Below are 243578 nucleotides of genomic sequence, written 5' to 3' on the forward strand. Positions count from 1 at the left end.
TGTATAACTGTCTTCTGGGGAGGGGTGAAGAAATATTAAGAAAAACAACAGCACGTTGAAAATCAGGGAGGGGGGAAATAGCTGGGAGATCTTGGGTGACAGGGGGAGATGGAATGAACATTAGTGAGCATTCCAGAGCCTGACAGAACTGGGTGGTCTCTGCAGCCTGAGGTCGGGGAGTATGTGGCTGGGGGGACAACAGGAGGGGATTAGGGTGGCTGTCAGAGATAAAGTTGGCTCATAACCTGCAGCCCTCATTTAGAATTTTTCAAATACCAGCTGACTAATCAATCATTGCACTTGCTCTCAGGTCATCAGAAACCCTTGGCGAGGTCGCTTGAGAAAGATGTTCAGAGGTCAAAGTTCAGGGACAGACCAAGTACTCATCTGGTGCAATAGGAGTGAGAGCAGGGAACAGAGTCACAGCCTGGTGGGTCTCAGAGCCCCTCTCACCTCTTGCAAAGTCTGTAAGCCTGGCAGGTGGTGCAGTGGGGGGAGGAGCTGGGGCCAGGCAGGTGCTTCTGGGAACTGGGAATGCTGAATAAGGTGGAAAGGGGATCATAGGGACAACAGCCTCAGGTAGACCCATTTACAGGTCATTAGAAACCAACCCACTTATACAGCTCTTTTTTGGTGGTTATCTTGGATATATTATAAATCTACGTGAAAAGCTGAGAGTCCTTTCTGTTTCTATTAAGTCACAGACAGTTGCACTGTCCAAGTTTAATACTCAGACATGTCTGAGTCCTAACCCTGTTTTAAACTTCCGAAGTGTGTGTGGTGGGGGTTTACCTTGTGGTTGGAAACCCAGCAGTGCTGCTTCTGCTATGTCCTGCTGGATCCCTTCCAAAGACAGTAATAATACGGGTAGCTGGTTTCCAGTTTTATACGTGTAACAGCTACTTTGTGAAAGCGATGTGCTTCGGCATCTAGGCAATCAAGACATGTTTATTAAGTGTGTTGGGCACTGGGCACTCGTCCTGGAATTCTCCTGGGAGTGGGCAGCGACAGGGTAGGGAAGGCTAGAATAACCAGTTTGAAGAGCGAGATTTGTTGGATCCCACACTGGGGAATGGAGAGTAGCTACAACTCTTCCAACTAAATCCTCCCCTGGCTGGGAGCCAGCACTTATTACAACCTGTAATGAGGTTGTTAATAAAATATCTGATGTCCCTTCCCCACTTCTTACCCCTCACCCCTACCTCCTGAGGGAAGGGACCTGTCTGGTTCATCTTTGATCCTCAGTGCCCTGCATGGTGGTTGGCCTCAGGTAAACAAACAATGGATAAATGTTTGTTGAATGAATGCATGACTTACTCTGCTAGAGGGTTGGGCACAGACTGTTTTCTTGTGTCCTCTCCAGAGCACCCTGTGGCCCACTTTTTAGGTCTCAAGGTCACTGCCAAGAAAGTGAAGCTGCTAAAGTGATACCTCTGTGAACCCACATGACTCAACACAAAGGTTAACAGGAGCTCTTAAAAAAACAAGTTTCTCAAATGTCTATCTCGTCCAAGGACAGCGTCAGTGGCATCAGGGATCGGGGCTAGGTGACCTGCTGGTCCCTGGGGATTGATGTGGCCCAGAGGTCATTTAGGCAGTTCTCTGCTCAACAGACAAGGCAGAAGGATTAGATGGTAAGTACAGGTGACACCCAAGAACTTGGAAAGCCGAAAGGGAAACTGTAAAATGAACACATTTTACAGTAGGCAAATTCACTTTTAAGAGATAACATCGGGCCTAGTTCAGGGACAGGTGACCAAGGTATGAACCAGAAAAAGCAGGTGGCTTTCAGAAGGGGATTAGCAAACCAGGATGCCTAGAGGAAGGAGTGCATTACAAAGCTGGCACCATTCAGGCTCAGTCCAAGGCAGGCAGGCGTTCCAGAGCCACTGGGGAAGCTCTTCCTGTTGTGCAGGGGCAACTCTCTGATGGAGAAAGGCAGTTAGGAACTGGGGTTGGAATGCAGCAGAGTGTTCGGGTAAGTTACTTTACCTTTCTGGCCTCAGCTGCATTGTCCATAAAATGGGGACACTTGAGAGGATGAAATGAGAAAACATGTGCCAAGCATTCAATGCAGTGCATGGCACACAGTGAAAGTTCCAAATGCTCTTAGTGACGGAGATGATAATCTGGCTTCCTGATATGCACACGGCAGGCAGTACTACACAGTTATTACTACTCTCATTTGGGTGACAGTTTAATACAGGAGTCAGCAAACTAGGTCCAGGGGCCAAATCTGGCCCATCACCTAGTTTTGTAAATAAAGTTTTATTAGAATACAGCCATGCTCATTCTTTCCATACTGGGCTGCAATGACTAGAATGGAGTAGTGGTGACTGAGACTGTATGACCCACAAATTGTAAAATATTTCTATCTGGGTCTTTTACAGAAAAAAACTTTAGGTCTCAATTGACCTTGAGACCTAAAAAGTGGGCCACAGGGTGCTCTGGAGAGAACACTGAGAAAACAGTAAGCTTCCTTACTGACTAGGAGAGAACCAGCTGGTCTCTGAACTTCACTGTGGGAAGCGATGTATTGGAGCAGTTGAGTCTGAGGTCTGGGCTCTGATACTTCCCCTGTGACCTTGGGCAAGTCACTTGCCTCGTCTAGACTCATCATTTTCATACACAAGTCAGGAGTGCTATACGCAGTGAGTATCGTGAAGGATAATGGCTGGGTGGTGCTTAGCACACTGCCTCACGGCTAGTAAGAGTGCTATAAAAAGTAGTTGCTATTATACATCAATAGTAGAAAGGCATACACACACACACAACCTCCTGGAAGAGGGTCATTGCTGCATAGCCCCAGCCAAAAGAGAGGATGTGAACGTCAAAGGTGAACTTTCCCATGGAACTTACCCAGGAAATTAATGACTTCAAATTCTTTTAAATTAGGGTAGCAAATCAGAACATGAAAAGAAAGGGGAACAAAGGTCAAGGCCATGAGGTCTTAGCACAGTAGCATCAGTCCCTACCTACACAGTAGGTACCCAGTATTTATTGGGTGTGAGTAAAGGCTGGTGGTTTAACCAAAGAAGTGATTTATCAAAGGACACTGCTTGCCTCTCTGATGACAAGACCACAGTTAACCAGAGGATGAAATACCTGCTTCCGATATTTTAGGGTCTTAGGAATGAAAGCAATATGTTAAAGATAAGAGGAAACTCAAAACAAGGAGCCTGCTAGTGCTTCCCACCACAGGAAGGAGGCATGCAGTGGATTCCTGGGGAACAGATGGGCAAAGAAAAATGTTTAAAAACAAAAACAGGCACATAAGGTCACATATTGGCCCAAAATAACTTGGGACACTGAGCAGACGGATGCAAGCGACACATCTTAATAGAAATGAGGCCAAGTCGATAAGCCAAAATAGTCTGCCCTCACCAGGTGCCCTGACTCCTTCAGAAGATGAGGAACACATCGGACTAGCAGGTTATGGGTTACCTTCTATCATAAGTGTGTTACTTTCATTCTTAAGACCCCTTCTCCCTCTCCCCACCCCCAACTGGAAACCATTCCACTTACCAGGAACACACTTGGGAATTCAGGTCCAGAAGCTATTTTTCCCCGAGACATTTCATGACTCTGGTTTCCACAACAGCAGGCTCTGGTGATGCTGCCAAGTTACAAGAGAAGGGCACCTTATCTGCAAAGTCACGAATCCAAGAATCCAAATGGTCTACCATTGGCAAGAGTGGAAGGAAGTTTTAGCTTCTTGGGGAATCAGAAGATTGGGATGTTTGGGGTGGGGGCGTTGTAGGTATCTTGTACCTTCCTTGGTAAACCCAGAAGAAATGTTGCCAGTAGCTTCTTAGACCACCAGTGGGGTGTGTGTAACAGAATATCTTAGTAAAGGCCAGTTTGACTGTAAAGCAGAGATGCAAACCAGCTGAAGCAAAAAGGGGACATTTACGAGGAGGAAAACCCAGTTCCTGACTGTCCAAGCCTACCCTCTGATTCTCTAACTTTCCTCATTTCTTTTCCATAAACTCCCGTTCTGTTTTTTGTTTTGTTTCTGCATGGGCATGCACCGGGAACTCTGCTTGCTGAGCCACCGTAGTCCACCCCATTCTGTTTTAGTTAGCCCCAGGAGGTTTCTGTTGTTTGCAACCAAAGAATGTTGAGTGATACAAAGGGTCCTAGTAGAACCCAAGGGCAAGAACTAGAACTAGCCTTCACAAGGAAAAGAACTAGGAACCAGAGAGCCGTTAGGAATCAAGGTAATAGTTTCTCCTCCTGTGTCAGCTGGGAATGCATTCAGTTTTAAATAATGTAGAAGCCAAGGTGGGCAGATTATAAAAATTTGGAGTCCCTACCATGTTGTCTCTGACCATGTGACTTGCTTTGTCCAATGGGATGTTAGCAAACACAAGACACATAGAGACCTGAAAAGTGCTTATGCACTGGGGATTGCTCTTTCCTGCTGCTCTTGGGAACCGATGACCACCACTACATGAATTAGCCTGATCTAACTTCCTGGATGAGGAAGACTGAGTGGAGCTGAGATGAATCGTCCCAGCTGAGGCCTCTCTAGGCTAGGAATTCTCAACCTCAGTACTACGTATAATTTTTTTGTTTTGGGGAACTGTCTTGTGCATTGTAGGGTGTTTAGCAGAATCCCGAGGCCTCGACCCAGTAGATGACAATAGCACCCCCAGGTTGTGACAACCAGAATTGTATCCAGACATTACCATATGTGTCCCCTGCGGCACAAAACTGCCCCTGGTTGAGAACCACTGCCCTAACCAAACTTGCCTGTCAGTGATCAGGTGTGTAAATGAGGCCAGCCTAAATCATCTAGTCCCAGCCAAGCCAGCCAAGCAATACAAGTGCCTGGCTTGAGCCATGCAATCTTGAATAATAATGCAGATATATTATTTTCAGTCACTAAGTTTTGGGGTGGCTTGTTCCACAATACAGATGGATACACCTGAGCACTGTGTCTTAAACAGGGATTTCCTTGTCTTACGCAACAAGAAGAACGAGTAGCAGTTCAATCATGGTGCAGAGCTCAGCGATACCGCCAGGCACCCCATCCCACCTCCCACCAGCCCTTCCTTGACTTTCTGCTCCATTCTTCTTGGCAGATGGGCTTCAACCTCTTGCTTGTTGTCTGATACCCCACAAGATGTCTGCCCCAGCTCCAAATCTGAGCTTCAGGAATGAAAAGGGAGAAAAGGAAAAGGGGTAGAGGGCAAAAATCTTTCTCCTTGCGAGGCTTAGCTTTTTATTCCAGAAAAGAAGCCCTTCCCAGGGGCTTTTACTTACATGTCATTGGCCACAACTGTACAATGTGGCCATTCCTGGCCGCAAGGGAGGCTGGGAAATCAAGCCTTCAGCCTTCAGCCTAAGTAGCAGACGAAATCAAAGAGGAAGGGACTCATGACGGCTTTGGGGTAGCCAAGCTCCACTGTCTGTTACAGTCTCTCTGTTGTTACCTGGTTTCTTGTCTCTACTTGCTGCATGCTCACTCCAGCCTTTTCTTTTTCTGATGATTGGATCTGTTTCTCTGAATACAAGGGGGATGTGACCACCCCAGACCTGGAACTGTATTAAGACTCTCAGCTCCAGCATCACCAATGACCTGAGTGGTAACCCAGTGTCCCATTTCCAAACACCATGGACAGAGATGCTGATTGGTCCAGCTTGAGTTGGGAGAAAGATCCCATTGGCTTGGATTGAAGTGGTATCTCCATTCAACCAATCAGCTATGGCCAAAAGAGCCGCCTTCTGTAGACATACCTGATCCTGGAGTTCGATTCTCAGAGAAAGGGAGGTGTGGTTGAGGAGAAACCCAACACTATCTCGTTTAAGGAGCAAAGAAATGCAATTGCCATTATGGGTTGTAAAGTTGCCATGATAAAAATTAGCCTGTCCTTGAAAGCACTAAAGTACAGTAAGTCATACAAGCATTATATGTAACATATGCAAATTTGAATATACAGGCTCAACAAACAAATGATATAATTTTTCATAGAATTTGGCTCCCAAACACAAGTCAGCTATTTGAACTGCTGCTTCTTAACCAAAGTGTCTGGTGTTAGGGGGAAAACTGGCAGTTTTGGACTTATGAGATATGGAACAATATACATAATGCCATGCACTTTATGGAAAACGTAAGGGATTTTCAAGAATATTTTTGAGGTTAAGTACTGTTCACCTCCTCTGTGACCTGTGGCCTTAGCCCTGTGTCATATGTACCGTCATAGAAAATCACAAGAGAGTTTCTTCTACTTCCCTTGGTTTTAATCCATATAAAAAATACATTTGGTTTGAAATTATTAAAATATTTTTATTGTGGCTTTTCAAAAATCAGAAAATAAATGATATTCATGGATTCTGTCTCCTCCTTCCATTTTGTTTGGCCGCCCTGGCCATGTAAGAAAGGCAGTGAGAGGATGGGTGGATGGAGAGAGGACAGAGCTTTGGAATTAAAGGGTATTTCCATCTGGGAAGTATCTTCTCTTTGGTGACTGGGATTTGGTCTCTCCTTATGGCTCGAGGGCTTGAACTACTGAACCATCTTGGTGTAGCAAGAATGGACAGTATAAGATGGGGTTAGGGACCTGGGTTCAAGACCCAACTCTTCAATTTACTAAATTTGTGTGATTTTAGGTATGCTTAAAACCTTTCTGGGTCTCTGCTTCTTTGTCAGTAATATGGGGAACATAATACTATTTACCGCTCGTCGTTTGAGGGGAGGATTAAGTGAGAAGTGTTTTGAAAACTGCCAAGTGCCATACAAATGTTAGCCATTATTACGGAAACAATAAAACTGATCAGTGTTCTAAATGTGTTATAAGTAAATCAATTTAAACTCACTATATTATGGCCCTGACAGCACTGAGGTGACCTTCCTGTACAAGTCTTGAGTTTTCTCAACTGAGGTCTCTTGGAGCTCTTTGGAGTTGTGACATTTGGGTATGTCGTGATGCAAACGTAATTTTATCTACCCAGGCCTAGGAGTCTAAGTTACAAACTTAAATATATTCTTCCTACACCTGAGTGTGTATATAGTCATTGGTATTTTTTCTCCCCCACGCTCCATAGTACATCATTGTGCAAAATACCAGTCTAGAAAGCAAAAATACTAGGGCAACAATCTTTAAAGTCCTACAAAAGCATCTTACTATTTTGATACAAAAGAGTCAAACTGACTCACGGAGGATCACACCAGTTTTGGTGGGATGACATCTCTCTAGATCCTTCCACCAGGCTTAGAAAGCAAAAGGCTCTGGCTGGATTTGCTTGATGAGTCTTTCTTCAGTGTCTCTCTTTCTTGGTCCATCTTTGGAGTGGCTTTTCTGACTCCAACCTTCAAAGAACCAAAGGAACAAACACACAAATTGATAACTGTAAAGAGATCCCAACATGTTCACTCAAAAAAAAAAATCACTTTTCACACAAAATAAATTGTTGCTTTTTAAAAAAGATCATAGATATGAGCAAAAAGAAGAGATTCGTTTTGTTTATCACACTACCCAGGGTTGACTGGACAGTTGGCACATGTTGGGCTATTTAGAGGGCTACTTCCAGGATTTGGGGTTATGGACTGTTGAGATGCTACTTGCCTTCTGGCTGGACCTCTGATGGGAGGGCTGTGAGGTCATCCTCTCTCATAACATCATGAAAGAGAAGAAATTGACAGATGTTTGGAGAGATGTGGTGTGTGTGTGCATATGAGAAATGACTGGGATCTGATGGCTTACAAGTTCTTTTTTTATTTTTCATTTTTTAAAAATGTGCAGGGTTTTTAGAGCTTTTCTTTTTTTAAAATTTTTATCCTAGAATCATATATAAAACCTAAAATGTCCCTTTTTAGTCACATTCAATTATACAATTTATGCTGTTAATTACTGTGCTGGTTCAAAAGGGTTATGTCCCCTAGAAAAGCCATGTTTTAATCTAAATCCCATTTCATAAAGGCAGAATAATTCCTATTTAATACTGTATGTTTGAAACTGTAATGAGATCATCTCCCTGGAGGTGTGATTTAATCATGAGTGGTTGTTAAGCTGGATTTAGGTGACGACAGGTCTCCACCCATTTGGGTGGGTCTTGATAAGTTTCTGGAGTCCTATAAAAGAGGAAATATTTTGGAGAATGAAGGAGATTCAGAGAGAGCAAAGCAGAACAACGCAGCCATGAGAAGCAGAGTCCACCAGCCAGTGACCTTTGGAGATGAAGAAGGAAAACACCTCCTGGGAAGCTGCATGAAACTGGAAGCCAGAAGAGAAAGCTAGCAGATGACGTCGTGTTTGCCATGTGCCCTTCCAGATGAGACAGAAACCCTGACTGTGTTCACCATGTGCCTTCTCACTTGAGAGAGAAACCCTGAACTTCATCGGCTTTCTTGAACCAAGGTATCTCTCTCTGGATGCCTTAGATTGGACATGTCTATAGACTTGCTTTAATTGGGACATTTTCTCGGCCTTAGAACTGTAAACTAGCAATTTATTAAATTCCCCCTTTTAAAAGCCATTCTGTTTCTGGTATATTGCATTCGAGCAGCTAGCAAACTAGAAGAATTGCATTCAGTGTTGTGCTACCTTTACCACTATCTATTACCAAAAACTTATCCATCACTCCAAACAGAAAATCTGTACCAATTAAGCATTCTCCCCCTTCCCTACTGTCCCCCCCATAGCCCCTGATAACCTGTATTCTAGTTTCTGAATCTGTGAGTTTGCTTAATCTAATTATTTTGTATCAGTGAGCTCACAATGTTTGTCCTTTTCTGTCTGGCTAATTTCACTCAACATGATGTCTTCAAGTTTCATCCATGTGGTCTCATGTACCAAAACTTCATTCCTTTTTATGGCTGAATAATATTCCATTGTCTGTACAGACCACATTTTGTTTTTTCATTCATCAGTTGATGGACACTTGGGTTGCTTCCATTTTTTTTTGGCAATTACAAATAATACTGTTATGAATGTTGATATGTATCCTTTTTGAATCCTGGCTCCCTTTTGACCCCTAGTTTTCATGAGTCATTGACTCCTGGAGCTTTATAAGAAGCCCACCTTCAATTTTGGAATGGGTTTCTGTTATTTGCAATCCAAGAATCTTTCACATACAATATTGTATTTACTGCAGACTCCATTGTAACTTACAAGTTTCTTTCCAGCAAGGTTTAATTTGTCAACCCAACCTCCTGCAAAATGTTGACTCCAACCGTTAGGGCACACTTACCCCTGGGGAAAGAGGGCTGGGTGGGCAGGTCATGTTTTGGCTCTGCCACTTACTGTGTGACCCTTGGTTTCCTCATTCATCAAACAGGAATCAAAATATTCCTCCTGCCTTCCTCCCACAGCCAAGGGGAGATTCTGGGAGCCTATCAATGGGTGGGGCTGTTGGGATCATCTCTTGAGCTCATTCAACTTTAAGACGTTAAAAATCACCTCCTTATGCTGGTGGCACAGCAGCCTTGAAAGCGTTTTGAGACTGAATTCAAAATCATTTCAGGGTGAAAAAGGTTAAAGGCTCTGTGCACAGAGAAAATGCTGGTCTGAACATTCGGGGGAGGAACAAACAGCAAATGTAGAAAACCCTTTTCCGTAAATAGCTTTTCCTCATATTTCCTTCTTACTGGGTTTGCAGTAAGACTGCTGACTATGGGTGGCTCCCAGCTGCCAGTGCCCTGATCAGGTGTGGGGTTGGCTGTTGGAGTTGAAGGCAGGAGGTTTGTTAAAAATAAAGAGACCTGGGCTGGGGTTAAAGTAATTCAGAACACGGGGTAAGGAAGACAGTGTCTATATTTTAGAACCACACATACTCTGAAACCAATGGAAGAAAGGTTTATTGATCTGGAACTGAAATTTTCTGTAGTGCATAATCTAATTCAACCTATCTGTATAGCTCATTTGAACAAGTGAAACACAGGGAGCACAAAATAAGAAAGAGGTTCTTTAATCCTGTAAGATTCTTGTAATGCCTGGAAACATCCTAAGAGTATATTAAGCAGATAATCAAAAAGTATTGGCCAAGTCCTCTGAGGGAGGGGAGAAAGACTATGGAACCACTAAACCTTACCATCAGGGAATCCCCTGATACTGTGCCAAACTTTAGGGATTCCCAAATCACTTTAGGGACACCCAAATCAGTAGGCCATGCCCTCGATCATGAGGTTTACTCTTGTAAAGCTTATGTAGGTAGCAGAGAAGCTTGGGCTACCTACAGGCATGCCTAAGAGTTACTTCTGGAGGACCTCTGTTGTTGCTCAGATGTGGCCTCAGTCTCTCTAAGACCAACTCTGCAAGTGAAATCATTGCCCTCCCCACTATGTGGGACATGACATCCAGGGGTGAAAGTCTCCCTGGCGATGTGGGAAATGACCGCCAGGGATGAATCCAGACCTGGCACTGTGGGATCAACAATTACATCCTGACCAAAACGGAGAAAAGAAGTGTAATTAATAAAGTATCAGTGGCAGAGAGAGTTCAAATAGAGTCTAGAGGCTACTCTGGAGGTTGCTGTTATGCAAGCTTCAGGTAGACCTTGCCACCTATCATAACCTGCCAACCCCTAGCCAGGACCATTCCAGCCAATCCTAAAGAACACCTAGGGCAATTTATAAGGCTCCACAAGGGTTCCAGGCACTAGAGTAACTTGCCAGAAACCTACAACCTCCACATGGGTCCCTGATCCAGATAAGTCCTGAAACCTAGCCCAGCCTCTCCAGAACATCAGATAGTTCCATCTCCCTACCCCATATTAAGTGACAGACCCTTCCAATATAAAAAATGTAGAATGGCCATAGCACAAACAACCTCAAAGGTACGGAAAGAGCAAAGGTGATGGTGGAATTATACACAGAAGATAGGACTTAACAAATGAATATGAATGCTGAATCATTAAATTGGTATCTCTTTTAGTCTCCAGTATTTTAGAGCAGCTAGAAGTAAAAACCTAAAATTGTAAAATCGTAACCCATGTCAAAGTCTGAAATATGTTCTACAATTAATTGTGGTGCTGTGCTTTGAAATTTATAGTTTTTTTGTAAATATGTTATTGTTCATAAAAAAAAAAAGGAAAAAAAGTCGATTGTGATGATAAAAAAGTATGCAAGCCCACTAGTGTCCTATATTCTGGAGCAGCTAGAAGGAAAAATATGAGAGGATCATATGGTAGCCCATGACAAAGTCTGGGACCTATCCTGTAACCACTTGTTGTAGAGTGCTTTGAAAACTATTTTTTTTTTAAGTTTCTCTGCTTTGTGTATATGTTACATTATACAATAAAAAAGTTTAAAAATAAATAAATAAATAAAGAGAACTGGGTCCCCCATGCCTCACCCCGACCTCCAGGTCTGCCAGGAGCTTGGGGTGGGGGGGCACCACAGAGCAAGCTTGGTTCACTTTTCACAGTGCCAAGGGAGGGGGTGGCAGAAGGCAGACTCGGGAAGAGGACGGCACTGATGGATGTGAAAATGTAAACATTGTGGCAGGAAGGGCTGGGGCGATCTCGAAGCTTCATTTTTGAAAAGGCGACCAAAGGTGAGTGCAATGGATTCGATGGATTCGCTTACGATATTTGGGACCTCACATCTCAGCCTTAGAATGAAAGGGCAGGGGTTGAAGTCACTTACATAGGGACACCCAGGTGTGAATTAACACAGGGCACAATGGGGTGGCTTTTTCAGGCAACTGCGAACATTGATTCTAGAAAGACCTACAGCTCATTCCCATACAACCTTAGGTCTCAGTTGAAACAGTCCTTCTTCAGGGAAGCCTCTCCTGTTGCTCGGACTGGGTGGGTTCCTGTGACATATTTCATCACTTCACTGGTCTTTGCTCTTAAAACACTTTGCACAAAGTAATTATCTTATTGCTTGTATTTCCTTTTTTTTATGGCCCAAGAACGGAAGTAGAAAGCCAGGGACTTTTGTCTCTTTATCCATTGATCTACCCAGTGTTACTTAACTTTTTCTCCATTATCGCCTAACACCGCCCCCTCCTCCCCAACTCCCCAAAGAGTCCTTTAGACCTTTCTCCTAATTGGGCTCCACCCCCATGAAATTTTAACACCAGATATACTGTATATCTGTTTATGCACTGTGTGTGTGTGTATATATATAAATATATACATATATGCATAACTGTGCTTTATACATGAAAAGAGTAACGTAAGCCCTCCAAGAACAAATTTTTGCCCCCATTGTGAATGTATGATCTAACCTCACCCAACATCTGGACCCTCCTGCCACATCGTGGGTTCTCAGTAAATATTTGTTGAATGAATGAGGGCAGGGACAGTATCTCTTTTTGTTCACCCTTCCATTCCTAGTGCCTGGCAGAGTATGTGGTCTAGAATATACAATAAGTATTTGTTAGTTGGTCGTCTGTTCTTTTTAGCATACAACCCACAAACAAATATAAGACTATTGGCCGCAATGAAAAAAGGAAATTAAATCAATGAATGGCATCTTGGAGAACAGAAAACAAAAATACCTAGGGTCTTAATAAGAAAAGAGACTCTGGGTCTGAGGCTTGCTAGAGGTGGACACACTTTTATGAGTAGGCAAGACTGAAAAGAGAAGATTTTATATGAACCATCTTCTCCAAGGGGTCCTGAGACTCCAGCCCCCCCAAGGACAGAAGGCATGCTAGAGAGGAAGGGGACCCCAAGTTACACTTTTCAGGGGACTCAGAGGAAACCTTTCTGCGCTGAGGAAGCTTCAGCTGGAGGGTAGAAGAATCAGAAGATCACCCTTTGCTCATAGCTGAAGCACTTTCTCTCCCACCTCCCCACTCCAATAAGCACAGGGACACCTGAAATTTCAGGGGCTTCACAAGAAGCACAATATCCCTATGCCATCCAGGGCCCATCTCAACATCTCCGCTGTTATCTTACATCCCCAGGTAGTCCTCAGCCGAAACTGAGCCCTGGGGTGCTTTCCACCTGCTCCTCTTTCCTGTGTGCACGGAGAACAAGCAACAGACCACCCACCTGCTCCCACTGCAGGGTGGCAGAGGCCTCACATGTGGGGGGACCTCCATGGACAACTACTTCTGACATCCTGCTCTGAGCAGGACCATCTCATCTTTGAAGAAGGTTGTTAGTTGAGAAGAGTCCTCTACTTGCCAAAATGTCTCTTGAGGACCTAGAATATCTTTGGTGCCTCCAATGATAATTTTGTAATCTCAGAATAATTGTGGCCCTTTATCAAACTCGATTATATCACCTCTCGTGTATTCACCAGCAATGTGTTTAGCTTTCAAGTTTCCTGTGCGCTCCCCTCTACTGCCTGGGAAGTGGGAATGTGAATTGGGCAAATTCCAGTTCCAGGGCTGAATTGTGAATGGCACTGTTTCAACACGTTTAAGATTTCATAGTCTTGATTTTCAACTCTTAAAAAAGAGTATGCGAGGGGGAAGCTTCCTTGAAATCCAAGAGAAATGCCTCCGGATCCTCATCAGGGTGATTACCTCTAAGGGGGCGTAAGGAGCACTTACCTGGGGGTCGGATCTGCACTCAACGCTAGCCCTCCTACTTGGCCGGGTGGCTCTGAACAAATTAAAGTCTCTGAGCCTCAGGAACCTTATCTGTGAACTGGGGATGATGGCAATACCCACCTGGAAGGGTCATTGTGCAGGTTAAATGAGATGGTGCATGCTGCGTGCTTAGCTCTCTGCCTGGCATGTGCTAAGGGCTCAACTCGTAGCGGATATGGTGCTACTGCTAGCAGGGTTTCCTGCCTCAGTCCTACTGTTTTCTTTCTTCTCTTTCTGGCTCACCTGGAAATTTGAATTCCGCATCCTGTTCTTCACCATCTCTACAAACATTCGTCTCTTTAATACAAAAAGAATATTGAAAAAATTTAGCTCATGTTCCTCTTTGCATCTAGCATGGAAGAAAAATGGATTTTCTTCAACTTTTAGATGCTACTCATGTGGAATACTGGACCTTCTCAGGGGCAGGGAGTGAGAAGATGGGGTACAGGGAGGGTGGCTTTGGGGTGGGGGGCAATGCTACACTGCCTTGCTGGATCTCCTGGGGATCCCTGCTCCAGATCCCAGCAGACTGATTGAGGGGCCCATGGGAAATACTGCACTTTCTTTGGAGGACACATCTGTCTGGCTGGAAGCAGAGGCTCACAGAGCAGGTGAAAAAGGCTGCAGGCATCTGGCGGTTTTCCACCCGAGCCTCCCAACACTGCTGGCATGAAGTTCCCCCCAGGGCTGGTGAGACTGCAGTGACTGACCTCTCTGTTGGAGGCTCTGCTGGGAACCCACCATCACCCCAAATCTGGAGCATGCTGTCTCCCTGGGGTGTATCACAGTGGCTGGCCCTGGTCCCTTTTGGATGCTGTCCTTCAGGATCAGTTGTCTGAGTAAGCGAGGGGGCCGGGGCCTCCCTCACAGGTGGCTGCCCTGGGAGGTGACTGGGCATGGGTACCAGGAAGAGGGAGTTCCCTGAGAGTCCAGAGCCTCCACCCAGGTCACCAGCCTGACATCCGCAGGAGTCAGGGAAGTAAAAGCAGTGGGTGACGTGGGCTGGGCGGGGATGGCAGTGAACCAAGTGGCACGGGTCCTCTCTAAGGGCCCGGAAGATGGCGACCCTGAGGGAATGTGGGTCTCGTGTCACCAGGTCTTCCAAGTTTCCAAAGAAGCTGGAGTCACCAGACCTTACAAGTTTCCAAAGAGACTGGGAATTCAGAGGTTTCTGTGAAAGTACCCTCCTTCGAAATGTTACTTAAAAAATGGCCCATGAGCCAAATGAAATATGCCATTGGGCGGCCATTTTGGCATCTGCTTCAGAGACTCTACCTGGCTGATGCTTCTATATGTTTGTTGGTGAGGTTGCCAGAAAAAACACAGGACGTCCAGCTACATCTGAATTTCAGAATGCAAACAAATACATTTTTTAGTTTAAGCATAAGCCCTAATATTTCATGGAACATACTTAAACACGGATTTGTTGTTTATCTGAAATTCAAACTTAACTGGGTGTCCTGTTTCCCTCCCTTTCCCTGCTAGATGTGGCAATCCTATTGGTTGGGCATTCCCAAAACCCACAGAGGAAGGAAGTAAGACCCTCTTTTGGGGAAGGGCCATAGGAACATATCTCTTCTCCTCGCATAAAGGATTCTGACTCTACTCCCAGGACATATTTGTGAAGGCTTTAGGGCCTGTTTTTAACTTTATTTCATTCTCAGGCATTTCCCATGGAGAAGGCCTCGAGTCTGCAGCCACTCAATATTTACCACAAACTCAGGTGACAAGAACTAACTTCAGAAGACAGTCCAGATAATGCAAAGCAGTAGTTTTAAATATTTCTTTTTCTTTTGGGGGATGGAGCAGCAGAACTCTTTATCCAAGAAAAATCCCATGAGGAACTCAGCACATAAAACAGATGAAAGGGTGAAGGGGAGCTGCTCTGATGGAAGCAAGTGTGTGGGTGGGTGGGGTGGTGGGGGGGGAGGAATCAAGAGTCACATCCTTCCATGGAACACTGTGGCTCAAGAGAACCCCAGTTTGAACACTGCTCCAAAGTATATTTCTGGATTAAATCCAGCCAGTGGACAGCTGAGCACTGAAGCGCAGTGCCTGACCCTGCAGACCTGCTTTTACTGAACTTTACTGACTTCTCTGGGGCGTGAACACATCATTGTATCCTATTTATTTATTTTTACATGGGCAGGCACCAGGAATTGAACCCTGGTCTCTGGCGAGAACTCTGCCTGCTAAGCTGCTGGGGCCTGCCCACATCATTGTATCCTGAAAGCTGTTCTCAGAGATGGTGCAGCCAACACTGTGCTGCTTCCACAGAAAGACTATTCTCAGGGATGTTGTCCCAAACGTCACACGCTATCCATCTGGGGGGAGAGCTGGTAGGTCTTTGTTCTAAGAACATGTCCGAGCCCCAGATCCACTGTATCGCTGGGACACCATGGCCTGTGGACCAGCTGGGTTTCCTATTTCCAATTGGCCGCCAGGAAGCTTGGAGTCCAAGGCGTGACTGGGCAGGTGTGAAGCCCATTACTTTTGGCACGTCATCTTCACTCCTGGCTCCATTTGGCACCAATCTTTCCTTCTTTCACCCCACTTATTTCATTCTCAGGGCAGGTTGACTTCCTCCTGGGGCCTCCTACCCCTCTCTTCTCTACTTCTCCTTTCATATGACCTGGCCTCTGTAGCTGCTCCATTAGCCAAAAGTACATTTCCATTTCCCCTCTGCCTCACCTCACATTAAGATACTGGAGTGCACGCTTGTTTGCCTTTGGGCCATTTGTTCAAACTGCAGGTGGGGTACGGGCTGTGAGCTGGGGTGGGGGTGTGGGGGGTGCAAGCTCCTGGGCAGCGCGTGAAGCATGTACACTCCATAAGCTGTATCCTTTGGAAATACTGTGTCTGCTTTGTGTCTGGCTGCAGAATTGACAACCCTTCCATACCTGCCTCTCCTTTTCTTGGAAGGAACAGTTGCAAGGTGTAGCTTCTTTTGCGTTTCTCTGTTCATGATCTTCTAAATGTTCCTGGGTGAAAACACCAGGTGAACAATAGTCTGTAATGTGTCCTTACCTGTCCCCTCTGTGACACACCTGAGAGATTTCTAAGAGACACTGGTGGGCAGCAGATAGGAGGGGCCAGTGATGAAGCCTTTTTTTTCAGCCATCTTCTGCCTACACATTGCCTCACCTTATCCACATTTTACTTCTCCATCCTTGTGTGGGCCCGAGGGTACCACTCCCAGCCCACCCCACCCCATCCCATTCTCATCCCGCACAATATCTGCCAATTGCCACTCCTTGGTCAAAAACACACAAACGGCACTGAGGAAGTGGGGATCATGAGATTATCTGGGAGCAAGAGAATCTGGAAAACGATGAACTGAACAGAATAACGAAGATAAGGGATGGTGGTATAAGAGCACTCACTGAGCGGCTCCATTTCCCAGGCGCTTGCTAAGGGTTTGAATCAAATCCTATGGGTTAGGCGCTGTTTTTTATTCTCCTCTTCAACATGAGGAATCTGAGATTACTAAGCAGAGGGAAAGTAAGGGGCTCCAGCCACAGCAGAGACCATGGGACAAAGCTACGGCCTGCTCCGTGGCCAGGGTTTGCTTGCAGGAGCCCGGAAGGAGCCGCTGAGCCGCTTTCCCAGCCGGAATGCTTCTGCCTTTTTCATACTTTGAGCCCCAGTAAAGGGCCTGCATGCCTCTCAAATGGCCACTTCTGCGCACTGAAACATCTTCTATGGAGAATTTCAGTCATAACCCATTCACAAAAAGTATCTGGGCTCTCTCTTGGCTGTAGCCCGAGTTGTATCCATCAGATAGAAAAGAGAGCTTTCTAAAAGAGCTGTCAGCTTTAGGAGGACCAGGGGAAAAGCCTCAGGGTTTGCTGAATGCATCGGCTGGCAGGAAGCTCTCTGAAAGCAACCCAAGGGATTGCCTCCCTTTGCCCATGAGTTGCCTTTGCTCTCTCAGCTAGTCACTGAGTGAGCTGGCACGCCAGCACCAGCTGCATGTCACTGCACCCTCCCCGCTGCCCCAGGAAGCAGGTCCTCAGATTCTCACTTTTATTTATTGTTGCTGGTGAGAAACCTGAGGCATGGGGAGGTGAAGGTTCTGTTCTGTTTGATTCCAGAGTCCACCTCTTCAATTGCAGGCACACAGCCGCCTTTTGCATTGAGGTAGGAGTGGGCTGGGTTGAGCGCAGCCTGGGCCATTGTCACTGTCACGGTGTCACATGGAGAGAGTGATGAACCCAGAGTATTTCAGAGCCCAGCCTCCGATGGCCATCAGGTTCTCTGTGCACACCCAGCATGGCGGCTGCCCATTTTATGTCAAGTCTCGTTTTCACAGCCAAAGGTATCAGTATGGAAGTATGACTTTTGATTCTGGAAAGTTCTGCTTGGGGATGAGATGTCCAAGCATTAAAACTGTGCTGGTTGCAGGGGGCAGGAGGAGGGGCTCGGAGACTTCGTCATGATTTTATACAACTTCAAGGTGAGTAATTTCATGTTCTACTTCCTACTCTATGAAGGAGTGAATGGCTCTGAAATTTTATTAGACTGAAAAAATTTAAGCTCCTTGTGAAAAAATTAGATATAATGATAAAAAAAAATGGAATCTGATTTCTCTTTAAGTACCATTTAAAAAGTTAAACTATACTTCTAGGAGAGAACTGATGCCAGGACAGATATATACATGTTCTATTTTAGAATCCAGTAAAACTTTATATATTTTTTCCTGACAAGCAGAAATTTCTGGTAACATATTAATGACCAAAAAATGCGAAATGGAGTCCTGGAATAAAAACTCAGGAACAAAAGCAGATGGCGGGGGTGGGGTGGGGGTGGAATCTGCCCTGGTCTGAGAAATGTGGCAAAGAGTGGGCATGGAAAAGCGAATGGGGCAGGGTGGTGGCAGATCTGGGTGGGAACCCTGGGTCTGCTGCTTAGTAGCCAGGCATTGCTACCCTCTGCTAACCTCAGTTTTCTCATTTCTCGAATGGTCTAACACTCACCAGCTTACCTCACAGGGCTCATCCATGTGAAATGAAGAGTGCACAGGTCGGAGCAGGTACCTGCTACTCGGTAAATGCTCAGCGTTCCCATGCTGTGGGTATAGCTCTCATCAAACCTTTCCCTGAGTCGTTGATTCCGTGAATTTGAAAGTTCCCAGATCTGGCTGTTGAAATGCTGGGGAGTCTTGGCACAGGTTTGACTTCGCCATTTCAGATCCTTCTCCCATTGAAGGAGGCCTAGTGGCAGCCAAGCTGGCGGGGCCCCAGACTGCCTCTGAATGAGGTAGCCCATGAATAATGCATCTGAAGTCTGATTATGTAAATCCTCAGGTTTTCTTACACTTTCAGCCAGCACATGACAATGGGCCTTTAGGGCCCTTTGTGGCCCCATTCTGTGGTTTGGTGTGTCTGCTTTGGGGCCTGGCTCGCCAAGCCCTGGGGCACCTCAGAAGGAGCAAACCCTCCAGAGGACACAGCAAAGGGAAAGCCAGACCCCTGTCACTGTCCAGCTCTCCCTGGCTTCCCCCGGTGTAAAAGGAGACTGTCCTGCCCAAGGCAGCCCCCGGCACACGCAGATGGGGCTGTGATGTTTAATTCAGAGGGTGAACGATAGAAACACTACAGCCAGCGTATCCTCAGAAGCAGGCTGGTGCTTTCATTTCTGGGGCTGGAAGTCCCGGAGCCCAGTGTGGGAGGGAGAGCAGGGCTTCTGCAAGGAACTCATCTGGCCACGCCTCCTGGTCGCATGGGGGTGGGGGGCGCGGACTCTCACGAGCTCATGCAGGCAACAAGCACACTCACATATACCACTCACATGCACACCTGCACACACCAGCACAACCTGCACACACATGCACATACTCGTACACTAACACACTTATATCCATGTGTATGCAATCAAGTGCATACACATGCGCACATACACACCTGCCTTGCACTAACACATGCGCGCACACACATACAACACACACACACAGTTATAAGGAGATGCTTATGAGGAGATGGCAGCTGAGCCTATTTTCTTGATTGCCTCATCCTAAGCCTTGAGATCTGCTCTGGCTTAGAGAGGAGTTAAAGAAATGCAAAATTGTGATTGTATTGGAATTCACTGTTTCAGTGTCTGGCACCAAGCAGGCCCAAAGACACACTGCTGACTGCAGGAGAGGATGGATATAGGTATAAACTGCAAAGAAAATAAGAAAGCCCCTCAGCTGGCCATGTTGTAGGCACAAGGCTGCCAGGTACCTTTGAAGCCGTTTGGGTGCTGGACCTGCAAGCCACGCTGTGGGGGAAACTTTTCATTAGCAGATTCCTCTGGCCTGAGGCAGATCTCACCCCAAAAAAGCACAGGTACAAGCCACTGGCAGCAGGGAGAAGGGCAGCATCTGCCTGCCCAGCAACTTCCAGGAGGCAGGCCCCAGGCCCTCAGGTGCTTTAAAGACAGCACAGATACCCCTCACCACCTGGAACCATTTAGTACAAACAACAGCAAGAGCTCGGATACAAAGGAAGCCTACATTTTACTGAACAGTCCCAGCAAACCTGCAAGGCAGGTGCTGTTAGCCCCCATTTACTCATGAGGAAAGCAAGGCTCAGAGGTTAACAGACCTGCATAAGGCCACAGTGACAGTGAGTGGAATGATTTGAACTCAGGGCTGACTGCCATGTAACAGATGAGATACCAGGGGGAAGGGGGACGATGGCTCTTTTTTGGCAGGGTCACCAGCCTGAGTCTGCATTCTTGGTTTCGAAGGCCAAAGCTGTCACCAACTCTATGCCAGGCAGCAAATCTCATTGCTTGTGTTTCTCATTCTCGTGTCTGTCCTCTGCGATCCCTTCAGCCTTGAATCCCAACCAGCCCATCATTCTGGTGGGCAGACACCAACTCTCCTTCAAAACCGAAGGCAGATTTTACTGCTGAGGGAAGCCCTCCCCAAACGCCCTTGGATGGGCTGAGCGCCTTCTCTGGCTCACACAGCCCCACTCTCTGACAAAGCATTTATCCCATTAAGTCATTCTTCCTGTTCCTCACTAAAGGATTTGTTCTGTAAGGCCCCCCGTCAATCCATTCATCCATGCACCTACCTGTCCATCTGTCCGTCTAGCCAATCACTTGTCCATCCATCCATCCATCCATCTGTTCATCCACCCATTTATCCACATCCACTCAACAAGTATTTATTGGGTGTCTACCATGTGCCAGGCACTCAGAATAGTGAACCCAAATCTCTCTTCTTAGAGAATATTCATTTATATATCCCCAGCACCTAGCAAAACAATAAGAATAAGAACAAGAGCCACAATTTACAAAAACTACAAAGAAGCACCCTGAGTCTCAGTGAGATTAAGACACTTGCCTAAGCTAAGTGGAAGGGCCAAGGTTTACATCTAGTTCTGTCGGATGCTGCATCTACTCCGCCACCTTCCTTTGCAGCAGGAAGTGGGCTCTGCCTTCCTGGGACGCCCCTGGGACCACCAGCCACTGCTTCTACAGGCTCCGTCCCAAGCCTGGGCCTCTCACCTTCTGCTGCCTGATCGTCCTGTTTATCCTTTTCTCTTGGGACAGCTGCTGCTCCGTGCGCTCCAGAGCCTCCTTCAGCAGGGCCTTTTCTTCTGCCTCTTTGTAGATTTTGTCCTCCAGCTTTGCCACCTGCGACTGATACATCTGAACAGACACTTTGCTCTGCCTGTGCATACGGGAGGAAGAGAGAGAGTTTCTTTTCCACTTGGTTTTCTCTTTCATCATCAGTGCCCCAGACCTGGAGACCCTCTCGATACTTCCATATTTCATTACGAGCAGAAGAGGATAAACGAGATTTGGGGAGTAGAGGGCAGAATAAAGAGCTACCTAGCTGAATAAGTGTAGCACGAGGATGGTAGAGGATATGCTAGGCCCCTACCCCCCAGCTTTCCAGAGAAGGGAGATCTGTGACTACTGAAAATATGATGGAACTACCAAAAGTATACCACTGGTAAAACATAAGCCAAGATTCCTAAAGGGCGCAGCTTGTTCATTAAAAGAGAACGCGGAAGGGCCCTTCAATTGCTGCTGTTCCATGGAGGGACTCGCCCCTCTCAAGCTCTGCCCCTGTCCCTCCCTGCCTTGCCCCCAATTTTTGTTATTGTACACCTAGGTCACTCTTCCACTTGTCACAGTCCTGGTGGTGACTACTGCCCCATGGTTTAGTCAGAAGGGAGGCCTGGGCCTTCCTGCTGGGAACCAGGCTGACCTGAGCTGGTCAATTTCTTTCTCAAATCCTCGCAGGAGCTCCTCTTTTCTCTCCAGCCGGTTCTTGAGCTGGGTGATCTTATCAAATACCAGATCGAGGTCCCTCTGTCGAAGATGATTGACTTTCTCCCTCTCTTTGGGGGAAAGGTACTTCATGGACACCTGCCCTGACATGTCCTTGATATTCATCAGACTCCCGAGGGTTCTGCTCAGATCCAGGTACTACAAGGAAAGTGTTGTGTTGCTCAAGTTAAAGTCGTGGCCCGAGACTGCTGGGGGCCGCCTCTAGGAAGCAAACGTCTAATCCTGCTTCACTCATTCTCTGCAATTGCAGAAAACAAACGAATGCTTTGGAAATGAGTATAATTGGGGTTTTCAGTATGACGCCCATTTTCCCTACATCCATTTACACTATCTATGCCTTTTTGAGAACCAAGAAAAAAAATGACAACAGATATAAACAGTCATTTAACAACCCAATTTCTAAAGAAATTTAGTTATATAGTTTCTAACATACTGCGATAGTATAGAGAGGTCTTGAAGAGCTATTATAATAGCAAATAGGCATGTAAGGTTGACATTTAAACTATTCCATGGGCCATGCAGGCAACTAAGGCTTTAGACAGTAGAACTGTAACTGAGAAATTAAGAATTAACAAATAAATACGATGACTGAATCATTATATAGATGCCTTTTTCTTACTTTTTAAGTATAGTATAGAATAAATAGCCAAACAGAAATACTTGAAAATCCTGAAACCTACTGAACGGTAATCCAGATGCCTTGATCTTTGATAATGATTACATAACTTTTATCTTGTGAGTGTAAAAACCTTATGACTTTCCCGGTACCTGCCCATGCAAAAAACAAACAAACAAACTTATGACTGGCCCCGCGTGTACCCCTTATCCTGTTTTACAAATTTGAAGTCTTGAGATCACTAGACAGCCCTTGAATGTTTGTTAATGAAGGAACTTGAATCAGCCCAGAACTAACCCACCCTATTTCCTAAGCTGTTTTACTAGACTAAGCTAGATCTAATGCACATTGGTCCCTGTGACACCTGCAATAGCCTAAACTTCAACCTAAAAGTGACCTGTACCTTATTATAATGCTAAAACTCATGTCCATCATTATGTTAAGACCACCATTTTCTCACATACATTCTGCAACAAAGCATGTAATCAATTTGTGCATGCTCAGTTGTCATCTTCACCCATTATACTCATTATCCTAAAACCTGCCCATCTTTTGATACTATAAAACTTTCAGAGTTACTGCAGTTTGGGGAGATAGATTTTAGGCCCATAGGCCACCTGTACTCCTTGCTTCACGTGGCAATAAAGTCTTTCTCCCTTTGAAAGCCAGTGTCATCCATTGGCTGTTATGCACATGGGACAGAGAACCCTGCATGTGATGGGTAACGAGATGATGGATGCAGTATTTACCTACCAGTTTTTCGCTGAGATCTAAAGCCTCAGCCACATCCACTTTGCTTGACCTCTCCATGTTCTGAATGGGCCCTGAGTTGGAAAGGCCACTTTGAGGCTGCAATAAAAAGGAAATACAAATTCTCTTGGTATGCCATCATGAATATCTACAACCAGAAATTAAAACACTGTGTGGTTCCTGAGAAGTAACTTGAGAGAATTGATTTTCATTTTGATTTCCTGACCATCCCATCTGGGGATCATTTCTTTGTCAACTGCTTTCATAGAACTGTGCTCTTACCATTCAGAGGTCAGCTTTCTGGTTGAAATTACACATCACTAGTCTCATTTTTTGGTCACTATCTGTCTGCCCTCTAGACCAGTGATTCTAGACTGGGGGTGAAGTTGCCCTCCAGTCCAGGGGACATTTGGCAGTATCTGGACATATTTTTGTTTGCCACCTCTAGGGGAGGGTGTACTGCTGGCATCTAGTGAGTAGAGGCCAAGGATGCTGCTAAAACATCCTGCAATGCCCAAGGCAACAGTGCTGAGGTTGAGGAACCCTGCTCTTGTTGACATGCTCCTTAGAAACAGGGACATTATTTCTGTCGCTCACTGTCCACCCCCTTGTCCCACCCAGTGCAGAGTCTGCATGATTGCCTAATGAATGAATGAAGGCCATATAGAAAACACTCCCTCTTCCCTTCATTAAAGGACTCTCATTTGAATGCAGAGGACACTAGACCCTCACAAAATTTGGCCAAATATTTCACTGATGGTGGAAGCTGGTGGGTGAGCATTGCTTCAGACCCTTTCCAGGGACCACGAAGGTGGTGTTTACTGCTGCCCACTCACTAAGAACTTAATCAGCCACCTGGCTGCTAAGAACCTTCGTAGATTGCATGGAAGAGCTGCCAGACTATTCAGGGAGTCTGAGGATTATAACCATCATAAATCCCCTTAAAACTAAATAGGATTTTAAGGGTACACTCCACTGCATCCTCTAGACCCCCTTCCAGAATCCCCCTTCTTTTCCTGAAGGTGGCTGGAGTCTTGAGGGAGGGTCACCTAAGGAAGAGCTCAGGGTACAGCATTTAACCACACTGTTCCCTGTGTGGTTTTTTCTTTGCAGACTAGTGGGGTGCTGCCAGAGACACAGCCCAGGCTCCATCATTCATGATCTGTGCAACCTCGGATGAGGTACTTGATCTCCTGAAGCCCTGGTTTTCCTTCTCTGTATAATGGGGATAATAATAGCAGCCATACCCCAAGGATGCTGTGAGGATTAAGTGAGATAATATGCACAAAGGGCTTAGTTCGATGCTCGGCTCACAGTAGGTAGGCATTCAATAAATGCCAGCTATTCCTCCCCCTCTCCTCCTCCTCCTCCCCTACTATTTTTATTTATTTATTTATTTTGCATGGGTAGGCACCAGGAATCAAACTCAGGTCTCCAGCATGGCAGGCAAGAATTCTGCCACTGAGCCACTGAGCCACCATCGTACCATCCCTCCTTCCCTACTTCTTATTTTAATTACTGCTCACCTTGAAGGACTGAGGTCCCATAAGAGTTGGGAGGTTTCCTGACTTGTGGGGTCAGTGGTGGGATGATGGGTCCTCGCCGAGGGGAAAGGAGAACTTGGAGGTGAGTTAGGCAATGAGGCTCAGTTGTCATCCCCACTCCCAATCTCTGATTTTATCAACAAATTTCCCTAAGACCCTCATCTTAGGCCCTAGTAAATGTCTAAAAAAACTGTTGGAGAGAATGCTGGTATAGATAGGATGACTCCAATATTTCTTCTAAAAAGCCTGTGTATGGGTTAGGTCCAACTGCGGTAGCAAGCACGCACCCAGCGGATCCCGGGATTGACGCTAACCCGAGCTCTCCATCATCACGTGTCAAACAAATGCCCAGTAAATCTACCACGGAGGGCATGAGGGCACCTTCGACTTAACAATCAAATCACTTTTGAAATTCCTGACAAATAAAACCGTGCACCCATAAGAAGGGATGGTATTCTTGAATAACAATACTTAAATGATTAGATTTAATAATAGCAGCTAGGATTTATAAAGGTTCATCATGAGATAGCCACCTTTTTTAAGGTTTTCAGCACTGTATAGCTGGGGACTGCAGTCCAGAAATGTCAAGAGCATTGCCCAAGGTCACAGAGCTGGCAGAGCTGGGATTTGGACACAGGTGTCTCTGACTCTAGAACCTGTGTCCTCATACCATAGCTCCCTCCTGCTCCCCTGCTTGTGTTCATGCTTTTCTGTTTATAGAGGAAAGCAAACTTTAGGCACACTCATGGCCTAATATTATGAATGTTTCCTGCAGCATGCCATACATGACATGAGAAGGGGGCCTGCAGTGCTTTAGAGACTGACACGGTCCAATGTCAATGCAATAATATATCATGCTGAATGCAACAGAAGGCCACCTTTCTATTCAGGTATCAGACAACTGTTAGGGCAAGGGTACTGACCAGTCAGTTCAGACCCAGCCCACCCTTGAAGACCTGGCCCTGACACACTGATAGGCCCAGCTGTGCCAGGGCACCCAGCTGGCCGGCCCTCATGCCCACCCTTTCCACATGTCAGCAGAGAACAGACTTTCTTTGGTTACCGCTCGGATCTCTATTCTTGAGAGAGTCGACAAGTCAGGTTTTGAGTCCAACAATATTTTCTGGACATTTTTTTCCATTCTGAGAGTCTTTAATTCTAGAAATGATTCAGTCAGTTGGTCCTTTTGATCTATAAAAGAAATAACTGAGACTCAAAAGGCAGGCTCAGGCAGAAGTTATTTCATGTAATAACCACAGCTACTGTTTATTGAACTCTTACTTACCATGGGCCTGTACCTACCCTCACAAACCTTCTTTTTGCAGGTGAGGAAACTGAGGCCCAGAGAGATTAAATCGCATGTCCAAGGCCACTCAGTTAGCATGAGGCAAAGCCAGGACGGGCACTCAGGCTTTTCTGGCTTTAAATTGCACCACCTTTTCCTCCCTTGAGATAATCATCTTAGTTTTTCTTTATTGCCTGTAACATCCACACAACAGGATGAGCAAGCCCTCCATGGCATCTCATTAAATCTTCCGGAGAGCCTTACTAGCTCCATTTCACAGTGGAGGAAACTAAAACTTGAGGAATTAAGGACAAGCAGTTAGTAAATAGAGAAGCTAGGGCTTCAACTCTTCCTGCTCGACTCCATTCTATGTGCTTTAAGTTATGTTGGCCTTGAGTTGGTTGGGTTTTTGTTTTTTAAGATAAAGGACCCCCAAAATATTTCACAGAGAAAGATTAAAGGCATATGTTTTGGTTTACTAAAGCTGCTGGAATGCAATATAGCAGAAATGGGTTGGCTTTTTCAGTGGGGATTTATTAGTTTATAAATTCACAGTTCTAAGGCCATGAAATGTCATAATTAAGGCATCTCTGAGGAAAGGCTCCTGGTATCTGGGGGTCCTCTGTCACATGGGATGGCACTCAGCAATGTCTGCTGGTCCTTCTTTCCTGGGTTCTGGTTTCAATGGCTTTCTCTCTCAGTTCTCTGTGGGTCCTTGCTGGTTTCTCCTGGAGTGTTATTTTTCTCTAGGCTTTCTGGCCTTTTATTGTCTTTTCTCCTCTCATAAAGGATTCCAGTAAAGGATTAAGACTCACCTTAAATGGGCTGAGTCCCATCTCAATTGAAATAGCCTAACAAAAAGGACCTCCCATGATAGGTCTGCCCCCATAAGAATGGATTAAAGTCACAGGGTCTTTTCTGGAGTGCATAACAGATTCAAACCAGCATATGCTCCAGGGTAATGGTGAGAAAGCAAAACCAAAGAAAAATCAATGATGCAATTTATACCAAGTCCCAGAACATGTAAACTCATCCATGGTGTAGGAGTCGGAACAGTGGCTCCCCTGGGGGGTGGGCAGTGACTGGAAGGGGCGTGAGCAGGGTGTTGGGGGCCCCACAAGCTCTTGCTCTTGATCTAGGTACTGATTTCATCAACACATTCACTTTGTAAATTTGCACCGAGCTCTACACCTTGTCATGACCAGAATCCTCCACTAGCAGTATGTGATATTTCAATAAAAAGCACTCAAAAAAATCCATGGTGAATCATCCTGTTGACCTAGTTCAAGAATCCTGTGTATGTTATGAAACAATCATATGATTATTACCTCAAACAGCTTAAATCCTCCTTATATGCATCCTTTCAGGTCGTTTGCCCTTGTAACCTGCCTGCAACGTTGGAGAAGTCACAATTCTTACCCCTGCTCTACAGTTGCCTGGGTGCAAATCCCTGTGCTGCTACCCCTTAGCGGGTTCACCGTGGGTGAGTTACCGGGCCTCCCTGAGCCTCAGTTTCCTCCCTGTGAAACACAGACAACTGGCCCACTGCCTCAGAGGGGTGCGTGCAATCAATGACAGTCGTTATCATAACTTGGGGGTTGCTGGGAGGGTCACGTGACTCACTGCAGCTGGAGGGGAATCCCTGAACCTGGGAACGGGAGCTCTAGGTCCAAGAAGGCCATGACACTCAGATGTCAGCACTGGGCATGGAGAGTGGACTCTGCCTGAGGTCCTTCAGCCACCATCACCAGGCTGGGACTTGAACCCAGGCTGTTGACTCCTGCCTGGCGCTCCATTCAATAACTGAGAAAGCTCCAGCCCCTCTACATGGGGTATTCTAAGAAGTTCCTCACTGTCAATGCCTGGACAGTGTTAGTTCAGGCCAAATCCAAATAAAAAAAATAAAGACAGGGTGATGGGTTTTTCATGACACCTATTTATTTGATATCAAGGACTGTGCTTGATTCTGAGACCATGTTTGGTTCATCCTTTCGTATTACCACATCCTTTCTGTTCTGATGGTATAAAAGTTGGTAGCCCTGGCCAATCCGTCAGTCCCTAAACTGAACCCCCAGAGTCTGGGTACACTGCCCTGAGCCCAGAAAGAGAGAGAGAGAATAAGAACGAGGAAACTTACTTGATGAGCAGGCCTTCTCAAGTTCTTTGATTCGTGCTCGAAGTTCAGATAAAGCTTTTTTCTGACGCTGAATGACTTCTTCATGTCGGGATCCCTTACACTTGACCCCTAGATCACTGAAAGATTGCTCCTGAGGCCAGAGAGATGTAGACAGCAGCTTTATTAGGGATTAGGACATTTCTCTGATGGCCAAAGAGACGTGATTGATTTATATAGCGCAAAACCCTGTTGCCTAGGATCTTCGAAAACAACACAAAGGGTTCATCAGAAAAGGAATTTAAATCTTCATCTCAATTATAAAGTCATATCTAGGGAAGATTTCCCACTCTCCTTCCAGCTTAGCCTCACTATAAATAAAAGATCTCTGCTATGTTCCCTCTTTCCATTTTTATTTTTTTCTTCTAAGCCTGGGTTTCTATTTGTTGACATTTTAGTCTTATCTCTGAGCAATAAAAAAAATTCTACTGCAGGAAGGAAATTTTTAGGTGTGAACACAGGATACCTTTTTTTAAATTGGTAACACGGCGAGTTGCCTAATGTTTGCTAGGGGCATTTGACAGGTGGGCTCTTTGTTGGTCTAGAAAAAGGAAAACTTTCCTCTAGATTTTCGGAGCCTCAATAGCAGCGCTGTTCAACACAGCCTTTGGCGATGGTGGGAAACGCTCTGCATCTGTGCTGTCCCATGTGTATGCATGGTGACCGAGTACTTGAAATGCGACCAGAGTGCACCTAGAATTTTATTTAATTTACATTTGAATTGTGAAGGGCCAGAGAAAGTTTACTCAGGGCACAGTCAAGGAAAGCCCTCCTCATCTTTTAGGGACCAGGTGCCTCTTTGAGATTCGGAAGAATATAGGGACCCTGCCTTCCGGAAAAATTCCTATATATGCAAGAATTCCTGTCCAACTTCTGGATGGGCAGGACTCCCTAAAGCCCAGTCTTGGACTCCAAGTTAAAAAAAAAATCTCATTCATTCATTTTGCACATATTTAGTGAGCACTTCTTTGTGTCACTCTGTGAGCACTCTGGGGGCTTAGTGTGGAATACAGCTGGGAAAAATCCTTGCCATGGCTTTTGTATCCTGGTGTGGGGAGACACACATAGAGCCAGGTGAGGAGGTAAAATATGTGGTGGATTGTGATAAAGGATAAAGAGAAAAATAAAGTGGGGTAGGGGGATGGAGGTGGGTTGGGAGCATTTTTAGTTGTTAGAGCTGCCAGGGAAGGGAAAAATTGGACAGTTTGGTCCTTTTATAACAATTTTGGTTCAGCCTACCCATTTTGCATGCTCTATATTGAGCACCTACAGTGGGCCGGGTGCTGTTCTGGGCACTGGGAGATACGGCTATTGTGGAATCCGTTTCTACTGGGGCACAAGGACACAAACACATGCGCACTAGAGTGAGAAATGCTACTGAGAAAACAAAATAGAGAAGGAAAGGGACATCCATTTATCCTTCTTTCTTTGATTCATCAAAGGCCTGTATGGAATGTCCCAGGACCTGAACTCACCACACTGGCCACCAGGGATACAAGGCCTGCTGCCTCCCCTGAGGACTCAGCAGGGCATTTGAACCCCTGACCCCACCCTGGATGTCCGAGCTCCTCCCTCCCTCACTTACTCAGGCTTCATTCTGCTCATCTTCCCAGGGAGAAGCCTCCCTGCCCACCTAATCCAAAAGAGACGTACCCTCAACCCCCTATTGTCAGTCTCTGCCCTGAATCCAGCTGTACTTTTCCCCCCGGCACTTATTGCCACTGGACATGTTATTATACAGTGTCTTGTTTATTGTCTGTCTCTCCCCCTCCAGAGTGGGCTCCTTGAGAGCAAGCCTTTGTCTCCTTTGCTTCCCACTGTGTTCCCAGGGCCTAGTACTATGCTCGCACACAGTAGGTGCTCAGTAAACATGAAGTCTAAATGAACTGAGGTCAGAGCCAGGAGCCATAAGGTGCTTGGCCCAGCTCTCCGTTGGGGACTGGGGCTCAGCAGTCAAGTGCTCCACCTCTGGCTGCACTTAGTGGGACCTCGCTGGTCCTTGGACCCTGGCTCCAGCCCGCTTTCAGGCTGCAAGGCGTGTCTGCTTCCTGGGGAGGCTTTACACTGGTCTCTCTTTGTTCTTTGAGGGTGCATGCTTGCCCCAGGAATAAATAACTGACCATGTTTGTGTGCATGTGTCTGCAGGGGTGTGGAGAAGCAGGCAGGGGATGCTGAATTTTGGGGCCTGGAGGGACAACAGGGAGGCTCCAGACAGCCTCTGCTCCTCCCAAAGCATGTGCCTGAGCTCCACGTCTCCCTAACTCATGGTTGTTCTGGGAATGTACTTATTTAGAGAGGATGGAGATTCTTTCTCATACAACTCTTAAGCCCTCTGACCCACGCTGGCTTAGAAAGCAGGAAGCAGCCTGAGTGTGACAAACCATTCTGCGGAGGAACAAATATATTTTTCCTTTTATCTTGCATCCTCCCTGCCCTGTTCTCCTCAAGTAATCCTGCCTCATAATAGCAAATAAAAATCCCAGGCCTCCCATTTCAACAACCTGTTCCAATAAGCATGTGAAAAGTCCGAGTGACTTAGGAGTGGGGAGGGACCCCGGCATCATCCCCAGCCTGGGACCCTGTACAAAGCAGGCACTCGATCCTTGTTGAATGCCTGGATGTATATGGGCCAGTCCTGGGCCAAGAGCTTCAGATTCCAACTGGAGCAACACAGGCTTCCTGCTCGCGTTGCTTACAAGGCAGAGGCGCGCTGCAGCCCCTCTTCCGGTCGCCCTGAGCAACAGGAGCCACTTGTGTTAAAGTGCTCCGGGCGGTGACTGGTGCCAAGGATAGCCGGCTGGACCGCGTGACCCTTTCTTTCAGCTGCTGGAGGCCCTGGCTCACTGCTGTTTGGCAGGGGAAAGGCATCTTTGAGAAAGCGGGAAGGCAAGCTGACACATTTGGCCCTGTTTCCAAGTGACAATCCAAAGCCTATTACTGAAATGTCCTGCTTTCTAGTTTCATAAAGCTTTTATCTCCACTCAGCGAAGGGGGAAGAGGATGGCCTTGGGCGCCAGGAAACCTGGGGTCTTGAGGGACTGCTGCACCCCCATTGTTAGGGCAACGCTAAGGATCGGGAGCGTCACAGGCTCAGTCGGGGACTAGCTTTCAAGGATGGCTCGATGAAGGCTGTCCTCACTTAAAGACACAGTCCCCGTCTAATGCGTCACTGGGACTTGCAGCCATGCCAAGGTGCCAGGACTGGCAAGCAGCGAAGTTACCAGGAAACAGCCATGGGAGCAGAAATCAGCTGGCTGGCCCTTGGGCAAGGCAGTTTGGCTGTATCAAGCAGAACATAGGATGTCCTTTGGACCCAGTAATTTTACATCTAGAATTTATTTTATATACATATGAGGATATTGACTGTAATTTCACATCTAGCAATTTATTTTACATATATACAGGGGCATTGACTGTAGCACTGTGCAAAAGAAAACAACCTAAATGTCCATCCACTGGGGCCTGGTTGGATGAATGGGACATGGGGAATTCTATTCAGCCATTTAAAATAATGAGGTGGCTCTTTAGATACTGACTTGAAAAGTTGCCAGTAACTACTGTTATAGAAGCAAGTTGCAGAATATGTATGATTTAATACCATTATTTTTTGCCAAGTACTTTACCTATTAAATGAATGTCTGTATATATGGGTTTGTATATGTTTGTGTGTGTGTATAAATCAAATTTATTTCCCAATAACCCCATGAGGTGGGCCTGTCACCACCCACTTTGCAGTCAAGAGAACTGATACATAGCAACTTCCCTGAAGTCACAGGTTCCGATGGATGAGTGGGGATTTGAACTTAGCCAGGTTGGACACAAGCCCAATCCCCACCCCACTGGACACTCATGCTTGTTTGGTGCTGCACGCAAAGGTCTGATGGGACATGGGATACACAGCTGTAACATTTGGCAACTCTGATCAGGGAGGCAGGGCTTCCACTTTTCCCTTTATACTTTTCATATAAACAAGTAGTACTTGTGGAACTTCAGATAAAGATGCTTTTAAAAAGGAAAGACAGCGCCGGCCATGGTGGCTCAGCTGCCAGAGTTCTTGCCTGGGTTTGTTTCTCTGTGTCTGCCTGTGTAAAAAAAAAAGGGAAGACAGCCCTACTGGGCTCTTCCTAACACACCCTTCCAGGCCTGGGCGGGCCCTCACCTCTTGGTGGTTCCAGAAAACATCTGTGTGGCTTGGTTCCATCTGCACTGAGATGTCACACATCTGGGGTGCATTCCTGGATTTCTTGTCCTTCTCCATGTTTAGCTGGAGCTTGTGTTTCTCTTGGAGAGCCCTAGGGCAGAGAAGACGAGTCATGGTACAGGAGGTCTGTGGCAAAAGGGGTACAAGTTCTGGGAACTACACATTACCCTTTGTAAAAACAGGGATGGAGCTCCACTTTTATGGGGAACTGAATTCTCTGCATCTTCAAGGCTCCTACCACTAGATTTCTAGAGGATTTCGGAGAGTGGTCTGGGCAGGGGCACCTATCCTTATCTCCTGTACTGAGTCTGTGGGCCATCCCAGAGCATTTATTGAATGCCTATTACTTTGAGACCAGATATGTATTAACTCATCCATTTCCCATAGCAACCCCATGAATGGGGGGCTCTCCTTGCCTTTCCCTATTTTACTGGCAAGGAAAGAGATATGCATCAATTTTCCCAAGGCCATAGAGCCTGTAAGTGGGGGAGCCTGGTTTCCAACCCAGGCAGGCTGGGTCCAGTCTATTCCTTTAACCACAATGTGAATCTGCCTTGGCCATGGGCCATGAAGCATCTGAAACTATAGGATAGACATGAAACATAAAATTTAAATAAAAGTTAATTTAAATTAACTTTTTTAAAGCATTCCTCATATTAAAATATGGATAAACCATGGACAAATATGCAAAATCACATGTGTTAATTAGGCTAACCCATGGGACAATGACAACATACTTATTTTAAGCTCATCTCTGATACCCCAAGTTTGTTCATTTGTTCTAATAGATACTGGTTATCTATTAACTTCCATTTGTGTGCTGGGGAGTCAAGAGTGGCAAGGTAATTTTGACCTTGCCTTCATGAGGAGGTAGAACAAACAAGCCCTAATGGCGCTGCTTGTGATGAGTGTTAGGTTAGGCAGAGTGCAGGGGGTTGAGGGACGCCAGGCAGACCCAGAGCCCTCGATCATATTTGGTGAGAGTGGGTGAGGGGAGACTTCCTGGAGGAAATGACATTTGAACTGAGACCTGTCATCCAGAATATTAGGGAGGAATGTTGAGAAGCGTAGAACCAAGCAAAGCCCTGTTTCAACTGATGAGGTTGGGAAGCGATGACACAATGTTATTCATTCATTCGCGTCCCTAACCAGCTTTTACTGAGCCCCCACCCCCACCCCGTGCAAGGCTCTTGGGGCACTTGGGTGTACCTGAGCTCTCCAAGCGATGCAGACTTCCCACCCACCTTAGTGCCTCCTTGAGGACCTCCAGCTCCCTGTCCTTCTTTTCCACCAGGCTGGCCGCCTGCGCCATCTTCTCCTTGAGCACACTCAGCTCTCTGCTCTGCTGCTGGACCAGCGCCACGCTCCGCTCCAGTTCTATCTTCTGCTCCTCGCTGAGCTCCCCTGGAGCGACATGAGAGCATGGAAGGGGGTCCCCTGCCCCGGTCTCTGTTAGCGCCCCAGCAGGTCTGCCAGGCCTATAAGAACCACGAGGTGGGGCTGCCTTCCAGGAATTTTCAGGGAGAGTTACACAGCCGTTTCAGCCACCAGACTCTGCAGTACATTCCTTAGGTGCTGCAGCAGATGCTGTCAGGGCCCCACCGATGTTCCTTTGGCATTTTAGGACACCCCCCCAACCCCACCAGATGACTTTCAGCATCTCTTTGCCTAGGGGCATTCTAAGGCATCGAGCCTGCTCTGTCTTTGTCTGCCAGGCGTAGCGACCTCTAGACAGGGCCTGATGGAGATCGGGGTACAAAGCCTCAGCTCCCTCATCCCTCAGAGGTGTGTGGGGCAACACAGAGGTGTGTGTTCTATTCTGTCCTCCAGCATTCCCCAGCAAAATTCAGTTCCAGTTGCCTATTGTGCTGACTCCATTGATTACACACTCTATTTGCTTCATCCCCTTTCCTGTCTCACTCCCCTTCTCCTTCCCCACCAGTGTTTCCTGGGATTACCCCTCAAATAAACTGTCTGCACTGGAATTCTGGCCTCAGGGGGAACCCAAAGTAAAACTCCCGTATGACCTCCAATCTTCTCAGCATCCCTACACAGTAGCTCCTGTGAGCATTCCCGCTTTACAGAGGTAGAAACAGGCTCAGAGAGGTAAGGTGACTTCCTGAAGTCGTGCAACTAATAAACAGCAGATCCAGAATTGAACCCAACATTTCCTGACTCTGAAATTGGAATCTGTAGCCTCTATGTGATACATTCTCATCTTCAGGATAGACGAATCTCTCTAAAAAAATGCAGCCACAAAAGTCTAGGGGCTATTACCAAGAGGGGCCACAGGAAGCAAATCCCACTGAAGGCTTTGGGCCACGCAGGGTTGAGATGGGGCCAAGACAAGAAGAGCATCCCCTCCCCCCACCCCATTTTCCCAAACTGCCTGCCTGTGTCTTTGGGCTTGACAGAGACTAAGATGGGAAAGAAAATGTGGCTATAAGAAGATAGAAGAGAGGCAGAAATAGAAGGCAGAGAGAAGAGCAAAGTAAGAGCATTAAGCCAGGGTTGTTGGTGTCTGTCCAGAAGAGAACAGAACTCAGACTTATTTCACCCCTACTCTAGGTGGCCACTGGTGTTCACGTCAACCCCAGGAAGAAACTGTTATTATCTCCATTTTACAGCTGAAGAAGGAGAGGCCAGGGAGACCGCTTTGCCCTGGGTCCCAAAAGTAGTGTGCATCCAGGCTCGTGCAAGCTGGCCTGCTCCAGTGGCCCCATGGCTACCCTCCAAACCTCGGCTTCCAGAGACAAATCCTGGGCGGTAAAAGGAGAGTCTCCCTGCCGGGGAAAGTCATACCCAAAGTCCTCGGAAGAATTTTCCCCGTGGCCCCTTGGCCTTGGTGAGGGGGACCGGTGTCCTATCCAGAATACCGCTTTTGCTGACCCTGAATTGCAGGCACCATCCCAGCAAAGGAATGTGGGTCGGGCAGGAGTTTTAATGTCAGGGTTTGCAACGCTTAAGACTCATTTCTTTTCCTTTTCTTGAAGTAGGTCAGGATGTCAAAAGACACAGGAAATCATACAAACCTCTCAAATCTGACATTCGGCCGTGGGCTTCCTTAAGGTCTTTTCTTAACCTCATGATGATCTCCTGCTGAGTCAGGATTTCCTTCTGGGCAGTCAGTAAATCTTCTCTGAAAGTCACAAAAACAGGCAGAGTCAGTTTCACTTACTCTCCACCGTTCCTACAAGTGTCTGGAAGGGGCCAAGTGCACATGCAAAAAGACCCTCAGTGACAGGATGCGGGGATACTGGTCGCACAGCGAGGGAGATAAGGACAATCTTCAACTACTCTCCAAACAAAAATTTGTTTTGATTCATCTTCATTGAAAAAGTACATCGGGATGGAACAAAAGATTCTGGCTGGGCTGAGTGTGAGGGTAAAATGTGACTTGCCCGAGGGTGCCATCCCTTCCTGCCCAAGCAGCTGTGTGAACTGCTGGGCTTGTGCACTTTTCATCTTTCGTAGAAGGAAGAGGGAAGAGTATTTTAAGACTCTTTTTTTTTTTTGGCTCAGGGATCTTTTGAGGATGAAGAAGAAGAGAGAGGAGGACAACGTGGCCTCTGTCCTCCCATCGGCCTGAGGAACTGGTTCTAGTCCTGCTGGAGGGGGTGGGGCCCGATGTGAACGGACAGTGTTCCGGGAGCCTTTGTGGGGGTGTGGGCTTTGGGACCCAGATAACCACTGGGGCCCTGGGGAAGGTGAGGCAGGGACAGCTTTCTCCACCACCTGCCATGCCCAGAGAGCAGGGCACACTAGTACTGGGGGGCTCAGGGTGGTTGACAGGGAGGAAGGCTGTACCCCAAGGGGCAGCATTCCAGGCAGAAGGGGGCCCAGCAGTAAGGCAAGGCAGGTGCCTTGAGGGGGGTTATACTGGAAGGACACAGTGGTGTGTATATGAGCAGGTGTTGAGAACTCTCCAGCCTGGGAAAGAGCTCTTAGGTAGGTATTCTTGTTAGGAGGGTGGTGGTGGGTGGGTGCTGCTGTTGTGTGCATTCAGAAGAGTTAAGAGCCTCAGTCTCGGGCACGTGTTAATGCCACTTCATTTGAGTTCACAGGCTTTGGGAATCCAAGTTTTTCTTATATAGATTTTTGAGGGTAGAGTGTGTGTTCATTATGAAATAAAACAAAATACTGGTGGGTTGCATTTAAAAGAAAAAAAAAGATGGGTAATCATTGGAATGGAAATGTTTCAAATATGTGTGTGTTTCTGAGTCTTTGGCAATAACTCTTTCAACTTGAGGGTGAAACTTCAGAACTCAAGTGTGTACACAAGATAATGAAGTGGACCAGACAAGACCAATGTGGGTGGTAATTTATGGCTACTATTGTCTTTAGGGAGCGACTGAATGGGAGAATGAGTCAGCTAGGCTGGGGGCTTTGCCTTTTTGGAGTGAAAAACTTAAAACCTCAGATTTCGGTAACTGGAATTTGGTGCAGGGATTAGACTGGCATTTGTCTTTTTTGAGAAACCTTTTGAATACTTTCTCTGCATTATGTCAGTGGCCTCTTGTTTATATGCTTCTTTGCAATGTTTTTCTGGAGCTTTCTCAACAACAGGTTTTGTTTCTCTGCAAATTGTCAGTTCTCTGAAGGTCAAGTTACAGGCTCGCTGGCTCTCAGGGTTGGAGGAGTCTTAGAGGTTATTAGTCCAACCTCTTAACTGATGCTTCAGTCTCCTTCCAGGACCCCACCTCACCAAGCTCACTGTGTGAGCACCTCCACTGTTTGCTTACGATACCTAGGAACAGGCTTGTCTTTAGCAGGTACGCAGGAAAAATCACTAATAAGAGTAATAGCTAGCATTTACTAGCAATTACTGGCTATTATTGCCAGGCTTTTTAAAATGAAGTTAAGGCTCGGGAGGTTACCTGACTTGCCCAGGATCACATGACTAGAAAGTGTTGAGTTGGGATTTGAATACAGAGCTACCTGGATCTTTCCATGACACCATCCTGCCTTGCTAAAGGGATTGAGATATTCAAGCACCGTTTAGAAGACTCCACACTCAACCCTTTTGGTCAGGTTCTGACAATGTAGCCAGAAAAAGGGGTATTTTGTTTGTTTGTTCTTGTGCATTTGGCTAAGCAGTAAGGCTGCTGCTGTGCCCACATGTTTTGCAGGGTACTCACATCAAGTGGTTGCATGACTCCTCTTTGGCACTGGTCTCCGATGGATCCAACAGGGGTCTCACTGGAGGGCCTTGCTGCAATTCCTCCCTTTGAGCTGTATCATAGGACACACATGCAATACCACGGTCCTCATGTGACTGATGCTATCCTTTCCCTTTACTTAGAAACACACTTGCATCTTTCCCAACTTAAAAACCCTCCCTAAATGCAGCTGCTGTGGAAGACACTTGGTGGTTCTTTGGAAAGTTTGGTATAGAAATACCACATGACACAACAATCTCACTTCTAAGTATATACCCGCAAGAATTGAAAGCAGGGCCTCAGATATTTGTGCACAATGTTCATGGCAGCATTATTCATCTTTGCCAAAAGGAGAAAGCAACCCTAGTGTTCACTAACTGATGAATGAGTAAATAAAATGCGGTATATACATACAGTAGAATACCATTCAGCTGTAAAAACGAGTAAAGACCTTATTCATGTGACAACTTGGAAGAACCTTCAGGCCATCATGTTGAGTGAAATAAGCCTGACAAAAAGGGCAAAATATTGTATGATCTCACTGTTATTATATAATTAGAATAAGCAAATTCTGTAGAATACCAGTTATCAGGGAACCAGGTGGGGATAAGGAATGGGGAGCTAAGGCTTAAATTTTAGTTTCTGTTTGGGTTGATTGTCAGGTTTTGGTAATAGATGGTAGTGATGGTAGCACTACATTGAGAACATAACTAACAGCACTGAATTACATATGTGAATATGATTAAAAGGGAGAAATTTTAAGTTGTATATATGTTACTAGAATAAAAATATAAAACAAACAATGTACACTCTGCAGCCCTCTCCACCAAATGAGATCCACTGTTTGTTGTTGTCGTAGGCTGGAGCTCTCCCCCTGGATGAGGTCATGAATTCTTGAAATCTTTCCAGCTACTCTATGCAGGGAGGATTGCTAATTTTCTTTACAGATGTGGAAAAGTGTGTGGGAGTGATTGAACCTGCTGATGACACTCAGCTAAGCTGGTGAGAGCTGGAGCCAGGGTTCAGAGGTAGCTCCTTCTGCCTTCGCAACCCTCCCCTGAGCCACTGGGTCACCCAGCCTGCCCTTTCTCCATGCTGTCCACGAGTCTTGAAAGAACGACCTATGTTTGGTGTCTTCCTGTCCTTTTATCTCCCACTCACACCTCAGCCCACTGCCTTCTAGTTTCCATCCTCACCCCTCAGTCACATGTTCATTCATCCATTTAGTCATTCATTCAGCAAACTTTTAGGGAGTGCCTGCTTTATGGCAGGCACTGATCTAAGCACTAGGCGGCAAAGATGTACCCACCTTTTAGGTCTCACCTTAAATATCCCTCCCCTTTCCTGACCCTGGATTTTGTTAACTGGACCCTACTCTATGCCCTCACCGGGGTGCCCTGTCCTGTTAAGTGCACAGATCACCTGTCAGGATGATAATGTGGGTGACTGCAGAGACCACGCTTGGTTTATCTATCATCAGATCTCTAGAGGCTAGTATGAGCTTGGGACACAACAGATGCTGAATTTCGAGGAATAAATGAATGAATACATGAATGCAAGCACAAGGTTAAGTGCTGACAGTAGCCAACTGGGCTGAGTCTAGGGCCTTGGTCCTCAACCAGGGGTGAATTTGCTCCCAGGGGACATGTGGCCATGTCTACAAACATTTTTGATTGTCATGACTCTGGGAGGGAAAGTGTTTGTTACTGGCATCTGATGGGAAGAGACCAAGGATGCTGCTAAAGATCCTTCAGCACACAGAATGATCCCCATCCCCAAGAGTTATGCAGCTCCTGCTGTCAACAGTGCTGAGGGTGAGAAAGCCTGGACTAGGGCCCTACCTCCCTAGTAGGCCCTTCTGCAAGAGCTTGATATTTTTGCAATAGGATGCATCACCTTGGTCACTTAGGGTGAACTCGGAACAATTCTGGGTTCTTTTTTTCAGCCTCTTGAATGCTTATTTTCTAAGAGACAAAATCTGGCTGGTTATGAAAGAGCATCAAAGAAGCAAATTGCTGATGGCAGAGAGAAGCCTTTGAAAGCCTTGTTTTCAGGTGGTAAAGATGGTTCTGTTCCTTTCTGCTCTCCATGCGCCTCAAAGCCCTGGAAGCCTGTGCATCTTTCTGGCTCAATGGGTCAGCACAAAGGATGTCCCAACTCATTGTCATTACTTCCATCTAACCTGGGTGTTGGGGGCTTCTTCATTGTTGAGAAACAAGAAGGAAAGGGGCCCTCCAGAGAGTGCAGACTGAAATGAGGCATAGCCTCTTTCTTAGCAACCAGCCTATGGGGATCCACGGGATAATCAGAACCTGCCCCTCCTGCTAGGATTCCCTACCTGGGCCACTGTCCTTCAAAGTCGCAATCTCGCCTTCTATTTTTTGATGGTGTTGCGTCACTTTTTGGAGTCTTTCTTCTAGATTCACAATCGTCTGGGCATGCTGTTTGATCTGCTCCTTATATTCTGCAATTTCTTCCTCAAATCTTCTCCTCTGTGACTCCCGCTCGTCCTGGAGGGCCGACACTGTCTGCTTTTGCAGTAGAATTCGCTCTTCCATCATGATCTGGTAAAAGACAGAAGTGATTCCGGTGACCTCGGGACAACAGCAATAACAATAATAGTATGCCCCTTCTGCAAACAGAGGCGCTAAACTAGGTCCCTCCTCAGGGCCTCTGCACGTGCTGCCCCTGTTCCTGGTACACGCACCCCTCATCTAGCTCCTCGCAAGGCCAGCTCCTCCTCACCTTTGGGTCTCAGCTCTGATGCCACCTCCCCAGAAGGGCCCTCCCTGACCACCCCAGGTAACGGAGCAGCCCCAGCCATATTCTATTCCTTCATCCTGTTTTATCTTCTCTAAGGCACTTATCACCATCTAAAATGATCTTGTTAATTTCTCCCTCCCATTAGACCATCAGCTCCATGAGAGCAGAAACTTATCTTTTTAAAATTTACCTCTATACTCACAGCATCTAGATCTAGATGCTCAATAAATATTTGTTGAGTTCATGAACAGTTTTATATAAAAAAAAAATGTATGAGCCTATATTTCTAAAAAACAAAATCAGGGCGGGCCACGGTAGCTCAGCAGGTAAGAATGCTTGCCTGCCAAGCCCGAGGACCCGGGTTCGATTCCCGGTGCCTGCCCATGTAATAAAACAAAAAAAAACAAAAATCACCAGTGACCTCGTCCCCTGTCCCCCTGCCCCCAGCCAATGGTGAAGCCTCCTCAGGGCCTTTTCAACGACCACCCTGCCCCTTCCCTTCCTGAAGCTCTTCTTGGGGTTTCTATGGGGCACAGCACCCCCGCTCCCCACCTGCTTCTCTGACCACACCTTCTCCGGCTCCCTTAGCGGCACCCCTTCCTGTCTCCATTCCCAGTTGGTGTGTTGGGCCTCAGCCCCCATCTCTTCCTTGTGTGAATACTATTTGCCCGAGAGGGCTTGCACACACCTGCTGTTTTAACAATCATGGCTACAAGGCTGTCTTCCAAGTTCAGACCTCTTGTCTTGTTCTCTGTGCCAAACCATATCACTACAAGTTTGGGGGCCTTCTGAACTTTGGTACCCCACTCTCTCCTCTGTCTGAACTCTTCAGCTTTTCCATTTGAGGGTCCCTCACCCCAACTTCCATATTTCCATCAGTTAACTGTTCAGATGTCACTATCTCCCTAACTGTCCAGTCTGCGTTGGCACCTCCCTCTCCTTGGTACTCACATCCTGTGGGCCAGTTATCAACTCCTGCCATTTCTCTTGTAATTGTGTCTGGAGTACCTCTGTTCTTCTCACTCCTCTACCAGCCCAAGAGTCCATCAGGACCCCAGCCATGGCCACCACGTACCACACCCTACGCTGGTGTCTCCAACTCCAGTCCTTCTCTCAAACTTACTTTGTGCACTTCTGGGAGGTCCAGCCTCATTACTTCCTAGTTGCCAGGTGAATTTATGAATGACAATGAATGCAGCCTTGAGCTCTGACTGCAGAGGACATGGAATACCAAGCTACTGCAGACCTGCATTTGGGGACAATGTCCTGCCCACCTCCATGGGACCTTTCTTGTAATCACTGGCCGCTAAATTCTGGGGCTTCTGGGTGCATCTCCCAGATCCTGTGAGGACTCTGTGTTGCAACAACCTGGGCTGCCCTAGAGAGAGGCATCTTTATTGTAAACCAGCACTCTTCAATAGGGGGCAATTTTGCCCCATGGAGATCACTGGGCAATGACTGGAGACACTTTCGGTTGTCACAATGGAGGGGGTTGCTACTGGCATTCAGTGGGTGGAGGCCAGACATCCTCCAGTACACAGTGGCCCCCCCGAAATTATCCAGCCCAGAATGCCAACAGTACAGAAACTCTGGTCTAAACCAAGCATTCTCCTGGCATCACAATCTTCTTGCAATGAGGAAAAAATTCAGTCCTGGGAAGGTACCCGCTTACCATTTTTGTCTTGGCAGTTTCCACTTCAGCCAACGTTTCATTTAATTTGATTGTGAGGTTCTCTACTTTTATACTTTCAGCCAACTTTATTTTCTGAGTCTCTTCTACCAGGACCAGTGCATCATTTAATTCATTATTTAAGGCATCTTCTTTTTGTACTTTTAATTCTATTTCCTAGAGAGACAACAAACATCAAATCAACAGAAATATAGGAATAAACATTCACCCCAGCCCCTCTCCTACCCATAACCCCCTTTCATTTACATGCCTCCCCCAAATCCTCCTACTCCCACCTTCAGAGAGGAGGTGACAATCTTTTGAAAGTACAAAGTCCATGCCATTTCTGGGAGGTTCTAATTATTATAAAATTCTTTTTAAATTTAGCTGAGAAACATTTCCTTGTGATTTCTGATCTCTGAGCTCAGTTCTGTCATCCTATTGAATAAGGTTTATTTCTCTTTTATGAGACAGCCCTTTAAATATTTGAGGAAAGCTGTCATGTCTCTCACTAAATCTATTTTCCAGGATAAATATGCTGAGTACCTTCACCCTTCATCACAGGGCAGCCTTCAGGAGCCCTGAACTTTCCTCTGTGCTCTGGCACCAGGCTGACCTCCCCTGTCACTTCCAAACCCTAGCTAGACTGGACTCCTCTCCCCATGTCCTTGTACATCTTATACATCCTCCTGGAATGCAGTCTTCCGATCTGCCACTGTATACAAAGTCTACTCTCCTCCCTCAGTTCCTCCTCAGATGCTGGGGAGGACAAGCTAATGACAGGTGCCATGCTGGGGCCTTCCAAACATTGTTTAATCCAATTTTCAAAATATTCTTGGGCTGAAGGGAGCTTGGCACTCTCAGTCCCTGCTGATGACAGTGTAAACTGGTAAGACTTTTCTGGAGACTCATTTGGGAATGTGCATCAGACCCTGAAATGTCTGCGCCTGTGACTCAGCAATGCTACTTCGAGGGATTTAGCCTTAGGACATAACCTACCATGCGCACAAAGATTGATGCACGGGGCTCCTCAGCCGAACTTTTGTTTCCTTAACAATAGGGATTTATTGGCTCACACTTTCAGAGTCAAGAAGGCTTGCTTCTTTCCAGGGTTGGCATCTTCTGGCTGGCTGGCAATCTTTGGGATTCCTTGGTGTTCCCATCACATGGCAACGCACATGGTAGTTTCTTTTTTCTCCACTGAACGCTATTGATGTCTAGCTCCTGGAAGCTCCCTGTGACTTCTGACTCCACCTGCTTCCTCTCTTTCACTGTTTATAAAGGACTCCAGGATTCAAGGTTAAAGCCTAATCTAATTTTTGGTTGGACCACACCTTAACACCTCGAAGAGATCTTACTTACAACAGGTTCATACACACCAGAATGCAGGCCAAGACCAAGAACATGTACAAACTGTGCTACACAATCTAATCCATCACAAAAACATATGTTCTTCCCACATTCAAAATAAATTCATTCCCATCAAAACATCCTAAAAGCCTTAAGTCATTTCAGTAACAGTGCTAAATGCAAAGTCTCATCAAAATCAGTTATGGGTGTGATCTGTCCTAGAGCAAAATTCTTCTGTCTGATGGACCTGCGAAACCTAGAAAGTGAGACATGTGCTTCCAATATACAATGGAGGGACAGGCGTAAGATAAACATTCCCATTCCAGAAGGAGAAACTGGAAAGAAAACAGAAGTCATGTCCCAAACGAGTTTGAACCCAGAATAGCAAACTCTTCTAGATTTCAAGGTCTGAGAGTCATCTACGGATTGATGTGTCACCCTCCAGGCCTCACGGAGCAGCGGTCCTGCCCCTCCCAAGCACTCGGGAAGCGGCTGTGTTGTTCCAGAGCACGGGGGTGACGGCCACGCCCTCTGGGAGCACTGGGGCTCCCGGATCCGAGCGCAGAAGCGGGCCAGCACTTCCCACACACGGGGTGAGTTCACTCTCTTGGCCCAAAAAGAATTTTTAGTTCAGATCTTTGCGTCTATGATTCTGCCCTTGAAGTCATTCTTTCAATGTGCCCCTTCTCCGTCACTCTCACTCCAGGCTGGTAGTGGTTCTGCTCATAAAAGTTTTACAAAACCCTTGCTGGCTTTGCATACAGTTCAAGCAGGTCCAAATCATCAGCCAATAAAACTCTGTACAGATCCTTCCTAGATAAATGCCTTTCCAATCCTGACTTCTACTGAATTCAGCCAAACATTTTTCCTACTCTTGAAAGTTAGCAACAATTCCAGTTTCTGACTACAGGGAAGGAGTTGAATAAATTGGGTTCCCTCTAACACAACGTGAACTCCCCGATGGCAGGTCATGGAAGAATGTTCAATGATACAAAGACAATTTTATAGTATATTAAGCCTGAAAGACAGCTTCCAAACCAATGTGCCCAGTATCACATTACAAACCACTAACTTTGTAATTCATTGATATTTACTGATGTATCAGATGATGACCAACATAAAGACACCCTGGAAGAAATCACACCGAGATGTCATTAATGGTGATGGCTCAGTGGAAGTGTGGATAGTTTTAATTTCCTTCTCAGTGATTTTCTGTCATTTTGAAAATTTCTACAGTAAACCAGTGTTTCTTTTATAATCAGGAAGGAAAAGTGATAAAAAACAACAACAACCACAACAACCACCATTTTTCACCATGTTCTTTCTGCAGGCCTCACCTGGGAGTTCCTTCCTTCTCTTTGTACTTCCACTGACTCCGAGTCTTTTTTCAAAGTCATGATATCACTATTGTTGAGGAATAGTGCTATCTGCAGACATGGCTTAAGGGGTGCTCTTTGGGAACACCGGCAGGCATTCCACAGAGCAGCCTGCTACACAGAACTCACAGAGGATCGCTACAGGTTTCCAGAGAATCCATAACCGACTGAAATGGCTGCTCTGACGGCACATCAAGATACCTGAGAGTGGAAGAAGCTCCTTGGCGTCTTTGTTCCTTGCCAGCTACTCAGCAGCTTCCTCAAGGATAGGAGAAAAAAGTTCATCCTTCTCATTAGTCTGAAATTCTTCTTCTCCCCTCTCTCCTATTTCTCTAATATAAGTCCTATTTTTGCCTGGGTTGATCGCGTACCATATATGCAAGTCAAATAGCATGTAAATAAGGAAATGTCTGAGCTGTTCTTTGGCCTTGTCTCTCCTGGTGAATGGTGAGTCCTGGTGTGGGGTCTTGCTCCTCTTTGGCTGGTGCAATGGTAGCAGTCTTCCTTGAGGGCGGCCACCAGACCCATTCTCTGATGGTACCGTTGAGCTCTCTAAGGTGGTTGAGGACGCTGATGTTGCATTACAGGTTCCTCTTATGACAACCCTTGGGACAGGTTCTCTCTGGGTCTAGTACCAGGAATGGTTGAACTTCCACAAGCAACTGGTCTGATTTCAATTAGTGAATTGCACAACCAACTGGGTTTTCCTTTTTCTCTAACTGCTAGACTGTAATTTGTGACTCAGTGATATGATGACATACATTTTTTTTGCATTAGTCTCATTCCTGATCCATTTTATGTCCCAATTCATCTGTTTCTTACATTTAAAAAAAATATTTTTATTGAAATCTTTTCACACACCACACAGCCCACCCAAAGTATACAATTCCGTGGTTCACAATATTGTCACACAGCTGTGTATTCATATCCATGATCATTTTTTAGAATGTTTGCATCACTCCAGAAAAAGAAATTAAAAGAAAAAAGAAAAAACCCATATATCTCATACCACTTACCCCTCCCTCTCATTAACCACTAGTAGTGTAATCGGTTCAATTTTTTTTTTACACATTATCCCCCCATTATTTGTTTATATTTTTCTCATTTCCATATCCTGGATAAAGTGGGTGTCAGCCACAAGGTTTTCACAATCACATGGTCACACTGTAAATATATAGGTACATATATACATATATTTATACATATATATAACTACATATGTAGTTATATATATAGCTATATAGTTATATAGTCATCTTCATGGCTACTAGAAGACAGTTCAACAGTTTCAAGTACTTCCCTCTAGCCACTTCAATATGCCATAAACTAAACTAAAAAGGGGATTTATATAAACTAAAAAGGTATATATATATAAAATACATAAGATAACCTCCAGGTTAACCTCTTGACTCTGTTTGAAATCTATCAGCCACTGAAACTTTATTTTGTCTCACTTCTCTCTTCCCTCTTTAGGTCAAGAAGGCTTTCTCTATCCCATGATGTTGGGTCCCAGCTCACCCCCAGGAGTCCTGTCCCACATTGCCTGGGAGATTTACATCCCTGGGAGTCATGTCCCACACACTGGGTAGGGCATGCCTCTTAAATTTTAATTTCTTCTTTTCTCCTATAAATAATTTTGGATTGTCATGGACTCTTTCAAGATCTGTGAATGGGAAATAAGGCTGTGTATAAGCAGTTTGCTCCTCTTTAGCTCCCTTGCAGCCCGCAGCCTCTTGCTGGACAACGTTGGCATGGAACCGACAAGTCTTGCATCGCTTCTCCCTTCTCTGGACACACTCCAGTGTGTCAAGGTCTGTCTAAAAAGTAGTGCCCGGGGATATTCACATGCAAAAATAATGAACAGTGACCTGTCATACAGTATACAAAAAAAAAAAAAAAAAAAAAAGCAGTGCTCAAGACTGATCCAAAATCCAGGTGTGGTTTCGCACCATCCTTCCTGGAGCAGTGTGTTCACAGCGCACCAGCACTGCTGGGGCTGACTGCTAAAGATGCAGATTTCGGATTCCACCCTATCCCCAGTGAATCAGAATCTTTGGGGGAAAGGCCTAGAAAAAGGGCATTTAGAATACACTTCCCAAGATCCTAATGCATGTTGAGGTTTGGAAACCTTTCTCCAAAAACAGGTTTTCAAAATTGATGTAAATAGACTTAAAGACCTTTTTAAAGACCCCCCTGGTCTTGAAAATCCTTTCAAATCATGGACCCAGAAGGTGTGAAAGATGTCCTACTGTTTGTGAGGTGCCTAGGACAGGGTCATGTGCAACAACCACTTCTACTCCTACTGTGTCGACAACTCCCAGTAACAGCAGCAAACGCATTTTGGTTATTATGATAATAATGATGACAAGTTCTGGTGGGAAAACCTTGCACCCAGGTGATAAGAAATTCAGGCATCCATACCGTGACCCCCTGATTTACCCCAGGCAGCTGAGCCTACACAAAGCTGAAGTAGAGTGGAGCGGGAGGAGTGAAGAGGGAGAGCTCTGGAATCAGTCCTTGGTTTGGATCCTGGCCCTCCACTTCTTCGCTGTGAGTTCTTAATAATATGAGTAGATGGTAGATACAGCATCCACTGAGCACCAGATACTCCTATGTTTTATGAGTATATTAGCAGTCAAGCCCCACAACAACTCAATGAGGTCAATTTGAAGTGTCATCCATACTTCAAAAATGCAGAAACCAAGGTACAGAGGTGGTTAGTAACTTGCCTAACTTTCCATTGCCAGAGTAGCAGAGGCAGAATTTGAACTCAGGCCGCTGGGCTCCAGAGCCCACTCTTTTTTTTTCCCCCATGTGCAGGTACCAGGAATCGAACCTGGGTCTCTGGCATGGCAGGCGAAAACTCTGCCTGCTAAGCCACCACGGCCCACCCAAGAGCCCACTCTTAATAACACTGGGTTCTGGTTGGCGTGTCTTTTCCTCTTTGAAACCCATACCTCTTTCTGCCTGGTTAGGCGATTCTCCAAATCTTGCACCTTTTTCTTCTCCCTCTCTAGGGCCTCTTTTGCCTTGTTTTTCTCATGGGCAATGCTGCTCTCTGAAATCTGGAAGTCAATGACAAGTGGTTTGAGGGCGTGTGCAAGAAGGAGGGGGAAAACAGCAAGGCGAAGGGAAGCAGGGATTAGTAAAACCTGAAACCATGAGTCACAGACTGGGAACAAGACGCCCATTGGAGAGGGAGGTGAGAATCTTGGCATAGAGATTGTCTTGGCGAGGGACATGGATGTCATCTTGGTTAGTCATGTGCAGAAAAGAGAGAGAGTTATTCGTCATTCAGTTTCTAGGCTGGCATTTGGGAAGTGACTTGCTGGTGAGTGTTCAAGGTCAAGTTGTTTAGTGCTGAGCCACTGATGGAACTGGCCCGTGGGTTCCAATGTGGCCTTTGTAGGGAAGTACTTGACTCCTTGGGAGTGGGGGCGGGGCAGGGAAAGCCAGTCCCAGGTGGCCTGAGGGATGCAGGTGGTCTCCCCCTGGTCTACACAGGGCTTGGGTTTCAAAAACCCATATTCAGGTCAGCTGTTTGGAAGCAGAACACATGCCCCATAGGCCTGGAGACAGGGAGGGAGCTGGAGAACCAGGCTCACCCTAAAAGCTCCGGGAGGTAAACGGATGCAGTGGGCTTAAGAAACTATATTTGCAGCTCCTGAAAACCTTGCAATTATACCCTACACAAGATTAAAGTTTGCAAGAAAAAATTTGTAAATGATGGATATACATGCACAGATGGAAGGCTGAAGGGATATATACTGGAATGCAAATAGTGGTTATTTGGGGGGCATTGGGATTATGGCAATTTATATTTTCTTCTTTTCACTGATCTGCTTCTAAATTTTCTTCAGTGAAAGTGAAAATATTATTTGGTAAAAAGAAAAACATTAACTTTTTTTTTTTTTTTTAAAGAACTGAACTTTTACAAGGACTGCTAGTGCTCGGGGATGGGAAGGTTTCATTGAAGGGGCTGGATGGGACTTAGGGGATGGCTCAGCCCTGGAGAAAAGATGGCCATCTCAACAGCCCCAATGTTTTAAGGTAAACTGCCTGCCCTTCCCCCCCCCCCCCCCCAGCTCTGTACACCGTCCTCTCCATCCCACCTGGGCTCAGGCCTCACCTCCTGGGTGGGCTTGAAACAGCCCCACTTCCCAGCCTTTGCTTAGACTGTCCAGCCCCTGCCCTGCCAGCCTAAGTCCTGTCCATCACAACAGCTCTATCACCCCCTCCTGGGGAATCTCTCCTTCCTCATGCTCCTTGGGGAGGGTGCTTTCTCTTCCTTATGTGCTGCTGGGCACCATTATAAGTGAAAATAACAATGCTGACAAAGGCCACTCTTTAAGTGCTCACTCTGTGTTTGCCCTGCACATGGAATGGGTTAGTGCATCTAATCTCTTGCTCCCCAGGTAGGGCGGGTACAATTATCCCCATTTTACAGATGAGGAAATGAGGCTGTGACTTAGGGGGTAGGAGGTCAAGTAATGCCCCAAGGTCATGCCACTGGGAAGTGCTGGTGCCAGCTCAGACTCCAGAGCCGCTGACCAGACTACTGTGCACACGGCCTCAAGACCCTGCCTCACCTATCCTCCTAAGCCATACCCCGCCCTGTCTAGAGGTAGGAGACATGCTTGCATGTTCATACCTACGCTAGCACAGAGCCTGCCATACTGCCTGGACCCCACCCCTGTCCCCTATGTGTAAGGGGCACTACAGAGCAGCCACTGAACCAGCCACTTGTTCAGGTTCTGAACCCTGAACAAGTCTTGTTCTGCATCTCCTGCTGGGCAGGGGCTTGACATGCATGGATGCACTGATACCTCCCACCAAACCTCTAAGGTGACCCTGTCATGACACAGAGAGGGCAAGGGGCTTGTCCAGGGTCACACAGAATGGTAGAACAGAGTTGGGGTTTGAACCCGAGATCGACACTCTTAGCCCACCAAGCTCTCCTTCCAAACCATGCCTGGCCTTGCCCACCTGTTTCTCCCATCCACTTTCTCCCCCTGACCCCCATTTGGCTTCCACCTCATTCTGGCCTCAAGTTCACTCCTCATGCCCCACACTTCTCTCCCCTGGTTAACTTGGGCTCCCGTCCTTCTCATTTGTATCCCACTGCCCACTGGGGCACATTCTTCCAGATGTTCCCTCTTGTCCAGGACTCGCTTGAATGACCCCTCTTCCCCTGAGAAACCCACCCTTACTGCAGGTCACTCTCACCCACCCCTCTCTTTTATCTTCCCCATAGCACTGGAGCTCTGGAATCATCTTGTGTGTGTGTCTACATGGTGCTCTGCCTTCCTCACCTAGTACACAAGCTCTGGGAGAGCCTGGCCTGCTCTGGATTGTCCTCTGTGGTATCCTGGCACACAGAGCCAGGCCTGGCACAAAGTGGGTGCTCAGGAATTATTTGCTGCACGAATGAATGCAACCATATTAAAAGCTTCGCTGCATCATTAGTTCTATTTCTGGAAGTTGAGGACTGGCATGTGTCTGCCCACACAGCCTCTGCCCCCAGAGCCTGGCTCATGGAAAACGTCACTATGAGTCACCAAATGCACATCTTCCTGGCCCCCAGGCTTCTAAGAGTCCCCCTTAGACCTGCAGGGCACAACTCAGGCATTTGGACCAACCTGAAGGTTTTATCCCTTGGGCTTGGTCTTGGGTCCTGCCAGTCAGGGCTGTTCTGGGCAGGTGTGTCTAGTGGACCTAGTCCCCAGGTCAGCCAAGGGTGGGTGACACATGAGTCCCCAGCTCTGCCTGGTGGACTTGGATATTCCTTCCCCTGATCCCAATCTCTCCTTAAGGCTGCACTTCTAGTCCATTCCAGAAGGCATTTACCCCGTGCTTATCTGACGTGACTACAATGAACTCTTGTCCTACACGTTTCCACCATCTGTTGCCTTGTGATGTTAAGTGACCCACCCAAGATCAGGCAGCTAGTAAGTGGCAGATCTCGGCCACTTCAAACTGAGGCGCTGGCTCTAGAATCTTCATTCTTAACACAATACTCTACATAGGGGGACAAAGATTGCCTCACATTTGGTCTCGGAGTTCCTTCCAAAGGGGTTTGGACTGTCACAGTACTTTTGTCTCTCTGCTACTCATACCTCCTTCTGTTGGGTTAACTGATTCTCCAGATCTTGAACTTTTCTCTTTTCTGTCTCTAAGGCTTCCTTTGCTTTTCTTTTCTCATGGGCCATGCTGTTCTCCAAAACCTGAAAGTCAATGACCAGTCTTTTTGGTTGCCTGCATAGTTGGGGGGAAGGGCTAAAAGTGATGATATGAGTAATGGTAATTGCTAAAATGTTAGGAAGGGTTACTACCTGCCAGGGCCCAGGGCCACCACTTCACACTCAGTGGGAAGTTTACTCTCCTAGTGATCCTACCAGAGAGTTGTTATTAGTGGACCTGTTGTATAGAAGAGGAAACCAAGGATGGAAAATTGGTGAGTGGCCCAGGGTCATGCCATTTGTTAGCAGCGAGGTCAGGATTTGAACTCTGTGCAGAGGAAAGCACATTGCTGCAAACAGAGACCCTCAGTAATTACCAAGGGAGCGTAGGGAGCCAGGCCTGCCTTATCTGGGAGGCCGAGTTCTTGTTGCTGTGCCAGGCAGCCTGTCTGATATAAAAGGAGCATTTCATTAATAATGAATTTCCCATGATTGGAATAAATCTCATTGAATGGATCAAGTTTTAAAAGAGGGCAGCGTACTGAATTAATGAGCCATAAAGTAATTTCTAGGAGGGGGGTGGGGTGTGAAACTGCATACGTGGTAATCTGGTAGGGTTTAGACAAAAAAGGTCTGGTTAGGATTTGGTGCCCATAATCAAGGAATTTTATCTGGGAAATTACTTGCAGATAAGCTAGTTGGATAACTGGCTTCATGCTCATCATCAAAGGAAATAAATTGCAGGCAAGGTCCCTGTTTCCAGTCACTGCAAGAAAGGGCACCTCAACTTTCAAAGGGGTTGTATTTTCAACACCAGCATGAACTGTTAGTTGTTTGGAACTTGGAACACAATTTCCACGATAACCAGTGGTGAGGGTCCCAGATAAGTCCGCAAGAAGTATTCAATCCATAATATGGCTGAAATACCATATGTTTTGCAGTGAAAAGCAGTTAGTAAAAACAAAACCCCAACACTCTGATGTTCCAATACCCTAGAAAAAGCAGAAAAGCAGTGACATCCTGGGAATTTCACTTTTATTTTGAATGTCTGAGGCAGGTTTCAGGGTAAGACATTTTCCTGTAAATTGTGAGAGATTTTCGGGCACTTTCCAGTGACTTAGAGTTGACTCCATGGCATCTGCTCTCATATTTAAGCTCGAGACTCTCCACATCAACGCCTCTGCAGCACAGATGCCCACTACAGGGAGGATTCTGCAGAGCTCACCCAACAGGTCCTGTCATCCTCAACTGCTTTTCTCCAAAGTTCACGGGCAGGTAATGGGCATTAACTTCTGAACATTACCTCAAAGCCAGAACTGTGACCTAGGGATTCTGTTGTCCTTAAAGATTTGTCTTATAATGAGTCGGAAGCTCTAATGAAAAGAAAAATCAAATAACATCTGAGGTTGAACGACATCAAGGTTAGGTCTGCAGTTGAGACTTCTATCTTAAATATTCTCAACAAGAAAGTGTGGAGAGGTTCCGCCTAAGGAAAAGTGGGCTGACATTTTAATAGACCTGGGGTATCCCATCTGTCTCCCCACACTGCGTTCATGAAAGCTCTCTCCTGAAGTCTCCCAGAACCTCCAAATCTCTAAATTCAAGGAGTGAGGATTGAGCAGGGGTTGATAACACAAATACCTAAACAGAAATAGAGGTAGAATTTGTAGCAGTGATTATAATAAGAGCTCCCATTTATTGAGCGATCTTTCTGGGTCCAATGCTTAATTATATATGATCTCTAGTTTCCACTGGCCCTCTTTAGTGTAGGGGGATACTGGTAGACTTGCTGCACCTGGCAGGTGGCCCATCTAGGATTTGAACCTGTGTCTCATCTAGCTGCAAAGTCTGCTTTCCTCCTTCCTCTGTGCTGCATCAGGATTGAGGGGTTAATGAAAGCATGTGTGAAAAAGACTCTAGGATCTGAGGGTGACCAGATGTAAACATGAGTCAACAATGTAATGGAGCTTTCCCAAAAGCTAGTTTGGGTGCATTAATAGAGGTATAACATCCCCAGCAAGGGAGGGGAGAGTCCTGCCCTGGAGGCTCCAAAGGTTGGAGAACTGTGTTTGGTTCTGGCTACTACACTTTAGGAAGAATATGGGCCATGAGTTTCAAACTCAAATGCCTTTAGGATCCAGACAGATACCAAGAATGAAGTGGGCTGTGTGTAACACAATATGGAATGGTGATGACCACGGCAAACTGTTGCTTCTGGGAACAGCTCCGGTCCATTTTTGCCTAGTAGAAATGAGAGCCAGATTTTTTACTTTTCAAGAGAAGATAGAAATCTGGATCTCCATCCATAAACCCTATAGATTAAAAACAAAACAAAACCCTGAGGCCAAACCTAACACACCTGCAGGCCCTTTTCAGCCAATGGGCTGCCAATATGTGACTTCTGGAGAGCAGAGCAGGCCAGAGGAGGGGACCAAGCCCAGGCTCCAGTACTGGAGTCATATAAAAAAGGGACAAGGGGATCAGGGCCTGGAGAGGAACAGACAGAGGGAGTACATGCCTCTATCTTCAAACATCTAAAAAATTATGTAGAAGAAAAAGTCGATGCCTCCTTTAGGAGCCCAGGGGTAGTGGAGGATTGATACACTGCAGAGGAGAAAAAATTTGACCCTACTTAAAGGAAGGACTTTCTGTCAGTCCAAGGGACCAACACTGGGATGAACTACCCTGGGTTGTAGACAATTCCTTGGTGGAAGAGCCGGAAGTAGCATCACTTTAGGATGTTAGAGGAGTCAGGCAGCGCTGAAGTCCCACGAGTCCATAAATCATCCATTTCTATACTTTGGAACACAATCTCCAGGTAGAAGATTCCTCTACCTCCAGTTCCAGCTTGTCTCCCAAGCCCTTTCAATGACTGCACTTGATGCTGTTAGCAACATTTTCCCAAGTGGTTGTCAAGGCTACAACTTCAGGGTCTTCTCCTTGAGTCTCCCAGACTCCCCCAAGCAGCTGAGCCCACCCAAAGGCAAATTACTCTAGAAAACTCTGTCATACTCTACCCCCTCCCAACTGGTTCTGAACTTACTTCTATGTGGACCTCAAGCCAGATATGGGCTTGAGCCAACTCGATCTCCCCGAGCTTCATACCTCCTTCTGGTGGGTGAAGCGATTCTCCAGCTCCTGGACCTTCTTCTGTTCTTCCTCTAAGGCTTCCCTTGCTCTGTTTTTCTCGACAGCAATGCTCTCCTCCAAAACCTGGAAGTCAATGACTGTTATTTATTAGACACAGCCATTGCGGCAGGGGCTGAGATTCTGTGTCACGTAGAGCTTGGGTCAGCTCTTCATCCCTCAGAACTGCCCCATGGGGAGACTGTGGGCAGCACGTCTAAGCCTAAGAGTGTGGGATCTGGAATCTGAAAGGTGAATGAGAAGATACTAAAGCCTCAGTTTCTCTATTTGTATGATGGGGACAGTCATAATACTTACTGCATTGGGGTTTCGTGAAGAGCAGATGAGATGGAGAATGTGAAATGCTGGCACAGTGCTTGGCACATGAGAACCATTCATTAATAAAGGTTGGCCACAAAGTCACCTCTACTTTGCAGATGAAGGAACAGGTATTGGGAAACTATGGCCAATGGGCCATATCCACCTGTTTTTGTTTCACCACGTTTTTGTAAATAAAGTTTTATTGGAATGCCTCCATGCTTGTTTGTTTACATATTGTCTGTGGCTGTTTTTGTGCTATAGCATCAGAGCTGCTACAGAGACTGTTTGGCCTACAACTCAGAAAATATTACCATTTAGGCCTTTATGGAAAAAGTTTGTCAACCCCGGATCCAAACCATTAGGGTGTGCACAAATCAGGTGAACATTATTAACAATTAATAATAAGAGAAGAATATTAGATTGAATTTCTTGCCATTAAAAGAAGAGTCCTCAAACCAGACAGGATTCTTGAGAGGGGGAGTCTAATTTCTAAAAAGGGTGGGGTATTGGTTGGTACGAGGAAGATCCATTTAAAACTGGGACACTGGAGATGGCTGTATAATGATAGAGTTTTCACAATGTGACTATGTGATTGTGAAAACCTTGTGTCTGATGTTCCTTTTATCTACCTTATGGACAGACGAGTAAGCATAGGGGTTAAAAATAAATAAATAATAGGGGCAACAAATGTTAAAATAAATTTAGTAGATTGAAATGCTAGTGATCAATGAAAGGGAGGGGTAAGGGGTATGGTATGTATGAATTTTTTTGTTTTCTTTTTATTTCTTTTTCTGAATTGATGCAAATGTTCTAAGAAATGAACCTTACAATGAATATACAACTACGTGATAATATTGTGAATTACTGATTATATATGTAGAATGGAATGATCATATGGTAAGAATGTTTGTGTTTGTATGTTCGTATGTTCAATAAATAAAATGAAATAAAAAAATTGGGACACTGGCACTAAGGCTTGAGAAGGAAAGTTCTGGTGATGCCCTAAGGTTAGTCCAATCAGCTTATTGTTGTGTGAATATGGGAGTTTGAAGCCAATTCTTGGGACATAGTCTTAAGAGTGATTTTATACATGGGTGCTTGGAAGGCCTGGACTGGTGTCTGCAGCTTGGTTTAACATGGTGGGGCTGAAATCTCGAACACTAACAGTGGAAAAATAAATCCAAAATAGAAAAATAAGACACTTGGAAAGCTGGTGCGGAGGGCTAACGTTAATCAGAGAGGAGAGAGGAAGTAAGTAGAAAGCTTTGTGAAGATTTTGAAGATTTCTAGGTTCTTTCCAATCCTCTCCCACCCCAAATCTAAAAGTGAAAAGCATTGGCTGTTTTTTTTTTAATTTAATTGGTCTTCCAAATGTAATCACTTGATTTATGGCTATCATTAATATTTTCTTATGCAGATCATACACCACAATTTTGGTCTGATGGTTATTCCTTCTGAATCATTTCTTTTATAAAATGCAGAGAGGCAGGGAAAGAAGCAAAGAGAAGAAGAGTTAGAAAGAGTAGAGAGATTTCTTGAAGAAACAGGGCATGAATTAGAGGACAGAAAGGGGCAGGGGCTTGGAGGGACAGTGCAGAATGGCCGACATGGGAGTGACCAGCAGCCAGGGAAAGCTGGAGGAGTGGCAGGTCCGCATCTCTGCTGGGGACAAAAAGAGGTGCTGGGAAAAGGCGGGGGCCTGGAGGAACTAGGGGCTACTGTTTTGAAGTAGGTGGCAGAATGGTCAGCTTGCAAATGTCCTCGACAGGAGTTGTCATTTGTGATCACACACTGGAATCACGCGGGGAGTTTTAGGAATCCCAGTGTACGGCGATCGTACCCTCACAAAGCATTAGATAAAGACCTCTGGGGTTGGGGACCAGGTCTCAGTAGTTTTAAATCTGTTAAGTGATAACAGTGTCACCAAAGTCAGGAACCACTGATCTAGGATGATGGCAATGAAGGCAGTTAAATTCAAGGTAGGGCCCTGAATATCAAAAAAAGGGGCAAACTGTAGGACAATGGTATAAACAGTTATATTATTAAATGCAGATTTCTGGCCTTTTCCAGAGATTCGGATTCAGTGGGTCTGGGCAGGGCCCAAGAATCTGTGTTTTAATGAGGTGGTTCTTGTTGGGCAATTTCAAGAAAACCTTCCATGAAGCACTTGTTCCTGAAAATATGGTCTACAGCCCTGTAGCATCAGTACCAGCTGGGAGCTTGTTAGAAATGCACTCTGCCCAGACTTACTGAGTCAGAATCTGCATTTTAACAAGATCCCCAGATGATTTATTATATCGCTGTAAAGTATGCTCTGATTGGCCTGGTTTCTAGAAAGCTAAGTAGCCATTTTTGCATTTGCTTTCCCTGATCTGTATGAAGAGAAAGCAAGTCTGAAATAATGTGAAGTTGTCTTGCACACACTGATTCCAATGGTTAAAATACAGGACTTGCAACAATTACCAGATTTGTAAAAACAGTAGCAATATATAAGTAAACATGGTTCCATTTCTGGAAATTTCAATAGCCCTGCTTTTTCACATTGAATAGTCTCTGAGTTTGGGAATTTGAGCTCCATGTTAATTCCTCAAAAATCAGTCACCCTAATTTAGCTCCATGGCACTAAAAAAAAAGGAATTGCTGAGATTTCCCATCTAAGTACATGTCCTCAATTTCTGATAGAAAAAGCCACTCTTCAGTAGCAAAGAAAATGTCAGGACCCCTTACCGCCTTCTCTTCCTTCAGCTGTTTGACCCTGGCTTTCAGCCTGTCCTCTTGCTCTAACCTTTCCTCGTACAGCTTCTTCTTCTCTGCCAGGTGCTCCTGCAGCTTCTCCTTCAGCAAAGCCTGCTGAGTTTCCTGGAAGGTGTCAATCTTGATCTGAAATGAGAGGAGAGGTAAGTGGAGCTGATGGGGGCCAGAACAAAGGAGTCAATTCCTCATTTCTTTACAAGTTGTTTACCTTTGAAGGGATTTCTGATGGAAACAAGGTTTACCCAAAGCTTTATTAAAAACACAGAAAAACTATGCTTAGTGTTTCTACTAGTCGGGAAACAGTCAGGTGTAGTGGCTAAAGAAACTCAAGCTCCAGATCTAGATAGAATCCTGGCTTTTGTTCTTTCTAGTTGCTTCCTTGTCTAGATGATAATAGTATCTAACTCATAAAGTTATAAAGATTTAATGAGTTAATAACGACAGAGAGCTTTCAACACAGCACTCAATACATACTAGATGCTCAGGAAATGGTAGCTAGAAATATTATTATTTTCTGGGTGTAAGAGAAAAGCAGGGAGCTAAGAGTCAAGAGGCCTGAGCTTTTGTCTGGATTCTTCCACCAACTAGCTGTGTGGAATTCACCTAGCTTCTCTGGACTTTCATATCCATATCTGTAAAATAAAGAGAATTGACTAGATCAGGGTTGGCAAACGATAGTCTGCAGACCAAATCTGATCCACTACCTTTTTTCATTTCTTTTTTTTGTTTGTTTTCTTTTCTTTCTTCACTACCTATTTTTGTAAACATTATTAGAATGTAGCCATGTTCTGTAGTAGATTAAATTATGTACCCAGTTTAGTCATCTTCTTAATCTTAATACACATTCCTGTCAGTGTGAACCCATTGTAAGCAGGTCTCTTGAAAATGTATTTTAGGTTATGGTGTGGCCCAACTGAAAGAGGTTGGATCTTAATCTGGTTTTCTGGTGTCCTTATAAAGTGAAAGAAACTAGAAGCCAGAGCTAGAGGAAGCCACAGGGAAAAACCAGCAGGAGCCCAAGAGAGAGAAGAGAGGACATTGCCATGTGATGGGAAAGCCAAGGAACCCCAAGGATTGTTGGCCAGGCAGAATGCTACCAACCCTGGGAGGAGGCAAGTCTTCTAGCCTCTGCAACCATGAGCCATAAATCCCTGTTGTTTCAGTCAAAGCCAGTTTGTGTTGTCATAGCAGCCTGGTAAACTAAGATGCAGCCACTCATTTACATATTTCTATGGCTGCTTTTGCATCACAACACCTATAACAGCATTGCTAAATAGATGTGGCAGAGACTGCATGGCCATGGAGCCTAAAATATTTACCATCTGGCTCTCTAAAGAAAAAATGTGCTGGCCTCTGGACTAGATCACCTTAGTGGTCCCAATTCTTCACCCTCCCTCTATCCATGTCTTTTGCCCCGTAATTTTCAGTACCCTCCCACACTCTGCCCCGAACACCAAACTCAGCCATGGGACTTGCTTTGGCCAATGGGATGTTAGCAGATAGAACACAAGCAGAGGATTGAAAAGCACTAACAACACTGGATTTGTTCTTTCTTCTGCCTCTGCCATGGCCGTTAGAGCATGCCCAGGTTAACCCACTGGCGGATGAGAGGTGCATGGCTCAGGGTGGAGCCACTGCAGCTGAGGCCAGCCAAGATCAGCCAGAGGCCAGTGATACCCAGACATGTGTGTAGGTTCATCCAAGATCAGCAGAGGCACCTAACTGATGACTGCAGACACATGGGCAATAAACACCACTGAATTTCATGGTTGATTGTTATACAGCATTATTATGGCAATAGCTATTGGAGGGAGAAAATTCCTAAGGTCGTTTGGCCTCTAAAATGTTGCCCTTATGTAGTTTTTGGTCAATCTATCTAGTATTGCAGAAAGCTGTACTTCTTTCCATGACATTTAGTAAACACAATTCTCATAATCTGATGGCATCTAAACCCTTCTGGCTTTCGACAGAAGAAAACAAGCAGTGTGGTCAGCCCAGGGGACTGGAAAGGGGCTAGTATCCTGTCCTTGCCCTCAGCTACCCAGTTTGACCCTCTTTAAGTGAAAATGAAGACATCATTTCACTCTTGGAGGATGTGAACTAAGTTATACTGAGAAAGTGGGGTTCAAGCGCACAGTGCTATATAAATGCCAAGGGCAGCTTTAATGAACCAGGTGCAAAAGAAGTGAAAAGATTACCTGAAGTTCCTGGGTCTGGTTCACAATTTTCTGATAATGTTCTAGAAGATATTTCAGATACAAAGACAGCCCTTAGAAAGAAAAGAAAGAAGAAAATAAGAATTGATGCAATTCAACTCCTTTGCTTTCTGAATAATGTCTTGAAGCTTGCAGGCGGCTGGATGAGGACAATGGTGTGTTCCCACCAAGAAAGCCTGAGATACCAGCCAACTTGAGTTTTCAAAATGGTTGATAAGCCCTGGTTGGGCTCAAATCTACGCTTCTTTTTGGAGGTGGAAAATAAAAAACCCATCAGTAGAACACCTAAGTGTTATTAAGTGTCTGCTGTGTGCAAAACAGTGTGCTAGGTGTTAGCACCAGGCCCAGGTCCTCAAGGGGTTTACAATTTAGTCTGAGAGTCACGGTATAAATGCACCATAGGAAACACGAAGTGCCTTGGGCAGTACATTTCTGCCGAAGGAGTGCGGGACAGTGAAGAGCTGAGAGGGAGAGGATGTCCATCCAGAGTGACTGAAGAAGGCATCTTGGTTGAGGAGCCACTGGATCTGGCAGTGTTGGGAAGGCAGACTTCAGGGAGTTGGAGCAGGAGGGTTTCAGAATAGGGGATGTGGTAGGCTCAATCTGGCCCCCAAAGATATCCATGTCCTAATTCCTGGAATCTTGGGAAGTTACCTTATGTAGCAAAAGGAATTCACAGATGTGATTTAAATTACAGATTTTGGGATGGGGAGATTATCCTTGATTATCTGGGTCAATCCAATGAAGTCACAAGGGTCCTTATTAGAGAGAGGCAGGAGATTCGAATACAGAAGATGTTCCCTACTGGCTTTGTAGATGGAGGAAGGGACCATGAGTCAAAGAACTCAGATGTCTCTAAAAGCTGGAGGAGAGGAAATGAGTTCTCCCCTGGAGCCTCCAGCCTTGCAGAAACCTTAACTTTGGCCCAATGAAAATGATTTTAGATTTCAGTCCTTCAGAATCGCAAGAGGATATATTTGTGTGGATTTAAGCCACTGAGTTAACAGCCAAGGAAACTAAGACAAGGGATGAAAGCAGCTAAGAGGCTGGGGAAATGCAGTGCCTGTCCAGAGGGTGCTGCGCTTAATTGGGCTGCAATGGATGGTGGAAGAGGGAAGAAGGAGAAGGCCGAGTTGGAGTGGAAGGGTGAGGTCCATTTGTGGCAGGCCGAGAACAAGAGCCTCAAACATTTAAATGTGACTTGAACATCGAGAGGCATCGAGCGGGTCCTCCATGCAGGGGCCTCTGCCAAGCAATTAATGTGTCAACCCATTGCATTATCTAATCATCACCCCATTTTACAGATGAGAATCTGAGAGATGGGCTGCCAAACACCACACAGCTGGGAAATGGCTGAGCCAGGATTGGGCTCACATCCACATGACAGCAGGGTCTGAGTCACTGCTATTCCAGCTGCTGACTGAGCAAGGAATTGGCTTCATAAAGAGCAGTTCTTCAGAAAAATAATTGGGATGAATTGGAAAGGGAGGAGTCACCGGGGTCTTTCAGTGGAGGGTTCAAGGGCATTTTGGACCAGATAATTCTTTCTTGTGGGGGAGGGGGCCTGTCCTGTGCACGGTAGGATGTTGAGCAGCAGTGTCCGTGGCCTCTGCCCACTGGATGCCAGGAGCATTCTCCAGTCTTGTAAAGCAAACATGATTCCAAATATTGCCAAATACTCTTGAGGATGAAATCACCTCTGCTCGAGAACCACTAGTTCAGAGGCCTGGGGCTTGGCTGAGAGCCTGAGTGACATGCTGCTGTTCAGCACTAGAGTGGGGGAAGCAGGGACAAGAAGCAAAGGTGAAAGAAAGAAAGCTTTTTTCAGGGCTGGAATGTAGCCCCAGTATCAGAAAGAAAAGGGAGATGGGTTGGGGAGAGGCAAGGATCAATCAGGTTCTGTTCCGGAAATGTTGAATCTGAGGTACCTGAAGGATTCCAAGGACTTCTAGGTCAGCAAAGAGCTGGACCTGCTCAGTTGGCAAGCCAGCACCAACCCACAGAGGGTCTTTTTGTGTATGAGGACAGGCCACCTTTCCCGCTGGTGGACAATGCCCTGGGCCAGGGGTCCCCCTGCTGCCTGGGCTGGACTCCCTCATGCAGAGCCCAACCAGTATCCTGGGATGTCCGGTTCATCACTGTTGCCTATGAGTGACTGTTGATGAACGTGGGGTGCAGAGTTTTTTCGAGAGGAAGGAGACAAGAGAGGTGAGGCCTAAGGACTGCATCTGAGAAAACACTCCAGTTAGGGACAGGAATAGGTGAAGGGGGCTGCCAAAACCAGACAGAAAGGATGAAGAGGGAGGCAGGGTGCACATAGCTCTGAAGAGTCAATGGGTGAGAGGACTGCAGGAGAGAGACATCTGAGTGTTGGGGAGGCCAGAGAGAACAGCCTTGGGGAAGATGGCGGGCCTGCTGATGCAGGGGAATTCCACGTCAGTTAGACGCCAGGGGCTGAAGCAAAGGTACAAAGTGGGAAATTGGTGATAAAGACTTCTTTTTTACACCCTGGCTTTGAGGGCAGAGGGACCTGGACTGAATCCCAGCTTTACCACGTGGTAGCTGGGACACCAAGTCAACTGGCATGACTTTAGGAAGGACACCTAGAAAGGGTTCATTTGGCTTCAACCCAACTGGATGTTCAAGACTAAGAAAATCCTGTTGTTGCCAAGTGGAAGTAGGGTAGGAGTTCCAGGTAGAGTTGCCCTACATATCATGTTGCACTGCCTGTACATATCCTCCCTGCTGCCACCCACATTTGGGCCAAGTTCCATTAACAAGTATTTGAGGCTGATGCCAAGAGCAGCTCACACTTACTAGGGGCTTAGCGTGTTTAGGCATCACATTGTTTAATCTTTACAACCACCTTATAAGGTTTTATCCCCATTTTATAAACATGTGCATGGAGGCACAGAGAAGTCCTATAATTTGCCCACACAGCTAGTAAGTCAAATAGTGGTTGAGATTCAAACCTTGGCAGTTGGTTTCCAAAGTCCAAACTCTGAACCATTTTGCTACAATGTAATGGGTCTTATTGGGTTGTGGCTCATAGTGTGTGTTGGACACAGTTCACCTTGGTACTGTCTCTGCCCAGGTCATTTCAGACCCTGTTCTCTGGAATCAGCCTATGCCTGGTACCTCTCTGGATCTAAGAAGAAGTGCGAGGCCATACAGAGAACACATATTATCACAGATATTAGCATCACAAAGATCCAGTGAGCCCTGACCCTATAATGGATCAGCTCTGTGACCTTGGACAAATATCTTAATGTTACTGAGCCTCAGTTTCTTTATCTAGCTAATTGGGTTGGTGGGAGGATTAAAGTACCCAATGCATATAAAACACCTAACTCAGCAGTAAGTATTCAGGAGGAGCTAAATGAAACATGATTCCCACTTTTGCTAGGAACTGAACACAGAAGGCCCCTTACAGAGTGGATAGTGATGAACAGAATCACCTTATTCTGATGGAATAATAATAAAAATAGTTTTTGAGCCACAGTTTACTCATTTCTAAGATAAGGATAATAGTATCTGCTTCATAGGGTTATTGTGAGGATCAGCTGAGATAAGTATGTGTTTTAGTTTTCTAGGCTGAGGATTAAGACCCATCCTGAACACTTTAACTGAAGTAGCCCTGATAAAAGGTCCTACTTACAATGGATCCATACCCAGAGGAATGGATTAACTTAAAAAACATGTCTTTCTGGAGTATATACAGTTTCAAACCATCCCAGTATGTAAAATGGTTGGGAAAGTTTATAGAATACAGAGTGCTCAATAATGAATGAATCTCACCATCACCATTATTGCCTTCAGCATCACCATCATCACCTTCAGCATCACCATCATCATATCATCACCGTCCTCGTCACTATCCTTATCACCATCACCACCATCACCACATCCTCACCATCATCATCACCATCCTCCTCCTCTTCAATGTCCTTGCCCTCCTCCTCCTCCTCAACATCACCAGCCTTTGAAGATGGCCCTGGGCCAGTGTGCTGGTTTGAAAGGATGTATGCCCCCTAGAAAAGCCATGTTTTAATCAAAGTCCCATTTCATAAAGGTAGAATAATCCCTATTCAATACAGTATATTTGAAACTGTAATCAGATCATCTCCTTGGATGATGTGAATTAGTCAAGAGTGGTTGTTAAACTGGATTAGGTGATGACATGTCTCCACCCATTTGGGTGGGTCTTGATTGGTTTATTGGAGTCCTATAAAAGAGGAAACATTTTGGAGAATGGGAGATTCAGAGAGAGCAGCACCACAAAGCAGGGAGTCCATGAGTCAGTGACCTTTGGAGATGAAGAAGGAAAACGCCTCCCGGGGAGCTTCATGAAACCAGAAGCCAGGAGAGAAAGCTAGCAGATGATGCCATGTTCGCCATGTGCCCTTCCAATTGAGAGAGAAACTCTGTGTTTGTCATGTGCCCTTCCACTTGAGAAAGAAACTGTGAACTTCATTGGCCTTCTTGAACCAAGGTATCTTTCCCTGGATACCTCTGATTGGACATTTCTATAGACTTGTTTTAATTGGGACATTTTCTCGGCCTTAGAACTGTAAACTAGCAATTCATTAAATTCCCCCTTTTAAAAGCCATCCCGTTTCTGGAATATTGCATTGCGGCAGCTAGCAAACTAGAACAGCCAGGCATGAAGTACAGTAGTAGAGAGTATGGGGAATACTCTAGTTTAGCTCTTTCAGTCTTTTGGGTCCTTGCCATAATATCGCTTGTAGTGGAAGAGAGAATGCCTCTCACCATCACTTCTTCTCTTGCAAGTGGGTAACAAACCTTTCTATGTTCACCTTTCATCCTTCTTCTGTTGACTACTTAGAACCAGACAGTTTATAAACAGAATAGAGTCACTAGACCACAGGTACTCCATAGAATATTATTCCAAGAGACATTAGTTGGGATCAGGGACAGCAAGAAAGGAGAAATATATTTTGGTAACACTGCATTTTCTATTCCATTCTTATAGAGCCACAGTGCATATTAGGTTAGGAGGGATTCCACAGTCTCATGCCTCTATGAAGTCAGGAGAAAGAAGACGGTGGGTCTGAGAAATACTGCCAGTCTTTCTCAGCATGTCTGGAACTGCTGGCCTGAGGCACCAACCTGACAATTCATATTTTTTATAGTAACATGTGATTAGTCAAATAGACCTATAGACATAGGCTATGATGACTAAAACAGTCCTGGGTGTGGGGAGGGACAGTGCACACATAACTTCGTTCTACTGTTGCCTGGAAAGAGATCATGGTCTGTCTTCATTTTAGGTCCAACCTTGAAGAACAACTAGAACTGTGATTCACATTTCACCCAATTTCATGTGAGCTGGAAGACTGCCATGATTGCAAGAACAGTCACACTGCAGAGAGGTGGGAGAATGTAACAAAGAAATTAAGAATGAACAACTGATTATGATTACTGAATCATTATATAGATGATTTTTTTCTTTCTGTATTGTAGAATAGCCAAATGTTAATATCTGAAATTACTGAAACTCAACTAGTCTCAGCCTTGTTTATGTTTCTATTGTAATGGTCATTCTAGTCTGATCTCAGCCCTGTTTATAGTTTTGTAATGGTTATTCTAGTCTCAGCCCTGTTTATACTTAATATTATAATGGTAACAACTCTAACCTCCCTTGTTTGAATCCATAAAAACCCTAAACTCCTTAAACTCTGGGACACAGGATTTTAGGCTGATAGACCATCTGAGCACCTGCTGCTCCTGTAGCAATAAACTCTTCCTTTCTTTGAAACCCTGGCATCATAGATTGGCTGTTATGCGCATCAGGCAGAGAACCCGACATTGGTTTGGTATGAAGAAGACACCGGGTTTAGGGGATAAAATCTGGATCATGGGCTCCTTTATTCCCATCTCTGGTCCACTTCACACCTGTCCTTCCTATGCCATGTTGGGGGACAGGTACTTCAATAAAAATTAAAATTAATCTTGTTTCTGCTTTTTGTTTACCTATTTTGGGGAGAACTTTATATGACTTTTTGGATTGTTCTGGAGAATATCCTGGCTGGGGAATTGAAGTTTACTCTTTTCTTCTCATTCACTGCTGCAGAAATGTCAAATTCACACCCCTCTCTGGAGGGTGATTTGGCAAGGAATGTCAATCATCTTCAAAATGCTGGAGTTCCTCGAGGCATGGCCCAGGCTCTTGCCCTCAATACTTTCTTCCCAAGTGAAACCACTTGTACCCAGTGTATAATCATTCATTTATTCATTCAGCACTAGCTACATGGCACATGCTCTTCTAGGTGCTGGGTGCATCATGAATATTTATCTCCATACTAAACTTCCAGGAGACAACTGCCCCATGGCACCTCATTTTGTATGTCTTGCAGGCACCTCATACTCATCCTTCTGCTCAAATCTGGTCCTCCTCCTCTGTGTTTCCTACTCTGGATTTTAGTGAAGGAATCAGATTTATCCTTTGATGCAAAGTAGAAACCAAGAGGTAGAGTGGACCTCCCACCCCCTTGCTTCCAACCATATCCAATACCATCACTGAGGCCATACTGAGTTTCCTATTAAATGCCCAGAAATCTCTTTCTCCATCCCTATCCCCACCCTTGAGTGGGCCCCACCACCTCTTGCAATCGCCCCCTATTTGGTCTCCTGGCACTCCATGCTGGCCACCTTCCAGCGCATTCTCCACACACAGCCAATATGATTGCCCCAAAATGCAAATCTTTTCCATCAGTTCCTTATTTTAATCCTTTCATTGGCTTCTCGCTGTAACTGAGAAATTAAAATTTAAAGAATGATTTTAATTGTTGAATCATTATATAAATGCTCCTTTTTGCTTTCTAGTATATTGAAGTAAACAAAAGAAAATACCTGAAATCTCTAAATCATAATCCAGCTGCCTTGATCTCTGCTAATGATTATATTGCCTTTACCTTTGTAACCGAGAAATCAGGATTTAAGGGATGATTTAGATTAGTAAATCGTTATATAAAAATTCCTTTTTGATTTCTGGAATGTTGGAAATGCCTGAGGGAAATACCTAAGATCTCTGAATTTGTAGTCCAGCTGCTTGATATCTGAGATGAGTGTAAACACCCACTATCCTATGCCTTTGTGATTGTCAGAGCTGGTCCGTTCTCTTGTAGAGCAAAGGTCCTAATGCTAATGAAGTCGGCCATTAACTACTTCTTCCTTTTGGATCACAAAGTCAGCACTGAAGGGATAGCTCTGCCTCCCCTCCTTTTACCTTATGTTTTCCTACTGAAGTGATAAGTGATAGCCCTGTCTACCTTTCTGCCTCGAACTTAACTATCCGAAATGACCTCATCTCCCCTTGCTAAAATCTTTAAAAACCTTGAACCCCCTAAACTTGGGGAGACAGATTTTGGGCCTTTAGGCTGTCTGCTCTTCTGCTACACGTGTAGTAATAAACTCTTTCTCTCTTTGAAACCCTTGTGTCTCAGGAATTGGTTACTGAGCATATCAGGCAGAAGAATCCACGGCCTTTGTCTGGTAAACTTTCTGCCCCTGTGGTTGTAAAATCCTTGTGACCTAACCTTCATTTGTACCCATTTATCCAGTTTTTCAACTTTAGAGTTTTGTAATCACTGAAGACAGCCCCTACTATTTATTAATGAAGAGCCTTGGGTCAGCCCAGAACTAACCCACCCCAAGTCCAAAGTTATCTTGATAATCGAGATTGGATCTAACCAAAATGGGCCTGCCTGACGTGCACAGTAGCTTACACTTAAACCCTCAAGTCACCTATACCTCATTATAATACTAAATATCACATCCATCATCATATTAAGGCTTCCATTTTCTTACCTATGTTCTGTGACTAAGCATGTAATCAATCTGCACATGCCCAATAATTAGATCAACTCATCTGTGAGCACTGCACTCATTATCCTAAATCCCACCCATCTTTTACTTCTTTACAACTATCAGAATTACTGTAGTTTGGGGGAGACAGAGTCTGGGCTGACAGGCCATCTGATCTCCTAGTACACATCTAGTAACAAACTTTTTCTCTCTTTAAACCCCTGTGTCTCAAGAACTAGTTATTTGAGCTCACTGGGCAAAAGATGTTACTTTGTCTGGTAACATCGCTGCTCTTAGGATGAAGGAGAGTGCCCTTCACCTTACCAGGGCCCCACATGTCCCTATAGGACACAATCTCTGTCAGCAGCCTTGCCCTGCTCCAAGCCCTGTGCCCATGTCTTCTACCCATGCCCTGTACCCGTGTCTCTGAGACCCTTGTGTACTCCATGCTCCCCGCTGCTGTGAGGCCTTTGCCAGGTTACTGCTCCACTTAGAATACTCTCCCCTTCCCTCTTTGGCAAGTAATTTCTATGCATCCTGCAGGCACCCTGTCCTTCTAGACCAGGTCACAGCCCCATACTTCTCCTTTGTGATACTTGTCACCACTCCAGTCTTACATTTTTTCAAGTGATTTTTCCATTAATGCCCATCCCCACCCCTCCTAGATGCATGTGCTACGAGGGCAGAGATATTGCCTATGCTTTCCCAAATATTTCACTGTGAAAGGTTTCAAACAAATAGCAGAGTTAGGAGGATTTTATGGGGATCACCTGTATACTCACAACTGGGACTCTACCTGTCTCTGACCCCACTCTATCTCTCCTCTGCATAGAACCAGCTGTCTAGTAGGTACACAAGAAATCTTTGTTGGATAAAGGTGGTTTATCCCTCCTACCTCTAGGTTAACATTTCAAGGAAGTATTTGGAGAGAGGTGAGTAGACATACTGATTTATTTATAAGTGTGGGAAACCAGAAACAACCTAAATACCCACTGTAGGGAAATGGTTAAATAAATTATGGCCCCTTCCACATGACGGGATTCCTTGCCATGAACGACAGTGATGATGTAGCTGTTATGTATTGATATGGAAGGACATTCATGATGTAAAATTAGGACAAAACTAAAGAGTATCAGGTACAAAACGTGCACTACTTTAGGTAAAAATTTTAAAAATAAATAAATGTGTAGGTACTGTCTACCCTGTGCCAGATATTATTCTAAGTACTTTACATATATTAATGCATTTTGATCCTCCCAACAAACATAAGGGGTGGATCCTCTTATTATTCCCTTTTTAGGTTAGGAAACTGAGGCATGGCAAGTATTGCAACTTGTCTGGAATCACAGAGCTATTTCCATTGGAAAATGCCACAAAATATTTTAACAGTCGTTACTGTTGAAAGCTGGGTTTGGCATGGTTTTAATTTAATTTTCCTTTTTTTCCTGCCATGTTTCATCTTTCTTCAGTGATCACGTCCCACTTGCATCTTTTTTTTCTCTAAAGAAAGTCATTTCTCAAGTGGAGAGGCAGTCAGTCTGGAGAAGGGAACAGTTAGTTGGCCACCTACCCAAGAAGCCTTTCTCAACAGATGTCCCGTCACGATAAGATTCAACACGACATTTTAGAGTCACGCAATTACTTAAGAAGGAAGCCCCAGTAACCTTTGTCGGAGCTGGATAACTGGATTCCAATGTTGCGGAGCAGATGCTCTGTGTCCTCCAGCCAGGACAGCGAGAGGCTCAGGATGTCCAGAGCCACCTTCTGGAGCCCCGAAACCGGGGGGCTCACCTGGAGGCCATGAAGGAGGTCGACCTCCTTCTTCAGGTCATTGCTGCAGCAAGACATTTTCATGCAAGCCTGGAAAGAGATGAGACCATAAGGAGTCAGACACCACGGCCAGAAAGAGTGCCCAACCAGATGTGTGAACATTTTTGGTGTCACCATCAACAGCTGCAATGGGACATTCCATTTTAGTTGTTTTTTCTTTTATTGGAAGCTTTTTTTTTGCCCTCTAATTTGGACTTTTGGTGGCTAAAGTGACCCCACTTCTAGGTGCATGCAAATCTGAAGCCAAATTGCCACAAACAATTTGGTTGAAATAAGAACCAAATCTGGCTACTTCTAGTCATCAAAATTCCTACTGACATCAACATGCAAGCTGGTCAGAAAGCTTGGCTCTCTGATTTTAAAGAATGCTGACACGTCAACATTTGCACAAACTCCCCAAATAGCCGCTGTTTATTTCCAGAGAAAGCAGAAGCAGCTGCCTGCTCTGAGAGGATGTTCCAGTGTGGGGGCTGTGGTGCCAGACCCTCTGGTCCCGTTTCCTCCAGAGTCAAAGGCAATGGGGGTAAAAACTGCCTTTCCATTGCTGGGCCAAAAAATAAAATGCAGATAGCAAGCAGGGGTGTTTTTGGTTTCCTCTGGAAGTACCACAGGGGCTTTTTTTTTCTTTTTTTTCCTGGAGTCTGAGGTTTCTCAAAGTCAGTGTTTGAAGATAATTAGGGATCTTTTTTTCTTAGCCAATCTGAACTCACCTGGGGAGCATTTAAAAAAAATTTTTATTAATAAAACCCATTAACATACAATATGAACATTCTTTTTTTCTTCACATACTTGTATATTCATCATCATGATCATTTCTTAGAACATTTGCATCAATTCAGAAAAATAAATAAGAAAACAGAAAAAAAATTCATACATACCATACCCCTTGCCCCTCCCTTTCACTGATCACTAGCATTTCAATCTACTAAATTTATTTTAACATTTGTTCCCCCTAGTATTTATTTTTAATCTATATGTTTTACTCATCTGTCCATAAGGTAGATAAAAGAAGCACCAGACACAAGGTTTTCACAATCATACAGTCACATTGTGAAAGCTATACCATTTGTGCTGGTTTGAAAGGATGTATGTCCCCTAGAAAAGCCATGTTTTAGTCTAAATCCCATTTCATAAAGGTAGAATAATCCCCATTCAATACTGTACGCTTGAAACTGTAATCAGATCATTTCCCTGGAGATGTGATTTAATCAAGAGTGGTTGTTAAACTGGATTAGGTGACAACATGTCTCCACCCATTTGGGTGGGTCTTGATAAGTTTCTGGAGTCCTATGAAGGAGGAAACATTTTGGAGAATGAAAGATCCAGAGACAGCAGAGCAGAACGACATAGCCACGAGAAGCAGAGTCCACCAGCCAGTGACCTTTGGAGATGAAGAAGGAACATGCCTCCCAGGGAGTGTCATGAAATAGGAAGCCAGGAGAAGAAGCTAGCAGACGACACCGTGCTCGTCATGTGCCCTTCCAGATGACAGAGGAACCATGACCATGTTCACCATGTGCCTTTCCAGACGAGAAAGAAACTCTGACTGTGTTCACCATGTGCCTTCTCACTTGAGAGAGAAACCCTGAACTTCATCGGCCTTCTTGAACCAAGGTATCTTTCCCTGGATGCCTTAGATTGGATATGTCTATAGACTTGTTTTAATTAGGACATTTTCTTGGCCTTAGAACTGTAAACTAGCAACTTATTAAATTCCCTTTTTTTTAAAAGCTATTCTGTTTCTGGTATATTGCATTCCTGCAGCTAGCAAACTAGAACACCATTATACAATCATCTTCAAGAAACATGGCTACTGGAACACAGGTCTACATTTTCAGGCAGTTCCCTCCAGCCTCTCTGTTATGCCTTAACTAAAAAGGTGATATCTATTTAATGCGTACGAATAACCTCCAGGATAACCTCTCGACTCTATTTGGAATCTCTCAGCCATTGACACTTTATTTTGTCTCATTTCTCTCTTTCCCCTTTTGGTTGAGAAGGTTTACTCAATCCCTTGGTGCTGAGTCCCAGCTCATTCTAGGATTTCTGTCCCATGTTGCCCGGAAGGTCCACACCCCTGGGAGACATGTCCCGCATAGAGAGGGGGAGGGCAGCGAGTTTGCTTGTCATGTTGGCTGGAGAGAGAGGCCACATCTGAGCAACAAAAGAGGTTCTCTTGGGGGTGACTCTTAGGTCTAATTTTAAGTAGGCTTAGCCTATCCTTTGCAGGGTTAAGTTTCATAGGAACAAACCCCAAGAATGGGGGCTCAGTCTATTGCTTTGGTTGTCCCCACTGCTTGTGAGAATATCAAGAATTCTCCACTTCGGGAAGTTGAATTTTCCCCCTTTCTCATCATTGCCCCAAGGGGACTTTGCAAATACTTTTTATTCACTGTTCAAATCCTTCTGGGATTTATCAAGGCATCACTCTGGACAAACCTACAAAATCTCATTCCCTACTTAAGATTCCATGTATTTATGGTGTTCAATTAAGCTGTCCACATAAATCATATTAGGAAATGCACTATTCAAAATATAAATTTTGTACCAAATAAAATTTTTTTGCTTTAGTCTCACACATAAGTTAAAAATTTAAAATATTAATTACCATCTATTTTCAACACCCCGTATTATTGACATTCCTTTGTTCTTCCTCATGTAAAACATTTTAAAATTTGTACATTTAGCCACTATCATTATATACTCAAGGCATTCCTAGATTATACCATCTCAGTCTTTATCGTCTATCTTTCCTTCTGATTTCATTTGTGCCCCCAGCCCTCCTCCCTCTATCATTCTCACATTCAGCTTCATTCAGTGTACTAACATTATTGTATTACAGTTAGGTAGTATTGTGCTATCCATTTTTGGATTTTTACAATCAGTCCTGCTGCACAATCTGTATCCCTTCCTCTCCAACTACCCAATATCTACCCTATTTCTATCTCCTGATGGTCTCTGTTCTTAGCTGAAATTTTCCAAGTTTATTCATTAATGTCAGTTCACATCAGTGAGACCATACAGTATTAGTCCTTTTTTTTTCCTGGCTAATCTCACTCATCATCATGTCCTCAAAGTCCATCCATGTTGTTACATACTTCATAACTTTATTTTGTCTTACAGCTGCATAATATTCCATCATATGTATATACCACAGCTTGTTAGCCACTCATCTGTTGATGGACATTTGGGCTGTTTCCATCTCTTGGCAATTGTAAATAATGCTGCTATAAACATTGTTGTGCAAATGTTCTTTTGTGTCTTTGCCCTCACGTCCTCTGAGGAGATATCCAGCAATGGTATTGCCAGGTCATATGGCAATTCTATACTTAGCTTCCTGAGGAACAGCCAAACTGCCTTCCATAGTGGTTGTACCATCTGACATTCCCACCAACAGTGGATAAGTGTGCCTCTTTCTCCACATCCTCTCCAGCACTTGTCGTTTTCTGTTTTATTGATAATGGCCATTCTGGTGGGTGTGAGATGATATCTCATTTTTGGTTTTGATTTGCATTTCCCTAATAGCCAGGGAAGTTGAGCATCTTTTCATGTGCCTTTTGGTCATTTGTATTTCCTCTTCTGAGAAGTGTCTGTTCAAGTCTTTTGCCCATTTGTAATTGGGTTGTCTGTCTTTTTGTTGTTGAGTTGAACAATCTCTTTATATATTCTGGATACTGGACCTTTATCTGATATATTGTTTCTAAATATTGTCTCCCATTGTATAGGCTGTCTTTTTACTTTTTTGATGAAGTTCTTTGATGCACAAAAGTGTTTAATTTTGAGGAGTTCCCATTTATTTATTTCTTCAATGCTCATGCTTTGGGTGTAAGGTCTAGAAAACCACCTCCTATTATAAGATTGATAAGATATTTCCCTACATTTTCTTCTAACAGTTTTATGGTCTTAGATCTAATGTTTAAGTCTTTGATCCATTTTGAGTTAATTTTTGTGTAGGGTGTGAGATATGGATCCTCTTTTATTCTTTTGCATTTGGATATCCAGTTCCCTAGGCACCATTTATTGTTCTGTTCCAGGTGAGTTAGCTTGAATGCCTTATCAAAGATCAGTTGTCCATAGATGAGAGGGTCTATATCTGAACAGTTTATTTGATTCCATTGGTCAGTATATCTATCTTTATGCCAGTACCATGCTGTTTTGACCACTGTAGCTTCATAATACACCTAAAAGTCAGGAAGCATAAGACTTTCGACTTCATTTTTCTTTCTCAGGATACTTTCAGCTATTTGGGGCACCCTGCCCTTTCAGATAAATCTGGTTATTGGTTTTTATATTTCTGAAAAGTAAGTTTTTGGGATTTAAATTGGTATTGCATTGAATCTGTAAATCAATTTAGGAAGAACTGACATTTTAACTATATTTAGTCTTCCAATCCATGAACACGGTATGCCCTTCCATTTATTTAGGTCTTCTGTGATTTCTTTTAACAATTTCTTATAGTTTTCTCTGTATAGGTCTTTTGTCTCTTTAGTTAAATTTATTCCTAACTTTTTATTCTTCTGGTTGCAATTGTAAATGGAATTTTTTTTTCATGATTTCCCCCTCAGATTGTTCATTACTAGTGTATAGAAACACTACAGATTTTTGAGTGTTGATTTGTAACCTGCCACTTTGCTGTACTCATTTATTTGCTCTAGTAGTTTTGTCCTGGATTTTTCGGGGTTTTTGACGTATCGTATCATATCATCTGCAAATACTGAGAGTTTTACTTCTTTCTTTCCAATTTTGATGCCTTGTATTTCTTTTTCTTGTTTAATTGCTCTGGCTAGAACTTCCAACACAATGTTGAATAACAGTGGTGATAGTGGACATCCTTGTCTTGATCTTGATCTTAGGGGGGAAGTTTTCGGTTTTTCTCCATTGAGGATGATGTTAGCTGTGGGTTTTTCATATATTTCCTTTATCATGTTGAGGAAGTTCCCTTCTATTCCTATCCTTTGAAGAGTTTTCAACCAGAAAGAATCTTGAATTTTGTGAAATGCCTTTTCTGCATCAATCAAGATGATCACATGGTTTTTCTGCTTTGATTTGTTGATATGGTATATCACATTAATTGATTTTCGTATGTTGAACCAGCACCAGCCTTGTATACCTGGGATGAATCCTACTTGGTCATGGTGTATAATTCTTTTAATATGCTGCTGGATTCAATATGCAAGAATTTTGTTGAGGATTTTTGCATCTATATTCATAAGAGAGATTGGTCTGTAGTTTTCCTGTTTCATAATATCTTTGTCTGGCTTTGATATGAGGATGATGTTGGCTTCGTAGAATGAGTTAGGTAACTTTCACTTCTCTTCAATTTTTTTGAAGAGTTTGAGCAGGATTGGTACTAATTCCTTTCTGGAATGTTTGGTAGAATTCACATGTGAAGTCATCTGTTCCTGGACTTTTCTTTTTGGGGAGCTTCTTAATGACTGATTCAATTTCTTTACTTGTGATTGGTTTGTTGAGGTCATCTATTCCTTCTCGAGTCAATGTTGGTTGTTCATGTCTTTCTAGGAAGACATTCATGTCCATTGTACATGTCATGTACATGCTGTCTAGAGAAAACACATCTTAAGACCCAAGGATAAACATAGGTTGAAATGGACATTCATGTCCATTTCATCTACATTGTTGAGTTTATTAGCATAAAGTTGTTCAGAGTATCCTCTCATTCCTTTATTTCTGTGGGGTCAGTGGTTATGCTTTCTCTTCCATTTCTGATTTTATTTATTTGTATCCTCTCTTTTCTTCTTTTTGTCAACCTTGCTAAGGGTCCATCAACTTACTGATTTTCTTATAGAACCAACTTCTGGTTTTGTTGATTTTCTCGATTGTTTTCATGTTCTCAATTTCATTTATTTCTGCTCTAATCTTCATTCTTTCTTTCCTTTTGCTTGCTTTGGGGTTAGTTGCTGTTCTTTCTCTAGTTCTTCCAAGTGGACAGTTAATTCCTCAATTTTTGCTCTTTCTACTTTTTTGATATAGGCATTTAGGGCAATAAATTTCCCTCTTAGCACTGCCTTTGCTGCATCCCATAAATTTTGATATGTCGTGTTTCAGTTTCATTTGCCTTGAGATATTTTACTGATTTCTCTTGTAATTTCTTCCTTGACCCACTGGTTGTTTAAGAACGTGTTGTTGAGCCTCCACATATTTGTGAATTTTCTAGCACTCTGCCTATTATTGATTTCCAACTTCATTCCTTTATGATCTGAGAAAGTGTTTTGTATGATTTCAATCTTTTTAAATTTATTGAGACTTACTTTGTGACCCAGCATATGGTCTATCCATGAGAATGATCCATGAACATTTGAGAAAAAGGTATATCCTGCTGTTGTGGGGTATAATGTTCTATAAATGTCTGTTAAGTCTAACTCATTTATTGTATTATGCAAATTTTCTGTTTCTTTATTGATGCTCTGTCTAGACGTTCTGTCCATTGATGAGAGTGGAGAATTGAAGTCTCCAACTATTATGGTTGATGTGTCTATTTCTCTTTTCAGTGTTTGCCTCACGTATTTTGGAGCATTCTGGCTCAGTGCATAATATTTATGATTGTTATGTCTTCTTGTTGAAATGTTCCTTTTATTAATACATAGTGTCCTTATTTTTCTCTTTTGTTTTACATTTGAAGTCTAATTTGTTGGATATTAGTTTAGCTACTCCTGCTCTTTTCTGATTGTCATTTGCATGAAATATCTTTTCCCAACATTTCACTTTCAACCTATGTTTATCCTTGGGTCTTAAGATGTGTTTTCTCTAGACAGCATATATATGGGTCCTATTTTTTTTTTAATTAAAATTTTTTTTATTATGATCATTCCATTCTACTTATATAATAAATGATTCATAATATCCTCACATAGTTGCATATTCATCATCATGATCATTTCTTAGAACACTTGCATCAATTCAGAAAAGGAAATAAAAAATAAAAAGACAACAGAAAGAAATTCATACATACCATACCCCTCCCTTTCAATGATCACTAGCATTTCAATCTAAATTTATTTTAACATTGTCCCCCCTATTATTTATTTTTATTACATTTGTTTTACTCATCTGTTGATAAGGTAGATAAAAGGAGCCTCAGACACAAGGTTTTCACAATCACACAGTCACATTGTGAAAGCTGTATCATTACATAATTATCTTCAAGAAATATGGCTACTGGAACACAGTGCTATGTTTTCAGGCAGTTCCCTCTAGCCTCTCCATTACATCTTGACTAACAAGGTGATATCTATTTAATGCGTAAGAATAACCTCCAGGATAACCTCTTGTGGGTCTTGTTTTTTTTTTAATGGAATAGTTTTTATGCACATTTAAGCATATGTATTACATATTCACAATTGATATGCTAATAAGACATGCAACTTCCAAGCACAAACAAATAATTTTCATAATAAATGTAGGTATCAACCCCTCACATACTCTATGATTGTTCTGGTATATTTTTGCTTTATTTTCTGACAAATCTATTTGTTATAAAGGTAGTACTTTCTATAATGAAGTCTATTATAACAACAGGAAAAAAACTTTCCTTATAAAATGATACCCATGAGAGCATGAATCCCTGGATTCATAAAGTATGTAATTTCTTTCCTCAATGTCCATTTTCTGATACCAGTGTAGGTGAAGTTCATGCTGACAGCACCCCCACAGTCAGTAAACAGACATTTCTTCCTGTTTATATTCTCTGAGGTATGTACAGATGACATCTGTTGGAAAAAGGATTTCTTCCTGGCTGGCATTGTGCCCAGTAAAATTCTCTGACCAAAATGAGATATGAGTTTGAAAAGAAAGCTTGGTCACGTTTGTGGCAGTCTTGAAGTTTCACTCTTATATAAACTCTGCAGAATCATGAGCTATTCTCTCTCAATGTTCCCTTTTGGCTATTCACCTTATTCATGATCTCTCTCCTCTATGAGTTTTCTGACGTAAGATGAGGCTGAATTTGTGGGAGAAAGTTTTCCAACATTCACTGCATCCATAACGTTTCTCCCCCGTGTGAGTTCTCTGATGGATCAAAAGATGTGACTTCTGGGCAAAAGATTTCTGACATTCCCTACATTCATGGGGTGTCTCTCCTGTATGAGTTTTCTGATGTAAAAGGAAGCTAAACTTGATGGGAAAAGTTTTCCCACATTCATTGCATTCACAGGGTTTTTATCCTGTATGGATTCGCTAATGAACAATGAGGCTAAATTTGTGAGAGAAAGTTTTCCCACATTCGACGCACTCATAAGGTTTCTCTCCCGAGTGAATTCTCTGATGGATGAGGAGATAGGACTTTTGGTTGAAGGCTTTCTGACATTCACTGCATTCATAAGGTTCTCCTCCAGTGTGAGATCTTTGATGACTAGGAGGTGTGACTTTTGGGTGAAAGCTTTCTGACATAGATTACATTCATAGGGTTTCTCATCTGTATGAGTTCTCTGGTTTAGAATGAGGCTGAACTTGATGGAGCACGTTTTGCCACATTGATTGCATCCATAGGGTTTTTCTCCTGTATGTGTTCTCCAGTGGGTACTGAGAAGTGACTTTACACTAAAGCCTTTCCCACATTCACTGCAGTTATAAGGTTTTTCTCCTGTGGGAGTTCTCTGATGTCTAATGAGCTCAGACCTCTGGATGAAGGCTTTACCACATTCACTGCACCCACACGGTTTTTCTCCTGTACGAGTTTTCTGATGTAAAATGAGGCTAAATTTAAGGGGAAATGTTTTTCCACATTTATTGCAAGCACAGGGCTTCTCTCCCGTGTGAGTTCTCTGATGGACAATGAGCTGTGACTTACTGCTGAAGCTTTCCTGACATTCACTGCATCTACAGGGTTTCTCTCCTGTGTGCGATTGTTGGTGAAAATTCAGTTGCAACTTCTTGCAGAAGCCCTTCTGACATATATGACACTTAAAGCATTTCTCTCCTGTGTGAGTTCGCTGATGTTTACTAAGACATGAGTTACCTGTAAAGGCTTTCCCACATTTATTGCACACATAAGGTTTCTCCCCTATATGGGTTCTCTGATGTAAAAGGAGGTGGGACTTCCGGCTGAAGGACTTCCGACATTTACTCCTCTGTAGGTTTTCTCTCCTGTGTGTTCTCTGATGCTTAATGAGATCTGACTTCTGAGAGAAGGCTTTTCCACATTCATTGCAGTTATAGTGTTTCTCTCCTGCTTGAGTTTTCCAGTGTTTTATAAGCTGTGATTTATGGGTGAAAGGTTTGACACATTCATTACATTCATTGAGCATTTCTCCAGTGTGAATTTTCTCATGATTAGTATGAAGAAATAATTTGTCATAGTCATTAAGTCCAGCTTCATTTTCTACACACTTTCTATTCACAGTAATATTTTCTAGATTAGGTTTTGAATGTTTTCCATGTGTGTCAAATGTATGTGATTGCTGTACTAAAGGAATCTCAGGGTTTGAGCTCAGATGAGATATTTTTCCAAATGCATTATATTTGTGGTCACTTTCCATAGTTTCAAGGTTGCCTTGGTTTCCTTGATGCCAGTCTATATGATCATCAACTTGCCAGGCATCTTCTGGATAAATCTGACTGGATTTCTTCCTCTAATATCCATGGTTCTCCTTGTTCCACCTGGAAGACTGCATCTTCTTTTGCAACTTGGTACCCTATTCATGGGAAATTATAGAGGACCCATGAACCCAACTACTTGGTTCCATTGATATTAGGTGGCTATAATTCTCCAACACGACTTCTTTGTAGAGATTCTTCTGAACAGGATCCAGAAGCTGCCACTCCTCACAAGTGAAGACCACAGCCACATCTTTGAATGACAGTGAGTCCTGGGATTTAGCCATTTTCTTCTGCCCCTGGACACTGCCATCATCTCTAACATCTGTTCTATTCTTGACTCTTTCAGCTCGTCTCTGAAGCTCCAGTAAGAGGTTTCTGGTGAAGGATGACATACTGATTCTAGGATCTCTTCTTCCTTCCCTCATATGTGCTATCTTATCCCCAGGAAGTCTGGACCTCCACAAATCAGTTCAACCTGATTCCACTCCCGGAATGCGAAACTGAGATTCCTTAAAAAACTTTTTTTTTTTTTTTTATCATTGAGTTGAAATAGCTTTGGTCCATTACTTTAATTCCACATTTCAAACTGGGCCATACAGCTTCACTTGCCAAGCTGAACATCAGAAGCATCTGAGCCTTCTAGCTGCAGAACAGCATCCAGGTGTCCTTCCAGACACTCAGATTCTATACGGCTTTCTACCTTTCAGACAACGACCACCTCATGATGAAGGCAGTCCCTTTAAGTGTATTTACGAGGGAACCGCCTTCTCAGCGAGGCACTGCCCAGCTTTTTTCCCAGGGTCCTGTTTTTAAATCCATTCCATCAGTCTACATATTTTGATTGGGGACTTTAATCCATTAACGTTTAGTGTTATTACTGTATGGGCAGTACTTTCTTCTACCATTTTGCCTTTTGGATTTTATATGCCATATCTAATTTTCCTTCTTTTTACCTTTACTGATAGTCTTCATTTCTACACTCTTCTCCACACCTTTCTCTTCTGTCTTTTCATATCTGTGTCTTGTGCTCCCTTTAGTATTTCTTGCAGAGCTGGTCTCTCTTTTTTTTTTTTTTATTAATTAAAAAAGAATTAACAAAACAATTAGAAATCATTCCATTCTACATGTACAATCAGTAATTCTTAATAACATCACATAGTTGCATATTCATCATTTCTTAGTACATTTGCATCGATTTAGAAAAAGAAATAAAAAGACAACAGAATAAGAATTAAAACATTAATAGAAAGAAAAAAAAAAAAACCAAAAAACCTATACCTCACATGCCAGAGCTGGTCTCTTGATCACAAATTCTCTCAGTGATTTTTTTTTGTCTGAAAATGTTTTAATTTCCCCCTCATTTTTGAAGGACAATTTTGCTGGATATAGAATTCTTGGTTGGCAGTTTTTCCTCTTTTAGTAATTTAAATATATTATCACTTCTCACTTCCATGGTTTCTGCTGAGAAATCTACGCAAAGCATTATTGGGCTTCCCTTGTATGTGATGGATTGCTTTTCTCTTGCTGCTTTCAAGATTCTCTCTTTTTCTTTGACATCTGATATTCTGATTAGTAAGTGTCTTGGAGTACGTCTATTTGGATCAGTTCTGTTTGGGGTATGCTGTACTTCTTGGATCTTTAATTTCAAGTCTTTTATAAGAGTTGGGAGATTTTCAGTGATAATTTCCTCCATTTGCTTTTCTCCTTCTTTTCCCTTCTCTTCTTTTCCTTCTGGGACACCCGCAACATGTATATTTGTGCGCTTCATGTTATCATTCAATTCCCTGAGTCCCTGCTCATATTTTTCCATTATTTTCTCTTGCTTGTCGGATTTCAGACATCCTGTCCTCCAGTTCACTAATCCTACCTTCTGCCTCTTGAAATCTGACACTGTAGGTTTCCATTGTTTTTTCCATTTCTTTTACTGTGCCTTTCACTCACATAAGTTATGTGATTTGGTTTTCAGACTTTCGATGTCCTCTTTTTGTTCATTCCTTGCCTTCTTTATATCCTCCCTCAAATCACTGATTTGATTTTTGATGAGATTTTCCATGTCTGTTCAAACATTCTGAATTAATTGTTTCAACTCCTGTATCTTATTTCAATTGTTTGTTTGCTCCTTTGACTGGGCCGTATCTTCAATTTTCCTAATATGAGTTGTTATTTTTTGCTGGTGGCTAGGCATTTAATTACCTCAATCAGTTTATTCTGGAGATTGTTTTCACTTTTTTTACCTAGGATTTTCTTGCTGGATGACTTTGTTGTCTGTTCTTTGACATTCAATTCCGCTTATTCTGGATCTATAACTTAGGTTTTGTTTAACAGATCAGAATTCTTCAGTTCTTCTTTTCTTGTTTCTTGCCCTGCCTGTATGGTGCCTTTTTCTCCCCTTAGGAGGGTCTACTTAGGTATTATACACCCTAGCCAGATTTTCCCAGACCAAACTGCCCTCCTGTCAGGAGGAAAGAGTCACCTGCATCAGTTTTCCCTGAGGAAGAGACCCAGAAGATTGAAAAGCTTTCCTAAAAGCCTCTGGGCTCTCCACTTTTCCTATCCTGCCCAGTATGTGGTGCTTTTCTGCCTGCAGGTCCCACGAGGATAAGATGATGTGGTACCTTTAACTTTAGCAGACTCTCCCAGCTGGGGCATGGTGGAGACAGAGGAGAGGTTGTAGTCTGGTTTTAATTGCTTCACTTTTCCAGACCCTGGGGTCTGAATTCCTCGAGAGAGGATTCCACCTGAGCTGGGTCCCATCCCTCTCCTGGGGAAGGCACAGGTTCCAGACAAGCTCTCAAACAAGCTTAATTCTGCCTATGCCTGGGGCAGTGGAGACTGAGAAGCCTTGCAGCTGTATCCAAAGAGCAGTCAAGCCGTAGAAACACAGCCACCAAAACGAAAGAGAAAAATCCTTTTCAGAGCAAAACCCCTGTTCTTCGGGTTTGCCAATCAAGAGCTTAAGTTGGTACACTGCTCTGTGTATCTCCAGGTCCTATGTGCCCCCTCCTTTCCTTCAGGACCCAGACCCTTTCAAATCCAAAAAACACCTCTTTTTTTTTTTTTGTCAGTCCTGTTTCCTCTGCGCCAGGGCAAAAACCAGCGACCTCCACTGTACTTGAGGTTCAGCTGAGCTGGGGTCCTATTTTTAGTAGTCAGAATTTGTAAATAAATTCCACTATTAGAGTTTGGTTGTGCTCAGCCCCTGCTGCTGGTAAAGTCTCTTTCCTTTCCCGTCTAGGAAGCAGCCTGTGGGGGAGGGGCGCCCACCGCCATGGTTTAGGGGACTCACGGTTCTGGGGGTCTCACAGCTGGTCCAGACTGGGGTACACTGTGTGTCCAGTCACTGACATGGCCCCAGCAGTTGCTCTCTACTGTTCCTGGCTATTTATTAGCTGGTCTGGAGGATGAACTAAATCCCACAATTTGCTAAGCTGCCATCTTGGCCCCAGTCCAAAAAAAAAAGATCACTTTTCTTTTTTTTTAATTGCTAAAACCAAACAACATACAAACATGAACATTCTTAACATATGAACATTCCATACTTATGTGCAATCAATTGCTCACAGTATCACCACATAGTAGTATATTCATCACCATGATCATTTCTTAGGGCATTTGTATCAATCCAGAAAAAGATAAAAACAAAAAAGAAAAAATTCATACATACCATACCTCTTACACCTCCCTCTCACTGACCACTAATATTTCCCTCTACCCAATTTATTTTAACATTTGTTCCCTCTATTATTTATGAATTTTTAATCCATATTTTTTACTCATTTGCTCATACTGTGGATAAAAGCAACATTAGACTCAAGGTTTTCACAATTACACAGTCACTTTGAGAAAGCTATATCATTAAACAATCATCTTAAAAAAACACGGCTACTGGAACACACTCTACAGTTTCAGGCACTTCCCTCTAGCCTCTCTAATACACCGTAAACTAAAAAAAGGATATCTATATAATGCGTGTGAATAACCTCCAGGATAACCTTTTGACTCTGTTTGAAATCTCTCAGCCACTGAAACTTTATTTTGTCTCACTTCTCTCTTCCCCCTTTTGGTTGAGAAGGTTTTCTCAATCCCTGATGCTGAGTCCCAGCTCATTCTAGGATCTCCGTCCCATGTTGCCAGGGATGCTTACAACGCTGGGAATCACATCCCATGAAGAGAGGGGGAAGGTAGTGAGTCTGCTTGCCATGTTGGCTGAGAGATAGGCCACATCTGAGCAACAAAAGAGGTTCTCTAGGGGTGACTCTTAGCCTAATTTTAAGTAGGCTTAGCCTATCCTTTGCAGGGATAAGTTTCATATGAACAAACTCCAAGATTGAGGGCTCGGCCTACTGATTTGGTTGTTCTCACTGCTTGTGAGAATATCAGGTCTTCTCCAAATGGGGAAGTTGAATTTTCCCCGTTTCTCGCCATTCTCTCAAGGGGACTTGGCAAATACTTTTTTATTCATTGTTCAAATCACTCTGGGATTTATTGGGGCATCACTCTGGACAAACCTACAGGGAGCATGTTTTTTTAAGGGCCTTTGTTTTCTCCAACAAGAGAAAAGGTGGATTAAAAGGCAGAGCAGACTGCCCAACCTGCTCTTTTTATAGAATCCACTAATGCCAGGTGATTTCCCAAACAAGAGGCAGAAGAATTAAATGGTGGGGACATTTGTGAACAGCAGAGAAAGACCACCTGGCAGCTGTTTAAGGATGTCTTCAGCTTCTCGATGTTCTCTGTGAGTTCCTCCTTTTTGGAATTGCTGAGCTGGGTTTCCTTCTGCAGGGTCCATTTTTTCTGCTGAAAGTTGAGGTTGTCCTCAGTGACCTGGGTAATTTTTTCTATTAACTGGTGAAAACAAAAGAAACAAAAAGGTTTATGTTACATGGAGGTTCTGGGAGAAGGAGAACTGGAAAGCATCCACCTAAGCTCCCGCTCAGCTGGTGGCTCTGCAGGAAGAGTTGGTTCTGTCCCCAGGGCACATTTCCAGGATCAGACCTTATGGTGAGCAGTCAGAGGTCTGCTCTGTTGTCACGTGTTTGTCCCAGACTCATTTGCATTATAGCAATAACTTACAATCCTGAGCCTGATGCTCTGTCCATAAACAGAAGGGCAGTTTCTTTTACACCTGCTGATAAGTCCACGGCATGGTTTCTGGCTCACCATTTGGCACAGAGAGTTGGAATGAATAACCGTGTTGTCACAGGCATTACAGCCGGAAGTTCACCCTCACTGCCATCTTTCCCCTTCAGAGGGAATAAGCCAGAGCACTTCCAGCATGGAGGCAGCCCCTTTTCTCACAGCACTAAGGAAGGTTAAACTCGTGTGTCTGGAGTCCAGAAATAGGCCTGACTGGTTTCATTGGATTTTCACAGAAACATTTCAAGGGAGTTTCACTGGCTTTTACTTTAAAAGCCAGGAAATCCCATAAAATCAAAACAGATCTTTATGGTGTAGCAACAGTGTGAGAAATATGTGCTACCAACAAAAACAGAAACATATGCTCCCAGGGTCTGGAATCCCAGATCCCCGGAGAAGAAAGTGAAGGGGCCCTGCGGCAAGAAAGCCAGACAAACCTGTTGATCGGAGATGAGTTTGTCCTGGAATGGCTTCGCGTGTCCGTAGGTGGCCCTGATGACCTGACTTCTGAAATGCTCAAGCTGCAGACAAAGGGAAGGCAACAAAGTCAGTGGGGGCAGCTGGAGCCAGCAAGCCTGGGAGAGGTGTGTCCATCCTTCAAGGGGGTCCAGGAGAAAGAAGTTAGTGGGGTCTGCATGCCTTTATCAGTCATTACGTATATTAAAACCTTTATCCCTCACTGACATGGCAGTGCCCATAGAAGGAAAGAGAGCAGCAGGTTTTAATTAACTTTCAGGCATGCCCCCTCACCCAACTGGTGCTCAAGGTCATCACACACACGTTTCGAGCTGTCAGAAGAGGTGCTTGCTGCCAATTATCCAACACGCAGTCTGTGGCTGGGGGCGCTTTTCATAATTGCTAGGTTGGCACCAGACTGTGAAATAAATATTGAGGCTGTCAGCCCAGGTAAACTATGTAATCAGCAATCCTGGGGGAGAAGAATGTTCCCCTTCTGCCATTTTGTGCCCTAGACTGTCAGGGCAGTAGACTATGTCTACTGTATCCATTTCTGAATCCCTGGAGTCTGCTCCAGGGCCTGGTACAGAGTAGGCATTCAATAAATGTTCACTGAAGGCCTGCCTACAGGAACATCTGTTAAAGCAAGGGTCCTCTAATTCAGTTCATCTAGTTTAATGGAATGCCTCCTGGGTGCTGGTGATTTCAGATTAAGGGGAGGGAAGTAAAATTAAATTAGGGGGCAGGCCACGGTGGCTCAGCAGGTAAGAATGCTTGCCTGCCATGCCCAGGGACCCGGGTTCGATTCCCAGTGCCTGCCCATGTTAAAATAAATAAATAAATAAAATAAAATAAAATTAGGGCTGAGAGAAGTCCAAGTTCAAGGTGTGCTGGATTCTATCCAGAAGTTAGAAGTAGAGAGGCCTGCCTTTCTCTGGGAATTTAGCAAAACAGCAGCCCATGACCTGTGTTTTTGCCTCATAGGCAAAATATGGTTGTTAAAGAAACTAAAGCAGTCCCCCAAAGACTCTTAAGTCAACATAAGGTCAATGGGTCTCAAGACACAGGGGATCACCGTACACAAGGGAAGTCTGGAAGATCAAGTTCACAAAATGATGAATCTCTTGTGGCCATTTCTGCAACCGTCCTGCCAGAAGTAGTCCAGTTTGGGGTGGCTCAAGAATCTCCAAATTGAGGTCATTCTCTGGTTTCAGGGCCAAGGGTAGGGTCCTGGCTCACACAGGAAGAGGTCCTGGAGAGGGAACCCTGTGGGTGATGGCCCCTGATCACCACCAGAGGGACCCTGCAGGGACAGCTGGTCAGAGGGAGGGACAGATGTTCCTGGATGATGGGCTCAGCCAGGAGTCCCTGACAAGGAAAGGGCAGAAACCCTAGAATGGAGCAGAACTTTGCAGATAAGGGGGTGGCAAAGAGAGGGCTCTTCTGTTATCATTTGAGCTAGGCCTGGAGGGTCTCAGCATCTCTTACCTGGTCTCTGCTCAGAGCCATAATGAGGACCTTGACTCTTGGGCAAGTGGTAGAGATCATGCCCTCCAATAAGAGTGCTAAGGAGAGGGGGTATAATGGGGTCACCCAAGTGCCAAAAGAGGGCCCAGATTGGCAAGTCTGTGTCCTTGAGAAGGCCTTGGTGCCTGGCAGGAGAAATGACAATGGGGTGATAGTGGTGGGTATTTGTTGAAGGGGCTTTAAATTGTACAACAGTTAACATCATTATTTATCTTATTTGTGACTTTGAATTTCAAGATGCTGGAACAAAGTTTGGGTCACACTGGCGCTCTGGTCAAGGCTCAGTCAGGTGGATATGCTCCAGGAATCTGGGCTGGGTAGCAATGAAGAGGATTCTTTAAGGATGGGAGTTCTTCACTTTTTGGGGGCTTCACAGACACTTCACTTCTGAGAATCCAATGAGTAACATAGTGGACCCCTTTTTCCTAGGAATAAAAAAAAAGGCACGCACACTCACGCACACAAAATGTTCCATAGGTCCCCTAGAGCCCTGATGGCCCGGGGAGGGTCCCTGCTGGAGGAGATCCAAGGTGAGTTCCCTGTGCGGGGACAGTCTTGAGGGTCATATGTGCCCATCCTGGGTTCCCATTTGCTCTTCTTTGGTCTTTGGTAAAGTCCCGCTTGCAGGTCTGCCCCTCCCAGCTGTGCACATATAGCAGGAAGGGCCTCTGGGCCACTCCTGGGCCAGAGCAATGGAGGAAAAACAACACCTCTAGACCAGCCAGGGCAGAGCCTGCCCACTACCGTGCCAGAAACTTCTCCATCTAACATGAACTTTGGACATTCTGGGTTTCACTTTAGTAAGAACAGAGGCCTTTCCTTGTGGACCCTGACAGTGCCTGTGAGAAAGTCAGCAATGTCAGGATGAAAGACGTTAGGGAGAAAGGACTGGAAGCACCAGAGGGGTCAAAGGGCTACAATCTTTCCCAAGAAGGAGCTGACAGACTGGTTGGGTGGAGAGGCTTTGAGCCAGGGTTGGGGTGGGGGGCTCCCCAGAGAGAGAGAAACCTACTTAGAGATGTCCACTGGGATGCAGAAGCCACACAGAGCCTCTGCCTGTGAGATTAACGGGAGAACGCAACCACGTCTGACCTCCTACCTCAGGCTGCCTTCATACTCATTCGCCTCCACCAGCAGCTTCCACCTGGGTGGGGAAGATCCATGGGGCAGGAGGGCCAACCCAGGGGCCTCTGGGGCACGCCTACCTGACCTACTGCCCTTTCCAAATTGATTTTAATGAGGTTCTCTCTGTTCCCCATTTCTTGCAGCTGAAGCAATTTCCTTCTGGAATCTTCCTGAAGTTTCTCTTCAACCTGAAATAATGATGAAAGGATGCACTTGCTGCTAATGTGATCATAATGTACTCTGGGGAAAAACCGCATGGAGGTTTAATGGTCATGAGGGTGCCCCAAGAGGTGTAGGCATAGCTGCAGCCTGTGTGCCTGGGCCACAGAGGTGAACAAGGTGGAGGCAGGGGCCACAGAGGTGAACAAGGCGGAGGCAGGCGCCACAAGGAGTCATCCCCTGGGGGAAAGGACTACACGCTGCTCCATGGGCTCAACAGTCTGTTCTACTTCAAGCAACAATCCCAATTCCATCCATAACAAGCCATATGACCTTCGGAAAGTTACCTCACTGCTCCATGCCTCAGTGTCCTTATCTGTCAAAAGGGGATAATGACCACGGTACCCACTGCAGAGTTACTGTGGGGATTAAAAAGGTTCAGACGAGTTCCAGCATTTGGCAAGGACTTTGTATGATTGTTAGGTTTTGCTGTAATCTGTAAAATATGGGTAGGGCATAACAACCACATAGCCTCGTTTCAATAATTTAAGTAGCTCAGTGCCTGGCCAGAATGGGTTCTTGGTAGATGTTATTATCGGGTTGGGATTATCACTACTATTGGTCACTATTCACACACCAACCAATGGAAACAGCTCTTGGAGGCTTAGAAAGCGATGGTTATTAAAGAACTGAAGTGGGAAAACTTGCCTCTTTACTTCCCCTCGAATGGGTAATAGTCAACTCAAGAGGAACTTGTGTTCGATGCTACCCTCTGCTGGCCATTATGGGTCCCTACGGCTGCTGCTTGTGTAACGTGGGTTAGCAGAAGGTTTGCTCAATTCCTTGTTGACCAATAAAACGTTTATTGAACAGCACCTGCTGAGCCTGGGGCTCTGTCACTATCAGGAGTCAAGCTCCCCAAAGCGAAAGGAGTTTGTGCTGAGACAACTTTACAAGCTGTTTATTAGGGCGCTGAGGAGGGGTCATGCAGCTGTCATTAAAAAACCAGAAAAGTCCCATTCAGCTTTCTTTTGGGGAGTATGGGGCAATGGAAAGAGCCTCTAGCTTCTATTACCTGGGAAAAATCATGCAACCTCTCTGGGCCTTAGTTTCACTGCACAATCCCTCTCAGTCTAAACACGCTCTGACTTCTACTTTTACACACTTTTTCATATGCTTCAAAAGCAAAGTCCAAAAGAGGCCAAAGTCCCAAGTTCATAGATAAGGGCCTTAAAAGCAGAGCCCTTATCTGTGTTCCCATATCAATGAATGGCCTCCCCATCCCCCAACCCAAACCCTCAGAGTCACCTTCAGCTGCTGCCCCTCTCATGGTCTCACAGCCACTACAGTTCCCCATTCCATCCCAACCCCACTGGAAGAGAAGAAGCCCTTGTCACTGCATTTGGTTATCTGAGCTGTTGAGCCCCTGGCCTGTGCAAGAAGCTGGGCTAGGCACTAAGAACTTGCGATAACTGGCCTTCTTGCCTCTAACTTATTTCTGCCCAGTACATCCTTTACAGTACTGTCAGAGTCAGCGAGCTACAGAGCGGCACTGTCTACTAGAACTTTCTGCAATGATGGGAAGATTCTGCATTTGCAGTATCCTGTATGGTAGCCACAACCACATCTGGCTATTGAGCAGCTTGTGTGGCGGAGGAATTGAATTTTTAATTTTATCTAATTTTAATTAATTTCAACTTAAAGAGCCATACATGGTTAGTTACTATGTCATCATCATTGGAGTCAGACAGACCTGCTTCCAAGTTATTCTGAGTCACGATTCCCTCATCTGTAAAATGGGAATGATGATTTCTAGCTCAAACGGTCACCGTGAAGATGAAAAGCTGTGAAATGTTTGCCATGATGCTGACTACAGAAGAAACTGCCACTATCATTTTTAACATTATTATTAAATCACATATCTAATCATATCAGTCTCCCCTTCAAAAGCCTCCAGTGCCTTCCCACCGTCTATAGGGTATATAGCCCAAACTCCAAAACTAATGAGAACACCAAGCCAAAGATTCAAGAAGCCAGTATGAACCCCAAATGGAAGAAACGAAAATGGAACCCACACTGAGAGAAAGCATCATAAAGCTGCTGCAAACCAAAGGAAAAGAAAATCCTAAAGGCAGTCACAGAAACAAGACAGAAAACACAGAGGGGAGACATAGAGCTAACTTCTCAACAGAAACCATGGGGCTGAAAGGCAACGACAGGACGCACGTAATGCTATCAACAGTGCAGTGCCAGGAAATACCTGTCAGTGTTCCATTCAGTACAGAATTCAGTACTCAGTCAAAACACGGTTCAAGTATGAAGGTTAAGTATAGACACACACACATCTGAGAGAATTTATTATTGAAAGAAAACACTAAAGGGTGTTCTACAGGCAGAAGAAAAATGATCCCAGACAGATAGCTGGGCATGTAGAAAAGGTGGGCAATGGAAAGGTAATAAATATAAATGAATATTGCCTGTATAAAAATAATAACAGTACCTTTTGGGATTTCAAATATAGAAAGAAGTTTAGAAAATGAAAACAATGACATGTAATCCTGGAGATAGTAAATGAAGTTAAAATGTTCTATGGTCATTGCATTGTCCATATAATTAGCAGTTAATACAGACTTTTGGTAAGTCAAGGATGCATGCTATTATTTTAAAAGAACAGAAAAAGAGTGAAAAATTTCCAAGCTAATAAAGGGAAAAAGTGTAATGATCAAAAACCATCAACTTGAATTAAATCAAGAAAGAAGAGAAAAGTTACGTAGCACAAATGATATAAATGGCACTGAGCAAGAAAGTAAATTTAAACCCCAATACATCAGCAATTGCATTCTAAGCAAATGGACTAAAAGACAAAGATTATCAAACTGGATTTGATAAAACTATATGCTGTTTATAAGAGATATTTCTAAACTGAAAAACAAAGATTGACAGAAAAAGTAGGAAAAGGATATGCTATGAAATCTCTAACCAAAAGAAAGCTAGTGCAGCTGAAGAAGCTGTATTCATGATAAAGCAGACTTTAAGGATAACACTATCAGAGATAAAGAGGTCCATTTCATGATGATCAAAGGTTTGATTCAACAGGAAGTATTAAAGTTCTAAATTTATATACACCTAGTAACATAAGATCAAAATATAGAAAGCAAAAATTGACAATATTAAAAGTAGACAAATCCACAATTATGATGGTATTAAAAAAACATATCCCTCTCAATGACAGACAAAAAATGATTAAGAACATGTAAGTTTTTAACAACCTCATTGGCAAACTATATCAAGTGAACACATAAGAATTACTGAACCTAGTGACTGCAGATTGCACATTCTTTTAAGTGCTCACATGGAAAATATATCAAAACTGACCATATACAGGGTAATAAAGCAAGTCTCAGCAAATGTCAGAGGACTGAAGTCATGCAAACAATGTTCTCTGAACACAGTGCAACTAAGCTAGAAATCAATAACAGTAAGGTAATCAGAAAATCTCTGTGATGCATTAGGTTCTGGTATCAACTTGGCCAAATGATTATGCCCAGATGTGTGGTCAGACAAGCACTGGCTACAAGGGTATTTTGTGACTGGTTGATAAACCCGAAAGTGGTGCATTAAGTCATCAGTCAATTGATTACATTTATGGTTGATTATATCTACGATCAATTGAGACCTGCCTCCCAAAACTAGATAATTCAATCAGTCGAAGGCTTTTAAGGGAAAAGAGAGACTCTTTCACTGCTTCTTCAGCCAGCTAGCCTCTCCTGTGGAGTTTGTCCAAACCCTGCAGGGAGCTTCCAGCTTCACAGCCTGTCTCATGGATTTTGGTTCTTCCATTCCCATGGCTGCGTGACACCTTTATAAATCTCATATTCACAGATCTCTCCTGTTGATTCTGTTTCTCTAGAGAACCCTGACTAACAAAATCTCCATTTATTTATAAACCAGGAAATAACTTCTAAATATCCCATGGGTTAAAGAAGAAATCACAATGGATTTGGAAAATATTTTGAAATAATGAAAATACTACATACTAAAACTTTTGGGATGAAGCTAAAGCCTTGCTTAGAGGAAAATTTATAGCTCAGAGAGCAGTTTGGTTCCATGTTCATCACTACAACTATCTCAATTAAAAATATACCAGGATAAATTCCTTTTCACTGAGACAGTAGTTTCCAGAGTGAAGTTTGTTAAACAAATGGTTTAACAGATTTCCTAATATTTCCATTTTTATTCTCCTGAAATTATTATATTTTTTATCAATTATTTTCTGGTTAAATTTTACAATTAAGATTATATTCATCTATAGGTTTTTCTGATCCATGTCAATTTATACTAGTCATTGCCCCATTTCTATGTGTTTTGTAATCCTTGTTTCTACCATGTCCATTTTATCCCAGGTTATATTTTCACTTTAAAATTTTTCCAGAATATTTGATTCTCCTCTAGAATTTTAGCCAGTTACACATTTTACTACGTGTGGTTTAGCTGCTGATTTTGTGTTCATTATTTCTGGCAAGCATGCTATGCCTGGGCAACTTTTGCAGTCTTCAACATTACCAATAAGATGTGACTCTTACACAGCTTCTTATCTTCTACAGATTTTAGCTTGTAAGGTGTAAGGTGTTAATGGTCAGTTTTAGCTTCTGATAATTATTCTACTTATCTTAATTACAAATTGGAGAAAATATTGGATCATTTGCCTTTATTTCTCAGGTCATCCATGTCATTTAGGTTTGCTCTTAAAATAGTTTCAGTTTTCTCAATGGCAATAGTCTTTTCATCAATAAAGCAGATGATCCAAGTTGAAAGAATACAAGAATCTGCCTCTGCCCCTGAGAACTCAACGGCATTTTCAATTTAAAATTAAAAAAAAAATGTGACCCATAAAACATATTTTATATCTCCTTGACTAGCCATATTGTCAAAAGAAGTCCCTCACTATTGGTTTGGAGCACTAGAACTTTCTGCAGGGGTGGAAGGGTTCTACACCTAGGCTGTTCAGTGCTGTAGCCACGAGTCACATGTGGCCACTTGGCACTTGAAACGTGGCTATTGCGATGCAGGAACTGAATTTCACATTTTATTTGCGTTTAATTAATTTAGACAGTCACATGTGGTTAGTGGCCACTGCAATGGATAACGCAGGTCTAGAGTATGCACCCGTTAAGTGTTTTCCCACCGTGGGAAGGAAGCATAAGTATAATTAAGCAAACCATACCCACTGGAGTATAGGGGTGGGGAAGGCTCATTTAAAAGTTTAAAAAAAAAGGCAAGGGACAGTTTCTTAGAGCCGTGGTGACACACGGGTACTTCGGGGTCACAAAGAGCGCGTTCAAGCTTCCCCCCATGACTTTATCTGGGTGACTTCCTTTGCTCCGGGCGCCGCCGTCTTCTCCGTCGGGACGCGGGTTAATAACAGGCGCGACCACACGGGGTCGCTGTGAGGACCGAAGGGGAAGCTGCGCGCCGAGCGCGGCCGCGCCGTACCTTGCTCTTTTCTCTCAGCGTCTTGGAGGTTGTGTTCTCTTCAGCGCAACTCTTCCGCCGCTCCTCCCTGAGCTTCTTCATTTCCTGCTCCATGTCTTGGATTTGCTGAAAGAATTTCAACAATAGGGAAGTCAACTTCCTTGAGGAGAAGCAGAAGCCACCCTCTGGGCTGGCAGGGCTGGTCCTTACAACCCGACTGTCATATGCTACATATTTTAGACAATGTAGGCTTTTTTTTCCCTTCCTTTTTCTTTTCAAATGATATATTGAAAGTGCTGGATAAGGCAAATGAGTTTCTTTTGAAAATCAGTACGGGTCTACTGATTTTATCTATCTTGATCTACAGATACAAGATATCTCATTAGAATCCTTTCCGTTGGGATGTATTTTTGAGATCAGTCTAGAGAGGGTAAACTGGAAGACACAATGGCACAATTTGGAAGAAAAGAACAATGAACCTTTCCTTTTTTTACATTTGAGGCAGGGAATAAAAGTGTTCCCGAGTCGGAACAAAGCATGTCCACCCCACCCGACCCCCACTCTCACCCCCACCCCAGCTTGGGCTTCCCATTGAATGGAATTGGTGAAAGGCAGGTGGCCCACGGAATTAACATTTTAATTTTAATGGTCACATTTTCGTTGTATTCATTTTAGGAATGATATATATACATATGACAATATATATTATATATGGAATTTACATAATCTCTATAAGAATCTATATAAAGCAAATGCTACCTTTTCTTTTTTGTTTTTAAGAAGTGGTGTAAAATTGATGCATTCAAATAAAAATACATGAATTGACTTAAATGCGGATGGTATATCAATGATAGTGCAGGTGCTATGACAAAATTTGTGACAGTGGAACATAAAAGTTTGGGGCTCACAGTTCCAGGGGCAAGGACCAGAATGAACTCCGGCAGTACGTGTGGGCCTGCTGGCCAGCCTCCCACCCCAGCCCAGCCCCAGAAGAAACCCTGGGGGGGAGGTACAGCCCAGTGCCCAGAAAATAAGCAAGTGTTCTGTGGCCTTTTCATCCATCTCCTTGAGGCAGAAAATCTAGGACGTATGAGGCTATATTAAAAAACAAACTAACAAAAAACCCAGAGGTCTGTCCTTTCTAATGGGCCCCAAGTCCCACCAATGCCATGAAGGCCCAGTGTGGACACCGATGAATGAAGAGGTTCAACTCACAGTTTTGCAGAGTTTTAACTCTTTCTCTTGGGCATCCCTGTGCTTCTTCTGAGCTTCTTCCTGCTTTAACTCTTCTGTCAGCGCTGAGCACTGTAATAAAAGGGACAACAAAGAAAGAGGCAAAGTTGGCCAAAGGGGCTTGTCTGGGGATTCCAAGGTCCCGAGAGCACTTACTGCTGTTTAAGCCACTTCCTAGAGGTGCGCTCATTTGTGCCTGATGGGCACGCTGGGTCATGCAGTATGCCCTAGTTCATCTGTCTCATGAGCTCTGAGCAATAAAACACCTAACTTCTCCCTCCAAAGCCAGCCACCTGACCCAGAGGGAAATCCAGCTTTGTAGAGCCCAGGTGCTCAGGGTGGAGGAATTGGGGTTCTCCTCTCTGGGATTATCAGAGTGGCTTTCAGGAATATATGTGGATGCCCCCAGGGGAGTTGCTGGCTGAACGTGGATGGTTCTTAGTACTTTATAAAAGTCATTTCTCAAAGACCCAGCTGCCCTGGGCCTGGGGGTACAAATGGAACAGCCTTTCTGGAGGGCAATTTGTCAGTAGGTGTGAGGAACACACAGATATACATTCTTTTTGACCCAGAAATTCCACTTCAGGAATGCATCTTATGGACAAACCGGCAAAGTCAGATTCCAGGATATCCATCACAGCACTGTCATCAACACTGGAAAAAAATGGAAAAAACCCAGGGTCTAACAACAAGGCACTAGTTGATTACATTGTGTGCACACCAGAGAATATTGTGTAGCTTTTATAACCAATGATATAAGTGTTTACTTATTAACATGGAAGAACATTTAAAGCTTTTTGAAAATGTGCATTGTATAAATTCATTTTGTTAAGTATATACATATTTATTTCTATGTAATATATAGAAATAAGCCTGGAAGAACAGACACTAAAATATTAACATTGATTTCTCAGGGTATCTTTTCTCTTTTGTTTTTCCTTATTATCTAGCTATTTTTCTAAAATGAAGACATATGTAATATGTGATTTTTAAAAAAAGACAGGCATTTCAAATGTCCATAGATAGCACCCCATGGGGATGAGGAGTTTCTGGGCTAACAGCAGGCACAGGCCAGCGAAGAAGCAGAGGGTGTACCCAGGGTCAACAAGGATGGGGAAATGGTGACAAAAACAACCCCAAATGCATCTGTATTGAAGGAGGTAGAAGAGCCAACCAGATGGTATTTTTCTATATTTCTTGTACCTTGCATCAGCTCTACAACCCATCCCCTTCCTTACACACACACATACACACACACACACACACACACACACACACACACACACACCCCTAGGAACTCAACCTGCTCAGGAGAAATGAATGCACGGTGATGCGGGAGAGGACTAATCAGATGGAGAGGCAGAAGAAAACCAGTCTCCTCCTTCTCAAAAAATGACTGTTTTCCCCATTTCACAGATGAGGAACTTGAGGTCAAATAAGTCACAATAAAAGAAAGCTATATAAATAAAAGAGAATAAGAAAGTTCTGGGACTGGATCTTTGCCTGCCTAACCTCAAAGCTTGTGTTCTGCCTTCTGTCCCTCCAAACTGGGTATTGTAATAAGCATCTGATGTTACTTCTGCCTTTTCCTTGGAACCTCAGATCTGAGAATAATGATGTGAGTACAACTACTCCCGCTCCAGCACCTGTGCAGGCATAACTAATCAAATAGGCAGCCACCGTGAATATTTCAGTTACCATTTTAGATGAAAGCTATTGGGTTTGATCTTGTCTCATCAAAAGAGGCAAAGCACACAGATCTTAGAGGATCAATATTCTAAAGTCAGCACTGAAAGTAAAAATTGCAAATAGTCAAAATTATATTTTAAAAGCCCATAACTTGCCTATAAGGTTCATGCTGTACAGAGGAATTTTTAAATACCCTTAAGTCTAAGGGAAGAAATGAAGGTCTGCATGTCTGCATCTGGACACTCAAACATTCTGCTTTTGAGGTAACTATGGAAACTCTAGTGGTGACTGGGAGATCGCAGTGGCCCTACCTGCCCACAGTGGTATTTTACTCAGTTTTAATATTAAGGCTTGCAATGCAAATACATGCTTAAAATGAGTTTGTTGCTAGGATTAAGCAATCTAATTGATAATAGGTATTAGAAAATGTTCGCCAGATTTGAATATATATCTGGGCCACACACAAAGCTATGCTTTGCAAAGCTACAGAGAAGAACTTGGCCACCTGTTTTCTGTCTTTCCAGGTGGGAATTTCATGCTTTGGCTCCACCCAGCAGCTATCCTCCTTATGCCCTTGGCCACTGGTCTCATCTGATGATGACAACGAGAGAAGGGCATGAAAGTAGTACTGGAGTCTAAGGTAAATGGGTGTTTTCTGTGACCCCACTGTATTTGCTTCCACCCAATGGCTCCAGCAGGATGCCTGAAGATGCTGACACTCACTCTGGTATTAAGAGCTTCCAGCTGCTGGTCTTTTTCTTTGTTCTGACTTTTTAGTTGATTCACCTCCTGTTTTAGGTTCTGAACTTGCTCATTCCTTTCTAACATGTCTTTTTGCAAAGATGACACCATCCCTGTATTTTTAAAAAAAGAAGACAGAGGTCAAAGAGGCAAAAAGGATTCCTGCCATCACCACCACCTGTCTACCAACTTGTGGACGGGTCCCTTCTGAGCCCGGTCATACCGGGTGCTCTGTGTGATGCTGAGAAGGCTGACCCCCAAGGATCCCAGAAGTTGGAAAAGGAGCAGGACCATATCCACGGAACAGCATTGGTTTAAAGTCTTGGCGAGCATGAACGAAAAGTTGGAGAATATTGGCACGGACAAGAAAGGCCTTCAGGGGTCCTCGGTGGGCGCAGGCCCTGCAGCGCTACAACAAGAGGCATGGTGCCGGGAAACAAAGGCGCAACAGAGAAGGACCAGGAAACGGTTCCCTAGAAGTCAAAAGTGGGTCATGTTGGGAGTGGTGTGGATGGGTTCACACTCATCTGAGTTTGGAACCTGTCTCTACGATAGCCTCCTGGTATCAGGCCCTTGGTGAGCCCCTCCCACACTGAATGGGCTAATGTGTGTAATCAATAAGACATCGTGCAGATGACGTAAGTGACTTCCAAGGCTGGGTCATTAGACACGTGGCTTCTTCTTTGCTCTTGGATCACTCACACTGGAGAGTACCACCTGCCAGGTCAGGAGGACACTCAGGCAGCCCCATGGAGAGGCCCAGGTGTTGAGGAGCCGGGGTCTCCAGCCAGCAGCCGGCGGGGGGGGGGGGGGGGCCTGTCCTGGAAGCAGACCCTCCCGCTCCTACCTAGGCAGCAGAAGGGAGCAGCCCCAGCCTCTAGCTTGTCCACAGCCTTCTGAGAGGCCCTGAGTGAAGTTGCTCCCAAATTCTTGAATGTCATTCGGGAACTGGGTGAAATACAAATGCGTATTATTGTTTTAAACTGCTAAACTTGGGGCTAATTTGTTATACCAGTAGATAACTAATGCATTATTATACTATCACATTGAGGAAAAGTGGGGAGAAAAGTGTCCAAATGTGGTGGTAATTTACCTTGAATGATTCCTTCCTTGGAAGGACATGGGGCCTGGTTCTGTTGGTAGGTATCAGTCAAGAAGGAATGTGAATCAGCCCAATGACAGGTGTTAATAATTGGGTGGCATATGGGAAGTCTGTATTTTATGCATGGCTTTTCTGTAAACCTACAACTTCTTCAATAATAATAAAGGTACAAGAAATAAAGAACAACATGATTGAGAATTTCAGTTTTAAAATGAGCTTCATCCTGGCATATAGTTAAGGTACTTGGAGACAGTTTGATCCCTTTGACGTTTGCCTTCAAACTTGGTTAGATGGGCCCAGCGCATCCCATGGGCAGAGCTCATTGGCCCCACCACTGAGGCAGCATCTTTTTCCGGGTTGGCTGTCCCCCACCCTCCACCCCCCAGGTATTAGAAAGCATCTCCATTTTGGGTGGTGGGAACACAAGCTATTCTTGGCCCTGTGTGAGCTCTGAGACTGCCGCCTCTGCTCCTTCTGGCTGGCTTTTCCCAGCCCTCGGCTGCTTTCCGCACACACAAATGCTGGTCAGTACCTGGCTGAATATCTGCAGCTCTCGGGGAGCTTTTTCTCTCCTTGTCCTCTCTTCTCAGGTGCTCTGCCCAGCAAACTCTGGCTGCCTTGGCCTCTCCAGGTTCTCAGCTTCACCTCCTCAGCTCTGGGAGACCAAGGGCCCACCTGGCTCTTTCCCTTGACACCCCCCTCTCCCATTCTTCCCGTGACGGGAAACTCCGTGCAGCAGCAAACTGGGCTGATTTTGCTTCCTCTCTCCAGGATTGCTGTCATGTGCTGCTCAGTGCCCAATGTATGGAAACCATTATTGCATATTTGGGGACTTTTTCAGTTGCTTTGGGAGGAGAGTAACTTCAGTCCCTGCCACTCCATTGGCCCATTATGTTTTCCCTGCCTCCCAGGTCATAGAAGCAGGTGCTGCCATCACCTTGGTCAGCGAGTCTCTGAATGATGACAACAAGTAAAGCCCCTGCTGACCCCTGAGGGGCACAGCATGGAAGCGGGAAATATGCCACCAAGGTCTGGGGGATGGTTTGTTACCATGGCAGGACCCAGCCCAGCACTCCTCCAACTTGAACATGCACACAATCCACCTGGGCATCCTGTCCAAGGGTAGATTCTGACTCAGGGGGCTGGAAGGGGTTTGGGACCCTGCTTGTTTCATAAAGACCCTGGTGGTGCTGATGATGTGCTGGCCCCGGGGGTACCCTCTGAGTGGTGAGGATCAAGTCCCATCCTAGCAGTCACCCAACCAGTTCCATCTGACTCTGTGGTTAGAGAGAGTGATATGTAAGACCAGCTTGAAGCTTGGATGGGATCTGACAGGCAGATGTGGGAAAGGAAGGCAGGGGCCCAGCGAGGTGAGTTCATGCCTGTATTCCTTCTGTCTAGAGCAGAGCTGGCACATAGGAGGTGCTCAGCAAATACCCAGTGTACTCCAAGTCAGGGAAGAGCATTAGCACACGAGGGAATTCCCCTGGAGGTGGGGAACTGCAGAGCAAAGAGAGGAAAAGCTGGTGGTCAGGCTGGCCCAGGGCACTCAGATTCATATAGACCCCACTGGTGATTCATGGGTGGCTTAACACTGTGTGCAGCTTTTACCACTAGGGACACATTTCCCGCTAGGAATGTGAGTGTCTTATAAGCAATATGCATCATCCCAGACTTATTATCTTCCCCCCCCACCCCCGCTTTTTTTTTACATGGGCAGGCACTGGGAATCGAACCTGGGTCCTCTGGCATGGCAGGCAAGCATTCTTGCCTGCTGAGCTACCGTGGCCCACCCTCCCTCTTTTTCTTTTAAAGCTACCAGCCTCTTTGGGTCTCCAGGCATGCCATTTTCTGCCTTAAAAACCTCAAAGGCTTCCCATCAAACTTAAGAGTAAAATGCAATCTCCCTAGTGATCTAGTCCCTTCCTCCTGCTCTGACCCCACTGAGCTCCACACTCCCTGTTTCCTGCACTCTAGTCACCCCCACCTTTCAGCTCTTCAAACACAGCCAGCTTGTTTCAGCCTCAGGGCCTTTGCACTTGTGCCATCTGCACCTGGAGTTCCCTCCCGCCTCCTGACTTGTTCCTTCCTATGGCATCCTCAGGGACGACCCCTCTGCCTGCCCACAGAGCTATCCTCCCTTCCCTTCGTCCCCTCAGGCACTTCGCCACCACCTTGCCCAGTTTCCTTTTTGCCCTGAGCTTCTACCATTCCCTGAAATTAGCTTGTTTACTTCTCTGTTTACCTGTTATTGTTCCTCACCCTTGCCCAAATTTGGCACAAGGATCTTGACTGTTTTGCTCAGGGCTCTATCCCCAGCACCAAGAATTGTGTCTGGCACATAATAAGTACAGAGTGAATGAATGAATGAATGAATGAATTCAGGCTCTGAAGAAATAGTGGTGCCCTGGCAAGGGCAGACCATGAGCAGGCTGCCCCTCCCCACACCACAGGGCTCCAGCACTGAGCCACAGCCTCTGCACATCTATCAGAAAAATGCACTTGGCACCAAGGATCAAGGGTAGGCTGGGGAAGATGACCGGTGCCTTAAGGTGGTATCTATCCTACAGTTTGCATTCGTGTCCAACCGGCTTCTTTAACTGCCCAGGTGAAATAGCATCCTGTTTATTCCCTGGTGAGGAAGGTTCTCAGGCCGGCTATCTAGCTAGTAAGAGAGAACATGTGCTCAAATATTTAATGAGTGCTGACTCTGAGCTGGGTCTTGCTTCAGGTAGGAACAAGGCGGCAAATAAACCTCTCCGGAGCTTGTATGTCACTGACAGCAGCTGCCTAAAGAGCTAGCAAGAACTCTGAGACCACATCCAGGGTCAGTGAGAAGAAGCGCGGTGGTTGATTGTGATGTTGGCCGTGGCCTGGAACGGTGCCAGTGGGGACGGCGGCTCTGGGGCCTGGCCCACCCACCTGCTCGATCCTCCAACTTCAGAAAGAGCTCACCTGACGTGATGGCATTGTCCCTTCTCAAGCTCTCGCCCTCATTCTTCAGGGACGTGATTTCTGAGTTCCGCTCAGACAGGGTCTGGTAGAACGCTTGGCTGTAGCCTCTCTGTAGGGCATTCATCTGCGGGAAGAGGCAGCACAGTCAGAGGAGGCCAGCCCAGGTCTCTTCAGAATTGGGCAGAAACTTTCTGGCGATTGATCTTTGATGAGGCTGTGGGGGAAACCTGACTTTCTAGTGTTAAGTGTGTGGAAGGGAAAGGGGAGGCCTGCTCTTTCCGTGACCACCATTTCACATGTAATCAAAGCACGAGCCTAATTTTTGTGTCCACGAGGGGCTCAGGACCAGCTGCCACTGGGGCTACCTGACTCCTTAATGTGCATTCCTACGACTTTTGGACTCTCGACCATAAATAGTCCAGCTGATGATTTGTATCCAGCTGACTGGATAAAAGTGCAAGAGAAGGAAACAGGTTATAAAATTACCCCCCTCTGAGGCAGTAACAATAACATATTATCTCATAGAACCCTTCAGAGCGTACGTGACCTGCCCACATATGCTTCTCCAAATGCGAACATGCTTGTTCCCACTTTGCAGGTGAGCACGTGGAGACTCAGAGAGGTGAGGTTACTGCCAAGGCTCACACAGCTAATCAGGGGTGGGGTTACAATTCAAGTCTAGTCTTTAGTTGCCTCGTCCCTGTTTTTTTCACCTTACTCCAAGGTTCTAGGAACCCGCATTAGAAGTTAAGGGGCTGTGAAGTATAGCATAGACTTGAGATCCATGGGCCGGCCTTCGAATTCCGTCTGCCACCTGTGTGTGTGAGCACAGGGAGGACATCAAATCCCATCTCATTCTTTTCCTCTCTGTGAATGGGCTGATGGTAGTCCCCATCCCGTAGGATTGCTGGAAGGATTTTCATAAATTAGTACATGTAAACATGCTCAGACCTATCCTGCGGTCATGGGCTCATCTAACTACCCATGTGTGTTTTACTTCAGCTTCTCTTTTCTGTCTTGGGGAAGGTATGCTGGTAATACCTTTGCGTGCGTCTGCAAGCCTGCTCTAGGCTCAGTTAAACACTGATGTGACTGCTATCAATTGGGGATAGAAGAACTGTGGCTTATTGTCATACCATGTCATAGGTGTATAAGAAATGATGGCAGGTCTGTGCTCAGACCACGCGGTGAAGGGCGTGGGGCGGGGGGGGGGGGGGGGGCTCGCCACCAGATGGCGCTCCTTTTCCTCATTGTTGGTTTCTGCCCCCGAAAATCTTGTGAATTAACAGAACCAACCACCAAGGTTTCACTGTTTATACAGCTGATTTCATGCACCATTGTGGTTCAGAGTCTATGACATTTGGGGAGTTACACTTACTTTCCCCCTGGGGTATGGGGAGGGTGTGAGACCAGGAAGGGACATGGGCTGCTCCGTGGCCCGCTTTCCCCAGGGCTATGTATGCTTTTGCATGTTTCGGCTTTGGGAACTCTTAGTAAGAATTTCTTTCACTGTGGGAGAAATGTAACTTCCTCATAAAAGGTACTTGGAATAATTAAAAAAAAATGTTTCTAGCTGTTCTCAGATTAATACTTTGGTCTGCATGATACCAGAGTCACAATGCAAAGTGACAAACTTCCAGAAGGGATTGGAAAACATATGTCCCCTAAGATTCCAATGCTGTCTGACTGATATAAAATCTGCATAGCAGGGCTTTAGGATTTTAGATTGCAGGAAAATTCCACATGGTCTTCAAACCTCTTTATTACTTTCACTACCAAAATAAATATCCGTATTGTCTAAAACTGGCATAAATCCCAAGCCATTTAATGCCTGTTATACTGTGTGATAAAATGGGTACTGGATCATAAGAAAGTTAATAGTGCTAAGAGGAGTGATTGCTTCAAGATAATAACTCGGCAGCTAATTAGCAAGGGCAGGACAGGGAGCACGGAGGTGGGGGTGCTTCAGTGCTGCTGGAGCAGATCAAAGATCTTTGCAAACAAATCATTCTGTACGTATTCCCAGAGAACTAGGGAGAACATACAGAGTAATCAGAACAATAAATCAACCTGCCTCGTACTTTCTAGCTGAAGGTTCTGCTGGCAATATGGCAATAGAGTATAAACTAAAATGTGTGCAGATTAAACTTGATTTGGATTCAAACCAGCTGCAGCCTCTATTCGGAGACTCCTTGTTATAAACTATTCTCTTTCAGTTCTAGGTAAAGACCATGGGAAGGGCGACAGTATGATGAAGCAGAGTAATAAGTTCTAAGCAATTTCTTACACAAAACAATTTTCCACGTATCACCAGCCACCTTTAAGCAATAGTCAAATTGTGACCTGCTGACACAGACTCCAAGATATGGGGGGAATTCTTCTTAATCATGTACCCGGATGAGACATGACACTCTTGCTCAGGAAGGCTCTGACATGGGAGAAAAACTGAGAGGGATATTATTCTATCCATTTGTGAAATTAGGTTCAGACCAATTAAACGGCGCTCATTAATGGATGAGCTACATGTTAAGGTAGCTCTCCGCAGCAGCAGCTCCCTGAACACTGGCTACTGTTTTTTTTCCCATGGGCAGGCACCGGGAATCGAAACCAGGTCTCCAGCATGGTAGGCAAGAACTCTGCCACTGAGCCACTGTGGCCCTCCCAACACCTGCTACTTTTGTTGTTCTTTCAAAAACAAGTCTGAATGAGAGTCATTTTCCATTCACATATTAGAGCATGTATTCACTGAATTGTTTATTTTCTGTCTCCCTCACTGGGATGTAACTTGGGAAGGGCAAGGATCATAGCTGCTTTGTTCACTGCTGAATTCCCAGAGCCTAGAACAAAGTCTGGTTAGGATAGGGACTCAAAAATACTTGTTTATTTGAAAGAATGAATGAGTGAATGAATGAGCAGACAGACAGACACAGTCTGATTTGAGTTTTGAAAAGTAATTGGACCCAGTCTTGCCCTCATGTTGTGTACAGTCCCCTGGGAGGAATTTCTGGGTCCACCATGCATAACCTGTGTGCTTTTCTTGCATACCATTTCTAGGACTGAAACCAAACACCTGGAATCAGCCACAGAAAGGAAAGGCAGCAAACAAGGACCAGCGAATAATGGCCCAAGCATGACCATGGTTTTAGCAGCAGTATGCATGAAGCCAAAACTGACCAATGATGAATTTTTTAAATCAACCTTGTTGAGATATAATGTATATCAATGGCCAATTCTAAAATAGTTCTTCAGAAAAAGGAATCTAGTTTCAAATGAAAGGTAAATGACTGGTAAATCTAGAAATTCCAGGTGAAGAATTTTTGTTTGATGAAATTCCACCTAAGTGAGCCAACGATTGCCTTCAGATAAAAGGCGCCAGTGTTTAGAGCACTGGAGATTCCTTTTCCCTCTTTCCAGCTAACTGCCAATAGCTTTCTGGCTGAGGCTGGGTAGGTGTTACGGGCAGTAATCAAAGTGACATAGTTGGGAGGAATATGAAGTGGTAAACAGAGCAAAACATCTGCAAATAGGAGACCTGGGTTCAAATTCCACCACCATCTCTAATTTGCTATGCAAGCTGTTCCAGTTGCTGAATATCTCTGTACCTGCCTCCATCCCTCATCTGTATAATGGTATGTCTCAGAGGGCTGTAGGTTTAAATGCTTACACAAGGTAGGGACTTAATAAATGCACAAAGGAACACAAATAATTTGTCCCAGTGTTCTACCTGGCCTTTCAAGCTCTGGATCTCTCTCTTCTTGGCATCGATGTCCTCATCCAGAACCTGAAGCTTCTGTGAAATCAGCCTCTCATTCTGCCTGGGGGCAGTGACTGCAGACAGTTTCTGAGTCATTTCAGCTACTTCATTCTGCAGGTCTGCTATCACGGCATCTTTGAATTGGGATTCAATTTCAAAGTTTGAGAGACGGCTGACTTCTTTTCCCAGCAGCAAAATTATTTCATCCTGGGAGGAGATCAGATGGGAAGTTTACTAGGTGTGAATCCAAATGCAAGGCTGAGTCCATTTTAAATTGGAAAAACATGGATTAATTCTTTGGGGGAAGGTGAGGGCAGGTAGGGAGGGAAAAGACAGACTTTCAAGGCTATCTCTATTCCTTGGAAAACAAGAGTCTGGTTAAAATGTATGGGGGCTGCTACTGTGGGTGGTCAGACCTCATGGGTACTGAAACTTTCCGTTCCCCTCAAATTATATTTCATATCAAGAACAACCATCCCACCTGGAATCTTCTCTTCCAGAAAGCTTATCTATCATGTTATCTGGAACTAACTCACCGAGCCTCAGTGGAGCACACTGGGGATCTAGGAAAGGTAATTAGGAAAATGATGGAAGGGAGTTCTATTCGACCACATTCTGACCATAATGCGAGTTATTTTTTAATTAAAAAAATTTAAAAGCATTTTATGAGTTCTGAAATATTTCTTTTTCCTTTCCTCTCTTCCAGGACTCCCTGCCCCTTTAGTAATTCACGTAACAATTTATTCCAGGTAACTGAGCCTGGAAAGTTAATGAAAGGGGGATGGTGATTTATTTGTGTGGGCTTGTATAAACTTCAGTCTGGAAAAAAAAATTTGTTGGCAGAGTTTACCCACAGGTATAATTAAGCTGGTCCTCCATCTCTCCAAAAAAATCAAGGACTGCAGCTAAAAATTTGTTAGGTTTCCCAAAAAAGGAAAAAAAAAAAAACCCAAATGCTTACCAGAAGTCATCAATAAAATGTCAGGAAGGCTGAAAATAAAATCCCCCAGATGTATTCTTACATGCAGCAGCAGAACTTCTGATCAATTGCTTTTTTTTTTTTTTGATCAAGGTAAAAATTTACATGACATAAAACTGAGTGGCATTTAGGACACTCACAGTGTCGTGCAACCACCAGATCTACCTAGTTCCAAAACATTTTCATCACCCCGAGATGAAGGCCTGTCCCCATAATGAGCAACTGTTTTTAAAGGAATCCCTGCTCTGCCAACAATGTTCCACTGGCTGGAAGGAGGTAAATGGGTGCTGTCTAGGCTGGCTTGCTGCCAGTTCAGCCCCATGACGCCCTGGAGGAAGCACAGGGTTTCAGTCATGAGGGAGCCCATCTGGCAGTGCTAACTGCTGCCCAGGGTCTTGCCTTGAGCCTTTTCAAAGGTCTGTGGCAAAATTTCAAGGGACAGCCCCAGACAGATTCCAAATTCCAGGACTGTCCACTGGCTCTGCCCAACTGTGAGTCATGTGCTTGCTCATTATTCACGCAACAAACATTTATAGAGCACCTACTACGTGCCAGTCTCTGTGCTGGGTACGTTCTGAATACAGCATGAGATCTTGTTGCTTTGTCCAGGTTAGTATGATGCCTCGATAAACCCCAGAGTGATCTGGACAGTGAATAAAGAAGTATTTGCAAAGTCCCCTTGGGGGAATGAGGAGAAAGGGGGAAATATTCAACTTCCCCATTTGAAGAATTTCTGATATTCTCACAAGCAGTGGAAACAACCAAATCAATAGGCTGAGCCCTCGATCTTGGGATTTACACCTATGAAACTTACTCCTGAAAAGGACAGGCTAAGCTTACTTAAAAAAAAGGCCTAAGACTGAACCCCCAGTCTTGGGATGTGTTCATATGAAACTTAAGTCCCACAAAGGATAGGTCAAGCCTACTTAAAATTAGGCCTAAGAATCACCCAGAGTATAAAGAGACCTTCCAGGTGCATGTACAGCTTTTGTTTCTGCCTTTCTGGGGAGGTTCCTCCGCTATTCCTTGAGGAAGCCCCTACCATTCTACTTGGCCTTGGTGGGGCTGTCAATCATGTATCCTGCTTCTTCCTGTCCTGCCTCCCCAGATGCCTGTGACCCAGGCTAGGCGGAGTTTTCTCAGAGATTTGATATATTGATTACTACAAAGAGCGGTTCTTGTTTCCTTTTGCATCATAAGCTTTAAATTCATAGGCTTGGGGGGTTGTCAACACATGAAGCCAGCCTGTCAGAGAATGCCAAATTATGAGGGAAACATAGTGAAAAGATTGGAAGCAGGCAGTGTTCTGATGATAGCATTTAAGTTCCTGGATCCAGCCATTCCTGAAGCAAAGTCTGGCATGAGCCAATAAATGCCTTTTTTTAAAATTTGCTTATGCCAATTTGTTTATTGTTACTTGCACCTGAAGGAATCCTGGTAGATTAGCACATAAATGGCTCATACGTTAAAAAAAAAAGATGCTGCAATTTATATTTTGGGTAGTGCATTTCCTAATTTAACTTGCATGGTCAGTTTAGTCTAACAGCATAAGTACATGGAATTTTGAATACAGCATGAGATTTTGTTGCTTTGTCCAGGTTAGCATGATGCCTCGATAAACCCCAGAGTGATTTGGACAGTGAATAAAGAAGTATTTGCAAAGTCCCCTTGGGGGAATGTGGAGAAAGGGGGAATATTCAACATCCCCATTTGAAGAATTTCTGATATTCTCGCAAGCAGTGGAGACAACCAAATCAATAGGCCGAGCCCTCGATCTTGGGATTTACACCTATGAAACTTAGTCCTGTAAAGGACAGGCTAAGCTTACTTAAAAAAAAGGTCTAAGACTGAACCCCCAGTCTTGGGGTTTGTTCATATGAAACTTAAATCCCACAAAGGATAGGTCAAGCCTACTTAAAATTAGGCCTAAGAGTCACCCCCAAGAGAACCTCTTTAGTTGCTCAGATGTGGCCTCTCTCTCCAGCCATCACAACAAGCAAACTCACCGCCCTCCCCCTGTCTATGTGGGACATGACTCCCAGGGGTGTGGACCTTCCTGGCAACGTGGGACAGACATCCTAGAATGAGCTGAGACTCAGCATCAAGGGATTGATCAAAACCCTAGAATGAGCTGAGGCTCAGCATAAAGGGATCGAGAAAACCTTCTCGACCAAAAGAGGGAAGAGTGAAATGAAACAGTGTCAATGGCTGAAAGATTCCAAACAGAGTTGAGAAGTTATCCTGGAGGTTATTCTTATGCATTAAGTAGATTTCACCTTGTTATTCAAGATGTAATGGAGAATGGAGAGGCTGCACGGAACTGCCTGAAAATGTAGGGCTGTGTTCCAGTAGCCATGTTTCTTGAAGATTGTATAATTATAAAGCTTTCGCAATATGACTGTGTGATTGTGAAAACCTTGTGTCTGACGTTCCTTTTATCTACCTTGTAAACAGACAAGTAGAACATATGCAATAAAAATAAATAATAGGGGGAAAAAATGTTAAATTTAGTTTGAAATGCTAGTAATCAATGAAAGGGAGGGATAAGGGGTATGGTATGTATAAATTTTTTTTCTGTTTTCGTTTTATTTCTTCTTCTGAATAGATGCAAATGTCCCAAGAAATGACCATGATGATGAATATGCAACAATGTGATGATATTGTGAATTACTGATTATATATGTAGAATGGAATGATCAAAATAGGAATGTTTGTGTTTGGTGTTTTTTGGTATTTAAAAAAATAAAATTTAAAAATTTTAAAAAAGGCCCAAGAGAACCTTTGTTGCTCAGATGTCACCACTCTCACTAAACTGATGTGGCAAGTGAACTCACTGCTCTTCTCACCCATACATGGGACAGGATTCTCATGGGTGTAAATCGCCCTGGCAACATGGGACAGAAATCACGGGATGAGCTGGGACTCAACATCAAAGAATTGAGAAAATCATCTTGACCAAAACGGGGACGAGAGAAATGAGAAAAAATAAAGCAGTGGCAAATTTTCTAAAAAATGATCATAGTGACGAATACACAACTACCTGATGACACTGTGAGTCACTGATTGTACACCATGTGTGGAATGTTGGTATAGTAAGTTTTATCAATAAAAATATTTAAAAAAATATGCTAAGCATGTTTGCATTACATTTCCAGTTTAACAACTGTGGTGGATTTAAAAATGGCTACAAATACTTTGCAGATTCTGCCACCAAGCAGTGGAAGACATTTCCCCTACTCATTAAATCTGGACTGGCCCGAAGACTTGCTTTGTCGACTAGAAGGTGGTAGAAGTGAGCTTAAGCCACCAAGTTTTGGGGCAATTTGTTACACAGCAATAGATAACCAATATAGCATCCATGCCCGGCTTCTCGCCTTAAAGCAACCTTTCTCAAAGTATGGTCCCAGGATACCGGCATCAAAACCACCTGCAACCTGAAGCTGAAGATTCCCAGGCATGTCATTCCCGTGCCTAACAAGAACCCCAGGTGGTTCTGCTCCTCCCAGACTCTGAGAACTGCTGCCAGCACAATGCTGATATTGTTGGACTGCTTCTTTTAGGATAATTTCCAGGTTAGGGCTAGGTGGGGAAAAATCAGTCTGGATCCTTCTCCTGTTCTGGCTCCTGTTCCTGACTTAGCATCTAAATCTCTTCGGTTCTTTAACAAGTCTTTCTCCCCACTGCTCAGTTCTCTCTGCCCTCAGCTCTCACACCCTCCTGCTAGGAAATGTGTTTTCTCCACTATGTTTCATCAGTCAAGGTTGCTCGAGTGCTTGCTATGTGGGAGTCAGAGGTACCAGCATAGAAGGTAACCAGTACTAGGTTTGATCCCCACTCTGCTGCTGGCACTGGGCAATCTTGGTTAAGTTACTTAAACTTTCTGAGCTTCAGTTTCTTCACCTGTAAAGTGCAGGTGATACAATCTATATAGAAGACTGTTAAGATTAAACGAGCTACTGAATATAAAGTGCACAGAATACAGTAGATGCTCAATAAACAGTGAGTATGGATGTTATTATTGGGGATAAAATGAGCAGTAACCAAACCACTGGTTGAATCTCCTGGAAATAAGATGGTTACCTGGAAGCATAAAAGAACACTTCCAGGCCCCTGAGAACAGCGGGAGGCAGTGGGCAAGCCCCTTTGCAGTTCCCCTCACCTTCTCCTGCTGGACCAGGTCCTGATCCAAATAGATCTCCCTGGGAGGTCCTGCCCCGGAAAGTCCCTCAGCCATCGCTTGTCCAGGCAGTTCCACGCTGCTGGTCCACACTGTATCGCACATCAACAGAGAGCAAAGAATTGAATTATGAGTTGCCCTAAGGTCCTAAGGAACATTTTCAGAGTAACCATCAAATTCGTTTCCCCTTGAGATTTACATCTTATCTAATTGTGAAATTAAAAAGTGGTATATATGTTCATCGAAAGCCAAGGAAAGCATGTCAGAAGTACTTTCTGAAAAAAAGAAAACACCACTTCCTTCCTCCTCCACAATGCTAACGTGCTGCTATTTAATCTGCTGTCTCTTTTCAGACATTTTTCCTCTGTTTCATTCTAGCTGATGACCTCAGGCAGGTCATTTCATCTCTCTAAGCCTTAGTTTCCACATATGTAACACAGGGGCACTGACAGTCTGCTATAAAGGGCTATTCTGAGGATGAAATGAAATAATGATTTAGAGCAGTGACTGGGAAACTCTGGTCCTGGGACCAAATTTGGCCCACTGCCCATTGCTATAAATAAAGTTTTACTGGAACATGGCCACGGCCATATGTTTACTTAGTGTCTATGACTGCTTTCAAGCTACAACAGCAGGTTGAGTAGTTACTACAGAGAACATAAAGCCCCAAGGCCTGAAATATGTACTACCTGGCTCAGCATAGAAAAAGTTTGTTGACCCCTAGCACTTAGCACTAAATGTTAGCTTTTTAAATGTAATTATATCTTTAAAAAGACAAAAATGGATTTATATCATAGGGAATTTTTCCAACTTGCTTTTTTATTGGATAATATATCAAAGACATCTTACCATGTTCTTTTCATTTTTTTCTCCTTGTCATAGATTTCATTGTGCAATATAACATGTGCCAGTTTGAAACTGTTACGTACCTCAGAAAAGTCATCTCCTATAATTCTAATTTAATATTGTAGGGTGGAAACCTTTGATTAGATTGTTTCCATGGAAACTGACCCCCCTCAACTGTGGGTGTGATTAGATGGAGATGTGACTCTGCCCATTCAAGGTGGGTCTTTATTAGTTTACTGGAGTCCTTTAAAAAAGGGAGACATTTTGGGAAAGCACAGTTGCTTCAGAGCCAACATAGATGCAGACATCTGGAGATACAGAAGATGCAGAGCCTAGGAGACATGACCATGTATAGTCCTGTGAGATGCTAAGCAGGCCAGAACCCAGAGTTTTGCCCCAGAGCAGTTAAGTGAGACCCACAGATGCTTAGAGAGGAAGCCACTGGAATCAGAAGTTGGAAGCAATGAATCAGGAGCAAGGGCCTCCGATGCCAGCCACATGCCTTCCCAGCTGACAGAGAAATCTCAGACATCATCTGGCCTTTCTTGAGTCAAGGTATCTTTCTCTGGATACCTTAATTTGGATATTTTTATGGCCTTAGAACTGTAAACTTGTAATTTAATAAATCCCCCTTATAAAAGCCAACCCATTTCTGGTATATTGTATTCCAGCAGCCCTAACAAACTAAAACATGGTATATATACAAAAAAATAATATATTTTAAAGTACATTTTAGCAAATAGTTATAGAACAGACTTCAAAGTTTAGTATGGGTTATAGTCCCACAATTTCAGGTTTTTCCTTCCAGCTGCTCCAAGACACTGGACACTAAACAGAAATATCAATATAATGATTCAGTAGTTATACTCATTTGTTAAATCCTAACTTCTCTGTTATAACTCCTCCTTCTCCTTTGATCCTTCTCCCCATCTTTAGGAATATTTGGGCTTATGCCCATTCTAACCTTTTCCTATTGAAAGCAGTGCTGACAATATGGGATGAGGATGGAACTGGTTCATGTTCTTGGAGAGATGAGCACCTTTGGGTCTCAGGACTTATCTGGCCTAGGAACCATCTGAAGGTTTTAGGTTTCTGAAAAATAAATTTAGTGCATGAAACTTTTTGTAGAATCTCAGATAGAACCTTGGGTTTTCTTTAGGTTAACAGGAATGATGTTGGTTGGGGGTTGGCAAACCATGGCAATTAGCAATATTCTAGCTTAGCTTGTGTAACGGTAGCCTTTTGACCCCATTTGAACTATCTTAGCCACTGATACCTTACTTTGTTACATCTTTTCCCCTCTTGGTCCAGAAGGCATTGTCAATCTCACTGTGCCAGAGCCAGGCTTACCCCTGGGAGTCATGTCCCACATTGTTAGGGAGACTCACACCCCTGAATATCATGTCCTACATACGAGGAAGGGTAATGATTTCCCTCATATGGTTCGGCTTAGAGAGAGAGGCTGCAAGTTTTAGGGGTTCTGACATTGAGCAACAAAAGAGGTTTCCTGGAATCAACTCTTAGGCATAAATATAAGTAGTTTTAGCTTCTTCACTACAAAAGTAAGTTTTGTAAAGGCAAGGCTCAAAATCAAGGTCTTGGCATATTTCCTTGGAAGTCCCTAATGTTTGAGAGAGTACTAGGGGTTTTCTAGGTAGAAAAGTTTAATAGTTCCATATTTTTCCTCTGGTCCCTCAAGGGACTCTACCAACACTTTTAAATAATCAGCCCCCCATAGTCTGGGATGTCTCCAGGTATTATATTAAGGTATACAAAATCACAAGGACTTGTTCCCGTTCTGGGCTCTCCGCCTTTGGTCTCAAACAGTAGGTGAAGCTCTAGAATACATACACTATCATCCTTTGCCTTGTACTCCTATTTACCTTAGCACAACCAACCCATCTTCATTTTTTTTTTTTTTTAATGTGGGCAGGCACCAGGAATCGAACCCGGGTCCTTGGGCATGGCAGGCAAGCACTCTTACCTGCTGAGCCACTGTGGCCCGCCCCCATCTTCATTTTTATCTCTAATTGAAGCCTGAATTCTTTTTGGTTACTTTAATAGTTGTAATATGTAGTAATGCTGACTTTCAGAGCTGAGGAGCTCCAGCTCTGAGTCTGAGGTATCACAGAGGTATCCAAAGTTCCAGGGAAATACCAGCTTATACACTTACAGCACAGTATCTCAGAATCTAGAAATACACTTTTAACTCTGGACTAAGTGTGACTGTTATAAAAGCTTACATTCTAGACTTCAATTTTCTTATAAATATTTTCTAAAAGAGACCACACCATATTTTTGCTTTTACTTCTGGCATATTTTGCACAACATAATGTCCCCAAAGTTCATTAATTTCATTGCATGTCTCAAGATTTAGTTCCTTTTTGTGGTTATACAATATTCCATCATGTCATTCTACTTCTCAGACATTGTACCCCATCGGCCCCCTCCATCTATGGGGCACCATCGATAATGTCTAAAATAAACAAACCATGTCTTACAGTGTCCTCGCTTTGTTGTACAAGCATCAGCACTCTCAATTTTCGATACTTTTCTTTGGTCCAAAGAGACAAAGAGCCAATAAACATAGCTCACCAAATGTCAAATCTAAACCTCCCCTTATCACTTGTCCCTCCACCCAAATTATTTACCCCTGGTATTTCTGTGGTACCGTCTTCCTGTTAATTATAGGTCATAACATGCAATATTTGTTTTCCCCCTATACCCCTCTATTGTTGACTCTTTGTACAAGATCAAACCTTTGAAGTAGTTTATACAAGAACTTATTTATAATTGTAGACTTAATCAGTGGGATATATGACTTATACAGCCCCTTTCAGTCCTATTCACCTTCAATCTGCAAAGCTACTTATAATGAACTACTTTCACTTCTACCCATTCCATTCAAGTTCAACCTCATTGAGTAACCATTCACCCATCTCTAGCTTCTGTGCACCTCTAGGTTCCCTACATTCTATATTGTAAACCTCTGTGTTTACCTTTACCAGAGTCATAATAGCAAAATCAGACAGTATTTATCCTTTTGTGTCTGGCTTATTTTACTCACATTATGTCCTCAAGGTTCATCCATGTTGTACGCTTCAGGACCTCATTTTGTCTTACTGCTGCATAATATTCCATCATATGTATATACCATATTTTGTTTATCCACTCGTCTGTTGATGGGCACTTGGACTGTGTTTCCAAGTTTTGGCAATTGTAAATATTGCCACTATGAACATCAGTGTGCAAATGTCTGTTCATGTCAGCTTTCAACTCTTGTGGGTATATACTGAGTATTGGTATTGCCAGGTCACAGGGCAACTCAGTATTTAGTTTTCTGAGGAACTGCCAAACTGTCTTCCATAGTGGCTTTATTGTTATACATTCCCACCAGTAATGAATAAGTGTTTCAATTTCTCCTCTCTAACATTTGTAGTTTTCTATTTGTTTAATAGCAGTCACTCTTAGAGGTGTGAGGTGATATTGCAATGTAGTTTTGATTTGCACTTCCCTTATATTTAATGAAGATGAGCATCTCTTCATGTGCTTTTTAGCTACATGAAGCATTTGCTCTTCGGAAAAATGTCTATTCATATCCTTTATCCATTTTATAATTGGGTTGTTCTCTTATGTTGAGTTGTATGATTTCTTTACGTATACAGGATATCAAACCTTTGTCCAATATGTGGTTTCCAAATATTTTCTCCCATTGAGTTGACTGTCTCTTCATCTTTTTGACAAACTCCTTTGAGGCACAGAAGCTTTTGATTTTGAGGAGTTTCCATTTACCTATTTCTTGTGCTTTAGATGTTAAGTTTAAGAAGCTACCTCCTATTACCAGGTCTTGAGGATGTTTCCCTACATTTTCTTCTAGGAGTTTTATGGTACTGGCTCTTATATTAAGGTCTTTGATCCTATCATGGTCAGGTTCATGTGTCAACTCGGCCAGGTGGTGGTACCTATTTGTCTGGTTGGGCAAGTGCTGGCCTGTCTGTTATGAGGACATTTCACAGAATTAAATCATGATCACTTCAACTGCATCCACAGCTGATTCCATTTGTAATCAGCCAAGGGGTATGTCTTCTGCAATGAGTGACATTTAATCTAATCAATGAAAGGTTTTTAAGGAGGATTCAGAAGAGACAGCCTCTCTTTCTCTTCCTGTTGGTCAGCGAGCCTCTCCTGTGGAGTTCATCCAGACCCTCCATCGGAATCGTCAGCTTCACAGCCTGCCCTACAGATTTTGGACTCTACATTCCCACGGTTACAAGATCCACTTTTATAAATTTTATATTTACGGATATTTCCTGTTGATTCTGTTTCTCTAGAGAACCCTAGCTAATACAGATCCATTTTGAAATAATTTTTGTATAGGATGTAAGTTAGGGGTCCTCTTTCTTTCTTTTGGCTATTGATATATGGTTCTCCCATGCCCATTTATTTGAAAAGACTATTTGTTCCCAGTTCAGTGGGTTTGGGGGCCCTGTCAAAGATCAACTGACCATTGATTTGGTGGTCTGTCTTCACACTGTCGATTCAATTCCATTGGTCAATATTTCTATCTTTGTGACAGTACCAGGCTATTACCACATTCTTTTAACTGTTACATCGTAGTTTGCAGACAAATGCACAAAAATTTAACTAGGATACACTTTATGAACATTTAGTTTTTACTGACTTCTCCCCCCCCCAATATTACAAGGGCTATTTATACGAGTTTTAGGGGTTCTGACATCATTGTGTTTGGAAGGCCCACCATATTTCATATCAGACATTTTACGATTTACTAACATCAACACTGAATATATATATTTTTTGGTGTACAAATTTTTAAAAGGATTTCTACAATTCTGCTTTTGAGATTTCTTGACTCCCTGTAGCGCGTTTTAAACTTTCAGCTGACTATTATTTCTGGGCAATCACTGCACATTCTTTGTCACTTTGTGATATGAAAAATTGAACCAATTGTTTTCAGTTGCAATGAAACATTAATGAATGTTAACATTAACAATGAATGAAGTCTGCACCATCACATTTGTGGACATTTACTTAATCATTTATTCGTTTGGGTTCTGCATTTTTAATTTATGTCTTTTAGAGCCAGTGATTCCCATTCCCGACCACCCCTAACCCCACAGGTCTCAAACATGTTTATGGATCCTGAAACCACTGGTGGACACAGGGGATGCCCATGTGCCTGGCCCTGGAGGTTGCAATGACTGGTGCCTGCTGGAGGGTTTCCCAGGACACAAGGAAGAACAAGGGTCTGTATGCCAGCCCCACTTGCTGCCTGGGCACCAGAGCAGGCAGGGATCACCAGAAAGTCCCGACCCTGCTTTTTAGTCCATGTGGTGGCTGTTACGCAACCCAGAAAAATGTGTTCTTAAATGTACTCCTTTCCTGCTGATGAGGTTACTTCAGCTAAGGTGTGACTCAGCTGACTCAGGATGGGGCTTACTCCTATTACTGAAGGGCCTCTATGGAAGGTCCCGGAAAGTGAGAAAGCCACAAGGGTAGCAGGCGCAGAGGCTCGAAGTCAATGGAACCCGGAAGAGAAGAGAGAAGCCAGAGGAGGCTGCCATGTGCATGCCATATGACAGAAAAGCCAAAGACTGAGGATTGCTGGTAGCCAGCCCCAGAAGGTTAGTCTTCCAGGAGAAAGTATCACCTTGATGATGGCACGATTTTGAGGCTAGGACAACCTAGCCTCAAACAGTAAATGCCTGTTGTTCAAGCCAAACTATTACATGGTATTTGCTTTAGCAGCCAGGAAACTAAAACATTGATCAAATTTGGGCAATAAAACAAACCCATCAAAAAAAAACTCTTCAAAAGAAGCAATGAGAAAAATGCTTCCCATTTATACCCAAGTCCCCTTCCCTGTGGTGAGGAGCAGATCCAAGGTCAAAGTCCTCCGAGTTGGGCCAGACCTTGGGTGATGTGCCCCCTGCCTAAGACCCTGCCATGGCTTCCTGCTGTGATAAAGACACAACTTTTAATGTAGCCAGGCTTCTGCCAGCTACTCTGGCCCCTTGTGGAGCCACATTCCTCTGGGAACTCACCCCTTGCATTCATCCTTGCCCCAGGCTTTGCACGTGCAGTCCCTTCCACCTGGAATGCTATTCTCTTCCCCTCTATACTTAGGGAATGTCGACTTGCCTTTCAGTGCTTTGCTGGAGCATCCCTTTCTCAGGGATGTCTTTCTGAAGCCCCCCAGAGGACTCAGGTCCTGCGTTATGAGCTCTCCTGCCTGGTGTTTTCATGGTTACCACTTTATGGTGGTTCTTCCATGATTATTTCATTAATGTCAGTTTTCCTGATGGGTCTTAGGCAGGGGGCACATCACCCAAGGTCTGGCCCAAGTCGGAGGACTTTGACCTTGGATCTGCTCCTCACCACAGGGGAGGGGACTTGGGTATAAATGGGAAGCATTTTTTCTCATTGCTTCTTTTGAAGAGTTTTGTTTGATGGGTTTGTTTTATTGCCCAAATTTGATCAATGTTTTCGTTTCCTGGCTGCTAAAGCAAATACCATGTAATAGTTTGGCTTGAACAACAGTAAGTTCAATGAGACTAGGAAACATACCTTGGTTTGCTGGCCACTGTGGGAGGGATGGTGTTATGCTGGGAGGCAGGATAGGACCTTTAGTGCTAAACTGGGAAAATTCCAGGCTGAGATGGTCTCCCTAGAAACAACTGAGGAAAGAGCACCTGACCATCCCCATACACAGCCACTCAGCATTTCTGGTCACTATAGAAGAGGCAACAGCTCTGCAGCAGATAGGGAGGACTCAGGGAAGAGGCTTGCCAGTATTCTGGGCACCAACAGATGCTCTAATCTCACAGTTCAGAAAGCAGAGGTGCTCGCATCAAACCTGAGAATATGCACTGCAAGCGCAGGGAGAAGGTCCAGGGCCTGGACCACTGAGATGGCCACTGTCCCTCTCTCAGATATTCCGCTTCTTCCCGTCCCTCTTCCTCCCCACGCCTTCTGGAGGCAGCTGTCACTGCAGGAGGGGGACATGCTGAACAGAACAAGGCGGACAAGCCAATGAAGGGCTTTTGGGGAACTAAGCTGCACACCAGCTACTGCTTCCCCTAGCCCTTCCCCACATTCGCTCCACAATGAGAAAATGCCTGTCATTGGAAGCTCACTTCTCCCACCGCCTTATACCCCAGATCCCAAGCAGCTGGGTCCTACTTTTCCAGCTCAGTGCTATCAGGAAGAAATAGAAACTGAACTACATAATGTGATTTTAAGTTGCTGAGTAGTCACATTAAAAAAGTTAAAAGGTAAAATTAATTTTAATGATATATTTTATTTAGCTCATTATATAAAAAAATATAACTTCGACATGCAAACAAAAAAAATTACTAATGAAATATTTTACATTTCTTTTCCTTTGTACTAAGTCTCTGAATTTCAGAGTTTATTTTACATGTATAATCACATCTCAATTTAGAAGCTAAATATTCACCGGAAATCCTTGATGTGGATCTAGATTTCACAAAATTTACAGTTGAAAAGAGGAAATTCACACATCCAGGATGATCTGAGCATACTTAAAAGTTTCCCAATAAATAAATGAAGAATCAGTTTAAATTTTGAATTTAAATTAATTAAAGTTAAATAAAATTCAAAATTTAGTTCTTCAGTCACATTTCAAGTGCCGAGCAGCCAGATGATGGTGGGGGCTGCCGAAGCAGAGGGCACAGGACTAGAATAGTTTCCCTTTGTTCTCCTTCTCCTGTACCCAATCCCCTCAATTCCTGCCAACATCTAAAACTAGATTTAAAAAAAAAAGGCACAGGGAAAGATGAGATTAAAAATAAAAACTCTTAGGGCACAGACTTCCACAACAGCCAACGAGGAACCAGGCATCAATAATAATAAAAAGTCTAGGATTTATTTTTTAAGTCTTCAGCATAAACCATGTGATGTTACAGATGTACAGTTACAGACCCTCCAGGGGTTGGGCGGCCAGACATGAGAAAGGCCGCAGCCCAGAGGCAGCCACCTGAGGCTTGCCCAGCTGGCAACCAAAGGCTGGACCTGGGCTGTGGTGGTGAGCAGAATGCCCCATGACCCGGCACAATGAGGTGAGAAGTGGGCTCCTGGTGGGCCGATAGAAAGGACTGCTGTGAATGGGCCCAAGTTCCGGGACCCTTCCACTCTTGCTGGACAGTGGGACCTGTGGCCCATACCCCCCATGGCAGGCCCTGAGATCTGACCCGAACAGCCTCCGTTTTGAGAGCTCTGGTGGTGGGATGCCATCTCTGGGGTAATTATGGGGCCTCTGTGACACTCTCGTGGCTGCCCTAAGTGACCTTTTGCTAGGTGATGGCCAGGGCTCCTTAAAGAACAGAGAGCCTGGACCCCATCCAACCTACATAATAGGCCGGATGATGAGTTTGGGGTCTCCTTGGGCTGGAAGTGTGTTTAATGAAAGTCTGTGAGGAGGCAGAATTTGATCTGAGATTTGCCTTCCGTAGAACCAAGCAGGGAGCAGTTATCCCTCATCCACCCAAACTTCTCTACTGGCTACAGTCCCAGAAAGAAACCAAAGGGCAGTGCATGACCAAAAAAGAGCTTAAGAGCTGTACATGACTAAAAAGAACCTAAAAGCTGTGCATGACAAAAAACCTAAAAGCTGGGTACACCAAACTGGCTTAACTCAGTTCAAGACAATCCTTTAGTTGCCGGATCATTTGGAGGTTCCAGTTAGGAGAACCCAGATGACTGGCAGGGATGGCTGGGGCCGTGAGGTGGCCCCAATGTCACTTTCAAATTTAATATTTGTAGAAATTTGCTTAATGCCAGGCACTGTGCTAAGCACTATCTGTAGGTTCCTGTTTCATCTTCAGGGCAACTCAAGGAGACAAGTATTACTACTGTCATCATTTCTACTTTATAAAGGAGGAATCTGAGGCACAGAGATGTCAAGTCACTTGCCCAAGGTCACACTGCTGGTAAGTGATAAGTGTCAAGAGTGGAACCCAGGACTTCCTGGAAGATGGCGGCTTAGTAAGACGCGCGGATCTTAGTTTCTTCTCCAGGACACCTACTAGGGGAGTAGAAACGATACAGAAAGCGCCCAAAGCCACAACAGAGATAAAAAAGACAGCGTACCCCATCCTGGAACGGCTGGCTGGCTGAGAGAAGCAGCTCGGGTGAGATCGCCCAGGCGCGCGGGCCTTACCGGGCGGGGTGGCAAGCGGCCGGAGTTACTCCCTTCTCCCTTCCCGGGCCGGCTGGGAGAATTGGAGAGGTGGTCCCCTGAAACCAAGGCGGCTGGGGCCCACACCACGCGCAGCCTCCGGACCAACTGAGAGAATTGGATCGGAAACCCCCAGGCCGCGGAGAACGGTGACGGGTGCGGGAGGCCCCTTCCAAACCCGTGATTCCCGGGGAACGTGCACTCTCTCGGGCGGGCCGCTGCCGCTGGCGCCCTCCCGCCACACTTGTTGCCCAGGGCCGACTAGGAAATTCAGACGGGCTCTTTCCCTGGCTGCGGCGACCAGCAACCCTCCCTGCGTTCGGACCCCGGGCCGGCTCAAGCCGCTTTGGCTAGCGAACCCCCAGGACGGCGAGAGTTTTCCAAAGTTTAAGGTCCCACAGCACCTTTTACTGGTGGGACCCGCAGACAAACGTGAGCCACGAGCGCCACCTACTGGGCAGGATAAGAAAAACAGAACCCAGAGATTTCACAGAAAAATCTTCCAAACTTTTGGATCCAATACCCAGGGAAATCTGTCTAAATGCGCAGACGCCAACAGAAGATAACGGATCACGCTCAAATAATTGAAAATATGGCCCAGTCAAAGGAACAAACCAATAGTTCAAATGAGATACAGGAGCTGAGACAACTAATGCTAAATATACGAACAGAAATGGAAAACCTCTTCAAAAACAAAATCGATAAATTGAGGGAGGACATGAAGAAGACATGGGCTGAACATAAAGAAGAAATAGAAAAACTGAAAAAGCAAATCACAGAACTTATGGAAGTGAAGGACAAAGTAGAAAAGATAGAAAAAACAATGGATACCTACAATGATAGATTCAAAGAGACAGAAGATAGAATTAGTGATTTGGAGGATGGAACATCTGAATTCCAAAAAGAATTCAGATCGGGAAAAGAATGGAAAAATTTGAACAGGGTATCAGGGAACTCAAGGACAATATGAACCGCACAAATATACGTGTTGTGGGTGTCCCAGAAGGAGAAGAGAAGGGAAAAGGAGGAGAAAAACTAATGGAAGAAATTTTCACTGAAAATTTCCCAACTCTTATGAAAGACCTAAAATTACAGATCCAAGAAGTGCAGCGCACCCCAAAGAGATTAGACCCAAATAGGCGTTCTCCAAGACACTTACTAGTTAGAATGTCAGAGGTCAAAGAGAAAGAGAGGATCTTGAAAGCAGCAAGAGAAAAACAATCCATCACATACAAGGGAAACCCAATAAGACTATGTGTAGATTTCTCAGCAGAAACCATGGAGGCTAGAAGACAGTGGGATGATATATTTAAATTACTAAAAGAGAAAAACTGCCAACCAAGACTCCTATATCCAGCAAAATTGTCCTTCAAAAATGAGGGAGAAATTAAAACATTCTCAGACAAAAAGTCACTGAGAGAATTTGTGACCAAGAGACCAGCTCTGCAAGAAATACTAAAGGGAGCACTAGAGTCAGAACCAAAAAGACAGAAGAGAGAGGTATGGAGAAGAGTGTAGAAAGAAGGAAAGTCAGATATGATATATATATAATAAAAAAGGCAAAATGGCAGAGGAAAATATTATCCAAACAGTAATAACACTAAATGTTAATGGACTGAATTCCCCAATCAAAAGACATAGATTGGCAGAATGGATTAAAAAACAGGATCCTTCTATATGCTGTCTACAGGAAACACATCTTAGACCCAAAGATAAACATAGGTTGAAAGTGAAAGGTTGGGAAAAGATATTTCATGCAAATAACAACCAGAAAATAGCAGGAGTGGCTATACTAATATCCAACAAGTTAGACTTCAAATGTAAAACAGTTAAAAGAGACAAAGAAGGACACTATATACTAATAAAAGGAACAATTAAACAAGAAGACATAACAATCATAAATATTTATGCACCGAACCAGAATGCCCCAAAATACGTGAGGAATACACTGCAAACACTGAAAAGGGAAATAGACACAAATACCATAATAGTTGGAGACTTCAATTCCCCACTCTCATCAATGGACAGAACATCTAGACAGAGGATCAATAAAGAAATAGAGTATTGAATATTACCATAAATGAGCTAGACTTAACAGACATTTATAGGACATTACATCCCACAACAGCAGGATACACCTTTTTCTCAAGTGCTCATGGATCATTCTCAAAGATAGACCATATGCTGGGTCACAAAGCAAGTCTTAACAAATTTAAAAAGATTGAAATCATACACAACACTTTCTCGGATCATAAAGGAATGAAGTTGGAAATCAATAATAGGCAGAATGCCAGAAAATTCACAAATACCTGGAGCTCAACAACACACTCTTAAACAACGAGTGGGTCAAAGAAGAAATTGCAAGAGAAATTAGTAAATACCTCGAGGCAAATGAAAATGAAAACACAACATATCAAAACTTATGGGATGCAGCAAAGGCAGTGCTAAGAGGGAAATTTATTGCCCTAAATGCCTATATCAGAAAAGAAGAAAAGGCAAAAATGCAGGAATTAACTGTTCAATTGGAAGAACTGGAGAAAGAACAGCAAACTAATCCCAAAGCAAGCAAAAGGAAAGAAATAACAAAGATCAGAGCAGAAATAAATGAAATTGAAAATATGAAAACAGTAGAGAAAATCAATAAGACCAGAAGTTGGTTCTATGAGAAAATCAATAAGATTGATGGGCCCCTATCAAGATTGACAAAAAGAAGAAGAGAGAGGATGCAAATAAATAAGATCAGAAATGGAAGAGGAGACATAACTACTGACCTCACAGAAATAAAGGAGGTAATAACAGGATACTATGAACAACTTTACGCTAATAAATACAACAATTTAGAGGAAATGGACGGGTTCCTGGAAAGACATGAACAACCAACTTTGACTCAAGAAGACATAGATGACCTCAACAAACCAATCACAAGTAAAGAAATTGAATTAGTCATTCAAAAGCTTCCTAAAAAGAAAAGTCCAGGACCAGATGGCTTCACATGTGAATTCTACCAAACGTTCCAGAAAGAATTAGTACCAATTCTCTTCAAACTCTTCAAAAAAATCAAAGTGGAGGGAAAACTACCTAATTCATTCTATGAAGCCAACATCACCCTCATACCAAAACCAGGCAAAGATATTACAAAAAAAGAAAACTACAGACCAATCTCTCTAATGAATACAGATGCAAAAATCCTCAATAAAATTCTAGCAAATCGTATCCAACAACACATTAAAAGAATTATACATCATGACCAAGTAGGATTCATCCCAGGTATGCAAGGATGGTTCAACATAAGAAAATCAATTAATGTAATACACCATATCAACAAATCAAAGCAGAAAAATCACATGATCATCTCAATTGATGCAGAGAAGGCATTCGACAAGATTCAACATCCTTTCCTGTTGAAAACACTTCAAAAGATAGGAATACAAGGGAACTTCCTTAAAATGATAGAGGGAATATATGAAAAACCCACAGCTAATATCATCCTCAATGGGGAAAAATTGAAAACTTTCCCCCTAAGATCAGGAACAAGACAAGGATGTCCACTATCACCACTATTATTCAACATTGTGTTGGAGGTTCTAGCCAGAGCAATTAGACAAGAAAAAGAAATACAAGGCATCAAAATTGGAAAGGAAGAAGTAAAACTATCACTGTTTGGAGACGATATGATACTATACGTCGAAAACCCGGAAAAATCCACAACAAAACTACTAGAGCTAATAAATGAGTACAGCAAAGTAGCAGGTTACAAGATCAACATTCAAAAATCTGTAGCATTTCTATACACTAGTAATGAACAAGCTGAGGGGGAAATCAAGAAACGAATCCCATTTACAATTGCAACTAAAAGAATAAAATACCTAGGAATAAATTTAACTAAAGAGACAAAAAACCTATATAAAGAAAACTACAAAAAACTGCTAAAAGAAATCACAGAAGACCTAAATAGATGGAAGGGCATACCGTGTTCATGGATTGGAAGACTAAATATAGTTAAGATGTCAATCCTACCTAAATTGATTTACAGATTCAATGCAATACCAATCAAAATCCCAACAACTTATTTTTCAGAAATAGAAAAACCAATAAGCAAATTTATCTGGAAGGGCAGGGTGCCCCGAATTGCTAAAAACATCTTGAGGAAAAAAAACGAAGCTGGAGGTCTCGCGCTGCCTGACTTTAAGGCATATTATGAAGCCACAGTGGTCAAAACAGCATAGTATTGGCATAAAGATAGATATATCGACCAATGGAATCGAATAGAGTGCTCAGATATAGACCCTCTCATCTATGGACATTGGATCTTTGATAAGGCAGTCAAGCCAACTCACCTGGGACAGAACAGTCTCTTCAATAAATGGTGCCTAGAGAACTGGATATCCATATGCAAAAGAATGAAAGAAGACCCATCTCTCACACCCTATACAAAAGTTAACTCAAAATGGATCAAAGATCTAAACATTAGGTCTAAGACCATAAAACAGTTAGAGGAAAATGTTGGGAGATATCTTATGGATCTTACAACTGGAGGCGGTTTTATGGACCTTAAACCTAAAGCAAGAGCACTGAAGAAGGAAATAAATAAATGGGAACTCCTCAAAATTAAACACTTTTGTGTATCAAAGAACTTCATCAAGAAAGTAGAAAGACAGCCTTCACAATGGGAGACAATATTTGGAAATGATATATCAGATAAAGGTCTAGTATCCAGAATTTATAAAGAGATTGTTCATCTCAACAACAAAAAGACAGCCAACCCAATTACAAAATGGGAAAAAGACTTGAACAGACACCTCTCAGAAGAGGAAATACGGATGGCCAAGAGGCACATGAAGAGATGCTCAATGTCCCTGGCCATTAGAGAAATGCAAATCAAAACCACAATGAGATATCATCTCACACCCACCAGAATGGCCATTATCAACAAAACAGAAAATGACAAGTGCTGGAGAGGATGCGGAGAAAGAGGCACACTTATCCACTGTTGGTGGGAATGTCAGAGGGTGCAACCACTGTGGAAGGCAGTTTGGCGGTTCCTCAAAAAGCTGAATATAGAATTGCCATACGACCCAGCAATACCATTGCTAGGTATCTACTCAAAGGACTTAAGGGCAAAGACACAAACGGACATTTGCACACCAATGTTTATAGCAGCGTTATTTACAATTGCAAAGAGATGGAAACAGCCAAAATCTCCATCAACAGAAGAATGGCTAAACAAACTGTGGTATATACATACGATGGAATATTATGCAGCTTTTAAGACAAGATAAACTTATGAACCATGTAATAACATGGATGGACCTAGAGAATATTATGCTGAGTGAATCCAGCCAAAAACTGAAGGACAAATACTGTATGGTCCCACTGATGTGAACGGACATTCGAGAATAAACTTGAAATATGTCATTGGTAACAGAGTTCAGCAGGAGTTAGAAACAGGGTAAGACAATGGGTAATTGAAGCTGAAGGGATACAGACTGTGCAACAGGACTAGATACAAAAACTCAAAAATGGACAGCACAATAATACCTAATTGTAAAGTAATCATGTTAAAACACTGAATGAAGCTGCATCTGAGCTACAGGTTTTTGTTTTGTTTTGTTTTGATTTTACTATTATTACTTTTATTTTTTTCTCTATATTAACATTCTATATCTTTTTCGGTTATGTTGCTAGTTCTTCTAAACCAATGCAAATGTACTAAGAAATGATGATCATGCATCTATGTGATGATGTTAAGAATTAATGATTGCATATGTAGAATGGTATGATCTCTAAATGTTGGGTTAATTTCTTTTTTTCCGTTAATTAAAAAAAAAAAAAAAGAGAAGGGATAATTGGAGATGAAGGGATACAGACTGTACAACGGGACTGGATATAAAAACTCAGAAATGGACACACAATACTACCCAATTGTAATGCAATTATGTTAAAACACTGAATGAAGCTGCATGTGAGGTATAGGTTTTTTGTTTTTGTTTTTTTTTTCTTTCTATTATTGTTTTAATTCTTATTCTGTTGTCTTTTTATTTCTTTTTCTAAATCGATGCAAATGTACTAAGAAATGATGAATATGCAACTATGTGATGTTATTAAGAATTACTGATTGTACATGTAGATTGGAATGATTTCTAATTGTTTTGTTAATTCTTTTTTTAATTAAGAAAAAAAAAGAAAAAAAAAAGAGTAAATGATGAAATGTATGTATCACTGATTTATACAGAATTTGACACTGATTTGTACAGAGCTTGTGTTGTAAATACAGCATGTTTGACATTATAAATAAAGATATATTGAGATTAAAAAAAAAAAAAAAAAAGAGTGGAACCCAGGCTTGTTTGATCCAGAGCCCATGCTCTAAACTGTTGTGCAGTAAACTTAATAAGGAGAAAGTTATTCATGATTTATTGTTTAATATTTTAAAAGGCAGGTTACCAATGTTAAGTATAAATGAGCCCCATTATGGAGGAAAAATATCTGTGACTCAGGATAAGATTTTGAAAAATCACTCTATATATCTTCTGTTCTCAATAACACTTCCCTCACCCCACCACCTCATTAGCTCTTGCCGTTAAGATTCAGCTGTGAAGCTTGGGCTTTATTGCCTGTGGAAAGAGAAGAGTGAACACCACCTTGATATGTGGTCCTCGGCCCGGTGATTCTGCACCTAGGAGATATCTGACAATGTCTGGAGACATTTTCGGTGGTCACAGCTGGGGAACTGCTACTAGCATCTAAGAGGTAGAGCCCAGAGATGCTGCTAAATATCCTACAGTGCATAGGACAGCCCCACAACAAAGGTTTATCTAGCCCCGATGTCAGTAGTGCCAAGATTGAGAAATCCTGACCTAGAATAGTTAGGTCCTAGGCTTTGGGTTTCCAAGTAGAGCTCCTCAAATCTAAAGAAAGGTAATGGTCTAAAAGCAAAGAATTTCTAATTAAAGAGCCCAGCTTTTTTTTTAAGAGAGGAAAAGGTTTTCTCAGAACTCTCAATACTAAGTGTTTCTTTCAAAAGCCAGTCTGGAGGGGGTGTACGAGTTGTTCAGGGGTAGAATGTCCACCTTCCACGTGAACCCACGGGAGACATGGGTTCGATTCCCAGACCATGCACATCAAAAAAAAAATAAAAAAGCCACCCTGGAGGACAGGAACAGAGTTTACCACAAAGCATGGAGTAGAGCACACTCATGTGTAGGTTCCCAGAATCTGACAAAAGGAGTATGCCACTACACAGGAGGATGAAAACCCTTTAAAGCTGTGGGTGGGGGAGTGCAGAGAAGCAGGGGAATGACGGAGAATGTCTGGAGTTAGGTGTCATGGTCTCCTGTCCCTGCTTCAACCCAGATGACATGCCGGTGGAGACCATGGTGGAAATGCCTAGGTAGATTTGAGGCCCTGTAAGCCAAAAAACTTCTTCACTTCCCAGGAAGATTGGAAGTTCCTTTGAGAAGTCCCAGGTTCAGCATCTCACTGGAGAAAGACGATATTCAGTGGAAAATTTAAAAATGGCTAAGTACCAAAAAAGAAGGAGGAGGAGGAGGAGGAGGAGGAGGGAGAAGGGGAGGAGGAGGGAGAAGGGGAGGAGGAGGGAGAAGGGGAGGAGGAGGGAGAAGGGGAGGAGGAGGGAGAAGGGGAGGAGGAGGGAGAAGGGAGATGGGGAGGAGGAGGGAGATGGGGAGGAGGAGGGAGAAGGGGAGGAGGAGGGAGATGGGGAGGAGGAGGGAGAAGGGGAGGAGGAGGGAGATGGGGAGGAGGAGGGAGAAGGGGAGGAGGAGGGAGATGGGAAGAGCAAGAGGAAGAAGAAGAAATAGCTTATGCGTCCATCAGTAAAAGAACGGATAAACTGCAACGTGCTCATATAATGGAATACTGCGAAGGCATAAGCTCATTCATACAGACAACAAAATGGATGAATTTTAAACGTATTATGCTGAGTGAAAGAAGCCTTACACAAAACAACATATATGATTCCATTTATCTGAGATTCTAGAACAGGAATTCATGGTGGGAAAAAATTTGGAAGAGTAACTGACTCTGGGATGGACTGGGAACTGACTGGGAAGGGAATGAGGGAAACTTCAGGGGTGATGTTAATGTTGTCTAAGTTGATACATGGGTGTGCACAGTTGCCAAAACTCAATGAGTGTTCACTTGAGATGTGTGCATTTCATTTGGGGGTGGCCAGCATCCAAGAGGGTCCCAGTGGTTCTTGTTTCATGTTCCCATCCTTGAAGAATCCTCTCCTGCCCTGATAGGGCTGATCTATGTAACCGATAGGAAATTGTAGAAACTATGGCATAGGACTTCTGAGGCTAGACCACAGAAGATACTATGGCGTCTTCCTTGTTCTCTCGGATTACTTGCTCTGGAGAAATCAGCTTCCATTTCTTGAGGACACTCATGTAAGGAAGAACCAAGGCCTCTGACCAACAGCTGTATGAGTGCACCATCTTGAAATTGGACCCTGCAGCTCTAGTCAAGCCTTTGGATGAATGTCAATGACTTGACCTCAACCTCAGGAGAGACCCTGAGCCAGTTACTCTGTTGAGCCAGTTACCCTATTAAGTCAAATTTCCAACCAACAGAAACTGTGTAAGATAATATGTGTTTATTGTCATTTCAGTCTGCTAAGTTTTGGAGTACTTTGTTATGCAACAATTAATAACTAGTATACACTGTAGGTTAATTTTACATTAAGCAACAAATACTGTAAAAAAAATACTGAATTCTAGAGAACAGTATGTGTGCAAAAGTATCTAGAGGGTAGTGTACAGACGTCTTCAATTTATTCCATGCTTTGTGGTAAACTCTGTGTTGTGGGCCTCCAGGCCGGTTCTTGACAGAAAACAGTTTTGAGAAAACCTTCTTCTTTCTTAAAAAAGCTGGGCTCTTTAATTAGAAATTCTTTGCTTTTAGACCATTACCTTTCTTTAGATTTGAGGAGCTTGACTTGGAAACCCAAAGCCAAGGACCTAATTATTCTACAACAGGATTTCTCAATCTCAGCACTACTGATATTTGGGCCAGATAAACCTTTGTTGTAGGGCCGTTCTGTGCATTGTGGGATATTTAGCAACATCCGTGGGCTCTACATCTTAGATGCCAGTAGCAGTCTCCCAGCTGTGCTTCCAGATATTGTAAATGTCCCCTAGATGCATTAAAAATATGATGGATTAACGAATGGATAAAAGGATAGACAGACACGAATAAAATAACTCTAGCAAAACGTTAATGATAGAATCTAGCTTTTGTGTATTGAGAGGTTTCTTGTAAAATTCTTTTTTATTTTGCTGTATGTTTGAAAATTTTCAAAATAAAACGTTGGGGGGACAAGTCTGTAAGTGAAATCACTGCCCTCCCCCCTACTTGGGACATGCCATCCAGGGGTGAAAGTCTCCCTGGCGACGTGGGAGATGACTCCCAGGGATAAGTCTGGCCCTGGCACCATGGGATCAACAATTCCATTCTGAACAAAAGAGGGAAAAAAAGTGTAGCTAATAAACTACCAGTGGTATCAGTGTCTGAGAGAGTTCAAATAGAGTTGAGAGGCTACTCTGGAGGTCATTCTTATGCAAGATTCAGTTAGACATTGCTACCTATGTCTATTATTCCAGTCAATCCTAAAGAATACCTAGGGCAATATATAAGATTCTACAAACGTTCCACGCACTAGGGTAACTTTCCAGAAACCTACAACCTCCAGATGGGTCCTTCGACCATATAATTCTTGAAACCTAGAAGGCTCAGCCCTCCAGAATATCAGCTAGTTCCATCTCCCTACCCCATATGACAGCCCCTTCCAACATGAAAAAGGTAGAATGGCCATAGCCCAAATACCCCTAAAGAGTGTGATAGAAAGATTAAAGGTGATGGTGGAGTTATACAGAGAAGGTAGGGTTTAACAAGTGAATGTGATTGCTGAATCATTAAATTGATATTTCTTTTAGTATCCAGTATCTTAGAGCAGCTAGAAGTAAAACCCTAAAATTGTGGAATTGTAACCCATACCAAACTCTGAAATCTGTTCTACAACTAATTGTTGTGTAGTGTTTTGAAATTTATTGCTTTTTTGTACGTAGGTTATTTTTCACAAAAAAGAAAAACAAAGTCAACTGTGATGATAAAAAATATTTATTCCTTCTAGCCTCCTATATTCTCAAGCAGCTAGAAGGAAAAATCTGAGATGATGGTATGGTAGCCCATGACAAACTCTGGGATCTGTCCTGTAACTACTTGTTGAAGAATGCTTTGAAAACTATTGCTTTTTTATTTCTTTGATTTATATATATATGTATTATTCAATAAAAAAGTTAAAAAAAATGTCGGGGGGAAATATCTGCATGATTTCTTAACTTGGGTGGTAGGTACCGTAGATTCATTTTATGATGACGACAACAAGAAGGAAGATGATATACTGTTAAGATCCAATTCATTTACTCTTTAGTTTGCATATTTCACAGTAATTTTTATTATCTTAGTGGTTGAGGAAGGTGACTATGTGAATGGTCCTGAGCCAGACCAGGGGTGGGTATGGAGGCCTTGGGAGACCTGGGGACCTGGAGGGGTCTGGGGCAGGAAGAAGGAGGACGGAGGATTGGACCGCAATGCCAGAGGCCCTGGAGGCATCCTGGAACTCATGCCTCGGGACCAAGTCTACTTAGAGACTCTGCCACTGAAGGTGGTGGAATCGAGGGAAATGCTGACAGGCAGGAAACTTCCTCGCCAAGTGCCATGAAGCCTTCAAGGGGTGAGAGGGTGAGGGAAGGAAAGCCTGAGCTGTGGGTGTCCCAAAGTGACCAGGCTGTGAGTAGGCAGCCACTGGGACAACAATCCTTAAATTTGACAGTAAAAAAAAGGTAGATGAGATTATATTGAACATATTCCTCTCGGGAAGTTATTTTCCTCAATAAGCCTCAGTTTCCTCAAATGCCAATAAAATATTTAAAAACCTCCTAGGGCTACTGTGGGCAAATGGGATATCAGTCTCAGATATATCTGCACATCTGAATATCTGAGTCAAAGAGTATAAACTTAGATCCTACTATGCGTTCACATGGGTACACACACACACACACACACACACACACACACACACACACACACACACACATCCCACATGAGCACTGATAATGGGTATATGGGTACAGCACAAAGTCTGAAGGGCTATGTACAGGGGAACCTGGATGACTGGATGATAAGAATTATAGCTGAGTTTTCATACTTTCTGTTCATCCTCATTTTCTTCACAATTGATTATGTTATTTTAGGTTCAGAGAAAATAAGCAAAAATCAAGAACCACTCTCATGGCTATAAATCCCTGCCATAAGCCACAAATGGAAGCGCCGATGAATACCTTGTTTGAAGACAGGAGACGGATGGGTACTATCCATCATAAAAGAGAACATCTTTCCACTGGCACTCACAGGCCGCTTGTGGGAGGCAGGCTGGACCATCGCGGGCCTGGGGATTCCCTGGGACCAGCTCCTCTGCACTGAGGCTGGATGGATGTCGGGGTGGAAGGGCATCTGTGGTGGCGGGGGTGGCTGGTTTGACTGCTGTGCAGCCAGAGGTGGCTGAGGCTTTGGCCAGGGTCCTGGGCCACTCATCCATGGGTAGGAGACCTGCAGGGGCAGAGAGGAGGGTCAGGGAGGTTACAGTCAGCTGGGATGGTCTCCACCCCTTTGTCTTAGCCACAGAATTGCTGCCCTAGGCCTCAGCTTTTAAGTCAGTTCCCCTAGGAAGCCTTCTTGGACTCTCCCCAAGTTTGGGATGGTGGCCTCCTGCCAGGGTTCACACAACATTCCATCACATCACCACTTATCGAGTACCTTCTTGATTTCAGGCCTCTTGCCGAGAGGTTTGCATGCATTAACTCATTTAATACACATAATGTTCTGTGAGGCTGAGCAAGGTCTAGTGGCTTTCTCAAGATCACAGATTTGGTAGTGAGCTGCCGAGTCAGTAGAATGCCAACTCTAAGATCACTACAGGCTTTCGGTCTATCTGGCTGTTCTAGTTTGCTAGCTGCAGGAATGCAGTATACCAGAAATGGAATGGCTTTTAAAAAGGGGAATTTAATAAGTTGCCAGTTTACAGTTCTAAGGCCGAGATAATGTCTCAATCAAGCAAGTCTATAGAAATGTCCAATCAAAGGTATCCAGGGAAAGATACCTTGGTTCAAAAAGGCTGATGAAGTTCAGGGTTTCTCTCTCATCTGAGAAGGCACATGGCAAAAACAGTCACAGTTTCTCTCTCATCTGGAAAGGCACGTGGTGAACAAGGTCAGGGTTACTCTCTCATCTGGAAGGGCACATGGCAAACACAGCATCATCTGCTAGCTTCTCCTGGCTTCCTGTTTCATGAAGCTCCCCAGGAAGCATTTTCCTTCTTCATCTCCAAAGATCACTGGCTGGTGGACTCTCTGCTTCATGGTGCTGCAGCATTCTCTGCTCTGTCCGAATGTCTTTCATTCTCCAAAATGTTTCCTCTTTTACAGGACTCCAGAAACTTATGGGAGGAGACACCAAATGGGTGGAGACATGTCACCTAATCCAGTTTAACAACCACTCTCGATTCCATCACATCTCCAGGGAGATGATCTCATTACAGTTTCAAACATACAGTATTGAATAGGAATTATTCTGCCTTTACGAAATGGGATTTAGACCAAAACATGGCTTCTCTAGGGGACATAAACCCCTTCAAACCAGCATACTGGCTTACCACTGCATCCTCAGCACCTAGAAGATCCTCAAATATTGGTTGGAAGAATGAATGAGCAAATCATTCCTATTCAAGCTCAGTTCTGCAGGACTCCACAGCCTGTTCTTTTTTCATCCAAGTGGCAGCTTCTTCTGGCACTTTTCCTTTGTCCCCTCCTTGGCTGAAAGCTCTAGGACCCCGATTGTTTCATTAACCTTTGGTTCTTGTGATGGCTGGGTTCAGGTGTCAGCTTGGCCAGGTGATGGTACCCAGTTGTCTGGTCAATTAAGTACTGGCTTAACTGTTGCTGCAAGGATACTTCCTGGCTGGTTGATAAACCAGAAGGCTGGTTTATCAGTTGATTGCATCTGTGACTGATCACATCTGCAATCAACTAAAATGGTGTGTCTTCCACAAACAAGATAATCCAATCAGTTGGATTTGATCCAATAAGTTGAAGACTTAAGGGAGAAGAGAGAATTTTCATCTCTTCTTCAGCCAGTGGGCCTCTCCTGTGGAGTTTGTCCTTCACTGAAGTTGCCAGACAGACTGCTTTATGGATTTTGGACTCTTGTGTCCCACGGTTGTGTGATACAGTTTTATAGATCTCGCCTGTTGGTTCTGTTTCTCTAGCAAACCCTGACAAATACAGCTTGGTACCTGGAGTGATTTTTGAGAAACAGACTCTTAAAAATGGGTTTTTGCAATTGGTTTTCTACTCTAATTAGACTCAGAGGCACTAATAACTATTTCCAATAATCCAAGACGGCACTGACAGTCCATGGTGTGAATTGGCAATAGAGATATGCAAAATATCACCACCTGATTTTGCTAAGTGTATGCTTATATGAGACCAGGCTCTGGGTGAGAGTGTTTTTGACACCTAACAGAATTTTGTGGAATTAAGAGGTATAATGATGTTGGCTGGTCGTTCTTACATATGCTGGATATAGTTAAGACGGAAAGGGACGAGCTTCAAACTCGCAACTTAAATGCCATATGAAAGATGTAAAAGTTTCTATGTGTGCCCTGAAAGAAATTCTTATTTCCTGTGGTTGCAGAATTAAGATCTCTGAAAACCAGACCCAGAGTATCACCGTGTGAATAGCAGATTTACAACATAAATTAAATTCTCAACCTTGCAGGGTGTCTGCTGTTAAAGTAAGGGCTTTGACTGGAAAAGAATGGGATCCTAAAATTTGGGATGGGGACAGATGAGTTGATAATGATGGCAGTGGGGACATGGAAGCCCTGGATTCTGCTGAGTCTTTGCTAGATAGACCTGTAATAGCCTGACCAGAGGAAACAGCCTCCCAGCCTCTAGTCAAACCTGAGAAGTCTGGCATCCAACCTCCATTTTAAGAGATTAAACAGCCTTCACTCCTCTCTCTCTGGAGAGTAATCCTGTTTCACCAGATGAAATACAGTGGAATGCCTTGAGGTAATTGGCTTGAAAGATACTTCTAATTTTTTTCATGACCCATCCCCACCATTCCTTTTTTCTTAAAGACATATAACCAGACTAAAGTCCCAACAGGCCCTGAAAGGTGAGGTACAAAGTGTCACCCCTGAGGAGGTACACTATACTCCAAGGAACTGCAAGAGTTTTCCAACTTATATAGACAAAAATCAGGGGAATATGTATGGGAATGGATATTAAGGGTGTAGGTTGATGGTAGAAGGAATATAAAGTTGGATCAAGCTGAATTTACTGATATGGGCCCACTAAGCAGAGATTCTGCATTCAGTGTTGTAGCTCAAGGGGTTAGAAAGGGCATTAATAGTTTGTTTGGGTGATTGGCTGAAACATGGATCAAAAGGTAGCTGACATTACCTGAAGGTGAAAAGCCAGAATTGCCCTGGTATAATGTAGATGAAGGAATCCAAAGGCTTAGAGAGATTGGAATGTTAGAGTAGATTTATCCTGGAAGATCTGCTCACACTCCCTAGGAAAGTCCAGAGGACACACCTTTTACCAGGATTTTGAGGAATAAATTTGTGAGACCAACTCAATCATCCCTGAAGAACTCTGTAGTCATCCTTCTCTGTAGGTCGGATATTACTGTGGGAACTGCTGTCACCGAACTGAAATCCTTAAACACAATGGGGATGATCAATTCCAACTTGGCAGAAGCCATGTGGCAACAGTTAATTGCCACAGACAAGACAGGCATGGATACCATAATAGACAGCAGACTCAAAGCAGCAGTCAAAATAATCTGACTCAAAAAAAAAAAAAAAAAAGGAGGGTAGGCAATGGTGGCTCAGTGGCAGATTTCTCGTCTGTCATGCCGGAGACCTGGGTTCGATCCCGAAGCCTAGGCAGGTGATGGTGCCCAGTTGTGTGGTCAGTCAAGTACTCACCTAACCATTTATGCAACGATATTTCATGGCTGGTTGATAAACCAGAAGGCTGGTTTATTAAATCATCAATTAGTTGACTGCATCTGTGACTGATTACATCTATGATCAACTAAGGGTGTGTGTTCTACAAACAAGAGAATCTCATCAGTTGGATTTGATCCAATCAGTTGAAGACTTTCAAGGGGGAAAGAGAGAATTCACTTCTGCAGCCAGCGAGCCTCTCCTGTGGAACTCGCTGAGACTCTTCATTGGAATTGCCAGACTCGCAGCCTGCTTAATGGATTATTGCCATAAATGCATGAGACACTTTTATAAATCTCGCATTTACAGCTATCTCCTGTCAGTTCTGTTTCTCTAGAGACCCCTTACTAATATACCTAACACCCCTGATTCTTTTTTTAATTAAAAATTTTTTTTTAAATACCAAAAACCACCAAACAAAAGCAAACATTCTTAACTTTTGATCATTCCGTTCTACATATATAATCAGTAATTCACAACATCATCACATAGTTGCATATTCATCATCATGATCATTTCTTGGAATATATGCATCTATTCAGAAAAAGAAATAAAAAGACAACAGAAAAAAATTCATACATACCATACCCCTTACCCCTCCCTTTCATTGATCACTAGCATTTCAAACTAAATTTATTTTAATATTTGTTCCCCCTATTATTCATTTTTATTCCATATGTTTTACTCGTCTGTTGATAAGGTAGATAAAAGGAGCATCAGACACAACGTTTTCACAATCACACAGTCACATTGTGAATGCTATATCATTATACAATCACCTTCAAGAAACATGGCTACTGGAATACAGCTCTACATTTTCAGACAGTTCCCTCCAGCCTCTCCATTACATCTTGACTAACAAGGTTATATCTGTTTAATACATAAGAATAACCTCCAGGATAACCTCTCGACTCTGTTTGAAATCTCTCAGCCATTGACACTTTATTTTGTCTCATTTCACTTTTCCCGCTTTTGGTCAAGAAAATTTTCTCAATCCCTTGATGCTGAGTCTCAGCTCATTCTAGGGGTTTCTCAATCCCTTGATGCTGAGTCTCAGCTCATTCTAGGATTTCTGTTCCACGTTGCCAGGAAGGTCCACACCCCTGGGAGTCATATCTCATGTAGATGGGGGAGGGCAGTGAGTTCGCTTGTTGTGTTGGCTGGAGAGAGGCCACACCTAAGCAACAAAACAGGTTCTCTTGGGAGTGACTCTTAGGCCTAATTTTAAGTTAGCTTGACCTATCCTTTGTGGGGTTAAGTTTCATATGAATAAACCCCAAGATTGGCCACCCCCAATTCTTGGCATATGCTCCATAAACATCTGTTAGGAACCTTCAGTCATCTGACCCTGGGGAAGATGTCTGTAGCTACTTATAATGGGAGATACATAAAAATCCATCTAACCTTGGAAAGGCAAAGGTTGAGAAGTGATGACACCTGGTTTTATTTGGGTTTAACTCTTTGGCAGTGGTTTCTTCTCACTACTCCCTCTTGCCTAATGACTCAAGGAGGACATAGATGAGCACAGCATTTATTGCACTGAACTTAACCAGTTCTCTTCAGGAGAGCAGGTCTCTTTATTCCTGTTTTACAAACGAGGCCTGGAGAGGTTAAGGAATTTGCTCACAGCTAAGCTGGCTGTGGTAGAGAAAGGCTTGGAATCAAGGTTCATCTCTTTCTCTCTCTCTCTTTCTTTGTCCTTACCTCCCTCCCAAGGGCAGAAATATACACTTTTTTTTAAAAGCGGAATTTAATAAGTTGTTAGTTGCAGTTTAAAGCTGTGAAAATGTCCCAACTAAAAGCAAGACTATAGAAAATACCCACTCTCAGGCAAACAGAGAAAGATACCTTGGAAGGCCGATGATATTCAGGGAGAAACACACACTTTGACATGATAAGCTAAGTTCAAATGTCAGCCCTGCTGTGTGCTGCCTCTACAGGACTGCACATCTATTCTCCAGGGATCACGTTTCTCCCGTGGACTGGAGGGAGTATAAGCCCCAAGATACATGAAGAGGAACAGGACAGAATGCCTCTAAAAATGAGCCCTGGCAGACAGAACTTTCAGTAGCTCTCAGGAGGTTGTTTTTATTCAAGCAGAAGGTTCTCCACTCACTCAGGATCCTGAATCAATATTTAAGCTACAAGTTTTCATGCAGCAAGTCAAGGATTCCCTGTGTTCCCCTTGAATGACCCTCTTGGAGACAGTGACAACTCTGTTCGGGAAAATCAATCACCTGCACTTCAGCCACCTGGGGCAGCAGGCCCAGCATTCTTAATGACAGGAGCCCATTAATCTCTTATGGGAAATGGGACTTGGCAGCATTTCGAAACTCAAAGTGTTACCTTAACTTTTACAAAACTCAAAGTGTTATGTTTAGTCTCAAATTTCTCTCTCTTCATCCCTATACTTTCTTCTTCTTCCTTTCTTTAGTATCAGATTGAGCTATCATCTTGAACCCTAGAATAACTTCTCTGTTCATCATTTCCCTTTTTCCCCTCTGGGGTATCTTGACTCAATTATTCCTATTTTCTCATTGGTTGAAGAAATACTTATTGAATGAATATGCTGAAGGTGAGAAGATTAAATTCTAATGCGTCTTACTCTAGGTTTAAAAATTGGAAATTTAAAGCATATTGGCAGCAGTGTAGGAATTTATCTTCTTGCTGAGATGCTCAAGGGAACCTCTCAGGTAACTATTCATTTCAGACTAACTGCTGATCAGATTTCATGCCTCAGTCCTTCCACTTTTGTACGGAAATAGGGACTTTCTCTCCTTTGCTCTCAGCCCATTGTCTGGTGTGGGACGAAGCCACCAGTCAATCACATTCACTGGCCATAGTGATCGGTTCATGGGTGGAGCATGGGATCCAATCAGAGCCAACGGGACACAGTGATCCCTGAAGGTACACCAGGTGCTACCAGCATCCTCCTGAGATATCATGAAGCTTGAGAATGTAACCAACACCCAGGAAGTGGCACTGACGAGACGTGGGGAGGGGGAAGCTGGTTTTGAGCCCTGGTTCCCGTTGCATCCTGAACTATGCAGCATGAGTTGGAGATGGGTTCTGTCACCTGTGGCACTCAGCCCTAACTGAGAAGTCATTAAAAAAGGGAAGAGTATCAAAGATGTGTAAATACAGCAAAGACAGCAACTGGCTTTTTGGATTAAAAAATTAAAAAAATATTTAAGCTCTGGCTGGTTGTCTTTAGTTGAAAGGGTAAAGTTGTTTTTTAGGCAGGTGTGTTGGCCTGAAACTATTATGTACCCCTGAAAAGTCATGTTTTAATCCTGATCCGATTTTGTGGGGCCTGACCTATTATTTAGGGTGGTGGTCTAGTTTGCTAGCTGCTGGAATGCAATAAATCGAAACAGAATGGCTTTTAAAAAGGGGAATTTAATAAGTTGCTAGTTTATAGTTCTAAGGCTGAGAAAATGTCCCAACTAAAACACGTCTATAGAAATGTCCAATCTAAGGCATCCAGGGAAAGATACCTTGGTTCAAGAAGGCTGATGAAGTTCAGAGTTTCTCTTTCAAGTGAGAAGGCACATGGCGAACACAGTCAGGGGTTCTCTCTGAGCTGGAAGGCACATGGCGAACACGGCATCATCTGCTAGCTTTCTCTCCTGGCTTCTGGTTTCATGAAGCTCCCTGGGAGGCATTTTCCTTCTTCAACTCCAAAGGACGCTGGCCAGTTGACTCTGCTTCGTGGTGATGCAGCATTCTCTACTCTCTCCAAATCTCTCATTCTCCAAAATGTTTCCTCTTTTGTAGGATTTCAGTAAACTAATCAAGACCCACCCAAATGGGTGGAGACACATCTCCATCTAATCCAGTTTAACAACCACTCTTGATTAAATCACATCTCCAGGGAGATGATCTGATTATAGTTTCAAACATACAATACTGAATAGGGATTAGAAGAAATGGCTGCCTTTACAAAATGGGATTAGGATTAAAACATGGCTTTTCCAGGGTACATACATCATTTCAAACCAGCACATTCCACCCTCTGGACCCTAAAAAAGACATGTTTTCCCTGTATACAAAATACATTCATTCCATAAAAATATCAGAGAACCTAAAACCATTCCAGTAACATTTAAAATACAAGATTAATACAAGGTTAAAATCAGTACAAAGTCTCATCAAAGTTAGTTAAAGGCATGGACAGTCCTAAAGTAAAATTTTCTCCATTTGCTCTGGACTTTTGAAAACTCATAATAAGTTATTTGCTGCAAACATACAAAGGAACAGTCATGGGATATATACACGCATTTCCATAGGGAGGAAGGAACACAGGGGTCACCGGACCCATACAGTTTCGAAAACCCACAAGGCAAAGTCCATTAGATTTCAGAGTCTCAGAATTACTTACCTTCAGGGCTTTAGAAAGTGGTAGTCCCACCCTTTCCAAAGGCCTATGCAGAGGCCTGCCTCTCTCCTAATGCAACCTTGGGGGACATTGGGGAGACCACCTTTTTCTTGGCTCCACCCTTTCTAAGCACTGGGGCTGCATCTAGGCTCTCTGCCATCTTCAGGGCACATGCTCAACCCCTCCATGTGGTGGCAGCCAGGCTCTCCCAAAACCCCAAGAAATGTGCTTTACCCTCTCCAAGGCCTGAGGCGGTATGACTCTTCCACTGCAACGAGGTGGAAGGCCCATCCCCTGCCTTTGGGGCAAACCCACCCTCTCCATGGGCTTGAGTGGGTCCACTCTCCTGGCCCGAGGCTTCTTGACTTCAGACCTCACCCTCCATGGTTTTGCCTCTGAAGCTATTTTTCCTCCAATGTGTCCCTTCTCTGAATGCCCCAGTCCAGCCTGGCAGTGGCTCTGTTTATACAGGTCCCACAGCACTCTTGTTGGCTTTCTACGCAGTAGCCTTGGATCATGCCCATCAGACATAAGGAGTTTCCATAAATCCTTCCTGGATAACTCCATGTCCAATCCTGGCTTTCTCTGAAATGGCTGACTGGTTTCACATTTGGTTAAACCCTCACACAGGGCACTATTCTCTGTCGTCTCCCTTTCTGGAGGCCTAGAATTTTCCAGGACATCAATTTCTGGTTTCTTTGTGCTCAAGAGTTCAGTTTTCATCTTATCTTTCTCCTGTTGCATTTCACTATAAACTGTGAGGAAAAACCAGGCTGCACTTTTGATATTTAATTTGGAGACCTCTTCTGCTAAATATCCAAGTTCATGGCTTTTAAAATTTGTCTTTCAGCCAAAGCCACTAGTCAATTTTGCCAGATTATATGCCATTTTAAAACAAGGCTCATCTTCCTTCCAGTCTGAAATAATATATGCCTCATTTCTGTCTAGAGCTTTGTCACAGGTAGCTTTAGAGTCCACATTTCTACTGATAGTCTCTTCAAAGCATTTTAGGCCTTCTCTATCAAGCTCCTCACAACTCCTCCAAAATCTTCCCCTTATCTATTTAAAAAGCTGTTCCAACATGTTTGGTATTTGCAAACTGCAGGAGCACCACCCCACTCTCTGGTACCAAAGTCTGTTCTAGTTTGCTAGTTGCCAGAATGCAATAAACTGAAACAGAATGGCTTTTAAAAAGGAGAATTTAATAAGTTGCTAGTTTACAGTTCTAAGGCCAAGAAAATGCTCCAATTAAAACAAGTCTATAGAAATGTCCCATCTAAGGCATCCAGGGAAAGATACCTTGGTTCAAGAAGGCCAATGAAGTTCAGGGTTTCTCTCTCAAGTGAGTAGGCAAATGGTGAACATGGTCAGGGTTCCTCTCTCATCTGGAAGGGCACATGGCGAACACAGCGTCATCTGCTAGCTTTCTCTCCTGGCTTCCAGTTTCATGAAGCTCCCCGGGAGGTGTTTTCCTTCTTCATCTCCAAAGGTTGCTTGCTCGTGGACTCTCTGCTTCGTGGTGCTGCAGCATTCTCTGCTCTCTCCGAATCTCTCATTCTTCAAAATATTTCCTCTTTAATAGGACTTCAGAAAGTAATCAAGACCTACCCAAATGGGTGGAGACAAGCCTCTACCTAACCCAGTTTAGGGGTTTAACAACCATTCTTGATTAAATCACATCTCCAGGGAGATGATCTGATTACAGTTTCAAACATACAATACTGAAGAGGGATTAGAAGAAATGGCTGCCATTACAAAATGGGATTAGGATTAAAACATGGTTTTTCTAGGGTACATACATCATTTCAAACCAGCACAGGTGGGAAACTTTGACTGTACTGTTTCCATGGAGATGTGATACACCCAGCTGCGGTTGTGACCTTTGATTGGATTACCTCCATGGAGATATGGCACACCCAAGTGTGGGTATAACTCTTTGATTAGATGGAGATATGACCCCACCCATTCCCGGTGGGTCCTGATTAGTTTACTGGAATCTTTTAAAAGGGAAAACATTTTGGAGAAGCCTCAGAGCCAACAGGAGACCCAGATACTTGGAGATGCAAAAAGTAAACACCTCCAGGGAAGCTGTTTGAAACCAGAAACCAAAGACCCCAGCAGATGCCAACCATGTGCATTCCCAGATGACAGAGGTGTTTTGGACCCATTGGTCTTTCTTGAGTCAAGGTATCTTTTTCTGGTCACCTTAGTTTGGATATTTTATGGTCTCAGAAATGTAAACTTACAACTTAATAAATTCCCTTTATAAAAGCCAACCCATTTCTCGTATATTGCATTTCTGCAGCTTTAACAAACCAACATAGCAGGCCTCCCCTTTTATAAGCAAGGTCAAAAGTTTTCTCAGAAAGTACTGCTGGCAACCATAATGAAACAAGCAGGTTGTAAAAACAAATACAAGAAAAAGATTTACTACTGGGTCACATGAGAATGTAAATGGAGTGTGCGGTCAAGGTCAGTTATCAACAAATGTGTTTTTAGAAAATTTTATGTAAAAATACATATTGATGCCTCTCCCCCCCTTTCTTTTTTTTTTTTTTTTTGCATGGGCAGTGTGCTGGTTTGAAATGATGTATGTACCCTAGAAAAGCCATGTTTTAATCAAAATCCCATTTCATAAAGGCAGAATAATCCCTATTCAATACTGTATGTTTGAATCTGTAATTAGATCATCTCCTGGAGATGCAACCCAATCAAGAGTGGTTGTTAAGCTGGATTAGGTGATGCCATGTCTCCACCCATTTGGGTGGGTCTTAATTAGTTTCTGGAGTCCTATAAAAGAGGAAACATTTTGGATGTTTCCATCAAAATGGAAGGAGATTCAGAAAGAGCAGAGCAGAACGACATAGCCACGAGAAACAGAGTCCACCAGCCAGTGACCTTTGGAGATGAAGAAGGAAAATGCCTCCCAGGGAGCTTCATGAAACAGGAAGCCATGAGAAGAAGCTAGCAGATGATGCAATGTTCTCCATGTGCCCTTCCAGATGTGAGAGGAACCCTGACCGTGTTCACCATGTGGCTTTCCAGATGACAGAGAAACTCTGACTGTGTTCACCATGTGCCCTTCCACTTGAGAGAGAAACCCTGAACTTCATCGGCCTTCTTGAACCAAGGTATCTATCCCTGGATGCCTTAGATGGGACATTTCTATAGATTTGTTTTAATTTGGACATATTCTCAGCCTTAGAACTGTAAACTAGCAACTTATTAAATTCCCCTTTAAAAAGCCATTCTGTTTCTGGTATATTGCATTCCGGCAGCTAGCAAACTAGAACAGGCAGGCATCGGGAATCGAACCTGGGTCTTCGGCATGGCAGGCGAGAATTCTGCCACTGAACACCATCACACTGCCCCGAGGCCTTTCTGCTTTCTGTTTCTCTTCCTTCTATTCTCTGACCATATGGTATGTTGCATGGTTGGGTTTTTGTTGCTGTTGATTTTGAGGTGGCATATGTTATATTCTAAGACCCAATTTCTTCCACGCTATGTTTTAAACAGCAGGCTGTCAACCACCTGTATTAACAGTGACCATCCCCACTGCTGAATTTCTATCAGCTTGAACAAAAAGCAGTCAATGATTTATTCAAGAAATCCCAATCTATTTTTTTTTCTGATTATCTACTTGTTTGTGCTATTACGCCAATATCTGCTTCTAACCCTGTAAAGGATGCAGGTTGAGTAGGGCACTCTAAAAAGTCAAGGTGGTTTATATGTAAAGAGTGTCTACAGGATACCTGCCCTCTGCCAGTAGGTTGTATCTAAGGTGGAGAAGCAGACTTAGCTCTTGAGAGCTGTGTGCTCAGCATATGTGGTCTCATCTAATGGTCAGAGCATCCTGGGGTAGCCAGCTTTATCCTCATTTGTAGATTAAGAAACTGAACCTCAGCAAGGTTAACTAGGTTGCAGCCAGGAAGCAGTGATGCTGTCTCACTCCAAAAGCTAAGCTCTTAGAGCTTCTAGGTGATTTGAAGTTATAATTTATAACTGTTTTCCATACTTCCAAAAGGATCTTAGGCGACCGGTTAATGAAAAATAGCATACGTTCTGGGTTTTTTTCTTTTTAAAGCAAATAAGAAATAGTGTGAAAAACCACAAGTTGTTGCATGGGCTACTTGTAAACTGGATTTTCTAGAAGCACTAACAACCTGCTTATGGAAGCACTTATTCCCACCCATAAGGGAAATGCTAATTCCCTGGAAGCAGCTCAGAGGACCACAGCCTCCCTGAAGGCAGGACCTAGGGCTTATAGTGCTGGGCCAGCTGGTATCGGCTAGTAAGAGATAATTATTAAATATTCAGCCCTATAAAATATAAGCCTTCCCATGTGGCAGAGAAACCCCACAGTTTGGTCTTTATAGAATGAAGTTATACTCTTGTTGATGCCTTAATTTGGACATTTCTACGGCCTTAAAACTGAAAATTTGTAACTTAAATCCCTTTGGAAAAGTCAGTCTATTTCTGATCTATTGTATTCTGGAAGCTTTAATAAATCAAAACAATGGGTTATAGTCCAATCCTATATTGTTTTTTCTAGCTTTGGCGACTGGATGCTCCTTCTGGTTGGTTACTGTGCCCCTCTGGTCTCTCTCTCACCTTTTGGTTTTATAGCATTCCTTACTTCCCACTGTTAGAAGCTGCTCCAGGCTCATCTTGTATTTTCTCTGCTCTAGCCCTTGAATCAAAGGACTTTTTACATAGTTCTGTTAGCCAGTTGTTTATTTCAGTCCACTTCAGTCACCTAACACCTTGAGTGTGTGCCAGGCTTGAGGACATTATTCTGAGTAGAATTAGCCAGACACAAAAGGATAAATACTGCTAGGTCTCACTAATATGAATTAACATTAATGAATGGACTTTGAGAGTTGAAGTTAAGAACACAGGTTATGAGGAGATAGAAAGAGGGTAGAGATTGGGCAGTTGATGCTAAAGGAGTACAGAATGTTCAACAGAACTGATTGTAAAGATCTATAAATGGCAAACTAATATTAAATGGATAACACCATACTTACTATCTGATGGTAGCACAATATTGTAAGTACACTGAATGAAATTGAGAGTGAGTATGGTGGAGGGAGGAGGGCTGGGACATGTGTGATACCAGAAGGAAAGATAGAAGATAATGACTGAGATGGTATAACCTAGTGATGCCTATAGTGGACAATTATGGCGATTAAATGTACAAATATAAGAATGTCTCTGCACTAGGGAGAACAAATTAATGTTAACAATGCAAGGTGTTGAAAATGGAATGGTATGGGGGGCAATACAATTAATGCAAACTAGGGTCTAGTTAACAGTTAACATTATAATATGCTTCCATTGAATGTAACAAGGACAATATGCCAAAGATAAATAAGCAGGGAATATGAGGAAGGCTATGGGATTCTTTGCAGAAGAAATAGAAATGTTTTCATATGGATTGTGGTGATGAAGGCATAGCTATGTGATTATATTGGGAAGCACTGATTTTTTAACTTAGGTTGGATTGTATGATGCATGAATAAGACTGTTTAAAAATGAACAGATGCAGGAAACCTCTTAGGTTGCTCAGATGTGGCCTCTTTGTCTAAGTTGAACCCTGTAAGGAAAATCATTACCCTTCTCTGATGTGGACATGACATTCAGGGGTGAAATTCTCCCTGACAAAGAGGGACATGACTGCCAGGGTTAAGCCTTGCCTTGGAACTGTGGTATCGACAATGCCTTTTGAACTGAAAGGGGGAAAAGAAATGTAACAAATATCAGTGGCTAAGAGAGTTTAAATGGAGTTGAGAGGCTATTCTGGAGGCCACTCTTACACAAGCTTCAGCCAGATATTGCTAATTGCCATGGTTTGCCTACCCCAACTAATAATATTTCTGTTAAACCTAAAGAACACTTAGCACTCTGAGACTCTACAAAAGTTTCATGTACTAAGTTTACTTTCCTGAAAACTATAACCTCTAGAGGGTTCCTAGGCTAGATAAATCCTGAAACCCAGAGGAGTCAGCATCTCCAAGAATATCAACTAATCCCATCTCCCTATCCTACATTGTTGACACTCCTTTTCAACATGAAAAAGTCAGAATGGACATAGCCTTAAGACCCCTATAGATTGGGAGTAGGATTGAAAGAGAAGGATGAGTTAAAACAGAGAAGATAGGATTTAGCGAATGAGTATGACTGTTGACTCATTTATTTCTTTTAGCTTATAGTGTTTTTGAGCAGCTAGAAGAAAAAAACCTGAAAATGTGGAATGATAACCCGTAACAAACTCTGAAATCTGTTCTGTAACTACTTGTTAAAATGTACTTTGAAAATCATTGTTTTTGTATACATGTAATATTTCACTATAAAAAACGTTTTTAAAAAGAGGACAATAATAAACAGAAAAAAAAAAGCAGAGAGATTCATGTGCTGTAGGAAATGTGGAGATTGAGATGTACCTATTCATTGTTGGTATGGAAGTAGAGTGCAGCAGCCCCTCTGGAGGGCAGCGTGGTGGCTCCACAGAAAGCTAGGGGTGGGGTTGCCATATGATCCCACAAACCTGAATTAGGTGTATACTTGGAGGAACTGAGAGTGGGGACAGGAATGGACATTTGCACACTGGTGTTTATGGCAACAGTGTTTGCGATTTGCAATGGATGGAAGTGGCCTAAGGGTACACTGAGGAATGGAAGAAGAACTGTGGTGTATAAATATAATGGCCTATTGAGCTACTTCAAGAAGGAATGAATTTGTGAGGCATGTAACTAGGCAAAAGAACCTTGAAGACAGCACGTTGAATGAAATAAGTCAGAAACAAAAAGACATATATTATACGGTCTCACTAATATAGACTAATTATAATGTGCAAACTCCGAGAATTGAATTCAAGAGCATAGGTTATCAGGGGAAGGCTTATTGTAAAGATTCCTAGATTGTAAACTCTTACGGCATTCACAATCTATTCCAGAGTTGTAACTGTTATTTCTAAATTCTAAGAAGCTGAGCTCTTTGTGTATAATCTGATCCTTCCCTAGAACTTTGGTTATTTGTTGACACCTGAGACTCTGAGCTAGAGTTCTGCTACTTTGAAAGTCAGCATTACCCCATACAGCAACTGCTGAAAGCACTGAAAGGTGATCAGATTTTGATTAGAGACATAAATAAAGCTGATCTGGGTAGGTCTAAATTAAATCAGACTGAAGGGTAAAGGGCAAAGGACGATATTGACTGGATTCTAAAACTTCAACTTCTGTGTGATACCAAAGGAAGAGATGTTTATTTGTTGCAAAATTTATATTTTCATTAGTACACTGTCTAATTTAACTTGTATGGTCAGCTTATTTGAACACAATAACTACATGGAACCTCAAACAGGAAATGAGAACTTGTGGCTGGTACAGGTTGGTGTGAAGCTCCAATACATCCCAGGGTAACCTGACAGAAGATTAAAACGTAATTGCAAAGTTCCCTTGAGGGACTGGGGGAAAGGTGGAAATATTAAACTTTCCCATCTGAGGAAGATATGATAGTCTCGCAATCATTGGGAACTGCCAATCTGATGGACCAGGCCCTCAGTCTTGGGGCTTGTAACTTATTCTCCAAAGGAGAAGCTAACTATTTATGATTAAGCCTAAGAGCCGCCCCCAGATAAACCTTTTTTGTTGCTCAGATGTGGCCTCTCTCTCTAACCCTACTTGGCAGGTGAACTTACTGCCCTTCTTCCTACGTGGGACATGACTCATAGGGGTGAAAATCTCCGGGGCAATGTGGGACATGACTCCTGGAGATAAGCCTGTCCCTGGCATCATGGGATTGAGAAAGACTTCTTGACCAAAAGATGGAAGAGAAATGAATCAAAATAAAACTTCCATGGCTGAGAGATTTCAAATAGAGCTGAGAACTCATTCTGGAGTTATTCTTATGCAGTATATAGGTATCCCTTTTCAGTTTTTGGTGTATTGGTATAGCTAGAGAGAAATACCTGAAAGCACTGAACAGTAATCCAATAGCCTTGATTCTTGAAGATGAAGATTACTGAACAACTATTGAGCTTAAGGTGTGATTACGAGAGCTTTGCGACTGACACTTCTTATATCCAGTGTATGGACAGAAGAGTAAGAAAAACCAAAGGACAAAAATAAATAATTAGTAAGGAGGGGGTATGTAATGTTTTAGATGTTCTTTTTTACTTTTATTGTTTTGGAGTAATGAAAATGTTCAAAAATCTTTTGTGATGACAAATGCACAGCTATCAGTGAACCACTGATTTGTAAATTTTGGATGATTATATGGTATGTGGATATATATCTCAATAAAATTGCATAAAAACATAATCAAAGGACTATTAAAAAAGAAAGTAGATTAGAAGTTATCATGGGATGAGGGGAGGGAAGAATGAGGAATTATTGCTTAATGGTATGGGGTTTCTGTTTGGGGTGATGAAAAAGAATTAGTAATGGATAGTGGTGATGGCTGCATAATACTGTGAATGTAATTAATGCCACTGAATTGTACACTTTAAAACCAACTAAAATGGGAAACTGTATGCTATATGTTACCACAATAAAATTTTTTAAAAAAGAAAAAAAATTCCAACAGACTACTTTGCAGAAATGGAAAAGCTAATTATCAATTTTATTCGGAGGGTAAGAGGCCTTGAATAGCTAAAACATCTTGAAAATGAAGAATGAAATGGGGGGTATTACACTTTCTCACTTTAAAGATACAAAAGCCACAGTGGTCAAAACAACATGTTACTGGCATAAAGATAGGCATATTGATCAAAGAAACTGAATTCAGAGTCCAGAAATAGACCCTCTGATCTATGGTCAATTGATTTTTTTTCTTTTGCTTTTAAAAAGGGGACTTTAATAAGTTGCTAGTTTACAGTTCTAAGGCCGAGAAAATGTTCCAATTGAAACAAGTCTTTAAAAATGTCCAGTCTAAGGCATCCAGGGAAAGATACCTTGATTCAAGAAGGCCAGTAACATTCAGTGTTTCTCTCTCAGCTAGAAGGGCATATGGTAAACATGGTAGTATCTGCTGGCTTTCTCTCCAGGTCTCTTGTTTAATGAAGTCCCCCAGGAGATATTTTCCTTCTTCATCTCTGAAAGTTGCTGGCTGGTGGAATCTCTACTCTTGTGGCTTTGTCATTCTCTGCTCTCTCAGAATCTTTTATTTTCTCTGAAATGTTTTCCGTTTCATAGGATTCCAGTAAACTAATCAAGACCCACCTGGAATGGGTGGACACATCTCCACCTAATCCAGTTTAAAAACCACTCTTGACTGAGTCACATCTCCATAGAGATGATCTAATTAAAGTTTCAGACAGGGGCCAAGATGGCATCTTAGCAATGTGCGCATTTTAGTTTGTCCTCCAGAACAACTACTAAATAACCAGAAACAGTACAGAACAGCTCCCAGAGCCACGATAGTGACCGGACACACAGCGTACCCCAGTCTGGACCAGCTGGACTGGCTGCGAGTCTCTGGAACCGTGAGTTCCTCAAGCCGCGGCAGTCGGTGTCCAGCGCCCCTCCCCCACAGGCGGCTTCCCGGAGGGAAAGGAAAGAGACTCTAACAGTAGCAGGGACTGAGTCCAACCAAACACCAATTGTGGCATTAAAAACAAATTCTGGCTACTAAAAATAGGCCCCCAACTCAGGCAAAACTGGTCAAGGCGGAGGTTGCTTATTGGGCTAAGCGAAAAAGAGGAATGGGGACAAAACAGGTTTTTGTGGCTGTTTCTACGGAACCTTGGCTGCCTCTGGATTCAGCGGTGGCACTACTTGGGCTGCAACTGCCCCAGGAATAGGCAGAAACAGACTGCTTTCAGGGCGGTCTCCCACCTGTGCCTTCCCCAGGGGAGGGGTGAAGCCCAACTCAGGTGGAATTCCTCTCTCAAGGAATTCAGTCCCCAGGGCTTGGCAATTTGAAGCCATTAAAACCAGCCTACAACCTCTCCTCCGTCTCCACCACACCCCCAGCAGGGAGAGCCTTCCAAAGTTAAAGGAGCCACAACATCTTTGGCTGGTGGGACCCACAGACAGACAAGTGCCACATACTGGGCAGGATAAGAAAAACAGAGCCCAGAAACTTCACAGAAAAGTCTTTCAACCTGCTGGGTCTCACCCTCAGGGAAAACTGATGCAGGTGACTCCTTCCCCCTGATAGGAGGCCAGTTTAGTCCGGGAAAACCCGGCTGGAGTCTGTAATACCTATGTAGACCCTCTTAAGGGTGGGGAGGGAAAAGGCACCTTACAAGCAGGACAAGAAACAAGAAAACAAGAACTGAAAAATTACCCTCTGTTAAACAAAACTTAAGCTAGAGGCCCAGAAAAAGCTGAACTGAAGGTCAAAGAACAGACAGACAACAAACTCATCTAGCAAGAAAACCCTAGGTAAGATAAGTGAAAGCAATCTCCAGAATAAACTAATTAAGGTAATTAAATGTCTAGACGCCAGCAAAAAATAACAAATCACACCAGGAAAGTTGAAGATATGGCCCAATCAAAGGAACAAACCAATAGTTCAAATGAGATACAGGAGCTGAAACAACTAATTCAGAATATACGAAGAGAAATGGAAAACCTCATCAAAAACCAAATCAATGAATTGAGGGAGGACATGAAGAGGGCAAGGAACGAACAAAAACAAGAAACGGAAAGTCTGAAAAAACAAATCACAGAACTTACGGGATTGAAGGACAAAGTAGAAAAGATGGAAAAAACAATGGATACCTACAATGGTAGATTTCAAGAAACAGAGGTTAAGATTAGTGAACTGGAGGATGGAACATCTGAAATCCAAAAAGAAACAGAAACTATAGGGAAAAGAATGGAAAAATATGAGCAGGGACTCAGGGAATTGAATGATAATATGAAGTGCACAAATATACGTGTTGTGGGTGTCCCGGAAGGAGAAGAGAAGGGAAAAGGAGGAGAAAAAGCAATGGAAGAAATTATCACTGAAAATTTCCCAACTCTTATGAAAGACCTAAAATTACAGATCCAAGAAGTGCAGCGTACCCCAAAGAGAATAGATTCAAATAGATGTTCTCCAAGACACTTACTAGTCAGAATGTCAGAGGTCAAAGAGAAAGAGAAGATCTTGAAAGCAGCAAGAGAAAAGCAATCCATCACATACAAGGGAAACCCAATAAGACTATGTGTAGATTTCTCAGCAGAAACCATGGATGCGAGAAGACAGTGAGATGATATATTTAAATTACTAAAAGAGTAAAACTGCCAACCAAGAATTCTATATCCAGCAAAATTGTCCTTCAAAATTGAGGGAGAAATTAAAATATTTTCAGACAAAAAGTCACTGAGAGAATTTGTGACCAAGAGACCAGCTCTGCAAGAAATACTAAAGGGAGCACTAGAGACAGATATGAAAAGTCAGAAGAGAGAGGAGTGGAGAAGAGTGTAGAAGGAAGGGAAATTTAGATATGACATATAAAATACAAAAGGCAAAATAGTAGAGGAAAGTACTAGCCAAACAGTAATAACACTAAATGTTAATGGACTGAACTCCCCAATCAAAAGACACAGACTGGCAGAATGGATTAAAAAACAGGATCCTTCTATATGCTGTCTACAGGAAACACATCTTAGACCCAAAGATAAACATAGGTTGAAAGTGAAAGGGTGGGAAAAGATATTTCATGCAAATAACAACCAGAAAAGAGCAGGAGTAGCTATACTGATATCCAACAAATTAGACTTCAAATGTAGAACAGTTAAAAGAAACAAAGAAGGATACTATCTACTAATAAAAGGAACAATTCAACAAGAAGACATAATAATCATAAATATGTATGCACCGAATCAGAATGCTCCAAAATACGTGAGGCAAACACTGCAAATACTGAAAAGGGAAATAGACACATCTACCACAATAGTTGGAGACTTCAATTCGCCACTCTCATCAATGGACAGAACACCTAGACAGAGGATCAATAAATAAATAGAGAATTTGAATATTACAATAAATGAACTAGACTTAACAGACATTTGTAGGACATTACACCCCACAACAGCAGGATACACCTTTTTCTCAAGTGCTCATGGATCATTCTCAAAGATAGACCATATGCTGGGTCACAAAGCAATCTCAAAGATAGACCATATGCTGGGTCACAAAGCAAGTCTCAACAAATTTAAAAAGATTGAAATCATACACAACACTTTCTCAGATCATAAAGGAATGAAGTTGAAAATCAATAATAGGCAGAGTGCCAGAAAATTCACAAATATGTGGAGGCTCAACAACACACTCTTAAACAACCAGTGGGTCAAGGAAGAAATTACAAGAGAAATCAGTAAATATCTTGAGGCGAATGAAAATAAAAACCCAACATATCAAAACTGATGGGACGCAGCAAAGGCAGTGCTAAGAGGGAAATTTATTGCCCTAAATGCCTATATCAGAAAAGAAGAAAGGGCAAAAATTCAGGAATTAGCTGTCCACTTGGAAGAACTGGAGAAAGAACAGCAAACTAACTGAAAACAAAGCAAACAAAAGGAAAGAAATAACAAAGATTAGAGCAGAAATAAATGAAATTGAGAACATGAAAACAATAGAGAAAATCAATAAGACCAGAAGTTGGTTCTATGAGAGAATCAATAAGATTGATGGGCCCTTAGCAAGATTGACAAAAAGAAGAAGAGAGAGGACACAAATAAATAAGATCAGAAATGGAAGAGGAGACATAACCACTGACCTCACAGAAATAAAGGAGGTAATAACAGGATATTATGAACAACTTTATGCTAATAAATACAACAATATAGATGAAATGGACAACTTCCTAGAAAGGCATGAACAACCAACTTTGACTCAAGAAGAAATAGATGACCTAAACAAACCAATCACAAGTACAGAAATTGAATCAGTCATTAAAAAGCTTCCCAAAAAGAAAAGTCCAGGACCAGGTGACTTCACATGTGAATTCTACTAAACATTCCAGAAAGAATTAGTACCAACCCTGCTCAAACTCTTCAAAAAAATTGAAGTGCAGGGAAAGCTACCTAATTCATACTATGAAGTCAACATCACCCTCATACCAAAACCAGGCAAAGATATTACAAAAAAAGAAAACTACAGGCCAATCTCTCTAAAGAATATATATGCAAAAATCCTCAACAAAATTCTAGCAAATCGAATCCAGCAACACATTAAAAGAATTATACATCATGACCAAGTAGGATTCATTCCAGGTATGCAAGGATGGTTTAACATAAGAAAATCAATCAATGTAATACACTATATCAACAAATCAAAGCAGAAAAAACACATGATCATCTCAATTGATGCAGAGAAGGCATCTGACAAGATTCAACATCATTTCCTGTTGAAAACACTTCAAAGGATAGGAATACAAGGGAACTTCCTTAAAATGATAAAGGGAATATATGAAAAACCCACAGCTAAATCATCCTCAATGGGGAAAAACTGAAAACTTTCCCCCTAAGATCAGGAACAAGACAAGGATGTCCATTATCACCACTGTTATTCAACATCGTGTTGGAAGTTCTAGCCAGAGAGATTAGGCAAGAAAAAGAAATACAAGGCCTCAAAATTGGAAAGGAAGAAGTAAAACTATCACTGTTTGCAGATGATATGATACTATACACTGAAAACCCTGAAAAATCCACAGCAAAACTACTAGAGCTAATAAACGAGTACAGCAAAGTGACAGGTTACAAGAGCAACATTCAATAATCTGTAGTGTTTCTATACACTAGTAATGAACAAGCTGAGGGGGAAATCAAGAAATGAATTCCATTTACAATTGCAACTAAAAGAATAAAATACTTAGGAATAAATTTAACTAAAGAGAGAAAAGACCTATACAAAGAAAACTACAAGAAACTTTAAAAGTTAAAAGAAATCACAGAAGACCTAAATAGATGGAAGGGCATACCATGTTCATGGATTGCAAGACTAAATATAGTTAAGATGTCAATTCTACCTAAATTGATTTACAGATTCAACGCAATACCAATCAAAATCCCAACAACTTACTTTTCAGAAATAGAAAAACCAATAAGCAAATTTATCTGGAAGGGCAGGGTGCCCCAAATTGCTAAAAGTATCTTGAGGAAAAAAAATGAAGCAGGAGGTCTCATGCTGCCTGACTTTAAGGCATATTATGAAGCCACAGTGGTCAAAACAGCATGGTACTGGCATAAAGATAGATATATTGACCAATGGAATTGAATAGAGTGCTCAGATATAGACCTTCTCATCTATGGACATTTGATCTTTGATAAGGTGGTCAAGTCAACTCATTTGGGACAGAACAGTCTCTTCAATAAATGGTGCCTAGAGAACTGGATATCTATATGCAAAAGTATGAAAGAGGACCTGTATCTCACACCCTGTACAAAAGTTAACTCAAAATGGATCAAAGATCTAAACATTAGGTCTAAGGTCATAAAACAGTTAGAGGAAAACGTAGGGAAATATCTGATGAATCTTATAATTGAAGGTGGTTTTATGGACCTTACACCTAAAGCAAGACCACTGAAGAAACAAATAAACAAATGGGAGCTCCTCAAAATTAAACACTTTTGTTCATCAAAGAACTTCATCAAGAAAGTAAAAAGACAGCCTACACAATGGGAGACAATATTTGGAAACGACATATCAGATAAAGGTCTAGTATCCAGAATTTATAAAGAGATTGTTCAACTCAACAACAAAAAGACAGCCAATCCAATTACAAAATGGGGAAAAGACTTGAACAGACACTTCTCAGAAGAGGAAATACAAATGGCCAAAAGGCACATGAAGAGATGCTCAATGTCCCTGGCCATTAGAGAAATGCAAATCAAAACCACAATGAGATATCATCTCACACCTACCAGAATGGCCATTATCAACAAAACAGAAAATGACAAGTGCTGGAGAGGATGTGGAGAAAGAGGCACACTTATTCACTGTTGGTGGGAATGTCAAATGGTGCAACCACTGTGGAAGGCAGTTTGGCGGTTCCTCAAAAAGATGAATATAGAATTGCCATATGACCCAGCAATACCATTGCTAGGCATCTACTCAGAGGACTTAAGGGCAAAGACACAAACGGACATTTGCACATTAATGTTTATAGCAGCATTATTTACAATTGCAAGGAGATGGAAACAGCCAAAATGTCCATCAACAGACGAGTGGCTAAACAAACTGTGGTATATACATACGATGGAATATCATGCAGCTTTAAGACAGAATAAACTTACGAAGTATGTAACAACATGGATGGACCTTGAGAACATTTTGCTGAGTGAGACTAGCCAAAAACTAAAGGACAAATACTGTATGGTCTCACTGATATGAACTGGCATTAGTGAATAAACTTGGAATATGTCGTTGGTAACAGAGATCGTCAGGAGATAGAAATAGGGTCAGATAGTGGGTAATTGGAGCTGAAGGGATACAAACTGTGCAACAGGACTGGATACAAAAACTCAGAAATGGACAGCACAATACTACCTAACTGTAATGTAATTATGTTAAAACACTGAATGAAGCTGCATGTGAGAATGATAGAGGGAGGAGGGCTGGGGACATAAATGAAATCAGAAAGAAAGATAGATGTTAAAGATCGAGATGGTACAATCTAGGAGTGCCTAGAGTGTATAATAATAGTGAAATGTACAATGTACAAATTTTAAAAATGTTTTGGCATGAGGAAGAACAAAGGAATGTCATTATTGCAGGGTGCTGAAAATAGATGATAATTAATACTTTAAAATGTCACCTTATGTGTGAGACTAAAGCAAGAAATGTTTATTTGTTACAAAATTTATATTTTGTCTAGAGCATTTCCTAATATAACTCATGTAGATAGTTTGATTGAATGTCATAAGTACTTGGAATCTCAGGTAGCACATGAGATTTTGTTGGTTTGTCCAGAGTGATGCCCTATGAATCCCAGAATGATTTGATCAGTGACTGGAAAAGTATTTGCAAGCCCCCTTCGGAGAATGGTGAGAGCGGGGAGAAATTCAACTTCCCCAAGTTGAATTCTTGATATTCTCACAAGCAGTGTGGGCAACCAAAGCTATAGGCTGAGCCCCCAGTCTTGGGGTTTGTTCATATGAAACTTAACACCACAAAGGATAGGTCAAGTCTACTTAAAATTTAGGCCTAAGAGTCATCCCCAAGAGAGCCTCTTTTGTTGCTCAGATGTGGCCCCTCTCTCCAGCCAACAAGACGAGCAGTCTCAGCATCCTCCCCCTCTCTGCGTGGGACATGACTCCCAGGGGTGTGGACCTTCCTGGCAACGTGGGACAGAGATCCTGGAATGAGCTGAGACTCAGCACCAAAGGCCTGAGAAAAACCCTAGAATGAGCTGAGAATTAACATCAAGGGATTAAGAGAACCTTCTAGATCAAAAGGGGGAAGAGTAAAATGAGACAAAGTGTCAGTGGCTGAGAGATTCCAAAGAGTTGAGAGGTTATCCTGGAGGTTATTCTTAGGCATTCAGTAGATATCACCTTGTTGTTCAAGATGTAGCAGAGAGGCTGGAGGGAACTGCCTGAAAATGTAGAGCTGTGTTCCAGTAGCCATGTTTCTTGATGATGATTGAACAATGATAAAGATTTCACAATGAGACTCTGTGAATGTGAAAACATTATGCCTGATGCTCCTTTTAGCTACTATATCAACAAAAGAGTAGAACATATGGAATAAAAATAAATAATAGGGGGAACAAATGTTAAAATACAGTTTGAAATGTTAGTGGTAAATGTAAGCAAGGGGTCAGGGGTATGGTATGTATAGTCTTTTTTTTCTCTATTATCATTTTATATCTTTTTCTGTTGTCTTTTTAGTTCTTTTTCTAAATCGATGCAAATGTACTAAGAAATGATGAATATGCAACTATGTGATGATATTTAGAATTACTGATTGTATATGTAGATTGGAATGATATCTAAATGTTTTGTTTGTTAATTTTTTTTAATTAATAAAAAAAAGTTAAAAAAAAAAAAAAAGATCAGTGGTTGCCAGGAGTTCAAGATAAGGGGGAGAGGGTTTATGAGGACTCTCAGTACTTTCTGCACAATTTTTCTGTAAACCTTAAACTGCTCTATTAAGTTTATTAATTTAAAAAAATGACTATGAACATATTAGAATGGTTGTACTTGAAAAGGCTGACAATACCAAGCATTGACAAGGTTGTCGAGCAACTGCAATTTTAATCCTCTGTTGATACCATTTCAATAACATAAAGGGGTATGACCACTTTGGAAAACAAAAAAAAACAAAAACAAAAACAAAAGTTTCAGACATACAGTACTGAATAGAGATAAAAGAAACAGCTGGCTTTATAAATTGGAATTAGGATTAAAACATGGCTTTTCTAGAGTGCATACATCCTTTCAAACTGGCACATTCCATCCACTTAACCCTAAAAAAGACATAATTTCCCCATATACAAAATACATTCATTCCAGAACAATATTTTTGACAAGGTTTCCAAGCCCACTCAACTGGATAGAACAGTCTCTCTAATAAACAATGTTGGGAGACCTGGATATCCTTAACCAAAAGAATGAAAGAGGACCACTATATCATAGCCTACATAAAAATTAACTCAGAATGAATCAAAGACCTACATATAAAACTCTTAGAAGAAAATGTAGAGAAATATCTCAAAGATCTCATGATAGATTATTGTTTCTTAGACTTTAGGCCCAAAGTACAAGTAATGAAAGAAAAAACAGATAAATGGGAACTCCTCAAAATCGAATACTTCAGAGCTTCAAAGAACTTTGTCAAAAGGATGAAAAGGCAACTGACACAATGGGAGAAAATATTTGGAAACTGTACGACCTTGCCCGGTAGCCTCTGGCTGGAAGGCCCCCACCCGAACTAAAACCCGTGAACATCCGGGCATACAGCTGTTCAAACTCAGCCAATCAGGACCTGCCCTGACAAACAAAGGCCCCCACTGCACACAGCCCCTAGCTATGCCCCCGGCCCTAAGCAAAACTCCTAACCTACCACAGGAGGCCTTGTAGGCATCGTCAGCACCCCCACTAGCCAGCCTACATCTAGCCCCACCGCTCCTAGTGGGGGCGTGACTTCCCCGGCCTGCACTCTGAGCACCCAGCCCCGGGAACCTCACCCCAGGACAATAAACTTTTTTAAACTTGGATTCAGTTTCTCTGATTTTTCAGTTGGCTACCGCTTAAAACCTAACAGAAATCACATATCTGATAAGGGTTTGATATCCAGAATACATAAAGACATCCTACAACTCAACAATAAAAAAAAATTTTTTTAAATAGGCAAAAGACACAAATAGACATTTTCCTAAAGAGGAAATACAGATGGCAAAAAAGCAAATGAAAAGATGCTCAACATCACTTGCTATTAGGAAAATGCAAATCAAAACTACAATGAAATACCATCTTATCACTAGAATGGCCACTATTTAACAAACAGGAAAGTATAAGGACTAGAGAGGATGTAGAGAAATTAGAACACTATTAATAGGGAAGACAAGAGGTATGGGAGGATTTGGGTTCTTTTTTATTTCTTTTCTGGAGTAATGAAAATGTTCTAAAATTGATCATGGGGTTGCATGCATAGCTGTGTGCTGATGCTCTGAGTCAGTGATTGTATACTTCAGATGGTCTGTATGGTATGTGAATATATCTCAATAAACACACACACACACACACACACACACACACACACACAGGGAAAGCCTGAGAAACTGTCATAGACCAGAAGACCCTGGAGTGACAGGATGGCTAAAGGCAGTGGGGGATGCTGGATTGGATCCTGGAAACTGGATCTTAGTTAACAGTAATGTACAACAGTGACTTTTAAGTTTTGACAAGTCTACCCTGTTAATGTAAGATGTTAACAATGGGAGAAATAGGAGAAGGTATATAGGGACAGTCTGTAATATTACAATTTTTCTGCAAATCTAAAATTATTCCAAAATTAGAAGTTAATTTAATTTTAAAAAGGTACTTTGAGTTACCAGAAAAAATAGTACAAAATCCAAATGCAACTACTAACGAGGCTTATTTATAGGAGAGTTCTTTAAGTCCACTCAATATGACCAATATGACCTCTTATTTTACTATTATAACTAACTATACAACTGTAATGATGGAGGTGGGACACAGCACCCAGGAGCATCTGACTGAGAAAGACAGACTAAGGCAGATTTGAGAACTGAAGGTCAGCAAATGGGGTATTTGGTACAGGGGCAAACAGTCTTCTCAACTTAACAGCTCCTGGGGTGTCTCCACAATTCATGGGGTGATAGGATTCTAAGTCCCCCGGAACAGGATAAATTACGTTCAGGAGATTCAATTTGAGAAATCAGGATTATACATTTTAGAAAACAGAACAGCCAAATTGTATATTATTTTTACATTTTAGTGCTTAAAAAAGGAGGTCCCTTTGATTTGATCAGAAAATTCATCTACTTGGATTTTGACCAGGTAAGTTTAAGGAGATCAAACTGCCTTTTGGCCCATCTTACATTCCCATTTTTGTAAACTGTCTATATTAAGGATTTTTCTTTCCTTTCAAGTCCTAATTAGCATACTGGTCAGCCCATAAAAATGGGAAAGAGTCTAGAAAACAACTCAGAGTTTTTACAAGTAGCCATTTTACACCTAGATTTGGCCTACTTCGATTCAGTCTTGTGGGATTGAGTGAGAAATTAACTGAATGAATTATCATCAACTAGGAAAGGAAAAGTAGCGATTTGGTTAAAGTTGGGTAAAAGAACGCGCTCAACTAGAAAAAACCGAAAGCAGCCCTGGGTTGGGCCCCAGGGCTGTGTGTGTTCTGGGTGTGTGTTCTGTTACCAGGGTCCCAAGTCTGCAGCCTAAGCTCACTCCTCCAGTACCTCCCTCACATTGTCTGCTGGTCTATAGGCACCCGATAGGCACTGCAAATCTCGGGAGTCCTTTGGGGTGAGCTTTTGTCAAGGACATCAGGCCTGAAGCTATTTGCTCTCCCTCCCATATCTTCCACTTCACTAGCCTCAGAAAACCTTCTTTGATATAAAAAGATCAGATCTCAGAATTTCTTATTATATCAGCAGGTCTCCACAGGAGTTGAAAAAGCACAGGATAAACGAATATCCTACGAGATCAAGTTCGGAGATGACAAAACTTTTACTGCCAAAGGTTTGTTCTAAAGTGTGCAGTGTGCTCTAATCATTCATTCAATCAACATTTATTCCATCCAGCTTAGAGGCAAGGCCCACATCCTCTTAAGGTTTATTTAGAGGACCCATGAAGATGGAAATGCCACATTCAGGATGGACCATCAAGCCTCTAATTCTGTGACCTTATAATTAAACAATTTTCATCATACCTTTCATCAGAAAAGAAAAAAACAAGCTATCTCTTTTCTTGAAGAAGGTCCCTTGGAACTTGATAACAGAGAAGTAGATTATTTGTCATCTCCTTCCTCTAAATTTTGGTGTCTCCTTAGGGAGGTTCAATTCAGTAGTAGGAATGCTTCCTTATGTCATGGATATTTGGGAGTTTTTAACCTGTCCTGCAACCATTCCTCCATTTTTTGGTTGGGCACCTCAACTTCTCGGTTACAACCCACCTCCCAATTCTGAGTTGAAGTAATTCTGGTGGAGGTGTCACCTGGGCTCCAGGGGCGGGACCATGACCAGGCCTGGCCAATCAGAGCATTCCAAGCACATGATCCAAGCTAAGCTAATGACGATGCTTGCTCTTTCCCTGGCACTGTTAAGTTGGGAGGCTGCTTGGGCTGCTGCCGGCCACCTTGCTAAGGGGAGGCAAGAAACAGCTTCAGACGTGAAGCTAACAGAGAATAAAGAAACAGAGTTCTGACCATCATTTGATCACCTGGATCTAGCCTAGCCTAAAGTTGTTAATGCTTTCGGAATTTTTTTTTTTCCTATTGATATCAAGTTCTTCCATGCCCAATTATTGAAAAGACTATTTTGAAAAGACAGTTCAGAGGATTTGGGGGCCTTGTCAAAAATCAGTTGACCATAGATTTGGTGATTATTTCCACACTCTCAATTCAATTCCATTGGTCAATGCTTCTATCTTTGTGCAAGTAACATGCTGTTCTGGAATTTTTTTTTTTTTTACTTAGGCTGATCTGATCTGAGTTTCTAGTACTTGAAAACAACAAAAAGTCTTAGACAACACACTCATTAAGACTTTAGTGCAAGCAGCACTATATACTCAGAATGAAAGTGTTACGCACGCTTTTTTCATGCTCAGACAAAACCTACCAGGTTGCAATAATGTACCAAATTTACCTTTAAAATTGTAAAAGCAATGGCCCCAGAAAAAGAAGTGATTTAAGACCAAGGAACCAATTGTAAGATAAGTGATAAGACATTAAATAGAGAAACTGTGAACAAATAAACAGCCCTCGAGCTACAGCAGACTTCAGGAGCATAAAGCCCCAAATTTTTACTTCAAAGTTATACCAGGGAAAACATCTCAAAGCTTTAAAAGAAAACTTTTCACTTGAAGAAACAGGTAAACTTTATAATATACGTTTGTTGTGTAAATTATAAACTGATATTTAGTATATCTATCACATATATATATCAGAGTAATAATATCATTACCATATATGCAAATACACATATAGTATATTTGTATTTAGAACCACATATTCCCAACAAATATTTTTGTTTTAAAGAGGTAATGAAAAGACTGTTTAAAAAATGTTTTCAAAATATATATACATATTTTTTTAGTTGGTCTGTTTTTCCTTATTCCCCAGATAACAAGGTAAACTGTTAACTAGCTCAGTTCCTGGCAGATGGTAGGCTCCATATGAGTTAGTGCTTTCTCCCTATGCCCAGTTGTAAACCTGCGGAATTTATTGGGAGTGACTGGCTTCAGAGTGGCCTTGAGGAGGTCTGCTGCAAACAGTGAGTTCCTGGTTACGAGCCTTATCTGGGGGTATAGGATGCGTACGCGAAGTATGGAATGTTCCCTTTTTGCTTCCTGGATATCTGGGAGGGAGGATTGCTAGATAACAAGAAAGCAATGAGAATGATACAAATAAAGCAGGCTTGATCAGCAAAAGAGCTGTGAGAAAGGATATAAAATAAAGCAGCCGAAGCTCTTCGGGGCTGCAGTCATCTTGTACGTCTTGTGTGTCTGTGTGGCTCATTCCGCAGGGTTGCTGAAAGACTGTAACAAGTGTCGGCGTCTTTGTATCTCATTTTACAGGGCCACAAAACCCAGCTCTATTTTTTAGCTCTTCTTTCAGAAACTGAGTAAAAGTGAAAGAGGCAGTATGGCACAGGGCAAAAGAGAAAGGGTTGGCAAGTGTTTTCAGGGAAAGACAGAACCAAAATGAATGGGCATGGCCATGTTCTTATAAAACTTTATTTACAAAAATAGGAAATGGGCTGGATTTAGCCTGTGGGCTTTAGTTTACTGACCTCAAGTTAAAAGCCTGAGGTCCAGGGCTTAGGTCCAGGACCCTCCTCTGCCCCTTATCTGTATGACCCTGGCATTCATCTTATTTTTTGTGCCTCCTCTATAAAATTGGGATAGTAATAGCTATTGGCTTGTGTAAATGAGAAAATACATACAAAGCACTCAGAACACTTCCTGGCACCTAATAAATGGTCAATAAACAGTAGTCATCAGGCACTATCATCATCATCATCAAAAAAGAAACTGAAAGGGAGTAATTGAATTTAACCAGCAACTGCAGCAACATCCCTGGTAAAAGGAAGTCAGTGGAGGCAAATGGGGAAGCTGATAACTGAAATTATATTTTCTTCTATAAGCAGTGACTTCCAATTTTATCCACATGCTCTTCCATCCCCCATCAGCTTATGACACTGTAGGTTGGTCTGGAATTTGCAGTGAAGGACTTGGCTGGGTTCTCATGGCAGCCTGCTCTATCTCATGTCCCTTCGCTGTTAGGAAAAGCGACTAGGATTCAGGAGATCTGGATTTCAATCCTTGTTCTGGCTGTAAAAGATAGAGAAACCTTGGGAGAACTGCTGAACCTCTCTGTGCATAGGTTTATAAAATGACACAGGTAGCCCCAACAGCCTCTGTGAAAATTCTAAAGAGAGAAAGGGAGCTGGTGATTAATGAGGACTGCTTGGAAGAAATTAGAAAAGAGGCCCAGAAAGGTTACGTTTCAGCTGGAATTTGAACTTGGGTCTCTTAGACTCCTTTGCTTTCTTCACTGCACCTAGCATGAAAGCAGTGAGTGCAGCGCGCGGCCACCAGAGGGCGCCCCTGAGGCTGCGCAGGACCGCATGCCGAAGTCACGTGGGAGGACTCTCGTGGGAGTCTCTGCTGCACTGGGAACAGGGCAGACAGGGTCAAAGGGAAAGCCAAACACGGGCAATTGTTTACCACTGCGAACCATCCCAGCTGGCCCCTTTCGTCAAGGTTAGACCAGAGCCTGACCTTGAGTCATCGCCGATGGAGCCATGCACGGGGACAGAAAATGTGCTGCCAAGGAGCTGTCAGACTGTTTGTGAAATAACCCCCCAATCCCATTCCCCCCCCCCCCACACACACACACATACACACGCTATTTGTGGCACCAAGCTTCCTTCCCTCCTCTGGGTAGCTCCATTTAGATTTGCCACTTTTCTGGACCCAGAAACACATGATGTACACATTGGGGTGAAAGCAGACTTCCCACCCCCAGCTACTTTATAAGAACATCTCCACTGTTACTAGGACGCCCTGTTTCTACAGTTCCCTTCCCAGAGATCATAAGGCAGTAAAAAACCAACCACAAACAGAAAGCTTCAATGAAGCCCTCACCTATGGTGGGGATGCTAACTGCGGGGCTTCAATTTCACGTGTCTGACACAGAAACTGAGACGCCCATGCTATTACTTGGCACTTGCTTTAGGAGGCTGCAATGGGACCCTGGAGCTCCTAGATTATAGTTTGGATGATGGATATGTTCACTGCCTTGCAGAGATTTTTACAGATGTGTACACATGTCAAAACATCAAATTATATGCTTTAAGCATGTGCAATTTATTGTATCAATTATACCTCAATAAAGCTGTTTCCTGTCAAAGTAAGACAGTACTCAATATATGAACAAACTCTTTTATTTTACTCAACTATGCCCCCTTCAATGGGTGTTTAGGTTTCCAAATTAGTGCCGTTACAAATAGTGCAATAAATTCTTTGTTTGGGGAAAGAAAGAGAAAAATACAGTGTTTCACACCCCTCCCATGCCACAAAAGTAGAATTTCCTGGGTGTAGTCTGGGAAACTGTCCTGTTTACTGAACATTTCTAAAAGATTCTTGTAATTAGACATACCTTGGAAACACTGGCCCAAACTTCATAAACTTTTGGATTTTCTGGCCTGTGGTTTGAAATTCCATTTTCTTTGGTCCCTTAAAAAAGAACTGTTACTTAACAACTGAATCTAAATCTGGGTTTCCCAACTGTTGGGGATGTCTCAGAAATACCAGGAGCTTCTTAGAATGCAGATACTTAGGCCCTACTACCAGAGAACATGAGTAGGGTTGCCAGATTTAGCTAAAAAAAACCAACAAAACAATGGAAGTACAGGATGCCCATTTAGATTTTAATTTCCGATAAACACCAAATAACATTTTAGTATATGTATGCTCTATGTAATATTTGGGACACACCTAAAAACTAAAAAATTATTTGGTTTATTTATCTGAAATTCAAATTAACTGGACATCCTGTATTTCATCTGCAACCCTAAGCATGAATCCTAGGGCCTGGGGTGAGGCCTGTTCCCTGGGTGGTTCTGATGCAGGGGTTCCTTAAGAACCCATCTTAAGAACCCCTTCTCTCAGGAACCCCTCCTTGTTGCTGCAGCTGACCCTTCGACATTCCATGAACAAACATGCTTTAATGTTGCTCCAAGTAGGACAAGGCAACTTGAGTAGCAGCAGCAGCCAACAACTGTTCCAGATCTTCAAAGGCAAATGTGGATTATGTGGCGTCATTGTCCATGCAGCCTCAATGATGCTGTCATGGCTGGCAGCAAGCACACTGAGGAATGCCCATGGGTTAAAAACCCCCAGAATTTAGGGTAAAGTCTTAAATTTTGTTTATTTATACCAGCCTCCTTCCAGAAAGGATTTTAGGCTGCTGGGGTCTTAGTCTATGCCGCTTTCTTCATGGTGTGTCTTTGGAACACGCATTGCAGGTACTCATTATGAAGTCACCACGAACTTGGCATTCTAAGTGTTTTATAGCGATTATCATCTCATTCAACCCTGAAGATAAGTCTATGAGGTCATCAATATTTTCAGCCCCTCCCCCATTCATAGACGAGGAGACAGAGGTTCAGAGGAGTCAGATGGCTGGCTTGAGAGCACAGAGTAGGTGGTAGAGCCGAGATTCTCACACTAGACATTCCCTGCACTGCCTCCCTGGTGAACCTTACGTTCCTTGTGACTAGGCTTTTATGGGAAACTTTTGTGTTATATTTTGTTTAAAATGGGGCAATAATTTAAGCCATGATCCCAGGATTATTTCTGACCTGGGTATAATAACCACTGCCATGTGCTGAGCATCAACTTGCGGCACTGAGTTTCACACCTTGTGGTTATTCTCTCCTAATGCCATTCGCTGAGGACTGATGAGAAGACTGAGACCCAGAGATGCAAAGAACATTGGCCAAAGTCACGAAGCTAGGAAATGGCAGAGTGCTGATCTGCCTTAAAAGGAAGCATCTACCTCTGATTTTCTAAACCACACACTTGCTTTCCATCTCCCCTCATGAAGTGGTGTATTTTCAGGAAAACACTAGTTCTATCATGGCCACCATGCATAATCCCAAAACATGCCCAGAATAGGGAGTGAAGAGTCTCTCCTCGGACATGAGCTCCACCAACACCCACCATGAAGGGTGTGAACTTCTCAGGTTGAGGCTCGTCACTGCTCCCATGGGCCTAGCGTGAAATCACAGAGTGATGACCCTTCTCTACCCTTCCTCAGTATTTGGGCATCAGGCGGCACAGAAGGCAACCAGGCACAGTACCTCCTGTCTCCCTATTCCACAGCAGCTGGACTCACCGAGGGTGGGTTTTCAATGACTAGTTCGTAGGTCAGCCCTGCAGATCCAAACCTGAGGACGTCTCCGGGTAACAGCTTCACAGCCACATTCTGAATGTGGCACTCATTGACGAAGGTGCCATTGCGGGAATTGAAATCTTGGAGAATGAAGCTGCCTTCGGCCTCATTATATTCAATGAGCGCGTGATGGTTGTCAATGTCAGGGGACTGAAACGAAGAAGAAGGAAAACATTAATGATGTATTTACTATAGTTACCTCACTGGATTCATCACCCTATTCCTCATTTTAAGACCAGGATGCTGGGGATCAGAGAGGCTAAGATACATGCCCAAGGCCACACAGCTCATGAGTGGTGGGGCTGGGAGAGATGCCTGGGTCTGACTCCAAAACTGGAACAGGTATTGTGCTGGTTTGAAACTGTTGGGTACCCCAGAAAAGGCATGTTCTTTAATCCTCATTCAATAGTGTTGGATGCAATCTTTTTGATTAAGTTGTTTCCATTTGTGGGCTGGATCTTTTGATTAGGAAGTTTTCATGGAGATATGTGTTCACCCATTCAAGGAGGGGTTGCTTACTAGAGTCCTTTAAGAGGGAACCATTTTGGAAAAGGCCTCAGAGCCCACACAGCGAGAGACCTCTGGCGATGCAGAAAGAAAATGTCCCTGGGAAAGCTGTTTGAAGAAGCTGGGAGGGAGAGTTAGCAGACACCACCATGCGCCTTCCCAGTATTGAAACAGAAACCCTGAATGTCGTTGGCCCTTTCTTGAGTCAAGGTATCTTTCCCTGGATGCCTTAGTTTGGACATTTTTATAGCCTTAGATCTGTAAACTTGCAACTTATTAAATTCCCTTTTTAAAAGCCATCTCATTTCTGGCATATTGCATTCCAGCAGCTTTAACAAACTAAAACAGTACCGAGTGGTTGGGTAAGGAATCAGGCAACATGTAGGCAAAGGGGACCTGGGGGGGAGTCTTTTAGACAAATATTTGGCTAGGGAATTAGGCCATTTTCTACTTCCCTGACCCCACAGAGGTGCACTTTTGGTATCCAGAATGGCAAGACAAGAAGCAGAAATGGCTCAGACACAAATCACAAAAGCCAATCAGCAAATGGCAACTGTCCTATAAGTCTACAAGGATAATGCTAAGTTTATGGACTACTTCACGGTACATGAAATTAAGGGGATATGCTCTATTCATTTGTTTTATTCCCTTTTTCACATAATATGTTTTTCTTAATACTGCAGAAAACCAAAATTGAGAAAAGCACAAAGACATATTAAAATCACTTATATAGAGTGGGCAATGGTGGCACAGTGGGAGAGTTCTCACGTGCCACGCCAGAAACCCAGGGTTAGATTCCTGGTGCCTGCCCATGCAAAAAAAAAAAAAAAAAAAAAAAAAAATCACTTGTATAACACCATCCCCCAAAGGAAAACACCATTAGCATTGTGGTTTATGTCCTACCAGTGTTTTTTCTATGCTTATACCCTTGTAAAAATTTTTAAACAAAACTGAGATCATACCATACATACACAGTTACATAATTCCCTCTTAAAACCCTTGATATTCAATGAAGATTTTCCCATGCATTAGCTATTCATATTACTTCTTAAAGGTTACCCAGAATTTATCTAACCAAATATGGTCTGCTTTTCAACAGGGGGCTCTCCTAAGTTTTGAGCTTTGTTCACTCTTCTTATTAAAGTGAATATACAGAGGAGTCTTTTACCCTCAACCACCAATTCACAGATGCACTGGCTGGGGCCACTTTCCATGTTTACCAAAGGCGCCTCTGCAATTTCCCAGGAGGTACTACACCTCCCTGGCAGGGCCTGGAGGAATGAAGAAATGTCCTGGCTTTTCAGAACACTGCCTACATTAATTCCTGCTCAATACTTTCTAATTATTTTCTAAATTGATCTTCTCAGGGTATCCCATTCAGTTTTCATACCTTGCACTTAGGTATTTACTCTAAAGTCCCATAATATAATAATGATCAAGAGCTTCTATTAATTAAACATTCGACACCAGGAAATTTGCTAAGTGCTTTATTACAGTATCCCATTTTGTCTTCATAACAAGCCAATTTCACAGACGAGTTAACAGAGGTGCATGAAAGTCATATCTGCCCAGAGTCACTAGGCTCGACAAGTGTGATGTTTTGTCGGATATAAAGGTCTGGACTCTTACCCACCATGCAAATGTTTACTATTATGCAAATTTCCACCACTCCTACCTATCCCATTTCTTTGTGCTCCATGAACCCTTGATTACCCATCAAATTGATGAGCTCTACAAGTTACATTTCATTTTTCTCTCCCCAGATTCCATGATTTTTCATTCTTCAAGAGCTGTCAAGCTGTTATTAGGAGATTAAAGCAAGCAGGAAGTTTTGGCTGACTCCAAAGGGCCAAGAGAGAGCTTCTGAAGACTGCCGGACAATACCACTCTCTCCCCATTCTTGGAAAATTGCAAAAAGCTGCCACTGAGCAGAAATCCTACTGCAATATAGGCTGACTGCACAAGCGCCACCCTGTTGAGGTGTTCTGTTACCAGATAAACTGTTGTTTTTGTGTTTATTACTATTAGCAGTTAACATATTTTGATTGCGTCCCCTGAGCTGGCCCCTGCAGCAGCATTTTGTGAACTTTCTCAATTAATCCACACAGCAGCCCTATATGGCAGTGTTCTGGGCTGGGTTATGCCCCCACTAATTCATGCTCGAGCCCTAGTGCCCCCTCCCCCCCGCCCCGCCGTCCTGTAGGTGTGAGCCCATTTGGAAGCAGGATCTTTGAAGATGCTACTAGTTAAGGCAAAGCCAAACTGCATCAGGGAGGCCCTAATCCTATATGACTAGAGTCCGTCTATGCAGAGGAAATCTGGACTACATAGGAGCAGAGGGACGAGGGGGGAGGGCTGTCGGCACGCCACTACCAGACCACCCCAGATTTCTGAGGAAAAGTGGCCCACTGGCACCCTGACTTTGGACTTCTGGTCTCCAAAACGGAGACAGTAAATTCCTGTTCTTCAACCCAGCCAGTCTGTGGGGTTTGCTACTGCAGCCCTGGCAAACTCAGAGAAGGAGGTTCTATTTAACATCCCCATCTCATAGATGAAAAGGTAAGGCTCAGAGAGGTGAGGTGACTCACCCAGCGTCAAGTTGCCAGCATGTGGCAATGTTAGAATTTGAACCCAGGTCTCTCTAGTTTCAAAATCCACTCTTTTTTTTTTTTTTTTAACTTTTTTATTAATTAAAAAAAATAACAAACAAAACATTAAGATATCATTCCATTCTACATATACAATCAGTAATTCTTAATATCATCACATAGTTGCATATTCATCATTTCTTAGAACATTTGCATCGATTTAGAAAAAGAAAAAGACAACAGAAAAAGAAATAAAACAATAATAGAGAAAAAAAAGATTATACATACCATACCCCTTACCCCTAGCTTTCATTTACCACTAGCATTTCAAACTAAATTTATTTTAACATTTGTTCCCCCTATTATTTATTTTTATTCCATATGTTCTACTCTTCTGTTGATGTAGTAGCTAAAAGAAGCATCAGACACAAGGTTTTCACATTCACAGAGTCTCATTGTGAAAGCTATATCATTGTTCAATCATCATCAAGAAACATGGCTACTAGAACACAGCTCTACATTTTCAGGCAGTTCCCGCCAGCCTCTCGGCTACATCTTGAACAACAAGGTGATATCTACTGAATGCCTAAGAATAACCTCCAGGATAACCTCTCGACTATGTTTGGAATCTCTCAGCCATTGACACTTAGTCTCATTTCACTCTTCCCCCTTTGGCTGAGAAGGTTCTCTCAATCCCTTGCTGTTAATTCTCAGCTCATTCGAGGGTTTTTCTCAGTCCCTTGATGCTGAGTCTCAGCTCATTCCAGGATCTCTGTCCCACGTTGCCAGGAAGGTCCACACCCCTGGGAGTCATGTCCCACGCAGAGAGGGGGAGGGTGGTGAGACTGCTTGTCCTGTTGGCTGGAGGGAGAGGCCACATCTGAGCAACAAAAGAGGCTCTCTTGGGGGTGACTCTTAGGCCTAAATTTTAAGTAGACTTGACCTATCCTTTGTGGTGTTAAGTTTCATATGAACAAACCCCAAGACTGGGGTCTCAGCCTATTGCTTTGGTTGTCCACACTGCTTGTGAGAATATCAAGAATTCAACTTGGGGAAGTTGAATTTCTCCCCGCTCTCACCATTCTCCGAAGGGGGCTTGCAAATACGTTTCCAGTCACTGATCAAATCATTCTGGGATTCATAGGGCATCACTCTGGACAAACCAACAAAATCTCATGTGCTACCTGAGATTCCAAGTACTTATGACATTCAATCAAACTATCTACATGAGTTATATTAGGAAATGCTCTAGTCAAAATATAAATTTTGTAACAAATAAACATTTTTTGCTTTAGTCTCACACATAAGGTGACATTTTAAAGTATTAATTATCATCTATTTTCAGCACCCTGCAATAATGACATTCCTTTGTTCTTTCTCATGCCAAAACATTTTTAAAATTTGTACATTGTACATTTCACTATTATTATACACTCTAGGCACTCCTAGATTATACCATCTCGATCTTTAACATCTATCTTTCTTTCTGATTTCATTTATGTCCCCAGCCCTCCTCCCTCTATCATTCTCACATGCAGCTTCAGTGTTTTAACATAATTACATTACAGTTAGGTAGTATTGTGCTGTCCATTTCTGAGTTTTTGTATCCAGTCCTGTTGCACAGTTTGTATCCCTTCAGCTCCAATTACCCACTATCTTACCCTATTTCTATCTCCTGATGATCTCTGTTACCAACGACATATTCCAAGTTTATTCACTAATGCCAGTTCATATCAGTGAGACCATACAGTATTTGTCCTTTAGTTTTTGGCTAGTCTCACTCAGCATAATGTTCTCAAGGTTCATCCATGTTGTTACATACTTCATAAGTTTATTCTGTCTTAAAGCTGCATAATATTCCATCGTATGTATATACCACAGTTTGTTTAGCCACTCGTCTGTTGATGGACATTTTGGCTGTTTCCATCTCCTTGCAATTGTAAATAATGCTGCTATAAACATTGGTGTGCAAATGTCCGTTTGTGTCTTTGCCCTCATGTCCTCTGGGCAGATACCTAGCAATGGTATTGCTGGGTCATATGGCAATTCTATATTCATCTTCTTGAGGAACCGCCAAACTGCCCTCCACAGTGGTTGCAACATTTGACATTCCCACCAACAGTGAATAAGTGTGCCTCTTTCTCCACATCCTCTCCAGCACTTGTCATTTTCTGTTTTGTTGATAATGGCCATTCTGGTGGGTGTGAGATGATATCTCATTGTGGTTTTGATTTGCATTTCTCTAATGGCCAGGGACATTGAGCATTTCTTCATGTGCCTTTTGGCCATTTGTATTTCCTCTTCTGAGAAGTGTCTGTTCAAGTCTTTTCCCCATTTTGTAATTGGATTGGCTGTCTTTTTGTTGTTGAGTTGAACAATCTCTTTATAAATTCTGGATACTAGACCTTTATCTGATATGTCATTTCCAAATATTGTCTCCCATTGTGTAGGCTGTCTTTTTACTTTCTTGATGAAGTTCTTTGATGAACAAAAGTGTTTAATTTTGAGGAGCTCCCATTTCTTTCTTTCTTTCTTCAGTGATCTTGCTTTAGGTGTAAGGTCCATAAAACTGCCTCCAATTATAAGATTTATAAGATATCTCCCTACATTTTCCTCTAACTGTTTTATGATCCTAGACCTAATGTTTAGATCTTTGATCCATTTTGAGTTAACTTTTGTATAGGGTGTGAGATATGGGTCCTCTTTCATTCTTTTGCATATGGATATCCAGTTCTCTAGGCACCATTTATTGAAGAGACTGTTCTGTCCCAAATGAGTTGGCTTGACTGCCTTATCAAAGATCAAATGTCCATAGATGAGAGGGTCTATATCTGAACACTCCATTCAATTCCATTGGTCAATATATCTATCTTTATGCCAGTACCATGCTGTTTTGACCACTGTGGCTTCATAATATGCCTTAAAGTCAGGCAGCATGAGACCTCCTGCTTCGTTTTTTTCCCCTCCAGACACTTTTAGCAATTTGGGGCACCCTGCCCTTCCAGATAAATTTGCTTATTGGTTTTTCTATTTCTGAAAAGTAAGTTGTTGGGATTTTGATTGGTATTACGTTGAATCTGTAAATCAATTTAGGTAGAATTCACATCTTAACTATATTTAGTCTTGCAATCCATGAACATGGTATGCCCTTCCATCTATTTAGGTCTTCTGTGATTTCTTTTAACTTTTAACTTTTAAAGTTTCTTGTAGTTTTCTTTGTATAGGTCTTTTGTCTCTTTAGTTAAATTTATTCCTAAGTATTTTATTCTTTTAGTTGCCATTGTAAATGGAATTCATTTCTTGATTTCTCCCTCAGCTTGTTCATTACTAGTGTATAGAAACACTACAGATTATTGAATGTTGCTCTTGTAACCTGCCACTTTGCTGTACTCGTTTATTAGCTCTAGTAGTTTTGCTGTGGATTTTTCAGGGTTTTCAATGTATAGTATTGTCATGGTTAGGGACAGGTGTCAACTTGGCCAAGTTGTGGTACCTGTTCATCTGATTGGGCAAGCACTGGCCTGTCTGTTGCAATGAGGACATTTCATAGGATTAGGTCATGATCACGTTAGCTACATCCACAGCTGATTCCATTTGTAATCAGCCAAAGGGGAGTGTTTTCTGCAATTAGTGATGCTAAATGCAATCATGGGAAGCCTTTTAAGGAGGACTCAAAGGAGACAGGTTGCATTCCTGCTTTGGCTGGTGAGCCTCTACTGTGGAGTTCATCCAGGCCATCCATTGGAGTCATTGGCTTCGGAGCCTGCCCTGTGGATTTTGGACTCTGCGTTCCTACGGTCACGTGAGACACTTTCATAAATTTTATATTTGCAAGTGTTCCCTGTTGATTCTGTTTCTCTAGAGAACCCTAACTAATACATCTTGGTACCAGGAGTGGTTCTTAAGGAACAGAATCTTAAAAATGGGTTTTTATGAATGGTTTTCTTCTCTGACTGGGCTCAGAGACACTAAGGACTCTGATTCCCATAATCAGAATGACACTCCCAATCCATGGACTGAGTTGGCAAAGGAGATAGTCAAAATATCATCATTCGATTCTCCTAATGCTTCGTTTGTACGAAGCCAGACTCTGGGGGATAATGTTTTTGACACCTTTACAGAGTTTTGTAGAAATAAGAGGTATAGAGATGTTGGTTGGTTGTTGTTAGATACACTGTCTACATTAAAGGGTGAAAGGGATGGGCTTAAGGCTTCAAACAAGAAGCTTAAGCGCCGTCTGAAAGATGTAGAGGTTTCTATGAGTATCCTGAAGGAAAATTTTATTTCCTGTAGCCGTAGACTTGAGATCTCTGAAAATCAGACTCAGAATCTTATTGTTAGAGTAGCAACTTTACAACGTAAACTGAAATCTCAGTCTTGCATGGTGTCTGCCGTTAAAGTGAGGGCATTGATTGGAAAGGAGTGGGACCCTGAAAAATGGGATGGTGACATATGGATTGATAATGATGTTGGGGGTGAGGTTGAAACCCTAGACCATGCTGAGCCTTCTTTAGATAACCCTGTAATAGTCTGCCCTGAGGACATAGCCGCCCCACCTCCAGCCTGCCTTGAGGAATTGGCCACCCAACCTCCTCCTGAAGGGATTAGCCCTAGAGTTATTAATCCTGTTTCACCAGATGAAACTGCAAATGAAAGCCCTGAAGCAAATGGCTTGGAAGATATTTCTAATTCTTTTCATGACCCACCCCCACCACCCCTCATTCCTTCTAGACCTATAACTAGACTAAAGTCCCAACAGGCCCCTAAAGGTGAGGTACAAAGTATCACACATGAGGAGGAACGTTATACTCCAAAAGAACTGTGTGAGTTTTCCAATTTATATAGACAGAAATCAGGGGAATATGTGTGGCAATGGATTTTAAGAGTGTGGGATAATGGTGGGAGGAATATAAGGCTGGATCAGGCTGAATTTATTGATATGGGCCCACTAAGCAGAGATTCTGCATTCAATGTTATAGCTCGAGCAGTTAGAAAAGGTGTTAACAGCTTGTTTGGGTGGTTGGTTGAAACATGGATCAAAAGGTGGCCAACATTACCTGAGGTTGAAATGCCAGAACTACCCTGGTATAATGTAGATGAGGGGATCCAGAGGCTTAGAGAGATTGGGATGTTAGAGTGGATTTATCATGCAAAGCCTGCTCTTACACCCCAGGAATGTCCAGAGGATGCACCTTTTACCAGAACAGTGAGAAATAAGTTTGTGAGACTAGCACCATCATCCCTCAAGAGCTCTGTGGTTGCACTTCTCTGTAGGTCAGATATTACTGTAGGAACTGCTGTCACTGAGCTGGAATCCTTAAACACAATGGGGATGACAGGATCCCGAGTTGGCAGAAGCCAGGTGGCAGCACTTAATCACCAAAGACAGGGTAGACGTGGGTATTATAATAGACAACAAACTCAAAGGAGGCATCAAAATTATATGACACGCAGAGATTTGTGGCATTGGCTAGTAAATCATGGGGTGCCTAGAAATACAATAGAAGGGCAGTCTACTAAATTCTTGTTGGAGCTGTATAAACAAAAGAGTTCTAGGTCAAGGGAACAGAAGTCTAACCTGAATTACAAAAACACAGAGTCACGGCCCCTTAATCAATTTCCAGACTTGAAACAGTTTACAGACCCTGAGCCCCTTGAATGAAGGGGAGGCCAGGTCACTATGGGGGAAAAACCTGTTACACTGCCACAGATTTATACTGTTGACCTTCCTCTAAGTCTTCCCCAAGGAGACCGACGGCCTTTTACCAGGGTAACTGTGCATTGGGGAGAAGGAAATGATCAGATATTTCGGGGATTATTAGACACTGGTTCAGAAGTGACATTAATTCCAGGGGACCCAAAACGTCACTCTGGACCACCAGTCAGAGTGGGGGCTTATGGAGGCCAGGTGATCAATGGAGTTTTACCTCAGGTCCGTCTCACAGTGGGTCCAGTGGGCCCCCGGACCCATCCTGTAGTTATTTCCCCAGTTCCAGAATGTATAATTGGCATAGACATACTGAGCAACTGGGAGAATCCCCACATTGGTTCTCTAACTCGTGCAGTGAGGGCTATTATGGTGGGAAAGGCCAAGTGGAAGCCACTAGAACTGCCCCTACCAAGCAAAATAGTAAATCAAAAGCAATACCGTATTCCTGGAGGGATTGCAGAGATTACTGCCACTCTTAAGGACTTAAAAGATGCAGGGGTGGTGATTCCCACCACATCCCCATTCAACTCTCCTATCTGGCCTGTGCAGAAAACAGATGGGTCTTGGAGAATGACAGTAGATTATCGTAAACTCAACCAGGTGGTAACTCCAATTGCAGCTGCTGTTCCAGATGTAGTATCATTGCTTGAGCAAATCAGTACATCCCCCGGTACCTGGTATGCAGCTATTGATCTGGCAAATGCTTTTTTCTCAATACCTATTAGTAAGGACCACCAGAAACAGTTTGCTTTCAGCTGGCAAGGTCAGCAATATACTTTCACTGTCCTACCTCAGGGGTATATCAACTCTCCAGCCCTATGTCATAATCTTGTTCGCAGAGAACTTGATCGTTTCTCCCTCCCACAAGACATCACACTGGTCCATTATATTGATGATATCATGTTGATTGGACCTAGTGAGCAAGAAGTAGCAACTACTCTAGATTTACTGGTAAGGCATTTGCGTGTCAGAGGATGGGAGATAAATCCAACAAAAATACAGGGGCCTTCCACCTCAGTAAAATTTCTAGGTGTCCAGTGGTGTGGGCCATGTCAAGATATCCCTTCTAAGGTGAAGGATAAATTGCTGCATCTGGCCCCTCCCACAACCAAAAAAGAGGCACAATGCCTAGTTGGTATTTTTGGATTTTGGCGACAACATATTTCTCATTTGGGTGTGCTACTCCGGCCCATTTATCGAGTGACCAGAAAAGCTGCTAATTTTGAGTGGGGACCTGAACAAGAGGAGGCTCTGCGACAGGTCCAGGCTGCTGTGCAAGCTGCTCTGCCACTTGGGCCATATGATCCAGCAGATCCAATGGTGCTGGAAGTGTCAGTGGCAAATAGAGATGCTGTCTGGAGCCTTTGGCAGGCCCCAATAGGAGAATCACAACGCAGACCCTTAGGATTTTGGAGCAAAGCCTTACCATCTGCTGCAGATAACTACTCTCCTTTTGAGAAACAGGTTTTGGCCTGCTACTGGGCCTTAGTAGAGACTGAACGCTTAACCATGGGCCACCAAGTTACCATTAGACCTGAGTTGCCTATCATGAGTTGGGTGTTGTCTGACCCACCAAGCCATAAAGTTGGGCGTGCACAGCAGCACTCTATTGTAAAGTGGAAGTGGTATATACGAGATAGAGCCAGAGCATGTCCTGAAGGCACAAGTAAGTTACATGAAGAAGTGGCACAAATGCCCATGGTTTCCACTCCTGCTGCCACATTACCTTCTCTTTCCCAGACCAGAGCTATGGCCTCTTGGGGAGTTCCTTACAGTGAATTGACTGAGGAAGAGAAAACTCAGGCCTGATTTACAGATGGTTCAGCACGATATGCAGGTACCACCCGAAAGTGGACAGCTGCAGCATTACAACCCTTTTCTGGGGTGTCCTTGAAGGACAGTGGTGAGGGGAAATCCTCCCAGTGGGCAGAACTTCGAGCAGTGCACCTGGTTGTTCATTTTGGAAGGAAAACTGGCCAGAGGTGTGTTTGTATACTGACTCGTGGGCTGTTGCTAATGGTTTGGCTGGATGGTCAGGGACTTGGAAAGACCATAATTGGAAAATTGGTGACAAAGAGGTCTGGGGAAGAAGTATGTGGATAGACCTTTCTGAGTGGGCTAAAAACATGAAGATATTTGTGTCCCATGTGAATGCACACCAGAGGGTGACTTCAGCAGAGGACGATTTTAATAATCAAGTGGATAAGATGACCCGCTCTATGGATACCAGTCAGCCTCTTTCCCCAGCAACTCCTGTGATTGCCCAATGGGCTCATGAACAAAGTGGTCATGGTGGTAGGGATGGAGGTTATGCATGGGCTCAGCAACATGGACTTCCACTCACCAAGGCTGACCTGGCTACAGCCACTGCTGAGTGCCCAATCTGCCAGCAGCAGAGACCCACACTCAGCCCCCGATATGGCACCATTCCCCGAGGTGACCAGACAGCTACATGGTGGCAGGTTGATTACATTGGACCACTCCCTTCATGGAAGGGGCAGCGGTTTGTTCTAACTGGAATAGACACATACTCTGGATATGGGTTTGCTTTCCCTGCACGCAATGCTTCTGCCAAAACTACTATCCGTGGGCTTACAGAATGCCTTATCCATCATCATGGTATTCCACATAGCATTGCTTTGGATCAAGGAACACACTTCACAGCAAATGAAGTGCAGGAATGGGCACATGCTCATGGAATTCTCTGGTCTTACCATGTTCCCCATGATCCAGAAGCAGCTGGATTGATAGAACGGTGGAATGGCCTTTTGAAAACTCAATTACGGTGCCAACTAGGTGGCAAAAATTTGAAAGGCTGGGGTAATGTTCTCCAGGAAGCTGTGTATGCTCTGAATCAGCGTCCGCTGTATGGTGCTGTTTCTCCCATAGCCAGGATCCATGGGTCCAGGAACCAAGGGGTGGAAATGGGTGTGGTGCCACTCACTGTTACTCCTAGTGATCCACTAGGAAAATTTTTGCTTCCTGTCCCTGCTACCCTGAGTTCTGCTGGTCTACAGGTTTTAGTTCCAAAACGGGGTGTGCTTCCTCCAGGAGAAACAACAATGATACCACTGAACTGGAAGTTAAGATTGCCACCTGGCCACTTTGGGCTACTTATGCCTCTGGATCAACACACCAAGAAGGGGATTACATTATTGTCTGGGGTAACTGACCCTGACTATCAGAAGGAAGTAGGACTGCAACTACATAATGGAGGTAAAGAAGAGTTTTCTTGGAATATAGGAGATCCCCTGGGGCGTCTATTAGTACTACCATGCCCTGTGATCAAAATCAATGGAAAACTGCAACACCACAATCCAGGCAGGACCACTAATGGCTCTGAGACTTCAGGAATGAAGGTTTGGGTCACCCCACCAGGCAAAGAACCACGGCCAGCTGAAGTGCTTGCTGAGGGGAAAGGGAACATGGAATGGGTAGTGGAAGAAGGTAGTGATAAATATGAACTTCGACCACGTGATCAGTTACAGAAACAAGGACTGTAATGCTGTTTTGTTTGTGTTATACTATTTAAGTTGCAAGATATCAAGTTTAAGAATGAATGTTGCCCAAGGATTTGCACCCTATTCTGGAGAGATTTAATGTGTTTCCAGTTATATGCAGGACAGTTGAGTATTGTCAGGTAAAAGAAAAAATGTGTGCTTATTTGTTTTCATTTGGAAATTAAGTATGGTCTAAGGTGATATATATATATATATATATATATATATATATATAGGTGCCAAGTTGACAAGGGGTGGACTGTCATGGTTAGCGACAGGTGTCAACTTGGCCAAGTTGTGGTACCTGTTCATCTGATTAGGCAAGCACTGGTCTGTCTGTTGCAATGAGGACATTTCATAGGATTAGGTCATGATCACGTTAGCTACATCCACAGCTGATTCCATTTGTAATCAGCCAAAGGGGAGTGTTTTCTGCAATTAGTGATGCTAAATGCAATCATGGGAAGCCTTTTAAGGAGGACTCAAAGGAGACAGGTTGCATTCCTGCTTTGGCTGGTGAGCCTCTACTGTGGAGTTCATCCAGGCCATCCATTAGAGTCATTGGCTTCGGAGCCTGCCCTGTGGATTTTGGACTCTGCATTCCTACGGTCACGTGAGACACTTTCATAAATTTTATATTTGCAAGTGTTCCCTGCTGATTCTGTTTCTCTAGAGAACTAACTAATACAAGTATCATATCATCTGCAAACAGTGATAGTTTTACTTCTTCCTTTCCAATTTTGAGGCCTTGTATTTCTTTTTCTTGCCTAATTGCTCTGGCTAGAATTTCCAACACAATGTTGAATAACAGTGGTGATAGTGGACATCCTTGTCTTGTTGTTGATCTTAGGGGGAAAGTTTTCAGTTTTTCCCCATTGAGCATGATATTAGCTGTGGGTTTTTCATATATTCCCTTTATCATTTTAAGGAAGTTCCCTTGTATTCCTATCCCTTGAAGTGTTTTCAACAGGAAAGGATGTTGAATCTTGTCAAATGCCTTCTCTGCATCAATTGAGATGATCATGTGATTTTTCTGCTTTGATTTGTTGATTAGTATATTACATTAATTGATTTTCTTATGTTGAACCATCCTTGCATACCTGGGATGAATCCTACTTGTTCATGATGTATAATTCTTTTAATGCGTTGTTGGATTCAATTTGCTAGAATTTGGTTGAGGATTTTTGCATCTATATTCATTAGAGAGATTGGTCTGTAGTTTTCTTTTTTTTGTAATATCTTTGCCTGGTTTTGGTAAGAGGGTGATATTGGCTTCATAGAATGAATTAGGTGGCTTTCCTTCCACTTCAATTTTTTTGAAGAGTTTGAGCAGGGTTGGTACTAATTCTTTCTGGAATGTTTAGTAGAATTCACATGTGAAGCCGTCTGGTCCTGGACTTTTCTTTTTTGGGAAGCTTTTTAATGACTGATTTAATTTCTTTACTTGTGATTGGTTTGTTGAGGTCATCTATTTCTTCTTGAGTCAAAGTTGGTTGTTCATGCCTTTCTAGGAAGTTGTCCATTTCATCTACATTGTTGTATTTATTAGCATAAAGTTGTTCATAGTATCCTGTTATTACCTCCTTTATTTCTGTGAGGTCAGTGGTTATGTCTCCTCTTCCATTTCTGATCTTATTTATTTGCATCCTCTCTCTTCTTCTTTTTGTCAATCTTGCTAAGGGCTCATCAATCTTATTGATTTTCTCATAGAACCAACTTCTGGTTTTATAGATTTTCTCTATTGTTTTCATGTTCTCAATTTCATTTATTTCTGCTCTAATCTTTGTTATTTCTTTCCTTTTGCTTGCTTTGGGGTTAGTTTGCTGTTTTTCTCCAGTTCTTCCAAGTGGACAGCTAATTCCTGAATTTTTGCCCCTTCTTCTTTTTTGATATAGGCATTTAGGGCAATAAATTTCCCTCTTAGCACTGCCTTTGCTGCGTCCCATAAGTTTTGATATGTTGGGTTTTTATTTTCATTCGCCTCAAGATATTTACTGATTTCTCTTGTAATTTCTTCCTTGACCCACTGGTTGTTTAAGAGTGTGTTGTTGAGCCTCCACATATTTGTGAATTTTCTGGCGCTCTGCCTATTATTGATTTTCAACTTCATTCCTTTATGATCTGAGAAAGTGTTGTGTATGATTTCAATCTTTTTAAATTTGTTGAGACTTGCTTTGTGACACAGCATATGGTCTATCTTTGAGAATGATCCATGAGCACTTGAGAAAAAGGTGTATCCTGCTGTTGTGGGGTGTAATGTCCTATAAATGTCTGTTAAGTCTAGCTCATTTACCGTATAATTCAAATTATCTGTTACTTTATTGATCCTCTGTCTAGATATTCTGTTCATTGATGAGAGTGGGGAATTGAAGTCTCCAACTATTATGATAGATGTGTCTATTTCCATTTTCAGTATTTGCAGTGTTTGCCTCACATATTTTGGAGCATTCTGGTCGGTGCATAAATATTTATGATTGTTATGTCTTCTTGTTGAATTGTTCCTTTTATTAGTAGATAGTATCCTTCTTTGTCCCTTTTAACTGTTTTACATTTGAAGTCTAATTTGTTGGATATCCGTATAGCTACTCCTGCTCTTTTCTGGTTGTTATTTGCATGAAATATCTTTTCCCACCCTTTCACTTTCAACCTATGTTTATCTTTGGGTCTAAGATGTAGTTCCTGTACACAGTATATAGAAGGATCTTGTTTTTTAATCCATTCTGCCAGTCTATGTCTTTTGACTGGGGCGTTCAATCCATTAACATTTAGTGTTATTACTGTTTGGGCAGTAATAGTAATAACTATTGGGTAGTAATAACTTTCCTCTACCATTTTGCCTTTTGTATTTTATATGTCTTTTCTAATTTCCCTTCTTTCTACACTCTTCTCCACACCTCTGTCTTCTGTCTTTTCGTATCTGTCTCTAGTGCTTCCTTTAGTATTTCTTGCAGAGCTGGTCTCTTGGTCACAAATTCTCTCAGTGACTTTTTGTCTGAAAATGTTTTAATTTCTCCCTCATTTTTGAAGGACAATTTTTCTGGGTATAGAATTCTTGGTTGGCAGTTTTTCTCTTTTAGTAATTTAAATATATCATCCCACTGTCTTCTTGCATCCATGGTTTCTGCTGAGAAATCTACACATAGTCTTATTGGGTTTCCCTTGTATGTGATGGATTGCTTTTCTCTTGCTGCTTTCAAGATCCTCTCTTTCTCTTTGACCTCTGACATTCTGACTAGTAAGTGTCTTGGAGAACGTCTATTTGGATCTATTCTCTTTGGGGTACGCTGCACTTCTTGGATCTGTAATTTTAGGTCTTTCATAAGAGTTGGGAAATTTTCAGTGATAATTTCTTCCATTGCTTTTTCTCCTCCTTTTCCCTTCTCTTCTCCTTCCAGGACACCCACAACACGTATATTTGTGCACTTCATATTATCATTCAATTCCCTGAGTCCCTGCTCATATTTTTCCATTCTTTTCCCTATAGTTTCTGTTTCTTTTTGGATTTCAGATGTTCCATCCTCCAGTTCACTAATCCTAACCTCTGTCTCTTGAAATTTAGTACTGTAGGTTTCCATTGTTTTTTTCATCTCTTCTACTGTATCTTTCATTACATAAGTTCTGTAATTTGTTTTTTCAGACTTTCGTTTCTTGTTTTTGTTCATTCCTTGCCTTCTTCATGTCCTCCCTCAATTCATTATTTTGGTTTTTGATGAGGTTTTCCACTTCTGTTCGTATATTCTGAATTAGTTGTTTCAGCTCCTGTATCTCATTTGAACTATTGGTTTGTTCCTTTGATTGGGCCATATCTTCAATTTTCCTGGTGTGATTTGTTATTTTTTGCTGGTGTCTAGACATTTAATTACCTTAATTAGTTTATTCTGGAGATTGCTTTCACTTATCTTACCTAGGGTTTTCTTGCTAGATGAGTTTGTTGTCTGTCTGTTCTTTGACCTTCAGTTCAGCTTTTTCTGGGCCTCTAGCTTAAGTTTTGTTTAACAGAGGGTAATTTTTCAGATCTTGTTTTCTTGTTTCTTGTCCTGCTTGTAAGGTGCCTTTTCCCTCCCCACCCTTAAGAGGGTCTACATAGGTATTACAGACTCCAGCCGGGTTTTCCCGGACTAAACTGGCCTCCTATCAGGGGGAAGGAGTCACCTGCATCAGTTTTCCCTGAGGGTGAGACCCAGCAGGTTGAAAGACTTTTCTGTGAAGTTTCTGGGCTCTGTTTTTCTTATCCTGCCCAGTATGTGGCACTTGTCTGCTGCGGGTCCCACCAGCCAAAGATGTTGTGGCTCCTTTAACTTTGGAAGGCTCTCCCTGCTGGGGGCGTGGTGGAGACAGAGGAGAGGTTGTAGGCTGGTTTTAATGGCTTCAAATTGCCAAGCCCTGGGGTCTGAATTCCTTGAGAGAGGGATTCCACCTAAGTTGGGCTTCACCCCTCCCTTGGGGAAGGCACAGGTGGGAGATAGCCCTGAAAGCAGTCTGTTTCTGCCTATTCCTGGGGCAGTTGCAGCCCGAGAAGTCCCACCGCTGAGTCCAGAGGCAGACAAGCCTCCGTAGAAACAGCCACAAAAGCCTCCCTTTCCTCCCCTTTCCTCGTTTTTGCTTAGCCCAATAAGCGACCTCCGCCTTGACCAGTTTTGCCTGAGCTGGGGGCCTATTTTTAGTAGTCAGAAGTTGTTTATTAATGCCACAATTGGTGTTTGGTTGGACTCAGTACCTGCTACTGTTAGAGTCTCTTTCCTTTCCCTCCGGGAAGCTGCGTGTTGGGGAGGCCCACCGGCCAACGCAGCTTGGGGAACTCACGGTTCCAGAGACTTGCAGCCGGTCCAGCTGGTCCAGACTGGGGAACGCTGTGTCTGGTCACTATCGTCGCTCCGGGAGCTATTCTGTACTGTTTTTGGTTATTTAGTAGTTGTTCTGGAGGACAAACTAAAACGCGCACATTGCTAAGCCGCCATCTTGGCCCCTCAGCCAAAATCCATATTCTTGTCATGGACGATTAGAGGACAATTTAATAAAGTCAAGCGGGGGGAGGGGAGAAGAGTGAATATAGGGGAAAGAGTACATGTTTTAAAAAGTTTCCTGCATTTTTAAATATCTTATTAGACAGTAGGTCTATAACATAACCAAGGGTTTTAAAAAATCTGTGAACAACAAACATCCACACTAATGACCACTGCATATTGACAAAGCCTCCAGAGAACCTGATCATTACAACAATGCTGTCAATGTGAAAATGTATCTGGAACTTTCTTCTGGAGCCTCTTTCAACCTTGTATTATTATCTCCTTTTTTCATCTTGGTCTTTGCCCACCCCCCCTCGCTCCCTTCTCCCACCTTCCAGTCTCTCTCCCCCCTAATATTTCCATCCCCTCCTCTTCCCTGTCATCAATCCTGGTCCAGTCCAGCCGTGGGCGTACTTGGGTTCCCCAGCTACCAGGCCTCTGGACCGCAGCCTTTCCTTTCACTAGGTTAACAGCCTCCTGGGTTCTCTCTACCTTGCCCGCCTGCCACACCTCAGGCAGGCAGGATGTCTCCATTTGCTCTCCTTATCTTCTCTCCATCCTTTTCTAACCCTATCCTCTGCCCCAGCAAGTTGGCCTGTGACTGCATGGGTGTGTTCCCTCCCTTCTGGCTCTGGCTGGATTTGGCCAATGGGAGATTGGAGATTGGAGTGGGGTAATTATCCTCCAGCTCTCTCCCTGAGGGTTCATCAGAGACCAGCTGCACCCCTCCACGGAAAAAAAGGCACAGCTCCCTTCAGGACGCACATGCTGTTTCTTTCGTACCTGGGAGGTCCTTTTCTTCCCAATATGCCTGGAAAATTCCAAGCCTTCTCTTTAAAGATGCAACTCAAGCTTCCTTTACTCTGAAAAGCTCTACCTGACACCCCAAGATAGGATTCTTTTTTTAAAAAATTAAAATAAAAAACATTTTTATTGACAAAACAAAGCAACATACAAACACGAACATTCTTAACATATGAACATTCCATTCTTGGTATACAATCAATGGCTCATAATTTCATCACATAGTTGTATATTCATCAACCATGATCATTTCTTAGAACATTTACATCACTCCAGAAAAAGAAATAAAAAGAAAAACGAAAAAACTCATACATAACATACCTCTTACCCTTCCCTCTCATTGACCACTAGTATTTCCACCAATATAGGATTCTTGTGGATCCATCTATTTCCGCCCCAACGCTCTTCCGAGGAAAACCTCGTGCAGCCTGGGGCCTCGTGCAACCTGGGTGGACATTTCCTCTGCCCCTAAATCCCCACTAGATGGAGTCACCTCTGTTTGCTGTGCAAATGAGGATCACAAGAAAACCCATTTCCACCTTATTAAGGATGGTTCTCCTTTAGGGTTCCGAGCTGTGGTATGTCCTTATCTTAGTCAGCTACTTTACTGATCATAATGAACTCACAAATAATTTCAGTATTTAGAGCTTCTTCTATGTTTCCAAAAGCCAAATTTGCATCCAAAGAATGAGCTTGTTTGTTTACAAGCTCTGGAGTCTGGGGGGAAAAAAAAGCTTTGTAGCCTGAACCTGGGCCCCACCCTCAACCAGCCCTGTGGCTTTGGGTGAGTTACTTCCCCTTTCTGAGCCCCATTTCTACCTCTCCAAAATGGGCATAATGATAATGGCACTTCCTACCCCACGGGGTGGTTTTAAAGATAAAATTCTGTAATATAGAGATAGAACATACCCAGACTGCACATATAAACCTGTGCAAGAGGCACAGTAAATCACCTACAAATGTGCTGGAGCTGTTTTGAGTATTCGTACTAATCAAGAGACTGTGATCTAGCCCTTTCCTGTGAACTCTGTCCCCCTGGAGGCCTCCACCTGCTGGAAGGAAAGGAGGCCCACAGGGTGCAGGGCCAAGTGCCAACTGCCAGCCCTCAACAGAGAACAGAAAGGTACCCTGAGGACTGAGGACACCCGACAAGCAGAATCCCTGGGGCATACCGCTGGGACAGAGCCAGCGTGAGTGTGCAAGTGAGCACTGGGGTGGGTGTGCGAGCATGCAGGAAGACACACCTTGAGATGGGAGAGCAGCCCAGGGACTTCACCTGCCCAGGCCTGTTTCTTTCAGGGTGGGGATAAGAATCTCTACCCAGGTCCAGCTCTTGGGTTCTCGGGTCCTGGAACTTTATCTCTCAAAGTTTAGGGGCTCACTCATAATAAGAGGAATGCAAATTAAAATGACACAATACCCTGTTTTAGTCCAGATCAGCAAAGATGCAGCTGGTGGGTAAGACCATTGGAGAGGGAGCAGGGCATGAGGGCCCATAGCTTGATTTGTAAACCTTCTCTGGAGGACAGTCTGGCAAGCCCATCAGAGTTAGAGAAGCACATGCTCTGTATCACAGCAGAGAGGCACACGTAGGTGACGTAACGTAAATAGAAAGATAATCACAACACTTAAAGTCTGTGATCCAGGAGCCAAAGGTTCTTTTCTAAGAGGCTATGTGGGAACGACAGGTGCCAGGCAGAGGGACAGACCCGCTGGGCTGCAAGGGCTCTGGTGTGTTGGTGAAATCAGTCTAGCTCCACAAGCCTCTGAACCCACATGAGAATGGGCTGACATATACTATAGGGAAAGCTCCACCAGTGGGAAAGGAGCCAGCTAGCAGGAAACTATTTCATCCCCCTGTTGTTTCCTTCCTTCGCTGTTCCCCATCTCTGCCCTCCTGGCCACAGTACGGTGCTGACTTCAGCTGTCCTATGACTCCCTTGCAGGGCATCCCAAAAACCCCCCAGGGTGGGGCTGGTTATGTTCTTGGGGAGGAGGTAGGATCTGTCAGCACCCCCACTGCTTAACTGTCACTTCTTTTCCTCAAAACAAAGTTTATTGAAATCCTATATACACATAGACCATACAGGAGCTTCCCTCAACATAAGAAGGGAAGAAACACAGGAGACTGAAAAGGGAGAGGGCAGAGAGCACTGACAGCCAGGATTTCTCAAACTGTGGTTCTAGAACTATTTCCATGGGAAACTCCCCCCTTCTCCAACCTGGGCCCATGTATCTGCACAGATTCCAGGGCCCCATCTGAGATCTACTGGGTCAGAATGTCTAGGGGTTCATGTTCTGATGCATGCACAAAAATTCAACAACCATTGGCTCACAGAATTTCTTCATTCCAGAACTGTACCCTTCTCTCAGCCAACCATAAAAATGACAGGTCACCTTGTTACCTGCCAACCCCCAACCAGGACCATTCCAGCCAATCCTAAAGAATACCTAGGGCAATTTATAAGATTCCACAAGGGTTCCATGCACTAGAGTAACTTGCCAGAAACTTACAACCTCCAGATGGGTCTCTGGTCCAGCTAAGTCCTGAAACCTAGCCCAGCCTCTCCAGAACATTAGATAGCCCCATCTCCCTACCCCATATTAGTGACAGATCCTTCCAATATAAAAAATTTAGAATTGCCATAGCCCAAACAACCCTAAAGAGAGGTATGGAAAGCTCAAAGGTGATGGTGGAGTTATACATAGAAGATAGGATTTAACAAATGAATATGAATGCTGAATCATTAAATTGATATCTCTTTTAGCCTCCAGTACTTTAGAGTAACTAGAAATAAAACCCTAAAATTGTGAAACTGTAACCCATGTCAAAGTCTGAAAAATGTTCTACAACTAATTATGGTGCTATGCTTAAGAAATTTATACCTTCTTTGTATATATGTTATTCTCACAAAAAAAAGAAGGAAAAAAAGACAATTGTGATGATAAAAAAATTTTTAAGCCCTCTAGCCTCCTATATTATGGAGCAGATAGAAGGAAAAACATGAGAGGATCATATGACACTCTATGACAAACTCTGAGATCTGTCCTGTAACCACTTGTTGAAGAGTGCTTTGAAAACTATTGCTTTTTTTCTTTGTTTTGTATATATGTTATATTACACAATAAAAAAAAGGCAGGTCACAAGGTTTAGCTCGGAATTGAGCAAAGCTGGTGGCCAACACTTTCCAGCTGTGTAAAATGGGGAAGGGGAGATTCTGAACAGGGCTCCTGGTTTCCAGTCTGCACACGTCAACCAGGATTGTTGTTTCAAAACGCAGGTCATTCTCCTGCTAAAATTCCTCCAATGCCTTATTTCCATTGCACTTCACAAAAAAACAAAATCTTTATGGCAGTATGAAGGGGACCTGCCTGCCTCTTAGCCCTTCCCCTTTCCACTCTCACTTTCAGACACGTTGGTCTCTTCCTACTTCTTTGTGCTTTTCTACCCCAAGGCCTCTGCACATGCTGTCCTCTCACCCCCACCCACTTTGTTTAGTTAAGTCCTTCTCATTCTCCACAGTCCCTTCATTGAAGCTCTCACCTTGGTCTGTGTATCTGCACACGCCTTTGTGGGATCCTTTGACCTATGTCTGTTTCCTAGCAACTTCCTGGTACAGAGACCATTTTTCATTCAGCCCATTGCTGTGTTCCCAGACTTGCCTCAGTGCTAAGGTTCCAGGTAAATATTTGTGGAATGAGTGAATGCTAATAACAGCTAAACCTGGGGAGGATATAACAGCCATCTAGTCTATGAGGGAACCAAACTCCTTATAGGATGTAGAAAGAAGTCGTAAAGGAAAAACCCCGCAAAGTCCACAACTGCCCGAGTCAAGTTACTTTTACTTACTTACTTATACCTTCCTATAGTCTTCCAATTATTTTCAAATAAGATTGTAACTAGCTTCCATTATCAAAACTGTAAATGATGTGAAAATATTATGATAATAACTGTCAAAATAATTTCAGCCTTGCAAATTAACATAAAATTTAGAAGTATAGCTCCCTATTCTTTAGGATTTACCTGGTAAATAAAATAGTCTCTTTTTTATTTGCTAGAAATTACTTTTTTTTAATTTAAATTTTCTTTTTTCTTTTTTTTTTAGATTTCCATTTTATTTAATGGAATGATTTCTAGTGGCACAAATAATATAAACTGAAAGCTGATTTCTGTGTTACTCCTTGGCTGGTGAAGGGTGATTCTTAGATTAATCAGAAAGGCCCAATGAAGTCGGCAGAGGAACAATTTTCACCTTGTCTTATCTTATAAAATTGGAAAATGTTGACACAATTGCAGGTTTCAGTTCTTCAACACAGACCTGTGTTCCCTTTTCAAACCAAATTTCCTCTCCTAAATTCATTTAAGCTTTGAAAAGAGGATTTGTCTAAGACAGAAACAATCATCAAAAGTCTATTCACAAAGCCTTTGGCCATCCATGCACCATCCGTTCTCTGGGGACCCGGCGTGAGCTCACGCTTCCAGAAAGGCAACCGATTCCTTCATAAATCAACGTGCCTGTCGCCGGCGGCAGGGATTTGCTTCTTAAACTAAGGCTGAAGGAGCAGGAGGCATTCAAATATTTCTATACAATCAATGCAACTCAATTTCTGTCCATTTAGTAAATCTTCTCATTAGTTCATTTTGCCAAACAGCTTGTTAATACCAGTGGGTCTCCATCTCAACCCTGCACACCCCCGAGAGTTTTCAGTCTCCATTTTCTGAGGCCATTATAATGATCAGGGTGCTATTTACTTAGCAATGGGTCCCAAGCAACCTAGCTGCACTTTCTCATATAATCCACCGCCCAGGGTAAGTGCTTTACAGAATATGAATATGAGCTCAAAGCAATTAAGGATTTTGCCTGAAGTCACACAGCTAGGAAGTAGCCTACTGAGATTCAAACTTGGGTTTTTCCATCTCCAAAGCCTGTGTTTACATTTCTTTCTTTATTTTTCCCTTTTTTTCCTCCCTCCCTCTCTTCTTCTTTCCTTTCTTTATGTATACAACACAACATTTCCCATATGAACCATTTTAAGTATACAATTCAGTGGTATTGACTACATGCACAAGGCTGAGCTACCATTACCACCATCTATTACTATTACCAATACCTTCTCATGACCCCACCAGAAACCCTGTACCTATTAAGCAATAACTCCCCATTTCCTCCTTCCCCTTCAGTTCCTGGTAACCTCTAATCTACTTCCTATCTTTATTAATTTGTTTATTTTGGATATTTCATATAAATGAAATACCCTTTTGTGTAGACATCATACCCATTTGTCCTTTTGTGGCTGGCTTTATTTCATGCAACATAATGCTTCCAATGTTCATTATATCATAGCATGTGTCAGAAATTCATCCCTTTTTAGGGATGATATACATTGGATATATATATATATATATATATACACACATACACACACACAACATTTTGTTTACGCATTCATCTACCTACGGACACAGGCGGTTTCCACCTCTTGGCATTGTGAACTGCGCTGCCATGAACACTGGTATACTTCTGCTTTTCTTACTCTATATGGTTTTATAATATCATAGTCAGGTTCAAAACAGAAACTTTCACCTTAGCCAGACAGGAAGCAAAACAACTAAAATCTATCCTTTGTTGTAACTGAGAAGTTTAGCATTAAGAAATAATTATGATTACTGAATCACTATATAGATGTCTTTTACCTTCTGATTTCTACTGTAACTCACTGAACTGTAACCCAGATGCTTTAATCTTTGATAATGATTGTTATCTTTAAATTAGGATTGTAAAAGCTTTGTGACTGGCCCTGCTTGTTCCCTTTTATCCTGTTTCACAACTTTGAAGTCTTTGTGATCATTAGATAGCCCCTTAATGTTTATTAATGAAGGAATTTAGGTAGTTCAGAACTAATGCCCAATTGCTAAGCTCTCTTACTAGACAAAGTTATATCTAACCAAAACTGGCCCACCTGACATGCACAGAGGCTAGAATCTTTACCTATTAGGGGCCTACATCTCATTATAATACTAAAAATCATATCCATCATCACGTTAAGAGCACCATTTTCTTACATACGTTCTGCAACTAGGCATGGAATCAATCTGCATATGCTCAATAATTAGATAGTCTCTAAATTCATTATCTCTAAAACTGCCCATCTTTTGATACTATAAAATTCTCGAGTTACTGCAGTATAGGGAGGCAGATTTTAGGTTCATAGGTCATCTGCTCTCCTTGATTCACACTTAGCAATAAGCTTTTTCTCCTTCTGAATCCCTGATGTCTCAGGAATTGGGCATTTGTGTGCATCAGAGAGAATTCCTGCAATTGATCAGTATTATTGCTGTAATTATTTTCTTTTTTTTCCCCAACTTTGTGCACTGAACAAATTTTCAGGGCCCTGCAAGGAGACCACATCATGATGAGAATTTCAGGGCAAATTCCTTTGAACTATTTTAAAATCTGTTGGGTTCATGATAAATACTCTCAGAAAACTAGGAATAGAGGGGAATTTCCTCAATTTGACAAAGATCAACAAAAGCCTACAATTAACATTGTATTACACTTAATGGTAAAATACTGAATGCTTTTCCCCTAAGATCAGAAAGAAGGAAAGGATGTTCACTCTCATCACTTCTATATAGCAGATTTCTGTTTAAGTCCCAACCAGTGCAGAAAGGCAAAGAAAGGAAATAAAAGCCACACAGGGGAGAAAAGAAGAAATATGTTCTTATTTGAAGATATCATGACCATCTATAGTCAATGTCAAGAAATCTAAAAAATAAACCTTCTAGATCAGCAAGTTTGCAGGATACAAGATAAACATACAAAAATCAATTGTATATCTACATACTGATAATGAACATGTGGAAACTGAAATTAAACTGTAATGTCATCTATAGGAACAAACATAAAGGTGTAAATCTAAAAAAACTTATACAAGATTTGTATACGGCAAATTATAAGACACTGATGAGAAAAATCAAAGCAGACAGATAAATAGAAATACATACTATATTCATGGATTGGAAGACTCAACAATAGTAAAATGCCAATTCCCCTAATTTTGATACGCATGTTTAAACATAATTCCTACCAAAATTCCAGCAAGGACAAGGATGCCCTCTGTCACCACTGTTATTTAACACTGTACAGGAAATTCTAGCCACAGCAAAAGAAAAGGAAATAAAAGGCATCCAAATTGGAAAGGAAGAAGTAAACATTCACTATTTGCAGGTAAATGATCTTATATATATAAAATCTTATATCCTGAAAAATCCACAACAAAGCTACTAGAGCTAATAAATGAATTCAGCAAAGTGGCAGGGTACAAGATCAACATCCAAAAATCGATAGTGTTTCTATACACTACTAACAAGCAATCTGAGGAGGAAATCAGGAAAAAATTCCATTTACAATATCAACCAAAATAATCAAATATCTAAGAATAAGTTTAGCAAGGATGCAAACGGATTGCTAAATGGACAACTAGAAAACTTTGCTAAAAGAAATGAAAGAAGATCTAAATAAACAGAAGGACATTCCATTGTTCATGGGCCAGAAAACTAAATATTAAGATGTCAATTCTACCCAAAATAACTTACAGGTTCACTGTACTCCCAATAAATATTTCAACAGCCTCTTTGCAGAAATGGAAAAGTCAATTATCAGATTTATTTGGAAGGTGTGCTGGTTTGAAAGTATTGTGTACCCCAGAAAAGCCATGTCCTTTAATCCTGATTCAATATTATAGGGTGAAAATCTCTGGTTAGACTGTTTCCACGGAAACTGACCCACTCAACTGTGGGTATGACCTTTTAATTGAACTATTTCCATGGAGATGTGACACACCCAACTGTGGGTGTGACCTCTGATTAGATGGAGATGTGACTTGACCCATTCAAGATGAGTCTTGATTAGTTTACTGAAGTCCTTTAAAAGGGGAAACATTTTAGAGGAATCTCAGATGCTTGGGGAACAGCTGCTTCAAAGCTGACAGAGATACAGACAAGGAAATGCTTGGAGTGCTGACGGAGAGAGCTTATGTCTAGACATGGATGTTTGGAGATGCGGAGCCCAGCAGACATTGCCATGTGCCTTCCCACGGGATGCTAAGCAAGCCAGAATCCAGAGTTGTGTCTTGGAGGAGCTAAGTGAAGGCCCACAGACACTTAGAGAGGAAACCACTGGCATCAGAAGCTGGAAGCAGTGGAACCAAGAACAAGGACCAGCAGATTCCACCAAGCTGTCTTTCCATATGAGAGACATCAGCCTTTCTTGAAACAAGCTATCCTTCTGTGGATGCTTTAGTTTAAACACATTTATGGCCTTAGAACTGTAAACTTGTAACTTAAAAAATTAACTTTTTAAAAGCCATTCCATTTCTGGTATATTGCATTCCAGCAGCATTTAGCAAACCAAAACAGAAGGGAAAAGTGCCCAAATAACCAAAACCATCTTGGAAAAGAAGAATGAAGTTGGATGACTCACACTTTCTAACTTTAAAACTTATTACAAAGCAAGTGATCAAAACAGCATAGTTCTGGCACAAGGAGAGAGATACAGACCAATGAATCAAACTGTGGATTCAGAAATAGACCCTCAAATCTATGGCCACTTGATTTTTGAGAAGGCCACCAAGTTCATTCAATTGGGAAAGAATAGCCTCTTCAACAAATAGTATTGCTAAGGATAGCCATAAACAAAATAATGAATGAGGACCCATATCTCATACTATATATAAAATTTAACTCAAAATGGATCAAAGACCTAAATATAAGAACCAGGACTATAAAGCTCCTAGAAGAAAATGCAGGGAAGCATCTTCAGGATCTTGTGTTAGGCAATGGTTTCTTAATCTTTACCCCTAAAGCACAAATTAAAAAGAAAACCCAGATAAATGGGACCTCATCAAAATTAAAGAGTTTTGTGCATCAAAGAACTTTATTATGAAAGTGAAAAGACAACCTTCTCAATAGGGCAAAATATTTGGAAACCAAATATTCAATAAGCGCTTAATATCCAGAATATATAAAGAAATCCTACAACTCAACAATAAAAAGACAAACAACCCATCCAGGGCAAATCATCCTGACCAAAAGGGGGATAAAGAAGTGTAACAAATAAGGGATCAACGGCTGAGATAATTCAAATAGAGTTGAGAGGCAACTCTGGAGGTCACGCTTATGCACGCTTCAGTTAGACACTGCTACCTATCATAACTTGCCAAACCCAACCAAAACTATTCCTGCCAATCCTAAAGAATACCTAGGGCATTATATAAGATTTTACAAAGGTTCCATGCACTAGGGTAACTTTCCAAAAACCTACAACCTCCAAATGGGTCCCCAGACCAGGTAAGTTTGAAATGCAAAGGGGCCAGCTTCTCCAGAACATCAACTAATTCCATCCCCCTATCCCATATAATCGACAGTCCCTCCCAACGTGAAAAAGTTAGAATGGGAATAGGCCAAATACCCCTAAAGGGTGGGAGAAAGATCAAAGGTGGTGGTTATACAGAGTTATACAGAGTTATACAGAGAAGGTCGGGTTTAATAAATGAGTATGAGTGTTGAATCATTATACTGATATTTCTTTTAGTCTCCAGTATCTTAGATCAGCTAGAAGTAAAAACCTAAACCTGTGGAATTGTAACACATACCAAACTCTGAAATTTGTTATACAACTAACTGTTGTGATGTGCTTTGAAATTTATTCTTTTCTTGTGTATATGTTATTTTTCACAATAATAAAATAAAATAAAATAGAATTAGTGGGGAAAAAATGGGCAAAAGACCTGAACAGATATTTCTCTAAAGAGGATGTGCAAATGATGCTCAACATCATTAGTTACAAGGGAAATGCAAATCAAAACCATAATGGGATACTATTTCATACCCACTAGAATGGCTACTATTAAAAAGACAACAACAGAAAATTACAAGTGTTGGAGAGAATGCTGACAAACAGGAACACTCATTTGTTGTTGGTGGGAATATAAAATGGTGCAGCCACTGTGGAAGACATTTTAACGGTTCCTTAGAAAGTTAGGTGCAGAATTACCATATGACCAGGCAATTCTACTTCTAGGTATATATCCAAAAGAATTGAAAGCAGGTCCTGGAACACATATTTGCATACCCGTGTTCACGGTGGCATTACTCACAACTAACTGCCAAAAGATGGAAGCAACCCTGGTGTCCATCAACTGAGGAATGGATAAGCTAAACATGGTGTATACGTACAATGGAATATAATTCAGCTGTAAAAAGAAATGAAGTTCTGATATATGTGACAATATGGATGAACTATGAAGACAACATTTCAGCAAAAAATGCCAGACACAAAGGGACAAATATTGTCTGATCCCACTGATATGAAATAATTAGAATAAGCAAACACAAAGAATCAGAATCTAGAATCTTGTTTGCCAGGGCCTGGGGTGGTGGTAGGGACTGGGGAGTTAATGTTTAAATTGAACAGAGTTTCTATTTGAGTTGATCATAAAGCTTTAGTAATAGATGGTAGTTATGGCAGCACAACAATGTGAATGTAATTAACAACACTGAATTACATATATTAAATGTGGTCAAAAGGGGAAATTTTATGTTGTATATACGTTACTAGAATAAAGATTAAAAAAACAGGACAGACAGTAAACCCTAACGTAAACTATGCACTACAGCTAATAGTACAATCATAAAAATGTTCTTTCATGAATTGTAACAAATGTACTGCATTAATGCAAGATACTAATAATAGGACTATATATGGGAACTCCTTATTTTATTCATTTTTCTGTAAACCTATAATTTCTCTGATAAAAAAATAAAAAGAAACCCCAGTAAGATATCACTACCTGCTTAATAAGACAACAGAAAAAAAAATAGTGACAATACCAAATGCTGGTGAGGATGCAGAGAAACCAGATCTCATACATTGCTGGTGGGGATGTAAAATGATATAGGCAATCTAGAAAATAGTTTGGAACCAGACAAATACTTAAACACCAAACAAATACTTACCACGTGACCAATCAATTACACTCTTGAATATTTTATCCAAGAGAAACAAAAACATAAGTCTTATAAAAACCTGTACTCAAATTTGTTTCTAGCAGCCCAAAATTAGAAACAATCAAAATGTCCTTTAATAGGTGAATGGTTAAACAAACTGTGGCACATTCACACCACAGAATACTCAGCAATAAAAAGGAACAAATTAATAAGACACGTACAACCTAACTGGACCTCAGGGGCATGATGCTCAGTGAAAAAAGTCAATCTCAGAAAGGTCACAAACCATATGGATTCCATTTTCTATAACATTCTTGAAATGATAAAATTATAAACATGGAGAATAGATTTTTGTGGATGCCAGGCATTAGGGATGATGGAGGAGAGGAATAGTGACTAGAGTGGGGCAGCCCAAGGGAGAACTTTGTGATGATGCAGCACCTCGGTATCTAGACTGTGGGGGGGTCATTACACCAACTTGCACACGCGGTAAAATGGAATGAGAACCATATGTGCACATGGGCAAATGTCAATTTCCTAGTTTAGATATTGTTACAGTTACATGATATGCAACCACTGGCAGAAGGAAACTGGGAGAAGGGTACTTGGGATCTCACTGTACCATTTTTGGAACTTCCTGTGCATCTATAATTATTTCAAAATTAAAAGTTAAAAATAAAAAAAAGAGGTCTGAGAGAGGCCTGCCTTCCAGAGTCAAAAAGAGATTCCACTGCATTTTCCTTTCCACTTCAATATTTTAAAAGGCTCAAAGATACTATTTTTATTATTACTGTTTTTCTTCCACTCTCCTTGGCTGTCAATGAATCGAGGCTCTGGACCAAACCACAGCTCATTCAGTGAATGAAAATAAATGAATGAACACTGAGGCGAAGGCCCAGGACTCACTCTCAATTAGTGTTTCGAGGCCCACGAGCTCTGCAGGCAGTCCCCGGAGCTTTGGAAAGGCTGAGAGGCCCCTGCCCAAGCTGAGATCTTTTGGGTGGGTCCAGTCTGAAGGTCAAAGCCCCAGGTTGCTGAGGAGAGGACAATGGGTATGTGCGGAGCCATCGACAGGCATGTTTAGAAGTACTTTCCTACTTCTGGAAAGTAGGAAATGCATCATGCCCATTTTCACTACTTCTCCCCAGCAACTCCAGTCTGTTTAGCATTTTGCTATTGATAGCACATCCAGGAAAGATGGCTGTCAGCCAGATGTGCTTTAAATGAGATTAAAGTTCACAGACCAATGAGGACTTGGGATGGGTGGAGTGGGCAAGGAAATGCCTGGGTTGGCAGAGAGGTGGGGAAAGGGTAGGAAGAGTTCTTTACCTGTAAAGTAAGGTCCGAATCTTCATGTCTCCCAATTGTGGTACTTTTATTCAGAACAAAAAAGCCTTCTGCGCTCTTTAGGTAAGCTTTCATACTTTTTGCTTGCTCTATAAGGTTTTTAGGGGGGAAAATGTTGTTAGAAAAATGCAATAATCTAATTATTCAAAATATCATACTTCAAATGAATGAAATACACCCTAGGGTAATGCCCAGAGAGAGCATCAGCAGAGGCAGAGTGTACAATTTTGTGTGCTTTTCAAGGCTATCTTTTGAACAGTGATATCTGGCATAGATGAACATGGCTCTGATAATCAAACAGAGGACATTTAACTATCTTAGGACACATGCAAACAAAAGCTAAAGTGGCCCAGGAATGAATGTGAATTCCACTGATAATTGCTCTCCACCTCCCCTTGTACTAAGTATGGGTTTACTTACCTGACTATATCAAGCTTTGACAGTCAATGATCCTAACTCACCACCTACTAGTTCTGCAACTTGAGTGAATTACTTATTCATTCTCTGCACCTCAGTTTCCCTATCTGTAAAATGAAGTTAATAATACCCTGTATCCCAAAAGATTTTGTGAGGATTAAATGTGGTAACACATCTGAAGCAACCAGCACAGGGCCTGGCACACACTAAACACACATTTGTCTCACTATTATTGTTGTTCTTAATGCTGGGCTTCTCAAACTCCGATCCAAGGAACCCTAAGCTTCTATGGAAGCTTCTTAAAGTGCCAAGAGAAAATGGTTGAAGCAGAAGGCATTAGATAATATCTTCTATTAAAATTGCTGCATTTCTTCATATTTCATAGTTGGAAAGAAAAGCTGATAACTTCCAAAGGTAGAGTACAAAGATTATAGCTTGGCCATATGATCAGGACTCTGCATATGTTTTGTTATAAACTTGTCAAATGTCCAGAAAACTTCAGAGAAGTGGATAGCGATTCCTGTATACTCAACACTAAGCTTCTACAATTGACATTTTGCTAATTAGCCTACAAAAGTAAACTTTCAAGAGACACGTCTCTTCTTCAGGAAAATCACAGGAATTACCCCTAGGCTAAAACCCAAAACTTGTATGATTTGTCTATTTGTTTTCTAGCTCTTCTCTGAAATGTTCCCAAGGCTGGTGGCTTCTCTCTGCTCAACATCCCATCTCTTATGAGGCTTCCCTGGCCCACCCAGATGAAGGTATTCTCCCAATACTTCATTCTCTAGCTATTATATTTTTCTGCCATGTTTCCTTCCTTGCACTTATTCTCTGAACTTTCTTGTTCTTTTATTTAGTTATGTGTTTGCTGTTTGTTTCTTCCTCACTATTACATATGTTTCAATATGGCCCAGAACTGTGGTTTTGGTTGGGAGATAATTTTCCCTTGGGTTATTGTGTTCCTCCCACCTTCGGAGTAAAGGCAACTAATAGATTTTGTCTGAGACTATCTTTCTAAGAATGTTTGCAAAGCAAACAGCCTGGGAGGAGTGATACAGTGTCTCTTTCCCAGAGCCAAGGACAAATGTGCTTTTAATAAAGTTAATGTCTCCTACTGCAGTAAAGGTTGGGCAGATTTGTTAGCAAAGATAAGGGTTTTCATAAACTCAGGGTTCCTAAACCAGGAACAGATGAACCGTGCACAGAACATTCACATGGGCTGCTGTGCATCACCCTGAGGTGTTTGCAGGGAAGTGGAACCAATTCGACCGAGAAGTTCCCGCTGCCTGTTGTTCTGCTGTGCCCTAAGCGACAAAGTGTTGGAGCGATAAAGTCCTTTGTTTCTGATCCAGAAGACTCAAGTCTTCTGACAACATTTATGAAAGTGTAGCAGGCTAACTCACTAGTTTGCTGGTAGGAGGAAACAGACCCTTCCCAGTTTCTGAAAGTTTTGTCCATTACTCCATCAACAACACCCAGAATTACGCCTAACATGTAGCAGGTGCTTAGTCAATACTGGCCAAATGAATGAAAATACAAAATGATACCCAACAGCAAGACAGTGCTGGCAGCTGGCTAGGAATCTTTGGAGGTAACTACCCTTCATTTCTCCCTTCAGTATCTATTCTAGATGACTGAAAAAGAAATTTCTATTTCTTTAGCAGTCTGGGTTGAACAATATTTCTCCACCTTAATCTTTTCCTGTGTGTTCATTTCTCTATCTGAAAACACCATAGGAAGTAATCTGAAGGTTAAACTCTGGACATTAGTTTTGACTCAGCGCCTTGGACCACCAACCACAGTAAAGAGCAAAACAGCTTCCATCACCTGCAGTCCCCATGACCACCTCAGATGGCTCAGAACTGGGCTACAGCCGCAAAGTTTGCTTTGAGGGCTGCAAGGTCTGAAGTGGCCCGGATGCTGTAGAGGTTTTTCAAGGTTCTAATCGGGAAGGAGAGATTCAGGGATCAGGACCTCTAAACACTGTGTAGGGCGCAGTCTGCGAATCCGGGGACGCAGGGGCGCCCACCCCCCTCCTTCCCGCTATTACCCCCGAGGGGAGCCGAGAGGGGGCGCGGCCCGGGCCACGAGGGGCCTAAGGCTCCCGCACAGTCTATCTCCGAAGCGGGGTAAAAGTCTCCGTTTAGGGTGGCAGGGCTGGCGTTAGGGCGCCTCCTCTGGGGTGTTCTTGGATACCCGAGTCGGGAACCAAGAAGAATTCGCGCGCGGGATGGGGCCGGAGCACCTCCGTCCGCAGCCCTGGACCTCACGCGGCCAGACGCTGTCCGGACCCTGGTCACTACTGGTCGCTTCCTCCCGTGCCCCACTCACCTGGCCAGAGAAGGAAGCCCAAGCTCGGTCCCGGGCCGAGAGCCTCGCGGGCTGGGGGGCGCTGGCCCGGCAGCCGGGCGAGGCGGTCTGGCCGCGCTTCCGCGGAGTCTCCAGCCCGCAGCCGGCAGCCGGTAGCCGGCAGCCCGCGCGCCCGCCCGGCCTGTGTACGCGCGTCGCCGTGGTAACGCCGCCGCCTGGCAGCAGGCCGAGACGTGAGGGGCGTGGCCGTCGGCAGGCGGGGGGGGGGGGGGGGGGGGGGCGCGGCTCGTGGGTGGGAGGCCGCGAGGCCATGAGCTCTGGGCTACTACGCTAGTTACCCGTGGCTGTGTCGCCTCGAAGCGTCCCCGACACTGCCACTTAGAGCTTATCACCCAGTTTCACAGACGGGAGAGGAGTCCTAGAGGTCACAGCGGTGGCCCAAAGTTTTACAGCTGAAAGGAGCGGGGGGGGGGGGGGGGGGGGGGGGGGGCTGTTGACTGAAGACCGTTTTCTGCTCCCCTTTGCTCTAGGACGTTTGCGTTGAGGGGAAGGGAGGGTGGAGGGTGGAGGGTGGAGGCTGATGGAGCTGGCCTCAGGAGAAACTTGGGGATTCGTATCCCCTGCCCCAGCCAAATTTCTAAACCTCTCTGTGGCAGACCAGAAAACAAATAAGCTGAGCAGATCACAAATTCTGGAGGTGGAGGCTGGAGTTGGTGGGAGTCATGGGGTGGCACCAAGGATTTTAAGAAAATGAGGTTTTCTTTGAGCGTTTTGCAGAGTATTCCCAAGCCCACAGTGCTACTGTTTCTATCCTTCTCTGTCAACTGATATTGAGTCATTCTTTTGATCTTTCTCTAACTCTGCTGGCATCCCCAGAGCCCCTATAAAGTGGCATGCTATGGCCTCAGGATTGACGCGGAGCGAGCCCCCACCCCGTGGGCATGGGACTGGGGGATAGAGAGTGGCAGGAAAAAGACATGCAAATCTAAATTGTACCCACCTTGCTTTCAGACCAACCCCTTCTGGCTGTGAAGAAGACACCTATGCCAGATTCTACCTGCAGAAGGCCTCATTTCATTGGCAGCAAATAGCTGACAAGGGGAGGGGGGCTAGAAGAACTCAAAATGTTTTACTAATAAAGATGAACTTTGACAGACTCTAGCCTAGTCAATTGGAAAAGTATAAAAGAGAAATGTAAATCTCTCTGGGGTGGAATATATGGTAAAGATGCTAAAAAAAAAAGTGCTTAGAGGCTTCTAGAAAATCGGATTCTCAAGCACAGGCGCCAGAGATTCTGATTAAGCAGGTCTGGAGATGACCCAGGAATGTGCATTTGTCACAAGCTTGGCGAAAATCCTGATTTATGCAGCTGAACTGCAGAGACTTCCCCCAGAGACTGTTTCTAGAAATCTCTTCTAGGCCCTCAGTGGGCCTGGAAGTTTCCACATGTGTCAGTGCTCTGGAGCCAGAAAGACCTCAGGCATAAAGTGCTACAGGTGACCACAGAGCTTGGGGGTAGAGTGAAGGCTTCTCAGGAACAGGAAGAGTCAGGCTCAACTCCTGAGGCATGTTCCTGCCTCAGGGCCTTTGCGCTTGCTGTTTCCTCTGTCTGCAATATTTTTTTCCCAGTTATCTCCTTCAGCTCCTTTAGATTTTTACTCAAATAGCATCCTATTTAAATTGTAAACAGCAACAACAACAACAACAAAAAGCAACAAATCAAAAAAGGCAAATAATACAAAACTCAATTACAGCAACAGGAAAACCAAACCAAACCAAAACAAAAACGTCAACATTCTGTTCCTCTTCCCTTCTTCTTACCACTTATCATCACCTAAGATACTGTTTATTTGGATTATTTATTGTCTTCTCATCCAATTAGAATCTAAGCTTCATGAGGGCAGGGATTCTTTTTTTCTTTCTGTTTTTCTTACTGCTGTATCCCCAGCACATTGAATGGTACCTTCACAGCGCTGGCCCTCAGTAACATTTATTGAATGAATGAATTAGTAGGGAAGGGCATTCCAGCCTAGTGGTGGTGGTGGGCACTGAATGTGCAAAACCTAACCTGTCCTGCTGCACCTTCAGGACTGCAGCCCCCTCAAGACCCTCCCACAGCCTTGCCTCCTGCCCTTTGAGGCTGCTGAGCCGGCCTGCCCTTATTCCAGGATGCTGACTTCTCTAGTCAGTTGCCCAGCCAGCCGGCCCTATGGGGGTGCCTGAGCACCCACCACCACCGTGCTTTCCTTTACTCAAACTCTTGTCATCAGCAAAAGTGCCAGGCACAAACGTGGTCACTGGCAGACGGATGACACCAATCCCAGGCCACGGTCTCCAGCAGGCTTAAAAAATCAGACATTGTGGTAATTTAATCTCTCAGTAAAGAAATGCCCAGCTGAGAGCTAAGCTGACATTCAGACCTACTGGAGCAGAGATTGCCAAATCTTCATTGAGCCTCCCCTTGCCAGGATGCCACAGCTATGTCAGATGTGTGTAAAATTTTCGAAACACGATTATGTGTAATCCCTTTTAATTTCAAAACCCAGAAATAAAGCATCCTAGTAATTTATGGCTTACTATACCATTTCCTGGGCCAAGTGAGAGGTTGTGCCTTACTGTTAAGCAAAGATGAAATATTAAAAATACAACTCCTGAAGAAAAAATAGGCACTCCCAGATTATTTGGGCTCCTTGATGGTACCTGTATAATCAATCAGTTTTTGTTGAACTCTGGGTGGCTATGAAAGCCCTATTGTGGTGTGGTTGAAGTTGGAAGCATTGGAATCCGAAGTCCTGGGTTCAAATCCAGGCTTTGTCATTCCCAGCTGCCTTCTAACACTGGAATGAGTAACATTTAATGAAGACCTTCTGCTTTGCACTGTGCTGTTTTCAGCAGTTCACATGGACCATCCCATTGATAACTCGTGCAGCAGGTTCATGTGAAACACCCAGAAAAGAGAAGCACTATTTCTATCAAATCCTCCCTACTTTAATAGGAAGATGAGGCTTGGAGATACGCAGGAATGTGCCAAGTTCACACAGCTAGAAAATCTGCAGGATTCGAACTTAGATGAGTGACAGAAATGGTATTTCCCTTGGGGCCCTCAGGTGACAATAGCCACATCCACTGGGCGACATATGGCACCTGCTCATCCCTACTTTCCCTCATCCTTGAACGCCAAGGCAGTCCCTGAGGCATGGAGGGCAGAGGATTAAGGCTAAGGGGGTGCAGCTCAAGCCTGCCACCCACCATGGGTGGGCTTCCTCCCTGTGGAACCTCTGTCCCCATAAAATCTCAGTCCTTCCCAGCTGCCTTCCCAGGCCTGCCCTTGATTGAAGAGAGGAGCCCCCCTCCCACTTGACCTCATACCCCCGAGCCCCTTCCTTCCTTGGCCCTGACCACCTTGAAACTACTCTGGCAGGTGTGGGACTGCAGAGAAAAAGCATTCCAACTGCAGGGGGAAAAGAAAAAGGAGAAAGACAACTGAAAACCAAAACTATTCTAAATATCAAGCTCACCCCCCTTCCCCTCTCCCTCTCGCCCCAGCCGGTCTGCTGCCCAGGTGCCAGAGAGGCTCCTAACTGGGTAGTACCTTATCTCCCCTTCTTTCCTCCTGGCCCTTAAAGACTCCAGGTGGCTTAATTCCCACAGATGAGAACATTCTGAAGTAGGGTTCTCATCGCAACCTCAGTAAATCCCTCACCCATCCCAGTCATCCTTACCATTTGCCAGGTCGTTTCCTGCCACCCACAACCAGCCCTTAAAAAGCTGGCTGTCCTCTCTTTTAATGGGGCTCAGTTCTACTCTCTCTCCCCTGCTATAACAGCCCCTGAACAGTCTCCCTTGCCTGTTTGAGATTGTTCAAGGCAGATCTTTCCCTGACATCCCCCACGGTGCCCCATCCTGGAGACCTGTGAGGGTTTCTCCTGTCACCCCATGAGCTCTAACGTAAAATGAAGGCTACCCTCAAGCCTCAGTCAACCCCCCCAGATAGAGGTAGGGGTGTGTATTAGGGTTCTCTCTAGAGAAACAGAACCAACAGGAGATATCTGTAAATGTGAGATTTATAAAAGTGTCTTACATAACCTTGAGAATGTAAGAATCCAAAATCTGTAGGGCAGGCCAGGAGCTGGCAGCTTCAATGAAGGTCATCAACGAAATTCTAGGAGAGGCTGGCTGGCTGAAGCGGAAAAAAGATTTTCTTTTCTGAATTCTCCTTAAAAGCCTTTGGGTGATTCGATTAAGTGTCACTCATTGCAGAGGATGCTCCCCTTGGCCGACTGCAGATATAATCAGCCGCGGATGCAACCAACGTACTCATGCTTTGAGTCCATGAAATGTCCTCACAGCAATAGATAGGCCAGTGCTTGCTTGACCAGACAACCAGACACCATCCCCTGGCCAAGTCGACACATGAACCTGACCATCAGGGAGCTCTCTTTACTGGGCAAATGGAGTAGATTGAATTCTCTTCCCACAAAGACATGTTCAAGTCCTGACCCTGGTCCTGTGAGTATGAACTGATTTGTAAAAAAGGTCTTGGGAGATGCTATTTGGATAAGAGTAAACGACTCAGGGTGGGCCTTAATCCGATATGACTGGCGTCCTTGTAAGCAAAGGAAATTTGGAAACAGAAGCACGAGTCCCTGGAGGAAACTGAAAGAGAGATCACCATGCGACAGCAGCAGAGGCTGATTGCCAGCAAGCCACCAGAACGCTGCAGACTTTGGAGAAGGCTTGTCCTCCAATACCTTTTGATCTTGGACTTCTAGCTCCAAAAGCAAGCCGATAAATTCCTGTTGTTTAAGCCAACCAGTGTGTGGTATTTTGTTATAGACAGCCTGGCAAACTAAGACAGCGAGCAAGAGAAAGAGAGAGAAAGAGAGAGAGCAAGAAATAGCCTGTTGAGTGGGGTGACAGATAATAGAGAGGAGAAGGTTACTAGAAATTCCACAGCCTGTCAATCACCTGACCACTTAAGCTTAGGACATACCAAGTTTTGCGTACTTACTGTATGATACATATAGCATCTCCTACCTGACCAAGGATTGACCTTCCCCACAACTCCCCCACCCAAATCCAAGCATCCCTCTCCATAACTCCTTGGAAGCACACCAAGCTTTAACTGCTATAACCTTGAACACTGCCCACCCCGAGTGCATCTTGTTTTGAAAAAAGAGCACATTCCAGATGTTTTCCCAAAACTTGCATGCAAACCTCTGGCATTCAGCCACCTTTGTTAAGAACAGTTGCTGTAGTGTGCACGTACATACCTGAATGAACTCCTTGCCATCTCACCTTCGGTCGCCAGGTAGCTGCGGCTCTGTAAGTTCCCTTAATAAATGCTTAAAGACTCATCACCCTGGCATTTACTGCCTCTTCCTTCAGAATCTCAACAGGTCCTATTGTGGAATGGTTTGGGACAGTCTCTGCTGGGTCTCCCCCTATTTCTTCTTTCAGGGGGGAGTTCTGCTGCTGGTTCAGAGGGATGCAGCAATTGGCAGAGTCAGCAGGAATCCAGAGATAGGGGTTGGGGAGCAGAGGGACTGACGGGGAAATCCAGGGTTGGCTGCAAGGGCCAATGAGGGGCTCTGTCACAGGTCTCTTAGATGTTTGAGGGCTGCCCCAGGAGTACACTGGTGCTCCAAAATCCTCAGCAGGTCTCGCCTCCCTACTGGAAAGGCTGAAGTTGCATTCAGCTGGCAAGAAGGGGAAGCAGCTGGTGGCTGGGGTAGGCGGGCCCGGCTGTGAGCAGTAAGAGAGGCAGATGAAGCACAGTTAGCAGCTGAGACCAGAGTGGTAAATCAGAGGAAGGGGTGCAGTTTGGACAAGACGAGGTCAACCACAGCTTTGCTGGTAGCTGATGTGGCAGGGAAGATGGAAGAAGGAGAGTCTAGGCTGAACACCTTGGCCTGCCAGTGCACCAAAAGGGTGGGAGACAGCCCCCTAAAGTGAAGACATGGATTATAATGATGGATACTGATTGGGATGCAAAGACCTGGAATCCTTTAGAAAGTGAAAGTGAGTCTGAGGAGTTGGTTCAGATAATCGGCATGCAGGACCAAGGAAAGGAATTGTCTTTGCCTGCTCATTCCCTTTATAGTTAATAAGGAAAAGTAGACGAGGAGCGGCAGGAGCCAGGAGCCCAGAGGAGCTGTCAGCATTATGCCGATACCTGCAGGCTTCTAAAACCAGGGATGGTGCCAGCCCTTTCATTTTAAGTGTGACCTAAATCTCTGCCAGGGCATCTGGCCACATAACAAGAAAGACTGGGAACAATATATGGCATGCCCAGAGTCATCTCTAGTGACCAAGAGTTCCGCTTCACCAGCACCCTAATTCAAGATTGGGCACCAAAGGAGGGCATAATGAGGTAGTTTCATTTGCCTTAGCCCTTAAAGGTCCAGGCTAATACAGACAGCATAGACTTGTCAAGGAACCCATCATACTGGTAGTTTTGCCTATGCTTTCTGTAGTATACCAATAGATGAGCAGTCAACAGGACATGTTTGCTTTCCCATGGAGGGATGGCAGTGGACATTCCAGGCCCTTTCCCAAAGATAGATACTCAGTCCTATCAGTCATGGATTAGTGGCCAGATTCCTGACTGCCTTGGAGTCCACTTCCAGGACTACATGTAGAATATATGGAGGTGGTATTTTGCTAACCTCTGTAGACTTAAATCTTTTACAGAAAGCCATGGAGAGGGTCTGGCAGAACCTCCAGAAAAGAAGATGGGAGATGAATCCCCAGAAAACACAGGGATCAGGAAACACCGTTAAATTCCTGGGGAGTGGGTATGGTTTGGTAAGATTGTATTTTACCTTCTTCTGTGATAAATAAGCTCTAAGCCTACCCTACCTATAAACAGTTAAAAAGGTGCAGACTGTTGTAGGGTTATTGGACTGTTGGAGACATTCATTCCTCTTTTGGCACAATGCCTGCGCCCGCTGTTTAGGCTAATAGAAAGGAGAGCAGTATGGGACTGGGGCGGCAAGAAGAGAAGGCATATGCCCAAGCAAAAAGTTTAATAGCCCAAGCACTGTCCCTGCAAGCTGTGGCTCCGGGGCAACCATTTGAGCTGTTTGTCTCTGTTACAAAGGATGGAATGGGGTGGGCTGTATAGCAAAGGGACAGGAAAACACGGATCCTCATAAGGTTTTGGCCTCAATTCTTCAAAGGAACCGAGCAACATTATACCAGCCTAGAAAAGCAGAGACCATCACAGGGAATGTGGTAGTGGAAGCAAAAACCACATATCCCATTAAGGGATGGGTAGGAGGATTGTCTTCCAGGCCTGCTTCCTGGTAGTCCAGAATGGCACATTAGGGCAGTGACATTCACATCTACAGCAGAGGAGACACTGAGCATCTAGTTCCATCGCCCTGGTATTACAAGCCCTTCTGAGGCCTGTAGCACATGTCATAGACTCAGAAGAGTTCCCAGAGCTGCCCCTAGAAAAGCCCCAATAGATAAGGGAAGGGATAGGGACACACCCGACAGAATGCTCATATATGGATGGCTCCAGCCTCTGTTTTGGACAGTGGTGGCCATTCATCCAGCAACGGACACTGTGTGGCGGACATAGAAGTGGGACCCTGGAGTCAATGGGCCAAGCTAAGAGTTGCCTGGTTGTTCTTATAAACAAGCCACATGGTTACCCTTTGCCCTGAATCAGGGACAGCAGTTGGACCAGAGGCTCTCAGAAACTTTAACAAAGTGCCCACCAAGGGCTGTAAACCAGCCCTTGATAGGGTCCTAGGAGCCTCAGCTCTTGGCAAGCTGTGCGAGTGTGGAAATGGACAGGGTGGGTATCGAGCCCTGAGTTCAATGCCCCCTGAGATGGAATAAAACTGCAAACTCCTCTTCCTATCACCCCCGGTACTGGAATAATACCTTGGGGTGTGGGGTGAACAAGCCCCACGGGAAGGATAAGGATACTTTTGCCAACAAGGCAGGAGGTCCCCACCTCACCCTAGAGCCAACGCTGCCATTCCTGGGAGAGAGAAGACCCGGAGCAACACACTGGCATGGGCAGGTGAGCATCTAGTCCCGAAGGGCAGTGCAGGGGACACTGTCAACAAGGAGGTGGCGGCCCCTCCCCTCCGGTGGTGGGACAAAGGTGTGGGACACTCAGCCAGGGTTAAGTTCCTGCAGCAGCAGAAGTCATCGCTGGAGACGGAACCAATGCTAGTTTTGTATTGGAAGGGCCAAACAGCCAACCGTATTCCTGACAAGTTCTTATCCTTTTGCTGCTGGCTTAGCCTGCCTCCTTTTTTTTTTATTTCTAATTTTTATTGATACATTTTAACATAGAAACATTCAATACATGGTTTACAATCAATGGCTCACAATACCATCACACACTTGTGCATTCCTCACCATGATCATTTTTCAGAACATTTGCATCACTCCGGAAAAAGAAATAAAAAGAAAAAACTCATGCATACCATACCCCATATCCCTCCCTTTCTTTGACCACTAGTATTTCCATCTACCCAATTTATTTATTTATTTACTTATTTATTTATCTATTTATTTATTTATTCTTCCTTTTAAATTAATTTTAAAAATTTTTAAAAATACAACAAACACAAACAGTCTTAACTTATGATCATTCCATTCTACATATATAATCAGTAATTCACAATATCATCACATAGTTGCATATTCATCATTATGATCTTTTCTTAGAACATTTGCACCAATTCAGAAAAAGACACAGAAAAAAATTCATACATACCATACCCCTTACCCCTCCCTTTCATTGATCACTAGAATTTCAATCTAAATTTATTTTAACATTTGTTTTCCCTATTATTTATTTTTACTCAGTATGTTTTACTCGTCTGTTGATAAGGTAGATAAAAGGAGCATCAGACACAAGGTTTTCACAATCACACAGTCATATTGCGAAAGCTTTATAATTAAACAATCATCTTCAAGAAACATGGCTACTGGAACACAGCTCTACATTTTCAGGCAGTTCCCTCAACCTCTCCACTACGTCTTAACTAACAAGGTGATATCTATTTAATGCTTAAGAATAACCTCCAGGATAACCTCTTGACTCTGTTTGAAATCTCTTAGCCATTGACACTTTATTTTGTCTCATTTTGCTCTTCCTCCTTTCGGTCAAGAAGGTTTTCTCAATCCCTTGATGCTGAGTCTCAGCTCATTCTAGGGTTTCTGTCCCATGTTGCCAGGAAGATCCACACCCCTGCGAGTCATGTCCCATGTAGACAGGGGGAGGGTGGTGAGTTTGCTTGTTGTGTTGGCTGGAGAGAGAGGCCACATCTGAGCAACAAAAGAGGTTCTCTTAGGCCTAATTTTAAGTAGGCTTGACCTATCCTTTGTGGGGTTCAGTTTCATCTGAACAAACCATATTGCTTTGGTTGTCCACACTGCTTGTGAGAATATCAAGAATTCAACTTGGGGAAGTTGAATTTTCCCCTTTCTCACCATTCCCCAAAGGGGACTTTGTAAATACTTTTTCATTCATTGTTCAAATCACTTTGGGATTTATCAGGGCATCACTCTGGACAAACCCACAGAATCTCATACCCTACTCAAGGTTCCATGTACTTATGGTGTTCAATTAAGCTGTCTACATAAGTTACATTAGGAAATGCACTAGGCAAAATATAAATTTTGTACCAAATAAACATTTTTTTGTTTTAGTCTCACACATAGGTTAAAATTTTAAAATATCAATTGCCATCTGTTTTCAACACCCTGCAGTAATTGCATTCCTTTTTTCTTCCTCATGCAAAAACATTTTTAAAATTGGTATATTTAGTCACTATCATTATACACTCTAGGCATTCCTAGATTGTACCAATTCAGTTTTTATTGTCTATCTTTCTTTCTGACTTCATTTGTGCCCCCAACCCTCCTTCCTTTATCATTCTCACATTCAGCTTCATTCAGTGATTTAACATAATTGTATTACAGTTAGTGTGCTGGTCTGAAAGGAAGTATGCCCCCTAAAAAAGCCATGTTTTAATCAAAATATCATTTCATAAAGGTAGAATAATCTCTATTCAATACTGTATGTTTGAAACTGTAATGAGATCATCTCCCTGGTTGATGTGATTTAGTTAAGAATGGTTGTTAAACTGGATTAGGGGATGACATGTCTCCAGCCATTTGAGTGGGTCTTGATTAGTTTCTGAAGTCCTATAAAAGAGGAAACATTTTGGAGAATGAGAGATTCAGAGAGAGCAGAACAATGTAGCCATTAGATGCAGAGAGTCCACGAGCAAGCAACCTTTGAAGATGAAGAAGGAAAATACCTCCTGGGGAGCTTCATGAAACCGGGAGCCAGGAGAGAAAACTAGCAGATGATGATGCCATGTTCGCCATGTGCCCTTCCAGCTGAGAGAGAGGCCCTGACTGTGTTTGCCATGTGCCTTCTCACTTGAGAGAGAAACCCTGAATATTATCGGCCTTCTTGAACAAAGGTATCTTTCCCTGGATGCCTTAGATTGGACATTTCTATAGACTTGTTTTAATTGGGACATTTTCTCAGCCTTAGCACTGTAAACTAGCAACTAATTAAATTCCCCTTGTTAAAAGCCGTTCCGTTTCTGGTATATTGCATTACGGCAGCTAGCAAACTAGAACAGTTAGGTAGTATTGTGCTATCCATTTCTGAGTTTTTACAATCAGTCCTGTTGCACAATCTGTATCCCTTCAGCTCCAATTACCCAATATCTTACCCTATTTCTATCTCATGATGATCTCTGTTACCAGTGAAATTTTCCAAGTTTATTCACTAATGTCAGTTCATATCACTGAGACCATTTGTCCTTTTGTTTCTGGTTAATCTCACTCAGCATAATGTCCTTAAGGTCCATCCATGTTGTTACATATTTCATAACTTTATTCTGTCTTACAGCTGTATAATATTCCATTGTATGTATATACCACAGTTTGTTTAGCCACTCTTCTGTTGATGGACATTTGGGCTGTTTCCATCTCTTCACAATTGTAAACAATGCTGCTATAAACATTGGTGTGGAAATGTCTGTTTGTGTCCTTGCCCTCATGTGCTCTGAGTAGATACCTAACAATGATATTGCCGGGTCATATGGCAATTCTATATTTAGCTTCCTGAGGAACCGCCAAACTGCCTTCCACAGCAGTTGTACCATTTGACATTCCCACCAACAGTGGATAAGTGTGTCTCTTTCTCCACATCCTCTCCAACACTTGTCACTTTCTGTTTTATTAATAATGGCCATTCTGGTGGGTGTGAGATGACATCTCATTGTGGTTTTGATTTGCATTTCTCTAATAGCCAGGGAAGTTGAGCATCTTTTCATGTGCCTTTTTTTTGCATGGGCAGGCACCAGGAATCAAACCTGGGTCTCTGGCATGGCAGTGAGAACTCTGCCTGCTGAGCCACCATGGCCTGCCCTTCATGTGCCTTTTGACCATTTGTATTTCCTCTTCTGAGAAGTGTCTGTTCAAGTCTTTTGCCCATTTTGTAATTGGGTTGTCTGTCTTTTTGTTGTTGAGTTGAAAAATCTCTTTATATATTCTGGATACTAGATCTTTATCTGATATATCATTCCAAATATTGTCTCCCATTGTGTAGGCTGTCTTTTCACTTTCTTGACGAAGTACTTTGATGTGCAAAAGTGTTTAATTTTGAGGAGTTCCCATTTCTTTCTTTCTTTCTTCAGTGCTCTTGCTTTGGGTGTAAGGTCTAGGAGACCGCCTCCTAGTATAAGATTTACAAGATATTTCCCTACATTTTCTTCTAACCGTTTTATGGTCTTAGATCTAATGTTTAGGTCTTTGATCATTTTTAGTTATTTTTTGTATAGGGTGTGAGATATGGATCCTCTTTCATTCTTTTGCATGTGGATATCCAGTTCTCTAGGCACCATTTATGAAGAGACTGTTCTGTCCCAGGTGAGTTGGCTTGGCTGCCTTATCAAAGATCAAATGTCCATACAGCACAATACTACCTAACTGTAATATAATTATGTTAAAACACTGAATGAAGCTGCATGTGAGGGAGGAGGGCTGGGGACATAAATGAAATCAGAAAGAAAGATAGATGTTAAATATCGAGATGGTATAATATAGGAATGCCTAGAGTGTATAATAATAGTGAAATGTACAATGTACAAATTTTAAAAATATTTTTGCATGAGGAAGAACAAAGGAATGTCATTATTGCAGGGTGCTGAAAATTGATGATAATTAATACTTTAAAATGTCACCTTATATGTGAGACTAAAGCAAAAAATGGTTGTTACAAAATTTATATTTTGACTAGAGCATTTCCTAATATAACTCATGCAGATAGTTTGATTGAATGTCATAAGTACTTGGAATCTCAGGTAGGACATGAGATTTTGTTGGTTTGTCCAGAGTGATGCCCCGATGAATCCCAGGGTGATTTGATCAGTGACTGGAAAAATATTTGCAAGCCCCCTTCGGAGAATGGTGAGAGCGGGGAGAAATTCAACTTCCCCAAGTTGAATTCTTGCTATTCTCACAAGCAGTGTGGACAACCAAAGCTATAGGCTGAGCCCCTAGTCTTGGGGTTTGTTCATATGAAACTTAACCCCACAAAGAATAGGTCAAGTCTACTTAAAATTTAGGCCTAAGAGTCACCCCCAAGAGAGCCTCTTTTGTTGCTCAGATGTGGCCTCTCTCTCCAGCCAACACAACAAGCAAACTCACTGCCCTCCCCCTGTCTCTGTGGGACATGACTCCCAGGGGTGTGGACCTTCCTGGCAACGTGGGACAGAGATCCTGGAACGAGCTGAGACTCAGCATCAAGGGACTGAGAAAAACCCTAGAATGAGCTGAGAATTAACAGCAAGGGATTGAGAGAAACTTCTTGACCAAAGGGGGAAGAGTGAAATGAGACTAAGTGTCAATGGCTGAGAGATTCCAAACAGAGTCGAGAGGTTATTCTGGAGGTTATTCTTATGCATTAAGTAAATATCACCCTGTTGTTCAAGATGTAGCAAAGAGGCTGGAGGGAACTGCCTGAAAACATAGAGTTGTGTTCCAGTAGCCATGTTTCTTGATGATAATTGAACAATGATATAGCTTTCACAATGAGACTCTGAATGTGAAAACCTTGTGTCTGATGCTCCTTTTAGCTACTATATCAACAGAAGAGTAGAACATATGGAATAAAAATAAATAATAGGGGGAACAAATGTTAAATTTAGTTTGATATGTTAGTGGTAAATGAAAGCAAGGGGTAAGGGGTATGGTATGTATAATCTTTTTTTCTCTATTATCATTTTATTTCTTTTTCTATTGTCTTTTTATTTCTTTTTCTAAATCGATACAAATGTTCTAAGAAATGATGAATATGCAACTATGTGATGACATTAAGAATTACTGATTGTATATGTAGAATGGAATGATATCTTAATGTTTTGTTAATTTTTTTAATTAATAAAAAAAGTTAAAAAAAATCAATAGTCCATAGATGAGAGGCTCTATAGCTGAACACTCTATTCTATTCCATTGGTCAGTATATCTATCTTTATGCCAGTACTATGCTATTTTGACCACTGTAGCTTCATAATACATCTTAAAGTCAGGAAGCGTGAGACTTCCAACCTCAGGTTTTTCTCTCAGGAATACTCTTTTCTTAAATTTATTAATTGAAAAAAAAAATTAACAACAAATGAACAAAAACGTTCTTAACATATGATCATTCTGTTCTAGGGTTTTTTCCAATCTCTTGATGCTGAGTCTCAGCTCATTCTAGGATTTCTGTCCCATGTTGCCAGGAAGGTCCACACCCATGGGAGTCATGTCCCATGTAGAAAGGGGGAGGGCGGTGAGTTTGCTTGTTGTGTTGGCTGGAGAAAGAGGCCACATCTGAGCAACAAAAGAGGCTCTCTTGGGGGTGACTCTTAGGCCTAAATTTTAAGTAGGCTTGACCTATCCTTTGTGGGGTTAAGTTTCATCTGAACAAACCCCAAGACTGGCAGCTCAGCCTATAGCTTTGGTTGTCAGGAATGCGTTTAGCTATTTGGGGCACCCTGCCCTTCATGTAAATCTGGTTATTGGTTTTTCTATTTCTGAAAAGTAAGTTTTGTGGACTGTGTTAGTTAGATTCAGTTGTCAACTTGGCCAGGTGAGCATACCTAGTCTTGTTGCTGCCGACATAAGCCAATGGTATGTGAACCTCATCTGTTGCTAATTACATCTGCAGTTGACTAGGAGGCATGTCTGCTGCAATGAGTGACGTTTGACTTAATTGGCTGGTGCTTAAATGAGAGAATGCAATGTAGCACAGCCTAAGCAGCTCAGTATTCCTTATCTCAGCACTAACAGCTCAGCCCAGGCCTTTGGAGATGCAGAAAGAAGTCACCCCGGGGAAAATTGATGGAACCCAGGGGCCTGGAGAGAAGACCAGCAGAGACCATCTTGTGCCTTCCACATAAGAAAGAACCTCACTGGAAAGTTAGCTGCCTTTCCTCTGAAGGACCAACAAAATAAATCCCCTTTTATTAAAAGCCAATCTGTCCCTAGTGTGTTGCATTCCGGCAGCTAGCAAACTAGAACAGGGACTTTAATTGGTATTGCATTGAATCTGTAAGTCAATATAGGTAGAATTAACATCTTAACGATATTTAGTCTTCCAATCCATGAACATGGTATGCCCTTCCATCTATTTAGGTCTTCTGTGATTTCTTTTAACAATTTCTTGCATTTTCTTTGTATAGGTCTTTTGTCCCCATAGTTAAATTTATTCCTAAATATTCTATTCTTTTGGTTGTAATTGTAAATGGAATTTTTTCCTTGATTTCCCCCTCAGATTGTTCATTACTAGTGTATAGAAACACTGCAGATTTTTAGTGTTGGTCTCGTAACCTGCCACTTTGCTGTACTCATTTATTAGCTCTAGTAGTTTTGCTGTGGATTCTTTTGGGTTTTTGACATATAGTATCATATCATCTGCAAACAGTGATAGTTTTACTTCTTCCTTTCCAACTTTGATGCCTTGTATTTCTTTTTCTTGTCTAATTGCTCTGGCTAGAACTTCCAACACAAAGTTGAATAACGGTGGTGATAGTGGACATCCTTGTGTTGTTCCTGATCTTAGGGGGAAAGTTTACAGTTTTTCCCATTGAGGATGATGTTAGCTGTGGGTTTTTCATATATTCCCTTTATCATTTTAAGGAAGTTTCCTTCTGTTCCTTTCCTTTGAAGTGTTTTCAACAGGAAAGGATGTTGAATTTTGTCAAATGCCTTTTCTGCATCAATCAAGATGATCATGTGGTTTTCTGCTTTGATTTGTTGATATGGTGTATTACATTAATTGATTTTCTTATGTTGAACCATCCTTGCATACCTGGGATGAATCCTTCTTCATCACAGTGTATAATTCTTTTAATGTGCTGCTAGATTTGATTTGCTAGAATTTTGTTGAGGATTTTTGCATCTATATTCATTAGAGATTGGTCTGTAGTTTTCTTTTTTTGTAATATCTTTGCCTGGTTTTGGTATGAGGGTGATGTTGACTTCATAGAATGAATTAGGTAGCTTTCCCTCCACTTCAGTTTTTTTAAAGAGTTTGAGCAGGATTAGTATGAATTCCTTCTGGAATGTTTGGTAGAATTCACATGTGAAGCCGCCTGGTCCTGGACTTTTCTTTTTGGGAAGCTTTTTAATGACTGATTTAATTTCTTTACTTGTGATTCGTTTGTTGAGGTCATCTATTTTTTCTTGAGTCAAAGTTGGTTGTTCATGCCTTTCTAGGAAGTTGTCCATTTCATTTACACTGTTGTATTTATTAGCATAAAGTTGTTCATAGTATCCTGTTATTACCTCCTTTATTTCTGTGGGGTCAGTGGTTATGTCTCCTCTTCCATTTCTGATCTTATTTATTTGCATCCTCTCTCTTCTTCTTTTTATCAATCTAGCTAAGGGTTCATCAATCTTATTGATTTTCTTATAGAACCAACTTCTGGTTTTGTTGATTTTCTCAGTTGTTTTCATGTTCCCAATTTCATTTATTTCTGCTCTAATCTTCATTATTTCTTTCCTTTTACTTGCTTTGGGGTTAGTTTGCTGTTCTTTCTCTAGTTCTTCCAAGTGGACAGTTAATTCCTTGATTTTTTCCTTTTATTATTTTTTGATATAGGCATGTAGGACAATAAATTTCCTTCTTAGCACTGCCTTTGCTGCATCCCATAATTTCTGATATGTTGTGCTTTCATTTTCATTTGCTGCAAGATATTTACTGATTTCTCTAGTAATTTCTTCCTTGACCCCCTGGTTGTTTAAGAGTGTGTTGTTGAGGCTCCACATATTTGTGAATTTTCTGGCACTCTGCCTATTATTGATTTCCAACTTCAGTGTATTATAATCTGAGAAAGTGTTTTGTAGGATTTCAGTCTTTTTAAATTTATTGAGATTTGCCTTGTGACCCAACATATGGTCTATCCTTGAGAATGATCCATGAGCACTTGTGGAAAAAGTGTATCCTGCTGTTGTGGGGTTTAATGTCCTGTAAATGTCTGTTAAGTCTAGCTCATTTATTGTATTCAGATTCTCTGTTTCTTTATTGATCCTCTGTCTAGATGTTCTGTCCACTAATGAGAGTAGGGAATTGAAATCTCCAACTATTATGGTAGATGTGTCTATTTCTCTTTTCAATGTTTGCCTCATGTATTTTGGAGCATTCTGGCTCAGTGCATAAATATTTATGACTCATGTCTTCTTGTTGAAGTGTTCCTCTTATCAATACATAGTGTCCTTCTTTGTCTCTTTTAACTGTTTTACATTTGAAGTCTAATTTGTTGGATATTAGTATAGCTACTCTTGCTCTTTTCTGATTGTTATTTGCATGAAATATCTTTTCTCAACCTTTCACTTTCAACCTATGTTTATCCTTGGGTCTATGATGTGTTTCCTGTAGACAGAATACAGATGAGTCCTGTTTTTTAATCCATTCTGCCAGTCTATGTCTTTTAATTGGGGAGTTTAATCCACTAAAATTTAGTGTTATTACTGTATGGGTAATACTTTCTTCTACCATTTTGCCTTTTGGATTTTATATGTTATATCTGATTTTTCTTCCTTATACCTTTACTGATATTCTTCATTTCTACACTCTTCTCCACACCTCTCTCTCCTGTTTTTTTGTATCTGCCTCTAGTGCTCCCTTTAATATTTCTTGCAGAGCCAGTTTCTTGGTCACAAATTCTCTCAGTGATTTTTTTTTTTTTTTTGCCTGAAAATGTTTTAATTTCCCCCTCATTTTTGAAGGACAGTTTTTCTGGTTATAGAATTCTTGGTTGGCAGTTTTTTTTTCTTTTAGTAATTTAAATATATCATCCCACTGTCTTCTTGCCCACATGGTTTCTGCTGAGGAATTCACCAATAGTTTTATTGGGCTTCCCTTGTATGTGATGGATTGTTTTTCTCTTGCTGCTTTCAAGATTATCTCTTTCTCTTTGACCTTTGACATTCTGATTAGTAAATGTCTTGGAGTATGTCTATTTGGATCTATTCTATTTGGGGTATGCTGCACTTCTTGGATCTGTAATTTTAAGTGTTTCATAAGAGTTGGGAAATTTTCAGTGATAATTTCCTCCATTAGTTTTTCTCCTCCTTTTCCCTTCTCTTTTCCTTCTGTGACACCCACAACATGTATATTTGTGTGCTTCATGTTGTCATTCAATTCCCTGAGTCCCTGCTCCTATTTTTCCATTCTTTTCCCTATATTTTCTTTTGCTTGTCATATTTCAGATGTCTCATCCTCCAGTTCACTAATCCTATCTTCTGCCTCTTGAAATCTGACATTGTAGGTTTCCATTGTTTTTTTCATTTCTTCTACTGTGCCTTTCATTCCCATAAGTTCTGTGATATGTTTTTTCAGACTTTCAATTTCTTCTTTTTATTCATTCCTTGCCTTCTTTTTATATCCTCCCTCAATTCATTGATGATTTTTAATGAAGTTTTCCATGTCTATTTGAACATTCTGAATTAATTGTTTCAACTCCTATATCTCATTTGAATTGTTGGTTTGTTCCTTTGACTGGGCCATTTCTTCAATTTTCCTAGTATGATTATTATTATTTTTTTTTTGCTGGCATCTAGGCATTTAATTACCTTAATTAGTTTATTCTGGAGATTGTTTTCACTTTTTTTTCCCTAGGATTTTCTTGCTGGATGACTTTGTTGTCCATCTGTTCTTTGACATTCAGTTCAGCTTATTCTAGTCCTCTAGTTTAGGTTTTGTTTAACAGAGGAGAATTTTTCAGTTCTTTTTTGTTTCTTGCCCTGCCTGTCTGGTGCCTTTCCTCCACCCCTTAGGAGGGTCTACTTAGGTATTATAGACCCCAGTCAAACTTTCCCAGACCAAACTGGTCTCCCCTCAGGAGGAAAGAGTCACCTCTATCAGTTTTTCCTGCGGGTGGGACCCAGCAGATTAAAAAGCTTTCCTATGAAGTCTGTGGACTTTGTGCTTTTCCTTCTCCTGCCCAGTATGTGACGCTTTTCTGCCTACAGGTCCTACCAGCATAAGGCGATGTGGTACCTTTAACTTCAGCAGACTTTCCCTGCTAGGGGTGTGGTGGAGACAGAAGAGAGGTTGTAGACTGGCTTTAATCACTTCACTTTTCCAGACCCTGGGGTCTGAAGTCCTTGAGGGAGTGATTCCACCTGAGCTGGGCCCCACCCCTCTTCTAGAGAAGGCACAGGCTCCAGACATGCTCTCAAACAAGCTTGATTCTGCCTATGCCTGGAGCAGTGGAGCCCAAGAAGCCTTGCAGCTGTATCCAAAGAGGGATCAATCTATAGAAACACAGCCACAAAAGAGAGAAAGAAAAATCCTTTTCAGAGCAGGACCCAGTTCCTCCTGTCTGCCAATCAAGAGCTTCAGTTGGTACGTTGCTCTGTGTAGCTCCAGGTCCTATGTACTCCCTCCTTTCCCGCAGGGCCCAGACCTTTTCAGATCCAAAAAAAACCTTTGTTTTTTTTCTTTTTTCTTTTTCTGTCAGCTCTGCCCCCTTTGCACTGGGGCAAAAACCAGTGACCTCCACTTTTACTCGAGGTTCAGCTAGCTGGCGGCCTATTTTTAGTAGTCAGAATTTGTTAATTAATTCTGCAATTGGAGTTTTGTTGCACTCAGCCTCTGCTGCTCGTAAAGTCCCTTTTCTTTCCCCTCTGGGAAGCAGCCTGTGGGGGAGGGGTGCCAGCCACCATGGATTGGGGAACTCACGGTTCTGGGGGGGCTCGCAGCTGGTCCACACTGGGGTACGCTGTATGTCCGGTCACTGACGTGGCCCCATCAGTTGTCTGTACTGTTCCTGGCTATTTACTAGCTGCTCTGGAGGTGAACTAAATCCCACACCTTGCTAAGCCACCATCTTGGCTCTGTCTCCTACCCAATTAATTTAAACTTTGTTCCCCCTATTATTTATTCATTCTCCATCCATATTTTTTTAACCATTTGTCCATACCCTAGACAAAAGGAGCATCAGCCACAAGGTTTTCACAATCACACAGTCACATTGTAAAAGCCTACAGACTCCATTTTCTGTCTGGTTTCTTTCATCCATTGCCATGTTTGTGAGAGTCAACCATGTGTTGCGTGTAGCTGTGAATTGTTTGTTCTTGTCAAGAGTTTGCATTCTGTTGTATTAGTTATCTACGGTTGTGTAACAAATGGCCACAAAAGCGACATGCATTTATTATGTCACAGTTTCTCTGCATTGGGAATCCAGGTGTGGCTTAACTGGGTCCTCTGGTCAGGGTCTCCCCGAGGCTGCAGTGAAGGTGTTGGGCAAGCCAGGGTCCCACCTGGGGCTCAACTTGGGAAGTACCTACTTTCAAGCTCATGTGATTGTTGGCAGGATTCAGTTCTGCATGTACTGTTGGGCTGGGAGCTTTAGCTCCTTGCTGTCAGCTGGAGGCCACCCTCAGGTCCTTGCCACGTGGGCCTCTCTGCAAGGCAGAGTACTTTATCAAAGCCAGCAAGGAAGAGAGTCGATAGAAAGAATCTCTAGCAAGGTGGAGGTTACAATCTTATGTAACATGATGCTAGAAGTGACATCTCATCACCTGGGCTGTATCCTGTTGGTTAGAAGTAAATCACAAGTCCTGCACACACTCAAGGTGAGGTGAGTACACATGGGTGTGAATACCAAGGATAATGGCAGCCATTGTATATATCCTTTGGCACACTTATGCACTCATATCTATAGGGTGTGGGTGTATACTAGGAGTAGAATTGCTGGATCAGAGTTTGCATGTGGCCAGCTTTAGAAGAGTCTGCCAAGCATTTTTTCCAAAATGGTGATATGAACATATACTCCCCAACAGTGTATGAGGGTCCCGGTTACAGCACATGCTTATAAATATTATTCTCCACTCTCCCCTCGTGGAGGGCATTTTAAACCTGGTCTATATCAGAATCACCTGGGATACTTGTTAAAAATACAAATTCCTGGCCCATCTCTCTCTAAGTGAATTCAGCAGGTGAACTCACTGCCTTCCGCCCCACGTGGGACATGACTTCCAGGGGTGTAAATCTCTCTGGCAACGTGGGACAGGGTCCTGGGGATGAGTGGGACCTGGCATCAAGGGACTGAGAAAGGCTTCTTGACCAAAGGGGAAAAAAGAAAAGTAAGACAAAATGAAGTTTCAGTGACTGAGAGATTTCAAACAGAGTCAAGAAGTTATCCCGGAGGTTATTCTTATGCATTATATAGATATCCCTTATTAGCTTATGGTGTATTAGAGTGGCAGGAGGGAAGTACCTGAAACTGCTGAGCTGTGTTTTAATAGCCTTGATTCTTGAAGATGATTGTATGACAATATAGCTTTTACACTGTGACTGTATGATTGAGAAAACCTTGTGTCTGATGCTCCTTTATCCAGGGTATGGACAGATGAGTAAATAATAATAATAATAATAATTAGGACAATAAATAAATAAATAATAGGGGGATAAGGGGTAAAAAAAATTGGGTAGATTGCAATGCTAGTGGTCAATGAGGGGAAGGGATAAGGGGTATGGAAAGCATGTTTTTTTTTAATTTTTCTGGAGTGATGCAACTGTTCTAAAAATGATCATAGTGATGAATACACAACCATGTGATGATATTGTGATCTAATTATTGTATACTTTGGATAGACTATATGGTGCATGATGATATCTCAATAAAAATAGTTAAAAAAGAATTCCTGGGCCACACCTCCAGACTTTGGGAGCGGAATATAAATGGGAAGGTACCCTCCTTGAGGCTAGGAGCCTTGCTCCCCATGCTGATGCTTCCCTGGTGCCAGAACAGCGCTTGGAGTAGAGTGAGTGCTCCGTAAATATTCCTTATTATTAAATAAATGAGTTTTAGGACCTGTTGCCCAAGGAGGTCTAGAGCTGGGCCTCGGGGAGCACATGATCCCCTGAAATCATGGGGCACCTTTGGTGTGTATGAGCTGGAGTGCATTTTTAAAAATTTTTTTAATTTTATTTTTTTGAATACAAAAAAAACACAAATAAATGCAAACATTCCTATTTTGATCATTCCGTTATACATATATAATCAGTAATTCACAATATCATCACATAGTTGCACATTCATCATCATGATCATTTATATCTATTCAGAAAAAGAAATAAAACGAAAACAGAAAAAAAAATTATACATACCATACCCCTTATCCCTTCCATTCATTGATCACTAGCATTTAAAACTAAATTTATTTTAACATTTATTCCCCCTATTATTTATTTTTATTCCATATGTTCTACTCATCTGTTGACAAGGTAGATATAAGGAGCATCGAAGGTTTTCACAATCACACAGTCACATTGTGAAAGCTATACCATTATACAATCATCTTCAAGAAACATAGCTACCAAAAAAAAAAAAAGAAGAAGAAACATGGCTAACGGAACACAGCTCTACATTTTCAGGCAGTTCCCTCCAGCCTCTCCATTACATCTTGACAAAGAAGGTGATATCTATTTAATGCGTAAGAATAACCTCCAGGATAACCTCTCAACTGTGTTTGGAATCTCTCAGCCATTGATACTTTGTCTCATTTCACTCTTTCCCGTTTTGGTCGAGAAGTTTTCCTCAATCCCTTGATGCTGAGTCTCAGCTCATTCTGGGGTTTTTCTCAATCCCTCAATGTGCATTTTTTCGGGGGAAAAGTGCCCAGAGCCTTATTTCCCTCCCAAATGGTTAACAACCTCTGTGATTGGATATGGTCCGGCTTGGCCGTTTCATCGCATGAAGAAACAGTTGGTTGCAGATAAGGAGGCAGAGGAACTATTTACAAGGCTTGATGGAGCTGAGGTGCTTTCCTGGGTGGCTCACACTGACCTCTGATGTGTAGTGGCTCTTTGGCACATCTGGCAACTGCCTGTTCCCCCCCCCCCTTCCCGGCGCCCTCCCATGTCCATTTGTTAAACCACAAATTCTGGAAGGCCTTGGTGACCCCAAAGGAACCCCACCTTCTGAGAAATCTTCTTTCAATTAACAGAAAGTCACCCAGTTTATCTAGTTTGAGGTGACTTCACCCTTTGTCACCTTCTGTCCTGTTTTCCTGGGGTTTTGCAGTATCCTTCTGCTGTCTGCACTTTTCACATTTGAATAGCGCTCCTTGTTTGAGCATTTCTTTTTGATTTGAGTCATTCCATCACACGCCCTTTATCGGCCTGCCCAAGGCGGATCAGCTGTGCTTCTTTAGACATTGTTTCTTGGGTTTCCTCTGAATCATTTCATTTGGTTCAAATACTTCCAGCCTTTCCTCCTTCCTCACTATACTCAATATAGACGTCCTCTTTTCCCCAGAACAATCATTCTTTTATTTCAGATCCCTCACCCCAATCCTCATCTTTCACCATGTTTTCTGACCTCTCCTGAGGACGGATTGTTTTTTGAAACCTAAGTCTCAGCCATCGTCCCTTCTCATCTGGGTCTGAGTTTGGGTCCTTGTCAAGAAGCAAGGGAGCTGGGAAAGTTCCCACATCCTCAGCAGAGATGGAGTGCTGCAATGGGGACTCAAAGGGACCTGGGGGCAGAGCGGGTCTTCCCCAAGGGTCGGGAAAGGCTCTGTGACAAAGGAAGCATTTGACCCAAGTCTTACAGGTGGGGAGGATTTCAGGAGGTAGAGAGCCGGGGAGAGCCTGGTGGTTTGACTGTATTCTCATTTTTGAACTTTGTTTGTAGGAATCCTGAGGGGTCTAATTTCTCACTGCGGTCCTCCAGGGAGGAGCTCTGCGCATTTTAGCTGAATGCTGGGTGTTCTAGTTTGCAAGCTGCTGGAATGCGATATACCAGAAACGGAACGGCTTTTAAAAAGGAGGAATTTAATGAGTTGCTAGTTTACAGTTCTAAGGCCGAGAAAATGTCCCAATTAAAACAAGTCTATAGAAATGTCCAATCAAAGGCATCCAGGGAAAGATACCTTGGTTCAAGAAGGCCGATGAAGTTCAGGGTTTCTCTCTCATCTGGAAAGGCACATGGTGAACACAGTCAGGGCTTCTCTCTCGGCTGGAAGAGCACATGGTGAATATGGCGTCATCTGTTTTGGCGTCATCTGTTACTTTCTCTCCTGGCTCACGGTTTCATGAAGCTCCCTGGGAGGCATTTACCTTCTTCATCTGCAAAGGTTGCTGGCTGGTGGACTCTCTGCTTCGTAGTGTCGCAGCATTCTCTGCTCTCTCTGAATCTCTCATTCCTCAAAATGTTTCCTCTTTTATAGGACTTCAGAAACTAATCAAGACCCACTCAAATGGGTGGAGACATGTCATCCCCTAATCCAGTTTAATAACCATTCTTAACTAAACCACATCAACCAGGGAGATGATCTCATTACAGTTTCAAATATACAGTATTGAATAGGGATTATTCTACCTTTAAGAAATGGGATTTATACTAAAACATGGCTTTTCTTAGGGGGCATACTTCCTTTCAAACCAGCACACCAGGGCTGCTACCCATCAGTGACAACTTACATTTCCTCTCTCGGCATGGAGTCTCCCCAAATGCATGGAGAGTGGGCTTGAACTCCAGACTCACGTGGCTGCAAACCCTCAGAGTTGACAATGAACATGATTATTATTGTGGCCATTTCAAATTTCCCCTCTAGAGCCTCAGGGAAAACAGAGAGGCTGCCTCATAGGCGCCCTTTTCTGATAATCCAAAGAGAAATTTGTCTTAAGCCATCCCCTTCCCAGGACGTATAATACCTTTGAGGTGGTGGCTTGATATGGGCGTCTTAGACTTAGCTAGCTCCCTTTGCAAAGGCCCAGGGTGTTACCCCCCATTTCTTGTATCCTTTTAACCTGCAGAGTTGATAGTGGCATTCCACCATTCCCAGGCTCCCTGGCATCCTTGTTTGCTTAAACTTTGGTTGAGACACATTCTGCCCGCACTGTGTGTGCCTGTGCTCCTTTGAGATTACTAATTATATAATTTTTGAGAAGTGCAAAAAATAGAGAAAATAGTATAGTTAACTCCACATGTCCAACATTGAGCTTCAACATTTTCCCAATCTTGGTGCATCTCTTTCCTCTTCCCTTTTGATTTTTTCTGGATTAGTTTAAGACAAGTCGTGTCATTTCAACCATAAATATATAAGTGTGCATTCGTAACTGAAAGGAGTTTTGTTTTATTTTTTTGCCTCTACATCACCCCATGACATTATCAGACCTAACAACACTAACAATTCCTGAATATTACCTCACATACTCACATGTCTTTGCTTCTCTCAGAGATATCTTTTTACTCTTGATTTGAGTCAAGGTCCATTCACGGTTTGCAGAGATTCATAGAATAAAATATACTTTTTTCCTACTTTTTTCATGTCATAGATTTGTTGGAGAAACTGGGTTCTTTGTCCTATAAAATAGTCACATTCTGGGTTTGGTTGATGGCTTCCTCATGGCTTCAATTAACTTGTTCCTCTCTTCCCAGATTTCTTCTCAACTAACGGTTAGATCTAGAGGCTTGATTAGCTGCAAATTCTCTTTGTTGTCACGGGTACTTCATAGATAGTGCTGTGTGCATCCCACTGCATCATGTCATGAGCATGGAATGTCGGATGACCTATTTTTAATGAGTCAGTAGGCTCAGGGCTCACAGATGGATGTACCCAGTAAAACGTCCCCTTCAACTTCTCAAGTATCATTGTCTCAATCCAAAATTTGGGGTGGCAGAATCATGATTTTCTAATTGTTATTCCTTTGGTAATTATTAGTTAGAATTCTCCTCTAAAGAAGGATTTCCTGCATCAACTGTTTGTTAGTAAATACAGTTTGCTCAGAAGAGGCAGAATAGATGATTGATATTTTCCCTTTATGTGTCAGTATTCAGAGGAAGCTGCAACCCTGCCAAATTGGCCAATGAGTATTTTTTTTAACTTTTTATTTTGAAATACTTTCACACTTACAGGATAGTTGCAAAAATAATACAAACCCTGTACAGAGAATTCCAACATACCCCACCCCCCCAAAACCCAGATCTACCAATTTTAACATGTTGTTACATTTGCTTTCTTTCTTTTTCTCTCTTTCTTTTTCTTCTATCATCTATCTGTCTGTCTGTCTATCTCTCCATCTATCATCTACCTAATCTATATGTCTGTCTATCCATCCATTTTCTGAACACTTGAGTGTAGGTTGCTGTATTTATTTGTTAAACTGCCAGAATGCAATATAGCAGAAATGGAACCGCTTTTAAAAAGGGAATTTAATAAGTTATAAGTTTACAGTTATAAGGCCATAAATATGTCCTAACTAAGGCATCCAAAGAACGATACCTTGGCTCAGGGAAGGGTGATCTGGGGAGGCACGTGGCTGGTACCTGCTGGTCCTTGTTCCTGGTTCTGTTGCTTCCAGTTTCTGATGCCAGGGCTGTCCTCTCTAAGCATCTGTGGGCCTTCACTTAGCTGCTCCTGGACACAACTCTGGGTTTCATCTCTTAGCTTAGCATCTGCTGGCGCTGGAGATTTCAACTCTTCAGGTTCTGGCTATTTCTGTGAGTCCTTGCTTAGCGGCCAGGCTATTTCTGCCTCGATCTCCAAACATCTGCATTGACTCTCTCTGTCAGATCTGAGCCTTCTCTTTTAAAGGATTCCAATAAACTAATTAAAACCTACTTATCTTGAACAGGTGGAACCACATCTTATCTAATTAAAAGGTCACTCCCACAATTGGGCGCATCACATCTCCATGGAGATAATCTAATCAAAACTTTCCACCCTACAATGCTGAATCAGGATGAAAAGAAACCACCGCCCCCACAAGATAGGATCAGGATTAAACATGGCTTTTCTGGGATACATAATAGGTTCAAACCAGCACAGTTGTGTATATCATGCTCTTTGAACACTTAAATCTTCCGTGCATATTTCCTGAGAACGAGGACATTCACTTATATAACCACCTTAAGACCAGTTAACATTTCAAGGTATTTAACACTGATAATAAGTATTCAGTCTATATTCCAATTTTTTCTTATGTCTGAAAAATGTCCTTTTGAGCATCTTTTCCCCCCTTGCTAAATCCTATCCAGAATCATGTATTGCATGAACTATCATTGTCTGTTTAGCTGCTGTGATGGTTTGAAACTGTGGGTGCCCCAAAAGTTCATATTCTCAAAGCTAATCCATTGCTGCGGGTGTAGACCTGTTGTCGGTGGGACTTTCTGATTAGGTTATTTCAGTTGAAGCTTGCCCCTGCTGGGTCTTAATCCTCTTATTAGAATCCTTTATAAGTGGATAAAAAAAGAGAGAAAACACACAAAAACACCCCAGAGAAGCTGAAAGAAAGAGAAAAACGCAGAAGTTCCGAAAACACAAAAAAACACCCCAGAGAAGCTGAAAGAAAGAGAAAAACACAGAAGTTCAGAAAGAAAGCCACGGATGGAGCAGTCAGAAGCTGAAGGCAACATAGCCCAAAAGAGGAGGGAAAGACCAGCAGACGTGACGCGCTGATCAGGTGACAGGGGAGCCGCGGATCGCCAGCAGCCTTTCTTCAGGAAGAAGGGACCATTGTGGGCAGGCCTTGATTTGGACATTTTCCCAGCCTCAGAACTGCAAACATGGAAGTTAATAAATCCCCGTTGTAAAAGCCAACCCATTTCTGCATATTGCATTTTGTCAGCTTTAGCAAACTAAAACAGTTGCTTGCTCTTCTACTCTTTTTTTGTTTCTTAATTTGGAAATGTATATACAACAAATTTTCCTATCTCAACCACTCCCAAGCATTCTATTCAGGGGGATTCATCACACAAAGTTGTGGTGCCCTCACCACCATCCATTACTCAATTCTTTACATTTCCCCCAACAGAAACCCTACACCCTGGATGCCTTAAGTTCCCACTCTCCCTGCCACCCCCAGGCCCTGGCAACCTACACTCTAATTTCTGTCTCTGTGAAGCTTGCATACTCTCTAATCTTCCCTTCGTAGTTACTGTGGGGCGTAAATGTAAAATCCTTCACCTATAATAATCTTGTTTACTTTGGTAAGAATTTAAATGGCAAACACACACTATATTCCTATAGCCCTCTACCCCCCACCTTTATGTAGTTCTTGTCACAAATTAAATGCTTACACATTATGAATTCCAAGCCACTGATTTCTTACTACATGTTACGCATTTGCCTTTTAGATCCTGTAGGAAGTAAAAAAGTGGAGTTACAAATCAAAAGTACAATAGTGCTGGCATTACCCTCACCAGGAATCTTTATTTCTTCATGTGGCTTCTATTTATTGCCCTTTCTTTTCAATCTGCATAACTCTTTTAGCAGCTCTTGTAGGACTGGTCTAGTGGTAACCAATTCCCTCAGCTTTTGTTTATATGGGGATGTCTTAATTTCTCCTTCATTAAAAAAATTTTTTTAATACATTTTTATTTTAATCCCCACAGCAATCCTATGAGGGAGCTTTTTTTTTAATTAAAAAAATTTTTTTTTTAAATATCAAAAAACACAAAACAAACGCAAACATTCGTAACTTTTCACCATTCTGTTCTACGTATATGATCAGTAATTCACAATATCATCACATAATTGCATATTCATCATCATGATCATTTCTTGGAAAATTAGCATCTATTCAGAAAAAGAAATAAAAATAAAACAGAAAAAAACATACATACCATACCCCTCACACTTCCCGCTCACCGATCACCAGCATTTCCCTCTAAATTTATTTTAACATTTGTTCCCCCTATTATTCATCTTTATTCCATATGTTTTACTGGTCTGTTGATAAGGTAGATAAAAGGAGCATCAGACACAAGGTTTTCACGATCACACAGTCTCATTGTGAAAGTTATATCATTATATTCCAGAAACATGGCTACTGGAATACAGCTCCACATTTTCAGGCAGTTCCCTGCAGCCTCTCCTTACATCTTGACTAACAAGGTGATATCTATTTAATGCGTAAGAATAACCTCCAGGATAACCACTTGACTCTGTTTGGAATCTCTCAGCCATTGACTCTTTATTTTGTCTCATTTCACTCTTTACCCTTTTTGTCGAGAAGGTTTTCTCAATCCCCTGATGCTGGGTCTCAACTCATTCTAGGGGTTTTCTCAATCCCTTGATGCTGAGTCTCAGCTCATTCTAGGATTTCTGTCCCACGTTGCCAGGAAGGTCCACACCCCTGGGAGTCATGTCCCATGTAGACAGGGGGAGGGTGGTGAGTTTGCTTGTTGTGTTGGCTGGAGAGAGAGAGGCCACATCTGAGCAACAAAAGACGCTCTCTTGGGGGTGACTCTGAGGCCTAATTTTAAGTAGGCTTGACCTATCCTTTGTGGGGTTAAGTTTTGTATGAACAAACCCCAAGACTGGGGGCTCAGCCTACAGCTTTGATTGTCCACACTGCCTGTGAGAATAACAAGAATTCAACTTGGGGAAGTTGAATTTCCCTCCCTTCTCATCATTCCCTGAAGGGGACTTGGCAAATACTTTTTTATTCACTGTTCAAATCACTCTGGGATTCATCGGGGCATCACCATGAGGCAACTTTTAATATTACTATTTTACAAATAAGGAAACAGAGTAAGAGAGGTTAAATATATATTTTTTAAAGGTCACAGAACCGGGGTTAAATCATGAATCAAAACCCATGTTCTTTTTTTAAAAACATATTTTTATTGCAAATCTTCACATACATACAGTCCATCCATAATATACAATCAGTGGCTCACAATATCATCACATAGTTGTGTATTCATCACCACGATCATTTTTAGAACATTTGCATCACTCCAGAAAAAGCAATGAAAAGAAAAAAGAAAAAAACTCATACATCCAATACTCTTTATCCCTCCCTCTCATTGAGCACTAGTATTTCAATCTACCCAACTTTTAAAAATTATTTTTATTGATATACAGTATATATTCACATGCCATGTAATCATCAAAAGTGTACAATCAATGGTTCAAAATATCATCATATAGCTGTGCATTTATCATCACGAACAACATTTTTTCCTTTTCTGTGTAAAAATAACATATATACAAAAGAGCAATAAATTTCAAAGCACATTCCAACAACTAGTTGAGGACAGATTTCAGAGTTTGGTATTGGTTACAAGAAAAATATGGAACATTTCATGAATTTGCATGTCATCCTTGTGCAGGGGCCATGCTAATCTTCTCTGTATCATTCCACATTTAGTATATGTGCTGCCAAAGTGAGCATGGATTTTACTTCATAGCTTTTTTTTTTTTAATTAAAAAAATTTTTAAGCGTAACAACACACACAAACATTGTTACCATACGGTCATTCCATTCTTGTTATATAATCAATAACTCACAGTATCATCACATAGTTGTATATTCATCACCATGATCATTTCCTAGCATTTGCATCAATTCAGAAAAAGAAATAAAAAGAAAAAAACTCATACATACCATACCTCTTACCCCTCCCTCTCATTGACTGCTAGTATTTCCATCTACCCAATATATTTTAGCCTTTGTTTCCCCTAATTTTTTTCTATACCCCTTACCACTCCCTTTCACTGATCACTAGCATTTCAATCTAAGTTTATTTTAACATTTATTCCCCCTATTAATTATTTTTATTCCATGTGTTTTACTCATCTATTGATAAGGTAGATAAAAGGAGCATCAGACACAAGGTTTTCACAATTGCACAATCACATTGTGAAAGCTATATCATTATACAATCATCTTCAAGAAACATGGAACACAGCTTTACATTTTCAGGCACTTCCCTTCAGCCTCTCCAACATACCTTAAGTAAAAAAGTGATATCTATATAATGGCATTAAGAATAACCTCCAGGATAACGTCTCAACTCTGTTTGAAATCTCTCAGCCACTGACACTTTGTTTTGTCTCATTTCTCTCTTCTCCCTTTTGGTCGAGAAGGTTTTTTCAATCCCTTGGTGCTGAGTCCCAGCTCACTCTAGGATTTCTGTCCCATGTTGCTAGGAAGGTTTACACCCCTGGGAGTCATGTCCCACATAGAGAGGAGGAGGGCAATGAGTTTGCTTCTTGTGTTGGCTGAGAGAGAGAGGCCACATCTGAGCAACAAAAGAGGTCCTCTTGGGGGTGACTCTTAGGCCTAATTTTAAGTAGACTTAGCCTATCCTTTGCAGAGATAAGTTTCATAGAGGCAAATCCCAAAATTGAGGGCTCAGCCTATTGCTTTGGTTGTCCCCACCGCCTGTGAGAAAATCAGGAATTCTCCACATGGGGAAGTTGAATTTTCCCCTTTTCTTACCATTCCCCCAAGGGGACTTTGCAAATACTTTTAAATTCACTGTTCAAATCACTCTGGGATTTATCAGGACATCATTCTGGACAAACCAACAAAATCTCATGCCCTTCTCAAGGTGCCATGTACTCATGGTGTTCAATTAAACTGTCCACATAAGTTATATTAGGAAATGTGCTAGTCAAAATATAAATCTTGTACCAAATAAACATTTTTTGCTTTAGTCTCACATATAAGTTAAAATTTTAAAATATTAATTACCATCTATTTTCAACACCCTCCAATATTGACATTCCTTTGCTCTTCCTCATGCAAAACATTTTTAAATTTGTACATTTAGTCACTATCATTGCACACTCTAGGCATTCCTAGATTATACCATCTCAGTCTTTATCATCTATCTTTCCTTCTGATTTCATTTGTGCCCCCAGTCCTCCTCCCTCTATCATTCTCACATTCAGTTTCATTCAGTGTTCTGACATTATTGTATTACAGTTAGGTAGTATTGTACAATCCGTTTCTGAATTTTTACAATCAGTCCTATTGCACAGTCTGTATCCCTTCAGCTCCAATTACCCAATATCTACCCTATTTTTATCTCCTGATGGTCTCTATTCTTAACTGAAATTCTCCAAGTTCATTCCTAATGTCAGTTCATATCAGTGAGACCATACAATATTTGTCCTTTTGTTTCTGGCTAATTTCACTTACTATAATGTCCTTGAGGTCCATCCATATTGTTACATGCTTTATGACTTTATTCTGTCTTACAGCTGCCTAATATTCCATTGTATGTATATAACACCACAGCTTGTTAAACCATTCATCTGTTAATGGACATTTGGGCTGTTTCCAGCTCTTGGCAATTGTAAATAATGCTCCCATAAACATTGGTATGCAAATGTCCATTTGTGTCCTTGCCCTCATGCGCTCTGAGTAGATACCTAGTAATGTCTACCCAACTTTTTACCTTTTATTCCCCCCTGTTATGTATTTATTTTTTATCCTTATTTTTTTATTCATCTGTCCATACCCTAGATAAAAGGGGCATCAGACACAAGGTTTTCACAATCACACAGTACATTGTAAAAGCTATATAGTTACATAATCGTCTTCAAGAATCAAGGTTAGTGGAACACAGTTCAACAGTTTCAGGTACTTCCCTCTAGCCACTCCAATACACCATAAACCAAGAAAAGAACATCTATATAATGCATAAGAATAACCTCCAGGACGACCTCTCGACTCTGTTTGAGATCTCTCAGCCACTCAGGTTTTATTTTGTCTCATTTCTTTCTTCCCCCTTTTGGTCAAGAAGGCTTTCTCAGTCCCATGATGCTTGTTCCTGGCACATCCTTGGAGTCATGCCCCACATTGCCAGGAAAATTCTCCTTCATTTTTGAAAAACAGTTTTGCTGGATATAGAATTCTTGTTTGGAAATTTTTTGCTTTCAGCACAGTAAATCTGTCATCCCACTGCTTTCTTGCCTCCATGGTTTCTGGGGGATGAAAACTTGATACTCAGTCTTATTAAGGGTCCCTTGTATCTGACATGTTGCCTCTCTCTTACAGCTTTCAGAATTCTCCCTTTATTTTTGACATTTGAGAATTTTTTTATATATAATCAGTAATTCTTAATATAATCACATAGATGCATATTCATCATTTCTTAGTACATTTGCATCAATTTAGAAAAAGAAATAAAAAGACAACAGAAAAAGAAATAAAATGATAATAGAGAAAAAAAAAGCTATACGTACCATACCCCTTACCCCTCGCTTTCATTTACCACTATTTCAAACTGAATTTATTTTAACATTTGTTCCCCCTGTTATTTATTTTTATTCCATATGTTCTACTCTTCTGTTGATATAGTTGCTAAAAGGAGCATCAGATATAAGGTTTACACATTCACAGAGTCTCGACATTTGAGAATTTAATTAAAACATGGCAAGCATGGTTCTATTTGAATTCATCCTGTTTGGAGTTCATAGATTACCTTGGATGTATATATATCCATATCTTTCATTAAATTTGGAAAATTGTCAGTCATTGTTTCCTTGAATATTCTCTCTGCTGCTTTCTCTCTTTCTTCAATCTGCTGTTGAACCCCTCAAGTGAGTTTTTAAATTGGTTCCTGTGCTCTTCAGCCCTGTTTGGTTCCTGTTCTAGTTTGCTAGCTGCCAAAATGCAACACACCATAGATGGATTGGCTTTTAATAAAAGGGGATTTATTTCATTAGTCCTTCAGAGGAAAGGCAGCTAACTTGCAACTGAGGTCCTTTCTTACTTGGGAAGGCACAGGGTGATCTCTGCTGGTCTTCTCTTCAGGCCTCTGGGTTCCAACAACTTTCCCCAGGGTGATTTCTTTCTGCATCTCCAAAGGCCTGGGCTGAGCTGTGAGTGCTGAGATGAGGTATGCTGAGCTGCTTGGGCTGTGCTACCTTGAGCTCTCTCATTTAAGCACCAGCCAATTAAGTCAAACATCATTCATTGCAGCAGGCACACTTCCTTGCCAACTGCAGATGTAATCAGCAACAGATGAGGTTAATGTACCATTGACTCATGTCCACAGCAACAGAGCTAGGTGCCTTCACCTGGCCAAGTTGACAACTGAATCTGACTACCACAGTTCCTTTTCATAATGTCCATCTCTCTATTGTTATTCTCTGTGTTCATCTTTTGTCCTGATTTCCTTTAGTTCTTTGTCCATGTTTTCCTTTATCTCTTTTAGCATAGTTAGGACCGAGTCTTAAAAAGTTTTTGTCTAGTACATCCCAGGATAGGTCCTCTTCATTGATGGTTTCTAATCCTTTAATTTTTCCTTTGCCTGGGCTATCACTTCCTGTTTCTTTGTATGTTTATAGTCTTTAGTTGAAACGTGAATATTTTGATATTTTCATGTGTTGTCACTGGAGTTTAGACTCTGAGGTGTCTGTACCTTAAGCTTGTATCCAGCTGGTGTTATGACAGAGCTCTTCTTAAATGCCGGCTGCTAATAACAACAACAAAAAGAAGCCAAAAAGGAAAAGACCTTTCCCAGTCTTTGCAGGTTGACCTATGGAAGTGTTTTTCTTCAATGAGTTTAGAGAATAGCTCAGGCCAAAGTGTAGGGGCCTCCCTGATCTTATCATAGGCATGTGTGGGTGATTCTAGGAATCCCCCCCCCCCCTTTTACATGGTTCCAAATGTCCCTTCTTCCCTAAAAACAGTTTCTAGTCCCAGGCATTGCACTATATGTCTTACAGCCTGATATGTACTACAGTGAACAATCCCTCACACCAGGCAGCAAAACTTAAGTGCTTGGCCACAGCTTTCTGTAGGAGAACTCAGTGAGCCACTTGTACATGCAGGTCAAGTTCTGGGATGGTGACAGACTGGGCCAGACATACAAGCCCCCAATATGTGTAAGAGGGTCATTCTGCTCCCTCTACAACCAGGAGCAGGGATTGGCACTGAGAATGCAGGGATAACTGCAGGCCAAGCCAGCAAGTGGCCGAGGAGGGGCCAGCCACGCTGTTGGGAGGCCCTTTTTGCTTTACGGTGGTATTTTTCTTGATTCATCACATGCCCGGTTATTGCAATCCTTTGGAAAAGATGTTTCTGCCTTTTCTTGCTGGTTATTCAAAGCTTCTGTGTCCCAATGACTTTTTAAAAATATCATCAGGAATAATCACAAAATGGCAAAGAGGAATCAGGACAAAAATCTAATTGCTATATAAGGTAAAACTTGGTTTTGATGTTTATTTTCCAAATTAAGAAAAAAGAAAATTTTAAGGCTTAAAATTTTTCCATTGGCTTGAATGCTATAAAAATTGTCCATTCATCTTCTCTTAGGCCAATAATAGAAAGGTCTCACAGGGAAAAACAGGAGCCAGAAATAAGGCCAAAGGGGAAAGGGTAGGACAAGATTCTTCGTGCATGTTGAAAATGGTGTATCCCATCATCCTACTACATGCCCCGTGGGGTACTCAGATTTGTACATTTTTATGTCCCTTTCATTGAATAAACATTGACTTAAACAGAATGTGGTTTTATCTCTATGGACTACTTAAAGTCAGGTTATCTCAGCTGCGGCACTTCTGACACTTCGGCCTGGATGGCATGGACATTGCAGGGCTGTCCTGTGCATTGCGGGATGTATAGCAGCAGCTCTGGTCTCTAAGCACTAGAAGCCAGAAGCACATTCCACTTGTGACAACCAAAACTGAATCCAAACATTGTCAAAAGTCCCCTGACGGACAAAATCGCCCCGAGTGGAAAACCACTGCTTTGAGTCCACTGGAAAGATGCCTCTGAAGAAGCAGAAAGGATATTGTCACCCAAGATGCAATCTTCATGTTTGTAAAGAGATGTTAATAGCTCTATTGGGTCACCAGGTTGGACAAATCCAATGAATAAACTGTATGTGAAGATGCTATAGAAAGTTTGAGCCAAAATGTTTCTAGAGTTCATCTTGCCCAATTTCTTTTTTCAAGGAAGGAAACTGAGGCAAAGAGATGTTTACCTAAATCCACACAAATGCTATACACATATATGTGGTTATAATTAAATATTGAGTGGATTCTATCTGCAAAAAAAAAAAAAAAAAAGATGCGAGAGCAGGTGTGTGTGTGTGACCATTGCCTCTCCCACAACCTTTGTAGCACCGTTAATACATTCCAGGTTAAAATGCACAGAAGTAAGGTGAGGCTGGAGAATAGGAGAAATGGAAGAGAGATCTATTGAGGTTGTGCTATGGAGAATTAGATTTATAGTTCTGGATTGGGGGAGGGGTGGAAAACAGTCTTTGTAAAAGTGACTTTTTTTTAATGATAAGTAACACACAGGCTGGTAAGACTGTTTCCTGCTTCTTTGTGATGGCGCCAATGCTGAGTGGCCAGGTTTTGTGACTAGGTTCCCACTGGCCCTGCCATATCTAGGGCAGGTTTCTCAACCCCAGCACCACTGAAATGTTGAGCAGGATGATGGTGGTGGGGGCTGTCCCATGACTTATGAGAGGTTTAGCTGCATCCCTGGCTCCCACCCTCTAGATGCCAGCAGCAACCATTCCTTCAACCACAAATGTCTCCAGGCATAACCAAATGTCCCCTGGAGAACAGAATCTTTCGTGGTCTAGAACCAATGACGAGGGTGAAAACAAGCAGTTTACTCGAGGCAAATGAAAATGAAAACACAACATATCAACATATCAAAACTTGTGGGATGCAGCAAAGGCAGTGCTAAGAGGGAAATTTATTGCCCTAAATGTCTATATCAAAAAAGAAGAAAGGGCAAAAATTCAGGAATTAACTGTCCACTTGGAAGAACTGGAGAAAGAACAGCAAACTAACCCCAAAGCAAATAAAAGGAAAGAAATAACAAAGATTAGAGCAGAAATAAATGAAATTGAGAACATGAAAACAATTGAGAAAATCAATAAAACCAGAAGTTGGTTCTATGAGAAAATCAATAAGATTGATGGGCCCTTAGCAAGATTGACAAAAAGAAGAAGAGAGAGGATGCAAATAAATAAGATCAGAAATGGAAGAAGAGACATAACCACTGACCCCACAGAAATAAAGGAGGTAATAACAGGATACTATGAACAACTTTATGCTAATAAATACAACAATGTAGATGAAATGGACAACTTCCTAGAAAGGCATGAACAACCAACTTTGACTCAAGAAGAAATAGATGACCTCAACAAACCAATCACAAGTAAAGAAATTGAATCAGTCATTAAAAAGCTTCCCAAAAAGAAAAGTCCAGGACCAGGCGGCTTCACATGTGAATTCTACCAAACATTCCAGAAAGAATTCGTACTAATCCTGCTCAAACTCTTCAAAAAAACTGAAGTGGAGGGAAAGCTACCTAACTCATTCTATGAAGCTAACATCACCCTCATACCAAAACCAGGCAAAGATATTACAAAAAAAGAAAACTACAGACCAATCTCTCTAATGAATATAGATGCAAAAATCCTCAACAAAAATCTAGCAAATCGAATTCAGCAACACATTAAAAGAATTATACATCATGACCAAGTAGGATTCATCCCAGGTATGCAAGGATGGTTCAACATAAGAAAATCAATTAATGTAATACACTATATCAACAAATCAAAGCAGAAAAAACACATGATCATCTCAATTGATGCAGAGAAGGCTTTCGACAAAATTCAACATCCTTTCCTGTTGAAAACACTTCAAAGGATTGGAATACAAGGGAACTTCCTTAAAATGATAAAGGGAATATATGAAAAACCCACAGCTAATATCATGCTCAATGGGGAAAAACTGAAAACTTTCCCCCTAAGATCAGGAACAAGACAAGGATGTCCACTATCACCACTGTTGTTCAACATCATGTTGGAAATTCTAGCCAGAGCAATTAGGCAAGAAAAAGAAATACAAGGCCTCAGAATTGGAAAGGAAGAAGTAAAACTATCACTGTTTGCAGATGATATGATACTATATGTCGAAAACCCTGAAAAATCCACAGCAAAACTGCTAGAGCTAATAAACGAGTACAGCAAAGTGGCAGCTTACAAGATCAACATTCAAAAATCTGTAGTGTTTCTATACACTAGTAATGAACAATCTGAGGGGAAAATCAAGAAACGAATTCCATTTACAATTGCAACTAAAAGAATAAAATACTTAGGAATAAATTTAACTAAAGAGACAAAAGACCTATACAAAGAAAACTACAAGAAACTGTTAAAAGAAATCACAGAAGACCTAAATAGATGGAAGGGCATACCATGTTCATGGATTGGAAGACTAAATATAGTTAAGATGTCAATTCTACCTAAATTGATTTACAGATTCAATGCAATACCAATCAAAATCCCAACAGCTTACTTTTCAGAAATAGAAAAACCAATAAGCAAATTTATCTGGAAGGGCAGGGTGCCCAAAATTGCTACAAGTATCTTGAGGAAAAAAAATGAAGCTGGAGGTCTCACGCTGTGATAAGGCAGTCAAGCCAACTCACCTGGGACAGAACAGTCTCTTCAATAAATGGTGCCTAGAGAACTGGATATCCATATGCAAAAGAATGAAGGAGGATCCATATCTCACACCCTATACAAAAGTTAACTCAAAATGGATCAAAGATCTAAACATTAGGTCTAAGACCATAAAACAGTTAGAGGAAAATGTAGGGAAATATCTTATAAATCTTATAATTGGAGGTGGTTTTATAGACCTTACACCCAAAGCAAGAGCACTGAAGAAAGAAAGAAAGAAATGGGAACTCCTCAAAATTAAACACTTTTGTGCATCAAAGAACTTCATCAAGAAAGTAGAAAGACAGCCTACACAATGGGAGACAATATTTGGAAACGACACATCAGATAAAGGTCTAGTATCCAGAATTTATAAAGAGATTGTTCAACTGAACAACAAAAAGACAGTCAATCCAATTACAAAATGGGAAAAAGACTTGAACAGACACTTCTCAGAAGAGGAAATACAAATGGCCAAAAGGCACATGAAGAGATGCTCAATGTCCCTGACCATTAGAGAAATGCAAATCAAAACCACAATGAGATCTCTCACGCCCACCAGAATGGCCATTATCAACAAAACAGAAAATGACAAGTGCTGGAGAGGATGTGGAGAAAGAGGCACACTTATTTACTGTTGGTGGGAATGTCAAATGGTGCAACTGCTGTGGAGGGCAGTTTGGCAGTTCCTCAAAAAGCTGAATATAGAATTGCCATATGACCCAGCAATACCATTGCTAGGTATCTACTCAGAGGACATGAGGGCAAAGACACAAATGGACATCTGCACACCAATTTTTATAGCAACATTATTTACAATTGCAAGGAGATGGAAACAGCCAAAATGTCCATCAACAGACGAGTGGCTAAGCAAACTGTGGTATATACATACGATGGAATATTATGCAGCTTTAAGACAGAATGAACTTATAAGTATGTAACAACATGGATGGACCTTGAGAACATTATGCTGAGTGAGACTAGCCAAAAACTAAAGGACAAATACTGTATGGTCTCACTGATATGAACTGACATTAGTGAATAAACTTGGAATATTTCGTTGGTAACAGAGACCATCAGGAGATAGAAATAGGGTAAGATATTGGGTAATTGGAACTGAAGGGATACAGACTGTGCAATAGAACTGGATACAAAAACTCAGAAATGGACAGCACAATACTACCTAACTGTAATCCAATTATGTTAAAACACTGATTAAAGCTGTATGTGAGAATGATAGAGGGAGGAGGGCTGGGGACATAAATGAAATCAGAAAGAAAGATTAAAAAAAAAAACAAACAAGCAGTTTTAGGCATTGGCAGCTCCCTGGAAGCTGAGGATATTTTGTCACATGATGCATCTGGGGGCTGTTTTGCCATGTATGTGCTGTCCTGGAACAGGCTGCGTTCCCGGTTCTGCTCGACCCCGGGTGTTTGTGTTGATGGTCTCGTTGAGGCCCATGTGGTGGGCAGTTGGCTGGCTCTGCAGAAACTCTTATCACAAGGGTTGCCTTTATTTATATTGTTTTTTTTGAAAAATTATTGTGAAATATAACATATACAAAAAGGCAATACATTTCCGCATACTTTTTTTTTTTTTTTTTGGCATGGGCAGGCTCCGGGAATTGAACCCGGGCCTCTGGCATGGCAGGTGAGACTTTTGCCACTGGACCACCATTGCCCCCTAGCCACTGTCCCACATACATTTTAATAAGTAGTTATAGAATAGATGTTAAATAGATGTTGGTATGGGATACAATTCCACAAGTTTTCGTTTTTTCTTTTAGCTACTCCAAAGCGCTGGGGGCCAACAGAAATATATGATTCAGCAGTCAAACTCATTTGTTAATCTTATCTTCTCTATTATACTTTTCCTTCTCTTTAAATAGCATATATACATAATAGCAATAAATTTCAAAGTACATGCAACAATTAATTGTAGAACAGATTTCAGAGTTTCATGAGTTACAGTTCCATAATTTTAGGTTTTTATTTCTAGCTGCTCTAAGATACTGGAGGCTAAAAGAAGTATCAGTATAATGATTCAGCATTCATACTCATTTGTTAAACTCATTTATATAACTCCATCGTCACCATTGACCAATCTCCCACTCTTTAGGGGTATTTGGGCTATGCCCATTCTAACTTTTTCATGTTGGAAGAAGCTGCCGATAATATGGGATTGGGGGATAGAACTAGTTGATGTTCTGGAGGGGCTGGCCCCTCTGCATTTCAGAATTTATCTGGTCGAGGGATCCATCTGGAAGTTGTAGGTTTCTGGAAAGTTACCCTAGGGTATGTAACCTTTGCAGAATTTTATATAATGTCCTACATAATCTTCAGGATTGGTAGGAATAGTTTTGGTTGAGGTTTGGCAAGTTATGATAGTAGTAATGTCTAACTGAAGCTTGCATTAAGAGTGACCTCCAGAGTAGCTTCTCGACTCTATTTGAACTCTCTCAGTCATTGATACCTTATTTGTTACACTTTTTTCCCCCCTTTTTGGTCAGAATGGCATTGTTGCTCCTACAGTGCCAGGGCCAGCCTCATCTTTGGGGGTCATCTCCCACGCTGCCAGGGAGACTTTCATCCCTGGACGTCATGTCTCACGTAGGGGGAGGGCAATGGTTTTGCTTACAGAGTTGGGCTTAGAGAGAGAGAGAGGCCACATCTGAGCAACAAAAGAGGTACAAGCGCTGCTTTTAAAAGTTTCTGGTGTGTCTTTCCATGCAATACTGCCAGCGGCTTTTTTGATAAATCTACATTTACAACCTCTGTCTCTGTAGCTCCCTCTTTGATCAGTTTGCTCCAAGTTGCCCTTGTCCACCATATCTGAAGAGAGTGGACTTTCGCAACTGCTGTCCATCAACTTGGAGAATCTGAGATTCATGTGCTGTAGCCTGCTGTCCCTTACCATTCCAGTTTTAGGCATGCTCGGACATCATTTCCCAGGTCAGCTGCATTGCTTCAGAGACCGGCGAACAATTGCCTTAGTTTACTATGAAAAATACCACATGATGGGTTGGCTTAAAAGACCAGGATTTATTGTTTCCTGGTTTGGGAAGAATAAATGTCCAAAATCCAGGTCACGACAGACCATGCTTTTCCCCAGCGTCTGTCATGTTCTGGTGCCAGTGTGTGGCCCCCTGGCTTGCACTGCCTCTTTCACATGGCTCTCTGCCCCAGTCTCAGACTTCTTCTGGCTTCTACTAGCCTCTGAATTTCCTTTGCTTCTAAGGAGGCCAGTCGTGTGGACTGAGGCTCACCCTGACTCAAGTTGGTTTCATCTAAACAGGATTTTTGAAGATCCATGCCACAAATGAGTCTACACCTTACCTAATAAGAACATCTTCAAAGGTCCCGTTTACAAATGGGTTCACACCCACAGGGAAGCGTAGTAAGACCTATGTCTTTTTTGGGGGCCCATGATCCAATCCCCAACAACGATTTTCTCCTTGTTGGTTTCATGTGAAAGGTAGTCTGGAATGGATTTGTGCCGGATGTAATTTCGGCCCCATTCCTCTAGCTCTCTGCCTAGCAACATATTCAAGCCATTCCATTGAGCCTTCTGCTCTCACCTCACCCAATCCCTCGCTGCCACCCCTGGCCTCTTCACCAATCACGCAGCTCCCTTAGCCCCCACCTAGCGCTAGCCCCCACCTAGCGACTTCTGACCTCACATCACACCGCTCTCTTCTCGCTCTCTGATAGGCTCAACCTTCATTACAACACCCATTCCATTCGCCAATCACAGCCTTCCCCAACTCCCCCTCCCTATTTCCGTCACCCCGCTATATAAACCTCTGCACTTCCTGTAATAAACGTTCGATGTGTAACGCCACTGGTTCCCGCGACTCTTCCTTTAAGCGTCGCGCGCCCTCACACACCTTCGAGCCCCCGGGACCGAAAGCAGATCGTGACTGCCCGAGTCCCCCTGTTCGCTGAGAGACAGACCCCAAGCGGGAGCACTGGACCGGTGCTCACCCTGACTCAAGTTGGTTTCATCTAAACAGGATTTTTGAAGATCCATTTCACAAATGAGTCTACACCTTACCTAATAAGAGCATCTTCAAAGGTCCTGTTTACAAATGGGTTCACACCCACAGGGAAGCGTAGTAAGACCTGTGTCTTTTTTGGGGGCCCATGATCCAATCCCCAACAACGATTTTCTCCTTGTTGGCTTCATGTGAAAGGTAGTCTGGAATGGATTTGGAGGGGTTCTTGAACATCGCCCCTGAGGGTAAGCCAAGGTCCACACAGGTAGCCGGCACAGTATTTGGGATGTATCCGTTCCTCCTGGGGTACTTGATTTGGCAAGAGCTAGTATGAAGATGCAGGCTTCTCATGAGAGGGAGAAGCTTCCACACTGGGAGTGGACACAGGTTCTGCAGATCCTGAGGCCTGTGGTGGGTCTGAGAGCTGGGAGGCCTCAGGCACCTGTGCCTGGCTGGCCATGGCCTTGGCTTTCCCCAGGTTTCCTTGGTGCTGGGACAATCTTAGTGACTTGCTTTAGTTGTGGCTTGTGATCTGCCTACCTTATGAGGATGCAAATGGACATCCTGGTCCATGAGGGATAGGACTTCGGACAGATTTCTGGTCTTCCCTGGGCCTGTTTCTCCCTCTTAGAATTACTGGGTTGGGCTCAATCAGCATTCCTTGAACTGTGTTCAATGGACCGCTGGCTGTGGAAGATACTTTGTAGGAAAAATGAAAGGTTCTAGGGCCAAAGTGACTTGGGAAATGCTACATCCTGCAGCATCTTTTTAGTGAGTAATGATGCATATAAACTTATGAAAGGCTTTCAGATAATCCTGTGGCTCACTCCCCTCTTTTCTCCAATGTTGTCCCCCAGACACTTCCTGATCAACCATAAAGCAATTCCCTATCACCTCCTGTTTTTACCCTGCTTTATTATTCTTCACAGCATTTCTTCATTTTCTGATGTTCTATCATCTATTTATTTATGTATCTGCAATTATATGTGTTCTACCCCCTTACCCCCACTGGGATATAATCTCCAGGACAGCAGGGCCTTCGTTCATCTCTTCCCAGCTTTATCCCTAGCACGTAACACTGAGCAGGCACTCGGGAAAAATGTATCAGATGATTAGGCTTTAACTTGGAAATTTCCAAAATGATTTCATCATGAACACCTTTTCATATCCACCCATTCATTAAACTCCAGGTGAACACGCTTGGGAATCACCAGGGAAGGGATCTTGCTAAACTTCCCATAGCAGGATTTTCAGCATGAACCACTCAGTTCTGAACATGCCAACCATGCAGCATTAAACTTAAAACTAAACAAAAGGGTCAACTTGTCCAATTTCCCACGATGGAGACTGCCACTGGAGGAACTGAGGAACTGAGCAGGGAGTCAGGTTGGCCCCAGGGCCAACCCCACTGACCTTAATGATGTGTCCTGCTGCTGCTTTCCTGAAGCTGACTTTCTGCAGAATTTCCTCACAGACTGCTTGTGGCACTGTTACTGGACAAAGGCGTGGATACTTTTGCACAATGTACTCAATGACCAATTCCTGAGAGACTGGGGGGTTTCAAAGAGAGAAAGAATTTATTACCAGGTGCGTAGGAGGAGAACAGATGGCTGATCGGCCCAAAATCTGTCTCCTCAAACTGCGGTGATTCTGACAGTTTTATGAGAGAAAAAGATGGTCAGAGTTTAGGATAATGAGCACAGTGGCCCCAGATGATGTAATTAGAGGTGATCTAATTATTGAGCATGCGTAGGCTGATTACTTGCTTAGTCTGTGTGTAAGAAAATGGCAGAATGAAGCATCGGTGACTTGGAGGTTAAAGTCTAAGCTACTGTGCATGTCAGGTGGGCCCACTTTGGTTAGATCCAGTCTCAGTTATTAAGATAACCTTGAACTTGAGGTGGGTTACTTCTGGGCTGACCCAAGACCCTTATTAATAAACATTAGAGGCTGTCTTTAATAGTTACAAGACTCTAAAGTTGAAAAACTGGACAACTGGGTACAAATAAAGGTTAGTCACAAGGGTTTTCCAATCCCAGGGGTAGAAGAAAAGGGCTCTACAATCACTGTCAGCTCAGGGCAGCTGGGTTACCGTTTAGAGAATTCAGGTATTTTCCTCTGACTACTCCAATACACCAGAAAGCAGAAAGGGATCTCTGTATCATGATTCAGTGATCAACATCATCCCTTAAATCCTGACTTCTTGGTTACGGCACCTCGTGAATATTCTCAGAACGTGTTTTCAGAAGTAAGCATGGGCCTCATCTTTGGAGAAGAGCTTGTATCTTGGACTGGCTCTCCATTAGCAGTTTGTGGTTGAATATCAACTCCTGCTCTCTCCTTGTTTACTCTGTGCCAGGAAACTGTTTTTCTTAGATAGCTCCCACCCAACTATTTATTTATTTTTAAAAATATTTTTATTGTAAACAAGAAACAAACATACAAATATTTCTGACACACAAACATTCCATACATGGTATACAATCAGTGGCTCACAATATCATCACATAGTTGTGTATTTATCACCACGATCTTTTTTTTTTGAACATTTGCATCTCTCCAGCAAAAGAAATAAAAAAGAAAAAGGAAAAAACTCATACATGCCATACCCCTTTCTCCTCCCTCTCATTGACCACTAGTATTTCAATCTACTCAATTTATTTTAACCTTTGTTCCCCCTATTATTTGTTTATTTTATCCATATTTTTACTCATCTGTCTATATGCTAGATAAAAGGAGCATCAGACACAAGATTTGCACAATCCCATAGTCACATTGCAAAAGCTGTATAATTACATAATCATCTTCAAGAAACATGGCGACTGGAACACAGCTCTACAGTTTCAGGTACTTCCCTCTAGTCACTCTAATACACCATGGACTAAAAAGGGGATATCTACATACACTTTATTTTGTCTCATTTCTCTCTCCCATCTTCTGGTTGAGAAGGTTTTCTCAATCCCTTGATGCTAAGTCCCAGCTTATCCCAGGATTTCTGTCCCACGTTGCCAGGGAGGTTTACACTCCTGGAAGTCATGTCCCACATAGAGAGGGGGTGGGCATTGTCAGCTTAGAGAGAGAGAGGCCACATCTGAGCAACAAAAGAGGTTCTCTGGGGGTGACTCTGAGGCATAATTTTAAGTAGACTTAGCCTATCCTTTGCCAGAGATAAGTTTCATAGAGGCAAACCCCAAGATTGAGGGCTTGGCTTATTGATTGTGAGAATATCAGGAATTCTCCAAATGGGGAAATTGAAGTTTTCCTCCTTTCTCCCCATTCTCCAAGGGGACTCTGTCCACCCAACTATCAACTTCCTTTTTTGGGGGGTGGTGGGTGGTGGTACACGGTCCAGGAATCGAACCCGGGTCTCCCACATGGAAGGTGAGCATTCTACCACTGAACCACCCAAGAACCCTTAACTTCCATTTTACTGGTGAAGACACTGAGGCTCAGAGGACTCAAATTACTTGCCCCAGACTAGGAAGTGGCAGTGCTAGGGTTAAAACTGGGTCCTCCCTGATGGAAATCCTGTCTCTCAACTTCCATGCTCATGGAGAGATCAGAGGCTGCCCTTTCAAAATTCCACACTTGAATAATCAGCATAGGCTTGTCCTAAGAGTGAAATGATCTTTGTCAGAGTCTTTAAGAAAACAAATGAGTCCATTAATCCTCAGAAGGGCTCTTCATGTACTTTTACAGCCTGTGGTTTGATCGATTCATCCATTTCCAGCAATACAGCTGTGTCTCATTTCGGTATTGCCGCACACTTGTGGATTCATTTTGGCTCTGCTATTTCATGCTTGTCCATACGGAACCAAATTGTCTCAAGTTAATTGGCGCCAAGTAACAGAAACCCACTCCAATTTGCTTAAGCAAAGACTTTATCGACTGCAAATGGGGGCATCACAAAGTCCCAAAGGTCAGGGAGTGTGGCCAGGGGAGGGAGAAGCCAAAACCAGGAGATGCAAAGCAGCTCACCCTTATGTGTCCATCTGCGTACAGCTGTTTTCTCTGTGCCCCTAGGTTTCACTATCTCATCCTGCAGACTCGCCT

The 243578-nt window shown here is 42.6% G+C and overlaps 1 protein-coding gene, 1 long non-coding RNA gene and 1 other non-coding gene across 13 annotated transcripts; 1 reads left to right on the plus strand and 2 right to left on the minus strand.

The window, feature by feature from the left end:
• Window positions 1-5062: 5062 nt before the first annotated feature.
• On the minus strand, window positions 5063-197966 carry FHAD1 (forkhead associated phosphopeptide binding domain 1). 11 transcript variants are annotated; one of them, XM_077151204.1, is made up of 33 exons: window positions 197841-197966; window positions 195072-195178; window positions 164563-164769; window positions 130414-130681; window positions 108967-109076; window positions 103799-104035; window positions 100075-100198; window positions 96000-96130; window positions 93570-93659; window positions 92376-92480; window positions 86804-86911; window positions 84053-84136; window positions 83172-83324; window positions 68759-68954; window positions 59250-59320; window positions 57025-57177; window positions 53956-54063; window positions 50788-50895; window positions 47629-47736; window positions 41949-42122; window positions 39852-40077; window positions 37493-37586; window positions 35387-35493; window positions 33599-33758; window positions 32313-32445; window positions 28118-28247; window positions 25759-25886; window positions 23155-23250; window positions 21703-21923; window positions 20994-21159; window positions 16397-16477; window positions 13740-13793; window positions 5065-7315 (listed from the first exon to the last, which is right to left on the minus strand). In XM_077151204.1, the coding sequence occupies exons 2-33, from the start codon at window positions 195162-195164 to the stop codon at window positions 7199-7201; spliced, it is 4341 nt and encodes a 1446-aa protein (XP_077007319.1). In that variant the 5' UTR covers window positions 195165-195178; window positions 197841-197966; the 3' UTR covers window positions 5065-7198. The 11 variants fall into 11 exon arrangements, 10 of the variants coding, with proteins under 10 accessions (XP_077007325.1, XP_077007326.1, XP_077007322.1 ...); XM_077151207.1 differs by lacking the exon at window positions 86804-86911 and having other exon boundaries at window positions 5064-7315; XM_077151206.1 differs by lacking the exon at window positions 50788-50895 and having other exon boundaries at window positions 5064-7315.
• On the plus strand, window positions 41814-52119 carry LOC143674885 (uncharacterized). Its single transcript, XR_013171257.1, has 3 exons — window positions 41814-41936; window positions 46145-46256; window positions 52006-52119. It is a non-coding gene; the product is annotated as an uncharacterized LOC143674885 (long non-coding RNA).
• Window positions 197967-227386: 29420 nt separating the features above from the next.
• Window positions 227387-227493, minus strand: LOC143675158 (U6 spliceosomal RNA). The gene has a single exon (XR_013171402.1). It is a non-coding gene; the product is annotated as a U6 spliceosomal RNA (small nuclear RNA).
• Between the last annotated feature and the right edge of the window lie 16085 nt (window positions 227494-243578).

Source organism: Tamandua tetradactyla, chromosome 2, assembly GCF_023851605.1.
Source record: "Tamandua tetradactyla isolate mTamTet1 chromosome 2, mTamTet1.pri, whole genome shotgun sequence".
NCBI classification, from domain to species: Eukaryota; Metazoa; Chordata; class Mammalia; order Pilosa; family Myrmecophagidae; genus Tamandua; species Tamandua tetradactyla.

Coding starts and splice junctions, on each gene's coding strand:
- FHAD1 (XM_077151204.1), bottom strand. CDS start 195,164: ATGAAAGCTTACCTAAAGAGCGCAGAAGGCTTTTTTGTTCTGAATAAA. Junction 59,321..68,758: donor GTTATCCAGCTCCGACAAAG/GTTACTGGGGCT, acceptor TTTCTTTCTAAG/GGCTGTCTTTGTATCTGAAA. Junction 28,248..32,312: donor TTTTCTGGAACCACCAAGAG/GTGAGGGCCCGC, acceptor CTCTGGCCTCAG/GAGCAATCTTTCAGTGATCT.